The sequence below is a fragment of the Phocoena sinus genome, chromosome 12 (genome assembly GCF_008692025.1).
Source record: "Phocoena sinus isolate mPhoSin1 chromosome 12, mPhoSin1.pri, whole genome shotgun sequence".
Taxonomy (NCBI): Eukaryota; Metazoa; Chordata; class Mammalia; order Artiodactyla; family Phocoenidae; genus Phocoena; species Phocoena sinus.
This window is the reverse complement of record NC_045774.1, coordinates 36,827,827-37,050,000: the sequence shown is the minus strand read 5'-3', so window position 1 is coordinate 37,050,000 and position 222,174 is coordinate 36,827,827. Positions and strand designations below refer to the sequence as shown.

The window sequence follows — 222,174 nt, the reverse complement described above, 5'->3', positions numbered from 1 at the left end:
AATTTTATACACATCAGTATATACATGTCAATCCCAATCGCCCAATTCAACACACCACCATCCCCACCCCACCGCGGTTTTCCCCCCTTGGTGTCCATACATTTGTTCTCTACATCTGTGTCTCAACTTCTGCCCTGCAAACCGGTTCATCTGTACCATTTTTCTAGGTTCCACCTCTTGTTCATCTTGATTCAACTTTGTTGCCAATAGACTATTTTTCATACAGACGTTACAGTGATCCTGTCATCAACTCATTATTCTCTCCCTTTGTTCTTTCCCCTCCAGCTACCCTGGCCTCCTCCTTATTCTTAGAACATGCCGGCCTCTCACTAGGACCTAGATTCCATCAACATAAATTCTCCATTTGCATCAAAGACAATCAATTAGCACCCCCTCCTTTTGCCACTTGCTTCCCTACATTACAGTTTCCATATCTTTGGATGAGTTCTTCCACTATTCCCTTGAATTGCCTACATTGCCAATTGCACTCATCTTCTTAGTGCTGTGTAAATGATAATTCACATGTATGTCACTGAATTACCTTAACTAAATGCTAATGAGAGCTTGGCAGAAAGCTGTTGAGAAATTAGCAGCCCTTGCATCTGGCTATCGCCCATAAATCAGATGTCAACATAAACCAAAGGGAAGCTTAACTGAGGTAATGTGAAATTCAATAATAATTCAAATAACATTTTCTGGAATAAAAAACAAAATTCTTCAGATGGACCAGTTCTAAACTAGACAATAGGAAAGTTAGAAAACAAATATAAATAGACATGTTAAGGAAATAATTCAGTAAATTAATCCACGTCTTAATTAAGAGAGAGCTATGAGTTTATCAATGAAGTGACAAGACATGTGACAAGGGTCACAGAGGTGCTGACTCTACACCGTTTCCTTAACCTCAACCAAATTCTTAAAGTTCTTATTTTTAAAATGACGTAAGAGTTTAGATGTTAAGTTGTTTGACCAACTAGGCTTTTAGAAATTTTTAATTTCATTATGCTTCTATGTTTTCTGAACATACACAGGGCTGTCTGTCAAATGTAGGTAGTAATTATTTTTTCTAGAAGTAATATATGACCATCCACTTCATTTCTGTAGTAATTGTAATCCCTTTCTTGGAAAAGTCACAGACAACAGTAGACTTAGCATCTATTTCCCAGATAGCAGCAAATAAAATTTTTTTCTATACATGACTAACTCTTGGTCCTACTCCAGCTCCAAAATGATTGTAAACCACATCCGATTTCTGCAACATTTCTTTCACAAAGTAATTGTACTCTGTGAATATTCTTACAGGCTTTGAGGGACAGAAAACAAAGCTGGAAGAAACTTTTATCTTATTTATGATAAAGGAAAAGACCCAAAACAGAAAGTGAGGGGCAAAAGGAAAAATCAATATTCCAACAAATATAAATTAATGTAAAAAAGTGTATTAATTAAGATGGCAACAGGGCTTCCCTGGTGGCGCGGTGGTTGAGAGTCTGCCTGCCGATGCAGGGGACGTGGGTTCGTGCCCCCGTCCGGAAAGATCCCATATGCCCCGGAGCGGCTGGGCTCGTAAGCCATGGCCGCTGAGCCTGCGCCTGTGCTCCGCAACGGGAGAGGCCACAACGGTGAGAGGCCCATGTACTGCAAAAAAAAAAAAAAAAAAAAAGATGGCAACAGATAAAAAGAAAGCAAGTTCACAATAGAAAGAAAACAAGTTGGCAGCTTTTTCAGATCAGTCCACACAGGAGTCTGATACTCACTGATGTCACCTTAAGCCTGAGACCTAGTCCTACATACTTTGCAAGTTCATTGTTTCAACTCACTCTGGGATGTCCCTAAGCTGCTTTTTTCCCCAACTCCAGTGCCTGGGATGACCCATGTTCTTAATCAACACAGGATACAGGATTGTGGTCAGGATAAATCTACTCTGGTAGAACAGACATATTGAGCCCAGGGTTAAAGATTGTCCAGCATTGTGGCATTATTACCTTAACTAATTTTTTAATGAAAGAACTTAAAATGATAGTACGTAAAAGATGAATGGGAAATACACACTAAAAAAAATAATCAAGGCTATACCAATATTAATGAGCAATGAACAGGTAGTTCATTATTTCTCTATTCATTCTATTACTTATCCAACAACCATCTATCATACGCCTACAACTACTTGTTAAGAGAAGCATAGATGGGACGATGTCCTTTCCCTTAAAGACTTTACAGTCTACTACCTGGTTGTACCTGCAAACCTCAAGTTACCATAGCTAATAAATTTAATAAGTTTCTAATAAGCAAAAATCATTTTGAATAAGTTTACTGTTTAATACTTCTTAAGTCTTTCAAATAAATTAATGAATATCTAAGAATAATATGTCTTAGCACAATTTCCCAGACATTTAAGGCAGCAAATTGGTGAACAAAATTCATAAGTAAGGGGAAAACCCCCCAAGATTATAGCACAATAATTTTACGGTTTGGGGTTTGTGATATCATAGCCATTCTATGAATCTGGGTTGCTCATTTTTAGACTAAAAGAATCAGAAACAACAAGAATAGACCATTCCACAGAGCCATCTGAAAGTAGCAGCTCATCTAAATGCACCATCTCATTTAATCTCATAGGAGCTCTATGATGGATGCCATGCAATTATGCTCAATTTGCAGCAGAGGGAAGTGAGCAGTTAGTTGAGTGCCCTTGAGTATTGTGACAGGGGATCAAAGGCCTTAACAGCCTCTAACATGCAAAATGTAGGAGGCTTCTTTGAGCCCTGCCCTAATCCTGTTTTCCTAATGGCTGTTTTGTTTACTGAATTTGTCAGTACTTTGTTTTCCTGGCTAATATGATTTGCACCACAAGAAGTACACAGCCTGGAAACCTGTTTTCTGTTAGAACAGTAATGCCAGTGGACCCACAGCGTCAGAGAGCATCTATGTTATCTCCCCAAGTCACGAAATCCCCCCAGGTCTCAGCATCCTTGTCTGTAAAACTCAGGAGTTAGATTAGATTATTTTTGAACTCAAGGGTTCTGTTGTTGATTTTCCATTCTGGGAAAAATTATAGACGTCACAGATGTTTCCAGAGTATAATTGATTAAATCTCACTAGATCATTTTTGTTCAAGAATAAGGTCCAGAAAGATGCTAGTAAACAAAAAAATAAGAAAAAATTTCGCTTTATTTCTCATCATCTAAAAATACTGTCTACTTTTAGACAGCTAGAAAAAGAAAGAATATAAGGCTGAACAGCAAAAATTTTAATTTTGTGGTAAAATACACATAACATTTAAATTCTGACCGTTTTTAAGTATACAGGTCTATGGCATTCAGTACATTCACACAGTAGTGCAATCACCATCACCACCCATCTTCCCCAGCTGAAGCTCTTTAAACATTAACTCATCATTCCTCTTTTCCCCAGCCGCTGGCAACCATCATTCTTCTTTCTGTTTCTATGAATGACTACTCTAGGAAGCTCATATGAGTGAAATGATACATTATGTCTTTTAGTTATTGACTATATCACTTAAAACATTTTCAAGGTTCATCCATGTTGTAGGATGAGTCAGAATCTCCTTCCGTTTTAAGACTGAATAATATTCTACTGCATGTATATACCACATTTTTTTTATCCATTCATTTATCGATGAACACTTGGGTTGCTTCCAATTTTGGGCTATTGTGAATAATACTGCTATGAGTATGAGTGGATTCGTAATTACCAAAACTTGGAAGCAATCAAGATGTCTTTTGGTAGGTGAGTGGATAAACTGTGGTATATCTAGACAATGGGATATTATTCAGCCCTAAAAAGAAATAAATCTGAAGAAGCGAATCTGAAAAGCCTACATAGTTGGAGTCATATGACACTATATGACACTCTGGAAGAGGCAAACCTATGGAGTGAAAAGAGCAGTGGTTGCTAGGGACTGGGGGGAAGGAAGAATGAAAAGGTAGAACACAGAGAATTTTCAGGAGAGTGAAAATACTCTACATGATATTATAAAGATGGATACATGTTATTATACTTTTGTCCAAACCCATACAATATACAACAACAAGGGTGAACCCTAATGTAAACTATGGACTTTGGGTAATTATGATGTACCAATGTAGGTTCATCAGTTGTAAAAAATGTACCTCTCTGGTGAGAAATGTTAATAATGGGGGAGGCTATGCATATGTGGGAGTATATGTAGGTATATAGGAAATCTCTGTACTTTCTACACAATTTTGCTGTGAACCTAAAACTACTCTACAAAATAAAGTCTATTATTTTTTAAAAAAAATAAAGGCCTGCTTTAAGTTTCTGTTTAAGATGACAAAAAAGTTCTGGAAATAGATAGTGATGATGGTTATATGACATTATGAGTGTACTTAATGCCACTGTATTATACACTTAAAAATGGTTAAAATGCTAAAATTTATGTTATGTATATTTAGCATTGTTTTTTAAGTCCTGATATTGTCTCGGATATAATAATATTTTGCTAAATAGAAACTTTCTACACATGTTGTACAGAATAAAAAATTATTGCATGTAATTGAGGACCTGTGGGAAATATAAAAGATATGATAGTGGACTTAGTAGACTTGGTAATTGCTGCTTATATGACCGACTTTATGCTCCTGGGCAGGTAAACTGTTTCTTTGTTTCATTCAAAGAAACAAAAAGGCTGCCAGGAAATTCTGGTAAGTTTACTAGATTTTAATTTAAATGATATGTTTAAAAGCAATTAAAGAGGAAGATGATTATCTAATTCCTCAGGGTAAATCCCAGCGGATAAATACCCAGACTAGATAGATGAAACAATTTTTGACATGAAAATAAAGATATAGAAATTTGTGCTTAGTTAAGATTTTTTTTCTCCAAGAATCCAAAGGAGTAGAAGAGAGAACTCAATCCTGAGGACCAACCAGAAAGGACCCCAAAGGCTTTCTCTTAACTGTCAGTGGATCCTCCCTCCCTTGAGGCTTCTCTCAAAGATGAGTCATGGGTCCGGGCTTCAGCTCCCCCTTCCTTAGTAGTCCTCGAACAAACATTCTACATCCAAAATTTCACAAGGAGCTAGAGGATTATTTTGGTGTTTTAAAATGATAACAGCCTGCCTGAGAGAAATGAGGCTGTGAGCTTCTCATTCTACCCATAGTGGGCCTTCAGTATTTGCTAGTTCAGGCGCCAGGCAGTGGAGGAGGGGAAATATTACAAAGGGTCAAAAAAGAAGATGTGGAGCATGATGGTTTTATATTCACTAATCTGATGAAGTGATGATTTCAATGATATATACATATGTCAGTTGTTATCAAATTGTTCTACTTAAGCATTGAGGTTTAACGTATGCCAATAATTTTCAATAAACCTCTAAAAATAAACTTAAATAAAATAAATACATTTAAATAAAATATTTTTTTAAAGAAGTCGCTCCTTCAGATTACTTTCCACTGAGGTAAAGGTTAGCTCTGGGCTTGACTAGATTAGGAGCATGCTAACCAGGTATCGGTTAAGTCCCACTTAATGTGCTGAAGAGAAGAAAATGGATAGAACAGTGTCTTCGAGGAGCTTTCAGCATAAAAAGAACTTGATGTACTCAATCATTGCAAAGCATCTCAATGTGTATTAAACTTGTGGTGTTTTCATTCACTCGGTAATCATGGATTAAGCACATTCTGTGAACCATGACCTGTTCTAGGATTTGGAAAGGTATAAATAAGTAACATGGTTTGTGCCACTGTGGAACCCTGGAAGTGAAGTACAACCAGACAAGAGAAAGTGAGCACATCTGTGTAAAACATTCAGCATTACTGAGCCCTTTCCATATTTCAGTCTCTCCCCCAGTCACTTGGCTTCTGTTAACTCATTGAATCCTCATCAAACTTCTTTGAAATATGAATTAACATCCTCATTTTAAAGTGGAGGACTCTTGGGCTTCCCTGGAAAAGCAGTGGTTATGAATCTGCCCGCCAATGCAGGAGACACGGGTTCGAGCCCTGATCCGGGAAGACCCCACATACTGTGGAGCAACTAAGTCCATGTGCCACAACTACTGAGCCTGCGCTCTAGAGCCTGCAAGCCACAACTACTCAAGCCCGAGTGCCACAACTACTGAAGCCCGCACGCCTAGAGCCTGTGCTCCGCCATGAGAAGCCATTGCAATAAGTTCATGCACCGCAATGAAGAGCAACTCTCACTCACCGCAACTAAAGAAAGCCTGCATGTAACAATGAAGACCTAACACAGCCAAAAGTAAATAAATTTAAAAAAAAATAAAATAAAGTGGAGGACTCTTAAGGCAAAAGGTTAAGTAATCCACCCATCTAATTACATAATTTTGTAATTAGATCTGCATCTCTTTGGTTGTTTGTTTGCTTTTGGATTTATTTTCTTGATAGGTGGAAGCAGTTTATCTATATAATTCTCTGAGATTTATTTACCACCATTTCAGTAATAAAAGAGACCTAGAAGAAAAGGAAACAGATATGGCAAGTCTTTACACTTGCAGAATTATTTTTCTCTGCACAAAAACAGAAGACTATTTCTGCAGTCTCCTCCATCTAAGCTAGGTTAGGATTATCTTCCCTTATAAAACAAAATACCGGAAAAAATGAAACAATTGGCATATAATTAAAGAGAACAAGAAATACATAAATATTAAATTTGGGAAGTCCTGTCATTGGTTCCAACCATAAAGTCATTCTCTTTCTATTTATTTTCATTGCACACACATAAGACAGGCTTTTTAACAGAAAAAGTCAAACTAGAGGTTTCAGGAAATTAAGATATGACTTTAAAATAGCAACAAAAATAGTTTTTAAATGGTAAACTTGGTAATGCATTAATAAGCTTAGAATTAGAATGGTGTAGTCTAACTTCCCTTGAGTGTCCTTGCTCTGCTTAAGTAAAAGCCAGCATCACCGGATCCATTTTCCTTTTCCCTTGAGTTTGCCTTCCCTAATTAAGGGAGATAGTAATGGCACTTAGATTTCATCTAATCTGACTTTAGGTAATTATGGTTCATTGTAGCAATTACAAGTTACATTTATAAGGAACAATAAAGGGGAAAAAACCTTTCAAATTCAGTTTATTAGGCTTTGGAAACCTGCAACAGAACGAGCAGTCAAGATATATTTACTGGACGATCAAATATTCAGTGAGAATGTTGAATTAAGTCTAAGTAATTCATGCCAAAGGCTCTCTTTATACTGTAACTCTAAACCCATTTTCTCCACAATCCTCCCCTAATTTAGCCCAGAATAATACTGCCATTCTAATGCTTCCTCAACATTGTATATAGTCCACAATGTTAATTTGAATTGAATATGACTCTTAAATATTTCATGGGATTTTGTTTTTCCTGTGTAGATAGTCCTTCATTTATATGTAAATTCTAGGAAGGCAGAAATCATCTTCTCTATTTCTCTTGTTTCTTTTTTGCAGCTCCTATGCAAAGTCTTCTCTTGTCCGCGTATCTCACCTAAATTCCTTCACTAGGAAGGCCCCTCAATCGTCTCAAGATCCAACTGGAATCCTAATTCATTTCAGAAGTTTTTCCTGACTGTTCTAAAACTAGACCCTTCCTCCTACTGAACCCCTGAAACATCTCTCACATCTTCCACTTTTTTGACTCCTAAAGCATATTGTGCCATATTATTAAGAATTGTTAGTTCCTTAAAAAGAAAAAAAAAAAAATCGGCCCATCTGCCTATCATGTATTATCAAGTTTTGCCCATGCATTCAAAGAGTATTTATTAGCTTCGCTTAAAAAAAAATGACCACACGGGCTTCCCTGGTGGCGCAGTGGTTGAGAGTCCGCCTGCCGATACAGGGGACGTGGGTTCGTGCCCCGGTCCGGGAGGATCCCACATGCCGCGGAGCGGCTGGGCCCATGAGCCATGGCCGATGAGCCTGCACATCCAGAGCCTGTGCTCCGCAACGGGAGAGGCCACAACAGTGAGAGGCCCGCGTACCGCAAAAAAAAAAAAAAAAAAAAAAATGACCACACAGAACAATAGCTCTTGTAAGTTCATTTGTCTAAACACTGTCACTTTTGAAACAATTAATTATGCACATCTTCAAATCCTCTATGTATAGATGGAAGATTGATTGCATATGGATGATTTTTTGCTAAGTTGTCTCTAAGTCCTGATATTTCAAAGAAAAGTTTGAGTCATGCTTGTAAACTCTAAGTGAAGCATACATTAATAGAAATTCCTTTGAATGTTTCTCCTATTATTTTTCAAATGCTATTTATAACTGATACGGTAAACTTAAAAATTTGTTTCACTAACTATATTCTTCAATATGTTTAATTCATTGTGCTATCATGAGAAAGTATAATTTAGTAAGTTCTGCCTCTGCTATATGTTCTTTTGCCAAGATATTCTGTTTGTCTGTTTTTAAAGTTATGTAACCTTTAAGGAACAGTGTATTAGGCCCCATCTGTTTGGGGAAAAAAATCTGGTTATGATCTTGGAACTTGAAAATAAGATAAATTATTATCTTCTGTACCCTCGTATGCCAAGAACTCACCAAAATCTTCTCTTGGTATAAAGTCTTTCACCACTTTTCAAAGATGTTAAATTAATACTTAAAATATAGTCTCATTATGGCGAGCTGGTTATAGAGCTAAACTGTACATTCCCAAATAACAAAACAAAATAGTAGACTTGTAATTATGCTGATCTTTAAATCTTTGCAACATGTCTCCCTTTTGGGAGAAATAACTTAAAAACCAAATTAATCTCTTTGATAAATCTACATAGTACTTTCCTGGATAAGGCTCAATATTGATTGGAATGAAACCAAAGTCTATTCTGTAGGAAGGAGTGTCAACACAAGGTCCTGATCTCCTTTAGAAATACAATGCTGAGCTCCAGACAGTCCCCATGTTGGCCAAGTTCATGGCCCTATTAAGGGAATCTACCTGGCTAGCAGCCCTTACTGTTAAAACAGCCCCTGGCCAATCATGTTTTTGCTATGTTTGGCCACCCTCCAGACACACCTTCCAATGTTCTATGTTTACTCTCAATTATATATGTTTTTATATGTTTAGGGACCTGCAGACACAATCCCAGAGACTCAACAAATGAAACATAGTCTTCATATATATTGGATTTTCAACTCACCTAGGCTCTAAAACAAGTTGAGTGTAAAGGATTTTACAAATGGATCAGGTAGAACTGTTTTCTTTCCAGTTCTAAGTACAGTCTTCTATTCTCTTCCTGTCTGGGAGGGAAAATAGCAATAAACAAAGTTAGCTTGTTCTTTTCACTTAGGTCTTTTTTATTCTATGAAACTAGCGCTTTAAACACTAAGTATTTGGGTTTGAAAATAACTTGATCATTCTGGTTCAAGATGGCAATTTGGAAAGAACCTGAACTTGCCTCCTTCCACAGAAACCCTGAATCAACAGCTATCTATGGAACAATTTCCTCTAGAAAAAAACCTTAAAACTGGCAGAGCGACCCCTTCGCATTGGGCAAACAAAAGGGAAATCACAACAAAGCAGTTGCTGCCGGGACCACCTCTACATTGCCTGGCTCTGGTGGCCAGCGGGGCTTACGCTCATGGGTCCTACAGGGCTGTATCCAGTGAAGAAAGTGTTCTTAAACAGCTACCTCCCCTAGTGCACTAGAGGCAACCAATCCAGGAGCTCAGTCTTTCTGTGGAAGAAGCCTATTAGCTTATTATCATAACTGCAGCCTGAGGGGCAGGATTCTAATTAAACACATATCTAAGGACTGACTGTAAATCTTCTCTGAGACCTGGAAGGATGGGCACTATCTTTACACTCTCCCTCTGTCATATCCAGAGCACTAGCATCTCTTTCACCTCCCTTCATCTCATCATGTAGGCGTTTTATCATCTCACATCATCACAAGAAGAAAGGTGAGTATGTACAACAAGATATTTTGAAAGAGAGAAAGAGAAAACCACATCCACATAACTTTTATTACAATATACTGTTATAATTGTTCTATTTTATTTTTGCTTATCGTCATTAATTCTTACTGTGCCTAATTTATAAATTAAACTTTATCATTGGGATGTATTAAGGGAAAAACACAGTATATACACGGTTCAGTACTCTCTGCAGTTCCAGGCATCCACCGGGGGTCTTAGAATGTATCCCCTGTGCATAAGGGAGGACTCTTGTACTCTACCAAGCAAAGGTATCATTCAGAATTGAAGGAGAGATTAAAAGTTTTCCAGACAAGTGAAAGCTAAAGGAGTTGAGCACCACTAAACCAACCTCGCAAGAAATGTTAAAGGAATTTTTTTTTAAGCTGAAAAGAAAGGATGTTAATTAGTAACAAGAAAGCATATGAAAGTCTAAGTCTCACTGGTAAAGGTAAATATATAGTAAATTTAGTACATTAATCACTTAAGGCTAGTGTGAAGGTTAAAAGACAAAAGTAGTAAAAATAGCTGAAACTACAATAATTAGCTAAGAGATACACAAGATAAAAAGATGTAAAATAGGACAGCATTTTAAAGCATGGTAGAGAGAGTAAAAATGCAGAGTTTTAGAATGTGCTCAAACTTAAGTTGTTATCAACTTAAAATAGACTGTTACAAATATAAGTTGTTATATGTAACCCTCATAGTAACCACAAAGCAAAAACCTAGATACACAAAAGATAATGAAAAATAAATCTAAGCATACCACTAAAGAAAATCATCAAACCACAAAGGAAGAGGGCAAGAGAAGAAGAAAGGAACAGAGAAACTACAGAACAGTCAGAAATCAATTAACAAAATGGCAATGTGTACACACCTTGCTATTTCTTTAAATGTAAATTACTTCAAGTGTAAATGGACTAAATTCTCCAATCAAAATCCATAGAGTGGCTGAATGGAAAAACAAGCAAGACCTATCTATATGCTGCTTACAAGAGACTCACTTTAGATGTAAGGACACAGGCAGACTGGAAGTGAAGGGGTGGAAAAAAATATTCCATGCAAATGAAAACCCAAAGAAAGCTGGAGTAGCTATACTTACGTCAGACAGAATAGACTTTAAAACAAAGACTGTAATAACAGAAAAGAAGGGCATTACATAATGATAAAGGGGTCAGTCCAACAAGAGGATATAACTTGTAAATATTTATGCACCCAACATAGGAACACCTATAAAGCAAATATTAGTAGACTTAAAGGAAGAAACAGGCAGCCATACAATAATAGTAGGGGACTTTAATACCTGACTCATGTCAATGGATAGATCATCCAGACAGAAAATCAATAAGAAAATATCAGCCTTAAATGACATATTAGACCAGATTGGAAAAATAGCTTGATTTGTAATATTAAAGAGGCAGAAGCCAAATTAAGTGTGAGGGGTTACCAAACAGAGCTCCTAAAGAGCAACATGGACATCTTATCCCATTAAATTCCATCAATGCAGTGATTGTGGTGATGGTTGGGAACTGCAGTTGTGATATGACTCCAATAGGACTCAACTGATAAGCAAATTATGTTAAAGGACGCAAAGGAATGACTTTAGTAAATGGTGCATTCTTTTAAACCTTTTCATTGTTTGTGAAATTTGTCCAGAAGCAGCGAAATTATAACCAAAAATACATGGCAATTTTGTTCACCCTTCTGTTAATTATCTTTCAACCTAAAATCCTTCAATTTCAGGATTATAAGCAATTATTTCAAGAAAACTGAAGCTATTTCTCCAATCATTATCATTTTACTTAGAGCAGAGCTAGTAGTGTTGAGATTCATTCCTTATGGGCCTGACTCTAGTCCTACATGGAGGGTCATTAAATTGAAGGGTGTGGTTAGTCACCCATCCCTTTTCTCATCCTCATTGCTCCCCATGAATCAAGGCCCCCGGGAGGAGTCATTAGTCATCCTATCCTCTCAATGCATCTTGCTGGACATTGGTGCACACTCCACTCTGGAAGACACTCCAGCTTCTGTAAAACCCCATCTTATCTAATTTAGGACACATCTATATAATGCACCTACATATGCATTTAAATCCACTGGCTTATATAATTCCATTTAAAAGCAACAGAACAATAGCCCGGAGATGGAAACAACCTAAGTGTCCATCATCAGATGAATGGATAAAGAAGATGTGGCACATATATACAATGGAATATTACTCAGCCGTAAAAAGAAATGAAATTGAGCTATTTGTAATGAGGTGGATAGACCTAGAGTCTGTCATACAGAGTGAAGTAAGTCAGAAAGAGAAAGACAAATACCGTATGCTAACACATATATATATGGAATTTAAGAAAAAAAAATATGTCATGAAGAACCTAGGGGTAAGACAGGAATAAAGACAGACCTACTAGAGAATGGACTTGAGGATATGGGGAGGGGGAAGGGTAAGCTGTGACAAAGCGAGAGAGAGGCATGGACATATATACAGTTCCAAACGTAAGGTAGATAGCTAGTGGGAAGCAGCCGCATAGCACAGGGAGATCAGCTAGGTGCTTTGTGATCGCCTGGAGGGGTGGGGTAGGGAGGGTGGGAGGGAGGGAGACGTAAGAGGGAAGAGATATGGGAACATATGTGTATGTATAACTGATTCACTTTGTTATAAAGCAGAAACTAACACACCATTGTAAAGCAATTATACTCCAATAAAGGTGTAAAAAAAAAGCAACAGAACTGAGACCTTTTAAACAAAATGTGCCTGCAGTAAATGCTGTAGCAGTAAAATAAATGGGTCACACACATGACTGCCAGCATTCTACAATGTAGAGCAGTGAAGGAGGGCATTCCTGGCAGTGCTGAGGTATAGCAAAGCTCACAACGGGGTTCCTTTTGAAAATGTGTAGGCTGCTTCTTGCTCTGCACTCTAAATACCCTGCAGAAAGTCAGGATTTAAGTTGCCAGCCTTCCATTTCAGGGTAATTTGAAACATGCTTCTTATAGTTCTCCCCTCCCCCAATATGAGGAAATTTAGCCCATAGAGCATATTTCCACGAGAAAGAGACATCTGCAGTTCTGCCATTACACAGGCGTCACCTCAGCATTCCTTTCTACCTACCAAAAACTTTTTGAAAAAGGGATTCATTTAACTCCTTTTTAATGTGACCCAATATGTTTTCACAAACGGGAGGTTTTCTCAAATGTGGCATATTCATAACAGTCTGCGTGGGTTTGTGTGGCATGGGTAAGTCGAACAGGGAACCTCACCATTTTGACAGTCTGATTTAACTGGACCGTTTTAAAGCACTGCGAGCAGTAAAAGCAAATACAGACAAGCCAACCAAGGAATTTTTAAGCGGGTCCAGTTGAACCGCATGTTTATTCACACAGACACCCTCAATCACCTGAAAAACTCTGAATTTAATTATATGCCATGCTTTTAGGGATTTCATTAGAGATTTTAAAGACAAAAATTACTCTGTGGCTTACTAAAAGAAATTTTTGTGGTTAGCATAGATGTGCCTGCATGGTTTAGCTCTATCACTCCCACTCTTAATCACTACGTCATCTATCCAAAAATCCCTGAGAGCATGTCTGGGCCACAACAAGATACAGTTGTTTGATTAATTCCATAGGAAGCCCGGTTCACCGAAGTTAATTTGAGCCAGTCTACACTATTGATTTTCTATTTAAGCATCAAAAGGCAAGTGAGCCAATTGTGTTTCATGTAGAATAATTAGCTTATAATCTGTGCATTTACACAGAAGGCTGACTTAGAGGGACTAGCTTTGATCAGACTTATTCAACCAAAATGGATTCAACTTCCATCCTAGTCTTATAATTTGGTGACTTTGGTAGTTGATACTGCAGTCCTGTGTTGCCAGGACTTAGTCTTCTGAAGGTGTATCCCAGAATACGTGAGGATCCCAAAGGGATAATCGAGAAAACATGCTCACTCCAGAAACCAGTTAGCAATTCCCAACTGCTCCAGAGATAAGAGAAATTCTCTAACACTTTGCAGCCAGCTCTTAAGCCTTCATGGTTCATGTAAAGGGAGGAATTGGTTACTAAGTAATCAAAGGGTCTCTTTACTGTCAATAGAACTGGATAGAAGTTCTAGTAGGTAGAAGGACATTTATAACCAAGATGCGTTATGATGAGGAAACACAGATCTATGGTTCTCCCAACTCCACAAAAACACCAAAAAAAGAAACTTTGTTCAGAAAAATTAAGTACAGGTAAAAAGAGGGAAGAATCTATTTGATAAAAAGAAAGAAAAGAAAAATCCACTCCAGGAATCTTTAATATATGAAGAGAGTCTCTTTCTCATATTTTAGATACTAGCCTCAATGAGGCAGGAACCCCGGGCATGAGGAGATCTTAAAACATTGTCCACTTCTAAGAGTCTATAATTCTATATTCAGACATGGTAGTATAATTGACTTGATAGTAGCAGGAACTATTTTTTCCATCAAGTTAGCAAATATTTTTAAGAGCTTACTATGTTTTCAGCTTTGCTTATCATAGACCTTGTAATATTTTTTTTCCCCTGGTCTGTGCAAAATTTCTTTGTGACTCTATTCCCTGAGAGTCACGCTACCTACATTCTGCTTTAATTCTATCACTTTGTATATACAAGAATGATTATGTCACTTATCTGCCTTGAAACTCCATTTCTCATATTGTTTTCAGCTCAGGATCTAAAGCCAAAAAGACCAAAGTTTGAATCCCGTACCAAATATTTAATACTTACGCGACTTAAGGCAAATTATTTAATGTCTACAAGCTTTGACTTCCCCACCTGGAAACGATGATGATAACAGTATTTTTCTAGTATGGTTATTTTGAAGATAAAATGAGAAAATGGATGTAAAGCACTTATAATGCAGGGATTACAGTAAATGCAAAAGAAATCTTACTCTTCTTTCGTAAGTGGAAACATATATATTCTCATAAGTGTTCGTTTCTGCCTTTATGAAGGTTATATTCTCATGGGAGAGACAGGCAATAGATAACTTAATTCCAGGTAGTGATAAGTGCTGGGTAGAAAATAAAATAGGATAGAGATATCAAAGTTGTGTGGGAGGATGTTTTAGATAGTAGGAAAGTCTGCTCTGCAAGGGTGACATCTGTCGAGAGATCTAAATGGCATGCAAGAGTCAGCCATGCTGTTATCTAGGGGCACAGCAAGAAAGGCAGCAGGAAGCAAAGAAAATAGGCCCCGAGGAGGAAATGACTTTGGGAAAAAGAGACAAGGTGTCCACAGTGGAGGAGGGGGAGAGAAAGGTCATCTTAGTGGAGGCAGGTTGACCTCGTTGGCCATGGTGAGGACTTTTTGTTTATTTGGCTTCAAAAAGCCAATGAACGAATATTCTTGAGCAAAAGCAAGACTTGATCTGATTTGTTTTTAAAAATCACTCTAGTGGCTTCCTTAAACTAGTCAATTACAAAGGATAACTGAATGTTTTTCTGTTTTCTTTAGATCTTTCCTGTGCCTTTATGAGCCTTTTCCTGAGCACCTATTTTCTTTCTCAAAAGACTCCTGTTTCTATCTCAAAATAACTTCAAGAGAAAATAAACTCATATTTCAGATGGGGAAATAGTCTTGGCTTCGGTATGTCTTGGGAAGAAGTGGCATTTTTTTGCCATCGAATATGCCACATTAGCATTTTAAAATGAAACCGATCATTTTTGTTATCCTAATAAAGTTTTTTATGTGTTTTCTCCACATTATTACTAATATTTACACGTTTGCTCAAATACTCATATGAATGTATTAATTAGGGTGTTATTGGAAGCTAATTACTATAATCCTACATGTAAAAAACATGTTCTGTAATCAAAATGCTGCAAATTTATAACTCTTATAACTGTTTTTTAACATTATTGGTTAAAGAATTTGTTTTTTAATATATACTTGTAAGGCCAACTGGCCCGAGGCAGGGGAACACAATCAGATTGCAGGTTGCATCAGACCGAAATTCTCCGGACCACCCAGTTCCAGAAACTGCCCTGGAGACATTCCGGACCATCCAGTTCCAGGAACTGACCTGGGCACTTTGAACCCAGCCCAGCCTTCCCGCCTTTCGAGGGGCGGGACTAACGGTCTCCCAGGATACCCGAAAAGACCACCAAATAAGGAATACCCTGCGCCCTCCCAGATTCACCACACCCCTTTCCCTTCTTCCCCTATAAAATCTTGCGCAACCCTCGCCCGGGTGCGACTTCTCTGGCCCCTTTCACTCGGACCAGTGAACCTTGCCCGGGAGCGCTCCCTAATAAAGCTCACTTGAAGCTTTCCTCTGTTTCGCGGTGCCGTTTGTTAAGATCCGACCTTACAATACTGTTTTATTATCTGCTCTAGTTAGCATTAGATCAGGGACCAAGAAATCCATTCAACCATACGAGCTGTGTGACAGCAAGTGGATCTCTTACTCACTTACTACCTGGGTTTTCTCTTCAAAATGAGGATGCTAGATAGAAAATGATAGGTTTTTTTCTATGAATGTTATATCTAGACAAGTTGTAAACATTCAACTTAGCATTTACAGCATGTCGTTTATTATTTAATCTTCTCATTTAGTCTGATTTTCCAATGTATCCCTTAACTTAAAGGGTTTTTTAACTTTTTATATAGGGGCTTCTTTCTTAGGTAACATCTGACTAGCTCCATGTAGAGTGAAAATGAATTTTTAAAATGATTTGTTTATTGATCTTTATTACATTCCACACAAATTGATATTTCTTGATTTTTCTATATGACAATATGTTGCTTTTAAATTCTCAGTGGAAAATTATATCTTGAACAAGCTCCTGGGAAATAATGTAATGGTATCTTATTACCATTAAATCAACAAATTTCGCCTGAACCTAAAATTTTCTGTATATTCCAACCTAATGTTCCTTATACCAAACTGCAAAGTAGCTTGTATTTTTAAAAGTTAAAACTTATTTTAACTCCATATTATAAGCACATATTGAACACCTAAATAGTGTCTTGAAATCTTGTGCTTGGAAAATTCTTACTGCTGAATTTCTTCTTCTGGAAATCTGGCCGTAATTTGCATTGAATTTCAATGACTTCCTTAAGCAAACACCTGGAGGTCCTCCAGTCTAATGGAAATGTGGGTCCACAGACACAATTCTGCAAAAACAGTGAGCTCATTGGCAGTTTTAGAAAGGTTGTAGGTTGACTATCATCCAGACCTCAAGCTGTTCACAGTTTTTTTTTTCCAGTCAGTGCAAGCAAGATACACTATGGCCCTTGCTTGAGTGAAAGGATTAGAGCCCAGACACTGCTGGTATTTGTATAGTGGAACAGTTTCATTGTCAAGATGGGTCATGCTCATGACTCAGGTTGCTCCTAAACACTGTGGTTTTGGATGTCCGCCAAGTCTCTCAGCCCCAAAATGGTACTCCCTCCAGAGCCACTCGAATGGTCTAGATTTTAGACTCTGTCAAGAATGGGAGAGAAAACCTTAGCCCAAACACTGCTATGTTTCTCTGCCTCTATTCTAGGAGCCTAGATTTCAAGGATTTCTTGATTTCCCTTCTACGTCTATTATAAACCAGTTACAAGAGCTGGAGTTAGTCCAAAGAAAAGTAATCATTGGTAGTGGATTTAGAAAAAAGAATTAAAAAGGCTACTGCTCAACGGCAACAAAAAAAGAGGAAATGAAGCAAAGTCCACTACATGCCTGGAAAATATTAAATGATGCAGAACAATAGGAAATTTAGATGGCGTATAAAAGCATAAATCAGGAGAAAAGGAAATGGACTCATAGCAGACAAGATTTTAGAAGTGTATTTCTCAACCATACACGCTGTGTTCCATGGAGTTACTGGAACTTCACAGTGCTTTATAGAGTGCTGTGAAATTTTTTATAATGTGGAAAATCACTTCTGTTAGAAATGAAACTACATATATTACCGTGGGAACATTTAGATGAGTAAGTTTGACAAAATGATATAAAGCTGGCTCTAAGGAAGAAAGCATATTATAATATCCAACTGGTTTTAAGGAAAAATCATGTATTTACAAGGATATCCATGAAATTTGCTTTGTGAGTATATGACAGAGCTTAGAGCAGTAAAGAATTTTTCTCAAAGGCATATTTCAGTAAGCTCTCAAAGACGTAATGTAGTTCTATAGATGCTTTTCTAAACTCTGTGGGATCTTGTTACACGCAGGTTGCTTTATTGTAAATTTTGCAGATTTGTTTCGGGAATTTTAATTGTTCCAAATTTTGAACATTTTGTATTCAAAAGGGTGTCTCAAATACAAAAAAGTTTCTGAAGCAATGACCAAGAAGAATTATTTTAATTTGATGGGAAGGAGATAAGCATCACACTAGGCCCTGTTTCTGATACATTCCCCAGCAGACCTGACCACCAAGACCCTTCCAGAATTGTTTACATGTGCTGGAGAAAAAAAAAATTTTTTTTGAGAAAATATTATCTAAAAATTATTTCTAACATTGAGATTAATATAACTGTAATTACCTGGCCAGTTTTAAAGATATCACTGGATTATTTTAAATGAAATATAAAAGATACATTGACAATATGTACTGGGGATTAAACTCTTCATAAGAAATAGGAGTGAGTCCATAAATTACAATTTTTTCCTTATTATTCAAATATAATTTTATTTTTGGATTTGTATTACATGAGGAATTAATTTAAAATTTATTGAAGCTTAGCTACTACCTTATTTGAAGATTTGTACCATAAGTAACAGAAAAGCTTTGGAGAATAAAGTGAAATTCTTTAGGAAACAAAGAGATTATATGAAGTCAGGCAACAAAGGAAATTTTATTTCATCTACTCATGTAAGTATAAAGGCTTTTTTTCCCTAAATATCAAAACTTCTTTATTTTGAAAAACAATGAAATCAATTTGACATAATTTATATATTGAAACTGTGGTACGCACACACAATAAAATTAATTAAAAAAATTTTTTGCACTTAAAAAATATTTTCAAGTGTAGTTGATTTACAATGTGGGTTGTTTTTTTTTAACATCTTTATTGGAGTATAATTGCTTTACAATGGTGTGTTAGTTTCTGCTTTATAACGAAGTGAATCAGTTATACATACACATATGTTCCCATATCTCTTCCCTCTTGCCTCTCCCTCCCTCCCACCCTCCCTATCCCACACCTCCAGGCAGTCACAAAGCACCGAGCTGATCTCCCTGTGCTATGTGGCTGCTTCCCACGAGCTGTCTACCTTACGTTTGGTACTGTATATATGTCCACGCCACTCTCTCGCTTTGTCACAGCTTACCCTTCCCCTCCCCATATCCTCATGTCCATTCTCTAGTAGGTCTGTGTCTTTATTCCTGTCTTACCCCTAGGTTCTTCATGACATTTTTTTTTTCTTAAATTCCATATATATGTGTTAGCATACGGTATTTGTCTTTCTCTTTCTGACGTACTTCATTCTGTATGACAAACTCTAGGTCTATCCACCTCATTACAAATAGCTCAATTTCGTTTCTTTTTATGGCTGAGTAATATTCCATTGTATATATGTGCCACATCTTCTTTATCCATTCATCTGATGATGGACACTTAGGTTGTTTCCATCTCTGGGCTATTATAAATAGAGCTGCAATGGACATTCTGGTACATGACTCTTTTTGAATTATGGTTTTCTCAGGGTATATGCCCAGTAGTGGGATTGCTGGGTCATATCGTAGTTCTATTTGTAGTTTTTTAAGGAACCTCCATACTGTTCTCCATGGTGGCTGTATCAATTTACATTCCCAGCAACAGTGTAAGAGGGTTCCCTTTTCTCCACACCCTCTCCAGCATTTATTGTTTCTAGATTTTTTGATGATGGCCATTCTGACTGGTGTGAGATGATATCTCATTGTAGTTTTGATTTGCATTTCTCTGACGATTAATGGTGTTGAGCATTCTTTCATGTGTTTGTTGGCAGTCTGTATATCTTCTTTAGAGAAATGTCTATTTAGGTCTTCTGCCCATTTTTGGATTGGGTTGTTTGTTTTTTTGTTATTGAGCTGCATGAGCTGCTTATAAATTTTGGAGATTAATCCTTTGTCAGTTGCTTCATTTGCAAATATTTTCTCCCATTCTGAGGGTTGTCTTTTCGTCTTGTTATGGTTTCCTTTGCTGTGCAAAACCTTTGAGGTTTCATTAGGTCCCATTTGTTTATTTTTGTTTTTATTTCCATTTCTCTAGGAGGTGGGTCAAAAAGGATCTTGCTGTGATTTATGTCATAGAGTGTTCTGCCTATGTTTTTCTCTAAGAGTTAGATAGTTTCTGGCCTTACATTTAGGTCCTTAATCCATTTTGACCTATTTTTGTGTATGGTTTTAGGGAGTGATCTAATATCATACTTTTACATGTACCTGTCCAGTTTGCCCAGCACCACTTATTGAAGAGGCTGTCCTTTCTCCACTGTACATTCCTGCCTCCTTTATCAAAGATAAGGTGACCATATGTGCGTGGGTTTATCTCTGGGCTTTCTATCCTGTTCCATTGATCTTTCTGTTTTTGTGCCAGTACCATACTGTCTTGATTACAGTAGCCTTTGTAGTATAGTCTGAAGTCAGGGAGCCTGATTCCTCAAGCTCTGTTTTTAGTTCTCAAGATTGCTTTGGCTATTTGGGGTCTTTTGTGTTTCCATACAAATTGTGAAATTTTTTGTTCTAGTTCTGTGAAAAATGCCAGTGGTAGTTTGATAGGGATTGCATTGAATCTATAGATTGCTTTGGGTAGTAGTAGAGTAGTTTCACAATATTGATTCTTCCAATCCAAGAACATGGTATATCTCTCCATCTATTTGTATCATATTTATTTTCTTTCATCAGTGTCTTATAATTTTCTGCATACAGGTCTTTTGTCTCCTTAGGTAGGTTTATTCCTAGATATTTTATTCTTTTTGTTGCAATAGTAAATGGGAGTGTTTTCCTGATTTCACTTTCAGATTTTTCATCATTAGTGTATAGGAATGCCAGAGATTTCTGTGCATTAATTTTGTATCCTGCTACTTTACCAAATTCATTGATTAGCTCTAGTAGTTTTCTGGTAGCATCTTTAGGATTCTCTATGTATAGTATCATGTCATCTGCAAACAGTGACAGCTTTACTTCTTCTTTTCCGATTTGGATTCCTTTTATTTCCTTTTCTTCTCTGATTGCTGTGGCTAAAACTTCCAAAACTATGTTGAATAAGAGTGGTGAGAGTGGGCAACCTTGTCTTGTTCCTGATCTTAGTGGAAATGCTTTCAGTTTTTCACCATTGAGGACGACGTTGGCTGTGGGTTTGTCATACATGGCCTTTATTATGTTGAGGAAAGTTCCCTCTATGCCTCCTTTTGGAGGATTTTTATCATAAATGGGTGTTGAATTTTGTCAAAAGTTTTCTCTGCATCAATTGAGATGATCATATGGTTTTTCTCCTTCAATTTGTTAATATGGTGTATCATGTTGATTGATTTGCCTATATTGAAAAATCCCTGCATTCCTGGAATAAACCCCACTTAATCATGGTGTATGATCCGTTTAATGTGCTGTTGGATTCTGTTTGCTAGTAATTTGTTGAGGATTTTTGCATCTATGTTCATCAGTGATATAGGCCTGTAGTTTTCTTTCTTTGGGACATCGTTGTCTGGTTTTGGAATCAGGGTGATGGTGGCCTCATAGAATGAGTTTGGGAGCGTTCTTCCCTCTGCTATATTTTGGAAGAGTTTGAGAAGGATAGGTGTTAGCTCTTCTCTAAATGTTTGATAGAATTTGCCTGTGAAGCCATCTGGTCCTGGGCTTTTGTTTGTTGGAAGATTTTTAATCACAGCTTCAATTTCATTACTTGTGATTGGTCTGTTCATATTTTCTATTTCTTCCTGATTCAGTCTTGGCAGGTTGTGCATTTCTAAGAATTTGTCCATTTCTTCCAGGTCGTCCATTTTATTGGCATAGAGTTGCTTGTAGTAATCTCTCATGATCTTTTGTGTTTCTGCAGTGTCAGTTGTTACTTCTCCTTTTTCATTTCTAATTCTATTGATTTGAATCTTCTCCCTTTTTTTCTTGATGAGTCTGGCTAATGGTTTATCAATTTTGTTTATCTTCTCAAAGAACAAGCTTTTAGTTTTATTGATCTATGCTATCGTTTCCTTCATTTCTTTTTCATTTATCTCTGGTCTGATTTTTATGATTTCTTTCCTTCTGCTAACTTTGGGGTTTTTTTGTTCTTCTTTCTCTAATTGCTTTAAGTGCAAGGTTAGGTTGTTTATTCAAGATGTTTCCTGTTTCTTAAGGTAGGATTTTATTGCTATAAACTTCCCTCTTAGAACTGCTTTTGCTGCATCCCATAGGTTTTGGGTCATCGTGTCTCCATTGTCATTTGTTTCCAGGTATTTTTTAATTTCCTCTTTGATTCCTTCAGTGATCACTTCGTTATTAAGTAGTGTATTGTTTAGCCTCCATGTGTTTGTATTTTTTACAGATCTTTTCCTGTAATTGATATCTTGTCTCATAGCGTTGTGGTCGGAAAAGATACTTGATACAATTTCAATTTTCTTAAATTTACCAAGGCTTGATTTGTGACCCAAGATATGATCTCTCCTGGAGAATGTTCCATGAGCACTTGAGAAAAATGTGTATTCTGTTGTTTTTGGATGGAATGTCCTATAAATATCAATTAAGTCCATCTTGTTTAATGTATCATTTAAAGCTTGTGTTTCCTTATTTATTTTCAGTTCGGATGCTCTGTCCATTGGTCAAAGTGGGGTGTTAAAGTCCCCTACTATGAATGTGTTACTGTCGATTTCCCCTTTTATGGCTGTTAGTATTTGCCTTATGTATTGAGGTGCTCCTATGTTGGGTGCATAAATATTTACAATTGTTATATCTTCTTCTTGGATCGATATCTTGATCATTATGTAGTGTCCTTCTTTGTCTCCTCTAATAGTCTTTATTTTTAAGTCTTTTTTGTCTGTTATGAGAATTGCTACTCCAGCTTTCTTTTGGTTTCCATTTGCATGGAATATCTTTTTCCATCCCCTTACTTTCAGTCTGTATGTGTCTCTAGGTCTGAAGTGGGTCTCTTGTAGACAGCATATATATGGGTCTTCTTTTTGTATCCATTCAGCCAATCTGTGTCTTTTGGTGGGAGCATTTAATCCATTTACATTTAAGGTAATTATCGATATGTATGCTCCTATCCCCATTTTCTTAATTGTTTTGGGTTCCTTATTGTAAGTCTTTCCCTTCTCTTGTGTTTCTTGCCTAGAGAAGTTCCTTTAGCAGTTGCTGTAAAGCTGGTTTGGTGGTGCTGAACTCTCTCAGCTTTTGCTTGTCTGTAAAGGTTTTAATGTCTCCATCAAATGTGAATGAGATCGTTGCTGGGTAGAGTAATCTTGGTTGCAGGTTTTTCTCCTTCATCACTTTAAATATGTCCTGCCAGTCCCTTCTGGCTTGCAGAGTTTCTGCTGAAAGATCAGCTGTTAACCATATGGGGATTCCCTTGTATGTTATTTTTTGGTTTTCCCTTGCTGCTTTTAATATGTTTTCTTTGTATTTAATTTTTGACAATTTGATTAATATGTGTCTTGGCGTATTTCTCCCTGGATTTATCCTGTATGGGACTTTCTGTGCTTCCTGGACTTGATTAACTATTTCCTTTCCCATATTAGGGAAGTTTTCAACTATAATCTCTTCAAATATTTTCTCAGTCCCTTTCTTTTTTCTCTTCTTCTTCTAGACCCCCTATAATTAGAATGTTGGTGCATTTAATGTTGTGTCAGAGGTCTCTGAGACTGTCCTCAGTTCTTTTCTTTCTTTTTTGTTTATTCCACTCTGCAGTAGTTATTTCCACTATTTTATCTTCCAGGTCACTTATCCATTCTTCTGCCTCAGTTATTCTGCTATTGATCCCATCTAGAGTATTTTTAATTTCATTTATTGTGTTGTTCATTGTTGTTTTTTTCATCTTTAGTTCTTCTAGGTCCTTGTATGTTTCGTGCATTTTGTCTATTCTATTTCCAAGATTTTGGATCATCTTTACTATCATTATTCTGAATTCTTTATCAGGTAGACTGCCTATTTCCTCTTCATTTGTTAGGTCTGGTGGGTTTTTATCTTGCTCCTTCATCTGCTGTGTGTCTTTGTGTCTTCTCATTTTTTTTATCTTACTGTGTTTGGGGTCTCCTTTTTGCAGGCTGCAGGTTTGTAGTTCCTGTTGTTTTTGGTGTCTGCCCCCAGTGGCTAAGGTTGGTTCAGTGAGCTGTGTAGGCTCCCTGGTGGAGGGGACTAGTGCCTGTGTTCTGGTGGATGAGGCTGGATTTTGTCTCTCTAGTGGGCAGGTCCATGTCTGGTGGTGTGTTTTGGGGTGTCTGTGGACTTATTATGATTTTAGGCAGCCTCTCTGCTAATGGGTGGGGTTGTGTTCCTGTCTTACTAGTTGTTTGGCATAGGGTGTCCAGCACTGTAGCTTGCTGGTCGTTGAGTGAAGCTGGGTGCTGGTATTGAGATGGAGATCTCTGGGAGATTTTCGCCATTTGATATTATATGGAGCTGGGAGGTCTCTTGTGGACCAGTGTCCTGAAGTTGGCTCTCCCACCTCAGAGGCACAGCACTGACTCCTGGCTGCAGCACCAAGAGCCTTTCATCCACACGGCTCAGAATAAAAGGGAGAAAAAGTAGAAAGAAAGAATTAGTAGAAGTAGAAAGAAAGAAAGAAAGAAAGGAGGGAGGGAGGGAGGGAGGGAGGAAGGAAGGAAGGAAGGAGGGAAGGAAGGAAATAAAGAAAGAAAGATGATAAAGTAAAATAAAATAAAGTAAAATAAAATATAATAAAGTTATTAAAAAATAATAATTATTAAGAGAAAAAAATTTTTTTAAAAACAAAAAAAAAAAGGACGGATAGAACCCTAGGACAAATGGTGGAAGCAAAGCTATACAGACAAAATCTCACACAGAAGAATACACATACACACTCACAGAAAGAGGAAAAGGGGAAAAAATCATAAATCTTGCTCTCAAAGTCCACCTCCTTAACTTGGGATGATTCGTTGCCTATTCATGTATTCCACAGATGCAGGGTACAGCAAGTTGATTGTGGAGCTTTAATCCTCTGCTTCTGAGGCTGCTGGGAGAGATTTCCCTTTCTCTTCTTTGTTCTCACAGCTCCCAGAGGCTCAGCTTTGGATTTGGCCCCGCCTCTGCATGTAGGTCGCCGGAGGGAGTCTGTTCTTCACTCAGACGGGGTTAAAGGAGCCGCTGATTCAGGGTCACTGGCTCACTCAGGCCGTGGGGGAGGGAGGGGCACGGAGTGCGGGGCGGGCCTGCGGCGGCAGAGGCCTGCGTGAAGTTGTAGCAGCCTGAGGCGCACCGTGCGTTCTCCCAGGGCAGTTGTCCTTGGATCCTGGGACCCTGGCAGTGGCGGGCTGCGCAGGCTCCCCAGACGGGGGTGTGTGGAGAGTGAGCTGTGCTCGCACACAGGCTTTTTGGTGGCAGCAGCAGCAGCCTTAGCGTCTCATGTCCGTCTCTCGGATCCGCACTTTTAGCCGCGGCTCGCGCCCATCTCTGGAGCTCCTTTAAGCAGCGCTCTTAATCCCCTCTCCTCGCGCACCAGGAAACAAAGAGACAAGAAAAAGTCTCTTGCCTCTTTGGCAGGTACAGACTCTTCTCCGGCCTCCCTCCCGGCTAGCCGTGGCGCACTAACCCCCTGCAGGCTGTGTTCACGCCGCCAACCCCAGTCCTCTCCCGGCGCTCTGACCAAAGCCCAAGCCTCAACTCCCAGCCCCGCCCGCCCCGGCGGGTGAGCAGACAAGCCTCTCAGGCTGGTGAGTGCCGGTTGGCCCTTATCCTCTGTGCGGGAATCTCTCCGCTTTGCCCTCCGCACCCCTGTTGCTGCGCTCTCCTCTGTGGCCCTGAAGCTTCCCTCCTCCACCACCCGCAGTCTCCACCCGCGAAGGGGCTTCCTAGTGTGTGGAAACATTTCCTCCTTCACAGCTCCCTCCCACTGGTGCAGGTCCCGTCCCTATCCTTTTGTCTCTGTTTATTCTTTTTTCTTTTGCCCTACCCAGGTACGTGGGGGAGTTTCTTGCCTTTTGGGAGGTCTGAGGTCTTCTGCCAGCGTTCAGTAGGTGTTCTGTAGGAGTTGTTCCACGTGTAGATGTATTTCTGGTGTATCTGTGGGGAGGAAGGTGATCTCTGCGTCTTACTCTTCCGCCATCTTCCCGGAAGCCTTAAAGGCTTTAAAAAAAAAAATCTAATTCTCAAATTTTTGCCTGAAAGAAAAGAGAAATGCAATTACATGGAAAATCTGAGCCATTTCATGTATCCATATAGATTGATCATATTTAATTGCTTAATTTGATTATCTTCTAGAATATTTTAAAATTATTAATATTGTGAAACTCATATTCTTAATGGACTTTGTAATATCACCACTCTATTTTCTTACCAATGTTCAATGCTTAATAAGGTTTCAAGTAAGAAAAAAGAAAAGAGGGTAATGATAAGCTGTTCTGTTGAGAATTATACATAATCTAATTGGGTAATACAGTGACTTAGTCTTAATTTATTCCAACATTCACTGGTATATTAGAATGAACAGCTGGTTAATTTAATGATTTCTGCTATAATTCATTTGTTTCTTGGTTATAGTTTTCATCTGCCTCTTGTCTGTCATGTAATACTATGAAAATATTTCTTAATTTCATTATAGCATAAAAAAGATATTGCCCAGTGTTTATGAAACAAAAAAATTCCTCTTAGTATGCCTCCTCTTCTCATGTGATTGCAGCTCTCAATAAATTAGATTATCATTTTAGATTTCTCCAAAAGCTTTTACAAAGAACATAAAACTAAGCAAAGTCTATTCATTCTGATTTTACAATTCTAGTTCTAAAACTATGCTCTCATTTTATTGGACTATTTTAGAGGTGACAGAAAGTCAAGACAACGCATCTGTAGAAATGTCTTCCATTTCTTTGCCCTCATTGCCTGCGATGGTTCCTCTCTTTCATTTACTTTTCTCAGGTTCCTGTTGAAATTCTGGCACTTTTAGTATTTCTAAATTCTTGAAGAATAAAGTTCTGCATGCTGGAAAGCTTTCACAGAGTAAGTATAACACATTAAACATGATTATTTGGGAAGATGCTATGAGGTATATGGAGACAGAAAAGGCCAGCTTAACTGGATTTGCAGTGAAAATACTGTGCTATAATCCTACTGGTTCAAGTTAGTAATTGAAGGCTTTGAAAACTGTAACTTGCTACACAATGTGTATGAGACCTTTAGAGATATTTCCTATGAATACTGACCTATAGGCTGATATCTGATTTGTTGCACCAATAAAATCATGGGTGCCTATAAGAAATAATTTTTGAATAAAATAAAATGTGATTAGCTATCATTACATTGCTGATCTACAATGCAAATTAGTATATTTATAGTAGAAAACAGTTTAATATCTTTAAAATACATGTCAATAAATAGAAAAATAACCAAAGGTTATGATAGGAGAACTACAGATAGTGAATAAAGATATGCTAAGACTTTCAATGTTACTAGTAATCAAAGAATTACAAGCTATTTAGGAAAGGGAGGAGGGGTTTCGTAAATTAAAAAGGGAGGCAGGTCTTTCTCTCACAGTTAGTTTGTGGGCTTAGACAGAAGAAACAAGTGTCTTTCTATACTATGTCACATCAGTTGTGGAATCTTTTTTCCTCTTATCCTTTTAGGAACCAAAATCAGTTCTTGTCTCAATTCTCCCTTCTCTTTTGACTATGAAGTTTTGGTCTTAAACAATAAATAAACTTACAAATAAACTTGGGAAATTTTATTAGGCATTTATCTTATCCTTTTGTTTTTGAGGATTCTTTTTAGTATGCTATGTGTTTTATTTATCTGGGAGAAAAGAGAAGAAATATGAAATTTCTCAATGAAAATAATTGAGTAATTAAGAAATTATTAAGTGATCTAAAAATGTGGAAACCAAAAAAAGAAAGATTATTCAGTGAGCTCTATATCTACATAGGAAAGCTAGCAGGCTGATCTTTCCACTTACTTATTTTATTATTTATTTTGGCATATTCCAGCTTTCTTCCCCAAAGAATCACCGAATGTTAGATCTCAGTGAGACCTTAGAGGTCACATTGTCCAACCCCTCTTCACTCAAACATGAGAACTGAAGAAGTGAAAGCTTAATGACTGGTCTAATTCATCTAACCAGTTCATGACAGACTTGACACTAGAACCCCAACTTGATTGGACTGATAAATTAATAGCTTCAAAGAGAGCAACAAAGTTTTTTCACACTCATTCCAAGGGTCTAATATTCCCGGAAAGCTTTGCTCTCCTCCTAGTCACTTTCTCAAGGGCATCCCAACATATGTTGGGTAGCTCTTCAGTAGACACATCCCACTCCCCTTCTTAAGGTGACAGTGGAGCTATGTTATCTGCTATATCTTACCTCCTTTTCTATCTACATTAAGTATCAATCCCACTTGTCATTTTATTTTTTTTTATTGAAGTATACTTGATTTACAATGTTGTGTTAATTTCAGGTTAGTTTCAGGTGCACAGCAAAGTTATTATATATATATATATATTCTTTTTCATATTCTTTTCCCTTAAAGCTTATTAAAAAATATTGAGTATAGTTCCCTGTGCTATCCAGTAGGCCCTTGTTGGTTATGTATTTATAACAGATCTACTAGGATCATATGGTAGCTCTATTTTAGTTTTTTAAGGAACCTCCATACCATTCTCCATAGTGGCTGCACCAATTTACATTCCCACCAACAGTGTAGTAGGGTTTCTTCTTCTCCATATTCTCTCCAGCATTTCTTATTTGCAGATTTTTTGATGATGGCCATTCTGATTCACATTTCTCTAATATAATTCACATTTCCCTAATAATTAGTCATGTTGAGCATCTTTTCATGTGCCTATTGGCCATCTGTATGTCTTCTTTGGAGAAATGTCTATTTAGATCTTCTGCCCATTTTTTGATTGGTTTGTTTATTTTTTTTAATATTGAGCTATACGAGCTGTTTGTATGTTTTGAAGATTAATTCTTTGTCTGTTGCATCATTTGCAAATATTTTCTCCCATTCCATAGGTTGTCCTCACTTGGCATTTTAAAATGACTTCAGGAGTGGTCTAGAGGCAAAAGGAAAGGCAGTAAAAAGAATGAGGCTATCAAGAAAGGAAATGAATAAAGCACAGATAAATGGAGAACATCCAGATATAATTACAGTTGGAACCAATAAATCTAAGGAAATAGAGATACATTTGTGTGGATGTTCCTTCTGGAAAACCAGGTCAGACAACTTAGTCCATTAAATCACAATAATTTATTCAATATTTTGCTTGCTAAGGAAGTAAAGAAGGAATTTTTAATGCCAAAAATATGGCTAAACACTCTCCCTGTTCCAGACTCTTTGTAATCATGATTTGCTCCCACAGCTTTAGTGAAACTATTTCTTCTGGCCAATTCACTATTAATTACTCTGTAAAATCCTAGCCTCCTTTATATCCTACTTCCCCCTTCCCAACAGCTCTCTTATACCAAGTGAGTTTGCTCCTATTCTGCTTCTTACCTCTCCTACTTTACCTCCACAGGGTTCCTGACTAGGCCTCGTTGCTCTTTTCTCTCTGCACCCAACTGTCCGTGAGAGTTTTTCCCCATAGCTTCATCCCTATATGATCATCCCAATCTGAATGCCCTGTTCCTCACAGCAGAGTAGCTCCATATTTCCAGCTGTCTAGAGGGCATCTCCCCTTGCATGGACCACCATCAAACAGTCAACACACATTCACTACTGAGAGGACAATACAGGCGTATGTCAGAGATATTGCCGACTCTGTTCCAGACCACCACAATAAAGCAAATATAGCAATTAAGAGAATCTACTAATTTTTTGGCTTCTTAGTACATATAAAAGTTATGTTTACACTATACTGTAGTCTAGAGTGTGCAATGGCTTTATGTCTAAAAAAATTAATGTATGTGCCTAAATTTAAAAAATACTTTATTGCCAAAAATGCTAACCATCATCTGAGTCTTCAGCAAGTTGTAATCTTTTTGCTGTGAAAGCGAATACTAATACAACCCAAGAATAACTTCAAATCAAGCTAGAGAGGACAGGAAAAATAAGGGGACTCTTTGCTTAGCCAAAAACACAATTATTCCAACTCATGAAACTTTTCTTTCCCTAAAACTAACAATAGGATGCTATTGATAAATACTAAAATGCAATGTAATACAGTTTAAAATTTTCCAGGAAATATGTATTTGGAGAAAAAAATGTATCTAAAGTCAGTAGCAGCACCATGGTGAATGTTGGTTTGATTCCACTGGAAATGCTCCTGTGACTGCTCAGGCGTTGGAGATGTGCTGTGGGCCTGTGCCATCTGTTTAGTAGATCATTTATTGTCTGCTGATGCAAGGCTAATAGTAAGATAGTTTAGTAATAGCTGGAAAATTCCTTTTTCCTGGAAAGTGGTCAAAGGAGCTGCACAGATGCAAATAGTAAAACATTTATATTTAAAAAAAACAGAATATCTTTCATGTCTAAATTCCTGTAGCTAGCCAAATACAGCAAGAAGACATTTGTTACTGGACAATGCCTATCAGGGGCTCTGTGCTTTCTCTTCTTACGGGAGCCTGTCTGGACACACTTCTCCCAGATCCCCTCTTCTCAAGTTTTCTTAAATTTCTGGATTAAGTCTAAATTTCTATACAAAGCAATTAGGCCTAGTGTCTTAGTCCATTCAGGCTACCATAACAGAATATCATAGATTATAAACAATGGGAATTTATTTCTCACATTTCCAGAGACTGAGAAGTCCAAGATCAAGGCACCTGCAGATTCTGTGTCTGGTGAGAGCCTGTTTCCTGGTTTATACATGGCTGTCTTCTCACTATAACCTCAGGTGGTGGAAAGGGCAAGACAGCTCTCTAGGGTCTCTTTCATAATCCCATTCATGAGGGCTCCCAAAGGCCCCACCTCCAAATACTATCACACTGGGAGAATAGATTTCAGCATATGAATCTTGAAGAGACACAAACATGCAGTCTATAGTATCTTGTTTGTACTTTCCTCTCCCTTTTATAAAACACTCATTCTGTTTTTACCTGTAAATTACTGAGGAGTTTGTCAATAATTTTAGAAAAATACCATTAGAATTAACTTTAAGATTCTGTAGATTAATATGGAATTTAATTTTCCCTCAAGTAGATGCCTGGGATATAAAGAGACTTTCCAAAGTGCCTTTAAGTAAACTCAAGAATTTTAAATAAGATGAACTCTTGGTCATTCCCACAATATAATTCCTGGTTATGAATTTTTTTCTAACATTTTGTTATGAAACTTCTCTAATTTGAAAGAATATGACAGTGAACACCCACGTACCCACCACCTAGATTCTACCGTTGACATTTTATTATGCTTGTTTTATCACATACCTATTTATCTAGCCACCTTTCTATCCATTTGTTAATTACTCTTATGTTTCTGATGCAATTCAAAGTAAACTACTGACATTTATACATTTCCCTCAAATACTTAAGCTTGCATATTTAGAGTTCAAAATTTATTTACAGTCACTTTTTTATTTCTGAGCTTTGACAAATGTATATATTGGTATAATCCAACCCTTTACCAAGACATTACCATCCCCTTAGAAAATTTCCTCACGCTTCTTCCCAAGCAATCTCTTCCTCCATCCCAAAAGACAACTAGTGTTCGGATCTGTTTTCTACTATGTATTAGATTTGCCTGTTGTAGAACTTCATGTAAATGAAATAATACAGTAGGTACTTTTTTGTGTAAAGTGTCTCTCACTTAGCATATTAAAAAATTATCTATGTTAATGTGTGTATCAACAGTTCATTCTTTATGTTTATTTTTAAATTTATATAAATATGCCATAGATTTTAAAATACATTCCTTTATACTTCAAGTTTTTGACTATTATGAATGGAGCTCTTATGATCACTCTTGTGCTAGTCTTTATCTAGACATTTGTTTCTGTTTCTCTTGGGTAAATATCTAAGATTGGAAGTACTGGGTCATAGAATAGGAAAATGTTTGGCTTTATAGTAAATTGACATAACTTTTTATGAAGTAGTTACACCTTTGTACATTACCAGCAAGTATGTATGAGAATTGCACTCATGCAACTTCCTCACCAACATTTAGTATTATTAGTCTTTTTAATTCTAGCCACTCTCATGGTTATGTAGAGGTATCTCCGTGAAGTTTTAATCTGCATTTCCCTGACAACTAATGATGCACACACTTTTTCCTGTGCTTATTGGTCATTCATATATCTCTTTTGTGAAATTTTCTCTTCAAATTCTTTGCCCACTTTTTATTGGATTGTTTGACCTTCTTTTTTTTTTTTTTTTCAAATTTATTTATTTATTTATTTTTTGCCGTACGCAGGCCTCTCACTGCTGCGGCCTCTCCCGTTGCGGAGCACAGGCTCCGGACGCGCAGGCTCAGCGGCCATGGCTCACGGGCCCAGCCGCTCCGCGGCATGTGGGATCCTCCTGGACTGGGGCACGAACCCGTGTCCCCTGCATCGGCAGGCGGACTCTCAACCACTGCGCCACCAGGGAAGCCCCCTGACCTTCTTATTATCAAGTCATAGGAGTTATTTTTACAACTTGGATACCAGTCTATTATTATCAGATACATGTTTTTAAAATATTTTCTCCCAGACTTCAATTTGATGGCTCATGTGTGTCTTTCAATGAGAAGTCTTAAGTTTGATAAATTGATAGTTAGCAATTCATTTTTTATATATTTTTTTCATAATCTAAGAAATCTTTGCCTATGTTCAAGTCACAAAAATATTCTCCTATGATTTCCTTAAAAGCCCAATGATTAAGGCTTTTGTACTCAGGTCTAAGAGCCATTTCCAATTAATTATCATGTATGACGTGTGAGTAGGAGTCAAATTTCATTTTTTCCAAATGTATATCTAGTTATTCCAGCACAATTTATTGAAAATACTGTCTTTTCTTCAGTATATTGCTTTGGGAATTTTGTAAAAAATCAAGTGACTGTATAAATCATGGGCTTATTTCTGAGGTGTTCGTTCTGTTCATTTACTCTGTTGGTTTATCCTTATGGCGATACCACACCATCTTGATTTATGAAGTGTCATGAAGTTATGTGAGTCATGAAGTCAGGCAATATGTGTCCTCCAATTTTGTTTTTCTTTTCCAAGATTCCTTTAGATATTCATATCCTTTGCATTTACATATAAATTTTAAAATCAATTTGTTAATTTTTAGTCGAAACAAAGACTTTGGGTTTATGATTGGAATTTTATTGTCTATAGATCTATTGAGGAGAATTAACTTCTTAATAATACTGAGTCTTCCAATTCGTGAACATGTTTTATCTCTCCATTTATTCAGCTTTTCTTTAATTTCCCTCAGCAATATTCTGTAATTTTCAATGTAGAGGTCTTTGACATTTTTTGTTAAATTCACTGCCAAGTATTTTATGTTGACACTATTTTAAATGATTTTTAATTTCATTTTCTAATTGTTTGCTGCTAATACATAAAAATACAACAACATTTTATATAGTAACCTTGTATCTTATGACATTGCTACATATGCTCATTACCTCTAAAAACTTTTTTTTAGATTCTGTAGAATTTTCTTTCTAAAAATTGTGTCATCTGTGAATAAAGGCAAACTAATTTCTTCTTTCCTCCTAATATCCCTCATTTTCTTATTGAACTAACTGGGATTTCCTGTCTAATGATGAATAGAAATAGTAAAGGTGGACACTTTTACCTTATAATATAGGACACTTTAAAACCAAAAATGAAAAAGGGCTCAAAACAAAAGATATTTCTCAGAAAGCAATGTTATAATTTTTGCTTTAAATATTCATATGTAGTTTAACGAAGTTAAAAAGAAAGAATATTTTGTGCTTAATTTACATAATACTTCACATTTTTGCTGCTCTTAATTTCTTCACTAGTATAGAGATTTTGTTCTAGTATCATTTCCCTTCAGCCTGAGGAACTTTCAGTCTGAGGAACTTTCTTTAGCACTACTCATAGTACAGGAAGTAACTAGTAACTATTTGCTAGTAACTATTTCTCTTTTTTCTTTTCTCTGAAATGTCTTTATTTCACCTCTTTTTTTTTGCAGTACACGAGCCTCTCACTGTTGTAGCCTCTCCCGCTGAGGAGCACAGGCTCCGGACGCGCAGGCTCAGCGGCCATGGCTCACAGGCCCAGCTGCTCTGCGGCATGTGGGATCTTCCCGGACCGGGGCACGAACCCGTGTCCCCTGCATCGGCAGGCGGACTCGCAAACACTGCGCCACCAGGGAAGCCCTCACCTTTATTCTTGAAGGATCTTTTCACTGGTTATACAATCCTAGGTTGACAGTTTTGTTTTATTGTTGTTATTGTTGTTTTAACACTTCAAAAGTTAAAGGTACTGTTGTTCCAGTACCTTTTGGCCTCCTTAGTTTCAGATAAGTCAGTGATCAATTGAAGCCATGTTTTTCTGTATATAACATGTCATTTTTCTCTGGTTGCTTGAAATTTTTCTTTTATATTTGGCTTTCAGCAATTTGACTATAATGAGCCAAGGTTCTTAGTTACCCTGCTTGAGGACTGCTGAAATATTTGATTACTAAATTGGGGAAATTTTTGGATACTATTTCCTTAAGTAATTTTCTCTTAAGAGAGAGGTTTCACCAAACCTCTCTTCTCCTTCTGAGACTTAAGTTACTTGCAGATTAGGTATTTTGGTATTGTCTCATAGGTACCTGAGGTTCTTGCTATTTAAAACTTTTTTCCTCTTTTCCAGATTAAAAAATTTTATCTATCTTCAAGTTTTACTGACTGTTTCCTCTATCATCTCCATTCTGTTATTCTGCCAATAAAGTGAATTTTTAAATTTCAGATATTGTATTTTTCAGGTAGAATTTTCATTTGGTTCTTTTTTTTTTGAATTTTATTTTATTGATTTTTTTACATATCAGGTTCTTATTATTCACCCATTTTATACACCTTAATGTATACATGTCAATCCAATTCTCTCAATTCATCCCACCCCCACCCCCACCCCCTGCTGCTTTCCCCCCTTGGTGTCCATACGTTTGTTCTCTACATCTGTGTCTCAATTTCTGCCCTGCAGACCAGTTCATCTCTACCATTTTTCTAGGTTCCACATATATGCATTAATATACGATATTTGTTTTTCTCTTTCTGACTTACTTTACTCTGACAGTCTCTAGATCCATCCACGTCTCTACAAATGACCCAATTTCATTCCTTTTTATGGCTGAGTAATACTCCATTGTATATATGTACCACATCTTCTTTATCCATTCATCTGTTGATGGACATTTAGGTTGCTTCCATGACCTGTATTGTAAATAGAGCGGCAATGAACATTGGGGTGCGCATGTGTCTTTTTGAATTATGGTTTTCTCTTTGTATATGCCCAGTAGTGAGATTGCTGGGTCACATGGAAATTCTATTTTTAGTTTTTTAAGGAACCTCCATACTGTTCTCCATAGTGGCTGTATCAACTTATGTTCCCACCAACAGTGCAAGAGGGTTCCATTTTCTCCACACCCTCTCCAGCATTTGTTGTTTGTAGATTTTTTAATGATGGCCATGCTGACTGGTGTGAGGTGATACCTCACTGTAGTTTTGATTTGCATTTCTCTAATAATTAGTGATGCTGAGCAGCTTTTCATGTGCTTCTTGGTCATCTGTATGTCTTCTTGGGAGAAATGTCTATTTAGGTCTTCTGCCTATTTTTGGATTGGGTTGTTTGTCTTTTTTTAATATTTAGCTGCATGAGCTGTTTATATATTTTGGAGATTAATCCTTTGTCCATTGATTCATTTGCAAATATTTTCTCCCATTCTGAGGGTAGTCTTGTTGTCTTGTTTGTAGTTTCCTTCGCTTTGCAAAAGCTTTAAAGTTTCATTAAGTCCCATTTGTTTATTTTTGTTTTTATTTCCATTACTCTAGGAGGTGGTTCAAAAAAGATCTTGCTGTGATTTATGTCAAAGAGTGTTCTTCTATGTTTTCCTCGAAAAATTTTATAGTGTCCGCTCTTGCATTTAGGTCTTGAATCCATTTTGAGTTTATTTTTGTGTATGGTGTTACAGAGTGTTCTAATTTTGTTCTTTTATATGTCGCTGTCCAGTTTACTGAGCACCACTTATTGAAGAGACTGTCTTTTCTCCATTGTATATCATTGCCTCCTTTGTCCTATATTAGTTGACCATAGGTGCGTGGGTTTATCTCTGGGCTTTCTACCTTGTTCCATTGATCTATGTTTCTGGTTTTGTGCCAGTACCATACTGTTTTGATTACTGTAGCTTTGTAGTATAGTCTGAAGTCAGGGAGTCTGATTCCTCCAGCTCCGATTTTTTCCCTCAAGACTGCTTTGGCTATTTGCGGTATTTTGTGTCTCCATACAAATTTTAAGATTTTTTGTTCTAGTTCCGTAAAAAATGCCATTGGTAATTTGATAGGGATTACACTGAATCTGTAGATTGCTTTGGGTAGTATAATCATTTTCATAATATTGATTCTTCCAATCCAGGAACATGGTATATCTCTCCATCTGTTTGTATCATCTTTAATTTATTTCATCAGTGTCTTATAGTTTTCTGCACACAGGTTTTTTGTCTCCCTAGGTAAGTTTATTCCTAGCTATTTTATTCTTTTTCTTGCAGTGATTCTCTTTCTTGCAGTTCCTTAATTTCACTTTCAGATATTTCATCATTAGTGTGTAGGAATACAAGAGATTTCTGTGCATTAATTTTGTATCTGGAGCTTTATGAAATTCATTGATTAGCTCTAGTAGTTCTCTGGTGGCATCTTTAGGATTCTCTATGTATACTATCATGTCACCTGCAAACAGTAAAAGTTATACTTCTTCTTTTCCAATATGTATTCCTTTTACTTCTTTTCCTTCTCTGATTGCTGTGGCTAGGACTTCCAAAACTATGTTGAATAATAGTGGTGAGAGTGGACATCCTTGTCTTGTTCCTGATCTTAGAGGAAATGCTTTCAGTTTTTCACCATTGAGAATGATGTTTGTTGTGAGTTTGTTGTATATAGCCTTTATTATGTTGAGGTAGGTTCCCTCTATGCCCAATTTCTGAAGAGTTTTTTATATAAATCGGTGTTGAATTTTGTCAAAAGCTTTTTCTGCATCTATTGAGGTGATCATATGGTTTTTATTCTTCAATGTTGTTAATATGGTTTATCACATTGATTGATTTACATATACTGAAGAATCCTTGCATCCCTGGGATAAATCCCACTTGATCATGGTGTATGATCCTTTTAAGGTGTTGTTGGATTCTGTTTGCTAGTATTTTGTTGAGGATTTTTGCATCTATATTTATCAGTGATATTGGTCTGTAATTTTCTATTTTTGTAGTATCTTTCTCTGGTTTTGGTATCAGGGTGATGGTGGCCTCATAGAATGAGTTTGGGAGTGTTCCTTCCTCTGAAATTTTTTGGAAGAGTTTGAGAAGCATAGGTGTTAGCTCTTCTCTAAATGTTTGATAGAATTCACCTGTGAAGCCATCTGGTCCTGGACTTTTGTTTGTTGGAAGATTTTTAACCAGAGTTTCAATTTCATTACTTGTGATTGATCTGTTCATATTTTCTATTTCTTCCTGGTTCAGTCTTGGAAGGTTATACCTTTCTAAGAATTTGTCCATTTCTTCCAGGTTGTCCATTTTATTGGCATAGAGTTGCTTGTAGTTGTCTCTTAGGATGCTTTGTATTTCTGCGGTGTCTGTTGTAACTTGTCCTTTTTCATTTCTAATTTTATTGATTTGAGTCCTCTCCCTCTTTTTCTTGATGAATCTGGCTAATGGTTTATCAATTTTGTTTATCTTCTCAAAGAACCAGCTTTTAGTTTTATTGATCTTTGCTATTGTTTTCTTTGTTTCTATTTCATTTATTTCTGCTCTGATCTTTATGATTTCTTTCCTTCTGCTAACTTTGGGTCTTGTTTGTTCTTTTTTCTCTAGTTCCTTTAGGTGTAAGGTTAGATTATTTATTTGAGATTTCTCTTGTTTCCTGAGGTAGGCTTGTATAGCTATAAACTTCCCTCTTAGAACTGCTTTTGCTGCATCCCATAGGTTTTGGATCATCGTGTTTTCACTGTCATTTGTCTCTAAGCATTTTTTGATTTCCTCTTTGGTTTCTTCAGTGATCTCTTGGTCATTTACTAACGTATTGTTAACCCTCATGTGTTTGTGTTTTTTACGTTTTTCTCCCTGTAATTCATTTCTAATCTCATAGCATTGTGGTCAAAAAAGATGCTTGATATGATTTCAATTTTCTTAAATTTACTGTGGCTTGATTTGTGACCCAAGATGTGATCTATCCTGGAGAATGTTCCATGCACACTTGAGAATAAAGTGTAATCTGCTGTTTTTGGATGCAATGTCCTATAAATATCAATTAAACCTATCTGGTCTATTGTGTCATTTAAAGCTTCTGTTTCCTCATTTATTTTCATTTTGGATGATCTCTCTATTGATGTAAGTGTGGTGTAAAAGTCCCCCACTATTATTGTGTTACTGTCGATTTCCTCTTTTTTACCTGTTAGCAGTTGCCTTATGTATTGAGGTGCTCCTATGTTGGGTGCATATATATTTATAATTGTTATATCTTCTTCTTGGGTTGATCCCTTGATTATTATGTAGTGTCCTTCCTTGTCTCTTGGAACAGTCTTTATTTTAAAGTATATTTTATCTGATATGAGTATTGTTACTCCAGATTTCTTTTGATTTCTGTTTGCATGGAATATCTTTTTTCCTCCCCTCACTTTCAGTCTGTATGTTTCCCTAGGTCTGAAGTGGGTCTCTTGTAGACAGCGTATATATTGTTCTTGTTTTTGTATCCATTCAGCTAGCCTGTGTCTTTTGGTTGGAGCACTTAATCCATTCATGTTTAAGTTAATTATCGATATGTATGTTCCTATGACCATTTTCTTAATTGCTTTGGGTTTGTTTTTGTAGGTCCTTTTCTTCCCTTCTCTTTCCCACTTAGAGTAGTTCCTTTAGCATTTGTTATAGAGCTGGTTTGGTGGTGCTGCATTGTCTTAGCTTTTTCTTGTTTGTAAAGCTTTTGATTTCTCCATCGAATCTGAATGAGATCCTTCCCGGGTAGAGTAATCTTGGTTGTTGGTTCTTCCCTTCCGTCACTTTAAGTATTTCATGCCACTCCCTTTTTGCTTGTAGAGTTTCTGCTGAAAAATCAGCTGTTAACCTTATGGGAGTTCCCTTGTTGTTATTTGTCATTTTTCCCTTGCTGCTTTCAATAATTTTTCTTTGTCTTTAATTTTGCCAATTTGATTACTATGTGTCTTGGTGTGTTTCTCCTTGGGTTTATCCTGTATGGGACTCTCTGTGCTTCCTGGACTTAGGTGACTATTTCGTTTCCCATGTTAGGGAACTTTTCGACTATAATCTCTTCAAATATTTTCTTGGGTCCTTTCTCTCTCTCTTCTCCTTCTAGGACCCCTATAATGCAAATGTTGTTGTGTTTAATGTTGTCCCAGAGGTCTCATAGGCTGTCTTTATTTCTTTTCATTCTTTTTTCTTTATTCTGTTCCTCAGCAGTGAAGTCCACCATTCTGTCTTCCCAGTCAGTTATCCATTCTTCTGCCTCAGTTATTCTGCTATTGATTCCTTCTAGTGTAGTTTACACTTCAGTTATTGTATTGTTCATCTCTGTTTGTTTGTTCTTTAATTCTTCTAGATCTTTGTTAAACATTTCTTGCATCTTCTCGATCTTTGCCTCCATTCTTTTTCCGAGGTCCTGAATCATCTTCACTATCATTATTCTGAATTCTTTTTCTGGAAGGTTGCGTATGTCCACTTCATTTAGTTGTTTCTCTGGGGTTTTATCTTGTTCCTTCATCTGTTACATAGCCCTCTGCCTTTTCATCTTGTCTATCTTTCTGTGAATGTGGGTTTTGTTCTACAGGCTGCAGGATTGTAGTTCTTCTTGGTTCTCTGTCTGCCCTCTGGTGGATGAGGCTGTCTAAGGGGCTTGTGCAAATTTCCTGATGGGAGGGACTAGTGTTGTGTAGAGTTGGCTGTTGATTTGGTGGGCAGAGCTCAGTAAACCTGTAATCCACTTGTCTGCTGATGGGTGGGACTGGGTTCCCTCCCTGTTGGTTGTTTGGCCTGAGGTGACCCAACACTGAAGCCTAACTGGGCTCTTTGATGGGGCTGATGGCAGAGTCTGGGAGGGCTCATGCCAAGGAGTACTTCTCAGAACTTCTGCTGCCAGTGACCGTGTCCTTACAGTGAGACACAGACACCCCCTGTCTCTGCAGGAGACCCTCCAACGCTAGCAAGTAGGTCTGGTTCAGTTTCCTATGGGGTAACTTCTCTGTCCCCTGGGTCGTGATGCGCACACCACTTTGTGCATTCCCTCCAAGAGTGGAGTCTCTGTTTTCCCCATTCCTGTAGAAGTCCTGCAGTCAAATCCCACTAAGCTTTAAAGTCTGATTCTCTAGGAATTTCTCCTCCCATTGCTGGACCCCCAGATTGGGAAGCCTGACGTGGGGCTCAGAACCTTCACTCCTGTGGTTGGACTTCTGTGGTATAAGTGTTCTCCAGTTTGTGAGTCACCCAACTGGCAGTTATGGAATTTGATTTAATTGTGATTTAATTTAATTTGATTTAATTGTGATTGCGCCCCTCCTACCGTCTCATTGTGGCTTCTCCTTTGTCTTTGGATGTGGGGTATCATTTTTGGTGATTTCCAGTGTCTTCTTGTCAATGATTGTTCAGCAGTTAGTTGTGATTCTGGTGTTCTTGCAAGAGGGAGTGAGAGCACGTCCTTCTACTCCACCATCTTAAACCAATCTCCATTTGGTTCTATTTTGTAGTTTCTGTACATTTGCTGAGAGTTTAAAATTCATTATGAGAATATTTTCCTTTACCTCATTGAGCATAATTATAATATCTGCTTTAAATGTCCTTGTCTGCTAATTCCAACATCTGGGTTATTTTGTGTTTGCTCTCTGTTGATGTTTTGTCTTATGCAAATGGGTCATATTTTCCTTGTTGTTCATGTCAAATAATTTTGGATTGTATGCTGGACATTGGGAATATGTTGTAGGATTATCAGTTCTCTATATTTCTCCAAATTGTTGATATTTAATGATATTTGGATTTAGCTATTTATTAACTGCTTATTGGTTTTGTTTGAACACGCAATTAACTTGGCTGGATTTAAACTACAAATGTTGTCTCTTTGTAGCAGCTTTCATCTCATTTTAACTACTTTATCCTTAGCTGGACTGCTTACAGTGTGCCCCATTCATGTGTGTTTCAGAGTCAGCCAGAGATTCTGGCAGAACTAATACATAGAGTCTGTGGCTTAGCCTACTGCCTCTCTCTTTATGAGATTCCCCCCTTACTTTCTGGCAGCTGATGTTGTCCAAACTCTCCTCCAGTCATTCAAACCTCTGAGTTTCATTCAGACTTCTGAGTTTTCTAACATGTTTCCTGCCACCTTGTGCAGCGCAGACCATGGTCTGTCCTACGGATAAAGCTATAGAAACAGGAGTCTCATCCTGAGCCAATTCCTTCTTTCAAGGTTGACTCTCCTCCAGAATCTGCCTGCTTCTGCTCACTGTCCAGAGCTTTCAGTAATTGTTTTTGTTTTTTGGTCTGTGTGTTGTTGTTTGTTTTATTTTTGGTTTTGATTCAGAGTTTATATCTGCTATATGAGGGAGAGTCAGTCCCCTAAGAACTTACATGACTATAGAAGCAGAACTTGATTGTCAGTTTTTGAAATTTTAAAATCATATAGAACTATTAAGTCTCTAGGAGAAAAAGTCCAATAATAGTGTCTAAAATGTCAAAGAAAGTAGGTATTTCAAAAAGTTTTATTTCCTATTGAACTCAATCTCAGTTTATTTTCAGAGCCTTCAGGAGATACAATTGATATACAATTGATACAATGATACAATTCCCTTGCAACATTTTATTGTTTTAACTAATGGTATATTTTGGACTTGGAAGGATGTAATTCTCAACAGTTTAGCCAGTGGAGGCATTTCAGACTTACAGGCCTTAGAGATGGAACAGATTCAAGTATCCAGATAAACCCTCTAATTTTGCAGATTAGAAATTGAAGACCAAATGATTACGTGATTTAAACATTAACACAAATGGGCATTAGACAAAGTTTCCTGATGTTACGTGTCCAATAAGAGCTATTTGTATCATACCCTAGGGATTATACTTCTGTGGCATGTCACTACATATTCTTAACTCTATCTACTCTATCCCTCTGTTGGATGTCTTTAGGGCTGTGTTATTTCCTGAGCTGCTAAGAATCAGAGAGGATTCCTGAGTAGTTGTTATACATAGGATAATAGTGGATAAATTAAGAATTAAGTTAGATGATGTTAAAAAAAGAAAAACACATCCTAAAGTTCTTGGTACAAAATAAGTGTCAGTAAGTAGTCATTCTTCATCTTTCTACTTCTCATCTTTCTTATTAATTGCCCATGCCCTCATGATACATTTGAATTCAGGGAGAGCAAGGGAAAGTAGCGCTCTTATTATTTTTTGGAATTTTTATTTTATTCCTGTTCTAAGATAATGCAACTCTCCCATATGCCCATCCTTTCTTCTCTCCTTGTCTTGTTTATCCCTACTATTTCATTGCCTTCACCGTACTACAGATTCAAAGAGACAGATAAGTAAGGAGGATGAGGTCAGCAGGGTCTCAGGCTGTGGTTAGTGAGAAGGGAGTACTTGTTCTCACTCCTTTCTAAGCAAAAGAAATTGAGAGAGAGAGAGAAAGAAAGGGAGTTTATTGAAAATACTGTGTTTAATGCAGATGGTATATTGAATCATTCTGCAGTTTTCTTTCTTTGCTTAGCAATGTTTCTGAGATCTAGCATGTTGCTAAGTGTAGATGCAGTTCATCCTTTGTAATTGTTATGTAGATTGCCATGATGTGACTCTGCCACATTTTATTTACCCATTTCTCATGTGATAGACAGGAAAACTTTTCTGTTTTTGTTGTTATAGGATACTACGCAGGAGCGTCGTGTGTGTGTGTGTGTGTGTGTGTGTGTGTGTGTGTGAAAATTTACTGAGGGTTGATTCCTACAAGTTGAATTGCAGAATCGTAGGTTATTTATATTTTTGTTTTTAACAGATACTTCCAAATCTCCTTCCTGTACTATTTACTCAATATTTTTCTTGAGGTTGTCTTAGGTCTAATATAGTTATCTACTTCAATTTCATCCTGAGTAGCGATTACTGTGAAACCATGGGTTTGATGTGCTAAGTATGCATTTTCTAATACATATTAAAAGGGATTAGATATTAAAAATATCTAATACATATTAAAAGCTATCAAAACAAAATAAATTTGCCTGTGTTCAACCAAAAATAAATAAATAAATAAAATTTAAAAAGAAAGGGAGAGACGGAGCACACTAGTTTCTTGGCATTGTTAAAACTATATTTAAAATCAAAGGCTTCTAGCTTTTAACCAATATGCAGCTTTGTCTCTGTTTAGTCATCTCTTAATGAATGTTATAATGCTGATCCAGAGATAGGGAAACTTTACCTGTACAGTGACTGTAAATATTGTAGACTTTGTGGCAACATTCTGCTTCATGGTCCCTTTTATTTTTTTCTATAGCTCCTTAAAAATATTAAAACCATTCTTAGCTTGAAAGCTGTACAAGTGGTGGACGGTAGTTTGCTGGTTTATGTGTATTAGACATTCCTATTGTACAATGTTGAAGAATCGGATGAGATAATGCATGTGAAAATATGTTGTGAATCATGCTATAGATAAGTGATATTATTATTAATGATAATAATTACCCCTTGTCATTTTGAGGGCAACACAAAGGTCTGAGGAAACTGGACATAGGTAAGGTTAAGTTTTGATGAAGGGAATGATAAAGGAATGTTTTGAGTCTTGCCAGATGAATTTGGCAGGCAACATTATTTTCCAGGTACTACCAGCATAAGACCCTACCACTTACACCATGAGCAAGGCAAGGTACACCAACACACACATTGTTCACTTCACAATATTTTTCCAAATCTAACCTTAGCAAGAATAATCTGGCTGCTTTGGAATTAGAGAAAAATGGCATAAAATCAACAGTCATAATCCTCCGTAGCCAGGATGGTGATATACTTTGACTTCTTCATAATCTGATTTTAACATAACTGTTCAGTAAACAATTGAAGTAAACTTGAATTTCCAAGTTCCTAGTTTTAACTTTTATTTGTCTTTCAAGTGAATATTATACATTAAAAAGTGAATGATTATATACTCTGAGTCTTCACTGCTGCATTTTAGTGAACATAAAAAGTAGGAATTATATCTAGACTTTAAAATACTTTATTAATCATAATATTTTCTAGTGGGAAAAAAAGAAGGTCTTTTCCCTGACTTAAGTCTTGTTGTGTTTTGTTTTTTTTTTTAATGTTGAGCCTTCTTTTAATTTATTTATTTTTTATTTTTGGCTGTGTTGGGCCTTCGTTTCTGTGCAAGGGCTTTCTCTAGTTGTGGCAAGCGGGGGCCACTCGTCATCGCGGTGCACGGGCCTCTCACTGTCACAGCCTCTCTTGTTGTGGAGCGCAGGCTCCAGATGCGCAGGCTCAGTAGTTGTGGCTCACGGGCCCAGTTGCTCCGCGGCATGTGGGATCTTCCCAGACCATGGCTTAAACCCATGTCCCCTGCATTAGTAAGCAGACTCTCAACCACTGCGCCACCAGGGAAGCCCTTAAGTCTTGTTTGATTCAAGTTCATTGACATTTATCACTAGTAACATTTAAAATTACCCTAATTTTATTACTTCATAGTCCCTATGAATTTAAAAGGATTCTTAAAATAATAGCATAAATAGTCTCTAGAGCCCAGGGTCTGAGAGGTTTTGCAGATTCGTGACTCACTGAGACAATTAGAGGTCAACAGATTGCGTCTCCATCTGCCTGCAGAATTTCATCCACTGACGCCATTTTGAGAAGTGCTGGCTTGACGCCATTTTGCGAGGTGCTGGCTCAATGCTGGATAGTCTCTTAGGTGTGGGAACACCTGTCCCGTAAAGCATTGTTGAGTTGTAATTTCACAATATCTCTTAGTCATGCCTAAATCTGGAAGCAAGTAATTAAGTAACAAATGTCATGCATCACAGAGCAAGCTGGATAATCATGTTAAACATATTGACGAATTCTCTAATTTGACTATTTGATGTAAAGAAGGGAGCGTTGAGTCAGCTGGTGAGACATAGGCATAGTAAGACTGTTACATGAAGTTAAAGGAAAGGGGAAAAAAAGCACTAGAACTCTCCGCCACAACCCACAGACAGAATCGTATCAATAGAATCTGATAATAGAATAACAGCATACAAATCGGAAGCACAATCTTTAAAATGTATTTATGAGTCACAACTTACTCACGTTTCTCGTAAGAATTACTGATTTCAATGACTAACGTTAGAACTTTTAAAATGACATTGAAAATAAAAGAAACTTTTTTTTTTAATGTAAAATGAAAAAATAACTAAACTGGGTTACCACACATTCCCGTCTTTGAAAGGCATTAAAATTAACTTGTGTGAAATCAGGTCTACCTAAGAGGAAGAAACACCCTTTGGAGCCATATTCAGTTCCTTTTGGTCATCCTTTTCACCACGTTACATCTATACCGTATCCCACAGATTCTGCCTCTAATGGTGACTGCCATTTAATGAATGTTTGTTGTGCCAGATACAGTTCTATCCACTGGGGCAGAATAGGAGACAAACAGAAAGTATCCCTGTTCTCACGGAGCTTAAATTCTAAGGAGGGAGAGATAATTAACAAATAAAGAAATAAGTACTACCTCACTTGGTGATCACAGTAAGGAAAAATAAATAAAGGGTTGGAGATGACTGGGGTTGAGGTATATGAAGGTGACTGTATTTTACCAAAGTCCGTTATTGAAGGTCTCTATTGGAAGAGGAACATTTTGAGCAGAGACCAGAAGGAAGTGAGAGGGGGTCATGCCTGTGCCAGGGAGCAAAAGCACTCCTGGCAGAGGGAATATGGGTCAAGGCTCTGGGCTAAGAGTATGACTGGGACATTTGAGGAAAAGCAAAGGGCCAGTGAGAGTCTGTGTGATGAATGAGGGGGAGATGAGGGTCATGGGTAGGAAAAGGTGAAACCATATGAAAGGCCTTAAGGAAGACTTCGGATTTTACTCTGGGATGCAGGAAGCCTTTGGTGCCCCTTCCCACTTCAGACCCCATCGGGACCCAACATGGCAACATAACAATAAGCTACTACCTCATGTCTTGTCCCCTGGCTCTCCTTCCTCTATTGCATATTTACTTTGCTATAGTATCTATTTTTTTTTAAACCCAGAACTTAAACTATTAAATATATCCCACTGTCTAAAGCAAAACAAAATGCTTGGTCCAATCATTGTCAGGGAAATCGAATCTATACAATCAGAATCCCTGAAGAAAACAGACTGGGTACATACAAACAAACTGGGTAACATAGTAGAGCTTAGTCCTGGGACCAATTACAAAGGTGTGGATAGGGTTTAGGACTTGTAAGAGATAGCACAGTACCTCGGTATTAGCAACTGCGGGGAGCCTTATCTCCTGTTATAAGTTGAATTGTGTCCCTCAAACAGATATGTGAAGTACTAACCCCCTGTACTTCAGAATGTCATCTTCTTATAACAGAGGCAAAGATTTCAGTGATGCTTCTACAAGCCAAGGAATGCCAAAGATTGCTAGCAAATGCAAAAAGCTAGAAGAGGCGAAGAAGGGTTCTCCCTTACAGATTTCAGAGGGAGCATGGCCCTGCCGACAGCTTTATTTCAGACTTCTAGTCTCCAGAACTATGAGACAATAAATTATTGTTATTTTAAGACTTCCTGTTTGCAGTATTTTGTTATAGCAGCCCTGGGAAGCTAACACACCTCCTCTTGATCTGAAGGAAGAAATTCTCAGAACCCAGAGATGATGGCACCTATGGCCTTTGATAGAGGGGCACAGACAGCATGCAGCATGCAGGGAACTGGCAGATCGAGAGCTAGAAAAATAAACACACCAACTTTCTGGTCACCTGCCAGTGCCTTCCCTTGGCTGACCTGCTTTGGAAGGCAGAGGGTGGTTGAAGACATTGATGTGTGCCCCTATGCATCAGCCTCCAGAGGCAGAGAGGGTAGACAAAAGCAGAGTGGATCTAAAAGAACAAATAGAACTATCCAGTACAAAGTCCCTAAATAATTTTGTGTCAGCTTATCTTTCTTGCCTCCCCTCCTGTCCTTTCTCCATGCATCACATATGATCAGACACCCAGGACCACAAGCTGCCACCCAAGGCACCATATGTGATCTGCCATCATGTTTGCTCATCTAGTCCTCCTACTGAAATGTTTACTATCCTCACTAACTTCTCCATCTGTAAGAATCTAATTTATCTTCCAGGCTCTTCATAAAACTTTCTATGATCCACCAAGGCAGAAATCCCCCCGGCATTGCAACTCCCAGAATCCTGAATTTACGGTTCTATACCATCCAGGCATGGATTGAGTTACATTCCCCATTTATACACCTTATACATTTCACAACTATGTACACAAAATAGGGATTAATGTCTATTGGTTAAATTGAAAATGATAGTTTTAGTATTGAAATGAACCTTAGAGTCATCCAGTTCAATCTGCCCATTTTACAGAAGTAAAAACTGAGGCCCGGAAATAGACAATGGCAAAATACGACTATGATACAGATATTAAATTACCCAGTCTTGTGCTTTTTCTATTATGTAATTATGGAATAAAGCATTATTCTCATAAGGCTTATAATAACAACTCCAAAGTCTTATAAATATAAGAAAAAATAAAAAATAATTGAGTTAGGAATTTGTGAATAAAAAGCTTTTTAAGATACATGCTGAGAAATTTTTTTAAAAGTATTTGAGAAAATATTTTGTGCTTTATTGATTCCACAGTGTTTGAGAAACAGCTTGTGGTATTTAACATCCTCCAAAGGCAGCTGGGTTCTCCCATTCCAACTTGGTAGCAAGTGTGTTAAGGGATAAATAGATAAAATTATTTGCCATAATTTAAAAAAAATGTAACTGAATGGCTTAAACTGTCAGCTTAGAACATTTCAGAATCATTTAATATTTTCCTAGATTTTGTCAAGTGAAATGTCATAATGAATTTCAAGCACCTCATAAATTAAAAGGGTCACTTAATTATCTATATTTTCTGAGACAATCAACTTTCTTGTGTGCCAAGAACAAGGTCATGAATTTTCTCTTATTCTGTTTTTATATTAAACTTGTCTTATTCTTGCCTTAGTGAATACTGTACCTTCTCAATGGCATCTTTCTGCTTGGGGAAATGGAAACTCACAAAAGTTAGTCGATTTCCATTTTTGCAGTGGTGTATTTCAGGAAGTTCCCATGACCACCCTCAGATTGAATAATTCTCTAGAAGGACTTTCAGAACTCAGCAAAAATGTCTACTCACAGCTATGGTTTATTACAATGAAAGGACAGGGATTCAAATCAGTAACAGGCAAAGGTACAGGTAGGGTCCAGGAGAGGCTGGTCATGGAGCCACCAGTTGTCTCCTTCCAGTGGAGTTGTGTGGACAGTGCTTATTTCTCCCAGCAATGATGTGTGACAACATGCATGGAATTTTGCCAACCACAGAAGCTCATCAAACCTTGCTATCCAGGCTTTTTATGGGAAGTCAGTGATGTAGACATGGCAGACCACGCAAGTGGCTCAGCTTAGTTCCCAGCCCCTCCAGAGGTCAAGCTGATACCACGTGACCCAAGGACACCCTCTGCCACCCCATACATGACATTGTTAGCAAAGACTCTGTGCCATGGTTTATGTGAGGTCTAAGGTCCTCACATAAACAGAGAGACTCATTCTTGTAGTCAGGGCCTATACTTACCTTCCAGGAGCTGGCAGCAAAGACCAAAACTTTTCTTAGGCAAGGTTAATCCTTTATGACATAGGTGTCTCATACATTTAAAATATAAATCTCTAAGAGGTTAGCATCTTGATCCTGTTGTTTCTGCTCTATACCTGTGGTTTCCAACCTGAGGTTCCAAACTTTCTCAGATTGTGGCACCCTCGTGTCTCAGTTATTTTTCATGGTGCCCTTTAATTTAGACAAAAAGAAATTCCTAATAGTAATTAGGTTCAAACAACTCAACAGCAGTAGTTTACATGGTGTCCAACAGGTAATGCCATGATTCCCTGAAGAATTCTAAATATCCTAAGAGTTTTAATAAATTAGAAACTGGGAGTTTACTGCTGTGCCTCAAGGCCCCTTGGCACACAGTTTGAGAACCATAGTTCTATATAACAATTAAGTCACTACAGAAGATCATTTTTTTCGTGGTTTCTTGCCTTTAAAAATGTTTTGTTGAGGGCTTCCCTGGTGGCACAGTGGTTGAGAGTCCGCCTGCCGGTGCAGGGGACACGGGTTCGTGCCCCGGTCCGGGAGGATCCCACATGCCGCGGAGTGGCTGGGCCCGTGAGCCATGGCTGCTGAGCCTGTGCGTCCGGAGCCTGTGCTCTGCAACGGGAGAGGCCACAACAATGAGAGGCCCGCATACCGCAAAAAAAAAAAAAAAAAAAAAAAAAAAATGTTTTGTTGAGAACTAAATATGTGTAGAATGCTAGGAACTGGGCCTCCACATATAGCTAAGATATGCTCTGGCTCTGGACAGCTTAAAGTGTTTCATAGATGTTATGAAGTTAAAAATGAAGGAAAATTTGGGGAACAAATTAGTAACTTGAATTTTCCAAAGTTTGACACAGGATCTAATAGACTTTCAGGAAATGGTTGTTGGACTGAATTGTAACACAAATGGGAGGAATTGCTTACCTTAACTATCACGAGTGTACATGCAAATAACATCTATTAACACCAAATCTATTTCCCTGTTCATTAGGATGAAACTGTTTCACTCTTTAAAAAAAAAAATCTTGTTTTTCTTTTTTGTCCATTATAAAAGCAACATAATATTTTAGAAATTTTAGGAAATGAAAAAAAAATCATAACCACATCACCCTTATACAATAACTCCTATTACTTTTGTCCTTATTTTATCATATACATCCCAACACAGCTGTAATCATATATATTAGATTTTTCTTGTCTTTTTTCATTTAACATAGTTTTGTAAGCACTTTGCCATTGTTCTAAATAAATTTTCTCTAAATTACCTCTTACTTCTTCCCGAATTTGGAAGAGATTTGCTTTTCCTTTTGCTAAGAAAATCTCTACTCTTTTCAGAATTAAAGTGTCATTTTGTAAAAGTGCATCTTCAGTTCTTTACATTGATGTTTGATTACCCTTTAGTTTGGACAAAATGATTTCCTTTACTGTGAATTACTCAGCAAGGAGGTACTGGGTACTGAGAGTTGTATAAGAAGAGATTTATCTTGTTCTTGCTTACCGAACCAACGAGGCATTCCAGTCTCAGGGCCAGGGAGGAGCCAGGCTGTAAATTTTTCTGACTCCTGCTATAAACAAAGCCTGTCAGGAGGAGGCTGTGACTTGACACCCCTTTCAGAAAGGGAAGCGGGGAAACAGAGAGAACAGAATGCATCTCTCTCTTTGTGTCACTCTGTACCTTGGGAAGAGGAGACCAGGGATTTCTAGATGCAGAGCCAGGGTTGACATCTTTCTGGTAAACCAAAGCCACCATAGTAGAAACTCTAAGTTGCCTTTAAACTTCAAGGTGACTTTTTCTGTGAGGAGGGAACGGGCTTTTCTCAGGTCAAGAAGAGTCGATCTTGCACTATTAGTGGATCTCTTCTTGTCTTAATTCAAAGAGCTTCCACAGTGAGGGCTGAAAGATGGGGTTTCCTTGGCACCGTATTCATTTGGGAATGAGTCTGGGGCACTCAAATAAGTGCACCTGTATTTAGGTGCACCTGTATTTAGGAAATGAGGAATTGGTATCATAGACTTAGAAGTATTACCTATGACTGAGGTTACCTTCGAGTATTTTTAGAGCATTACTGTCACTAGAAGAGGTAATGAGGAAATTTTTTAAAAAGATGAGGAAGGAAAGCTGTTAGAACCATAACCTCAGGAATAGAGAACATGTGATGCTAAATTATATATATCCAAAGGGAATTGACAGTTAATATTTGATTTTTCCCTTTTTATCTAAAAGAATGTGCTCATTAATTTAAAAGTAACATGTTATTTACAGCATTTTTAAGTTTTAAAAATCTCCTTGGAAGGATTAGGGATGTAGACTCTCTCATACCCTCACTGTTAATGGGGCTATAAACTGGTGCTAAGTTTCTCTGATATGTGTGCCAAAACCTCAAAATTACATCTACTCTTTTGAGCAGCTATTTAATTTTTAGGACTTTATGCTATGGTATATTAGGAATGTACACAAAGGTTATAATACATATTCATATATATTAAATGTATGTTTTCTTAAAATCATAAATAATCTACTTTTTAAAAATAAAATGGAATTAGTTAAATAAATTGTGATGCATCTATATAGTAAAGTTCTATATTGTCACAAATCATGATGATATACAGATATCTTAATAGTGTGAAAAATGGTCAGGATATATTACTAATTTTAAAAATGTAGGAAAAGGAACATATATCATTTGATATTTTGTATACACACAGATGTAAACAGTAGAATGAAGTTTATCAATATGTTAAAGTAGTTTAAGTGGTAATTTTGGGTAGTGGATAATAAAGTTCTTCCCTTCCTTTCTTCCTTCCCTCCTTCTCTCTCTCCTTCTCTCCTTCCTTTTTTTTTCCCCTTTCTCCCTCCCATTTGTCTTCATTTTCCTTCCTCATCTTCCTTTTTATTCTTGGTTTCCTCTGTTTTCAAAGCACTTGGGCTTTAATTTTATAATTTGAAGGAATATACTGTTTCATTTTATTTTTAACCTTATCTCATTTGGATTTTCCTTAGGAAATTTGGGTGGAAAAATATAAGCGAAACAATTGTGTTGTACATGCCCCTTTTCCTTAATGATTCCAGGTTCTCTCCCTCCATGGGTGAAGAGGAGAGAAAATAGGAGAGTGAGGACCAACATTTCACTGTGTCTTTCAGAAGCAGACCTAGAAATTCATTCCACTGTTTTCATTCCTCTTCAGGAAATGAATTTAAAAAAAAAATATATATATATATACACACACACATATATATTTGATAGTTGAAGGACTGATAGGAAAACAAGTCAGGTATTTGCTGTATAATTATTTCATGGTATTTAAACATTATGTATTTTTTCTCCACAACAGTTATGAAGAAATCCGCTTTACCTTTAGTATGTAAAATTAAAATTATTCACAGCTTTTCTGAGTTTTCATAACACTTTTAAATAAATTAATAAATCTAGGCTCTTTAATTATCGAATTAAAGTCTGAATAAAAATTTTCTGGGGAAGCAAAAACAAGTCGTGTTTAAACGCCAGGATAGGAAAGTTGGTAATAGAAAAAATAACATTCAGTAATGACCAAAAGTAATTGACTATGTCAATTCTCAAACTTGACATTGTCTTCAGTATTCAAGTCTTGGTTTTAGGGAATGTGCATAGCCCATTGCAAATTACAAAACATTGAAAGTTGAAACTGGTAGTGACAGAATATTGGTGACAGCGTTTATACTGTACTAACAACTGTATACAGCCTGACATGGAGCAGATGGTCTGAGTTTTGAGAATATTAATCTTGTGTCAGATAAGTGAAATTTTTGCTACAGTAACTATATTTTCAACCAATTTTTTTTAATGAATCCTATCAGTACAACTATCATAGGTGCTTCATGTGTTTCATTTTAGGGGAAATTGATAGTAGGATCACCATATTAACTTTGCATTTTAATTCCATGTTACTGGTGTCCCATGGGTCCCAGATTGAACACCAGGGGTGCTGGGCCCAGGATTGAGGCAAGTCTGAGTCTGTCTGGAGGCTGGAGATATAGCATGCCATGGTTCTATTTTCACAAACAGCAGATGAATCCCATGGGGAGGAAGTCATGGTAAGGAGAAGGGCTGTAGAGCTATAGGGCAGCCTTCAAAAATCCCACAAGTGACTTGATTCAGTGTCGAGGAAAGCCACTTTCAGTGAACCAGATCTGAGGGATAAGGAACAAAATGGTGGGCACTGCAAGAACAAGTTCTTGGAACACCTACGGCAAATATGTGTGGAGGAGGGAGTCCCCAAACTATGGGAAGACCTTGAGGGGTTTGATTCCTAGAGACACTGTGGAGATATACTTTTTTGTATCCATCATGGTTACTCTGGTCTTACTCTCACTGTTGTCACCCAGAAAACACAGATTACTTTTATATCCCTTTAGAAAGAATAGAAAAGTAGTTAACAGATGGCATACAAAAAAAGACACAGGGCTTCCCTGGTGGCGCAGTGGTTGAGAGTCCACCTGCCGATGCAGGGGACACGGGTTCATGCCCCGGTCTGGGAAGATCCCACGTGCCATGGAGCGGCTGGGCCCGTGAGCCATGGCTGCTGAGCCTGTGTGTCCAGAGCCTGTGCTCCGCAACGGGAGAGGCCACAATGGTGAGAGGCCCGCATACAGCAAAAAAAAAAAAAAAAAAAAAAGACACAAACATGTAGGCTTCTTGTCCCTGCCTTTAAAACAATAAACACTAGGATCATTTGGGAAAAAAATAACAGTTACTAGGAAATCAATTAGCCAAGGTGAAAAAAAAAAAAAATCCCTAAATAGCATTTAATCTTCCAAGTAAGAATTCTTCATTCTTGGGTCAGACTGATCAATGAGGTGGGCATTTAGACTGATTGATTAGATTCATCCATTTGTGGTGCCGCTGAACATCAGACATACATGATGGACATGTTTGGTGTTACCCTCCTTTCTTCGTACTGCATAGCTAGTCATCTTTCTAGCATTTGTTATCTGATTTGGAAAATATTTTAGAACAACCCAATATCAACTTCAAGATAAAAGTTTCTACACACTTCACAGCTCCTTCCTATTACATGAATGTGTAAATTGAATTCCCTCTCGATGAAAAAAACAAAGGTTGGCTTCCCAAAAATGTTTTCATTGGCTTTAGGGAACTAACATGCACCAGTCTGGGTGACTAATACTTCCTGGAAAATAAAGATAGATCAACACATAATTAAGTTCTGGCTCAACTATAATTGTTGTCTTGGAAACGGTTTTGGGGATAAATATGGTTGTGCTAATGAAACTTTTCATGATTTCCAACGATCCGGTTTATTAATTAGGCCAGACCATCTTACTACCTTAATGCTACCCATTTTGGAATATTCAAAGGGTTAAAACAAAAAAAAAGTTCCTAAGAGGACATCGAAAAGAAGGGAAGGGGGATAAATCTTAAATTCGTTATTTACCAGCTCTCATAAGGATTCTAGTTAAAGGAGTAGGTTAAACGTGCTTTTGGCACTTTTGTGGGTTTCAAACATCCTTCCTACCTCATTAAGCAGAAAGCAGTATACACAGCATTTTGAACTAATAATTCCTAGCGTTAATTCTCTGAACTCCCTCTTCGGAGGATTTAAAATTGGACGAACGCAAGAGAAACAAGCGAAACCAAAATCCTAACTAGCCAGGGTTTTCTAGTTCTAGCTTTCAGTAAAGAGGAGTTTTGTAGGAAGTTCTGCTCAAAGCGTAGCCCGAAGGGCAGCCTGCCGGCTCTGGAGGGTTTAGTGGAGGCCGAGCGTGAACCCTGGGGGCGAGAGCGCATCCTGGTCTGAGATCACACCCACTCGGGGTGTGCGTGAGTGAGTGCGCGGTGCCCGCGCGCGTGTGTACGTGTGGGGAGGTGTGTGCCAAAGGGGTGGGGTGAGGGGCGGTGAGGAGGGCGCTAGGTGAAGCGCGAGGAGCGGGAGCGGGAGGTCGCGTGCTCCGGCCTCTCCCCCAGAGGCCGCGGCGGCTGGCTCGCGCTCCGGCTGCCCCTCCTGGTGCGCGCCGCGGCGGCGCCACAGGCCCCTCGACCCTTTGACCACCGCCCTCCGGCCGCCCGGCCCCCAGCGGGGACCGGCGATGGCGCGGGACTGACGGCCTCCTCCCTCCGGACCCTTCTGTCCCTCCAGGGGCTCCCGGGGGCCGCGGCGCCGCCCCGACCTGCATGTGGGGCGGGCGCGCCGGCGGCCAGAGCGAGCGGCCCTCGGCGCCCCCGAGGCGGTGCCCGGCCGCGCGGGAGAACCAGGAGGACGAGGAGGAGGAGCAGCGGGCCGGGCCGGGCTCCCCGCGCGCCGCCGCCCGGGAGCACGGGCTCCCCTGAGGGAGCTCGGGGCGTCCCAGCCCCGGAGGAGGGACCCGGAAGCAGAAGCGGAGCCGCGAGTCGAGCCGAGCCGCTGCCCCCGCTGCCCGCCGGCGCCGGGTGGGGGTCCCGGCGGCTGGATGGGCGGCGGCGGCTTCGGCCGCGGGCGGCTATGGGCGAGGAGCAGAGCACGGTGAGCGACAGCGGCGGGCCCCTGGAGGCGCGTACCCCCCCTGGCGGCGCCACGGGCCACCCCGAGCCCCCGAGGCCGCCGGGGGACAGCACCGGGGCGCCCGGGCCGCGCGCCTCCTCCGCCGAGCCGAGCGGCGACAGCTGCGGAAGCGACTCGGGCTGCGCGGACACGAGCGTCCCGGAGCCCGCGAGAAGCCGGGGGGCCCCGAGCTGGAAGAAGAACCAGGCACCGGCGCAGCCCGCAGGACTGGCCTACACCGGGCCCCTCAACCCCCGGGCTTTGCAACAGCAGCTGGCAAAGGAGGAGGAGGAAGCGAGGGACCGAAGCGAGAGAGGGGATGAACAGCAGGAGGCGCCCCCCGGCGAGCAGCCGGAGCCCCGGACCCGCGTCGGGGCCCCAGACGGACTGGTCCTGGACGTGCTGGGCCAGCGGCGCCCGCCCCCCGCCAAGAGACAAGTCTTCTGCTCCGTGTTCTGCGTGGAGAACGACCTGCCCGAGGTCCCCTCGGCGGAGCGGCTCTCGCTGCCCGCGTCGCCACCCCGGGCTCCGCCGGTGACCAACCCTCCCAGCACCCCCTCCTCCTTCCCCAGCCCCCGGCTGTCGCTCCCAGCGGACACCCTGTCCCCCGACGGCGGCAGCATCGAGCTGGAGTTCTACCTGGCGCCCGAGCCGTTCTCCGTGCCCAGCCTGCTGGGAGCTCCACCCTACTCTGGCCTGGGTGGGGTCGGGGATCCCTATGCGCCCCTCATGGTGCTGATGTGCCGGGTGTGCCTGGAAGACAAGCCCATCAAGCCCTTGCCCTGCTGCAAGAAGGCCGTGTGCGAGGAGTGCCTCAAAGTCTACCTGAGCTCCCAGGTAACCTCAGCCCCTCTGTCCCTCCCCTGTCCCCCATTCAGCATTCCAAATCACTGGCCAGGAAGTCCAGCTCGCCAGCTCCCTGCTCACAGGAAGAGGTGATGAACACCCTTATGGAGGACCTCTGTCAGTTTCTTACATCTCGGTTGTTGGTTTAAGTGTGTTTGTCTTCGCTGGTTAACTTGACTGGAATTTAGCTCTGCTTGAGCTTCGATCTTTGATTGGCAACCATAGAAGGAACAGGGTACAAGTGAATTGCCTTCTGCTATTTCTTTTATTAGATTGCAGGCAAGGAGCTTGCTCAAAGAGGAGGGCAATGAGAGTGCCTCAGAGGCCTGGTATCCCAGAAACTAACAAATAGTGGGCATAAAATAAATATGTATTGAGTTGGTGGAGAGAGGAGTTGCAATGAATGATACCGAATTTGAAATTTTGCTCCATTTAGATAATCCAGAAAAAGTGTTACTAATTTATTTATTCTCCTTGGCCCTGGTCCGCTTTTCAGTTTCCTTTTTCTCAGTTAAGTTGAAGTACTTTTTCTCACTGAAGTTTTATGCCAGCAGAGTGCTTTATTTCTCTGAGAGGGAACAAAACAGAAAGAGCAAAACAAAGCAAAGCAAGGCTAAGAGGCTTAACAAAACAAGTGCTGGTGAAACTTTCCTCCTCAGCTCCTTATTTGAAAACTTGTTTTTTTTCTTGGAAAGTTTAAGAGTGCAGTAGACCGGCTTTCCTTCCCTGGTGGTGAATGCGTCCTTCCCGCAGTTTTCAGTCTGTTATGTTTCTGCCAGTGTTTTGCACAATCCGGAATGCCCTTTGATCCCATGTCTGATTGTCCGACGCCTATTCATCTTTCAAAACTCTGGCTGTTCAGGTGCCAACTTTTCCGTGAAGCCTTACCTCACCCCCCAGGCCAAGTATTTCAAAATACTTCTGCATGTCTTGCATGCACTGAGGTTGTTCCATATGTGTCTGTTTGTCCGGCTAGACTGTATGGACAGGGTTTTATAGCCCCTGTGTCTGGTAGTTTCATGTTGGTATCCTTTCCCATAATAGTGTTGAATAACATTGGCTGAAGCGAACTGAAGAGGATTTCACACGGTGCAGTTGCTCTGTGTATTGTGGCTAATCCATGCTTGTGTCTAGACTGAAAGTGTGTAACGTGCCCAACGGCAAACGCAAAGGGGAATTTAGACAGAATGGAATGTTACACAAACAGTGACTTGGCCAAGATGGCTGAGATTATCCAAACGCCTGTGAGAGACTATGATGTCTCTTTCATGCGTTATTGGCAGACAGATGCTTGAAAAAGGAGGAAAGCCTGCTGCCCATCGTGTCAGTTTCTATGACATCACTGTCAAACAGCCCAACAGATATTGGTGCCATCCATGTGCAAAGCCCTGTGGTGGGATTCAGACATTCCCAAGGTATGGGCCCTGCTCCAAGGAAGTCCCCTTGTGTGTATACAAGATGTGTACACAAATACAAGGTAGCATATAATAAGATGTAAGCGGAGTAACAATATCATGTAGCACTTACTCTTAAGGGCTGGATACAGATGCAGTGGGTTTAGAAGTTCAAGGGAGGTGGTCATTATAGGTTGGGGTACTCTGCAGTTTGATTCCTTTAAGGTGGGCCCTTTCCCCAAAGCAAAATTTTTTTTGCCACCATAAGTTAGTTTTAGGAAGTCAGTGTTTTGATCTCCAGTGGAGAAAGAGAAGGAATGGGGGTGGGGAGTGGAGGGTGGCAAGGTGAGTGAAGAATCATTGCCATGCACAACTGGGAAAAGCTCCTCTGAAGTAATGTAGTATCTGAAGGTTGTCGGCAGTATTTAGGATTGTATGTATGTTCCTGACCTTCTTCTGAAGTATTTGGCAGAACTTTCAATAAAGAAAAAATACACTTTATTTGAAATAATAAAAAACAAAAAGATGAATCATGCAGGCCAGGCATGCTTCCACTTCAGGGCTTTGTGTGTGTTGTTCCTTGAGCCTGGACTATCCCCCTGGAGTCGCCCCCACCCCCCATTCCCTTGCTTACTCCTTCCCCTTCTCCTTCTCAGGTCTGTATGCAGATGTCACCTGTGTGACCTTCACTGACCACCTGTTTGGTGGTCACCCAAAGTTGAGCCTCACCCCCCACTCTAGATCTCCTTTCCAGCTATTTATTTTCTCCATAGTGATAAAAATACTCTGCCTTGTACTTATGCAGTTGATTTCCATGAAGACAGGAGTTTTCACATGATTTGTTCCCTACTGTGGCATTAGCACCTAGAATGTTGTCTGACACATAACAGATGCTCAACTAATTAGTTATTGAGTTTATGAAGAGCTGAGCAACAAAGAGAGGATGAAACTGCCCCCAGAAACTACGGCTAGAAGGAGGTGATCTGCTTGAGCACTGAATTCTACTCTGAGATTCTCGATGTTTAAGACAAAAGACAAAGACTTAAAGTAGACAAAAATAATAGGTTTGCTAAGTTTGTTATTAAACTTAGAATTAAAGAGTTTTTAAACAAACTTTCAGCTTATACAAAAATGGCATTTCTTTCACTTGGATAAAACTAGGCCTGTGGTTATAATTCTGATCTGTGTTAATGATTAGGTCCCTTCTACTTAGAGTCTGTGTTTCCACATCACTTAACCTCTCTGTGTCTTAATTTCCTCATCAATGAAATGGGATTGCAGACCATGGTCTGTAATGACACACCAATTCTAAAGCAAAACAAAATCAAACTGCAGAGTTGTTTTGTTGCATTACTGAACCAGGTCAAAGGGCATGGAGAGTGCCCTGTTTCTCATTTTATGAGGCATTTTGGTTTTGACAGAAGTAAATCTGTCAAGCTTGAACGTGCAAGACTCTTTTAAGACCTTTTAAAGTAAAATGATATATTTGAAATAAAAAGTTATTAGTGACTTTTTTCATCATCTTTTGGATCTGTGCCAAATAGAGTATTATTTAACATCATTTAAGAAAACAAAGCAGAGTCCCTGTTAAGCATTTTATGCAGACATTAAAAATGCATACTAAATGTGAGTTGGAATATTGCCTGGTTAAATTAATATTCTTCTAAAAGGAGATGCTGAGTTCTTTCAAAGAAGGTACAAAGTTGGAAGACAGGAATGCAGGTTTTTAGATCATAAATCTTATTTCCATTAGTGCCGTGGACTGAATATGTGGCAAAGGCTGATAGATAGGTGTCTTCACTATTTCAGTGCAGACATAGCAGGGTGGTGACTTAAATACCTCCATACTGTGTTCTAAAAATAATAGTTTTAGTTTTTCAAAACATAATTCTTCTTCAGTTATCACTGTGACTGGGCCTGTTGGAGAATCCTTCTTAGTGGAATGGCTTTACTGGCTGATAGGTACCATCCAGTTTCCAGTTGCCATGGTGAAGGACTGAACTGATACATTATAATCTTTGGCACTTACATAGGGGAGTTACTTAAAGGCTGTAGAGTACCATGACAGAGATAGTGGGAGTTTAATTGGTTTGTGTTGCCTGGGTACATAAATCTTTGGTACATAAATTTTAGAAGTACGTTTCCTAGTAAGCTGTGTGTGCACGTATGATCATGGCTTAGAGCACACAGTCCCAGGGATGTCTGCAGTCTCCTGCAGGTCGCAGGGCCATTCTGAGTACTGACCTCAGCTGGTTTGGCCTTTACCACGTTTTCTAGGAGGAAAGATTGTTGCTTTCCTTGTTTCATAGAATGATATTGTGCTCATTTCAAAAAATCCTCCACAGGTATCTTTCTTTTATGATTTTGCTTTGAGACCGTAAAATCTGTTATGATGTGAAATATTAATATTTAGTACTTTACGTAAAGAAGAGAATTGGGCATCCTAAGGGCTTTCTAAAGGTAAGAGCTGTTGCAGCTTTCATCACTCTGCTTCAAAGTGCTCGCGATTGGCAGATGCATGACTTGGAATGTATACACCTGTCAAATGAGTATTAATAGAGACAAGCAACACATTTCTTCTGCAGTTTGTGAACAAAACAGCTGCTAGATGGTAATGTCCTGGAATGACTGTCTACCATAGTCACCCTCGAATCAGTGACCTAGGGATGAAAGCTTCTGTATCCTACTATTAAACTGAGTCATCCAGACTTTTATGGGTAAAAGTGTAACCTACTTTTTCCCTTTAAACCTTAAAACAACCTGGGTAGTTTTAGAATCTGTCCTGTTCAATATGGAGTTTGCATGCAGCCGTCTTCACACAGGTGATTTACAGATCCTATCATGCCAGGTGTGATTTTGGTAGTCTTAAAAATGTGAAGAATAAAAGAGACTGAACTCTGTTAAATCACTCTGAGAATTTGAAAAGTGAGAATTCAGGCATATGTAAGCTTATTTTTGTGTGTACAGAATGAGTGTGTGTGTGTGTGTGTGTGTGTATGTGTGTGTGTGTGTGTGTATGTGTATTGGGGGGCTGTGGTAACATTTGCTTTCATACCTTCCTGACTCATGCACTTACTTATTTTCCTCTTCTGACTCTTTAATGATATCTCTTTTAATAATTTCTTCATTTCTCTTTAATAATTTCTTTTTTCTCTTACTTTTCAAAATTTGATTTTAAGTAGCACTTGATTTCTGCAGAGGAATCAATCCCCTATCAAGGGCTTATCTCTGGGCCAGCAGGACCTGGTCCAGGCACTGCCTGGGTGTCTTCCTTCCCGTCGCTTCCAGCATCTGGAGATGACGACGCCACGTGGAGAAACCCTGCATTGTGCTCCATTGCCTACAAGATCTCAAATAACATGACTAGTACTACTTACCTCATGCGTCAATTGAAACCTTTACAGTGGTGATTTTTTCTTTTTTCTCCTAGAGTAGATAGAGCTCAGCTTTTACACTTGAAGGCTCTTCCTTACTGCTCATATGAGAGACGGCAAAAGGAGAACGTTAGGACTTCAGCTCCCAGCTTTTCATTAAGAGTTTGTGATGGGGATGTAGACAGATACTTGAGTCATAATTTCTTATAATTAACTTTTTCATTTGTTAATGTACCATTTACACATTTAACAAACATTTATTGAGTATCTGTGTGGCAAGGACCATGAGATAATCTATAAATGTATTAAATGCCCCCAAGGAGCCATCTTAGAGACTAGTTGGCAGTGTTTTTTCCAAGCTTTGTCTTCCAAGCATAAATAAGCTTTCCTTTAAGTTCTCAGACGGCTGTGGGTCTCCCCTCTTCTGCTTCCTTTCTGGGAGGATTTTCTTAAGCCGATTCTGGAATACCAGTTAACCTTTTAGTAAGCATATTCCTCCTATTATGTTTATTTCAAAGTAATAAATCCACTCATTACTTTTTTCTTAATAAACATATTTCTCAGAGTTCTTTGTAATTGTGATAAATAGAATATTAGTTAATACTTTGCTTCTTTCAAAATATTTATTACCTTTGCTTAAAAGAAAACATAATTTTGCTGTTTGTTTTGGATCATTCATGACAATGTGGCAAATCTTTAAAGTTATGATACTTTCAAAGAATTGATTTTTTTTGTTTAAATTCAGTGTCAGAAGGGTTTTATGTGATAAACGAAATGAACCTTCCCAAATCAAGTTCTGTCTTAAAACAAAAATTCAGTGTCTGCAGGACAATAAATTCCTAGAATAATATTCTCTTTCAATGTTATCAGAACTATTTGCCCTATCAATTTTGGGTAATTACACTTGAGTTTCCACAAATAATAACAATCATTAATTGAACATCTATATTCCAAGCATTTTTACACGTTTCATTATTTAATTTTAATTCCCTTACATATTAAATACTTATTACATATGAAACGCTGTTGGAGGTGTTGGGGATACAGAGAACAGTAACAGATAAAGCCCCTTACTTCATGGAGTTTATATACTAGGCTGGGGAGAGGTTGATAATAAAATAAGTAAATTATTTAGTATATTAGGAGATAATAAGGGCTATAGAGAAAGAAAAACAAGGGACGGGTGATAAGAAATATTGGGGAGGAGGTTTTTCTTTATATATTTATAGTGTTTTTAGGAGTTGTCAGGGAGGGTTTATTTTACAAGGTGACTTTTGAGCAGAGATCTTTCTGACGGCCGTGAGAGAGCAAACCATGAGGATATCTAAGGGAAGAGCAAGTATAAAGTTCCAGAGACAGGAGCATACTTGGGGGGGTTCCAGGAATGGCAAAAAGATCCATGCGGCTGAAGCATAGGGAATGAGGTGGTGAGCGATAAGAAGAAACCAGCAGGAAGAGTGGGAAAAGCTGATCGGAAAGGGCTTTAAGGCCATAGAGAATTTGCGTTTCCTCTGAATGAGATCGGAAGCTGTAAGATGATTTTAAGCGAATCAGATACGACTTTACCTTTATAAGAAAGTACTCTGGCTCTCTGTGGAGAATATACTATGGGAGTCAAGAATGGAAGTAAAAAGACCAGTTAGAAGACGATGGCAGTAAGCCAGAGGGGAGGTGTGACAGTTCAGACTAGGGTGATAGAGGTGAATATGGTTTGCACTGGTGGAATTTTGAATATATTGTGACAATAGAGCTGACAGAACGTGCTGATGATGGGGTGTGGGATGAGAGAAAAAAGAGTCTAGGATGACTCAGGTTTTGAGCCCAAGCAATTAGAAGAATGGGTTTGTCATTTAATAAGGTGAAGAATACTGTAGGAGGACTAGTTTTAAGGAGAATCAGGAGTTCATGCTAAGTTTGAAAAGTATTTAGACATTCATAAAAGGATGTTGAATAGGCAGTTGGTGTGTGGCATTCAGCAGAGCGATCTTAACAGAAGATGTAAATTTGAATATTTTTGACATATAGGTGATATTTAAAGCCATGAGACCAGATGAGGTCACCTGGGGCATGATAGTTGATAGGGAAGGATTGAGGACTGAGTCTGGGCCTACCAGTGTTTGCTGATATATAAAGTCTGGGATGTATGAAAGAACCAGCAAAAAGTCTGAAAGGGAGAGGGCCAGATAGGCAAGAAGAAAACCAAGGCAGAGTAGTTACCCAAAGGCCAAACAAAGGTGATGTTTTAAAAAGGAAAGAGTAATCATTTTTGTCTAATGCTTCCGATAGTTTCAGCAGGATAAAGATTAAAATTGACCACTGGATTTCCCAACAAGGAGATTATTTGTAAGTGTGAACAGTGTTGTTTTCATTGGCACTGGTGGGGTTGGCTTTCTGATTAGAATGGGTTCAAGAAAACAGGAACAGCTCAATTTCTGTACTGTAGGTAGCAGAATGTTATGTGAGGAAACTCAAGGTTAGAGAGATTAAATAACTCGCCCTAAATCACACAGCTAGGAAATGGCAAAGGTGGGATTTCAATTCAGGTCCATTTGGCTCTAAAACCCAAGGTCTTTTTACAGTCTTTGCATTTATTATCTTATTTATAGGTTAAATATATATTTATTTCATTTTTCTTTTAAGTTTATATCCATATTGTACAGAATCACAAGTCTTCCAGTCCAAGAAGAAACTTAATTATATGTTTTGAGGAAGTGGAAGTCTCTTGCCCAAATTTAGATCCAGAGGAAGATTTCTACCACAGTCAGCCTCATCGTCGTGTATGAAAATCAAGAGGAGTGTAGAGGAGCTATGATTTGACTTACTATTAAGTTTTAATGGCAGCACACTCTCCCGTTTTCTTCCTGATTCTCTTGGCCATTCCTTTTGTTTCCGTTTGAGCTTTTTCTTATGTTACCATCTCTTAATGTTGGTGTCTACATGGTCCTATATTAAACCCTCTCTCTCCTCTCCTCACACTGTGTACTAGTAGTGGGGTCATGTCGTCCACTCCCATGGTTTTAGGTAACACCTATATGCTCTTGACTTCCAAATCTTTGTATCTAGCCCGGATGACTCTTCTCACCTGCAGTACCAGGTAGCTGTTTGTCTCCTCGACATTGCCACGTGCATGTACTACCCACAGCCACCTTAAACCTCTCAGGATGAAATCTCCCTTTCCTCCTCTTCCTTCCCACACCCCTAAAGCTTTGCCCTTCCTTTGGGCTTCCGTGTTTCCATCAGTTATACCCAGGCCAGAAACTTGGGCATCGTCCCTGAATTCTTCCTCTCCCTCACCCCCCAGATCTAATTAATCACCAAGTTCTTTCAGTTCTGCCTCCTGAAATTATTTTTATATTTTCTCTACTCTACTTTTCTTCATTTCTACTGGCATTTGCTGAGGCCTCCACCATTTCTCTCCTGGATTCCAGCCACAGCTTCCTGCTTGGTCCTAGTGCTCCAATCTTGACCATTTCCAGTCTGTCCTTCACACTACAGTCAGCATTGTCTTATAAAATGCACGACTGGTCTTAGCATTCCCCTTCTTTGCCTTTTAGTCTGCCTGTTGCTTGTAGAATAGAATCTAAACATGATTTACATGTGCCTGAGTGATCTAACTCCTGTTTACCACTCTTAACTTTGTTTCTCATCAAGTGTCCCCCTAAGCTTTTAGCCATATTAAACTTCTTTTTGTTCCTTGAGCACTCTATGACTCTCTTAATTATGATCCTTTAGTTTAGTGACATTAGGTTCTATCTTGGGGGGGGTCTACTTTTTTTCCCCACACTCCCCCAACTCTGTTTGCCTCTTTCACACTGATTCATTCTTCTCGTCTTAGCTTAGACATTTCTTCCTTTGAGAATTCTTCTTGACCCCCTATATCTGGATTAAGCATCCTTTCTATATTCTGTGACAACTCTATGACTCACTATAAGATTCTGCTCATTTCACTATATTTAAATCACCTGTTTCCTGCTCTATGCTCCCATTAGACTGTAAAGCATGATGCATGCAGAAACCTTATTCATTTTTTTTGATTGATTTCTTAGCTCTTGGCATACTGTACACATGAAATGAGTATTTGTGTAGTGGACTTACGTAGTTAGTCTATAAATAATTAATAAATCAGATGCTAGTTGTCAGTATACAGAGTATGAGAATAGATAGCCAAGATGGTATTTAAAATGAAAATCTCAACATTTCATTATCTTGCTTAAACACCTACAAGACCTTCCCATTGCTGTACAAAAAGATTCCAGTTCATAACACTGATAAGGTTTGACCTCTGCTCTCTTCAGTCTCTTCTCTGTCCCTCCAGCTCTATATCAGGCGTGTATCAGGCGTGTAGCCTTCTCTCCGTTAATTTTCCTCTTCTTTCAGATGTCAGCCATCCTTGAGTCTCCAGACTGAATCATTCCTGCCGTTTATGCTTTTAGAGTCCTTTTTACTCTGCAGCCATTGTATCTTTATCCCCTTTTGTAATTATATGTTTATGTGATTATTTGATGTTTGATTAATTATCTCCCCTTCCCCACTATTATTTGAGCTGCTTTTATAACTAGCATTTAGCATGAAGCCCAGAATGGAATAGGTGCTCAATAAGTATTTGTTAAAAGACTGAGTGAATGATGGATAGTAAATTATAGTAAGTTTAGATTGGTAGGAAAAATAAGGTAGGATTTTGAACCTGAATTTTTGATATCTTATTTCACAGTAGATTTAAATTTTTAATGCAACAGAATGCTATGGCCTGAGTCTTTATCCTGGCATCCCACCTATCACTGAAATGCTTCTTTAATTATAAAACCTATTCTGGTTACTATGTCTTCTGCTTAACAAATTACTCTGGAACCTGGGAACTTAAGACAACCATTTTTTTTTTTTTTTTTTTTTGATCATGGCATGTGGGTCAGGAATTTGGGAAGGGCTCAGCTGGTCAGTTCACACTTGGGGCTTCTCATGCAGTTGTAGTCAGATGTCAGCTTGCTCACTTAGCTGTCAGCTGATGCTGGCTGGCCTTTGTCAGGATACTCAGCTGCAGCTGTGTACAGAAGTGCCTACATGTGGCCTTGACAGCAAGATAGTCTCAGGGAAGTAGGCTTCTTACATGGAGGCTGGCTTCCTCTGGGGCAAGAGTCTCAAGTAAGCCAAGTGGAAGCTGCATGATCTTTTCTCTCTTAACTTTGGAAGTCACTCAGCATCACCTGGGCAAAGCAGTCATAGGCTGCCTAGATTCAAGGGGAAGAGACTTAGACCTCAACTTTTTTTGTGAACATGTAAAAGAATTTGGGGCCATATTTTTAATCCACCACACTACTTCAGACAAAAATCAGGAATGTTGTGAATTTAGGTAGTAAAGGTTTTGAGCCTGAATTTTAATTTGTTTTTTTTTTAAAATTTCATGTCTTTTCAATCATTTAATTATATATTTCCTATTCATATCATTATATTGATTTTATACTTTGGTGTTGTGGGGTTTTTTTTATGCTTTATCGTTGAATAATTTAACAATAAAGCTTCATTTAGTTTTAAGTAAAGCTTACATAAAAGTTGTTTCCTTTTAAAATTAAATATTTTAGATAATTCCATTGTAACTGAAATATCTTGAGATCAGGGTCAGCTTCTTATTATTAACACCACTTAAAATTATTCTACATAATGTAATTTCCATTATATCAAAACTTTAGCTTCATTAGAGGTTAAAATATTATTTGAAAAGATTGAATACCTTGCTGAATAAAGAGAGTTGATGTAACAGATAGTTTTTGTAGTCCAGGGATATTCTATACAGAAATTATATTATATTTAATGATACCTAAGAATTAACCACCCTAGTTAACCTTTGTTAAATTGACCCACTGTTGGTTTTTTATTGTTTATGATATTCCAATTTGGCTGATTTTGTCATTTGATTAGCGTCCTCTCAAATAGGTAAGCCTTGCGTTTCCAGAACCAAATGTGTTGTGCTCAGAAATCTCTTCCTGGTTGAGGATATGTGCACCCTGAAACAAAGGAGGTGTATTGCTTTTATGATGGGCCTTTTTCTTTTCCCCCAGCTGAGGTAACTAAATTCTGTGCTTATGCATTCATGTGAATGACTGATCCCATTTTAAATCTTCCTAAGCTGTTTGCCTCAATGATATTCTCTACTGTAAGATTCAGAGGCTAATTATAGGCTACCTAGCAAATTACTTCCCTTTTTGTGGTGTTGATTCTTGCCTTATTTCCTCACTTGATTATTGGACATATTCAGTGTTCCTGAATCTCCGAGATGTAAGAGGCAAGTTAGATCACCGCAGCTTTTTCCTCTGGTTGCTTAACAATTTAAAACAGCAGGTAAAATAAAACAATTGGTCATAGTGTTTCACTAGTGTTTTGTTTCCTTTGATAATGCCATTTTTCTTAATGTTTACAGTTTAGTTTATTATTAGTTTAAGTCTAAGTAGAGCTGTTGGGTCAAATCAGAAATGACTTTGATATGGCTAGATCTTAGTGTACCATGTTTGTATGAGCATATGACCTTGGTAGGGAAAGTGAGTTTCTTTCATTAGTTCCATAGAGAGTAGGGGGGGTTTTATTCTTCTGCTAGAGATGCCCTTGGTGGGAAATGATAGGTGCAATCCCAAGAGTTCTAATTTAATCCTGCTTTTAACTAGTCTTACTATTAACTTTAGTGTTTTTTTTCTTATATTACCATTTCTCCTCCTCAAGATTGTTTGTTTGTGAAAGAAACATTTTGAAAATAATAGGCTCCTAAAAATAAAAGAAATATTCTGTGTGTTCAGTGTGCTGGTGCTTTATGTTAAAACTCTGTGTGTGTGTGTGTGTGTGAATGTCTCAAGTTTATTTGTGTGTTACAAGAAGATTATTTGCTGATCTTGATTTGTAAAAATCTAAGTATAGTCATTCAGGTAAATTCATGTATTTCAGGTTTAGTTCGAATCAACCTAAAATAGATGTTCCTTGAGCTTACCTTTCTTCTGTTGTTAGTTTTTAATGTGTCACTTTGTGAGTCACTGAGGGCTTCACCCTTAGGATAAAGGGAGAGTTTAGAGGAATTCTTGAAAAGAAAATATTTGAAACAATAGTAATTCTTTTCCCAAGAGTTTGCTTTTTTTTTTTTTTAGCTTTTAGGATTTCTGAAAAATACTGTTTGTCCAGATATACTTTTCTCTTTAAAAATCACTACAAACTTACAAAATTTGGAAATAGAATTTTCAATCTTGCTTGAAAATTACCCAAATGAATTGCTTCAGAGAGTTTTGACCCACTTGTTTAAAAAATAGCACTTTATGATTAGCTGCAAGAATAGTTGATTGACATTAGGGAAGATGTACATCTACTAGCTGAATTTCATCAGCAATCTTTGAATATTTGGTAGATGAGATGTAAAAATAAGTATAATGATTTAGTAAGCCCAGGCAACAGGTTTTTTTTGTTTTGTTTTGCCTCTCTGTCTGTGTGTGGTGCTTTTTCAAGCAATATATCAAAATAAATTGAACATAGACCTTAGAGACCCAGTGTCACTAAATGCTGAACACAGATTTTTAAAAATAAGAAAGCTGGTTTTAACACATTGCTTTTACAATTATTATTCATTCTATTAGTGATGATAAGATGTTTTGTATCATTAATACAATAAGATTCAGATGTTAAAAAAATCACTGCAACTTTTGGATTCTTTTGGCTTGTTATAGTCTAGATGGATTGGACAAAACCTTGTTGATTTGCTCAGGGTGCTAATGAGGTCAAGGTAAAGCAGGAGGTCTCATCATAGGCTGGTTAAGGACGCTGATCTGGGACCATAACCCTACCCTTAACCCTGCACAGTCAGATATAAAGGGTCTGCTTCTGATCAGAAGACTGTAGCTGAGACAAGATGGAAGAATTACTATTAATCATCTCATCACCACTTCTGGAAAAACATACGATAAAAAAAGTTCTACTAGATAATTAGTGAGTTGCAGAGACCTTTATGTAGAGAAATCTTTTCAAGTGGACAAGACTTTCCTTTCTTTCACTGTAGTCACGCTGTAGAAGATCTGTTCTCTAGTACTCAGTAGGTTTAAGGGAATCAAAGGGGAGGGGGAACTAGAGCATTCTTATTCTCTTAAAAACGTTTACAGAGCACAAAATATTTGTTTAGAGCTATGCTGATCACTATGAGAAGAGACAGTGTAGTCTATGATCCATCCTCAGCGAGTTTAGAAATTCAATAGGTGAAAAGTAAGCTGTACAGCAAATATTAGGGAAAGTTTATAATTACATTGTGTGATGCTGGTTGTTGACTTAAGTGGTTCTAGGAAGAGAAAGCTGTGTTTATCGGAGTAGAAAAAGTTGGAACTTGGCTAGTATCTAAAAAGTGGTTGTTGATGTACAGGGGGAGTAGGAGAAGGGAGTTAAGGGTGGGGCGTGTCTCCAAGTGAGGTGGGGTGAGCAAGCACACATACACACTCAAAATTACATTTGTGGGGCTTCCCTGGTGGTGCAGTGGTTGAGAGTCCGCCTGCCGATGCAGGGGACACGGGTTCGTGCCCTGGTCCGGGAAGATCCCACATGCCGCAGAGCGGCTAAGCCCGTGAGCCATGGCCACTGAGCCTGCACGTCTGGAGCCTGTGCTCTGCAACGGGAGAGGCCACACGGTGAGAGGCCCGCGTACGGCAAAAAGAAAAAAAAAAAAAAATTACATTTGTGGAAATAGAGAGGGAGGGCATGCAAGTCACCATGGCTAGAGAGAGGGGCTGGGAAGGACAGTATGCAAATACAGGTAAAGAGGTGAGAGCTGAATGGTGAGCAGGAGTCTGTGGAACAGAGGCCTCAGTACAGAGCAGAGCACCACAGGCAGCTGGACAGAGCATCACTCTGCATAGCTAGACCCACGGGTGTGCTGTGTCTCGAGAACAGGGAACAGAGGGAGCCTGGTTGGAGATGGCTTATCGAGGGAGATGTGGATCAGATCACATACAGCTGTGATGCCCCTCTGTGGAATTGGTACTTTATTCCAACTGTAATAATAAGCCATTGGAAAATTTAGTAGAGCTGTCAAATGATAATTAATGCTCCGAAAAGAGCCTGGCTTCAGTGTGGAGAATAAACTGTGTTTGAGGGGTGAGGTGGCAGGAAGAGGAGCAGGGAAAAGGGTTAGGAGGCGTCTGCAGCAGTTCAGGGCAGAGATGACAGTGGTCTGCGCTAGTGTGGAAATGGTTCTGTCTCCTGTCCTATCACTTATTGGGCTTTTGGTTTTAAAAGGTGCAGGGAGTGCTTTGCATTTGGTCTAGCAGAATGTCCTGCCAGTCCTTGCAGCCTTTAATGTTCAGAGCTCCACGTTGTATAACTCTGGACTAGCTGCCATCTTTATCTTTCAAGCAGTGTATGATCAACCTGTGTTCAACTTGATTCCCTCTTGCATTTTGTCTGTCTGCAATGGGTTTGTTTGTTTGGTTTTAATTGTTTGGTTCCAGAGACACCATGTAGAAAATCACTGACCGAAAAATATGAAAACATCTTTTGAATAGGTGTCCATAGTTGTTATTTTACTGATTGTCAGAATCAATTTATCAAAGAAGTTGAGCTATTTCCTGCTACCTATGTTTTTGCAATTTGCCGTTCTTAGTCTTTCCTCATTTTATGCTCAACAGTTTGCTTATGTCATTACTTAAAACAAATAGGAACTCCCACCCTCCCCTTCTCACAGATGGCGAAGGTCTCACTGGTCCACCAGTAAATTCTGAGAGGAAGTTAGGATTATTTCATAACTCTATTCAGTTCTTGTCCTTATGGTTTTGCATTGTTTTGAATGATTGTCCTTTGCTTCCTCAATTAATTCTTATTTTATTACACTCTCTTACTCCTAATTCTTGTTTTTGTAACAGTATTCTCTTTGGGTGTCAGTTCCACTTCCTCTACCTTTAATGGGAAAGGCCCTGGGGTCATGGCTTAACTGTACAGTGGCTGTTTTATTTTGACTGTGGTTGTCCTTTTCTTTGTTTATAGTAAGGGTACACTGATAAAGTAATTACTTAAACAAAGATTTGCTTTGTTGATTTTATGCTGAGTAACTGAGTTCCCCCTCTCTCCTATATGAACCGTCATTTGTTTATTTCAGAGTCCTGAAGTGTTTCCTCTAATTACATTCTATTATTCATCATAGAACCAGTAATATTTCAGTTGGAGGTAATAAAATATCGATTTTTTAAAGTATTTATGAGAAAACCTCAAGTATTTATCTTTAAAATAGATTTGTTCCATGTGTGGGTTGTGTAAATTTTAGAAGAATATAAACCTTATGCATTTGTATCATGACAGGTTTTTCAGTTTTCTTGCCATGTAACACCGCTGGATAAAAGTGATTTAAAGACCAGTAGTGTTTACTAAATTTAAAATATTTTCAAATTAGGTAGTGTGAGCAATCAGATACCGGGTAGCATCTAGGAGTACTTTGTTTATAAAGCAATTTGAGAAAAATTTAAGTAGTTAGAAATGTTGGACTTTATAGTTTATGTTTAGAACATCCATTACGTTTGTAATACTTCATTTAAATTGTTTGCAAAGAATTTAGCTCTTTTTTTTCCCTCTGTATTAATCTTCTTGTCAAGAACAACTCATTTCAAAGTCAGTTCATTATTTTTCCTCTATAAATGTGAATGGGATTTAATTTTGTATCCCAACACTTTAACATATTTTCTTGGAAGTACCTATTTTATTTTATTTATTTTTTTAAACAATTAATTTATGTTTTTAAAATTTTTATTTATTTATTTTTGGCTGCATTGGGTCTTCGTTGCTGTGGCAGGCTTTCTCTAGTTGTGAATAATGGGGGCTACTCTTTGTTGTGGTGCGCGGGTTTCTCACTGCGGTGGCTTCTCTTGTTGTGGAGCACGGGCTCTAGGCGTGCGGGCTTGAGTAGTTGTGGCGCACGAGCTTAGTTGCTCTGCGGCATGTGGGATCTTCACGGGCCAGAGATCGAAACTGTGTCCCCTGCATTGGCAGGTGGGTTCTTAACCACTGTACCACCAGGGAGGTCCCAGAAGTATCGATCTTATTAAAAAATAAAACCTAGTTCATGAGGTGATATAAGATATTTTTTCAATGTTTATCTCACTTTATAGATACTTTGATATTTTCTATAGCAAAAAATGTGGTTGATATTTCAAAAATTCCATAGTCAAAACCCTATCCCCAACCACCAAAATATATATATATATTCCTGCATTGTGTTTTGTATAAATAACACATTTCACATAATAATTTATAACCATTGCCATCTTGTAGACTATTTATCATTAATAATCTATTTATATATGATGCTATGGTAGATTCTACCTGAAGACAAAAAATTGTTTTACCTACATACCAACTCTCTCAAGACTTTAAAAATTTCTATATGGCATGCAAACACTTGTTTACCAGGTCACCTTGGGTATACCATTGATAAATTTGTAAAGAGAAAGTGTCAAAAGTTGATGACTTTATAGTATGTGAAAGTTATTTACTCAGTTTCTGGTAAGAAGAATGAAAATGGGTTTGTATTACTCAAATGTTTTCTTTGAATAAGATTGAAGAACTGTAAAGGGAAGTCATTCATCCTTCCTTGGCTTGCAGGTTTGTTGTCTGGTGAGAAAAGGGAAGAAACAGATATAACTGTCAGAGTGGAAGGGCCACTTTAGAGAGTACTTTGTTTTAAAGGAAAAGAAAAGCTTTCTATGTATTTTCTGTTCAACATCACTTCAGCATCCCTTTTTCCAAATAGGGGTTCTTAACTTGGTAGTCATAATAGTTCATGGATTATCTTCAGAAGGGTTATAAATGCCCTGAGATCCTATGCAAAATCCATTTTCTCTTGTGATTAGGTTAATAACATTTACTGGTTTTTAGACCATTACCCAAAAAAGGTTTAGAGCTACTAACTTTGAAAGATTTTCACGTCTTGGGAGCTAAAGACAAATTCTGGTGTTCGTATTTATGATAACCAAGATATGGGCTAGATATGAATATGTGGAATATTCAGTCTATTTGGTGTACAGAGGAAGGCACAATAAGTAGAAGATTGAGGTAGTGGATGGAATATGAGCAGAACAAGTGTAAATTTAGAGACTGACTGGTGGTTTAATGGATTTATGTCCTAACCTCTCACTACTGGAAAGAACCTTAGAGGTCATCTGATTCGAGGTAGATATCTATGTATCAAAGCTACCTTCTTTTCGGTCATACACTTATGTGAACAGAGATGACCAGTAAAAAATACTAACCCTCACTTTTGTGTGTGTGTGGGGTGAACATAATTGTGACCTTTCACCCCTAGTAAACCGATTAATTAATCTCCTGCAGTGCTTTGTGGACCTATTTCAAATGTAGTGCTTCTTACTGGACCAGTAAAAAGGAAGTCTGGAGTTAGAATATTTGAGTTTCAATCTTTGCTATATTATAAGCCTATGACTATTGGAAAAGTCAATTAATGGGATGATGTATGTGAAACCTTTACACATTGTAAAATGTTTATATTATGAAGCTCATATGAGCTTGATAAATAAAGGCAGACTGGGAGAATACAAAAATAAGAGTAAGAAAAAGGAGATTGTAGTCCCATTTACATCATTTACATTAATTTTTAAAATCCTAACTAAATGCTAGCAAATAAAATCCAGCAAATGCATTTTTAAAAACCACAATTACATCATGATCAATTATCTCAGGAATGCAAAATGCTTTTATTTAACATTGAGAGATCTATTTCATATTATTTATCACATTAATAGATTGAAGGAGAGAAACCATACAATAATTTCAGTAGGTGAGGAAAATACATTCATTAAAATTAAAAGTAAGAAGTTTCCATCTAAGTGAAAAATCTCTGAGGGAGGAAAATGATACTATAAATTAGGGTTAAAGTCAATTCACATCCTGCAAATATCATTTTCTAAAATATACAAGTCATAGGGCTTCCCTGGTGTTGAGAGTCTGCCTGCCGATGCAGGGGACATGGGTTCGTGCCTGGGTCCGGGAAGATCCCACATGCCACGAAGTGGCTAGGCCTGTGAGGCATGGCCGCTGAGCCTGCGCATCCAGAGCCTGTGCTCTGCAACGGGAGAGGCCACAACAGTGAGAGGCCCGCGTACCGCAAAAAAAAATAAAAAAAAAATAAAAAAATAAAATAAAATATACAAGTCATAAAGAATTATTATCCATTGTACAGAAGAACTCTTAGAAATCAATAAGAAAAAGACTAGTTACTCATTGGAAAATGCAAAGTTTAATGACATAAAGGACCAGTAAATGTATACAAAAAAGTTCATACTCATTATTAAGATGCATTACAATTTATACTAATGAGGAAAACACAAATTAGCAACAACAAAACAAGATAACATTTTGGTCTTAAAAATGGCAAGATCAGAAAGTCTGATGCAAACCAAGTGCTGGTTAGGATATGGGGCAAAGGGACGTTTAGACACTGCTTGTCCCCAAAAACCTCTTGCACATATGTGAGAGGTATGTACAAGGTATGTATTGCAACATTATTTATAATAGTTGAAAAATTGGAAGCAAATTTCTATCATTAGGAAATGGATGAGTGAATTCTAGTATATTCATAAGTACACTATTCAACTGCACTTAAAGTTGATCAACTAAATCTCTCTATATGTATTAACATAAATATAGATACTGAAAATGCAATATTAAGTAAAAACCAACCAAATTTCAGAATTCAAGCAGTTTCAATGCAATGAAATTTTAAAAAACATATGAAGTCATGATATGTTGTTCAAAGATATGTTTTTAGTGTAGTATTAAAAAATAAACATAAGCCAGATTTATAAGAGTACATAATTCTGCAGCAGGAGAGAAGAATGGTAAGTACTTTTTATCTGTAATGTTCTATCTTTTTGTATAAAAAAATAGGAAGCAGAATGATAAAATGTTAGCATTTGTTAATAATGGGTGTTGTGAAAACATGTATGTTACATTAATATACTTTTAAAATCTGGTTGATATTTTTTATTTTTGAAGTTCATTTTAAACACTCAGGAATATGAATACTATAATTTCCAAGATTTCTTCTACCTCTAGTATTCTGTAATCATTGTCCTCTTATGGCATCCCTGGTGACAGGTAATATAGGTTTATTTTGTAAGTAAACTAGCACTTTTCTTTTATTGTGATAATTTGTTTTTTAGCATCAATATTAGAGTATAATTGCTTTACATTGTTGTGTTAGTTACTGCTGTATAACAAAGTGAATCAACTATACACATACATATATCCCCTCCCTCTTGCATCTACCTCTCACCCTCCCTATCCCACCCCTCTAGGTGGTCACAAAGCAGCCTGCTGATCTCCCTGTGCAATGAAGCTACTTCCCACTAGCTACCTAGTTTACATTTGGTAGTGTATATATGTCAGTGCTACTCTCTCACTTCATCCCAACTTACCCTTCCCCCTCCCCACGTCCTCAAGTGCATTCTCTGCGTCTGCGTCTTTATTCCTGTCCTGCCCCTAGGTTCATCAGAATCATTTTTTTCTTTATAGTCCATATATGTGTGTTAGCATAAGGTATTTGTTTTTCTCTTTCTGACTTACTTCACTCTGTATGACAGTCTCTAGGTCCATCCACCTCACTACAAATAACTCAATTTTGTTTCTCTTTATGGCTGAGTAATATTCCATTGTATATATATGCCACATCTTCTTTATCCATTCATCTGTCGATGGACACGGAGGTTGCTTCCATGTCCTGGCTATTGTAAATAGTGCTGTAATGAACATTGTGGTACATGACTCTTTTTGAATTATGGTTTTCTCGGGGTATATGCCCAGTACAGGGATTGCTGGGTCATATGGTAGTTCTGTTTTTAGTTTTTTAAGGAACCTCATACTGTTCTCCATAGTGGCTGTATCAAATTACATTCCCACCAACAGTGCAAGAGGGTTCCCTTTTCTCCACACCCTCCCCAGCATTTATTGTTTGTAGATTTTTTTTTGATGGCCATTCTGATGGTGTGAAGTGATACCTTATTGTAGTTTTGATTGGCATTTCTCTAATGATTAGTGATGTTGAGCATCCTTTCAAGTGTTTGTTGGCAATCTGTATATCTTCTTTGGAGAAATATCTATTTAGGTCTTCAGCCCATTTTTGGATTGGGTTTTTTTTTTTTTTTTGATATAGAGCTGCATGAGCTGCTGGTATATTGGAGATTAATCCTTTGGCAGTTGCTTCGTTTGCAAATATCTTCTCCCATTCTGAGAGGTGTCTTTTCATCTTGTTTATGGTTTCCTTTGCTGTGCAAAAGCTCTTAAGTTTCATTAGGTCCCATTTGTTTATTTTTGTTTTTAATTTCCATTTCTCTAGGGGGTGGGTCAAAAAGGATCTTGCTGTGATTTATGTCAAAGAGTGTTCTTCCTATGTTTTCTTTTAAGAGTTTTATAGTGTCTGGACTTACATTTACGTCTTTAATCCATTTTGAGTTTATTTTTGTGTATGGTGTTAGGGAGTGTTCTAATTTCACTTTTTTACATGTAGCTGTCCAGTTTTCCCAGCACCACTTATCAAACAGGCTGTCTATTCTCCATTGTATATTCTTGCCTCCTTTATCAAAGATGAGGTGACCATATGTGCGTGGGTTTATCTCTGGGCTTTCTGTCCTGTCCCATTGATCTATATTTCTGTTTTTGTGCCAATACCATATTGATTACTGTAGCTTTGTAGTATAGTCTGAAGTCAGGGAGCCTGATTCCTCCAGCTCCATTTTTCTTTCTCAAGGTTGCTTTGGCTACTCGGGGTCTTTTGTGTTTCCATACAAATGGTGAAATTTGTTGTTCTAGTTCTGTGAAAAATGCCATTGGTAGTTTGATAGGCAGTGCACTGAAGCTGTAGTTTGCTTTGGGTAGTATAGTCATTTTTGCAATGTTGATTCTTCCAAATGAAGAGCATGGTATATCGCTCCATCTGTTTGTATTATCTTTAATTTCTTTCATCAGTGTCTTATAGTTATCTGCGTACAGGTCTTTTGTCTCCTTAGGTAGGTTTATTCCTAGGTATTTTATTCGGTTTGTTGCAATGGTAAATGGGAGTGTTTCCTTAATTTCTCTTTGAGAGTTTTCATCATTAGGGTATAGGAATGCAAGAGATTTCTGTGCATTAATTCTGTATCCTGCAGCTTTGCCAGATTCATTGATTAGCTCTAGTAGTTTTCTGGTAGCATCTTTAGGATTCTCTATGTATAGTATCATGTCATCTGCAAACAGTGACAGCATTGCTTTTCCTTTTCCAATTTGGATTCCTGTTATTTCTTTTTCTTCTCTAATGGCTGTGGCTAAAACTTCCAAAACTATGTTGAATAATAGTGGTGAGAGTGGGCATCCTTGTCTTGTACCTGATTTTAGAGGGAATGGCTTCAGTTTTTCACTATTGAGAATGTTGTTCGCTGTTGGTTTGTCATACGCGGCCTTGATTATGTTGAGGTAAGTTCCCTCTATGCCTATTTTCTGGAGAGTTTTTATCATAAATGGGTGTTGAATTTTGTCGAAAGCTTTTTCTGCATCTACTGAGATGATCATGTGGTTTTTATCCTTCAGTTTGTTAATATGGTGTATCACATTGATTGATTTGCGAATACTGAAGAATCCTTGCATTCCTGGGATAAACCCCACTTGATCATTGTGTATGATCCTTTTAATGTGCTGTTGGATTTGTTTGCTAGTATTTTGTTGAGGATTTTTGCATCTGTATTCATCAGTGACATTGGCCTATAGTTTCCTTTTTTTGTGACATCTTTGTCTGGTTTTGGTATCAGGGTTATGGTAGCCTTGTAGAATGAGTTTGGGAGTGTTCCTCCCTCTGCTATATTTTGGAAGATTCTGAGAAGGATAGGTGTTAGCTCTTCTCTAAATGTTTGATAGAATTCACCTGTGAATCCATCTGGTCCTGGGCTTTTGTTTGTTGGAAGATTTTTGATTACAGTTTCAATTTCAGTGCTTGTGATTGGTTTGTTTATATTTTCTATTCCTTCCTGGTTCAGTTTCAGAGGGTTGTGCTTTTCTAAGAATTTGGCCATTTCTTCCAGGTTGTCCATTTTATTGGCATATGGTTGCTTGTAGTAATCTCTCATGATCCTTTGTATTTCTGCAGGGTCAGTTGTTACTTCTTTTTCATTTCTAATTCTGTTGATTTGAGTCTTCTCCCTTTTTTTCTTGATGAGTCTGACTAGTGGTTTATCAATTTTGTTTATCTTCTGAAAGAACCAGCTTTAGTTTATTGATCTTTATTATCATTTCCTTCATTTCTTTTTCACTTATTTCTGATCTGATCTTTCCTTTTGCTAACTTGTGGGTTTTTATTGTTTTTCTTTCTCTAATTGCTTTAAGTGTAAGGTTAGGTTGTTTATTTGAGATTTTTCTTGTTCCTTGAGATAGGATTGTATTGCTATAAACTTCCCTCTTAGAACTGCTTTGCTGCATCCCAGAGGTATTGAGTCATCGTGTTTTCATTGTTTCTAGGTGTTTTTTGATTTCCTCTTTGATTTCTTCAGTGATCTCTTGGTTATTTAGTAGCATATTGTTTAACTTCCATGTGTTTGTATTTTTTACAGTTTTTTTCCTGTAATTGATGTCTACTCGCATAGCGTTGTGGTCAGAAAGATACTTGATACTATTTCAGTTTTTTAAATTTACCAAGGCTTGATTTGTGACCCAGGATATGATCAATTCTGGAGAATGTTCCATGAGCACTTGAGAAGACAGTGTATTCTGTTGTTTTTGGATGGAATGTCCTATAAAAATCAATTAAGTCCATCTAGTTTAACATATCATTTAAAGCTTGTGCTTCCTTTTTTATTTTCATTTTGGATGATCTGTCCATTGGTAAAAGTAGGGTGTTAATGTCCCCTACTATGATTGTGTTACTGTCAGTTTCCCCTTTTATGGCTGTTAGCATTTGCCTTACGTATTGAGGTGCTCCTGTATTGGGTGCATAAATATTTACAATTGTTATATCTTCTTCTTGGATTGATCCTTAGATCATAATGTAGTGTCCTTCTTTGTCTCTTGTAATAGACTTTATTTTAAAGTCTATTTTGTCTGATATGAGAATTGCTACTCCAGCTTTCTTTTGATATCCATGCGCATGGAATATCTTTTTCCATCCCCTCACTTTCAGTCTGTAATGTGTCCTAGGTCTGAAGTGGGTCTCTTGTGGACAGCATATATGCGGGTCTTGTTTTCATAGCCATTCAGCCCGTCTCTGTCTTTTGGCTGGAGCATTTAATCCATTTACTAGCATTGATGCATAGCATGTTAGCATTGAGATGGACATCTTGGGAGAGCTCTCACCGATTGATACTATGTGAGGCCGGGAGGTCTCTGGCAGTCAAATGTCCTGAACTCAGCTCTCCCTCCTCAGAGGCTCAGGCCTGACACCAGGCTGGAGCACCAGACCCTGTCAGCCACATGGCTGCTAGCATTGGAGGGTATCCTGCAGAGGTGGCGGGTGCCTGTGGCTCACTGCAGGGACCAAACTAGCACTTTTTTAGTAGATAGCACACATCTACAAAATACAGTGTAGGGTATCACCATAGAGATAATTGGGTTTAAACTCACCCTCTTGGGTCTCTTGCCCTACCACTGTCAACTATGCATTTGCAAAAGCTCTGGAGACCTCTCTGATAGAAGTTATGGATGATAGTCCATAATTATTCACCATGTTTTTAATGAAAACTGTATCTTCCACTCTTCTCTGCTTTCAGTTCTTTCATTTTTTAAATGAATTCTAGATAGGTTACAAAAGTAGAAATAATCATCTCCATTAAAGGAGCGTAATTCTCAATTTCTCGTCTAAGTGGAAGTACACATTTGTCTTCACTGCCAAGTTGACATTATTCTTGATCTTAAACTATCTCTTTTTATAAAGCTAAAGATCACTACTTCTATAAATGCCTTACCTTCTTTCTGGGTATTGCCATGTTGGCATATTTTTTTCACATTTAGAAAGATACTTTTTTGTGGTTAGCAGAAAAGGGGGACAGCCATCAGACCACAAACTTTCTTTGATATTATTTTCAACTACTGATCTCACATATCCTTCGAATTTTACAAAGATATTGTATGCATGGCTTCCACCATTGATTTCTTCCCCCGGTTGTCTTTGACCTTTGCTGTAATCTGTTTTGATTATTGTAAGTCCTACCTTCATGCTAGGTCATTGTACCTAATCATTTCTAATAGATTTTTTTAAAGGCTGAATTAAATCTCTCCAGTGGTATAAGAACTCCCCTGTTTTGCTTTCTCAAAACGATTTTCCAACATCTGTATCTTCTTTCTTCCATATCATTAGTTGACAAATATTTTCAGTAAAGGGCTACATAGTAAATATTTTAGGTTTTGCAGGCCAAGAGACAAATTCAAGAATATTATGTAAGAACTTCCAAGAGAATAAAACAAATTTCCACATATTTTTATTGACAAACTTAAAAATAAAAATAATAGAGGATTTTTTATATGTAATACAGATCTACTAATAAGAATAGAATTTTTGGGGCTTCCCTGGTGGCGCAATGGTTGAGAGTCTGCCTGCCGATGCACGTGCCCCAGTCCGGGAAGATCCCACATGCAGCGAAGCGGCTAGGCCTGTGAGCCATTGCCGCTGAGCCTGCGCGTCCAGAGCCTGTGCTCCGCAATGGGAGAGGCCACAACAGTGAGAGGCCCGCGTACCGCAAAAAAAAAAAAAAAAAAAAAAAAGAATAGAATTTTTCTTTTGGGATAACAGTTTGCTTAATTGGGGTTCAAAGTTAGTGTCCCCTATCATCAGTATTAATTGCAAATAAGTCTTCTGTCAATGTTGATCTGTCTTGAGATTTTACATATTTCATCTTTAAAATGTCTTTTCACACAGATAGGCATTGTCAAACACTGGTATCAAGCTACTGGCCTGTATATATATTCTTATTTATCTTTGGAAGTCCTTTATAGGATTTAGTAGATTTTTCTCTTTATTTGCATTTGGAATGTCATTACGTTGCAAATTGATTACTTCCAATCAAAGGTTGGGTGGAAGCTCCTTGATGCACAATTAAATGGATTTTTAAAAACATTTTTATTGAAATGTACTTCACATATCATACAGTTCACCTATTTAAAGTGTATAATTAAATGTTATTTAGTATATTCACAGGGTTGTAAAACCATTACTACTATCTAATTTTAGAACATTTTAGTTCTCTCTTAAAGAAATCCCACACCCATTAGCAGTCACTCCCTGCCCCCTCGACATCCCTCCCAGTTCTAAGAAACCATTAATCTACTTTCTGCCTGTATAGATTTGCTTATTCTGGATATTTCATGTAAATAGAATCATACAATATGTGGTCCTTTGTGAATGAAATGAATTTTGAAATATGAAATTTCTTTTGCATTGCAATCAGGGTCCAAAAAAAATGCTGACTGAATTGTAGTTTGAGCTCAGAAAGAATATCAGCTTCAAATTTGTGTGGGAATGGATATTTTACTTCTGGTTTTAATTTTTAACAGCACAAGAAATTTATAGAGCAGCTTGACATTACTTGTGATTCAAATGGTAGTTGTCAAAATGACTTTACTGTAGTATAACTCTTGAATACAAGTGCTGTCTTGTCTGTGATCTTAGGTTGAATTCATTAATAAACATAAGGTTTTCAGCAAAATCTAATTTCCAAAGGTTGGTTAAAGGTGGTTCTTGTCATTCAGAAAAATTTCAAACTGATCTGAGCTAAAAAAATTGCAATTAAATTTTACCACTACTAGCCCATCACACTACTGTGTACTGTGTGGTAAGGTAACTTCTATTCCTGACAAAATGCACAGAGCTAATCATGATTCACTTCATGAAAGCAAATTAATTCCACTGTTAACACTACTCGTTCAATAACATGATAGATTTGAATATTTTTCGTAAAGTACCTGTTAATGAATAAAAACAGTGAGTAATCCTAACCTTTAAACACATTAAATTTTCACTAGCTTTGTTAATTTGACAAACTAAACCTTTTTCTATTCTACATATATTTTTACCACAAATCCATTGTAATATATCTTAACATATTCCACTTCAGGTTATACTGAATTTACGTTTTCTCAACGTCTTTAAAAATATTCTTGCCTGTCGTTTATTTCATGCAGACTATTCATACGAGGCTACTTTGCCTATCACTTCAAATAGCATTGACTCCTCAAAAAAATAACAGCAATTAATTAGTATCTGTACATCTATTGACATGTAAAGAGCTAAGGAAAATGACTTGAAATCATTTGCCTTGTTTTTAAATTAATTGACTATTGATGTTGCTTCCAATTTCTTCAACTCTTTGGAGCAGTGTTCTTACCAAAAGGCTTAGTCTTAAATAAGCTTATTCTCTCTAGAAACATATCTTTGGCAACTGCAGTATAATATAATTTAATTAATATGCAATTGGTAAACAGCTTTCTTTGCTTGTCTAACAAATATGCCATTTGCAAAATTAAGTTTTGTTGCAGCCTCATTTTACTTTTTACATTTGTGAAGAAATTCTGCTGTAATGGGATATTCTGTTTTAAATCTTCTAATTTGACTGACTATTGCTTTCCTATGAGTTGGGAGTATTGTGATAAATGTATAGGCTGGTAATGTTGACATATACTGTATTCTTTTTGCATAGCTATCATGTTACTACATAACAAAATGCTTTGCCATCTAATTCAATAGCAAAATAATCCACACTGCACTGTGCCTTCAAAGCATGACATTCCAAGTTCATTTTATCTCCTTTTGCGTTCGTAATAAGAAAATAAAGTGCACGGTATGGCGATATATATGACACTTGAAATACTGTTAAGTTATAACAGTAACTATCATTGTGATTCATCGAGCTCTGTGCAACAGTGAGAATCAATGAAAATGTCACATATAATCCCTTATCACAACAACTCAACTCAGCCATAATGAGCAAAAGCAGTCATACACAATGCGTAAATGATGAGCATGACTGTGTTCCAATAAAGCTTTATTTGTAGACAATGAAATTTGAATTTGAAGTGATTTTCTTACTTCGTGAAATATTATTCTTCTTTGGATTTTTCTTTTCAAACATTTAGAAATGTAGAAATCACTCAGCTCATGGGCTGTAAAAATAGTCAATGGGCCAGATTTGGCCCACGTGTCAAATAGTTTGCTGAGCACTGTCCCACATCATTGATTTTTCCCTTTCCTGGATCTTTCTCATCAGCATACAAACTCTCTGTTATTGCTCTTTTCTTTAAAAACAACAACAAAATAAATACAAAAACCCTCATATGGCCCCATTTTCCATTGTAGCTAGCATTCCTTTCCTCCACTCTCCTTACAGTCCAGTTCTTTGCAAAAGTTGTCTATATTCCCCATTTCTTATTTCCTTTCTTTTCATTGTCTCTTGAACACACTTCAGTCAAGCTTTCCCTCTACCTCTTCATTATAACTGCTCTTGTAAAGGTCACCATTGGCCTTGATGTTGCTTAATCTAACGGTAATTTTTTCACTCTCACATTACTTAATTTCTTAACAGTATTTGACATAATCGATCACTCCCTTTTGAAACACTTTCTTCACTTCAAGGACACCATAGTCTCTTGATTTTTTTCTTTTCTACTCTGGATATTTCTTGTATGATTCTTTCTTAATTCCTCCTTTTTTGAGTTACTTCTTTTGTTTTAACTCTCAACGGCCTTGGTCCTCTTCTCTTCTCTGTTTATCTTCACTGCTCTTGTCATCTTATTCAATTTCTAGCAAATAGTCTCTACATACCATGGATTCTCTAATTTATATCACCTGCTCTGGCTGTTCCATTGAAATCCAGACTGGTTTATCCTTCTAAGTAATACTTCTCTACTTGGATGTATAATAGGCATGTCAAATACTCCACTCTTTATATTTCCCTCTAAATGTGTTCCACCCATAGTTTTTCCCATCTCAGTTGATGGCCATTCCATTTTTCCAGTTGTATAGACAAAAACTTTGGAAACAACTTTGACTTTCTCTTTCTATCATACTACATTCTTATTTTTCATGCACTATTGTTAGTTCTACCTTTAAAATATATCCAGAATCCAGCCATTTCTCATCATTTCTCCTGATACTGCTGTGAACCAAGCCACTATCATTTCTAACCAGGAAGCCAGCAATAAAAGCCTAACTATTCCTCCTGCTTCTGCCCTGGAGCCTTTGTGGAATGATCTCAAGAATGAAGCCAGAGAGATCGTTTTAAAAACTGTGATCTGACACATTACTCTTCTATAGTGGCTCCTCAGAATAAACGTTAAAAGACTTATAGTGGCCTGAAGCCCCTGCATAACCCATGACCCTCTCCTCCCTGCTGTTTCCTCTCTGATCCATCTCCCATTACTTCTGCCATGGCTCACTCAGATCCAGCTTACGGAGACTCTTTACTGTTTCTCATTCACATCAGGCCCTTACTCACATTGTGACCTTTGCAGTAGCTTCTTACTCTCTCTGGGTGCATTCTTCCTCCTGATATTTACATGTTTAACTCCTGTCTGCTTCCAGGCTGTGCTCCAATGTCAGCTTCTCCTGGTGGCCTCCTCTCTGCAAGCACCTCATGAAATGCTACCAGCTCTCATCCCTGCACCACCATTCTTCATCCTTTCTTTTCTCCTCTATTTCCCATAGCCTTATTATCTTCTAATAATGTTACATTTTATTTATTGTATTTATTTTATTGTCTTTCTCTCCCTGCAAGTTTGTAAGCCATGAGGACAAGGATTTTGTTCCATTTGTTCATTAATGAAGCCTGAGTGCTTGACACATAGTAGGAACTCAGCAGATATTTGTTTTAAATACAGTCCTGAATATGACTTTGTAAATCATTTTTCTGGATCAAGTTTGTAAGAAGTTAGAGCTGGAAGGGATTTTATACTATCGGTACTTTCTAGATTTGTACTAATAGCTACATGGAACTATTTAAATATAAATTGAAAATTAAATAAAATTGAAGATTCAGTTCCTCAGTCTAAATAGCAACATTTCAAGTGCTCGTGTGACCAGTGGCTACTGTGTTTGACAGCCCAGGGATAGAACATTTCCATCATCACAGAAGGTTCACGGAAAGCTCTATTGGACAGCACAGCTCAGAGTCAGGTGGGTTCCTCCAAGGCCACACAGGTTGTTAATCCAGAGTTGAGATGGAACTCAGGGGACTCAAATGATTTATGAAAACTATAAAACAATGCTTTCAAGGCCCAGGGCATCTTGTTAACATTGCAGATTCTGATTCATTAGGTCTGGGATGGGGCTCAAGTTCTGCATTTCTACCAAACTCCAAGGGAACGCCAGTGCTACTGGTGTGGGACATCACATATTCAGTAGTAAGGCTAGAGAGTACCCGCTACATGTGAAGAAATACTTCCTTTTAATATTATTTTAGTAGAACACTTATTATTATCACAAAGGTGTACTTTTGTAATTAGGATGTTTCCTAAATAAAACGAGCTGGTATCTTAAATACTGGTCTCACAGACAGCTACATATATTAAAATGTGTTCCCTATTCTCAGATGAAAGCTTCATAAGTAATACATAGTCAAGCAGGAACAAGCAAGAAACTGAGAAGCTGTAGAATATTCATTTTAGGAATGTACTTGCCATAGGATGCTTTGTGCTGCTTTGTATTTCTAATGGTGTGTAGATGTAAAGTAATGGCCAGTTTGCTGATTCCTAGAGCAAAATAATGAACGTTTAGAATAGTAGGAGGAGAGAAGAATTTTCTTGTTGAAATTGGCATGTTTTTTGTTTTTGTTCAGAATTTGTATTTGGTTTCAGGAAGTTGGAAATTAACTTTTGAATGATAAAACACTGGGGATTTCTATTCCAAGTCTTTGTAAATTATTCAGCAGGATATTATTCTTTGTTATAATATAATTTGTTGTCAAATTCTAACTTTAAAGCAATTGGAAGTTTATTAATCTTATCCTTACTTGCTAAACGACCAGCCATCACTTACCTAAAACAATTTGTTTCCTTGATGATGTCATAATTAGAGATCAGAAAGACACTGCTGTGAAGCCTCTTAAATTCTCCAATTTAACAGAATATTTGTCCATTTTACAGGCTGAGAAACCAATGTCATTGACTCTGCCTGCACTAGGATTATTCACAAATTTATAGAATATCATGGAATAATAAATATTATGTAACAGTGAACTTCAAAATGAAAAGTACATGCTATCATATGAACTTTCTTTGGCTCTGTACTGCTAGTTATTCCTAAAGCTGACTTAATAACATCAGAAATGTATGAGGCACCTATTAAAAATAGATTCCTGAGTCCAGCCCTAAGAAATTCTGGGATGGTCCCAGAAATCCGAATTTTTAACAAGAGGCTTGGGTTTTCTGGTTAAATGAATTAATATAAATAGAATGCTTAGAACAATAACTGGCAGGTAGTAAGCACTAATACATATTAGCTCTTCTTCTCTCCCACCTTTCTATTGTTATTATTAAAACTATTATCCTTAGCCCATCTTGACCACCGTTTGCTTAGCTCTCCTTTTTTTTTTGATGAAAAGGCTAAGGAAATATGAGAGAATAAGATTATTCCTTAATTGCACAAATATTCACTGAGTGCTTTCTAGATACTACACGTACTATTCCAGGTCCTGGGGATGCAAAGCAAACATACCATGTTTTTAAGTCAAGGAATTACAGACTAGACAGGCATATAAGTAAAAGCCCTTGTCTTGCAGTGTAGTAGTTGCTACATTAGAGGTGGGTGCAGGTGCTGGGACAGCACACAGGAGGGATAGGTAGGCTATTTGTTAGGAAGGGTTTTATTAAGAATCCAGTCAGGCTTCAGGTGAGATCTGAAGGTAAGAAGGAATTAGCCAGATGTGGAAGGGGCTACTGAAGAGTTTCCAGGCCTGAGAGAACCAAGACTGCAAAAACATAGCTCTTCCATTGAATCGAAGTGACTTTAGTAGAAGCAGAAGACACAATTGATCCCTGAGGAGGACTCAGTCACAAAGCGCTGCATCTGTAATCAAGGGCAGGGAATTTGGGCCTTTATCCTGCAGGCAGTGAGGAGTCATTGAAGCAACAGTGTTTTACATTTTAGAAAATGAATTGCTCTCCTTGAATGTAAAGGTTGGAGAAGGGGAGGGGATCATCATGGGAGGAGGAGGAAAAAGTGAGGCTAGAAGAAATGGTAATTTTTAAGTGTTAGCCTAGAGAAAAAAGTATGTAAGGGATATGTGTGTGTTATAAATATGTGTATGCATCTTTTTATTATGGAAAAATTCAAACATAAAATAATGGACAGAGTAGTGTAATCCCCTCATGCCCATCACGGAACTACCAATAGTCAGTGACCTGTGACCAATTTTGTTCCATCTTTATTCTCATTAATTTCCCTTCTCTTTATTATTTTGAAGCAAATTCCTGACATAATTTCGTCTTCTAATACCTCAGTATGTATCTCTGTAAAGACTTTCTTTTAAACATAACCAGAATATATTCTTGCACCTAAACAATTAACAATAATTTCTTAATATCTCCATGTATCTAGTCAGTGTTAAAATTTCCAGTTGCCTCATAAGTGCCATAGTTCACAAGCTTGTAAGTGAAATAACCAAGATTACCCAGACTTCTGACTTCAAACCTCCCTCAGTTGCAATTGCTGCTTCCAATTTGGAGAAAGAAGATAGTTACTAGCATGACTTTAAGTAGGTAACAAACATTTCTACAACCAACTTTTTGAATGTATTTTGAAACTAATGCATCCTGAGCTGCCCTGTGTTTCCTTTAGTGCTCACAGTGCTACAGTAGGCAGTTGTGTGGCGTTATATTTCTAAGTATGCTTTCATCTTTTTAGGAGTAAGAATTATACTTGAAAATTTACATCTTCTACTTGACTCTGAATTTTATAGCTCTGTGGCTGACTATTGACAGCCTCAGGGATTTGGAGCTCACTGTCCGAGAGAGCACTGAGATAGTCAAGGATATAGTACAAGAATTTCTGATGGTATAGGTGTATAAAATATCATTTGTAAATCCCGGCTGCTAGTGTTATGCAAAACTGTGATGCTAGGTACTCAAATATTACCTATGGAAAACTTATATATCCATTAAGAAAGAATTGAAACAAGATTACTGCTAATTCTTGATGGTATTTAGAACCCTGAATAGGGAGATGTTTGGGACTTGTTATTTATACCTTTATCTTCTTGACACAATTTTTTAAGTTAATATTGTTTTATTGCCTCGTGATACCCATCCAAAACATTCCTGTGCTCTTTCCTTGAGAGATAATTAATATCTCAGATTTTATTGAATCATTTATTAATATATTTTCACCACAAATATATGTATCCCTAAACAGTATTGATTATTTTTGCCTAATTTCACCTTTATATAAATGAAAACATATGTTGTATATTCTTTTCTTTTAAAGGGAGGTTGCAATTTTTAATTAATTAATTTTTTTATTATTTATTTATGGCTATGTTGGGTCTTCGTTTCTGTGTGAGGGCTTTCTCCAGTTGCGGCAAGCGGGGGCCACTCTTCATCGTGGTGCGCGGGCCTCTCACTATCGCGGCCTCTCTTGTTGCGGAGCACAGGCTCCAGACACGCAGGCTCAGTAGTTGTGGCTCACGGGCCCAGTTGCTCCACGGCATGTGGGATCCTCCCAGACCAGGGCTCGAACCCGTGTCCCCTGCATTGGCAGGCAGACTCTCAACCACTGCGCTGCCAGGGAAGCCCCTGTTGTATATTCTTTTATGCCATGCTTTTTAAATTCAAAGTTAAATTCCTGAGATTCATCCATATTGAAGTGCATGACAGCAATTTGCTCATTCTTATTGCTGTTTTGTAGTTCATTGTATGAATAAACCCCATTTATTATAATAAAAAATAAACCCAGACATTAATAAACCCAGACATTATACTATTGATAAACATTTGAATTGTTTCTGATGTTGTTGTTTACTGTTTCTATTACAACACACAGATACTGGAATTTCTCCAGGGTTTATATCCAGGAAGGTATGATGCTTCATAAGAATGTGCACCTTTAGCTTGGCTTCGTATTGCCAAATTGTTTTCCAAAGTCATTGTGCCAGTTTATACTTGATCTCACAACTGATGAAAGTTCTTGTTGCTCCATAACCTCAAGAGCACTTTGTAGTACTTTAAGTGTTTGACCAATCTGGTGGGTATGAAAAAAAATCTCGTAATTTAATGTGTGCATGAGGTTGAACATTTTTTTTTTTTACATTATGGTTCATTCATGTTTTCTTTGAAGTGCCTTTTCAGGTCTAGCACATTTTTTCTCTTTGTCTCTTGGGTTACCTGTCTCTTCCTTATTGATTCATGGGAGTTATAGTTTTATACTCACAGTACTAATCCTTTGTTAGTTATGAGTGTTGCCAATATCTTTCCCCAGTTCATGGTTTTCCTTTTGTTATTTTTATGATGTTCTTTTCATGAAGAGTTTTAAATCTCTTTAATCCATTGCAATCTGAGTTCTGCCCCCACCATTCTACTGATACAGCTGTCTTGAAAGTAAGATCTGTAATCAGGGGTAGACCTAGGTTTTTGGACTCTGAAGCTTATGCCATGTGGGTGTAGTCTTTAAGACGAAGAACCATAAATTGTGGATATAAAATTAGGTGCAAAAGAAAATGGTTAGAAAAATCAAAACAAATTACAAATTTAGAAAGCTGAAAAACACTACAAAGGCACACAATTTTAAAATATAATATGGTATTAACTGCTTCATACATCTGTAATATGTTTTTAGTATTGATAGTTTGGATGCGTGAAACATGTCTCTCATACCAACTTGCCTGTAGCACTCCTACAAATTTGTGTCCTATAGACAAAGGCATGCTGATAAATTCTATGTCATATTTCTATAAAAAAAAGTATGATGTGTCTTTAATTGTTAAACTGATTGAAGAGAACTTCCGTTTTGACCTAAGCATAGCGAATAAAATCCCTGTTTAAATGCTTTGTGTTTGATGATGAGAAGGAGTTTTCCACAGATAAATGTCTGCCTCCCTACATTTCAAACCTGTTTTCTCTTGCATGGCATGCGTATTTCCCACCCTGAGCTCTGTAGGACATGACGCTGTGTGATACAATCCTTGTACCTTATGTCATGATCCAGGTGAGTCATTTCAGGAGGAAGTAAGACATTCCTGGAAGTTGTTCCTACCCTGGGGCCCTACCAATTAGTTAACTATACTCAAAAGTGACGGTAAATCTCATCGACATATCCCCCCAAACTCTCACTTCTTATATCACCAACTCAAATTCTCAGATCTGAAAAATGTTCACTCATGGCTGCAATAACAATAGCTGACCCAGTGATGGGGAGAGGTCAGAGTGGAAGGAGAAAGTGGTGTTAACCAGTTGCAGTTGAAATATCTTATTTCTGCAAAAACGTGACCCTGTGAATACATTCCTAGGACCTTGAAGGGAGCCAGTGCACATGAGAAACCCTGACATTGTTTTCAAGGTAATGCTCTGCCTTCTATCTGTTCACCCTCTACAGCCCTGAACACTGCTCTCCCTGCTGTCTTTCCATTCTCTCTACCTTTAGCTTTATTGCTGTCTCGCCCTTGATGGCGTCTCTGGACCCTGTCTTCTCAGTTAGGGTATTTCTCCATGATCTGCCTTCACACTTGTTTTCCACCCTGTACGTACTCCTTTGACCTCATTGTTCCCATCCCTTCAGCTGCCCTTATGCAGGAGTGACTCCAGAATTTCTGTGTTTAACCCTGATCTCTCTTACAGGCTCCAGAGTCCCTTTTCTGATTGTGAGCTGGGGGCATCTCCTAAGAGACATTGCTTCTGACATACCTCAAATTAAATATTTCCAAAAAGAAAGTTTTTATGTTTTCTCCAGAACATTCACCACTTCATCTTCCTATGTTCCTTTCTCAGTTACTGTTATCTCTATCCTCCTAGTTGCTTAGCCTCAAATCTTGGTCATCTCTGACTATTACCTCATTTTTTCGCACGTCACTTTCCCCTTTGCACCTTTGTTATCCCACTCTGTGGATGACACCTTATGTGTCACTTACATCTGCCTTTTCTTCCTCAGTCTGAAACAGGGGAAAGGAGCTGAGGAAAAGAACTGCCATGGGGTATAGACAAGGGGGAGTGAAGACTCATGTGACTGGAGGTTTCCTAAATGCTAATGTAAATCCATAAGCTTACCTAAATCTTCAGTTTGCCCAACATCTCAAAATTCTAAATTCTCTAAATACCATTTTCCATACATATTATGTTTATATTGGTCATAGCCCTTATCAAATTTATAGTAATTATTTGTCAACATAAGATTATAAGCGCCTATGAGATTATAAACTTGTAGTTGACAAGGAATCTATATTCTCATTTTGGTGAAGAACAATGCCTTGCATATAGTAGGCACTAAATAAGTAGGTGTTGAATTGAGTCCTTCAAAAGTGCTTTTTGCTGCCACTTTTTGTTTTCAAGTGTAAACATGTCTTCTTACACCTTTACCTATGGTCTAGAACCTGCAGTTGGTGTATAGCAGAATTTGACATCAAACACGCCTTCCTGTTTCAGGGTGACTTGGATCCTCTGATGAATGAACAAGGAGAAACCACAGCGCATAGGACAATGAGGGCAAGCAGGGCCTGCTGGCTCCTATTAGCTCTGGTTCTGAGTCTCCTAGTCGAGTCCTGAGAGTGGTTGGTCTTGGGATATTTTATTTTAAATTTCCTCTTGTAGAAACGCCATTCAATTTTTAGCCTGCTCGTGATATCAGTGGCTAACCGCAGGTGCACAGAGAAGTTGGTGCTTGGAGCTGGCAGGGATTCATTGCTTCCTCAGCTGACAGGCCCAGCAGAGCTCTTCTTCGGTTTCACTGGATGCTTTCTGCCTTGTGAATACCTATAAGTGTGTCTCTTCTTTCATCTCTGCCACTTCTCTTAGAAAAATAGCAAATACAAACTTTTTTTTTTCTCCCAAGGTTTAAAATTGTAGTTCACACTCACTGATATGTTTGTGGTGTTATGGAAAAAGCACTGTACTTAGCCAAAGCCGAAAGTACAACTGCAGGCAGGACAGGTAAGCCAACTGTGCCGCATTTGCCACATCTTGAAAATGTTGAGATAAGCCCTGCAGGGCCGCTCTGAGGATCAGATGAAATGATAAAGACTGCTTAGGAAAGTATGCAGCAGTACTTCTTAAAATTGAGAAATACTCAGACCACCTTTAAAGGAGAAAATTGTCATGGACTCCCTGCTGTTGACTTAACATTATAATATACATAAACACGCAGTTATACTTTCCACATGCTTTATACGTATTCCCCTCATGCAGTTCTACAGCTATAAAACAGAAACAAATTTTAACATAGGTCCCAACACAGTTACACAACCAGTAACTTGACTACAAATTTACAAGATCAGTTTAATGCAATGAATATTTTTTTTTTCCTGAAACTAAATCAGTGTAGATGAATGTTATCCTTGTTAGTCTGCCATTGGTCATGTGATGACTCAATTCTCTCAAGCCTTTCTCCATTCAGACTACTGAGAAACCCTGGTTATATAATGGGGTTTCATCATTTAATATTTACTTTCTACATTAACATCTCTGTTCCTTTCCCTTTGGCCCTTGGCAATTGGTAGTACAAAACCTTGCCATGTTGTACCATTATCTTGATCTTAAAGCAGTGTTTTAATTTATTTAAGAATCTAGAAGCTAGACATATTCTATTAAATGGTGTAAGACATGGATAATCACTCAAAAAGGAGTTTTGTCTTTAAAACCGGGTTTTAAAAAAACTCTTGAGTATAGTGATGATCACTGTGTATTGGATTCCAGTTTCAGAAACACTAACACATAATGTTATAATATATGAGGTGTTATATATAACACATAATGTGTAAATGCAAGGGGTGGGTATTAGAGGTATCAGACAACAGTTACAATTTGTTCGCTGTCATTTTATATGAATGTAAATGCTGTAAAGAAAACCTTTTCTTATTTTTTGAAAAGCACAACTATTGATTCTTTTACCCTTAAATATTATTCTGTCTTGATTTCCTAAGAAAATTTTGGTCCTCATGTTAATCAAATATTCTAGGAAAACCTGGTGCATTTCAGATTTGTATTCATTAGAGAAATAGACACTCTAGAATATATTTTTATCTAAGTATATTGACTGAAGTATGGGAGTATCTGCATGTTTTAAAGGGAATGGAAATAATTTTGTGACCCAATACATTTTGAGGAAGTTTTTCATATTCTAGTTTGAATCAGGCTTTGTAGTCCAGCAACATGCTCCACTAATGGGAAGAGAGAGTCCTGAACGGATTACTATGTAAAAAGATTTTCTAAAAATAGGGTAAACTTAAACGGTAACATGCTTTTGCTAAGCATTTTTTGTTCTTCCTTTTACTTTTAATGTTATAAGGCGTTTCATATGTATAAAAGTATGATGTATGAGAACTATACTTCAGTTACACATAATTTAAAAATTCCAAAAAGACCTTGGAATATAGAGTCTCACATTTTCAATCATCAACTCAGAGATTACCTTTTACTTATTGATTTGGCATTTTGCAGAATATTAATTTTTAAATTGTCCTTTGATTTCCTTATTAATTAATACGCACCTACTGCTTATTTATGAGCTCTTTCTCATGAGGAAAATAAAGGCAAAAGTATTCTGAAGATTAGAGTTCTGTTAGGGAATGCTGAGTCTAGTATTGATGTGAAATTTTAAATACATTTTCTAGTATTCTCACTGTGTTTTTTTCTTGTTATTGGTCTTCCTGTATGTTTATTCTTCTACTGTACTCCATTCTTGCTACCATTTATTTTTAGAGGCTATGCCTTTGAGGTCAGCAATAAATAGAACTGTGCTTTTAAGCTTGTTGGACTTAATTTAAGAACTATAGAATGAAGGATCTAGTGACAGCTGAGGTACACAGAATCCCATATTAATGTTACCACCTGTTAGTATCTTATGATAAAGATGTACTAATACATTTTCAACTAGTAATTAAATATGACAATAAAAATAAATTGAAATAAGTTACTTTCTTCCTAATTATAAGTACACTTTTTTAGTGTTAAAATGTGCAGTTAAAAATTGAATCACAGTCATTAAATTTAGGGATTATTTACTTACTAGTCCAGAATTCACACACTTGTCTTGGTTTTCTCCTTTAATTTTACAATTTTGAATGAAGCATAAGATTTCTTCCTTGTGTGATAGGAATACATTGTAACGGAATCCTCCATGCATCACTGCATGGATTCCTTATTATTTGTGCTGAGAGAGGGAAACGAAGTGATTATCTTTTAATCCTCAGTGGTGTGATTCAAAGCAACGATAAGTGAAAAAATGCACAGCAGCTGAAGAACAAATGTTACTGCCATCAATTATCTCTGACAGATGAGGGAGTATTCTGAAGCCGACCTCTAGAATTCCCGTGTTTCCAGCTAGGCAGGGCATACTAAAATGATTTGTGCAGGTATATTTTAAGTGCTTTTGTATTCTAAATATGTAATAGGATCTTTAATGACAAGTTTTTATAAACTCCAAACTTCTAAGACAAGTTTTTATAAACTCCAAACTTCTAAGGGTTGAATTATTTTGGTATTGTCAGAGAGTAAAATACTGAAAAGAATAACAATCCTTACAGTGGCCTACTTTGATTATCCCAATTGGAACATCTTTGTCTAGTTGTTAGCTTCTAAATGAAGTGTCTTTCTATCTGGTCTGTCACTATTGAGTGTGAGGAAGCTTGCTTGGCTGCTGAGGAATTTAGCTGCCACTTTCCAGGCACTGCAACAATGTGCTCATTTGTGGATTAAGTAATCGATGACCTTAAGTCTTCTAATCCTCCTCTTCACTGGAGGTGATGAGGTTTCTAACTGGCCCAGGTCGCTTTGAATTACTGTCCTACTTTTGCCTCCATCTCAATATTTAAATGCTCTCCTGGCCACTCCTCACCTCCCTATGGGACTTAGAAGAATTGCTTGCTTCTCTGTGCTTTGTTTTGGTTGCATTTCCTCATTTACTTCCAATCTGGATCCCTTCCCTGACTTTCATCCCTAAAGTTATTATTTCTTTTGACCCTGTTATTGACTCCTACCTACTGCTGCCCCCTATTTTCCTTTGTTGCTTTCTGTTGTCATTTTAACCCTGGCCCTACGCTTTCCTGTTGGCAGTCTCCCTCCTCTTCTCTACTTTCTGCCAGTGTCCATGTGACTTTTGTGTTGGCTTATGAGGCTTCATATCCCTCATTATAGTAGAATCTTCCCTATTATGTTATTTTGTAACTAAGTACTTTGATGTATATTGTAGAATCTATTTTGTTCTATTATATGTAGAGGAGTTTTGAGGACTCTGTTGGTCAGAAGAGGCTACTCGTTATATTGTTATAGTTCTAGAGTCATGGTATAAGGCAGATATGTCAGATGAATAAGAGCAACCAGTATGCCATAGAGTCTGGGAACCTTACTGTAGGATAAGGAGAAAGTGAAAAAAATTGGTCGTATATTGGAAAGATTGATTTAGTAACAGCGGTGGCCAAAGACTGAGTGGCCTGCCTTACTAGTGAGCTTCCTGTCATTTTATACACACACACACACATATGCACATGTGGTTAGACAGGTAAAGGTGGCTGAGAATCAGATATATGGGTAGGGTAGGTGATGTTTAAAGTCTTGACTTGCAGTGTTGAGATCATATGATTTAGCAATTAGCATTGGTGTTTAGTCTAGAATGAATTGAGTGGAATGAAACAGATTTCTCATTTTTCATCATTTCCTCTTATTTTAATATTTTTCTGTATTTGTTACCAAAATGTGGCATACATAGCTGTGATTGGCAATCCAGGATTTATTCTCTTAAACTAAAATACATTGTTACATATGATAGGTGTATATTCAAGGCGGGGTCAGTAAGAAGCAGAATGGAGAGCCTACATGTTTCGACAGCAACTGTTAAGAAGAGGGAGTAAGCATCGTAGTGGCAAACAGGACTGGCTCCGGATTAAGGCAGATATGGGGTAAACTCCCAGCACTGCTGCTTGTGGATTTGTGACCTTGGAAAAGGTATTTAACTTCCCCAAGTCTCCTGGTCCTCATGTTATAATGGAGATACAGTAGCTAGTACATAATGAACACTCGAGGATTGGTAGACAGCAACGTCATCATCATCGTTATGAAAGGTAATTGTAGTAAAGGAAAAGCTAAATGTTTATTGAGTGTTTGTGAGTAGCTGTCGTCAGATCTCACACTGTGCCCCTTCACTTATGCTGTCCTTTTAGTCCTGAAATCTCCTTGTGAGGTAAATGGTTTGGGAGGAAGAAATTGAGGTTCAGTCAGAGAAGTTAGGGAAGGCCTGTGATGGGAACTTAGAACTAACTGATCCCAACATCTATGTTTAGTTTCATTGTCCAGCAGCCAAATGACATCAAGCCCTGCAAAACTCTGCACGTGAAATGCATGTTTTAAAATTGCTTCTGATCTTTTTTCTTTAATGGTGAATTAAAATTTTTTTCTTTAGAATTCAGCAATCAAATAAGGTTACCTTTCTCAGAGGTAGTTTTAGAAAAAATCCAGTAGGAAAGTTTTAGAGAAATGTATAAATAAGATCTAAAACCAATTATTAAAAGAAACAAGATATACCAATGATAGTATTTCTCTTTTGACTTACGGTCTGCATCCTATCTTAACCCTGTTACTAAAGTCCAGTTGTGTGCCTAAGAAAGAGTGGGAGGCTGCTGGTGTAGGAATGGCTGTCATCACACTGCAATTCTAGCCTGCGTCCTAGCCTTTTCCTCTGCCTTCACCCTCAAACCACACCCACCAGCATCCAGATAGGATAGTTTTCCTGTGGCTGGTGAATCACAGGCAAGAGGTATGGGGGTGGAAGTTGAGGGGAGATAAGCAGTGCAGTCAAGGCCCTAGCCCTGGGGAGAATAAATGCCTGGCAGATTCAAGATAATGAGAATGACTTTCTTGCCTGGCTAGGAAATTGTCCCCAAAGGCAGGTACAGAAGTGTTCTGAGCCATGACAGCATCGGTAGAAGAAGAATAAAGCTCTTAGTGAGGTTCTGTGAGGGTCTGAATCTTTTTTATGATCCTCTGTTGTGTTGATTACAAGCCTTTTGTGTAAAGGGAAAGGTAAAATTATAAATGCAAACTATGTACACAAAGGACAAGAGCCACACTCATTTTGAAATGTTAATTCTGACTTGTTCCTGTGAAAGTTAGTCTCTTTTATTTTTTAAAATAAGCTTTTATTTTAGGACAGTTGTAGATTTACAGAATTATTACAAAGATAGTACGGTTTCTGTATAACCCATACCCAGTACCCCCTATTATTAACATCTTACATTAGTATGGTGCATTTGTCACAGGAACCGATATTGATACATTGTTATTTACCAAAGTACATACCTTATTCAGATTTCCTTAGTTTTTCCCTAATGTCCTTTTTCTCTTCCAGGATCCCATCCAGGTTACCCACCTTACATTTAGTCATCATGTCTCGGCTCCTCTTGGCTGTGACAGTTTTTCAGACTTTCCCTGTTTGTTTTTTTAAATAAAATTTTGTTATGATTATGTGTACAGTATTATATTTTGACTTCTGTATATACTACAGTGATCTCACTACTCTATAGTCACATGAATATTCAGGTTTTTTTCAGTAGTTGACAAAAGGAAGAAAAATAAAAGGTATTTTCTAAGGGCTTGTATGTAGGATTTATAGCCGCAATGGAAAGGATTGATTTTGTAAACTCAGCCTCAAACCTGGTGCCTCAGGTCATTCAGGGAAGTATCTGAAACTTTCTGACATTGAAATATCAGCATATTGAGACATCAAAGGATAAAAAATTCCATGCAAGAATGTTGACTCTGCAATTTAAAGACAGATAGATCTTGCATAACATAAGGGTATAAGGTGAAACTTCTTAAAGGTGATGAGAAAGCAGAAAGACTTTCTGTTTTGCAGGCAACAGAATGAGAAACTTGATCTTTGCAGGAAAATCTTTCTTGATAAAAGCAGATATGTGGATAGGATTTTCAGTCATCAAGCGGTCATTGCCTAAGCTTCCAATAACAGACCTTCAAAGCTTCCTTTGAAAATCTTTTGAAAGAATTTTTTTCTTAAATCCAAATCTTTGCAATCTTGAAGGGACATTTAATCTTTAAGAATTTTTAGGATGTAATGTGAGAAATTCATGTATCATGGTATATTCTAGAAATACGAATTTATGCTATTCTCCTTGAACTGTATGCAGTAGAAAGCTTTCAAGTATAGATTGCTAATTAATTAAATATGCGTTTGTCTAGAGCATAAGGCATTGGAGCACAATTAGGAATTATGGGAAATTGTTATTTATGTAGCAAATTCAGGCTTGATTTATATCACACTTTCTAGGAGTAGTATTTAAACTGCAGGTAAAGAAGATTTATACTCTGTCCTACAGCCTTGAAAAATCAGTAAGAAAATGCGTCCATTTCTAAGGACTCAATAATGGTCTATTGATTCAACAGATATTTTTTGAGGCACTCTGCCAGGTCCAGGAAAGAGCTGTCAAAGTCTGCATCATCTCTGGCCGTTCCTGCAAAGGACCAGAGGTCTGAGCACACTTCCCAGAGAGCTCCTGCTTCTTTATAGAGGCCATTTTCCCATAACAGTGTCATTTAAAGTGTGAATGAAGAATGGGGCATAGAAGTAGAGTACCCCTTTTGTTGGAGATGTTAAGTCGTATTTAATGAAGAGAAAAGAGGCCTGAACTTTTTTCTCTAGATTCCACAATTTACATTATAACTGTGATGTTGGGAGTTGAGAAATTTTAGAGGACTTATCTAATACAGGTGATTAGTAATACTCAACTCCTAACTACAGGGCTATAGAAGAGATTAAAGTATATAACCTCACTTCCCTAGCACAGTCACTAGTACGATGTTGTATTGCTATATATATTTCTATATATGTTATATACTCATAATTATTGCATAGAAGTTACTATCCTTTCTTTCACTTAGATTTCTTTTTTATGGATTTACCAATTTGCTCCACAGACTTTGTAATTAATTTTAAAGAAAGCATGCTATTCCACTAAATGGATTTATAAGAACTTCATAGTCTTATCAGTGTATGTTACAATTATTTTGTTCGATAAATACAATTATTGAATATATACATATATTGAATATATGTATATTCAACATTTATATAAAACTAAATTCTAGATAATTTTCTGAGACCTATCATCTAATTCTTTAATTTTGTCTTCAACTCTGTTGAGCCTAGAAATCAACTTGTTGGTTGAGTTATTTCAGTGATTGTGCTTTTCATCTAGAATTTCTGTCTACTTCATTTTGACCTCTTTTACTTTTTTTTTTCCTGCAGCAACCTTATCCTTGCCTAATAGTTTCTACTCTTCCCTTACTCAATTTGAAGGTTTTAAACCTACTTACCTTAAAGTCTTTTTTCATGTATTCAGCTGTGTCCATTGCTTGGGCTGCAGAAATCTCATTTGTGGTGACTGTTGCTTCGTGCATGTATGTTTCCTTGTTCTTAACCTTGCACTTTCTTATGGTTACATGCATCCTTACTGGGATTGTGTTCCACAAACATGCCTTGTGATCCAGGTTGGAGAGCCATACTTACAAAGAAGCTAAGCATTACCTAATCCCAGACCAGTCATCATATCCAGTTTTTGCTCGGGGTCCACGAATCACAGAGTGCTATGAGTCTGGACATCCCCATCCTGAGCACAGTTTAAGCCTTGGTTTCCAACTTTTTGGAATGATTCTCTTTCTACCATCCATCAAGGCTGATGGCTTCCCCTCTTACCTTTTGTGGGGTATTGTTTAGTCCTGCAAATGGAGCAGCCCTCTGTGGCCTTGTGCATTTAGCTCAGATCAAGATCTCCTTGTGATTGGATCCTTTCCCCTCCCTTGATTGCCCTCAGCTATAATCTGTATCTGGCCCCTTCCTTGGAGACCCCTCTTTCTCTGGATCCTGGTGACTTCCCTCTCTTGGTTTCAAGCTTAATTAGATAGCAAAAATATTTCATTTCATTCAGTATTTTTTATGTGTTTGTGTATGATAAATTTTTCATATCAGCTGAGTTCATCATATTGAACGGAAGTCACTAAATTATTTGCAAAAATGGTTTATAATTTACTATGCCGTTAGCAATACATGAGACTATTAGTTTCTTCATACTGATATTAACATTCACTGCTATCAATTAAAATGTTTTTACTTGATTTAATGGTTGAAAATGATACCTTATTATATGTACTTTTATACCACATTGCATGTAATTTTATATAATTAGTTCACAGAGAATAAAAAAGTAGGTAGAGTGGGCTTCCCTGAGCAGAGGTGTCCAAAATGTACATATAAGAGTATATGTTCTTTGACCTTGAACCATTTTTTTTCTCTATTTGTATTCATGGGTCTGTTGCCAGAACTTGGGTAAAGGCATAGGATGAAAATCAAGGCTCTTGCATAACTAGTTTTTTTTCTCTTCTCATCCACCCTCACAAGCCAGTCCAAGAAAGGGATAAAGGTAGGTTATGTAGACAAAGGGCACATTTAATTGTGCTGCAGGAGCCCTTGTGATTTCTTCAAAACATCTCCTGTCAAGCCCTCTCACAGACATGGCACCTGGACAGTAAATTTTTTTCACTTTCTTAGAAGCAGAGGTGATTGTCTTTCAAATGATGCCATGTCTTTCTAGAAAGAATAAGGAGGCAAGAGACAGAGAGAGAGGGAGGGAGAGAGAGAGAGAGAGAGAGAATGAATATGCATATATACCATGGAGAGCTATATCCATGTAATAATGCATCATGATGCCACAGGACTTCGGTTCATGGCAGCTGACTATTCTCCTGGCATAATAATTTGATATTGACTGTCTTTCTCTCTCTTTTCTTACTCTCTTTTATTTCTCCTCTCTCTCTCTTCCTCCTTCCTTCCTTTCTTCCATCCCCTCCCTTCCTCCCTCCTTCCCTTTTTTTCTATCATTTCTATTGTGTTATTCCCCTGAAAGATATAGACAAATATAAAAGCCTTTGTTTTCCTAACTAGTAGACATAAACTGCTACAAGCTGCAGTCTCTCCATGCATATTTATTGGGAGAAATTTCTGAAAAAACTGTTTATATCCTTGCAATTTTATTTCCAGTTGATCTTACCCTTGTTATAGAATCTTTAAAAATCATCAGATTTCTCTATTGCTCCAGTAATTTTAGACTAGTTTCAGTAAATAGCTTTTTTGGTTCATGCTTGTCTTCCTCCACCTCTGTTTGCTGATGCAAAAACAGCTTAGCAATTTTTTTTTTTTTTACGCAATCTAAGGGTCAGACAGTTTTTCAGACTGATAGGTGTGGCTTTCACAGAGAAAAGAAGAAAGGACAGCAGTTGCCCTCCGGGTGTACTGTCTTCTTTGCATCTCATACATTTCACATAATTGAAATGAAAAGCATTTTCTTAAATTATTATTCTTGAGTGTTTGCTCTAAATGAATGAGGATGGTGTTTAAGTAACAGGCACAAAGCTACTAGTATGACTAGAAATTATTTTCTCTTAAGATAGGAACTGCCAGAACATAATGATTTACCAAGTTTTTGTTTATATTATTCTTGGTTTATTAGTAATCGTATATGTTTAACTTTAGTTTCAGTTGAGCTTCCTTGTTGGAGTGTGCTAATGAAGTCTAATGTATGAACCGATTTGATATTTAATATTTAATTAAATGTCTACATTACTATAACTGCCCTCTAAATAAGCAGTTCACAAAGTAGCTCAAGGGAGAATTGCATTTTGCAGATTTGAATGCCTGTACCAATTTCTATTCTTCTGGCACAAACTATTTCACATTGAATCTCTAGGAAATGTTCAAAAATGCTTCAATTGAGGTTTTTTTTTTAACTCAATAAAAAGTTTGCTGTGTAAAAAATAGTGTACCTTTTAGAATTTAAGGAAAACAGCAACTGCTTTTTTATTTAAATATATACTGGCTCTTTACCCCAACTATTTAATATCTTAGGCAAAATTTACAGAAAGAGTACATTTTGCTTCTTTGCTCCTGCCACCCCATGACATCCCAGTTAAGCCAGAGACTCTGGGGTCCAAGTGCCTTTAGTAGTCTCCCTAGCCTGCTATGTTTGGGTGCAGCAGAAAAGAGATCTGAGAAATGATCTAAGATCTGCCAGCTCTCACGTCTGCCCCTCCCTGGTCTGCCATGGAACCTAAAGTTTTGCTGTTAGATTCATGATTTCAATTAAGATGTGTCTCCAAAAAGACAGGTGAAATTCAGTAAAAACCTGGCAAGGTTAACACACTAAGCTACTGGCATCTCAGACACATTAGCACAGGCTCTTTAGACTTAAATCACTCTGGAAAGCAATAACTTTGAAGGTATACTTATGGTGGTGATAAAAGGGAACCAAGAATTCAAGAAATGACAAGGGGAAGATAAAAGGGAAGGAGGCAGAACACATAAGACAAACTTTTCTTCTTTTAAAGTTTGCCTAGGTTTTGCTCCACAAGAACTTTAATCTTCAGGGACAGTAGACTACTGCTAAAGACTAAAAGCAAATCCTGAGTGTTAAATGGGCTGTCACCTTCAATGATACAGGTAATAATAGCCACTGTTTATTGAGTATCTACTGTGTCTGTCAGATGCCATTGTCTATGATTTTCAGTTTCTTGATCTGATTATCTTAGCCTTGTTAACAATTTTCTTCATGTAATTACTCAAAAATCACTTGGTTAGGTAATGTCTTAAAGCATCTGCCAACATTCATTAGTGTGAATGCGTCTTCCATTGAATTAGATCCAAAAGTTTTACATGAGAGAACAAGGAAACGTTAGGTTATGAAAAAGTCACTTTTAATTTAAAAATGAGCGTTTAATCGGAACGAATATTATTTCTTTCATGGTATTTTCCACTTAGTTCTCTATTTGTCCTTGCGTTTTGTTTTTTCTTTACTCCTCCTCCTCTGTATCTCCTTTCTCAACCCTGGTGTTTAAAGAAATTCTTCCTGGTAGGGTGTTAACTGCCAGCCCTAGTTTTTGCTACTGGGTTCTTGTCTTTTTCCTTTGTCTTCATATGCATTTTAGTGGGAGCTGAAAGGGTCACATCAGGAGGTGCTGGCCAGAGGTCAGTTTTAAATCAAGCCACTTTCTCCTTTTAAAAGAACACTTATTGAACAAATAGATATTGAATTTGATTAAAGGCCTTGATTAAACAAAAGAGATAAAGGTAGTTTGGCATCTAGTTCTTTAAAGCATCCTTAAAAAGAAGCAATAAGAAATTTCCAAAGAATAGAAAGGAATTAGGCATTCTAGATGTTTCTAAATATTTAAAATATATTTAAATATATATAATACTAAAATAGAAAGCATTATAAAGACGTATCCTGGTAAACAGAACAGATTGAGGACTTTTAAGTTTGAATAGCTCACCTGACAGAATTTGGGAAATTTTTGTAACTTAACATTCACTGATAAATATAAGGTATCTATAATGAATATAACATTTTAAATGTACTCCATCATCTCTGCAGTGTGTTTTCATATATTAATTGTATTAACACTGCATATATCCATTTTGCCTAATGGTTCACAATTGTATATACTGCTTTTGGGCTTCCATTTAAAATATATTTTGATAATTACTGTAATTTAACATGAGCTTTAATGATAAAGGTAGATTTATAACTCAAGTTTTTTATATTCTTAGAAAGCATTAGTTTTGTGTTTTACAGAAATTTTTTCTATTTGAAATTTTCCAAGAATTTGTCCCTTGTTTTCCTTTAGTGCTGCTTAGCAAAATTATGGTAGCAGACAGCCTGTGGGATTTCAAGTTATATTTGACTTTTGTAATGTGCTTGTGTCATTGATATTTGAATAAATTAGAAATAATGATTTAGTTTAATTTGAATTTTGGCTTTATTGTCTAATCTCTGATCTTTGAATTTCTTATTCAATGTTCATTATATTTTGATGATTGTATTCCATGTCCTTTTTAAATGCCTATTTCATACCTCAAGTTGAAAGTATCTTTTCAGAGCTTTGAGTAAAATATCTTTGAACAACACATTCATTTGTCATGGTGGTTTTTCAGATATAGAATATTAAATGTTTGTTTCCTGAAAGTTACCATTTTTAAAAATTATTCTTAAAAGCCCATTGGGGAAAAAAAGAAAAATATTTGAAAAAACTGATATTTAATTTTGATGTTTTCACTGATTCAGCATTATTATATTACTGAGCACCTACTATATATAACGTAGACTGGTCATGGTTCTAGGGATATAGCGGGTTTTGGAGCTTACATTCTCATAGGAAGCAACAGATAATAAATAAATATACATAGCAGGACAGTGGTGATAATGGTTATTGCCAGAAGAACAGAACCAAGGTAAGAGGAAAGGTAGATAGGTAGATGTAGGTAATGTGTGTGTGTGTGTGTGTGTGTGTGTGTGTGTGTGTGTGCGCGCGCACATGTGAGCTCATGTGCTGTTTTTGGAAGGCTTTGTGCATGATGGGATGGTTCAGAAGAGCCCTGAGTGAAGCAGGGGAATGAGGCATGTGAACACCCAGAGGAGGAGACCTCACTCTTCTCCAGGGAGAAGGGTGAGCAGGCACAAAATTGCTGAGGCCAGAGTATATTTGTGCTAAAAAAAAAAAAAAAAATTCTAAAAGCTTTGGCTATGTTTAATGCCAATTTATTCATTGCACAGTTCTTATTCATCTACCATATCTAATTCATATTAAATAATACAGTAAAAGAGAAGTGTATGGATTCTGAAAGAAAGGACATAACAAGAATACTCCATGTATACTCATTGTATTTTAATAATTCCGTGTGTCATCTCACTGAGTGGCAACTGGAAGAGAGCACAATATTTTTCACCTAGCAGGTCAAGGTTCAAATCACTACTTGGCTGTTATTTACCTACTGGATAATGTTTATAAGATAAATGACATAAAACAGCACTAAGAAGTAAAAGCAGTTATTATTTGTTGCTGTAAGATAGAAAATTCATTTGTGAAATGTTAGTATAAATCCTAGAAATATAATGCCCTCCAAGCTACATATGCAAGTTATACTAAGTCAGCCAACCCTTTTTACTCATCATCTTGTTATTTTCTAAATAGGAACTGTCTCTGGACCAAATTCAAGGCTAATGTGTTACACAACTCCAGAGGGTGCTGTTTAGGTAGACAGCCCCAGGTAGTATATTTATAACATATTCCCTGGCTTTGGGCAAAATGGATTGCCCTGACTAAACTAGGTGATCCCAGAATAGATTGGAATCTCTTCTGTGCTTTTAACAAAATACCGCTGTAGAGTAGATAGGAAAAGATTTTGAATAATGATGATAATCACTAACACTTAGCTGAGTTTATACTGCATTCCAGGCTCTACTCGAAATGCCTTGCATGGATTAGCTCACAGAATCCTTGGAAAAACTCTGTGAGGTATGTACAGTTGATGAAACGAAGGAACAGATAGAAAAATAAAATTATAATTGCTATAAAGCTCTAGTTTTTCATTAGTTAATATTAGGATTAAATTATTTGATATAGCCATTAATTGAACAGTATCCTTTCTGATGATGGAAATAGGATATGAATTCTTCTCTACACAGATTCCATCATCCAACTATAGGTAGAATAATTAGTCTTGAAAGATAACTCAATCTTTCAGTCAATTATTGTCAGAAACAGTTCAAAAATCAAACACACCAAAACTAAGCTTTTCATGTTGGTTAGATGCTTGGCATTCTGATGGACAGTAATAAAGACTTCATTCCTCCAATGAATCTTTCATTTACCCAGGGTACAGTTTTCTGAAGAATCCATTTTTGTAATGAAGGGAAATTACTTTTTAATTAAAAACTAATACTATTTCAGGTTAAGGTCATCTGTTGACGTATGTTATAGTATAGTATTGATGGGAATTTAGTCATTTGCTTGATTGAACTTTTGAGCAAATCCAGAGCTGCTTCCTGATGAATCATATAATCATGACCCTGCTCATGATATTGTTTAGGCCACCTGTGTCCTGAGATGAACTGGCCCTGCAACTATATATGTTTATTAGTAGTGTGTTTTTATTCTCACAGAAAGCCACCAAAATTACCATTTAAATCCTCGTGTTCAAATTTACAGACTTTCACCTAACACTTAGCGGCCACATAGCAGTTTTCTTGATATCAATGTGTATGCTAGCTAGTTATTAGAAGGTCAGCAAAATATGTTGATATTCCAGAAAAGGAAACAAAGGGACACATTAAGTGTCCTGTCTGAAGTCACATCTTCAGAAAGATACAAACCTGGACTGCATTACTTTATGTCCTTGTAAAAAATCTCTTCATACAATTAGTGTTGATTTTTAAAATAGCCATATACTAGATGTATGAGATGTTATACAAAATTCATACTTATTTTTAAGTTTTATTTATTTTTTTATACAGCAGGTCCTTATCAGTCATCAATTTTATACATATCAGTGTATACATGTCAATCCCAATCTCCCAATTCATCACACTACCATCCCCACCCCTGGCTGCTTTCCCCCCTTGGTGTCCATACATTTGTTCTCTACATCTGTGTCTCAATTTCTGCCCTGCAAACCTGTTGATCTGTACCATTTTTCTAGGTTCCACATATATGTGTTAACATACGATATTTGTTTTTCTCTTTCTGACTTACTTCACTCCGACAGTCTCTAGATCCATCCACGTCTCTACAAATGACCTAATTTTGTTCCTTTTTATGGCTGAGAAATATTCCATTGTATACATGTACCACATCTTCTTTATCCATTCGTCTGTCATGGCATCTAGGTTGCTTCCATGACCTGGCTATTGTAAATAGTGCTGCATTGAACATTGGGGTGCATGTGTCTTTTTGAATTATGGTTTTCTCTGGGTATATGCCCAGTAGTGGGATTGCTGGATCATATGGTAATTCTATTTTTAGTTTTTTAAGGAACCTCCATACTGTTCTCCATAGTGGCTGTATCAATTTACATTCCCACCAACAGTGCAAGAGGGTTCCCTTTTCTCCACACCCTCTCCAGAATTTGTTGTTTGTAGATTTTCTGATGATACCCATTCTAACTAGTGTGAGGTGATACCTCATTGTAGTTTTGATTTGCATTTCTCTAATAATTAGTGATGTAGAGCAGCTTTTCATGTGCTTCTTGGCCATCTGTATGTCTTCTTTGGAGAAATGTCTATTTAGGTCTTATGCCCATTTTTGGACTGGGTTGTTTGTTTTTTAATATTGAGCTGCATAAGCTGTTTATATATTCTGGAGATTTATCCTTTGTCCATTGATTCATTTGCAAGTATGTTCTCCCATTCTGAGGGTTGCCTTTTTGTCTTGTTTGTGGTTTCCTTTGCTGTGCAAAAGCTTTGAAGTTTCATTAGTTCCCATTTGTTTATTTTTGTTTTTATTTCCATTACCCTAGGAGGTAGATCAAAAAAGGTCTTGCTGTGATTTATGTCAAAGAGTGTTCTTCCTGTGTTTTCCCCTAAGAGGTTTATGGTGTCCGACCTTACATTTAGATCTCGAAGCCATTTTGAGTTTATTTTTGTGTATGGTGTTAGGGAGTGTTCTATTTCATTCTTTTACACGTAGCTGTCCAGTTTTCCCAACACCACTTATTGAAGAGACTGTCTTTTCTCCATTGTATATCCTTGCCTCCTTTGTCATAGATTAGTTGACCATAGGTGCGTGGGTTTATCTCTGGGCTTTCTATCTTGTTCCATTGATCTATGTTTCTGTTTTTGTGCCAGTACCATATTGTCTTGATTAGTGTAGCTTTGTAGTATAGTCTGAAGTCAGAGAGCCGGATTCCTCCAGCTCCTTTTTTTTTCCCTCAAGACTACTTTCGCTCTTCGGGGTCTTTTGTTTCTCCATACAAATTTTAAGAGTTTTTGTTCTAGTTCTGTAAAAAATGCCATTGGTAATTTGATAGGGATTGCATTGAATCTGTAGATTGCTTTGGGTAGTATAGTCATTTTCACAATATTGATTCTTCGAATCCAAGAACATGGTATATCTCTCCATCTGTTTGTATCATCTTTAATTTCTTTCATCAGTGCTTATAGTTGTCTGCACACAGGTCTTTTGTCTCCCTCGGTAGGTTTATTCCTAGCTATTTTATTCTTTTTCTTGCAGTGGTAACTGGGAGTGTTCCCTTAATTTCTCTTTCAGATTTTTCATCATTAGTGTATAGGAATGCAAGAGATTTCTGTGCATTAATTTTGTATCCTGCATCTTTACCAAATTCATTGATTAGCTCTAGTAGTTTTCTGGTGGCATCTTTCGGATTCTTTATGTATAGTATCATGTCATCTGCAAACAGTGACAGTTTTACTTCTTCTTTTCCAATTTGTATTTCTTTTTCTTCTCTGATTGCTGTGGCTAGGACTTCCAAAACTATGTTGAATAATAGTGGTGAGAGTGGACATCCTTGTCTTGTTCCTGATCTTAGAGGAAATGCTTTCAGTTTTTCACCATTGAGAATGATGTTTGCTGTGGGTTGGTCGTATATGGGCTTTATTATGTTGAGGTAGGTTCCCTCTATGCCCACTTTCTGGAGAGTTTTTATCATAAATGGGTGTTGAATTTTGTCAAAAGCTTTTTCTGCATCTATTGAGATGATCATATGGGTTTTTATTCTTCAGTTTGTTAATATGGTTTATCACATTGATTGATTTACATATACTGAAGAACCTTTGCATCCCTGGGCTAAATCCCACTTTATCATGGTATATGATCCTTTTAATGAGTTGTTGGATTCTCTTTGCTAGTATTTTGTTGAGGATTTTTGCATCTATATTCATCAGTGATATTGGTCTGTAATTTTCTTTTTTCATAGTATCTTTGTCTAGTTTTGGTATCAGTGTGTTGGTGGCCTCATAGAATGAGTTTGGGAGTGTTCCTTCCTCTGAAATTTTTTGGAAGAGTTTGAGAAGGATGGGTGTTAGCTGTTCTGTAAATGTTTGATGGAATTCACCTTTGAAGCCATGTGGTCCTGGACTTTTGTCGGAAGATTTTTAATCACAGTTTCAATTTCATTACTTGTGATTGGTCTGTTCATATTTTCTATTTCTTCCTGGTTCAGTCTTGGAAGGTTATACCTTTCTAAGAATTTGGCCATTTCTTCCAGGTTGTCCATTTTATTAGCATAGAGTTAAGTTGTAGTAGTCTCTTAGGATGCTTTGTATTTCTGTGGTGTCTGTTGTAACTTGTCCTTTTTCATTTCTAATTTTATTGATTTGAGTCCTCTCCCTCTTTTTCTTGATGAATCTGGCTAATGGTTTATCAATTTTGTTTATCTTCTCAAAGAACCAGCTTTTAGTTTTATTGATCTTTGTTATTGTTTGTTTCTATTTCATTTATTCTGCTCTGATCTTTATGATTTCTTTCCTTCTGCTAACTTTGGGTTTTGTTTATTCTTCTTTCTCTAGTTCATTTAGGTGTAAGGTTAGATTATTTATTTGAGATATTTCCTGTTTTTTGAGGTGGGCTTGTATAGCTATAAACTTCCCTCTTAGAACTGCCTTTGCTGCATCCCATAGGTTTTGGATTGTCATGTTTTCATTGTCATTTGTCTCGAGGTAATTTTTGATTTCCTCTTTGATTTCTTCAGTGACCTCTTGGTTATTTAGTAATGTATTGTTTAGCCTCCATGTGTTTGTGTTTTTTACGTATTTTTCCCTGTAATTGATTTCTAATCTCATAGCGTTGTGGTCAGAAAAGATGCTTGATGTGATTTCAGTTTTCTTAAAATTACTGTGGCTTGATTTGTGACCCAAGGTGTGATCTATCCTGGAGAATGTTCCATGCACACTTGAGAAGAAAGTGTAATCTGCTGTTTTTGGATGCAATGTCCTATAAATATCAATTAAATCTATCTGGTCTATTGTGTCATTTAAAGCTTCTGTTTCCTCATTTATTTTCATTTTGGATGATCTGTCGATTGGTATAAGTGAGGTGTTAAAGTCTCCCACTATTGTGTTACTGTCAATTTCCTCTTTTATAGCTGTTAGCAGTTGCCTTATGTATTGAGGTGCTCCTATGTTGGGTGCATATATATTTATAATTGTTATATCTTCTTCTTGGATTGATCCCTTGATCATTATGTAGTGTACTTTCTTGTCTCTTGTAACATTCTTTATTTTAAAATCTATTTTATCTGATATGAGTATTGCTACTCCAGCTCTCTTTTGACTTCCATTTGCATGGAATATCTTTTCCATCCCCTCACTTTCAGTCTATATGTGTCCCTAAGTCTGAAGTGGGTCTCTTGTAGACAGCATATAGATGGGTCTTGTTTTTGTATCCATTCAGCAAGCCTGTATCTTTTGGTTGGAGCATTTAATCCATTCACCTTTAAGGTGATTTTCAATATGTATGTTCTTATGACCATTTTCTTAATTGTTTTGGGTTTGTTTTTGTAGGTCCTTTTCTTCTCTTGTGTTTCCACTTAGAGAATTTCCTTTAGCATTTGTTGTAGAGCTGGTTTGGTGGTGCTGAATTCTCTTAGCTTTTGCTTGTCTGTAAAGCTTTTGATGTCTCCATTGAATCTGAATGAGATCCTTGCTGGGTAGAGTAATCTTGGCTGTAGGTTCTTCCCTTTCATCAGTTTAAGTATATCATGCCACTCCCTTCTGGCTTGTAAAGTTTCTGCTGAGAAATCAGCTGTTAACCTTATGGGAGTTCCCTTGTATGTTATTTGTCATTTTTCCCTTGCTGCTTTAATAATTTTTCTTTGTCTTTAATTATTGCCAGTTTGATTACTATGTGTCTTGGTGTGTTTCTTCTTGGGTTATCCTGTATGGGACTCTCTGCGCTTTCTGGACTTGGGTGGCTATTTCCTTTCCCATGTTAGGGAAGTTTTCGACTATAATTTCTTCAAATATTTTCCCAGGTCCTTTCTCTCTCTCTTCTTCTTCTGGGACCCCTGTAATACGAATGTTGTTGTGTTTCATGTTGTCCCAGAGGTCTCTTAGGCTGTCTTCATTTCTTTTCATTCTTTTTTCTTTATTCTGTTCCTCCGCAGTGAAGTCCACCATTCTGTCTTCCAGGTCACTTATCCGTTCTTCTGCCTAAATTATTCTGCTATTGATTCCTTGTAGTGTTTTCATTTCAGTTATTGTATTGTTCATCTCTGTTTGTTTGTTTTTTAATTCTTCTAGGTCTTTGTTAAACATTTCTTGCATTTTCTCGATCTTTGCCTCCATTCTTTTTCTGAGGTCCTGGATCATCTTCACTATCATTATTCTGAATTCTTTTTCTGGAAGGTTGCCTATGTCCACTTCATTTAGTTGTTTTTCCTGGGTTTTATCTTGTTCCTTCATCTGGTACATAGCCCTCTGCCTTTTCATCTTGTCTATCTTTCTGTGAATGTGGTTTTTGTTCCACAGGCTGCAGGATTGTAGTTCTTCTTGGTTCTCCTGTCTGCCTTCTGGTGGATGAGGCTGTCTAAGAGGCTTGTGCATGTTTCCTGATGAGAGGGACTGGTGGTGCGTATAGCTGACTGTTGCTCTGGTGGGCAGAGCTGAGTAAAACTGTAATCCCCTTGACTGCTGATGGGTGGGGCTGGGTTCCCTCCCTGTTGGTTGTTTGTCCTTCGGCAACCCAACACTGGAGCCTACCTGGGCTCTTTGGTGGGGCTAATGGCGGACTCTGGGAGGGCTCACGCCAAGGAGTACTTCCCAGAACTTCTGCTGCCAGTGTCCTCATCCCTACGGTGAGCCACAGCCACCGCCCGCCTCTGCAGGGACCCTCCAACACTAGCAGGTAGGTCTGGTTCAGTCTCCCCTGGTATCACTGCTCCTTCCCCTGGGTCCTGATGGGCAAACTACTTTGTGTGTGCCCTCCAAGAGTGGAGTCTCTGTTTTCCCCAGTTCTGTCGAAGTCCTGAAATCAAATCCCACTAGCCTTCAAAGTCTGATTCTCTAGGAATTCCTCCTCCAGTTGCTGGACCCCCAGCTTGGGAAGGCTGACGTGGGGCTCAGAACCATCACTCCAGTGGGTGGACTTCTGTGGTATAAGTGTTCTCCAGTCTGTGAGTCATCCACCCAGCAGTTATGGGATTTGATTTTGCTGTGATTGCGCCCCTCGTACCGTCTCATTGTGGCTTCTCCTTTGTCTTTGGATGTGGGGTGTCTTTTTTGGTGAGTTCCAGTGTCTTCCTGTCAATGATTGTCCAGCAGCCAATTGTGATTCTGGTGTTCTCGCAAGAGGGAATGAGAGTACGTCCTTCTACTCCACCATCTTGGTTCCAGGACCTCAAAATTCATACTTTTAAAGTCAGGAATTTTATGATTTTTTTGTAAGAAAACAGTCAGAAATGCACACACACACCAATACTTATCACTAGGATATTCATCACTATATTATGTAATAGAGAAAGCGTGGAAAACTCTAAATGCTGAATCGTAGATGTTGGTTAAATAATGGGACACCCATATATGCAGACACTTTAAAATATTTTAGGAAATATTATTATGATATAATAAGTGTAAAAACAAGTCATAATAGTGTGTATAGTATGATCTGTATTTTATTTAAAATATATATGCATATAATCATATAGAGTTATAAATATGAATACTATAAAATTATAGATACTACTATATATCATTTTTTTGTATTTTCCGTATTTTCACATTATCTTAAAAAAAAATAGTAATGTAAAAAGAGACATAGTTCCTCCAAGACCCAAGAATTTTAATTCTGAAGATACTCATTCACAGATATATTAACATGTACAGGCATTTTCACTGCTATACTATTTCTAAGAACTAACTTTGGAAACAACCTTGAGTCTGCTAAAAACATATTGGATTAATAAAATATGACATATCATATGATAAAACATTATATATAGCATTTCAGCCAAAAAATTAAATCTTTATCTACCAACATAAGTAGGTCTCAAAAAATGCTGAGTGGAAAAAGGCACAATATAGAACAATGCATGTTGACTATATAGGCAAGTAAAACACTTTTACCTAATAGTGTAAACGGGACTAGAAGGACGCCTGCCCATCTAATGACTGTTGACGCTACTGGGAGAAGAAATAAGAAAATGGGGCTAGTTAAAGGCAACTTCAGTATTTGTACTATTTTTTTCTTTAAATAAATAAATAGATAACTAAATAAATCATATACACACACATAAATGAAAGTCTAAGCAAATACAACATCTTAATTATTATTACTAGATGACAGGAATATGTTTCATTCATTATTCTTTTACTTTTCTAGATTTTTAAAATTTTACAGTGAAGGAAAGCAAAGAAAAAAATTGTAAGGTTTCGGGGAATGGGGTGTCAAGAAAGGGATTTTTTGTTTCTTTGTTTAAGATGGGAAATATTAAAACTGCGTTTTCAAACTCGCTTGACTCATTAATAGGTTGTAGGTCAGTTTAGTGGGTCATTAGTGCCTCATTTTCATGGAATCTGTGCAGAAAGGAGTTAACATAGCAGGCTTGAGCCCACCATCCTTGGAAAGTCCGACTTGCAAGTTGGACCCTTGGCTGACATATGGGAACTTGAGTGGGAAACATTTTCCTACACTGAAGTAAAATGTTGCCCAAATGGTAAGGTTGGGTCTCTGTCCCTAAACTGTTTGTGCACAGAGTACAATTTATCCTGAAAACCTGCCTATCTTCTGGGAGTCTGGAATTTGGGTTTGTGCTAGGCAGAGGCAGCTAACATGAGCAGTCCCCAGTAAAACCTTGGGCCCTGAATCTCTAATGGACTGTGAGACTTCACATGCATTGTCTGTTGCTGGCAAAATTACTTGCCCTCTGTGTGACTCCACTGCGAGAGCATTTTTGGAAACTTGCACCTGTTTTCCTCTGAACTTCACTCCATGTGCCTTTTCCCTTTGTTTATTTTCCCTTTTACTGAAATGTCTTAGCTGTGAATACAACTAAAGAGAAAAAAAGACATGGCCATGTGAAAACATCTTTCAAAAAATATCTTTGTTGACTCTGCCTTTCATGGTATTCAGTGTTTTATATGAAGAGTCATACAGGTTTTCTTAGAATTTCATGTAGAAAAAAATGTTTCTCTCAGTGAGTTGGTATGCTTTTCTTTACTGAACAGTAACAGACGTTCACCCCACTGCTTTTCACATTTGTCTTTGCACTGGGAAACACGGAGTTAAATTTCGGGATTAATTGGAGTTGTCCTGAGCAAGATTAGACAGGGGTTCTTTTTTTTTTTTTGCAGTACGCGGGCCTCTCACCGTTGTGGCCTCTCCCATTGCGGAGCGCAGGCTCAGCGGCCATGGCTCACGGGCCCAGCCGCTCTGCGGCATGTGGGATCTTCCCAGACCGGGGCACGAACCTGTGTCCCCTGCATCAGCAGGCGGACTCTCAATCACTGCGCCACCAGGGAAGCCCATAGACAGGGGTTCTTTTGCCTTTATTTTGCAGCTTTATTTTATTTGTATGTCTTACCATAAGCTATAAGGTATAGAAAACATGTACATGGAGGCATAAAATGATAAAAATAACCTACATGGAGTAAAAAGATTTCTGGGTAAGTAATGTTGTTTTAGGGTGTGTACACATTTCCCTCTACTTGATACTACGATCATGTGTTTTGTAGACCTTTAAGCTCAAGTGTATATAATCCTATGATTGAAATAGGGATTAAATTCTTTCCTTAGTTATGTATATATGAATGTCATTGACTTTTGGGGAAGTTACTATTAAATTTTAACTGAGTGTATATTTTTACAGTGTGGGCATCAGTCACATTAATCTTTCTATTCAAATTGTATTCAGTGGTTATTTTGGCAGAAGCAAAGCATTATAAATAGATTAACACATTCAGTGGTAAAAGGTTAAGATAAAACATGTAGAATTACAAAGCCAGTGATACAGAGAAGCATTTATTCACTTTACAAAAGAGGTTACCACTTATTTCTTTTAATCAGATTTTCTGATGCTTTTAAACATATGTTTACACGCAATCTTCTAATAGTACACAGTAGAATTAGAGTTTTTATAAGTGTAACCACTAGTCATTTCTAATGCTGGCTATTCAAGAGTTTGTGATAGAGTAACTTGTAAGTATTAAAGAAAAGCTTTATATTCTTTATAGAAGCATGGTAAATTGGCTCCTTTCTTTGGCATTAGCATCAATTAATGAAGAACAGAACCGAAAAATGCTACTGCATATATCTGTATTTTGTACAGCGTTTTTAATAATTTCTTACTCAAGCCTTCCATTTTACACTTGAGGAAAGTTACAATTATCTTTATTTTCATAAGATCAAGTGACTTGCTGGAAATGCAGGGGTCACTGGTATTGTGTTAAAAATTAGAATTATTTACCCTTTTTTCCCAAAACTTGGTCTAATTCATACCTCATTTTGATACAACAGAATGAGCTCATTGTCTTATTTCAAGGACAAATCTCCTTGAGTAGAAGAATTTTCATTGAAAACATAACATCTTGTTTGTTTTAGTTGAAGGCTTTCCAAACACATTAGCATTCACAAAACTTGGATTTCAACTCAGAAGGACAATGAGAACTAGGGAGAAGACAACAGTGGACCAGAAATCCAGACCCATTTTCAGAAGGAGAAAATGGATGGAGGGATAACTGACTTAGAGCTAGTTGAAACTTGGATGACTAAAAAAAGGAAAGAGGTTAGTCTGCACCAGTGAATCTCAGAAAGTCTTTGGAACAGGAAACCTCAGAATATTTTTAAGATGGTGGTGTATTGTGGGGCTGAAGGTAGCAGGATTAGTTGAAAATCTGAATGAAGAGTAGGAACTCCACCCCCCTCACCTTTCTGAACCTTACACAGCAAGGTGATTGCCCCTCTCCCAGAGTAATAAGATTTCTAGCAGGGATGCTGCAGGCCCAGTGTGATGAGATAGAGGCTCTGCACTGACAGTAGGGATCTGTGGGCAAGTCCACCAAAGGGCAACAAATCCCCAACACCCGGTTTGGCCACAGGCTCTGTCACTGGCTATTGGACATATGCTTCTAGGCATAAAGCCAGAGGATTCTTCCCTGGAGAATGTGTATAGCTCCAGGGAAAATACCTAAGGTTACTGGTACTTGGTGATTTTCCAGCAAAAAGGCCAGCTTACCACCTGATTTTAGGAGTGCAGTCAGCCGGTGAGGCTGGCTCACAGATGTCCCCATCAGCTTCTTACTCTCTCACTCTGAAATGTGGATTGCATGACTCCTCCATGGAGATGTTCTTCAGCAAAACAGGAGAAATGAGGCAAGATAGTGGTTAACATGAACTCCAGGAAGCTATGGGCTCCAACAGAAGGCAAAAGTATTAGGCTTAGCAACAGTCCATATTGGAGCAGGACAGAGGGCTCCAGAAAGTGTGCTCTGAGAAAGAAGAAATGGAATTTGATGAACTAGTTCATCTGATTATGTGCAAAATAATCTTCAAGAGAGGTTTGTAATTCAGTTGCAGAGTTTTAAGAAATATTAGTAATAGGGATATAAAAAGCTAAAAAATAAAAATAAATAAAAATTATAAGCCCTAGAAATGTTAAGAGTTATGTGAGAGGGCTTCCCTGGTGGCGCAGTGGTTGAGAGTCCGCCTGTTGATGCAGGGGACATGGATTCGTGCCCCAGTCCGGGAAGATCCCACATGCCGCGGAGCGGCTGGGCCCGTGAGCCATGGCCGCTGAGCCTGCGCATCCGGAGCCTGTGCTCCACAACGGGAGAGGCCACAACAGTGAGAGGCCCGCGTACTACAAAAAAAAAAAAAAAAAGAAAGAAAGAAAAAAGAGTTATGTGAGAAATGAAATGACATTGTAATATAATATTAGGCTCACTAGTAAATAGTTAATATCACTTACCTAGTCACAGTATTTTAAAATGAATTTTTAATTAACAAAAACGTGTGTTATAACTACAGAGAGAAGGGAAATAAGTAAAATGATGAGAAAAGTAGGAGAGTTCTAAATTCTAATCTTCGAATATTAGGAGCATAAGCATATTCTCTAGAAACAAAAAGGTAACAAAAGAAACAGTTATGTTAAAAACTGTTTCCCTCTCAGAATAGGAGTCAGAGTTGGGTTTCTGTTGTTATTACCTACCTTGTAAGAATCATTTGATTTTTTAAAATAACAGGCAAGTATGATATTGATAAAAATAGAGTGAACAATCACATATAGGTGACTTCCCTAACCCTAATTTTTCAGTTGCATAGACAGTATTGTATCACTCTGTGACCCTGGGAAAGCTACTTAACTTTTGAGAAGCCTTAGTTTCCTCATTTGCAAAATGGAGATGATGATGATGATTATAACAATAAAAATAACCTTATATGAATGTTATAAAGAGAGAACAGAATGATGCATACAAAGCATTTGGTATAGTGCTTGGTACGTATTGTCCATGTTGGGTATTATTAATACTACTTTAATACAGATGTGTTTGCCTCTCTAATCCATTAAGTTTTTGATAAGCTATGGGAAAGCAGATTACATCTGAATAGCACTTAACTGAATAGTTACCTAATTAACCTTTAAAACCAGAAATGATCATGTCTGGATATTTAATCAATTTCTAGCCAAAGGTCCTATCACTAATAAAGTTTTTACTTCTAAGGCCAGTTAGAGTCATTTATGAGAACTCTTTAAGTTTGCTGTTTTAAAGTGAAGAATTAGCTTGTGTATTCTATTTTAAAATAGAAAAAATAAAAAGCTTGTAGCGTATATCGACTTCTATTGCTAAATGTTTAAAAATTCTAAGGTGGACTTTCATGATTTCCGCTGTCTTTTGTATAATGATAACTATTCCTTCTTGTCATGTATGTGACAGATTGTGAATGCTCACTTGATGGTCGAGAATGAGTGCAAATAATGACTACAACTTGCTTTAGCTAATTTTGAAAATGTTATTCTTACTGTATTATGTGTTTGGCAATGCAAAGCTCTGGATGTTTATAGCTTTTTTAATCCTGTGCATGAATAAACAGGTTATTACAACCTGTCTCTGAATACCTCTTAGAGATGTACTGAAGAAAACCTCCAGAGCATTTAGTACTAGTGCATGTATTTTGTGGACTATTTTGTCACTAATATTCTGCCTTGTATTCTTTAGTTAACTTTTTACTTGGGAATGCTGTATCTCTTCAACTAGACTGAAAACACTTTAGGGCAAAATACAAAAAAAATGTGAATATATGAATATATCTGCCTATTTTTGCAAAAAGAAGCATAGGAGGGATGCACAAGACAGTGAAATGGTTACCTGTAGAGGCGGGTGGGAATGGGGTGGAAGCTAGAGTAGGAGTAAAATCTGAGTATGCCTTTCAATGTAGTTTTGACTTTTGAACCATGTTAATGTTCTACTTATCAAAAATACAATTCAATCAAAAAGAACTTTAAAAAAAATTTTTAAAGAAGTAAGCCTGAAGATAGAGTATGAACAGAAGCAAAGGGTATAACTATTTATCAAATTGCATAGACACAGAAGAATGAGTTCAGGCAACTTTAAACACAGTACTCTGAGTGTATGCTTAGTAGGATATATTATGAGCAGAAAGAGAATTTCAGACAAATCTTTATCTTGCTGTAGTGGTTTATTGTTAATTTGTTGATACGGTAATTAGGAAATTCTTATTTACGTACTGGAAGATAAAGCAAATAAATAAATATGTTGATATCAGTTTTCTAACCATGGCAGAAGAGAGTTATAAGTACGGAATGAGGGAAAGTGAGAAAGAGTCCTTGTAGCATTGGGTTATAAGTGGAAGCATCAGTATGAAATGCTGATTTAAAATAAAGAAAAAAATTAATAATATATGTATTTAAAATACATTAAAGTTATAATATATACATGTATAAAATTATATATATATTTAATAAGTCTGATGACTGAAAGGGCCTAGAGACAATGATGCTCAGTGGTTTTTGATACCCAGTGGTAAAACTACTGAGTAAAGTGTTTTGGGGGAATAAAATATAGTCCCATAGTCAAGTATCAATCAGATTATTGATTAATTACAAGGGAAAAGTACTTTTAAAATAGAGAGAGCTGGCACAGGCATCACCATAACCAAGTGATCAAAACTGCCACCGCCAACAATGGAAAACTGAAAGTACAAGCTTCTTGATCTGACACCATGGGAAGCACACACCACCCAAAATGTTTAAGTCATATTTGTTTATGGGGAAATAGCAAACAATTCCAGATTGTGAGACATTCTGCAAAACAACTCGCCTGAATTCTTTTTTTTTTCTTTTTCGCCTGAATTCTTAAAATGTTAGTAACAAATTATTTTATTTAAAAAACTAAAAGGTTAAAACAGATGAAAGAGAAATGACAACAAAATGTACTATATGATCCTTGACTGGATCCTGAGTGATTTTTAAAAATCAACATTTTGGGGACAATTAGGGAAATATGAATATAGAATGTGTATTGGGTAGGAATATTTTATCTATGCTGTTTCCTGATGAGATGATTATATCATGATTAAGTAAAATAATGCCCCTGTTCTCTTAAGTGGTTAAGCAAAAAAGAAGAAAAAAGTAAGAGGCGCACGCGCGCGCGCGCGCGCGCGCGCGCGCGTGTGTGTGTGTGTGAGAGAGAGAGACACAGAGAGAGAGAGAGAGAGAGAGAGGCAGAGACTTGAAATGTTTCATTAATTGAAAGCTGGAAGGAAATAATTTGAGGGACAGATTATGCCATGCATTCTTTTTTAAAAAAGTGCTTTAGTAAATTCTTTGCCAGAACAGATTTAGTGAAGATTTTAATACTGCAAAAGAAATGATGTGGATTGGAGGCAATTAGCATGTTTCCTAAAATGCGGGAGAGATGTTACTTAAATGTTTTGAAAATATTCGATCAAATAATACTGAGAAATTTAAATGAAAATCTCTCTAAGTTGGTAATTCAGGTGGGCAATCCTCTCTTTCCCTTTGAGAATTGCCTGTCACCATCTGTTTATTGGGAAAATGAATAATCCTTAGCTAAAATAATGTATATTAAAATAATAGTATATTTCCATTTTGCACATGAAATTGAAGTCACTGATTGCCTCCTAGCTCAGTCAGCTTTGTGAAGAACCACACAGCAAACCTGGGCAAGCACCATACGTGCTGTGAAGGCGCTCCACCTGCCTCAGAAGCCAAGGGCTGTTCTGTCTTTACATTGCTTTTCACCGCAGCACTGCTGTGCTTTTCCTGTGCTGACTTCCCACCATCAGCAGGGCTTTAGACAGAGCTGTTTATCGTAATGGTAAACAACTACCAGTGCAATTAAGAGACACCCTCTGGCTTGGGGTCAGACATCTGCCAAGGCTTTGATTATTCTATTTCAATTTATTTCAACAAACAAATACAAAGTGCTTACTGTATGCAGGGCAGGGTCCTGGTGCTCCCTAGGATATAAAGATAAATCAAATGTGGTATGTGCCTAAGAGAAGTATAGAATCCAGGGAAAGAGGGCTTGAGACAGTTACATCAATATCCGTTATTAAAAGGTAGGGAGTGAGAAGTGATTTAAGAGGCAACAAACAATATCCGATGAGCATTTGGTATTCAGAGGTCCCTTGTCTTTAGTACTATCGTTCAGGTCTTTCTCAAAATGGAGCATTGGAGCCCAGTCATCCAGATGGTTTGGGACATTTACAGAACCATGATTCATAGATGTGAGATCTGGTTGTATTTTTTTTTAATTGCCCTGCTTTCTGATGTTAATTATTGCAGCTAGGCTGCCAAGCAAACATCTGTTCAGGGTTGGATTCTGGATACAGGCTTGTTGCTTTGGCTCATCTTGCTGGAAACTATTCTTTCTTCACATGGAGTATTATATAATCTTCATGAATACTGAATAGTATGTACAGGTCATCAAACTCTTTCAAGTCAGCACATAGCTAGAAGATTCACAGGAAAGGAGAAAACAACAAATAAATATACTGACGTATATACGAAAGCTTACAATTAGTAAAAAAAAATGTTTAAACCACACATATAAAAAGAAAAATATTGCCATTTTTGCTTATCACATTAAAGGCAAAAGTATCGGAGGTTTTCTTTTGTTGTTTTACTTTGCATGCTTGTTTTTTAATGATGGTACTAATCAGAGCAAGTTGTGGTGAAATGGTTACTATCACGGACTGTAAATAAATACGGCTTTTGGAGAGCAGTTTGGCAGTATATGTCAGGAGTCTTAATAATAATCATGTTCTTTGACCCAATAATTCCAATTCTGGGAATCTATCCTAAGGAAATAATCTGAAATACAGAAGAAGCTTCATGCATGAAGTTATTCATCACCACATTATTTATAATAGCATAAAATTGGAAGGAGTCTCCACAGGTTAACTGTGGGTCCTCTACTTTCTGAAATATTATACAACATTCTGAAATGATGATTATAAGTGGTAATAACATGGAAAATGTTCATGTTGTGTTATATGGAAAGGCAGGATGCCAAATTGAATTTAGTGTGCCTGTAGAATACAGTATATTCTAGAAGGATATATATGAAGCTGTTAATATTGTTCACATTTGGATGATAAGACAAAACCTAATTTTTCCCCTTTTTCTGTTTTCCACATTTCCTTTATAAAATCATTTATGCACAAACACAAGAGACCCCAAGACTATTATCAAACACTTCCCTACACTCCAGGGCCCCAGTATGATTGATATCTGATTTCCAGTTAGTTCTAGCAAGTGAGAAATAGGTCTACCAGACCTATTTCATTTAGGGAGAAAAAATATGTTTCTATTCTTCCTCAAAATGATGATATTATTCAACAGTTAACAAAACTTACATGGTTCCATTATATATAGTAAGGATCTAGTGAAATTTTGGTCAGCCAGTAACACTGTTGGCAGCTAGTGCATTAAAACACAAACAAAAGCAAAAAAAAAAAAATCAGTGCCCCGTAATCGGAGCAGCCTAGGGACACTTTAGAGGAGTTGGACTAGGAAGGATGGGCTGACCATTAGAGAGGCCCAGAAGTGTTTCCTTTCCTACATCCCAGCCTTTTTTCTTTCCTTTAACATGTTGGGTACAGTAGTTGAACCTGTGTCCAGTCAAGGATGTGTCTCTTCCCCTTAAGGAAGGCTGGGCTTCCAGCCCATGTGAGTTCTCTGCCCTGGTAGTTATAACTGATCTTTTTATCTTCTTAGAGCTATTGATCAAGGCTAATTTGATTGTCACCCCCCTCCCTCCCAGAACCCCTTAGAATGATCCAGAACAACACATTAATTATTCTTCCTACAAGCCTACGTTATACACTAGACAAAACAAATAAAATCACATTTCCTCCCGTATAATTAGTGCCTCCCCTGGGCTAGTGGCCCCGTGCTCCCCTTTATCATCTCTATCTGTGCTCCCTGCTTGACCCTTAGCCTTCTGTGGCTACAGATCCATTACCTGAAAACTACCTGGAAAACCAACACTAGTTATATTAACCTCTTTTGGAATTTCAGCAAATATTCATTAAGCACCTACCCTGTGCCAGGTAGTGAGTGAGGTATATGAAATGCAAGAATAAACAAGGCAGAGTTTCTGCCCTCAAAAAAATTTATAGGATAATGGAAAATACAAGCAATCAGTCTGTAATGGGATAAATAAAATGACAGGAATGAGCACAGGCTGCTACAGATTTGACGTCTAAGCTAAGACCTGCAGAATTTAGGCAAGACGCATGTGCATGAATCATGTCCCAGGTAGAAGGAACAGCAGGTTCTAGAGGCAAACTAGTGTATGACTGGGGCATAGCTTGCGATGGGGCAATGGCAATAGGGAATCCAGAAAAGCCATCAAATCATTAATTGGATCTTTATTTCATATACAAAGGGGTTTTCACTTAATCCTGAAGCACAAAGTTATCATCATTGAAATTTTAATTAGTAGAGTATCATGACCAGATGTGTGTTTTAGAAAGAGTACTCCAGAGCCTGGGCTGACTTCGTGGCAGTGGAGATCAAAAGATATAAATGGTTCTTTGAAGTATGAATAAAATGGAATTTTGTTGATTGATTGGTTGAGGGAGAGACAGGCAAAGAAAAGTCAGGAGAGAGAATACCTTGTTTTCTGGTTTCTGTGCCACTCACAGGAATAAGGAACATGAAGGACAGTGGGCTGTCAGGGAGAGATGGGGAGGTGATGAGTTTGGTTTTAGGCTGAGTTTGAGGTATGTGACTGAAGACATCAAGCAAGTAATTGCATGTAGATATCAGAAGCTCAGTAGAGAGATTTGGGCTGGAGGTTTACGTGGGGAAGCCTTCTGCATATGTGTGGACTTGAAACCATAGGGGTGAAGGAATAACTCTCAGAGAACAATCTATAATAAACGGAGCCTTGGAAACCCAGGAAGATTTAAGAGATAGACATAGGAAGAATTCACAAAAGGGACAGAAGGAAGTACTGAGAACCAAGAGAATGTGATGTCCTAGGGGTCAAGAAAGAAGCAGAGGTCAGCAGGGTCAGTGCTGCAGAGGAGGCAAGTAAGATAAGGATTCATGAGGGCAGTTAGGAAGGAGAAGGTCATTGGTAATTTTGTAGAGAGTGACTTAAAGTGGAGGGGTGAGACAGATTGTAGTGGGTTTTTAAATGTGGACACAGAGACAAGAACATTAATCTTTCAGTTAGCTTGGGCTGAAAAATGGAGGGAAACTAAGATGTAGAGACTAAGGCATATAGGGGTCCTAATGAGTTTTTATTTCATTTTGCTTTTTTGATGGGAGAAACTTGAGCACATCATATGCTTGATTGTCTGAAGTTACCAGAGAGAGTTGAGATTCCTGACAAGGCAGGTAGAAATATTCATCTTGGGAAGCTTGGAAGGTCTTGCTTTCCACCAAAGAGGAAGGAAGGGTGGAAGAGAATGTATGGGGAACAGAAAGTTGAAGGGGTTCTCGGCTGAACACCTTATATTTTACCGTGTCAAGTGGGAGTGAGGTTGTTGATTGCGTGTGTATCAGTCACCTGAAAGGAAAGGTTGGGGTGAGGACTTGAGGAGGAGGTGGAAATTAGAACTGTTTCATAGGTAAAGAAGGAGTGACCTAGAGGGACCCAGAGAAAGGCTGCTGCTCAATGATGACAGCCCAGATGTGCTTCGGACCATCTGCTTGTCTACAGACTGCTTATGCTCATCCAAGTATCATGTTTCGAAAGGCATGTACTGCTTTTCATTAGGCATTTAAGAATTCTGGGTGGCCTCTAGCGACATGGCATTATTATTCCAGGTGACTAATTTTGCCAAGTCTGGAGAGGCATCTGCAGGGGCTTGCTTAGTGACAATGTGTCCAGGCTCTGGCAGTGACTGGGTTTGGATTAAAGCTTCAATAAATATTAGCTGCTGCTGTCATCATCACCATCATTCAGTTCACTGTGACAGTACCAGAAGTTTCAGGAAGGTTTACAATTTAAGCCTTTACTATAGAGCACGAACATGTCATCAGAGCTCCACTTTTCTGTGGTAGAAAGAATGACAAAAGGCACTGGGCATTCCTGTTTTGAGAGGGCAAAACTAAAACAAATATTAAAAACCTTTCTCACAAAAAAAAAAAGAATCAAAGTTAGATGTTTATCAGTTGAGTCTTTTTAGTAGGCAGGTTTCCGTATGCAATCCCTAAACTCTCTAAGAATCGCATTGCTTTCCTGGATGACCCTTGATTTCATGGAAGAACAGGTGGGTATGTAAATGATTTAACTGCCCAAATCTGTCTCCCTTACTGGATGAAAAAAATTAAAACAAATACAAAAGAACCACAATGTACTCATAATACAGTAGCATTTTTTTCACATGCAAAGAGTAACAGTAAAGTAATAGTAATAGTAAAAGATAATTTCAGGATCCCAGGTTAGGATCCCCTGATATACATATATATATATATATACACTCTGAGTAGTTCTAAGAGGATTTAACTTCTGGAATATAATGGCAAAATTTATTGTAATTCAATATAAAAGTGAGGTAAGAACATATAATAAAACTGGAAATAGTACTAATACAAAACAGTATTAGTATATGTATATTTTTATATAGTATTCGTAAGTGCTTTATAAAAAACCTTTAAATTATTATTCTCCCTTTACAATTTTTCCTATTTTTTTTTTTTTTTTTTTTTTTTTTTTGCGGTATGTGGGCCTCTCACTGTTGTGACCTCTCCCATTGTGGAGCACAGGCTCCGGACGCGCAGGCTCAGCGGCCATGGCTCACGGGCCCAGCCGCTCCGCGGGGCATGAACCCGCGTCCCCTGTATCGGCAGGCGGACTCTCAACCACTGCGCCACCAGGGAAGCCCAAGTATAAGGGTTTTTAAAAACAACTTGAATTTCATTTTTACTTATGATTATTTTCTCTGTTAGAATATGGTGATGTGTTCTACTCTTTCCATATAGCTCACAGTCTTCTGTTGTGGTCTCTGTTTTACCATCTTCCTCTATACTTTGTCTTAGCTAATTTTCTTAAGTGATTTGTTATTTCAATGAAAACAATCTCATTTGAGCAGTCTCCGTTCTAATGCAAGAGCAGTATTTACCTTGTTGGCCAGCAGCAAGGTCAAGAGGTTTTCATCATTGTACTGTAGTCTCCTAAAGAAAAGAAGCTCAGTTGAAGCAGGATGGGGTTTTCTCAAGTGTATGTGCAGTAAATCAAGACATTTAACACAGTGGGTATACCAGGTATTCCAACCCTTTTTCACTCTAACCACAAAACTTTTCATTCACCAAGCTAGCCTTTTTGGATACCTCTCTAGCTCAATCATATTTTTAAAAGAGATTTCTATATTCCTAGGCAAAGATTTCTCCCTACTTTGGAGGTATTAAAATTCAAACATCAAAAGAGAAGACACTTTTTATTAAAAAAAACACATTTTTTTCTCTTTTCATATTCATATACATTTTAACTTTATTCCTGGGAGACAGAAAGGAAAATTTGGTCACTCTACACTAAACAGTGTTTTGTATCTGGAAATAATGAATAGAAGCCAAGAATGGAATTATATTTTTCTTTCTCGAATCTAAAAACTCCAGGTAATGAACAGACTATTCCTAGAATTGGGTGCATGGTGCACAAAGATACTTTGTTTTTGGCATGAAAAGGCTCTGTTGAAATTGCTCTTTTTAAGTTAAAAAATGATGTTAACTTGGGTTAAAGTCTAGGAAAGCACTGATGCTTGCCAGTATTGAAAGACCAAAACCTGTAGGGGAAAAAAAAAACCACCAAATATTGAAATGGCTGTGAATAAAAATACAGAACATGTATTTTTAAAGTTTGTCAAACTTGGACTACCTCCAGGTTTACAAGCAGTATCGTAAGGAGTGATTTTGTTGTTCTATTTGTTAAACAAGTTTCAAGAAGAAAGGTTTCTGGATATTATTTTTTTTAAAAAAAGCAAAAAACAAACAATTTTGACATGAGCTCCATGAAAGGAATGTTGCTTTTTGTGAAGTAGCTGTGATGATGGCAGGACCGTGTGGGATGAGATTCCCACAGGGTTTAGTTGACTTACGAAATGTCTGTTTTCTCCACTGCACCCTGCAGAGGGTTAGGACAGAGCCCAGAATCCATCAGTGCAATGGTAGAGGCTATAAACTTAGACCACCAAGTGTGTTCAGAAACAAACTTAAATAATGTTCATAATTTAGTTTTGATAAGTAAAATCCTGGACCCATAATTCTCAGTATTCTCTCTTGTTTTCAAGACCAATGCAAAGTTTTGGTTTACTGGTGTTGCTATCCACTGTATCTGTCACCTATTAAGAGTCAGAAAACACTGATGCAAAAAAAAATTACTGAATGATAAAAATTGTAACAAAAATACTAGAACATTGGGCTTCCCTGGTGGCGCAGTGGTTAAGAATCTGCCTGCCAATGCAAGGAACACAGGTTTGAGCCCTGGCCCCGGAAGATCCCACATGCCGCAGAGCAACTAAGCCCGTGTGCCACAACTACTGAGCCCACATGCCACAACTACTGAAGACTGTGCGCCTAGAGCCCATGCTCCGCAACAAAAGAAGCCACGACAATGAGAAGCCCGCACACCGCAACAAAGAGTAGCCCCCGTTCACTGCAGCTAGAGAAAGCCCGCGCACAGCAACGAAGACCCAACATGCCCCCCAAAAATAAATAAATTTATTTAAAAAAACCAATACTAGAACATTAAATAAGAAAAAAATAACTCCACAACCTGAAAAATCGTTTTAATAATTCTTTCTTCTTCCCTCTCAGTTTATGTTTTTTCATATATGCTTTTACATATTTATAATATACAAATACAGTGTTTATTATGTTTTCTGACCTAACATTATCAGATATGTATTTCATATTATTTTTCATTTTTTTTCTATTTAAGAAATAAGACATAGTCAAATCTACTCATTGCGATCCTTTTCATTCTTCATAGTTTAACTAAAATACCTTCTTTTCCATGAGCAGTCAAACCCAGTTCTCCTTTGTGCTTCTCCACCTGAACCATGGTTATTTATGCCCAAGTCTCTCTCCCCTAATAAACTGAAAATTGCTTGAAGGTAGTTTATTCATTTTTAAATTCCCCCCAGTAGCTAGTAGAGTGCCTTGACCATGGTAGACACTGAATAAATATTTGAGTATTTAATTAATCCATAGAATCATTTCCAGCAAAGTGATTTAAAATGAAGTTTAGGTGAGAAGAAATGAGCAGAGCCATAGGAGGAAAATGACAATAAAAAGAGGAAGTGGTAGTATTAATTTCTGATGAGGTTGAGGTAGAATTTAAATGTAAAAACACCAGATAGGGCTTCCCTGGTGGCGCAGTGGTTGGGAGTCCGCCTGCCGATGCAGGGGACATGGGTTCGTGCCCCGGTCCGGGAGGATCCCACATGCCGCGGAGCGGCTGGGCCCGTGAGCCATGGCTGCTGAGCCTGCGCGTCCGGAGCCTGTGCTCCGCAACGGGAGAGGCCACGGCAGTGAGAAGCCCGCGTACCAAAAAAAAAAAAAAAAAACAACACCAGATAGAGAGAAGACTATTTATGAAGATATGTCACAAGCCTGTATGCACCAAGAAACACTGCAGTCAAACATATAAACCAAAAATATAAAAACTAGAAGTGCAAAGATAATTTGAAAAAAATTATAGTAAGCAATTTCAGTATTCCTCTTTCAGAATCAGATTGAGTAGATAAATTAATGAGCCCATAGAGAAGTTGACTTGAATCATCAAAGCTGTGATTTAATAGAAATCTATATAGAATCTTACTTCTCTTGATTAAATATTTTTAATATCCAAAAAACATTTTTAAAAGATTATGTAATTGGCTAGAAAAGAACCTTAATACATCAAAATTAATAGTTTATACAGTCTACCTACTCTATTCATAATCAAGTAAATTTTAGAAAAAAAGTTACCAAAGAAAGTTTTAACTGCATAGAAATTAAGAAACACTTAAATAGGAAGTAAAAACAGACAATAAACTGCCTAGAAAATAATGAAGAGAGAACATTTCATACCAAAATTTTGGGAACGTAGCAAAAACTGTATTCATTACTAAAGAGAAAGCAGAAAACAAAGTGATCGTAAGAAACTAGAAAAAAAATAACAAAATGAGACAAAAGCAGGGAGAGCATAATACTAAATGTAAAAATCAAAAGAAAGGAAAACTAAAAGAAAAAAGCAATATGAAAGATAAGTAAGCCCAAAGCTAATTATTTTAAGAAACAAAAGATTAATTGTTTGGGGAGCCTGATTTAGGGACCAAAGTAAAAGTAATGAAAATGAGAAAGAGACAAGATAAGGAAAGAAATAAAAACCACAGAGAGAAAAAGAATATTATTTTTCATCAAGAATATTCTCAGTGAGAGAATATTCAATTGCAACAAAGGTGAAAATCTAGGAAATAGATGGCCTTCCTAGAAGAAGACATACCCTCATGTCTTCTATTATACTTGGCCCATTCACATTTTCTACTTCTTCTTGGGTTAATTTTGGTAACTTATAATTCCTGAGGACTTTTTTCTTTTCCTTTTCCTTTCTTTCAGTTTACTGTGGTTGAGGATAATCCTGTTTCCCCAGTAGCCAGACCACACCTGCATGATGGCTTTGGTTTCTGGGTATCACACTTTTACAAACCAACGTAGGAAGAAGGAAAGTCTTCAAACAATAGGTGAGGAATAGTTAAAGAAGTGGGATGTTTTCCTGAGAAAAAAGACTGAAGGGACATGACAGCTATCTTCAAGCATTTAACAATCCCTTACCAAGAACAGTGGGTAAACATGCTACAAGACCCAAGAGAGAATTAAAATTACCTTGGTGTGTACAGGGGAAAAAACTGGAGGAGCTACTACATTACCCATGTCTGGGCTGACATGTCTGTTTTGCAATAATTTTCCTTGAATCCAGTACCTTAAACATACCCACACTTGAGTCAGTGGCTCTAACTGGGCACTAATACTCGTAAATCCTCAAAATCACCTGTATCTGCAAAATTTTGCTTTCTTATGTCACTTTTCAGACTTGTTAAACGAATTTAATATGATTTGTGGAAGGGCAAAATACTTTTCCATAACTAAACCACCAATGGCTTTTGCTTTTGTTTGCTTTTGGCATTTTTAGGATATTTAAGCATAGTTTGAAAGCCAAGGGAAAGACACCAATGAAGAGGGGGAGAGAGAAGTTACAAAAGGTCTCTTGTGAGCTTTGTGATATATTTTTTGAAAGCTTCCAAAGTTGTTTCTAGTCTCTGAAATTTTCACTTGCCCCTTTTAACTGAAATTAAACCTCTGAGTAAAACAAAATTTAAGGTTTCCCTCTCCCACTAGAGTAATACTGATTATTAATCTGTGGTACTGGATTGACTAAAATATTTCCAAAGCTATTTTATGTCTGTTAATGTGAACTATATATGTACATTTCCATAATTATGCATCTGTATTTCCATTCTTGGTTAAATTTATTTTTAAAATGGGGACACCTTTGATGTAAATGTATATGATTTGTTTTTCCTTTGTATCTCAGCATTCAGTTCTACAGTATATTCATGTAATTTGTACTTTTAGTTATCTTCCTTTACATATACGCTTTTGGAGGAAGAACACTGAATTATGAATGAGAGTACTGAATTATGAATTACGGATGATTACAGAATTTAAAATGTTCTCCTTGTATAAGAAATAAGCATAAAAGAGTTTCTAATTTCTGAAATTAATTTTGTGAAATACTGCTTTCTGAATATCAACAAAGGTAAATATTAGCAAACTTTTATTGAGTATCCCTATCAGGTACTATTCCAGGTATTTTATGTAAGTCAACTCATACAATCCTCTAAACAAAATTCTACTGGTAAATTCAGATTTTTACAGATACAGATGCTGGGCAAGAGAAAGATTTAGCAACTAGTAGTAAGGAGCAGAGCCAATTTGAGTCTGGAATCTACTCTTAACTATTAACCTCTACAGCTTTTTAAGCTAGAGCTAAAGCTTTAGAGCTTACATACACTTTTTGTAAGTTAGAGCATATATTATAATTATACAATTTTAGCGCCAGTAGGGAATCCTAAAGGTGAATCTGTCCATCTCTAAGAGATTTGGTTGTGTGTGTCCCTGGAACTCAAGGACATGCAGCCACATAAATATTAATAACACCAGAATCCTATATCTGATTTCCATTCCAGGGTTCTTTTCATAAATTACCTATGTAGTATCTTTATTTTCTGATTGTAATAAATTGGAATATCTGATTTAAATGAGTGTAATGATGAAAAAAAGAGTGGACAACATTTAAACAGAGTAAGCTCAAATTTTTTTCTTTTAGAAATATTTCCCTCTCTAGTGTATCCAAATATCTAGCCTGTTCTAAAATTTCTACCTTTCAAAAGGTAAAATTGATTATAGTTAAATGAATATGTACGCATTCTGTTTATCTGAGCACACATTATGCATTTCTCTCTCAGTCTAAATACTTACTCAGTGATTTGCATTGAAAAAGCCCTCCTTATTAATATTCTTTGAGGATGGATTAGAATTTGGGTGTTATCTTCTTAAAGAATCAAGATAAGCTATAGAATCCTAAAAATTGTTTGCTTAAACCTAATAATATATCTCAGTGTGCTTTTCAAGGAGAAAAATTGGATTAAGTTTATAATTCTTTCCACATATTAAGAAACAGTTTTTACTGCTTGAGTTCCCAAATCTGAATGTGCAATTCACCTATTGGATAAAATTTTACTTAAGTGGATAAGGGAGCATGAAAGTTTGGGTAGTGAGGAAAGAAGAAAGAAATTTAAGTAACATAAAGGAGGACTGTCTATAGAAAAATACATTTGGCATGATTGAATAGAAAATTAATACTGTACTAATTGTATAGTTATTGTTTTAACTATTTAAACATTATTTTGCTGAATCTTTGAGAGTTATGAGAGCTCAATTAATTAATTCCTTCAAAATTCCATGTCATTTTGGTTTTAATGTTCATTTCCCTGACAACTCATGAAGTTAAACGTATTTTCATGTTTGTTGGTCACTTGAACATCCTCTTGACCATTTATCTGTTGGGTTGGTTGTCTGCCTTTTTTTTTACTGATTTGGAAGGGCTCTTTATGTATTCTGGATAAGCAAAACCTTATTCTTTACATATTGCAAGTATCTTTTCCAATTCTCATTTGCATTTTCATTCTCTTAACAGTATCTATTGATGAACAGAAGTTTTAAATTTTACTTAGTCAAATTTATCACTTTTTTTAAATGGTGAGTTTTTTTAGTGTCATGTGTAAGCAATCTTTCCCTTCCCTAAGGACATGAAGATATTCTTCTTGACCATCTTTAGAAGTTTTATTGTTTCACCTTTTATAATTATAGCTACAGTCTACCTGGTTTGGGGTAGGAATCAAACATATTTTTTTAATAGATATTTAAGTGACCCAGCACACTTTATTGAAGAATAACATTGTCCCCACTGCTCTATAATTTCGAAACATCGAGTGTTCGTATGTAAGTGGTTCTGTTCTATTTTTCTGATATCTATCCTTATCTATCCTTGTGCCAGCATCACACTATTGTAATTAATATAGTTTTAGAATCATCTTCTAATTTTGAATTAGAAGATGATTCCCCTCGAAAAAGAGAGAGAGAGAGCAAGAGGGAGAGTGAGAAAGAGAGAGAGAAAATTGCTGGGAATTTTATTAAGATGGCCTGGAATCTGTAGGTCAATATGGACCATATTTACATCTTTAATGAATCTTCCAGTTCAAGAACTTGATATATTTCTCCATTAATTTACTTCTTTCCATTTTCCCAAAAATATTTCAGATATTTCTATACAGGGGTATTGAACATTGTTTGTTGCATTTATTCATATTTGATGTTTTTAATATGTTATAAGTGATACTATTTCTTAAATATTATTTTGAAATTGCTTGTTACTAGTGTATGGAAGTAAGTTTGATTTTTGTGTATTGACCTATTCAGCAAATTTTCTAAATTCACTTATTTATCCTAATAGTTTATCTGTAGATTATGTTGGATTTTCTGCATATACAATTATGCAACCTGCAAAAAATGGGGGATTTTATATCTTCATTTCTAATTATTTTATTTTCATTTTTCTTTTTCTCTTCTTGCATTGGCTAGCTCTAGTCAATGTTTAGTAATGGTGGCAGTGCGTACTCACCCAATTTCCAGTCTTAAGAAAAAAGTTTTCAATATTTCACCATTGAGTGTTAGGTTTACTGTAGATTTTCTTATATATACTTGTTATTAGATTAAGGAATTTTCATCCTAATTTGCTAACATTTTAACATGCATGAATGTTGAATTTATCAAATAACCTTTCCTCTTTCTATTGAGATAATCATATGATGTTTCTCCTTTATTTTATTAATGTGTGAGTTATAGCAATTGATTTTTGAATGTTAAACCAATCTTGCATTCTTGGAATAAGCCCACTTTGATTATGATGTATTATCTTTTTCATGTATTGTCTAGATTGGTTTGTTAATGTTTAGGATTTTTGCATTTGTGTTTACGAAGAGATTAGTCAGTAGTTTTCCTTTCTTGAAATGTCCTTATCAGGTTTTGGTATCATGATTATGCTGGCCTCATAAAACAACCTGAATAGTGATCCCCCCCTTTCCCCCCCCCCTTTTTATCACTATTCACTAAGAGTAGTTTTGTAATATCAGTGTTATTTCATCCTTAAATTCTCAGTAGAATTTACCAGCAAGGGACCTGGGGCTGAAGTGTTCTATGTGGGAATGTCTTTTTCCTCTGTTGCTTTTAATATACTTCCTTTGTATTTGGTACTTGGCACTTTTACTTGATGTGCTTAAGTGGATGTTCTTTATATTTTTCTTGCTTGGGGTTGAGAGAACTTCTGGGATATTTGACTTGATGGTTTTCATTAGTTTTTTAAAAAAATCAAAGGCATCCAGCACAATGCTCTGTAATACCTGCTGAGTAAACAAAGAAGCATATTTATCAGTAAAGCAGCCTTATGGAGAAATGTAGAACCTAAAAATGACTGTGCCTCTCTGCCACAAAGTAATTAATGCACAGAAAGTGCTTCTAACAGTGCCTGGCATGGAGGAGGTGCTGCATACATTTCATGACTATTGTTATTGCTTTTGTTGTGGTATTCTCTTCTCCTCTGCCATATTAATATGTTCCTTTTTAATGATAGAGGAAATCTGAAATCCCTTGGTATTAAGTGAACAAAAGGCCAAGGCACACTGTAAACTATCATGATCAACACTTAAAACCAAGATCAAATTCATAAACCATGCATTTGATAAACTGAGCTTCGAATCCAAGGTTTATATTTTCTCTCTTTTTTTGTTTTTTGAAAGTTAATTAAATAACCTGTCACTTTTCCAGTGGTTTCTCTCACTTGTGGCTGTGGCATTAAATTACTTTTGAGTTCCCCCAAGTGACAAATTAGCCATCTAGCTTGAGGTAGTGGATAATTATCTAGTGGATAATTGTGTCTCTTACTAACACCCTTGGAGATTGTTTTAGAATTAAGTAATTTTGTCTTACAAGAATGGACATGTTTTTGTTCAGAATTAGCATATTTTTCAGTGATATAAATAGTAGTATTAGCATTGACCGCAACAGAAATTTAGACCTTTGTTTTAAGGATGTTAAGTACATAAAATCCTATAAATAGAAGTTAGATGATGTTATTGAAACTGTTACATTGAAATTAAAGAATTATTGTCATTTTAGAAAATATTTGGTATCGTGATTATGTTTTTTAAAGATTTCTTATTTTCTTTAGACCCATACTGAAATACTTATGAATTGATGAAATATGTACCTTATTGAATAAATAAATGAATGCACTTTGCTTAATCATGATTATTGGTTTTTAGTGATCTTTTGAGGAAGTTATTCAGAAATTGAGGAGATTATTCGGAAAAGATAGACATGTAGAGGCCAAGAGATTGCATAGGTCATGAGTAGCATTTTATTATGAAAAAGGGGATATTGTTAGTATGAAGAAGTATGAGTAATTCAAAGGATTGTATGAGTAATTGTTCCAAACTGCCAAATATTAGCTTACCAGCAATAATTCAAATTGTATAAGCCGTAGGTGGGCCAGGAAATTTGAATTCTCAACAAACACTTCAAGAGACTCATGCAGTTGTCCTGGAAGTAGATTCAGGCCTTATGCTGTAAAAGGAGGGAAGACAGAAATAAACTAGGAGGTTGGGATTAACATATACACACTACTATATACAAAATAATCAGCAAGGACCTACTGTATAGCACAGGGAACTCCACTGAATACTCTGTAATAACCTATATGGGAAAAGAATCTGAAAAAGAATAGATATATGTATCTGTATGACTAAATCACTTTGCTGTACACCTAAAACTAAGACAATATTGTAAATCAACTATATTCCAATATAAAATAAAAATTAAAAACAAAGAAAGAAAAACATAAAAGCTAAAAAAAAGGGAAGACTTGGGACTTCTGTGGTGGTCCAGTGGCTAAAACTCCGCGCTCCTAATACAGGGGGCCTGGGTTTGATCCCTGGTCAGGGAACTAAATTCCACATGCTGCAGCTAGGAGTTCACATGCTGCAACTAAAGATCCCTCAGGCCGCAACAAAGATCCCAAGTGCTGCCACCAAGATCCAAAGCAGCCAAATAAATAAATTAAAAAAAATTTTTTAAAGCTGTAAAAAAATCTGATGAAGAGAATAGATCAAGCTGCATGATCCTTAAAAAAAATAACAGGGAAGAATACAAAAAAAAGGAGGGAAGACAGAAAAGATGGAGACAGACATAGATTGGGAGAGTTTGTAGTGGGAAGATAAAGGAATGTGATCATATTGCTTCTGTCTGTTTAATAAAATATGAGATCATTTGGCTCAGTGTAGTGGGGTAGGGATTTTGGAGCTTTCAGAGAGAAGGGAAGGTATGGAATACGCAAGATGCAGAGGGTGTGAAGCATAAGGAAATTGTGTGTGCTATGGAAATAGAATAGACTTACAGGCAGATTTAAGAGACACTGAAGAAGAAAAGGCACTTGGTTGGACGTTAGATGGTAGGTGTCCCAGTGTGGTGTGGTAATGAACACCCACTGCAGGAAGAGTGACCAGATTACTCTCTCCCTTGAGCTGCCTTGGATGGTTCTGGTCCCTATACCACGGTCCATTTCTATACGACCCGACTCTCTGGGTGGTTGTGAAATTACTGCTTCCATTGTTATTATTTATATACTTAAAATAAATAAACTTAGAGGCAAGGGAGGCCAGGTTAAAACATTGACCTGGGAGTAAAACATTCTAGCTCTTACTCCCCAAAGTATGCAGCTCTTCAATAAGCGAGAGTCCCTTGAGATGATCCAAGTGGACTCCTTCTATGTGGAGTGAAAAGAAATTGTCTTTCACACGCTGAAAACGGAAGTTTTCTCTTTTCTTAGGTGTCTACTTCAGACTCCTGACATGGCTGTGTGCTCTGCCCTCCTGCTCTGAGCCCAGTTCATCTGTACAGCCTCTGCCTTCAGCCGTAACTGAAAATAATTTATTACAAAACATAATTTGGGTTATAATAACTCTGTAACAAGTATAAAAATAAAATCTGATTGTAACTATAAGCAGACTCATCAAAAAAAGTAGAAAAAATTGCTTTGGGCTAATATTTGAAAGACCTCTCTGGACTATGTTTTGTACAATTGTAGCATAAGATGATAGAGCAACTTATATTTCAGCAGGTCAGTACTAATAAAATGGTTTACCCAAAGCCAGATTTTTTCATTTCATTATCCGTCTGGTTCATGTTCTTTACTAGTATTAAATATATTGTTCCCAGGCATCCTTCAGCCTGTAGCTTCTTCACTACCTTTCCTCAAGTCTGTGCCAGATACACAGCAAAGTTAAAAGAAAAGTTACTATGAATTTAGGGGTTTTGTTAATTGCTCACTGCAGAGATTGTCTTCCCCTGGATCACGTGGCCTTTCCTCATTCCTCCCTCCATTTTCATAGCGCGCTTTTCTCATTAAGGTCAATGTGTTTTGCCTTCTCAGAATGTCAGGTTCACCCAAGTGAAAAAGAAATGGTTTAGTGTTGTTTGCCTTTTGGAGCTTTCACTACCTCCCTCTGCTACCTACCCTAAGATGAGCAAAAAGAGATTATGATGCTATGAATATAAAGAGTTCTTGCTCACTACTTGTGGAAAACAATTCCAGGTCCTCCTTCTTTCAAAGTAGCTTATTTTCTTCATCTTTTAAAATTTAATTGTGGCCACACTTTGTACTTGAATCTTATACTGTAATTTTTAATGCTAACCATTTGTAGAATCCCCTACCAAATAAATGGTAAATGTAGCATTCCAGTATATTCCTTCTCCTCTCTCCTAATCTAACTCTGTAGTTCTTTGAAGAAATTCATTTTATAAATTACCTCAGTAGTAGCCAGATCTCATAGGGATTTTTTTAAAGCATTAGGATTGGTTTAGTTTTCTTACTTGTTCCTATGATTCTGATGACATGGGAACAGTTATATGTTCTTTGCCTGGAAGAGTCAGGGAAAATAGAGGGTTTTTCTAGCAATGTTTTTTTGTTTTGTTTTGTTTTTTTGCGGTACGCGGGCCTCTCACTGTTGTGGCCTCTCCCGTCACTGAGCACAGGCTCCGGACGCGCAGGCCCAGCGGCCATGGCTCACGGGCCCAGCCACTCCGCGGCATGTGGGATCTTCCTGGACCGGGGTACGAACCCGTGTCCCCTGCATCGGCAGGCGGACTCCCAACCACTGCACCACCAGGGAAGCCCTCTAGCAGTGATTTTTAAACTACTAGATGTAGTATATATAAGTACTTTCAAAATCCTCTTTTTTTGTCTTTTTAAAGTAGTTAAATGTGCCCTAGGTTTACTGCTGAGTAAGGTTGTAGTAAGGAAACTTTGTAGTAAGGTTGAAAAATCTGAAACACATTTTCATCCTAGCTGTTCCTTTAGTTGGCTCATTGTCTGAATGCTATCTCATCCTGCAGTTTCCAGAGGATGGAATGAAAATTTGCTTCCTAGGTGAGCCTGTGGCTTAGGCCCATTTAAGTTCTCGTATTTGATTATCATTATATTTAATGATAGAGAATGCTTAAACACACTATCAATCATTTTGGAAACATTATATAGTATTATTTATTTGGTACTGCCTGATATAGGTACCAAAGTGATTATCATTTATTATGTTAGGAATCATGAAAAATGACAGATAATCCTTTACAGTAATCATGAAATAAGCAGTACTGTATGAAAAAAGAAAAAGAAAAAGGAAGAGAAGCTTAATAACTGGCACCTTTTTTCTCTCCCATTTGCTCTTTCACACAGGTACAACTTGGCCAAGTGGAAATCAAATGCCCTATCACAGAATGTTTTGAATTCTTGGAAGAAACAACGGTTATCTATAACTTAACGCATGAAGACTCCATCAAATACAAGTATTTCTTGGAACTTGGCCGTATTGATTCCAGCACCAAGCCATGTCCTCAGTGCAAGCACTTTACAACCTTCAAGAAAAAAGGACATATTCCCACCCCTTCCAGATCAGAAAGCAAATACAAAGTAAGCATGTTCACCAGAGTTGTGGGTTAGATGGCACATGGTGGGAACAGCCAAATTAGGCCAACTTGTGGTAGGCATTAAGTGGGCTTCCTTCCCTTATCGAGTCCAAGGTGAGTATACAATGGCTATGATTCTGAAAATGTATGGTTTGGGGATGCTATGACTATCATCGTTAGAGCACTATTGAGGATTTAATTAAACTTCTTTGGCTTTAACCTGTGTAAAATTCACTAATTGAAAGACTAATCTTTAAAGTAATTATCATTGCTATTACTAAATATTAAATAAATACTAAGTCTTTTAGTACAAGCTTAAATTTTTCAGTGAACCCAATGTGAGTCCTCCCCCGGTTCTGTCTATAATAAGTGAAAATAGTATAATATGCTATTTATTCAGCAAATACAAAATGCCAGTATATGCTAGGCAGCATGCTAAGTTTTGGGGATACAGTGGCAAATGTGACACAGTCCTTGCTCATAAAAATGTCTAATGAAGGTGAGAGAGACATATGTTCTAAAATGACAGTTCAATATGAGTAGTCAAAAAACAAAAACGTGAAACCCAATACACTTGTGCTTTGAGAACACTGACCGAGGAGGGGGGCTAGCGTGTCAGGAAAGGCTTCATGGAGAAGATGCAGTTCTCCAGGCAGATAAACAGTGGAGAGCATTTCAGAGCAAGGTCAGACCTGGAGGCTGGAGGCTGAGGCAGGCGTGTTGGAAATGAGTGCTTGATAGAGCTAGGGAGAGAGAGTAGCGGGGAGGCAGCTGGTCAGGTATTTAAGAGCAGATCATGTTGAGTCTTTTACACTGTGCTCAGGCTTGAGTTTAATTCTGTGGGCATTGCAGGAAGATCATTCTGGCAGCATATAGAGGATGTCAGAGGAGGGCAAGACTGAAGGCATGGAAACCACGGCAACAACTGTGGGAGCAAATCCTTGATTCACAGCCCTAACTGTACATTAGAATCACCTGGCGAGCTTTTAGACACTCCAGTGTCTGGTCTCCAGCCCACAACCCTCTCGCCCCAGAACAACTGTCCTGCAAATAGCTGAACCTCACCAGGTGACTCTAATATGTAGCAGAATTGGGAACCTTTGCAGTAAATGAAGCAGAAATCAGCACAAACTAGATGTTACTGATCATGAAGCAATTGAAATCGTTGGTAATAGGTGAGGGATGAAAAATCTCAACCTAAAGTGAAACTATTAAGCAGCTCTCAAGAAAAATAAAGCTACTGCAGAATTTGGGGGTGGTTATTGTTGTGACTCTTATTTACTCTTACAGAAAAGATGATCTATAATGGAAGAGGTAAATTATCCATCCTCCTGTTCTATATTCTGCATAGTTCTACACAATTCCTGAAGCAATGATTTTTACTGTTTATATGTTTAGTTTAATGTTTGTGTAGCATTTTCATCCTTAAACTCCAAGTTCTCACATTAGTATTAACTACCTGATTCACATGCCCATGCCTGTCTGGGTATTATGAGTAAAGGGAGCGCAGGCATGGATACTCCAGCAAAGCCCCTGTGATATTCGTGATTACACTGTAGCACCCTAAACTGAGACTAATACCATCATTCTTTGGGGCTAAGCCATGGATATTTTTTAGGTTTGCTGTATTTTTTAAAATTCAGTTTTCCCAATAACAGAACCCACTTCCAAATTGGTATAGTTTGTCGTAACTTTAAGAGCAGTGAGTTCAATTACTTGAAGAAAATAAATTGAGTCATAAGGCAACAGAAATAGAAAAAAGTTTACTGCTAATGTGTAACATGTCTGAGCAGTTTAAACTCTCTTCATAATACTGCTTAGAGCCTAAATTGTATCTATTAATAAAACCCTTGTAATGGATATTTCAGTATTATTCTTTGTGAGTCGAGTTACAATGTCCTGATCCGAGATGTCATTCTTTGAGCATTTATTACGGTTTCTGCTGTCAATTCAGAAGCACTTAACATACAAGGTTAAAATTGCTTGAAAATATTATAGCTATTTTATAGGAGGAAATACCTTTGAGTATATCACATATGAAATTTGAGATATAAAATATCATGTTTGGGTACTTCATTTGAATAGGTTTTTGTAAATTTTTTGTACACTGCAGGTGGAAGAGGGATACGCAGAATATATCAACAAGCAGTAACAAGACCTTTTAGGTGCCAGTTTAACCTTCTAGGTAAACTTATCCCTCACTCAACATCTTCTGGCAAAAATTTAGTAAATAGAGCTTTTCGTTACGTTCTGAATGCAATAAAACTCTTACTATGTGAAATAGTACAAGCATATTCCCGAATTGAGAAATTTACATTGAGACAACCTTGCCTTTGGTCAAATCCAGTCTTTTTCATTCATAACATTTGCCTTCTCATCCCTGCAACTCATGAAGCCAAAAAGTTTTACCACTCCATTTCTACAAGATTGATTTGTTTCCATTTAGAAATCTAATTTCTAACCTGAACGGTTCCTACACTTTATTAATGCAGCTCCAAATGAATGTTAATACAGAGAACAAGTTAGCATCGAGAAATTAAAAATGTTGAAGTTATGGTTGTAATGGTCCTCAGGTGATGCCTGGAGACAGACACATCACCAGCACCTGAAGGTTTTCTCCATGGCAATTATCAGCTAAGATTTTATGGTGTATTCGTGTGGTTATTTGCTTAAAGTCTCTCCCACTGGTCTCTAGGAGACCAGGTCCAGACTTGCTTACTGCTGATAACCTGTGTCAAGCACTTTGGTAGAGTATTCTCTCAAAATATATGTCTTGAGGGAACGAATAAATGGGCCAATGCATAATAAATGTGGGTGGAATATGCTGAGAGCACAGGAGAAGAAAAGACAGGAGAGATTGGGAAGGCTTCAGTAAAGGGCAAACACATTAAACTAAGCCTTGAAATGTTGAATTTGCTATGCTAGAAAAGGTGGGTCAGAGCACAGGCTTCAAACCAAATTTAAATTCTCATCCTGCCGTATGCTAGCTCTGTAACTCTGAGTACAGTTTCTGCATCTTTTACTGGTGGTAGTAATAATACCTGTCATAAGAGTGTAATAAGGATTAAACAAGTTCACACATATAAAGTGCTTAGCACCATGTCTGATATATCCTAAGTGCTCAACACATGCTAGAAATTATTATGCTTATTATCACTATCAGGCAAAGGCAGCAGAATGAACAACCCTGGGTTATTAGGGAAGGGACTGAGGAGTCAAAAAGAATAGAGGTGGAATAAAAGATGGGGTGACTGATGGATGGTCAGAGTAAAGGGGGGTGAAACAGACTGTGTCTTGAGAAAGAGGAGCAGGTTTGGGGAGTAGAAAACTAATCATTTGAAATGTGGGATAAAGTTAATTTTGAAGACCCTTTGGGGCATCAAAGAGATATCCAAGAAGCATGGATCTAACGCTAGGAGTGATCTGATGGAAAGCATTAATATTTGAGGAGGGGAGGAGTTCCCTGAATTCACAGAAATCAGAAATATATGTTTTGGGAGGTGGGAAAAGTTACAGTTTCTCACGGGAGAGAGAAGAGGATTGCAGATACTTAAATGTACTTACTTTACTCCTAGGAGTTCTACTGAGGTAGGGGCAGTTCTGGGTTTCCTTCTTATTTCCAAGTGTAGACCAAGAAACGATCCCCCTTTTCATATTGATTTGGAGTAAGTTGAAGGGCATGCATAAATCAACACAGGGAACATGTTGGAGAAAATCCTCTTTATGGTTTCCTTGAGGCAAAACTAATAATAATCCCCACTCTTCTCCCACAACTATTAAGCAGAACCTTGATAATTCACAAAACAGTGCTTTGACTCATCATAAGGTGAAAAAAGCCAATAAAATGTCCTGAGGAAACTCCATGTTCTTACCTTGTATATTATGCATTACTTTTTCTCTCTTGTAATCATAAATTTTCTGGGTTGAAATCACAGTTTATATTATAAAACTGCACAAATACATTATTTCCTCAGGCGGAAAAGAACTTTTCTAAGGTCTTTAAGAGTATAATCAAGTCAGTGGGTTTGTTGTTCCTAATTGGTGTACTTTAAAATATGCTTAAGTGAAAGGCTGGAATTCTAGTAATACCCAGCTTACCTCTTCCTTTGTCAGTTATTCAAACCTCGATGACCTGTCCTGAACTCCAGAAAGATACCTCTTTGGACTGCTTCCCCGACTCCCTTACCATCTCAGTCTCTGTTTGGGTTCAACCAAGGGTTGGCATTGGCAGGGAGGATGGAAAGGAGAATAGTTGATGCATTACTTCCTTACTCCCTTCCTAATCCAGTGCCAAAGCTCTGGCAGTAGCTATGTCCCTCATGACTGTGGCTTCCCCCTAGGTAGTCCCCCCCCCCCACCATGTTTCTAATTCTCACTAGGCTCCAGAAAATTCTTTCTTCCCTTGTCTCTTTGGCCCTAGGGATGGCAATGGTTTCCCACTGTTTCTGCTTCTGGGGGCCTGCCTGTCCTTTGTTTATTCAAATCCCAGCTGGACCTCTTCAGTTGTACTTCCAATGAGCAATTTTCATTTATATAGAAATAGATAAAAAATAAATGAATAAAATGTGCCTAAGCTTCCTTCTTGTAAACATGATTTGAGGAATTTTTTCCATCTATAAAAGTGTTTAAAGCTTTCGCATGAAAGTGTAGTTAGCATGCTGCTCTGCTCTTCTGTTTTCCCTCGACACCATCACTTCAGGTTGACAGTGTTTACACATTGGGAGTCAGATTGTGCCTCAGCCTGGCAAGATCAGTTTAGCTTACGACACACACTGAATTCTCTTGGCAGTAACGCATCATTGATGTCAGGAGCCGATAGAAAACAAGTGTAGTTTCTTAAATGATTGTTGCGAGCATAGATTTGTGAGGGAGATAAAGATAAAAGTCCTCTAGCCCAGTTTAAAGAAGCCATTTTGTGGGGGAGGGATAAATTAGGTTGGGATTAACATATACACACTACTACCGTATAGCACAGGGAGCTCTACTCAATATTCTGTAATAACCTAAGTGGGAAAAGAATCTGAAAAAGAATAGATATATGCATATGTATGACTAAATCACTTTGCTGTACACCTGAAACTAACACAACATTGTAAATCAACTATACTCCAATATAAAGTAAAAATTAAAAAAAAAATAAAGAAGCCATCTTAAACAAAGGGTGTGTTATATATGTTTCCACTAAACAAATGTATAGCGCTCAGCTATGATGCAAGCCTACTAAGTTTTATTAGGATGTGTTTCTCCCTGTAGTTACTAATGAGATGCTTTGCTAAAGTTGTTCTTTGTTTCCTGTCTTGATGCATAAGTTAGCCGTAATATTTTATAGAGTCTTTACTTGTACTTGGAACTTCTAGCAACAAAAGCCAAATATTGGAATTCATTTGAAATTTTAGCCTTCATCTGACCTTAAAAGAGAAAAAACTACAATAATTGTAATAATAGAGGCTCATGGCTACCATAAATTGACCAGCCATGGGATTGAGAACTGTTTGTCTTTTTCACTTCATCACATCATCCCTTGTATCTTCAGCACAAGAGACAAGTGAAGAATCATTTCTCTTTGACAACCTGCTGAATAGTGGGTAAAAGTAAGCCAAGCCTTGCGCCCATTATAAAGGGATCTGGAAGATGTTAGGACTGTGCATTTCTCACCTAGTTTACTCTGTATTTCTACTTTTCCATATCTGCCATCTCAGAACTGTAAGGGAACCCCATGCATTAGTCTATATGCCTACACCAGGTGACCATTCAGACACTGAACACTTCCATTGTTAGGGAACTTGCTACTTATAGAATCATTCCCTTCCATTTTGAAAGATTCATTGTTACATTCAGGCTGAGATCTCTTTCTCCTGCTTCACCTATTGGCTACAGAGAATACTCCCATTTTCTCACGTACACTCTGTACTTAGCCCTCTTGCTTCTTTCCGTGGGTATCTCTGTGAGATGTTAGCCTTTTGTGTTGTGTTCAGAATAGGGTGTCCTTTTGAAAACCGGATGATGCCATCCTGCTCTGGCTAGTGAATTTGGTTATGCAAATCAGAGCAGAATCTTCCAGTACACTTTATATTCATCTATGAAGAGGTGGAAGAAATAGACTCAGATATTCCTCTGGGCCTTGCTCTCTAGGTTTAGAGGAAGAGTCTATAAATGCTTAAAGATGATTCCTGGCAATACAAGCAAGATGGGTTAGTATGGAACAGTGATTCTCAAATTAGGAAGAGAGGAAGGACTCTTTTCAAAGAACAAAACCTCCATTCCCAAGTTCCTATATACTGCCCTAGAAAAGCATGCCTCTCCGTTGAAAATAAAAGCTAGCATTGAAGTGAATGTATTGTGCAATAAGTAGTGTGTTGCACATGTCAAAGGAGCCTGGAAACCATAAGAGGGATGTCGGTAAAGTTATTTAGATGAATAAACACTATCTCCATTTAGGTTATCTTGTCATGAGTTACTATGCATTCTTGTCCTTATTTGGTCCCCAACCTTTAGGAAAGTTTCCCTTTCATTTTCCAGTTTAGTTTAAGCTATGCTGTGAGAAATTAAGGGAAGGCTCACTTGACCACGTTTGGACTATGTTTAGGGAGCAGTGCCTCATGAAGCCCATGTGTTATTGGCACTACATTCAGGGAGAGGTTCCCAAGTAGGAGGTAAAATCTTAGGGAATAAAATCAAGGCAAGAAGTCAAGTCATCTTTCCCACTTGGAGAACCTTCCGCCACTGCCACTCTTGCTCTAGGATTTGATCTTAAAAGGGAGCAGATCGTGCTTCCTTGAAAATATTTGAAGTCACGCATAAGAGACTTCTTTTCTCCTGTCTGTAACACCCAGCACTTCCTCACAATATTCTTCTCTTCAAGAAAACCTCCTTAAGTTGTTACAAAACTTTTTATAACTACAAGATGTCGTGATTATTTACATGTATATTGATCAGTTTCTTTAGGACATACTAGTCAGACAGCCACAAGTTCTATATGGTTCGTATAAGAAGTTTCTGGACCACAGCGTGTTTTGAAAGACACATCAGGAGTATAGGAACCTTAATGTAAGGCTAGTTGGACCCTGTTTTTGGGCACGTCTACAAGGCTCAGGGTTGACGCAGCTGAAGTGACACCTCTGTTCGGGCCCCACTGGAGCACTTACTATTTCCCCAGTGCACCGTGTGCTCTCAGGCCTCGATGGTGGCTCAGGCTGGACTCTGCCTGAAGTGTTATCCTGTCACTTGTCCCAGTGACATCCCACTTATCTTCCAAGGCCGTATTTTCTCTGACTTCTACTCTTTAGCCTTCCCTGAGGCACATTTCTCATGGCATCCTCTTGTCCAAGCGTCTACTCTAGCAGTTGTTACATGGTTTTATAGCTCTTGCGGTTTATTATATCTGTCTGCCTTCAGTAATTTTTTTGAGGACAGTATTTTCATTCTTTTCGATGTGCCTAAAATCAGTACACTCAGTATCTGTTACTTGAAGGTGCTCAATAAGTATCTGTTGAATGGTCAAATGATTTGATGAATGTTTCATTCTTGAGTATTTGTCTTAATCTGAATTTCTAATAAAGCAGATTCTTCTTGGAAAATCGAGTTAATTCATACTCGATTTTGTCGAGTATGTTGTCTAATATTTTGAGTTTGATAAGTAATGATTTTGTGATTTATTTAAAATAATTATGAATATAGGAGTGTATAGTATTTAGGCAAGAAAAGACTTATTTGGGGTGCTCTTTGGTTTTGAAGTCTGTTTTTGTTATGTGGGTTATTTCTTTATTGGCATGATGAACTGTCAAGAGAAAATACCATTTGCTTCGGGCAAGTGGGTTGGTTTAATTTGTCATCTGAGTGTCACTGTAGCCCAGAATTCTAGAAAAACTAAGGGAATTCAGAAGTAAAAAAAATGTAATATGAGGTTCTTTTATTGTTCATGGATTATAGAACAAGTTAGTCAAGATTCCTAACTCTGATAACTTTATTTCTGAAACACTTGTAGCCTTGCCTCTTGTAGAAGAGTTTGCACATTAATCATGATGTTCAGTAAAATGTTATGTGGGTAAAATATTTAGTAAACATCATTTGGTAATCTAAGAAGCAATGATACCATCTCAGCCACTGGTCATAAATTAGACATGTTGGGTTTTCTTGGAATTTATGTAATGTTAGCCAATATGCAGTACTTGCTCTGTGCAAAGTAATTCATTTTACAAAGAACTTACTGAGTGCCTACCGTGTGCCACAAGTTCTGTGTTACTTAACTCAGGAAACAGAGTGAAGGAGAAGCAGCCTTTGCCCTCAGTGAACCTGTAGGCTGTTAGGGAGATTAGATAGCTACGTGTAATGTAAGTTCTGCAAGATACTGAATCTGGTTGGGAGAAATAGGGAAGACATCTTGGAGCAAGTAGCATTTCATCTGGTTAAGATTTCAATAGACAGATTGTGTTCATTGGACCTTCTCCAATTACAAAAAGCAGAGCTTTGCTGTCTTTCAAGCCCCCTCACTTAATGCGTTTTACTATGAGGTTGCACGGGAAGTAGTAGGAAGGGCAAGAAAGCAGTCCCAGCTGCCACCCAGGTGGGCCTCGTGGAGAACCAGACACTAGCTCTGAGGACATGAGAGCCCCTCAGTTGTGTTACTAGAAGTGAAAATGACTGCTGTTCCCTTCTCCAGTGATCTGCACTGTGTTCACTTAGCTTTTCTCTGTCTTTGCCTCTGCAGCCAAGGTAGAGTGCACGTGTATCCCTTTTTCATTCCTCAAGAGAGAAAATCTGTCTTGGCTAATCTCTGTTCAACAAGGAACATGCTCTGCCCAAAGCTCCTGCCAGCCACCTCGTAGGCTTCTTGCCCACAAGTAGATCCCTGCTTTTAGCCTGGGGACTCATCCCTGGTGTAATCAGTTGTGGCCAGTGCTGTGGGGTCACGTGATACAGAGCAATGCTCTCAGACTTTAACATGGGGACGAAAATGCAGGCTCTGGTTCAGTAGGTCGGGGGCGTGACATGAATTCTTTGTCTCCAACAAACTTCCAGGTGTTGCCGATGCTGCCGCTTCCCCAACTACACTTTGAGTAGCCAGCGTAGAGTGTGGTGACCGCTGTGTGAACATAATGACTCAGGAGGCAGGCACTCTGTGTGGGAGGGCTGTGGCTGTGAGATGGCATTTCATGTGGAGGAAGTTGCAGTGTTCATGTCTACAATTTTGAATATGGTTACGGTTGGAATGAATAAGGCATCTTCAAACCAGAAAGTCAGTATTTAAACAATTCAGGTACAGTCTTTGAATAACAAGGTGGTTGGGATTGGTGATTAGTCCTTGTATTATTTTAATCCAAAGCAAGGCAGTAGTTATTTTAATGTTTTCAGTGAGACAGTAAGCAGGCAAGTCTGAATTTAAATTATTTATCTTCACTTGAGAGCTTGCTGCAAAACTCCTTTCATAGTTTGCAACCAAGTCTGTGTTGTCTGTGAGGATCGGCAGTGAAACTTAGTTGTTTATTATGTGAAGTTGGGAGCCAGAGTCCCTGGGAAGGACACCAAGTATTAGATTCCTTATCATTCTTAGGAGAACCTACATTTCTAATTGTCTTCATTAGAGATCCATAGATACGATAGTTCAGCACTTGGTCACAGAGATCCTTGAACCATTATAATGTCTGACATCCTTTGAGTTAATCCCAGTTTCAAAGCCCCCATTACAGTCATTCTTCTACTATTCATTTCATAAGTATAATCTAAGACTGACTGATTAAAAACCAAAGAGGTTTGTTTTTTTTTAATTTAACAGTGCTAGAGTTCAGTAATTTAGAATTATGTATAATGTCTAATAGAAGAGAACTGAATTAAATATTCCAGCCCTTCTGACGTAGTGGCAGAAGCAGGAGGAAAAGTGAGTCTTTTCGACTTCCTCGTTTCATTCATTACATTCAAAAATTACATTCATGTAGGCCCCCATGTAATATTCACATGTATTCTTCATTGTTTTAAGTGATCTTTTTACATTGTTTTATTATCTGGAGTTTACCCATTTCGACTCATTCTTCTTACTTTAAAAATAACTTATTTTGGGCTTCCCTGGTGGCGCAGTGGTTGAGAGTCCGCCTGCCGATGCAGCGGACACAGGTTCGAGCCCTGGTCTGGGAAGATCCCACATGCCGCGGAGCAACTAGGCCCGTGAGCCACAACTACTGAGCCTGCGCGTCTGGAGCCTGTGCTCCACAACAAGAGAGGCCACGATAGTGAGAGGCCCGCGCACCGCGATGAAGAGGGGCCCCCGCTTGCCGCAACTAGAGAAAGCCCTCGCACAGAAACAAAGACCCAACACAGCCAAAAATAAATAAAGAATTAAAAAATAATAATAACTTATTTTAACTTTAATGATCAGAAAAGGCAAAAATGGCTATTTTAAATGACTAAATAGTATCATCCTTTTAAAAAAAAACAGGGTCTCCTAATTTATGGGAGTAAAATCTTGAAAGGGATTTTCAAAATTCACCTTATGTTGATAATCATATAGAATTCTGATTTACTGAATAGATTAACCACATGACCTTCTTTGACTTTTACACTTTGGTTTTCAGTCATCAAAGCAAGAATGCTGTTTAGTATGAGGAATTGTTTTGGCACAATGAAAACGATGCTGGCCTTGAAGTCAGACAACTTTACTTGCTATGTTTCTTTGGGCAAGTTATTTAATCTCTGTGAGCATTAGTTTCCTCATCTGTAAACTTATGATGTTCATATCGACTTTACGGCATTATTTTGTTGATAAAGATAAATTATGCATGTTATACAGCCGTATAAATGTTACCATATAACAGCATTTTAATAAATAAGCATGAAGATTTTTAGAATTTTATGACAAAATACTATTTTGTTTTGCTATAAAGTAAAAGAGAAAGTATTTTTGTTACTCATATTTGCCTAGGAATAACATTATCTATCCTTGACATAGATGAATACTGCCGTGCTTTGAGGTATAAACAAAAAAGCTGATTGTAATTGCCACTCAGTTAATCTATAGATTGGAACCACCATTGTCAAAAAAGTGGTTTTCCAAAAAAGAAAGTAGTGATATTGTATACAGTTTACCAAAAGAGATTCTAACTAATCTTCAAAGTGTAGTCAGTAAATTCAGTCATGCTCAGTGAAGTAATTTGCAGGAGCACAGAGAATAGTCAGTTGTTTATAGTGAGACATTTTATTAACTCACTTTAATCAGACAGAACTGGGAAAGTCAAGTTATGCTCATATGTTTGTAGAGAGTGAGGACCAGAAATATGGTGAGAGAATGGGATGCCGCACTGTTATTCAAAATACAGGAAGTCAGATAAAGTGTCTTTCATGTCAAGTGGAAGACAGATATTTTCAAAACATATACATGCACTTTTCACATACACCTCCACATAGTGAACTTACAAAGACATCTTCTGATGGTTTCCTAGGTACAGGCCACAGGACCACCATATGTATATATTTCTAATAAGATCCTTTATATTATTTTTATAATTAACCTCCCTTAGATTAATAGCAAACCATGGATATCCATTATCACAGCAAATGCTGGTATAGTAGTTTATTTGCCAGTGCATTTTTCATTTGATGAAGCATCTGTGGAGCTTTGATTTTATAAAAGTGAATGAAGCTGTTGGTAAGAAGAGCGATGGAAATGCCTGGAAAATTGGTTCAAGGGACAGGCGAGTTCAAGGGCAGAAGCCTGAGTGTGGATCTGGGGCATTGTGAGCCTTCAGATTTTACTCTGTGCTTCAATCTAGGGGGTTTTCTTAAGGCCAAATTGATTTCCAGAATATCCGAAGGGTTTAATTCTAGTGTGGTCTACAAACAGTCAAATCACCCATGCCAAAGCAATTCTTTGCTCCTTTAATAACAGAACAGTCATATCTTATTCTAGTTTCAGTTTTGTATAGGGGGAGGTATTTTAAATTTGGACCAATTATAGCCTTTTAGCTAATTTCCCTAAGCATCACCATTCTTATCTTTTTAAACAATTTAATATACCTACTAGTACTTAATATTACTTTTCCTTATGCAGATCCAGTGCCCCACTTGCCAATTCGTCTGGTGTTTTAAGTGCCACTCTCCTTGGCATGAAGGTGTTAACTGCAAGGAGTACAAAAAAGGAGACAAATTATTGCGTCACTGGGCCAGCGAAATTGAGCATGGGCAGAGGAATGCCCAGAAGTGTCCGAAGTGCAAGGTGAGACAAACTTCGGGAGGGAAGGAAACAAACACGTGCATCTGGCTATCACTGAACGATACTATTTACAATATTGAAGTGAAGTCTCTGTATAACTTTCTTAATGCAGAGGTGGAGAAAAAGAATATTTGCTGTTTCATTTTAGAAGAGTAATTATATTACATAACTAAAATGAAGATTTTTATATATAAACAATGTATATTCTTACATTACATTTCAGAATTTAAGGAGGCTACGTATAAATATGGATCTTAAACTTCAAAATTCTAATTTACCATTTAAAAATGGAGATGTGTGTACAGGAAGAAGCTCATATGAAAATGATACAAAGTATTATTTCTAGTTTGCCAACATGGACTATAATCACTTCTCAATTAGGTAGGCTCTGAATCCTTGTAATCCTTTGGGATTTTTCCCCTCTGCCATTGCTTATCACTTTAGGATTACATTAAACTGGTCATTTCCCTTTTTGTAAATCTGGTGACGTAGAAGCTAAGAGCTAAAATCAGGACTTTATGAATCCCATTTTACTTTCATGCAAGTAATCAAGAGTTAGCAAACATTTGAGCAGAGACCTAGATGTTGAAAGTCAACCATGCAGACAGCCAGGGAATGATCTCCTATAGACAAATCAGCACGTAAATCCAGCCAGAAAACTTTGGATTTGACTCTTATAGGATAGGGGTCTGTTGAAGTTTGAAGTTTTTTTTTTTTTAAAGCTCACTTTAGAAAATTATATGTATGTAAATGCACATGTACACTCCACCATGTGTGGTTTCCATTTTGTGCCAAATTTATTTTTGATAATCTTGTCTAAACCAGGCCTAATTTTCTTTCAAGAATAATTTTGCAATTCCCTCCAGGATGCTTAGCACCAAGATAAATGAAATTTGAATTATCAGGAAAAATTTTTTAATTAATCATGTGAATGAAGCTTGAAGTAGTAGAAGTATATTCTGAAGCCTATAAATGAGAATAAATATAATGTACAGATTCACTACACCAAATTCACATACTAGTTTATATGTATAGTAAGTAAAGCATTGCCTGAAATAACATGTTATGTTCTTAGCAATTGGAACATGTTATGTTCTTAGCAATTGGAAGAAATTTTTGAAATAGTTTGGATGGCCCGGCTGTCTTAAAAGTGACGTCTACAGATGTTTGAGTTAAAGCTTTCTTTGTTTTCCGTGTAGAAGGCAAATTCATTTACAATTATCCCTTTGATTTTTTTTTAAACATCTTTATTGAAGTATAATTGCTTTACAGTGGTGTTTTAGTAAGGCTGCTTCAGATCACTGCATCAATTGCTCCGTAGATTTTTATTTTTTACCCATTGAAGAACAATGGGAAGATGAGGCCTTTCCCCCTTTCTGTTGCCTTTCCAATTTACTCAGAGGTACTGCTCAGTTTCAAACTAAATAAAGGCCAGCAGGAATTCAGGAGCGCTGTTTAAGTCATTCTGCTTGACACTTTGTTCTTAAGTATACTTTATATCCCTCTGGAAAGCTGTGAAACAATTACCAGTCGGCCTGGCTCTAAGAATGAGTGCTAAATGAGGGCTACTGCAGCATTATATGTTAGGGATTTTCTGAATGAGTTGAGGTAATACATAAAAACATATGTTTGTTACTGTAATCCCTCAATCTAACATTAAATGAACTCAATGAACATTAAATGAACGATGTATTGAAAGAAAAAGCACCCAGCTGTAAGGAATTTACTGAATGCACTAACAGCTCCCACAGTTTTTACAAATATAGATAAACAGCTAAGAGGATGCATACATGCTGGTTCTCTTTTGAAATAATAGCTAAAAGGTTGGGGTTTGAAAATGAACTACCTTTTAAATAGCTGAAGGGGAAGGAGCCAAAGAACCCTGGAATGAGTTTACATGACTACCTTGTAGTGGAGAATCTACTTGCTGGTGAGATTCAGGTTCCATAAAATTTATGTCAGCTTAAGTCGTATTTTATGACTCGTTTTGAATACAGATAGTTTCAGGGCTTTTATAAGCATATGACTTTAAAGTTTTGCACTTTCTTAATTGTGATTTTTTTGTCATTGTTGTTGGACCATAAAATTATATTTTTGCCCATGAAGCCTCTCTAATACTAGAAATCCACAAGGAGATGTTATTCAGTGTATTAATATTTTATATTCCAAGGCTTTATTTTTATAAATAATCTTTTAAAATTTATAAATATGAAAAAGGAAGATGCTAGGAATTTATGAAAAAAATTTCACACAGTGCTTCCAGGTGAACAAAAGAATTATCATATATTTTCCTATGAATATGTTTTCAATAATCAAATATGTTTAAAATTTTGTTGTGACCAAAGTATATTTATGTACCCTGCACAGGTATATTTGCTTAGATTGATTCATAATTTTAATAATTATTTTGATTTTGATTTTTTATTTTATTTTATTTTTTTGCGGTACGCGGGCCTCTCACTGTTGTGGCCTCTCCCGTTGCGGAGCACAGGCTCCGGACGCGCAGGCTCAGCGGCCATGGCTCAAGGGCCCAGCCGCTCCGCGGCATGTGGGATCTTCCCGGACCGGGGCACGAACCTGTGTCCCCTGCATCGGCAGGCGGACCCTCAACCGCTGCGCCACCAGGGAAGCCCTATTTTGATTTTTAAATGTTTGTTTTGTTCATAGAGGTCATATAACATATGATAGAAATTTGGAAAAGAGAGGGAAAGAATTCACCAGAATCCTGCCACTCCAATATACTCACTGTTAACATATTAGTGTCTCCTCGGTCTCTCCCCTATTTAAGTAGCTTTAAAAAAAAATAGAATCGTAGTATGGGGATAATTTGATATGCTTTGTTTTTCCATTTAACACGTCAAACCTTTCTTACGTTACTAAATACTTTTCGTAACATTTACTAACTAAGTAATATTTGCTTAAATATCCTTCTGCTGTTAGTTACCAAAGCTGGCTTTGTTGGTGTTCGGGGTTTTTTTAAAAATATCTATATATTATAAATAGTGTATTGATATTCATCTTGAATATGTATTTTTCCATATTTTGGACCCTTAAAAGCATATATTCCTGAAGACAGAATTACTAGGTTAAAGGATATCAGTGTTTTCAGTATTTGGTACATAGTGCCAATTTGCTTTCTAAAAAGACTGAAACAATTTATAATTCCACCAGAAAAATCTGAGAACCTATTTCTGTATGATCATTTCTTATTAGCAGTTCAAGTATTTTTAAATGCATATTTAATACTTTAAAAATATTTTGTTCTTATATTTTGAATTGTCTTGTTTGCTTTTAGATTGAGTACGAATTCATGTATTTGTGAGTTTGAAATGCCCCTTTTTGAATTATCTGTTCATATCCTTTGCCCACTTGTTTAGGTCAGGTTGGGGATATTTTTTATTATCAAACTATATGAGCTCTCTATTTTCTATTTGAAAATATTAATTCCTTTTCTGACATATTCTTTCCTATCTTTTATTACTTTCTTTTATATCAGTGATAATTTTTTTAAACTTAATTGGTTTATGTGTGTGCATTTTTTTAATTTTTAAAAATTTGTGTTTGACCAAATATATCATTCTTTTTATTTTTGGAAAGAAAGAACACATAAACACATACATATATATGATATGTGAATATATTTATATTTATATATCTTTTATAAATATTTTACTACTAAGCCTAAAAAGTTATCTATCATCCAGAAGCTTGATAAATGGTCTATTTTCTTTCTTTCTTTTTAGTATTTAATTTCTAAATATTTTAACTCTTTGATCTACCCATTACTTATTTTGATGTTTATTATGCATTGGATACATACACTAATTTTTTCCAAATTAATAGCATCTAATCTAAATGTGTCCCCCTACCCATTGATTTGTAATTTTTCTCTAAACATATGTTAAATTTATATAAGAGCTCTTTTCTGAGCTCCCTAATCTTGTAGCTGCTAATTTTTTAAAAAAACTTCTGTGCTTGTACTGGTGAGTGTTAAATGATTATGCTTTTGTAAAATTTTCCCATCCATACAAGGTTTGATAATCAATTCATTATTTCAATTAGTATTCCAAATAAACCAACTTTTCTTTCATTAGCTTATAATTATTATTTATCCTGTAATGAGTTTTTATTTTTATCTCAAGTGGAAAGATCAGTTTAATAGATGGTATAATATTATGAAGAGATTTGACTTATGCTGAGAAATCAAAATTATTATTTATAATTGAATTTTGGCAAATAATCAGACTGAGTATTAAAACATTTTTTCTCCCATATACAATCAAGATACTTATTCATAAGTGTGTTTTCTTTAATACTAGTGTAAAAATATACAAGCATTTATGGAAGTCATTTATTTATAGGACATTTTTATGAAAAATTAATAGTAGCATAGTAAGATCAACTTTTCTTAGCCATTTTTTTTGAGTCTCATTGCTTCCCTAATTCATAGTATTCTTCAGTCACTTGTGAGACACCAATTTTTATCTTAAAAATGTGTCTTCTATTTTGTATAAATTCTTAACCTACCAGAAATATATGCTAATTTTAAAATGTCTCTCTGGAAAATAGTTACCACAAGACTAAATCTAGTTCATGATAATTTTAAATTAAATTTAAAGCAAATAGCAGATTTAAATTTTGTTGGAGGTATTAGAATATTTGTTCAGTTTTATGCAAAAATTCATTTGAGACTTGTGTCTTATAACACAGATTAGACACTAAACTCTGAGTTAATAAGAAAAAAAATTGTCAAAGAAAGTGAAAAGTGAGATGCACACCTAAAAATTAACAAACATGAGATTATACAATACAAAACAAATAAGTAAGCAGTTGTAAGCAATTTCATTTGTATACTTTATTTATTTTTTTTTTTTTTTAAACATCTTTATTGGGGCACAACTGCCCCACAACGGTGTGTTAGTTTCTGCCCCACAACAAAGTGAATCAGCCATACACTCACACATGCCCCCACATGTCCCCCCTCCTGCGTCTCCCTCCCTCCCACTCTCCCCATCCCACCCCTCCAGGCCGTCACAAAGCACCGAGCTAATATCCCTGTGCCTTGCAGCTGCCTCCCCCCAGCCATCTACCTTACTACGTTTGTTAGTGTGTACATGTCCATGACTCTCTCTCGCCCTGTCAAAACTCACCCTTCCCCCTCCCCATATCCCCAAGTCCGCTCTCCAGTAGGTCTGCGTCTTTATTCCTATCTTACCCCTAGGTTCTTCATGACATTTTTTTCCCTTAAATTCCATATATATGTGTTAGCATACGGTATTTGTCTTTTTCTTTCTGACTTACTTCACTCTGTATGACAGATTCTAGGTCTATCCATCTCATTACAAATAGCTCAATTTCATTTCTTTTTAAGGCTGAGTAATATTCCATTGTGTATATGTGCCACATCTTCTTTATCCATTCATCCGATGATGGGCGCTTAGGTTGTTTCCATGTCCTGGCTATTGTAAATAGAGCTGCAATGAACATTTTGGTACATGACTCTCTTTGAATTTTGGTTTTCTCAGGGTATATGCCAAGTAGTGGGATTGCTGGGTCATATGGTAATTCTATTTGTAGTTTTTTAAGGAACCTCCATACTGTTCTCCACAGTGGCTGAACCAATTCACATTCCCACCAGCAGTGCAAGAGTGTCCCCTTTTCTCCACACCCTCTCCAGCATTCATTGTTTCTAGATTTTTTGATGATGGCCATTCTGACTGGTGTGAGATGATATCTCATTGTAGTTTTGATTTGCATTTCTCTAATGATTAATGATGTTGAGCATTCTTTCATGTGTTTGTTGGCATTCTGTATATCTTCTTTGGAGAAATGTCTATTTAGGTCTTCTGCCCATTTTTGGATGGGGTTGTTTGTTTTTTTGTTATTGAGCTGCATGAGCTGCTTGTAAATTTTGGAGATTAATCCTTTGTCAGTTGCTTCATTTGCAAATGTTTTCTCCCATTCTGAGGGTTGTCTTTTGGTCTTGGTTATGGTTTCCTTTGCTGTGCAAAAGCTTTGAAGTTTCATTAGGTCCCATTTGTTTATTTTTGTTTTTATTTCCATTACTCTAGGAGGTGGGTCAGAAAGGATCTTGCTGTGATTTGTGTCATAGAGTGTTCTTCCTATGTTTTCTTCTAAGAGTTTGATAGTTTCTGGCCTTACATTTAGGTCTTTAATCCATTTTGAGCTTATTTTTGTGTATGGTGTTAGGGAGTGATCTAATCTCATACTTTTACATGTACCTGTCCAGTTTTCCCAGCACCATTTATTGAAGAGGCTGTCCTTTCTCCACTGTACATTCCTGCCTCCTTTATCAAAGATAAGGTGTCCATATGTGCGTGGGTTTATCTCTGGGCTTTCTATCCTGTTCCACTGATCTATCTTTCTGTTTTTGTGCCAGTACCATACTGTCTTGATGACTGTTGCTTTGTAATATAGTCTGAAGTCAGGGAGCCTTATTCCTCCAGCTCCTTTTTTCGTTCTCAAGATTGCTTTGGCTATTCGGGGTCTTTTGTGTTTCCATACAAATTGCGAAATTTTTTGTTCTAGTTCTGTGAAAAATGCCAGTGGTAGTTTGATAGGGATTGCATTGAATCTGTAGATTGCTTTGGGTAGTAGAGTCATTTTCACAATGTTGATTCTTCCCATCCAAGAACATGGTATATCTCTCCATCTATTTGTATCATCTTTAATTTCTTTCATCAGTGTCTTATAATTTTCTGCATACAGGTCTTTCGTATCCTTAGGTAGGTTTATTCCTAGATATTTTATTCTTTTTGTTGCAATGGTAAATGGGAGTGTTTTCTTGATTTCACTTTCAGATTTTTCATCATTAGTATATAGGAATGCCAGAGATTTCTGTGCATTAATTTTGTATCCTGCTACTTTACCAAATTCATTGATTAGCTCTAGTAGTTTTCTGGTAGCATCTTTAGGATTCTCTATGTATAGTATCATGTCATCTGCAAACAGTGACAGCTTTACTTCTTCTTTTCCGATTTGGATTCCTTTTATTTCCTTTTCTTCTCTGATTGCTGTGGCTAAAACTTCCAAAACTATGTTGAATAAGAGTGGTGAGAGTGGGCAACCTTGTCTTGTTCCTGATCTTAGTGGAAATGCTTTCAGTTTTTCACCATTGAGGATGATGTTTGCTGTGGGCTTGTCATATATGGCCTTTATTATGTTGAGGAAAGTTCCCTCTATGCCTACTTTCTGGAGGGTTTTTATCATAAATGGGTGTTGAATTTTGTCAAAAGCTTTCTCTGCATCTATTGAGATGATCATATGGTTTTTCTCCTTCAATTTGTTAATATGGTTTATCACATTGATAGATTTGCGTATATTGAAGAATCCTTGCATTCCTGGAATAAACCCCACTTGATCATGGTGTATGATCCTTTTAATGTGCTGTTGGATTCTGTTTGCTAGTATTTTGTTGAGGATTTTTGCATCTATGTTCATCAGTGATATTGGCCTGTAGTTTTCTTTCTTTGTGACATCCTTGTCTGGTTTTGGTATCAAGGTGATGGTGGCTTCGTAGAAGGAATTTGGGAGTGTTCCTCCCTCTGCTATATTTTGGAAGAGTTTGAGAAGGATAGGTGTTAGCTCTTCTCTAAACGTTTGATAGAATTCACCTGTGAAGCCATCTGGTCCTGGGCTTTTGTTTGTTGGAAGGTTTTTAATCACAGTTTCAATTTCAGTGCTTGTAATTGGTCTGTTCATATTTTCTATTTCTTCCTGATTCAGTCTTGGCAGGTTGTGCATTTCTAAGAATTTGTCCATTTCTTCCAGATTGTCCATTTTATTGGCATAGAGTTGCTTGTAGTAATCTCTCATGATTTTTTTTATTTCTGCAGTGTCAGTTGTTACTTCTCCTTTTTCATTTCTAATTCTATTGATTTGAGTCTTCTCCCTTTTTTTCTTGATGAGTCTGGCTAGTGGTTTATCTATTTTGTTTATCTTCTCAAAGAACAAGCTTTTAGTTTTATTGATCTTTGCTATTGTTTCCTTCATTTCTTTTTCATTTATTTCTGATCTGATTTTTATGATTTCTTTCCTTCTGCTAGCTTTGGGGTTTTTTTGTTCTTCTTTCTCTAATTGCTTGAGGTGCAAGGTTAGGTTGTTTATTCGAGATGTTTCCTGCTTCTTAAGGTGGGCTTGTATTGCTATAAACGTCCCCCTTGGAACTGCTTTTGCTGCATCCCATAGGTTTTGGGTCGTTGTGTCTCCATTGTCATTTGTTTCTAGGTATTTTTTTATTTCCTCTTTGATTTCTTCAGTGATCACTTCATTATTAAGTAGTGTATTGTTTAGCCTCCATGTGTTTGTATTTTTTACAGATCTTTTCCTGTAATTGATAACTAGTCTCATGGCGTTGTGGTCGGAAAAGTTACTTGATACAATTTCAGTTTTCTTAAATTTACCAAGGCTTGATTTGTGACCCAAGATATGATCTATCCTGGAGAATGTTCCATGAGCACTTGAGAAAAATGTGTATTCTGTTGTTTTTGGATGGAGTGTCCTATAAATATCAATTAAGTCCATCTTGTTTAATGTATCATTTAAAGCTTGTGTTTCCTTATTTATTTTCATTTTGGATGATCTGTCCATGGGTGAAAGTGGGGTGTTAAAGTCCCCTACTATGAATGTGTTACTGTTGATCTCCCCTTTTATGGTTGTTAGTATTTGCCTTATGTATTGAGGTGCTCCTATGTTGGGTGCATAAATATTTACAGTTGTTATATCTTCTTCTTGGATCGATCCCTTGATCATTATGTAGTGTCCTTCTTTGTCCCTTTTAATAGTCCTTATTTTAAAGTCTATTTTGTCTGATATGAGAATTGCTACTCCAGCTTTCTTTTGGTTTCCATTTGCATGGAATATCTTTTTCCATCCCCTTACTTTCAGTCTGTATGTGTCTCTAGTTCTGAAGTGGGTCTCTTGTAGACAGCATATATAAGGGTCTTGTTTTTGTATCCATTCAGCCAATCTGTGTCTTTTGGTGGGAGCATTTAGTCCATTTACATTTAAGGTAATTATCGATATGTATGTTCCTATTTCCATTTTATATATTGTTTTGGGTTCGCTACTATAGGTCATTTCCTTCTCTTGTGTTTCGTGTCTAGAGAAGTTCCTTTAGCATTTGTTGTAAAGCTGGTTTGGTGGTGCTGAACTCTCTCAGCTTTTGCTTGTCTGTAAAGGTTTTAATTTCTCCATCAAATGTGAATGAGATCCTTGCTGGGTAGAGTAGTCTTGGTTTCAGGCTATTCTCCTTCATCACTTTCAGTATGTCCTGCCACTCCCTTCTGGCTTGTAGGGTTTCTACTGAGAGATCAGCTGTTAACCTTATGGGGATTCCCTTGTGTGTTATTTGTTGTTTTTCCCTTGCTGCTTTTAATATGCTTTCTTTGTATTTAATTTTTGACAGTTTGATTAATATGTGTCTTGGCGTGTTTCTCCTTGTATTTATCCTGTATGGGACCCTCTGTGCTTCCTGGACCTGATTAACTATTTCCTTTCCCATATTAGGGAAGTTTTCAACTATAATCTCTTCAAATATTTTCTCAGTCCCTTTCTTTCTTTCTTCTTCTTCTGGAACCCCTATAATTCGAATGTTGGTGCGTTTCATGTTGTCCCAGAGGTCTCTGAGACTGTCCTCAGTTCTTTTCATTCTGTTTTCTTTATTCTGCTCTGCAGTAGTTATTTCCACTACTTTATCTTCCAGGTCACTTATCCGTTCTTCTGCCTCAGTTATTCTGCTATTGATCCTATCTAGAGTGATTTTAATTTCATTTATTGCATTGTTCATCGTTGCTTGTTTCATCTTTAGTTCTTGTAGGTCCTTGTTAACTGTTTCTTGCATTTTGTCCATTCTACTTCCAAGATTTCGGATCATCCTTACTATCATTATTCTGAATTCTTTTTCAGGTAGATTGCCTATTTCCTCTTCATTTGTTAGGTCTGGTGGGTTTTTATCTTGCTCCTTCATCTGCTGTGTGTTTTTCTGTCTTCTCATTTTGCTTATCTTACTGTGTTTGGGGTCTCCTTTTTGCAGGCTGCAGGTTCGTAGTTCCCGTTGTTTTTGATGTCTGTCTCCAGTGGCTAAGGTTGTTTCAGTGGGTTGTGTAGGCTTCCTGGTGGAGGGGACTAGTGCCTGTGTTGTGCTGGATGAGGCTGGATCTTGTCTCTCTAGTGGGCAGGTTCACGTCTGGTGGTGTGTTTTGGGGTGTCTGTGGCCTTATTATGATTTTAGGCAGCCTCTCTGCTAATGGGTGGGGTTGTGTTCCTGTTTTGCTAGTTGTTTGGCATAGGTTGTCCAGCACTGTGGCTTGCTGGTCGTTGAGTGAAGCTGGGTGCTGGTGTTAAGATGGAGGTCTCTGGGATATTTCCACCGTTTAATATTATGTGGAGCTGGGAGGTCTCTTGTTGACCAGTGTCCTGAAGTTGGCTCTCCTACCTCAGAGGCAGAGCCCTGACTCCTGGCTGGAGCACCAAGAGCCTTTCATCCACACAGCTCAGAATAAAAGGGAGAAAAAGTAGGGAGAATTAGTAGAAGTATGAGTAAAGAAAGAGGGAAGGGAGGAAAGGAAGGAAGGAAGAAGCAAAGAAGGAAAGAAAGGAGGGAGGGAGGGAGGGAGGGAGGAAGGAAGGAAGGAGGGAAAGAAGGAAAAAAAGACAGAAAGAAAGATGATACAGTAAAAATAAAATAAAGTATAATATAGTTATTGAATTAAAAAATATTTAGAAAAAAAAAAAGGGACGGATAGAACCTTAGGACAAATGTTGGAAGCAAAGCTATACAGAGAAAATCTTACACAGAAGCATACACATACACCTTCACAAAAAGAGGTAAAGGGGGAAAAATCATAAATCCTGCTCCCTGAGACCACCTCCTCAATTTGGGGTGATTCGTTGTCTAAAGGAGGGAGGGAAGGAAGGAAAGAAAGAAAGAACGAAGGTAAAGTATAATAAAGTTATTACAATTAAACTTAATTATTAAGAAAAAGAATTTTTAAAAAAAAGTCATGGACGGATAGAGCCCTAGGACAAATGGTGGAAGCTAGAGTGTACAGACTAGATGTCACACAGAAGCATACACGTACACATTCACAAAAAGAGGAAAAGGGAAAAAAATCATAGATCTCGCTCCTAAATTCCACCTCTTCAATTTGGGATCATTCCTTGTCTATTCAGGTATTCCACAGATGCAGGGTATATCAAGTTGATTGTGGAGCTTTAATCCGCTGCTTCTGTGGCTGCTGGGAGAGATTTCCCTTTCTCTTCTTTGTTCTCACAGCTCACAGGAGCTCAGCTTTGGATTTGGCCCTGCCTCTGCGTGTAGGTCGCTGGAGGGCGTCTGTTTTTTCGCTCAGACAGGACGGGGTTAAAGGAGCCGCTGATTCGGGGCCTCCGGCTCACTCAGGCCGGGGGTTGGGGGATGGGGGAAGGAGGGGCACTGCGTGCGGGGCCGGCCTGCGGCGGCAGAGGCAGCGTGACGTTGCGGCAGAGGCCGGCGTGACGTTGCACCAGCCTGAGGCCCGCCGTGCGCTGTCCCGGGGAAGTTGTCCCTGGATCCCGGGAACCTGGCAGTGGCGGGCTGCACAGACTCCGCGGAAGAGGGGTGTGGAGAGTGACCTGTGCTCGCACACAGGCCCCTTGGTGGCGGCAGTAGCAGCCTTAGCGTCTCCCGCCCGTCTCTGGGGTCCGCGGTTTTAGCCACGGCTCGCGCCCGTCTCTGGGGTTTGCGCTTTCAGCCGCGGCTCGCGCCCGTCTCGGGGGCTCGCGCCCTCAGCCGCGGCTCGCGCCCGTCTCTGGGGTTCGCGATTTTAGCCGCGGCTCGCGCCCGTCTCTGGAGTTCCTTTAAGCAGCGCTCTTAAACCCCTCTCCTCGCGCACCAGGAAACAAAGAGGGAAGAAAAAGTCTCTTGCCTCTTCGGCCGGTGCAGGCTTTTCCCCGAACTCCCTCCCGGCTAGTCGTGGTGCACTAACCCCTTCAGGCTATGTTCAAGCCGCCAACCCCAGTCCTCTCCCTGAGCTCCGTCCAAAACCAAAACCCGAGCCTCAGCTCGCAGCCCCGCCCGCCCCGGTGGGTGAGCAGCAAGCCTCTCGGGTTGGTGAGTGCCGGTCGGCACCGATCGTCTGTGCAGGAATCTCCCCGCTTTGCCCTCCACACCCGTCGCTGTGCACCACTCCGCGGTCCCGACGCTCCCCCCTCTGCCTCCCGCAGTCTCCGCCCGCGGAGGGGCTTCCTAGTGTGTGGAAACTTTTCCTCCTTCACAGCTCCCTCCCACTGGTGCAGGTGCCGTCCTTATTCTTTTGTCTCTGTTTTTTCTTTTGCCCTACCCAGTTACGTGGGGAGTTTCTTGCCTTTTGGGAGGTCTGAGGTCTTCTGCCAGCCTTCAGTAGGAGTTCTGTAGGAGTTGTTCCACGTGTGGATGTATTTCTGGTGTATCCGTGGGGAGGAAGGCGATCTCCGCGTCTTACTCTTCCGCCATCTTCAAGGTCCCCCCCATTTGTATACTTTAGATTTAAATTGTTCATAAAAAATTTTGGAAACAGTATTAAGTGCAAATTTTTTAAAATATATATTATCATTTGAAAGCCTGAAATACTTAAACTATTCCAAAGTATACATTGATAGTTCTTTAAATGGTACAGTAATACCCCACTAACTAAATTAAAAGCAAAAAACAAAGAAATTATTTTATCATTTCCTTTTTTCCAGAAAATGGCGACCACCTATAATTTTATTGTTCAACGCATACTTTATAAAAAGTCTTTTTGTTTTTATTTGGCAGCACTGTGCGGCTTGCAGGATCTCAGTTCCCCAATCAGGGATTGAACCTTGGCCACAGCAGTGAAAGCCCATAATCCTAACCAGTAGGCCATCAGGGAACTCCCCGAAAGTCTTTTTATTATTTATTTTAGTTTATTAATAAATGTGTGTTTGGTCATAGCAAACCCCAGCTGGATGATTCTAAAGGCCTGAACGATTTTAGAAGAATTAGAAATCTCTAATATTATTGTCTAATATTATAATAAGCCTCATTAAAGCTAAAAACAATCATGAACCTTCAGGAATGTAAATGAGAACTCTGTAAGAATGGTTAATGATCCAATCTTCTGATTGTTCCTCAAAAGGTTTAATACTAGTCAATTAGTGTTAGTTAACCAGGTTTTATCTTTTAGCTATATCATGTTTTTCTATTTAAAATGTTTTTTAAAATGGGGTTTTAACATTCAGAACTCGACAAAGGCCAGATTTCTGCCCTCTGAGTATATTTTTTTAACGTACGTACTTTCAAAACAGAGCTGGACACACCTTCAGGCCCTTTTACCCAATAATTTGAGGCGAGCCAGTTTAAAGCCAGCAGGAAGTTAAAGTTAAGAAACAATTTTATAAAAAAGGCAGTATAAAAAGAAAATTTTATCTCTTCAAAAATATTTCTGAAAGAAATATTGTAATATGTTAACATTATTAAATATCAGTGGTAAATCCATGCATGTCTGTTACACTGTCATCTTTAAATCTTAAATGTTGGAAATACTTCATGAGTAAAAATAAGTAAAACCTAACAAGAGAACAGAAGGACTCTAACATCACAGCTTTGTGGAGCTGCTTACACATCTCTGTTTGCCTCTGCAACCTCTAAGGATTTGACTATTACATTTTCTTTTTCCTTCCTCAGGTAAAAGTTCAATGTTTCTAAGAATACTGGGCTTACTAAAGCAAAGTTGGTGTTAATATTTCTCAAAATGGTTAGCTTTTCATAATTTAGAAAATTGAAGGGGAATTCCTCAAACATCCCTACCCCAAACTACATTCTTCCTTAATGTCAGATAAGAGAAATACTTATGTAAACATTTATATAATGTGGTACAAATATAGTCATAGCCAACTAGATGACATGCAGCTGACCACTTTAATTTTTCTCTTATATAAGTAATAACATATCTCTAGTTAGGACATTTTACAAAACATTGAATAGGGATAATTAATTAGGAAGTTATACATTTTCATAGGCTAATATATAAGTAATGTGATTTATGAATTAAGGGTAATTAAGTCATTTATTTTATTCCAAGGTCAACATATATCCTATTTTTAGGAGGCAGGACAGTCACTTTTTTTTTTTTTTTTTTTAAGAAATGCCAAGATATGAGCAGGGAGTGCTGAGTTCTAATATGCCAGCTTTATTTTATTCATAAAAATGCCTTTGTACAACGCTCTGTCTTTCTTTGTAGTGTTAGCACAGTAATAATAATGGCAATACTATCTACATGTACTGATATTTACTACATATTACTCTCCATTGCAGTTTTACACGCATATTATCTCATCAGGTCCTCAGATGTGATACTAAGATGCTAAGTTCCAATGTGCCCTCCAAATCTTAACTATTAAATGCCTTTTGATAAAACTTTAAGGTGTTTCACAGTAATAATAAAACGATAGGTTCAATAGTATGTGAGTTCCATTTGTTGTCTCATTTAAATCTCAAAGGAAAGTTGTGAGAAAGGGGTAATTACCACCACTTAAAGATATAGAAACAGTTTAAGAGAGGTTAAGTAACTGAACCAAAAGGCAGGCAGGGGAAAGTACATTATATTCATAATTTGTTGAGAATTTGGAATTTAAGGAATTTGCTTGTCAAAATATTTCCTTTCAGATATTTTATTCTCTTAAATCCTGTAATAGGATGCTTTTGGCAAAAATGTATTGATTCAGAGAAAAGATTAATTTGCTTCTGTTCACATCAAATTAGCACAAACCCTGTCTGTGGGCTCTTATATCTGAGCTATAGCTATAGAGCCTATGGTTACTGAGGAAAGAACTTAGGGTATTAATGTTGGATTTTATAGATAATCCTGCAATTCTCTAGCACTTCACACATTGCTGCAAAAGTATGTTCAGCAGCTGGTGACTGCTTTTAAATAGTGCCCGTTGCAGAAAATAAAATAGCTTCTCCTTGACCACTAATTACCCACTTTAACTCTCCAGATTGCTTGAAATCACTAAATTTGAGGCAGCGGTTATCACTGCTACTGTTTTCTTGAAGTGCCAAAACCTAGACCTTAGTTGTGAGAAGAGCCTGATTGTTTGGTGACAAATGTTTTATAGGATATAAACTGTATTTCATCCAATGCTCCATTTTTATGACTAATAACTTCAATATTTGTTTACTGTCTGAGATTAAATGTATAATGTGAGTACGTATAACATTTCATTAAAAATCAATACATTGTCCTCGTAATATAGAATAAAAATAAGTGCAAATATAATGAAATAATATGTATTTCAACATGTAAATGTTCAGGTACCAAGACATTAAAAGACAAAAAGTAGCAGATTTTTGAACCCATTTAAAATGCATAAATTTGGATTTAAGAAACCATGAAGTGAAGCCTAAATATTATCAATAGCTATCGTTTTTATCTGACATTTTAAAATGAGGACAAAATTAGTGTATATGTATATATGTATGTGTGTATATATATGTATGCTTATATATGTATGCATATGTACATATGAATGTATACAATTTTATTGCTAGAAAATTCAAGATACATTAAAATCATACAGGGGGGGCTTCCCTGGTGGCGCAGTGGTTGAGAGTCCGCCTGCCGATGCAGGGGACAAGGGTTCGTGCCCCGGTCCGGGAAGATCCCACGTGCTGCAGAGCGGCTGGGCCCGTGAGCCATGGCCGCTGAGCCTGCGCGTCCGGAGCCTGTGCTCCGCAGTGGGAGAGGCCACAACAGTGAGAGGCCCACGTACCGCAAAAAAAAAAAAAAAAAAAAAATCATACAGGGGCTTCCCTGGTGGCGGAGTGGTTGGGAGTCCGCCTGCCAATGCAGGGGACACGGGTTCATGCCCCGGTCCAAGAGGATCCCGCATGCCGCGGAGCGGCTGGGCCCGTGAGCCATGGCCGCTGAGCCTGCGCGTCCGGAGCCTGTGCTCCGCAACGGGAGAGGCCACAACAGTGAGAGGCCCGCGTACCGCAAAAAAAAAAAAAAAATCATACATACGTCTTTGGGGCTTATATATAAAATGAAGTTAGATTCTGAATACAATCACTCTTTCTCAGTTTACACCGTAGTTATACAGTAACTAAAAAATTATCTAGTAAAACCATACAAACATTATTTGCGTTTATATATAAAATGAAATTAGGTAACATGTTCAGATATTTATAAACAGATTTTCACCTATATGAATGTCTAGTGTGTCAGAAAATTGTATGGGTGGAACCTAAATCTCTTCTGTGTGGGATGTCCCAAACATTGAAGAACAGCCCAAGATGCCAGTATCAGTCACCTTTGTGACAACTGAACATTCCCCTACCAAAGAAATTCTGAAGCATCTCCAGGGGCCTGAGAGACCCTGTGGAGAGCCCCTGTTAGAGATGAGGGCTTCTGAGAGGAATGAAGGCCAATGAGCTGTGTAGACAGGGAATAATTGAGTAAAAATCTGCCCATTTTCCATTTGGATACCTATGGGGCCAGTTTTGCTAAAGGATCTAAAGCTTTCTAAGATGGTTCATTTATTTTTCTTTTCATTTGATTTCAGGCTTTAAGAATTGCTTTTTCTTTCTGCAGCAAACTCAACTTAGAACTCCAAACAGGATACAAGTTTTGCTGGTAGCAGCAATCAGTAGGCAGATCAACAAAGTTTGGAGAACTATGAGAAAAGGTCTATATCCAAATTCCTAAGCAATGTCTTCATTTGCCTTAGTGAGCTTCTCCAGCACAGTGCACTCTCCTGTCCCCAAGATGGGCTTTCTCATAGTTTCTCCGTCTCAGTACATGGCAACTGCAACCTTCTAGCTGCTCAAGTCAAGAATTTGACCTCTTTCTCTCACACCCACACATACTGTCAGTCATTAACTTTTGTAGATTGTACCATCGAAATATATGTGGAATTTGACAACATCTCAGCACCCTTGCTGTCACTAATCTGGTACAAGACATCATCATCTTTCTCCCTCTAAGATTTTTGCAATAGCCTCCTGACTGGATTCTTACTCTTCACAATGTTCCTAACCCAGCAGCCCAGCAGCCAGAATGAGACTGCTAAACCTAAGGCAGATTACGTACCCCTCTGCTCAAAATCCTCCATGGCTCCCATCTCACACAAAGCAAAAGCTAGTCCGTACAGTGACCATGTGCCCCATCACACTCTGCTCACGCCCGCACCCCGTTATTCCTCCGACCTCATCTTGTACTTCCTTCACCCTCCTCCAGCCACACTGCCCTCCTGGCTGTGCTTCAAAAACATGAGGCATGGGCTTCCCTGGTGGCGCAGTGGTTGAGAGTCCGCCTGCCGATGCAGGAGACACGGGTTCGTGCCCCGGTCCGGGAGGATCCCACATGCCGCGGAGCGGCTGGGCCCGTGAGCCACGGCCGCTGAGCCTGCGCGTCCGGAGCCTGTGCTCCGCAATGGGAGAGGCCACAACAGTGAGAGGCTCGCGTACAGCAAAAAAAAAAACCATGAGACATGTTTCCTTCTCAGGGTGTCCATGCCTGCTCTACCCTTTGAAATATTCTTTCCCCAGATATCTACACACCCAGCTCTCTCCCTTCATGTCTTTGAGCAAAATTCAGCTTCTCAGTAATCACTTTCCCCTACCTCAATAGGTAATATGCTCCTGATAGGCTTTATTTTTTTTCCATAGCTCCATATTGCTTATCACTATTTAAAATAGTGGATATATTTTGCATCATGAGAGCAGGGATATTGATCTGTTTTGATCCTTGAGGTACCTTGTGCCTTTAGAGCAGTTCTGGGCACTGTTTAGCACTAAACAGAAAATGGTTGAATGAATGAATGTCATTTTTCTTTCCTCCTTATATGTACTTTTAGTGAGAATCCATTATGTGCTCTGTACAGCATGGTCCTTTTTCTCTTGAAATCCACAGAAGGGGAGACGCAGTGGTTACACGGAAGATGATAAAACACTGTTGCACTTCAGCAGGGCTTTGCATAGAGTATTATAAGAGAGTTCATGGTAAAGGGGACATCTCCGTTCATCTCGGGGAAAGCAGGGAGAGCTAGGTTGTTGAGGATTATTGGGTGGATTTGGCATGATGAAAGGTATCCAGGAGTGGGAGTATTACACTTAAAGGACAGGGCACAGAGCCAGGAAATGAGTGCTGTGTACCAGAGCCACAAGCACTTTGTGGTTCCCTTAGAGTAGGGTTCACAGAAGGAAGTGGTGAAAGGTGGAGCTGTAGAAACAAACAGAAGCCTGGGCTTTGCATGCAATGTTAAGAAACTTGGATTTCATCCTCCAGACTGAAAAGTTATAAACAAGGGAATGGTGGTAACCAATTTATATTTTAGGTTGGTTGCTGTTGATTATGTGAAGGTGGTTGTAGACATCTAGAAGGAAATGGTGATTGTATGAGCTAAGGTAATGCTCAAAGGCTGGAGAAGAGAAGTATTCGATAAATATCTTGTGGCTAAAACTGTCTGATTTTGTTCAGTGGCTGGAGGTGAGACGTGAGAAGAGGATAACAACAGGGTATTTAGCTTGAGTATCTAAATAGGTGGTGATACCATAAACTGTGATAAAATCATGTAGATGGAGTTTTCTTGTTGTTGGGCTAGGGAGCCTTGGAATGGTTATGAGTTTGGTTTTGCTTATTTGACTTTGAAATGGCTATAAGGCATTACAGGTGCATATGACCCCCAACCAGTTGCTACATGACTCTGCAGCTCAGGAGCCAGGTCTGCAGTGGAAATTAGGAAATGAGATCCAGTGGAGGGAAGTTGAAGCCATTTGAGTATGGAAGAGATCACCCAAAGGGTATGTGCAAAGTGGTGATTCATGGATGGGATTAAGAGGTAAGTGAAGAAACGAAATTGAGTTATTTGTAGTGAGGTGGACAGACCTAGAGTGTGTCATACAGAGTGAAGTAAGTCAGAGAGAGAAAAACAAATACCGTATGCTAACACATATATATGGAATAAAAAAAAATGCTTCTGAAGAACCTAGGGGCAGGACAAGAATAAGGACGCAGACGTAGAGAATGGACTTGAGGACACGGGGAGGGGGAAGGGTAAGCTGGGATGAGGTGAGAGAGTGGCGTGGACATATATACACTACCAAATGTAAAATAGGTAGCTAGTGGGAAGCAGCCGCATAGCACAGGGAGATCAGCTCAGTGCTTTCTGACCACCTAGAGGGGTGGGATAGGGAGGGTGGGAGGGAGATGCAAGAGGGAGGAGATATGGGAATATATGTATATGTATAACTGATTCACTTTGTTATAAAGCAGAAACTAACACACCATTGTAAAGCAATTATACTCTAATAAAGATGTTAAAAAAAAAAAGAGATAAGTGAAGAAATAGGAACCTAAGAGAGGTAAGAGGAGCCGCTGGAAAAAAGGTGTCACTGAAGCAGGAGTATATGGAAGGTCAGAGGGAAGTAGTGGTCAACTGATTAAATGACACTGAGAGATACAATAAGATAAGAATTAAAAACACGTTCATTGGATTTGGCAATTAGAGGGTCATGGATAATACTCATTTGTTCTTTTAATATTTATTGAGAACATGCTATGTGACAGGATCAGTGCAACTCCCTTTAATAAAATAACAAACAAGATGTACATGATCTGGGCCCTTTCAGATCTTATCAACTGGGAGAGGGTTTGAGCAGAGACATATAATTAAAGAGTTTGAAAATAGAGAGTGAGAAATACTCACTCAAGCAAGTACAGCTTGCTTCTCATTTCATGGATACAGTGCCTTGAATATGCTGTGCTGGGAATGGCCTCCCTACCTCCGAGTCTTCTTAACTGGTGAACTTAACTTATTCTTCATTTCTCAGATCAACTGACACTTCCTTAGAGGAGCTTCTTCTGACCCTTAGACCAGATCAAGCTTCTTAAGTATTCTCTTCATACCTTATCCTTTTCCTTCATAGCTTATGAGTGTCTATTTATTTGCAGAATTGATTATGTCTATCTACAGCTTAGACTAAAATCTCCTTAATGGCAGAAGCTATGTCAGATTTTTTTTTTTTTTTTTTTTGGGGGGTACGCAGGCCTCTCACTGTTGTGGCCTCTCCCGTTGCAGAGCACAGGCTCTGGACGCGCAGGCTCGGTGGCCATGGCTCACGGGCCCAGCCGCTCTGCGGCATGTGGGATCTTCCCGGACCGGGGCACGAACCCGTGTCCCCTGCATCGGCAGGCGGACTCTCAACCACTGCGCCACCAGGGAAGCCCGCTATGTCAGATTTTATCAATGGACAAATAAATATTTACTGAGTGAATGAATGAATGTTTCCTGGAGAAAGACAGTTGATCTGGATGTTTCAGTAACATGGGGTTGTCGGTATATAGCTCATCAGTAGAACATTTGACTGCAGTAACATGGGGTTGCTGTCAACTGAGGAAGAATTGAGAGGTGAGTAAGAAAAGCAGTGAAAATATTCTTTTAAGAAGCTTGGTTAAAATGGAAGGGTGGGAGTAATCATAGGCTAGAAGGTCATGTGGAATTAAAGGAAGGATTTATTAGGATGGGGAGACACCTGAGCTATTAGCTGGCTAAGTCGTGCAGTCACAGAGGGGAAAGGGTAAAGATGAACGGGAAGGAGGGGAAAACTGACATCTGGAGATTTCTGAGAACATGGGGTGTGGGGCTAAGGGAAGTACGGTAAAGAAGAAGGAAGAAAATTTGTAGTACACTCTACCATGAGGAATGAGAATCGGACTGTATTCTACACCCTTCTTCAAAGAATTTGTCATCATAAATCAATCATAAGACTGAAATATGTACGAAATTTCCTATAACTAAGAAAACCAGGACGTTGGAGGACGATTAGAGTATTGGCTTTAAAAAGCTAACATAGCAGGAGACACCAAATGATTTTGAAATCATCTTATATATTTTTTGCAATATAGTTTACCATAATGGAGGCCACCATGTTTGACATGACAGACGAGGATTCATTCTGCTTATCTATCCCTTCCCTTTCTTCTCCTTCTAATTTTTGATAATTATTATTTTAGCTCTTCTCTTGATTATCTTTTACCTTTAAATAATATACTGTAACCTTGGTTCAATAGTCTAACAATTTTAGGTGATATATGAGGATCTAGCCCTCCTACAACTCTTTCCACTTCTCTATTTCCCATTTTCTGTAAGCTGTAACTTTGTTTTTATATTGTCAAATTTAATAACATTCACATTCTATTCTAATATAATATTTAATACTTCTTTTATTTCTAAAGGATAATTCTAACATGGGATAACCAATTGGGTATTTACATAATCAAGAACATATAATTATGGAGCAAAGATTACATTTCCTTTTCCATGAGATCACAACTTCTAGGAAAAATGCCTTTTGCATCTTTGCTCACTGTCAATTACTTAATCATGCTGTAGTTTGTTACGCCTCATATTTGGAACTTACATGCCTTTTATTTTGTTTTGTTTTTCCTGAAAGTCCTTACTGTTTTTCTTTCTTCCTTATTGGGAATAGAAATACCACTTTATTTCTCATGTTATTTAATATTTAGCTCCTCAGGAATTCTGTTGCTTGGTGTATATTCCATTGTTATTTTTTGAAGATGTTCTTGAAACCAGCTGACTTCCTGTTCTAAATTGGACTGATTGCTTTTCAGCCCTTTCGCTGAAATTTCTCACAACTTTTTTGTATGTGGTAACACTGTCTTTTCTTGACTTGCGCATTCACTTAATGAAGTGCTTCCTTAAGTCATGGCACCAGAAAAGGAACAGAGGAGTCTTAGCATCTCTGGAATTCTTTCATTTTTACCCCCATATATTAATTATTTTGTAATTGGACAACAATTCTAGGTTCATATTTTTAATGAGGTCTTTGAAGACTTTGTGTAGATGTTTGCTTTTTAAATATCCCTGTGTTGAAGAACCTAGGGGCAAGAAAGGAATAAAGATGAAGACGTAGAGAATCCGACTTGAGGACACGGGGAGGGGGAAGGGTAAGCTGGGACGAAGTGAGAAAGTGGCATGGACATATATACACTACCAAATGTAAAATAGCTAGTGAGAAGCAGCCACATAGCACAGGGAGATCAGCTCAGTGCTTTGTGACCACCTAGAGGGGTGGGATAGCGAGGGTGAGAGGGAGATGCAAGAGGGAGGGATATGGGGATATATGTATATGTATAGATGATTCACTTTGTTATACAGCAGAAACTAACACACGTTGTAAAGCAATTATACTGCAATAAAGATGTTTTTAAAAATCCCTGTGTTATGGAGAATTGGTATAGTGAGATAAGTAAGGAACTGAGAGTTACTCGTGGGATTTTTTAAAACTTTCCTCATAATTATTGCTTCTAATTAATCCCCCCATATCAAAGCCATTGAGGCAAATACATATATTAAAAGGATTTTATACATAGAGTAAATTATTTGTTGGGAACTATAATACATAACAGTTAATTTAGTTATCATTTCCTGCATAAAGAATAAAATAAGACTTCAATTCTTGGTGAAAGTGGAGATAAATACTTGTGGGCAGATGTGTATTGATTTAGTTATAAAATAGGTTGGATATTTAGCAGTTCATTTATTGTTATTCTTCCACCTTATAATTAAGCAGAATCTGTATGAAAATAGAAAGCTGAATTCTAGTTCCATTTTTTTTTGTTTTTTTTCTTGTTTTTTTTTTTTGTTCTTTTACATCTTTATTGGAGTATAATTGCTTTACAGTGGTGTGTTAGTTTCTGCTTTATAACGAAGTGAATCAGTTATATATATACATATGTTCCCATATCTCTTCCCTCTTGCGTCTCCCTCCCTCCCACCCTCCCTATCCCACCCCTCTAGGTGGTTACAAAGCACCGAGCTGATCTCCCTGTGCTATGCGGCTGCTTCCCACTAGCTATCTATTTTACGTTTGGTAGTGTATATATGTCCATGCCACTCTCTTGCTTTGTCACAGCTTACCTTTCCCCCTCCCCATATCCTCAAGTCCATTCTCTAGTAGGTCTGTGTCTTTATTCCTGTCTTACCCCTAGGTTCTTCATGACATTTTTTTTTCTTAAGTTCCATATATATGTGTTAGCATATGGTATTTGTCTTTCTCTTTCTGACTCACTTCACTCTGTATGACAGACTCTAGGTCCATCTACCTCATTATAAATAGCTCAATTTCGTTTCTTTTTATGGCTGAGTAATATCCCATTGTATATATGTGCCACATCTTCTTTATCCATTCATCCGATGATGGACACTTAGGTTGTTTCCATCTCTGGGCTATTGTAAATAGAGCTGCAGTGAACATTTTGGTACATGACTCTTTTTGAATTAAGGTTTTCTCAGGGTATATGCCCAGTAGTGGGATTGCTGGGTCATATGGTAGTTCTATTTGTAGTTTTTTAAGGAACCTCCATACTGTTCTCCGTAGTGGCTGTACCAATTCACATTCCCACCAGCAGTGCAAGAGGGTTCCCTTTTCTCCACACCCTCTCCAGCATTTATTGTTTCTAGATTTTTTGATGATGGCCATTCTGACAGGTGTGAGATGATATCTCATTGTAGTTTTGATTTGCATTTCTCTAGTGATTAATGATGTTGAGCATTCTTGTATGTGTTTGTTGGCAGTCTGTATATCTTTTTTGGATAAATGTCTATTTAGGTCTTCTGCCCATTTTTGGATTGGGTTGTTTGTTTTTTTTGTTATTGAGCTGCATGAGCTGCTTATAAATTTTGGAGATTAATCCTTTGTCAATTGCTTCATTTGCAAATATTTTCTCCCATTCTGAGGGTGGTCTTTTGGTCTTATTTATGGTTTCCTCTGCTGTGCAAAAGCTTTGAAGTTTCATTAGGTCCCATTTGTTTATTTTTGTTTTTATTTCCATTTCTCTAGGAGGTGGGTCAAAACGGATCTTGCTGTGATTTATGTCATAGAGTGTTCTGCCTATGTTTTCCTCTAAGAGATTGATAGTTTCTGGCCTTACATTTAGGTCTTTAATCCATTTTGAGCTTATTTTTGTGTATGGTGTTAGGGAGTGATCTAATCTCATACTTTTACAGATACCTGTCCAGCTTTCCCAGCACCACTTATTGAAGAGGCTGTCCTTTCTCCACTGTACATTCCTGCCTCCTTTATCAAAGATAAGGTGACCATATGTGCGTGGGTTTATCTCTGGGTTCCATTGATCTTTCTGTTTTTGTGCCAGTACCATACTGTCTTGATTACTGTAGCTTTGTAGTATAGTCTGAAGTCAGGGAGCCCGATTCCTCCAGCTCCATTTTTCATTCTCAAGATTGCTTTGGCTATTCGGGGTCTTTTGTGTTTCCATACAAATTGTGAAATTTTTTGTTCTAGTTCTGTGAAAAATGCCAGCGGTAGTTTGATAGGGATTGCATTGAATCTGTAGATTGCTTTGGGTAGTATAGTCATTTTTGCAATGTTGCTTCTTCCAAATGAAGAGCATGGTATATCGCTCCATCTGTTTGTATTATCTTTAATTTCTTTCATCAGTGTCTTATAGTTATCTGCGTACAGGTCTTTTGTCTCCTTAGGTAGGTTTATTCCTAGGTATTTTATTCTGTTTGTTGCAATGGTAAATGGGAGTGTTTCCTTAATTTCTCTTTCAGATTTTTCATCATTAGGGTATAGGAATGCAAGAGATTTCTGTGCATTAATTTTGTATCCTGCAACTTTGCCAGATTCATTGATTAGGTCTAGTAGTTTTCTGGTAGCATCTTTAGGATTCTCTATGAATATTATCATGTCATCTGCAAACAGTGACAGCTTTACATCTTCTTTTCCGATTTGGATTCCTTTTATTTCCTTTTCTTCTCTGATTGCTGTGGCTAAAACTTCCAAAACTATGTTGAATAAGAGTGGTGAGAGTGGGCAACCTTGTGTTGTTCCTGATCTTAGTGGAAATGGTTTCAGTTTTTCACCATTGAGGACGACGTTGGCTGTGCGTTTGTTATATATGGCCTTTATTATGTTGAGGAAAGTTCCCTCTATGCCATTTTCTGGAGGGTTTTTATCATAAATGGGTGTTGAATTTTGTCGAAAGCTTTCTCTGCATCTATTGAGATGATCATATGGTTTTTCTCTTTCAATTTGTTAATATGGTGTATCACGTTGATTGATTTGCATATATTGAAGAATCCTTGCATTCCTGGAATAAACCCCGCTTGATCATGGTGTATGATCCTTTTAATGTGCTGTTGGATTCTGTTTGCTAGTATTTTGTTGAGGATTTTTGCATCTATGTTCATCAGTGATATTGGCCTGTAGTTTTCTTTCTTTGTGACATCTTTGTATGGTTTTGGTATCACGGTTATGGTGGCCTTGTAGAATGAGTTTGGGAGTGTTCCTCCCTCTGCTATATTTTGGAAGAGTTTGAGAAAGATAGGGTTAGCTCTTCTCTAAATGTTTGATAGATTTTGCCTGCGAAGCCATCTGGTCCTGGGCTTTTGTTTGTTGGAAGATTTTTGATCACAGTTTCAATTTCAGTGCTTGTGATTGGTCTGTTCATATTTTCTATTTCTTCCTGATTCAGTCTTGGCAGGTTGTGCATTTCTAAGAATTTGTCCATTTCTTCCAGGTCGTCCATTTTATTAGCATAGAGTTGCTTGTAGTAATCTCTCATGATCTTTTCTGTTTCTGCAGTGTCAGTTGTTACTTCTCCTTTTTCATTTCTAATTCTATTGATTTGAGTCTTCTCCCTTTTTTTCTTGATGAGTCTGGCTAATGGTTTATCAATTTTGTTTATCTTCTTAAAGAACCAGCTTTTAGTTTTATTGGTCTTTGCTATCATTTCCTTCATTTCTTTTTCATTTATTTCTGATCTGATTTTTATGATTTCTTTCCTTCTGCTAACTTTGGGGTTTTTTTGTTCTTCTTTCTCTAATTGCTTGAGGTGCAAAATTAGGTTGTTTATTCGAGATGTTTCCTGTTTCTTAAGGTAGGATTATATTGCTATAAACTTGCCTCTTAGAACTGATTTTGCTGCATCCCATAGCTTTTGGGTCGTCGTGTCTCCGTTGTCATTTGTTTCTAGGTATTTTTTTATTTCCTTTTTGATATCTTCAGTGATCACTTCGTTATTAAGTAGTGTATTGTTTAGCCTCCATGTGTTTGTATTTTTTACAGATCTTTTCCTGTAATTGATATCTAGTCTCATAGCGTTGTGGTCAGAAAAGATACTTGATACAATTTTAATTTTCTTAAATTTACCAAGGCTTGATTTGTGACCCAAGATATGATCTATCCTGGAGAATGTTTCATGAGCACTTGAGAAAAATGTGTATTCTCTTGTTTTTGTATAGAATGTCCTATAAAGCTTGTGTTTCCTTATTTATTTTCAGTTTGGATGATCTGTCCATTGGTGAAAGTGGGGTGTTAAATGTGTTACTGTCGATTTCCCCTTTTATGGCTGTTAGTATTTGCCTTATGTATTGAGGTGCTCCTATGTTGGGTATAAATATTTACAATTGTTATATCTTCTTGGATCGATATCTTGATCATTATGTAGTGTCCTTCTTTGTCTCTTCTAATAGTCTTTATTTTAAAGTCTATTTTGTCTGATATGAGAATTGCTACTCCAGCTTTCTTTTGGTTTCCATTTGCATGGAATATCTTTTTCCATCCCCTTACTTTCAGTCTGTATGTGTCTCTAGGTCTGAAGTGGGTCTCTTGTAGACAGCATATATATGTGTCTTGTTTTTGTATCTATTCAGCCAATCTGTGTCTTTTGGTGGGAGCATTTAGTCCGTTTACATTTTTGGTAATTATCAATGTGTATATTCCTATTCCCATTTTCTTAATTGTTTTGGGTTCATTATTGTAGGTCTTTCCTTCTCTTGTGTTTCTTGCCTAGAGAAGTTCCTTTAGCATTTGTTGTAAAGCTGGTTTGGTGGTGCTGAACTCTCTCAGGTTTTGCTTGTCTGTAAAGGTTTTAATTTCTCCATCAAATCTGAATGAGATCCTTGCTGGGTAGAGTAATCTTGGTTGCAGGTTTTTCTCCTTCATCACTTTAAATATGTCCTGCCAGTCCCTTCTGGCTTGCAGAGTTTCTGCTGAAAGATCAGCTGTTAACCTTATGGGGATTCCCTTGTGTGTTATTTGTTGTTTTTCCCTTGCTGCTTTTAATATGTTTTCTTTGTATTTAACTTTTGACAGTTTGATTAATATGTGTCTTGGCGTATTTATCCTGTATGGGGCTCTCTGCTTCCTGGACTTGATTAACTATTTCCTTTCCCATATTAGGGAAGTTTTCAACTGTAAGCTCTTCAAATATTTTCTCAGTCCCTTTCTTTTTCTCTTCTTCTTCTGAAACCCCTGTAATTTGAATGTTGGTGCGTTTAATGTTGTGCCAGAGGTCTCTGAGACTGTCCTCAGTTCTTTTCATTCCTTTTTCTTTATTCTGCTCTGCAGTAGTTATTTCCACTATTTTATCTTCCAGGTCACTTATCCATTCTTCTGCCTCAGTTATTCTGCTATTGATCCCATCTAGAGTATTTTTAATTTCATTTATTGTGTTGTTCATCATTGATTTGCATTTCTCTAATGCAAATCATCTTGTTTCATCTTTAGTTCTAATGCAAATCATCTTGTTTCATCTTTAGTTTCATCTTTAGTTCTTCTAGGTCCTTGTTAAATGTTTCTTGCATTTTGTCTATTCTGTTTCCAAGATTTTGGATCATCTTTACTATCATTATTCTGAATTCTTTTTCAGGTAGACTGTCTATTTCCTCTTCATTTGTTAGGTCTGGTGGGTGTTTATCTTGCTCCTTCATCTGCTGTGTGTTTTTCTGTCTTCTCGATTTGCTTATCTTACTCTGTTTGGGGTCTCCTTTTTGTAGGCTGCAGGTTCGTAGTTCCCGTTTTTGGTGTCTGTCCCCAGTGGCTAAAGTTGGTTCAGTGGGTTGTGTAGGCTTCCTGGTGGAGGGGACTAGTGCCTGTGTTCTGGTGGATGAGGCTGGATCTTGTCTTTCTGGTGGGCAGGTCCACGTCTGGTGGTGTGTTTTGGGGTGTCTGTGGCCTTATTATGATTTTCGGCAGCCTCTCTGCTAACGGGTGGGGTTGTGTTCCTGTCTTGTTAGTTGTTTGGCATAGGGTGTCCAGCACTGTAGCTTGCTGGTCGTTGAGTGAAGCTGGGTGCTGGTGTTGAGATGGAGATCTCTGGGAGATTTTCATCATTTGATATTATGTGGAGCTGGGAGGTCTCTTGTGGACCAGTGTCCTGAAGTTGGCTCTCCCACCTCAGAGGTACAGCACTGACTCCTGGCTGCAGCACCAAGAGCCTTTCATCCACATGGTCAGAATAAAAGGGAGAAATGGAAGAAAGAAAGAGAGAAAGAGAGGAAGGGAGGAAGGGAGGAAAGGAAGAAGGGAGGGAGGAAGGAAGGAAGGAAGGAGGGAAAGAAGGAGGGAGGGAGGAAGGAAGGAGGGAAGGAAAGAAAGAAATAAGAAAATAAAATAAACTAAGATAAAATAAAATAGTTATTAAAATAAATAATTATTAAGAAAAAAATTTTTTAAAGAAGGAAAAGAAAAAAACAAAAGAAAACGGACGGATAGAACCCTAGGACAAATGGTGGAAGCAAAGCTATACAGACAAAATCTCACACAGAAGCATACACATACACACTCACAAGAAGAGGAAAGGGGGAAAAAATCATAAATTTTCCTCTCAAAGTCCACCTCCTCAATTTGGGATGATTCGTTGTCTATTCATGTATTCCACAGATGCAGGGTACATCAAGTTGATTGTGGAGCTTTAATCCGCTGCTCCTGAGGCTGCTGGGAGAGATTTCCCTTTCTCTTCTTTGTTCGCACAGCTCCCAGGGGCTCAGCTTTGGATTTGGCCCCGCCTCTGTGTGTAGGTCGCCGCAGGGCGTCTGTTCTTCGCTGAGACAGGATGGGGTTAAAGGAGCCGCTGATTTGGGGGCTCTGGCTCACTCAGGCCGGTGGGGAGGGAGGGGCATGGAGTGCGGGGCGAGCCTGCGGCGGCAGAGGCCGGCGTGACATTGCACCAGCCAGAGGCGCGCCGTGCGTTCTCCCGGGGGAGGTGTCCCTGGATCCGGGGGAGGTGTCCCTGGATCCTGGGACCCTGGCAGTGGCGGGCTGGACAGGCCCCCTGGAAGGGGTGTGTGGATAGTGACCTGTGCTCACACAGAGGATTCTTGGTGGCGGCAGCAGCACCTTAGCGTCTCATGCCCGTGTCTGGGGTCCGCGCTTTTAGCCGCGGCTCGCGCCCGTCTCTGGAGCTCCTTTAAGCAGCGCTCTTAATCGCCTCCAGGTACGTGGGGGGTTTCTTGCCTTTTGGGACGTCTTAGGTGTTCTGCCAGCGTTCAGTAGGTGTTCTGTAGGAGTTGTTCCACGTGTAGATGTATTTCTGGTGTATCTGTGGGGAGGAAGGTGATCTTTGCGTCTTACTCTTCCACCATCTTCCTCCTAAATGGTCTAGTTCTATTTTTTAAGATAATTTGTGGGCATTTTATTAAACTAAATGTAAACAACTTGAAGAGGGCAGATACATATATTGAGTACTCTCTTATTACAGGTGTTGATATGTACTATAAAGAATGTCATAGGCCCAAAAACGATCCGTGCTGTCATTTCTGTCTACTACTATGTGGACTTAATATCAATCTCATTAAAGAAATATCTGGCATATCCTGAACATTTTATCTCATGGCTTGTAAATGTAGAGCTATATAAGTGACATTTAGTGCTTAAATATTCAACTCCTTACGTATCAGCCATCCTTATTCGGTAGAGATGGAGAGAAGAAACCCTGTTAGTGATAACAAATCAAATGATGTTTGTGGCTTATGGGTAGTCAGTTTAATCTAATGGGTTAGACATATCTCATCTGTCTTACTCTGTCTCCATTGCTTAAGTAAGAACAGAATTTTTTGTTGTTGTTGCGGCACGCGGGCCTCTCACTGTTGTGGCCTCTCCCGTTGCGGAGCACAGGCTCCGGACGCGCAGGCTCAGCGGCCATGGCTCACGGGCGCAGCTGCTCCGCGGCATGTGGGATCTTCCTGGACCGGGGCACGAACCCATGTCCCCTGCATCGGCAGGCGGACTCTCAACCACTGCGCCACCAGGGAAGCCCAAGAACAGAATTTTGGTGCTGAATTACAGCCACTTGGGTGATTGGTATGTTTTTTTAGCAGAGCTAAACTGATGAATGTTTTGAAGCTATAATAAAATAACTTACAAAGCTTCACTGAGAAATAAAATGGACTTAACATAAATGTAATTTAAACCTACTTTTTAAGGCTCTATGTTTTAAAAACAAAAATGGCATTGTCAAAGTGTGACCTTTAAAGATATATTCAGGGAAGTCGTTTATCATATGAAATTTATTAGCCTCTGGGTGTTAGGAGTTCAAAATTACAACTTGCTTCTTCGCAAATGTGAAAAGTAATGTCTTCTGTTACAAGTTAACTTGCATTATATCAGTTCATTTCTATTTAGCATGAAGTTATAAAATATTCATATATAATCAATATATATTTGCAATAGTATTAAAGGAAGCACTGTGTACTTGATAGTTGGAAATTATGAAACCATTTTCATGATTAAATCATCGCTATTATATGAGTAAAATATTCAAATTAATCTATAGAACTATATAATCCTGCAACGTACAAGGTTCCTGTAGAGTATTGTCAGAACTTAGAATTTTATCACTTCCTGTGCAGAAATATTTTTGGACTAACAGTATTTTAGTTGCCTGCTGTGTTTCAAATATTATTTTAGAAATGAGGAAAGACTGTTAAAAGAGGCTAAAAATTGCAGTCTTCACTATTTAAATGAAATAATAAGTATACCACGTAAAGATTTTAGAACACAATGAAACAATATTACAAGCAGATATAAAATGACAGTAAAAATGATACGTGAAATTTTGAGGCAAATGAACTGTCAGTGACAAGTTTAACTTATTAGAGCAAGTTTCTTGTCAGAAAAATTTTTGACATTATTTTAAAAGAAGAATGTGAACTGATCCAGAGAGCGGCTAAAACAAGCAGAAAGACTCGAACATGCCTTGTACAGGAGGGCAGACATGACTACTCTGTCAGTTAGCAAAGAATACAATTGACCCTCTGGTTTTATCTTAAAGTTTATAATAAGAGGCTGCTTAGCATAATAAAGAAACAGACAAGAATCAAAATACTTTCTCCATTCATTCAAGCAGATTACTTTTCTGAGCTCTGGTTATGAATAAGCATGCCAGTCTCATGGTGTGGTCATGAGGCTTGAAGGCGCTAAGCTAGGTACAGTGCTTGGCATTTAGTAGGCTCTAAACAAATATTAGTCCTTTTCCCTTTACAGGTCACATACAACACTATGCTATGTGGCCAGGAAATCTGTTAAGCTTTAATTACCTCCATATTAAGAGCAATTACAGTATACAGTCAAAAAGTTGAGCATATGATTAAGTAACCTTTATTTTGGGTGCTCAGCTGCTGTCTCTGAACACGTTCTCTCCTAGTGCTCAGGTAGTTTAAAGCATGAGAAATAGTTCAAAGGTTCAGTAGGGCCTTAGCCTACCTCATTCCTTAATACCATCTGCTGTGCTAAATGGATGTGGTCATAGGAATTGTTCTTCAGAATCATTCATAGAAACAGGTGCAATGGGGAGACTAAGGGAGAAATTACCAGGAAGCTAAAGAGCTCAAGCTGCAGAGACCCTCACCTGCTCAGGTCTCCTTAGGCCTTGTATCTAATTTGCATTTGTAATTTACATGCTTCTCCTTTAAGAGGGCCTCCGAGTTAGATAACCTTCAGGCCCAACAAAACCTGGGTCGACTCTCACTGGACTGTCTGGTAAAAGAATTCAACGTAATTGAAAAAGATGAGGTAAAAAAAAAAGAGGTGGCCAATAGCAGAAAAAACAAATTTTGCTTCTACTGACCAAATATTGATTGGTAGTTACCCTTGACCACAGATGCTTATATGCCCTTAACCACAAGCTAGCCCTCACCTATCCAGGAAGGTACTCTAGTCTAGCATCAGCCTAAGAATCACCCAATTGAAGAAGTGAGAAAGGAGATCACCTGGCAATCAGGGAGTGTCAGTTGCATTGCCCTGGTATTTAGTTTCTCACATTTTTAGGTGGGTGAAGGGGAAGGGATAGATGGAACCAATATTATACTGATCTGACTCAATATGTGCCCCCAAAATGTTTTAGTCACTGTATGTATATTATCACATTTTTATTCTCATGTAAGTAATATCATCTAAGTTGTAGCTTGGGAGATAAGAAGTAACCTCCGTACTTACCTGTAACTTGACAGCAACAACAGAGGGAGGTGCTTAGTTGCACAGGTAGCATTGCATACACAGTCCTGTACAAGCATTTGCAAATGAAATTAGAGCTGGAGACTAAAATGGTGCTGCAAATACACGTACACCTGCTATCATTTCCTTCCACAACAGGATTTCTTTTCCTTGACATTTATTTACAAAAATTTCACACAATCCTTTCCTTTAAGGAATCCTCTTCATCTCTTCTTATTCCCCAAGCCACCTCATTCTTGCTGATCATAGCATCAACAAAACATACCTTCACAGCATTTTTTTAGTTTGAATTTTATTAATTTTTTATACAGCAGGTTCTTATTAGTTATCCATTTTATACATATTAGTGTATATATGTCCATCCCAATCTCCCAATTCATGCGACCACCACCACCAACCACCCCCACCCCCGGCTTTCCCCCCTTGGTGTCCATACATTTGTTCTCTACATCTGTGTCTCTATTTCTGCCTTGCAAACCAGTTCACCTGTACCATTTTTTATAGATTCCACATATATGCATTAATATATGATATTAGTTTTTCTCTTTCTGACTTACTTCACTCTGTATGACAGTCTCTAGGTCCATCCATGTCTCTACAAATGACCCAGTTTTGTTCCTTTTTATAGCTGAGTAATATTCCATTTTGTATATGTACCACAAGTTCTTTATCCATTCGTCTGTCAATGGGCATTTAGGTTGCTTCCATGACCTGGCTGTTGTAAATAGTGCTGCAATGAACATTGGGGTGCATGTGTCTTTTTGAATTATGGTTTTCTCTGGGTATATGCCCAGTAGTGGGATTGCTGGGTCATATGGTAATTCTATTTTTAGTTTTTTAAGGAACCTCCATACTGTTCTCCATAGTGGCTGTATCAATTTACATTCCCAACAACAGTGCAGGAGGGTTCCCTTTTCTCCACACCCTCTCCAGAATTTGTTGTTTGTAGATTTTCTGATGATGCCCATTCTAACCGGTGTGAGGTGATACCTCCTTGTGGTTTTGATTTGCATTTCTCACCTTCACAGCATTTTAAATTGCCTCCTAATCATTGAGTTCGATGCATGTCTGGAAAGATAAGTGAGTTTTCTTTGGGATGTGTTTGTTTATATCTGTATTATTCAAAATAAGTCAACAGCTTGAGCACCTGAAATGTTATTGAGCTTTACACGTGTTTAAAATGTTTGATACAAAGGTGGCCTGGGAGAGCATGATAATAAGCAAACTTACAGCCTCAGGAATGCTTTGTAAGGCTTTTATTTTGGTGAAACTAGTAACTGTTGTTCCATACATTTGCCAGATTCTACTTTATAAAAAATTTAGTAACCTTTTTTTTCTTTCCCTCTTTCGCTGGTACAGATCCATATCCAGAGAACGGAAGGGTGTGACCATATGACCTGTTCACAATGTAACACTAATTTTTGTTATCGATGTGGGGAGAGATACCGCCAGCTCCGTTTCTTTGGAGACCACACATCAAACCTCAGTATATTTGGATGCAAATACCGCTACCTCCCAGAGAGACCTCATCTAAGGAGACTAGTGCGAGGGTCAGTCTGTGGTGAGTGTCTGACGTGACTTATACAATCTTCCCCAGGAAGGAAGCAGTGATGACGATAGAACTTAGGAATGTAATAGAATAGCCATGACAAATCTCAGCACCTGCCAGGTATTCTAGTAGAGCCTTTAGCTCAAAATAGGAGGAAGATGTTTTCTCTCCCTTTGAGTTTAAAATAAAAAACTTGTTTGTTAGCAGGGCACTGCTTACATGAGCAAGCAGATTTTGTTCGAAAAACAATTTATTACACTGCAGAAATATGAAGTCATTAGTCTTCTGAAAGCCTATTGTAAGCCACTTGATGAAAGGGGACAATGTCACATTTCTTTTGTAGTGACAGTACCTAGCATTGGTCTTAGGCATATCCTCTATTCATCCATGGAAGGCAAACAGTGCAATTTTAAAAATCCTTATGTTTCAGAGTCTTGTAATGGAGTTCCATTGTACCTATATAGTTGATAAGCCATTGTATATATTTGTATGTATTTTCTGTTGTATTAGTAGTTAATATTAATAGCTAACAGTTAATTAAATGAACATCAAATGCCCTCATTGCATACAAACCCAAGTTTAAATATCCAAGTGCAATGCTTTTATGCCACTAGAATTTTTTACCCCTTTCTTCATCCTCAACAACACACAGTCTCATACACAAATATGCAAAGATAAACACGGATTCCTGCTCTGGCCTAGTGTCACCACCTTTGAGTGATGCAGTGTTCTTCTGGCCTAATAGTTCTTCCAATGGCTCCCTACTCCTCTGGAATGTACCTACTGTGAGATTTCTTTCTTTTTCATCATGCAGAACTCCATTATTTCTTTCGCTGGCAGTCTTTCTCATGTATACACAATACTTTTTTTTTTTTTTTTTTTTTTTTTTTTTTTTTTATGCGTTACGCGGGCCTCTCACTGTTGTGGCCTCTCCCGTTGCGGAGGACAGGCTCCGGACGCGCAGGCTCAGCGGCCATGGCTCACGGGCCCAGCCGCTCCGCGGCATGCGGGATCCTCCCAGACCGGGGCACGAACCCGTGTCCCCTGCATCGGCAGGCGGACTCTCAACCACTGCGCCACCAGGGAAGCCCCTACACAATACTTTTTAACATTGTCTACGTTTCTTGCTTTCTACTTACTTGTGCCTGGTTACTTCGTGAGACTATCTTTATATCACTCTTTAGCCCTCCATCACTTCATTACTGTTGTAAACCGCTGTCCTCGCTAGAATCATGTCAGGCTAATCAGAACAAAGCTGATGGTAATAATATACTTCTGTCAGGTAAACAATAGAACATATATTTTAAATTTCATTTTATCATGGGGAAACCAGTGCCATCATTTTCTAAAATCTTATGTGATATCTATAAAAACACCCTTGCTGAGCTTTAATGAAACATAATTTCCCACAACCAACAGCATTCAATATAGTCAAGATTGGTTTTAATGATTTTCAGTGCTTTTCTGTTTAGTTGCTTATAACGGTATATATTATATTTATATAACCAATATATACTTACTAGTTAAACAGACTTTAGAGGGATAGCTAGGGAATCTAACCACTATTTATAACAGTATTACCATGAGAAAACTAACTGCAAAATTAAGTTTTGAGCGGTAACCTATTTGTAAGTCTGTACATACAGAAAGCAACCTAAAAACCAAAATCCTTACATTTCCTGCACTGGTAGTCCTTTCCTTTCCTACTTCAATGCCATTTTGTGGCAAAGTGTTTCCTTTCATTTTTGTTTTAAATAATTTTTGATTTGACCGTGCTTTTTTTTTTTCCTTTTCGTTTTTCTGTTTAGTCATTCTTAAATAAGGAAAGTCATTTCCTGCCCTATTTGTTCAATAATATTTTGGGTGCATTCTCTTTGAGTCCTTTCACCATTTGCCTAGATGCCACTAGAATTCTCTTTCCAGGTCATAAAGTAGAGTCAAGATATTTAACAGCCTGTAGAATGGACAGCCCATAAACATTGTCAGCAGGGAAATATTTTCTTTGTACAGTCTTCTCTGTTTTTATTTTTAATTTTATGGTCAGCTTTCTATAAATGGTTTTCTTTTGGGCCCATTTTCTTTTCTGTGTATGTGTGTGTACTCGTGTGTGTCAGGATGAACCTGACAAAGGAGGGAGCGGCTGGCCCTATGATAAGCTCTCCCTCCTACACATACTTTTGCACCTCCAGCACAGCCGCCTCGAACTGCTGTTGGACCATCACTCCAAGTATAGCAGGGAAATGTGGACTTTTTTCCTGTGGACAAACAAGGAAAAAATACAATAATTCATGTTACCCATTACATTTTACAAAGTCAGACAGAATGATTTTATAAGCGATGTTTTTAAATAAAAAGAGCAATTTAATTTCAAACATCTCATCCCTCCAAAAGGCAGGAAAAGGTGTTACTCTGTAAGTCCCAAGGTTACGTTCTCCCTGCCATGGAAGAGAGTAGATGGATGACAGCAAAGCCCTCCTGCCCTCCATCCTTGCATGATGGAACCCAGTTTGCTCCTCAGTTTGGGACCACAGCCTGCAGATGTCCTTGGACAGAGACAGAGAAAGGGCCTGCCCTCCTCTCACAGCTGGAGGTTGGAAAACAAGGATGGTCATGTGACCATCTGCCCAGCCACAGATCAGAGGTTCTGCCTCTAGAGAATAAGGGAGAACAGCGATTTTAGGGTAATTAGCAGCCTCTGACATGCAGGTATCTCCCTGGTAGGGAGTAGGTAGGTTATTCAGTGAATGGTGTTGGGAATAAAAGTGACAGAAAGAATGCTTTGTTCTCATATAATTCCATACAAATATTGAAAATATTACATTAAAACATATAATAATAAAGAACATACAGGTCCTTAACTGATTTCTAGTTGGCAAATAATTTATATGAACAAAAGCAATGGAAGCCCCCCCTCCAAAAATAAATATCACATTTTTCAAAAAGAAAAGAAGTCTGGAACCAGAATTGCAGAAATACAGATAGCCAATAAACATGTTTTAAAAGATTCAGTGTTATTAGTAGTCAGAGAAATGTAAAAAATGAAATTTTTTTCTGGATATTGATTAGCAAATATTTTGTCGAGTTAATACTCTATGCTGGACATCCATACTCTATTGAACGAACTGGAAATTTTGTGCAATTCTTTTACAAAGAAATTTGATAATAATGTGAAGGATATTTTAAAACATGGTAAAACATCTAGGTTGACAATGGTTTATTTGCAAGTATAATTTAAAATAGCAGAAAAGGGAACAAAAAATAAATACTAGAATATTTAAATAAGCTAGAATATATGGATATAATAGAATACTATTTCAGCTATTGAGAATGGTATTTTAAAAGAATTATTATTGATCTAGGAATTAGAGAATCTGTGCTTAAATGTCCTCAAGACAGTTTCAAAGGTAGACTTAACGTGTACTGAACATTGATTGCATGATTGTAATAAGTTTATTACTTCCCAAAGAGAGAGAGCACATATCTGGTTATTTGAGTTCTGTGATATTTGAAAATAAAAAAAAATAGTGCTGTTACTTTGCAGTCATGTTTCATCACTATTATGAAAATATATTGATAATTACTTAAAAAGGAAACATGAATGAGCACACTGAGCTACATGTGTAGGAAAAAAAACCAGATTCTTTTACAATATACAAATCAATATAGTATAAACTCAAGTGTAGCTTTAAGAATGTACAAAATGTAATTGTTCAATGCGATTTAGTATTACTTGATTGATTCTGTCATTGGTGAAAAATGTAAGTAAACCCCATGGTTAGACATTGTGTCAATTGAATGGCAGTTTTTTCAAAATTAGATATTAAAAACTGTATTTTTTAATCTATGTTTTTTCTGTGGTTCCAAAGCCCCTTTCTTAAGAATAAAGAAGTTAATATTTTTCTGACAAATTTCCAACACATGGCTGCATTATGTTTCTGTTTTTTAACGTAATTGGTTCCAAATTACTGTCCTTATTTATAGAATGGTGTTGCTGCTTTATTTTCAACAGCTAAGGGAGTCTACTGCAAAGTCCCTCCATGCCTTCCTCTTCTCTTGTTGTGTTTGGGTTGTACAGCTATTGCTGTCACATGTCTTAAGATCAAGATTACTATGTAATGACAAGATATTAACTACTAGCCTCTATTTTTGTGCTTGTGCCTTTTAACGCTAGTAGGATTCCAGTTGTGAACTCTGTGCTATAACTAGAGTTTATTGTAATCACTGCTCAGTTATTCATTTAGAAAAAAAAGTGCTGGTTGATGCCATTTGGCATCCTTATAAGTGCTTCCTTTCTAAGTTTGTTAAAATGATTCATTTGAAAAGCCTTCAGTATATTGTATGTTTATTGGGAATTTTTTCTAACAATGGTATTGAAACATCCCATTTGTAATTCAGTGTATTAGGTGTTCATATAGTTAGTTTATTTTGGACCCAGGAAATAAATAAATCACATTTTCAGATGTGGACTTGGGCACAGCCCTCTGTAGCACCTACTAGCTCTCCATTTTGTGACCTAATTAGATTTTCTCCTGCCAGCTCAGAATGTCACTCCTTTCTTAATCTTTCAGAATTTTAAAAATTTAAAATGGAAGAGATCTAAAGGAAAAACACAAAGATGAATGGTCCTGGTGGAATAAAGTGAACCAGTAGCTTTGGAATTTTCTTGCTTGTAAAGGATGATTTATGCGATGTATGACACGTGTGCCCAGGACTTGAGTGAAGTTACTGAACTTACATATGTGTATTTGTTCTACACCTGATACATTTCCTTAGAGAAATATTGCCTTAATTTTAATGACTCCTTAAAAAATAACATACATTGTGATATTAAAAAGCATTGCTGAAATTGATTTTAGTTTTAGTTTAAGACTCTCTAAATGGTTTGCCTTTTGTTTTCCAGCTGGAAAATTATTCATTGCACCTCTAATTCTGGTCTTGGGATTAGCACTAGGGGCCATAGCAGTTGTAATCGGTAAGAAATACTTAATGTATCTGAGATGAGAATTCTCTGAGTGCCACAGAGAGAATATGAGTGTAAATGTAATAGTGAGTCAGTATTAAGTGTAGATGGTACCTGTTCCATGCTTGCTCGAAATAAGCAATCAGCACATGATTTATAGATTCAGAGGAGTGTGTTTCGTACAGGGTGTATTTGTGTGACACTTTCTCAGTCCATGAACACTTTGATTCATGTTTCTTATAAAGCATTATTAGTCCCCTTTTAATACAAAAGTTAATGTAACTAGTATCTTAGCAAAAGATTCCAGTAGACGAGGACCCAGATCTTCCAATTCTGAGTTCAGGTTGGAACATTGAAGAAAAGAGGCTCTGTTACACCTTTGGGTCTTCGGTTAGTTCTAGTAAAAGGGTTCCCTGGGTCAAAAAGATGCTTTTGATGTGGATAGGAACACGTACCCAGCATATACTTGAGCACTAACAAATAGAAAATGTATCAGTGATAAATATAGTTTTATTCATACAAGTATATTAAAATATGTATTTTCGAGCAATGGTTCTCAGACTCTGGAGTGCTTTATAAGAACCTTGAGGGTTGGTTAAAAAACAGGTTCCTGGTTCCTACTCACAGTTTCTGATTCAGTGTAGGGGCCTAGTTCTAAAAAGTTAGGTGATGCTGATGCAGGCGGTCCAAGGATCACACTTTGAGAACCACTGCTGTAGAGGATTTAAAATTAAACACTAGAGCTAAAGGTTGCTTTGATGATTGTTCCACATAGTAGATGGGATTTCTCTTTTTTCCTAAATAAATTTTTATATGTAAAGTTCTGTTTAGCAAGTAATTTGCATGTGCAGAACAGATAGAATTATAAGGTAACTAACATTTAAGTTCTTACAGTGAATGAGGCTTTATGAAGTAAATACTATTATTATCTGCATTTTACAGTTGAGGAAATTAAGGCTTTACTAGGACCTCACAAGTGGTAGAACTGGGAATCAAAGCTGACATTTGCTCCACTGCCCATTTTCTTAAGTAACATGCTGTATGGCCTGAAACCGAAGCATGAATATCAGTGTGCAAGTGATATGACTAGGGATAATAAAGAAGATTTAAGTTTTGATATTTTGATAAAAAACATTCATATCCAAACTGGTGTCACAGACTTCATTAAAAGGGGGAGAAGGAGCTGAAGAAAAATAATAAAGAATGAAATCTTAAAGAACTAAGTACATTTCATAGCATAGGTGTCTTCCCTCTTTTCATTTTCATGTATTACTAAATAATGATTATTTATAAATAGCTTGCAAAATAAAAATTTGAAAATAGAAAATTTTCAAATCTATGATACTAAAAGCCTGTCCTCTTAATTAGCTTTAATCTTTTTTTTTTTTTTAATCCCCAGGTTTATTTGTATTTCCTATCTATTGCCTTTGTAAAAAACAGAGAAAACGATCACGGACAGGAATGCACTGGTAAATGCAGATGATTTCATCTGACTACGCTGGTCCGGGTAGGAGCTACACAGAATTATACACCTGTCTGAGGGTCACTTCTTGAAAACTGCCAAGAGGACCCTTTTGCCATCTCTTCTCCTGTGTTCTGTGCAGGCCACAATGCCTCTAGCTCCGGTGCATTCCCGACATGGTATCCTGTCCTTTCCTTATACAGATTGCTGCTTTTACAAAATGGTCACTTTCATAGACTATAAACATCTATATCATAACTCTGATCTTCTTAATGGTTCTTGGAAGAAAGTATTTTAATTAGAACCAGTTATCCTCAGAACTGTCTGAGCATGCATCTTCTGAGCATTGCTTGGACTGTCTTTGTACCTGAATCTCCCTCCATGCCCTCTTCTGAGACTTGGTGTGAATAACTGAAGGTCCCACCTGTACCAACAAGCAAGGCCACTTTTCAGAAGATGAAGGCTCACCATATGCACCAATTTTCATCCGTGACCCAAGCAGTATAATTCCTTCATCCTTCAGATGCTATAATTGTTAAAAATCTCAATGCCCAAAAGGGAACTAATGAAACTAAAAGAATGAGAAGAATCATAGTTACTGAAGTGTATATGTGTAGGGGTGTGAATGTGTGTGTATATACATATCTGTATTAAAACTAGGTCCAATACCTTGTACTTGTCAAGTTCCATGCCTACACTATTTTTCCACATTTTCATAGACATATTTAAAAATGATTGTTCCTTTGTGGGCATAATTTGGTAATGTACTGAATTAAAGTCAACGTACACAACAGGCTATTTTGATGTTGACCATTTCTATTTCTCTCTCTCTCTCTCTCTCTCTCTCTCCCACATACACACACACACACACACACACACAGAAATTTGTGCAGTGTCACCTCAAGGATTATCAAACTTTATAAACTGATAAAACTAATAGGCTGCTTCTAGGAAATTCTCAAGACCTGAACGTTCTGTCTTCTTTTTCAGATTTCTTATATGTTGGCATACTTGCTTCACTCTATAATTAATTTAAATAAGTGTGCTGTAGAGAGAACTGCTGAGGCCTTTAAACATATCCCTATTCTGCTAATTTTTTAACCAACTTGTGATTACAATAATTATGCTTTAGGTTAAGCATATGATATTATTTAAAACCCCACCCTCTCACCTCTCCTTTCCCTCTCTCTCTCTCTTTTACTCCTCAAGTTTTTCATAAAAACAAATACTGTTTTTGAAGGATTTTTCTTATGTTTATTGCTCAAATGCATAATAATGTGTTGGTGTCTTCTTATGGAGGGGTGATTTAAAACAAAACATTTTGTGTTCATGGGTTTATCTAAAATATAAACTGCTTTTGGACAAGGAAACAAAAAAAATGAAAAAATATTTTCAGGATGTTTTACCAAGCTGAGAAATCTTTAAAAATAAGAAAAGGACAAGTAACTAAACTGTGTTTTTTTTTGTTTTCATCACGAATGTTCATCAGCAGAAGGGAATTCAAGACCTCTAAGAAGCTTAAAGTTTCCACTTGTCTCCAGATCCTTAACATTAGCTATTGGCGTAGATGTAGCATTTATTCTTCAATAACCTTTTCTGAATTGAAATAGATTATGTGATAAAACATGCATTAACATGGATAGTTTGTCTTGTTGGGCTCCAGAGTATAAGAACATTTATCATTCTTATTTGATCTGGAAAGTCTGTAATAGTGAAGTTTGCTTTCATGGATAACAAGCCAGCACTTCCATTCTTTTCTGAGTAACGCTCAGAAAAGCTATACTTTGGACTAGTCTATTTCCAGTTAGAGGAGGGTGTGCCATTTATGGCCTGGAATAGCATATTTCTAAAGCATAACATGATACAAGAAGAATCTAGTTTCACAAATTCATCTTTCCATTCATCCAACCATCTATCCATCCAACAAATATTTATTGAGTGCCTATTCTACTTGCTCTAGTATTAAAACTGAGAGAATGGGAATTTCTAGCCCTAAATCCGTGTAATTCTGTTATAAAAGTGCTTAATTTATGTAAATTGTCCTTTCCTAGACTTGGGTGTTAGTTTGACAATGTGTGAATATGATTAATTCTAAATCTAGTGGATGTGTTTATGTATGATATGTGTATGTATATATACTTAGACATATACATAGCTGTATATGAATACATATATACCATCTAGCTAAATAATATACTCTCTGGTCCTGGATAATCTATTTTCCTAGGTTATTGTATCTGTTGTCTTTGGCCTACTCAGGGATTTTTATTCCTTTCTTTGAATAATTTATCTTTTGGAGATATTTTTATATTATTTGGAAATGTTCCAATTTTCCACTTACAGAGCGGCGTTTGTTATCAGTGGAGGCTCTTTCATCAGCACTCGCGATAGTGTGCACAGTGCTGCACAGGATTTTCATTTTTCTATTGCATAGATTAAAAAAATTAACATATGCATTTTTCGCTTTCAAAGTTGGTATATATCAGGCCTTTCCCTGCTAGTGACTTAAAATAGTTATTTGTGAATTTTTTTTGCTAAGTATCGTTAAGATCTTAAAAAGGGAGAAGAAAAATAAAAGATCATTTATATGTTAGTGCTAACTTGAAGGTAAAACAATCGCACCTTTTGGGGTAAATTCTAAAAACGACTTTAACAAAAGCAGCATGCATGTAAGATGAATATCTTTTTATCCAAGGCTTGTCATTTTTTGATATGTTTTCATTGTAAATTTAATATATGCTCCTTTTAAAAAAATCAAAGTATATTGAATTATAAAATACAACTTCCTCTGCTTTTCCCCACCCCTTATTTTCTAGGGGTAACCACTGTTAATAATTTGGTATGTGTCTTTCCAGATACTATCTATAAATATACAAATAAGTATGCGTGTGTGTGTGTATCTGTGTGTGTATTCATTTTGTATAAATAGAATAATAATATGCTTACTGTCCTGTGACTATTTTTCATTTTACTATGAATTGGTAGACATCTTTCCATAAGAGTTTAAATAGATGTATCTCATTCTTCTGTCAATTACTACATATTCCATTGTGGGGCTATACTTTATTTAATCAGTCTCCTATTGAATGAACATCAAGTTTGTTTTCACTTCTTTATTACAAAGCATTAGTGAAGATCCTTCACATATATTTTTGTCACTGTGTGAACATTTTCATAAGTTTTTAAATTCGGTTTTTATATTAGTAATAAAATTTTAATGCACTTTCAATGAATGAGATCATAGAGATAATATACTTAAGGCCCTTTTCTTGGAGAAAGACTTGTGTAAAAGTGCATACTTTTTAAAGAAAAGCATCTTTTGCAGGATAATTTCCCCCCCCCATGCTTGATTAGCCAAATAAATATCTTGCCAACACTTACAAAAGAAAATTCATCTTATTCCAATAAAAATAAAATGCAATGAGATGTCTATAAGATAATGTGAGAAAGATGCGTTGACATTTGGATTGCCTAGTTTTAAAACTTGAGGGATTTACATGAAATAGCCAAAGTGATCATGTTTGTCACGTTTTTTAAAACACCCTCCATGTTCATGCATGTTGCTCCACAGAGGAACTTAATTATGCCTTTGTGAAAAGTAGGAAGCAACATGTTGGTAATTATGAATGACCACATTCTCCACAGAAAAATAATTTTGACTGTATGTGAGGTTTGGTGGTTTGTTGGGTTGCTCATAAACTTGGAATAACATGAAACCTTTATTTTACAATGAATCCCAGCATTTCCCTAAGAACTTCTGTATGTGAAGTTAAGAAAAGAGGGGTCAAACCTTTTGGCACAAACAACATTCTGTTGCCACCAACCTTGATTTTCTGATAAGTGCTATTGTATCCTAAAGGTAGAACAGACTGGAAAACAATCAAAGATAAATTAAACACTGGTCGGGTTACAACCTGGTACCTTTAATTGTGCTTTCCTTGCTGTGATATCAGGATTCAGTGGTGCCTGTCAGGAAATTCCCTGTCTTGTGTCACCCACCATCTCTTGAGTCCCAAGGCCACAGGTAGTCTTTATCTTTCAATCCTATCACCCAAATACATGGCCCATGGATCCCCTAAAGGACCGTCAAAATACTCTTCCAGTCCCCAAACAATGCAACCTCATTTTTCTACACTCCTTTGAGATTCTAACCAGCTCCTCTACACTAGAAAAGAGGAGGAGAGAAAGGAGTGGGTTAAAAACTCACTCAGGCACGTGCAAAGCACTAGCATTCCTTCCAGACCTTTGTCAAATTGAGTACACGTGCCACCAAATGGATCTGCTTTCTCCCTTGTTAAACAATGCAGTTGTTTTTAACACTAGACTTTTATGAGCTCTGTTAAATTCATAATTATAAAAAGTTAGTGACCTAAATAATATCCATTGGTATACTTCATTAAGTACCAAAATAAAAATTCATGGCAAATGCCATTTTATATTTGAATTTTATATGCAGGCTGCATATATGCCTTAATGTGAGTCTTCCCATTGGATTGTATGCTTAACCTTTCATATTTGTGGCTGAAATCTATCCCAACTATTGAAAGTAATCTTTCCTGTGGTCAACTTTATTGCTTTGTGTTAATGCTTAGTATAAATATAGCCTTAAGATCCAATAATGCACTTTAAAATACTTGTGCCATTTAAGCAATTTGACAGAGTTGAGGAAACTAATTGCAGTATTTTGATGGAGATAGTAGAATAACAGTATTAGCAAATATATGTCACCTCTTTAAATTTGGCGGGGAGGGGGTGCGGGCAGGGAGGGGGGTGGGTGGAATCAAGCTGAAAATTTAAAACAAGTAAAACATACCTGGAAAAGATGTAGCCAAGTTTCTGAAATTATAGTAATCCTAGAAATTGGTATCAGGAGCTCAAACGTAGCAAGTAATTAATGCATGTTACCTAATAACCTAGTTGGTGTTTGTTTAAAATATTAAGTTAGTTTCTACTGAAAGTTTTAGGAGCATTTTTATTTTTCATGAAATCTATAAAAGAAATTCCACTGATTAGTAACATAGTAAATCAAAACTACCATCAACAGCCAGTTTGAGCATATTTTGTTTTTCCAATCATTGTGTTTTAATTATGACATTTTCCTCCTCTGGAAAATAAGTTGCAAGTCCCAGTTTAATATGAATATCTATAATTATTACTTTAATAAAACTGAAATAATTTTATAGAGGCATTAAACTATGGTCTGAACAAAATCAGAGTTCCAAATTTGGGGAGTATTCAAGATTGTGAAATGCTACCTTTTCAATGCAAACCTTTATAAGAGAAAGGCATTCCTTCGTAACTCTGGTTTAGAGGATGGAACTAATACTCATTTCATAGCCAACTGTTGAGTGGGGCTTTTATTGTACATCACTGTTCTGAGGCTGGACTGTAGTCATTTTATCGAAATCCAAGAAGCAGAGAGTCACAGAAGTGTGAGACTTGTAATTGTCTATTTGGGGCATTAGCTGAAGTCTTCATATGTCACATACCTTACATTTTCTCATACATAGTGCCAATTTTAGCAGCATGTAATTATGCATATTATAAACTATATTCTTTTTTGACTAAAGAAGTGACTATTTTGAGAATAACAATATGGACTTAAAAGGCAATAAATTTAAAAGAAAACATAAAAAATTACTACTGCCTTTTTTCTTTGGCCACTTCCTTTTAGCTTATAAAAGAAATTTCATTAGGTATATTTACTTACTGCATTACTTAGATTACACAGACTTACTAGCATAGAAAATTTTTTTTTGTTTTTCAGGTCTATCCCACATTTTTGTCACTCTGTTCCATCATATTAAATGACTTTCTTCCCTGCTTGTGAAGTGATACTCACATGCTTCAACATCAAGTTTCTGTTTTCTTTTTAGATTTCCTGGTTATCTTGCTTTTTCCCTCTGCAGTCCCCTTCCCATCTTGACGAAGTGTAGGATAAATTCTCTCACCATTAACTTTTTTGACTCAAATGAAATTCAAACTGAAAGGACTCCAGAATTAGGCCCTGGTAGTAAACATAATATACCTTGGCTTCTTTTATCTGTAAGTTAAAACATCTCAGGAATACTTGGAACACGTCCCTCTTCCTGATAGGAGTTGGAGAACACTGCCCAGTCCTCTGACAAGAAGTAAAATGAATGAGACGTTATTTGAATCAGAGAGCATAGAAATACGCTGAAACCAGGCTTCAGAAATTGTTTCGTGATTATTATAAGGTCAATATTGTGTTTGCCTATTAGTTGGACAGAAAGCACGTGTGGACGTTGATCCAGTCTGACCCCAGATCATCCTTGATTCATCCAAAATGACCAGATGTGTGGTTTGGGGGTCTTTGTTTCAACAAAAAGTACCACAGCTTGGACTTAGGGCTGGATTTATAATATATTGTTGGATTTGTACTTGACTGTGGATTCTTAGTTCTGGGAATGTTACTAGACTTCCTGATAATCTAAAGTGGATGGTATTACATGTAACTAATATCAGCCCTATTCCAGAGAAACCATGCATCATTTGCAAATGTTCAACTTTTTCATTGATATGATTTAGACATAAGCCACACTCAAGATATATTTAGCATAGGTTTATTACATGATATGGAAAAATTCAAGGGATAGTCAAACTTGGGTGTTAAAAATCCCCTCAAATTGCTGAGATGATGTTACTTCAGATTTTTCCTTGTAGCTGGCAGACCACATCGGTCATCAGTTCCCTGTAAAGTTAGGTGTTCACCTCATGCCCCAGCTAGAAAAATCATGTCAATAATCCAGTCAAGTTCTTAAAAATAATATTTTTTCATTAACATATTACTTCCTCTATGTCCAAATATAACTTTATTGTTTCCCTGGAGTAAATACTGTCTAAATATTTGATAGAAATATCTGAATTTTTTTCAGTTTAAACAAAATTACCATGCTTTATGTTCCTTTATAAAGAAAATTCTAGATAAAGTATGACTTTATCAACTGATTACAAACCCTTTCTCTAAGACCTATTTTTTTAACATCTTTATTGCAGTATAATTGCTTTACAATGGTGTGTTAGTTTCTGCTTTATAACAAGGTGAATCAGCTATACATATACATATACATATATCACCATACCTCCTCCCTCTTGCGTCTCCCTCCCACCCTCCCTATCCCACCCCTCTAGGTGGTCACAAAGCACCGAGCTGATTTCCCTGTGCTATGCCCCTGCTTCCTACTAGGTATCTGTTTTACATGTGGTAGTGTATATATGTCCATGCCACTTTCTCACTTCGTTCCAGCTTACCCTTCCCCCTCCCCATGTCCTCATGTCCATTCTCTACGTCTGCATAAGACCTATTTTTTTAATTCCACGCAGCAACAGCTTAATTTTGTTATTTGATCATTTTCATCATAATTTAAATTCTGTAGATGGTCTTGAAAAAGGTGAACCAACCTTATATTTTGTATGAAACCTAGAACACTAATTGGTATATATATATGATATATATATGTTGCTTATGAAATTATTAATTTAATAAGTAGTAAATTCCGAGAGAACAGAAATAGTTCTGTGTAGAAGGAACACAAAAACAGTGGCATAGTTATGTTAACACATTTTAACATAACATAACAACACATTATTTATTAAGAAGCCACATCAGTTAGTTGTTTTGTTTCTATTGTAAACAAAATTGGTTATAAGATATATTCATGAAACAAATTTATTTATATGTATATATATATTGCAAAATTGTGGGCCTATTAAATTACTGTATTCACATTCTCCTTTTACTCAAAGAATGTAAAGTGCTAAAAAGAAAAACATTTGGGTGTTTACGCTGTCATTACTGTATATTTAGAAATTGCAGTTCTAAAGAATAATTGTTACCTCCTGTTTGAATTACCAGAATATATCCCATTTTATCAATAATTACATCCTCACAAACAATAGCAAATGAGAGGAATTTCTTAATTTTAAGATGAATGACCTTCACTAGTAGTTTGTACTAGATCTTGTCCATAGCTTCATTACATTATACGTTTTTCATTTTCTGTAAAACTTGTAGCCATTTTCCAAATAATGTCATACTAATTTTCATATTTATATATGAGCCTGGTCGAAAAGAGATTTTCTTTACATTTTCAATGATATTGAAAGTATATAATTTTACTTTTTAACTTTGTCTACATTTCATTAGTTATACTGTTAACTTTGGTATTCATAAAACTATGTGGAGGAAACCATTATGAATATATTTTAAGAAAGAGGCATGTAGAAATAAAATAAGAAAATATTAATACTCTTTTGTAGAAATTCCTAAAAGAAAGCTGGAAAGGAAACAAATTCTTTTGTGATGAAAATGTTGAAAAATCAGGAGTATTTAAGACCTTAATTTCTTACATTTTTAGAGCAATCTGCTTCTTATCTCCAAATGATTATTTCATGCTGTTGGTTCCATGAATTGTGCTTTTAGCAGAATATATAACTTCCCCCCACCATTTTAGTGTTTATACATTAATCACTAATAAGAAAACAAGAAATTAGTGAATAAAAGTCAGGGAAACTGGGCTTATTACCATTTTCCAATAGCACTAATGTATAGTCCCTTTAACCTTCCATACGGTGCTTTGTGTGATGAGAATATAAAACATTTATATATGTTCTTAGTGCCTTATTTTTTTCACTTGACTTTATTTCTTATCTAAAGAGCCATATATTTTTTGTGAGTGTTCTTTTGTCCTATTTAAAGTGCTGATGAGACAGTGTATCTCTAGGAATATATATATATAGGCTGCATTTGCTACTTTCATTCACTGTATCATCTCTAGAACAACAGGTTAGCCAATATATTTTTCTTAAATTCATTGCTCATTTTTAAGCTAAAGTATTTTAAAAAGGATCTTAAACACCATAAATTGAAGCCATTATAATTGAAATGTATTTTTTTTTAACCACCAAAAAGAAGGCTGATTATTAAAGTTTAAAACAGGAATTGAAATGGTTATCAGTCTTTATCTATAGCTCCAATTAGGGCAAAATTACTTTACAAAAAGCATTAAAAATAAAAGAAATTATATGCTACTTCAGGAATTCGACCAGTTCACTACCAGTTGTCTTTGGTAATATTTCATCTGTAATCTGCTTCCACACAGATGCTGAAGAATGATGGTGTTTGCTATTTACGTAGAGTTATTAACTCACAGTGGGCTTTATCGACATCGAGACATTTTGTACAGTATATTACCTTGCTCTTCTTGGTCCTTGCCTTTTGTGTTATACAAAAAGCTGGTTTTGTTGTATTCTTTATGTACTATAGTATGCAATTCAACGTTTCCTGATGAATGTATAGTGAATAATTAAAATAAATCATGTGCTTAGAAAAGACAAAGACACAGGTTGTATATGCAAATATGTGTAAATATTTGACAAAGAAAAAAAGAGGAAAAGAATCTTCCTGCCAACAGATATGTCCTGCTGGACAGGACATGGAAATTAACAGGTTTTTTTTTTTTTTAAGCAATGAGATTTAAAAATCTATTACCTCAAGAATTTTCAGTGGATATATATCAGTGTAATGATCCTTCTTCGTAAATACAATCTCACTTGCTGCTGGCGGTAGAAGCAACCCAAGTGTCAGATCACACAAATTTTAGGGGCTACCCTAAAATTTAGGGGCTAGTCTTTCAAAAGATTGATACTTTGTGAAATTTTGGAGTCCGATTTTGGGCTTTCAGTAACATCCCTATGGCTTTTTGTTGTGGTTGGGCTTCTATTTTTTTTTTTTATTGTTTTTGGTTGATTGTTTTAGAATGGAAGGGTAATCTTAATTGTGAGATCAGATCATGGAGGGGTGTAATGACATTCACTCTACTTGGATGCAAACTATAATGGGAATCAACTACTTTGATTGTCACTGTATGAACTGTTGTATGGATTCCTGTGGAGTGCTGTTTACTCGCATGATGTGTGCAAGACATCGTGCAGCGTCATCTAGCAATGCCTAATAAAAGTTTTTAAAAGAGAAGACTCGGGGTTTTTGTCCAATAGATTTGGAATTTAAAGAAATTAAAAGATAAAATTTGGCAGTGCCAAAGTTACATGTACATAAGTAAATTTGGAAAGTTATCGAAGTCATTTCTGCACTAGATTCTAAGAACGGAGAAGCAGGAATGCATAGAAATTGATGAGTGTGTGTTTTGGAAGGTGGATTGTGTTGTGTTGCTGTGGCATGTTTTGAGGAAAGCGCGCAGAACAGTGACGATCATTCTGCATGGGGTGTGATGAAGAAGCAAATACTGTGAAATGAGGAATTTGGCTTAGGGTGGTGATTGCTCTTTAGACAGAGGAGGCTGGACTGGAGTGGGGAAAGTAGAAACCAGTAAACCATTAGAGCTAAATATATATGCCTTCTCTTTAACCTAGCAATTCTTTCCCTAGATCTATAATCAGGGAAACAAGGGCATTTGTTGACCAAAGGACGTGTATAAGGATTCCCATCAAGAGTAAAGTGGATAAGTATACTGGGGTAGATTTATACCATGGAATACTACAGAGCAACAACAATGAAAAAATAATTCTTAAAAATCTACAGAGCAGTGCACAAAAATATGGTTGAATCTCACAGACCTGTTGAGCAAATGAAGCCAGACACGAAAGGGGATGTATTTATATGATGATAAAACTAATCGATGGTGACAGAAGCCATAACACTAGTTACTTTAGGGGTGTGGGTTATTGACTAGGAAGGGATGATAAAAAAATATTGTATCACTTCATACGGGTGTTAGACAAGGTGCTATTAGGAATTTAATATAAAATAACTAGATTATTAGAAATGAAACTTACAATAGGCCAGGTTTTAATCCTCAGATCGCAATTGAGGTAGGTTTGCAAAGAAGTTAAGACCACAGCTGGGTGGCTAGGCTGCTGTATTCAAACCCCAACTCTGCCTCTTGCAGGGTGTGTAACCTTGGCCAAGTCACTTAACCTCTCTGTGGCTCAGTTTTCTGTACTGGGGAGGGCAGCACATGCCTCCAAGTGAGCTGTGAAGGTTAACTGAGTTTTAAAAACACGTAAAGCACTTAAAATAGTGCCTTGCTCTTAACAAGCTTTCAATAAACGTTAGCGCTTATTATTGTTAGTGACTGTTTCATTATGGACACATTGGCCCATACAATATGATTCATTGATATCACTCATAAGTACTGGAATATGCTAGCTTGGTATCATTCCTAGACATCGTGTTTTGCCAAAAGGCAAATTATTTTAATGGATAATGCTTGACATGAACCTGTTATGTGTTCATACAGGATCTCTGTTCATCCAGTATGTTCACATGTATTCTTATGTAATCCTTACAGCCACCCTGTGGTGTTATATTATCCCCATTTTATAAGTTTTACAAATGAAACAAAACTAAAAATACCAAAAGTTCAGTGATCTGTTTGAAGTCATGCACCAACGCCTTCATTCAAACTCCAGGCTGCTGCCTGCAAGTAGGTAGTTCCTTCCCCTGGGAAAATTCTGATATCTTTTGGGAAGAAAGAAGGAGAGGAAGAAAGGAAAGAAGGGAGGGAGAGAGAAGAGAAGGAAAGAGAAAAGAAAAGAGAGGGCAGGAAGGAAGGGAAGGACGAAAGGGGAAGGGAAGGGAAGGGAGAGGGAAATACCATTTCACAGTTTCAACATCCTTCTCCCCAATCCGCAACAAAAACAAATTGGGGTTGCCTTTGTCCAAAGCAGAGTGGGCGTCTCCGGACAGGAGCTTACACCCAGAGACCCGCTCCGCGCATCCTCTCCCAGCGCAGGCCGGGACCAGGTACACCTGGTCCAGTGGGAGGCGCCCCAAGGACCACTACAGTCCTGAGATCCAGGGATTGCAAAAGCCTTCCTTCGGGGGAGGCGGAGCCAGTGCCCACGAGCATCTTGGTCCCCAGCAAGCCCCGCACGAGGCCGCCGGCTGCCCTGAGCGAGGCAGTCGGGCTGGCTGCGGGCGGTGACCGCCTTGCCTCCGGGCGTCTGGCGGGGACACGGGTGGGGCGCTTGCGGCCCGGACGCTGCTCGCCGCCTCCCTCCCCCCGGCCACCTCAGCTGTTGCCCGCTCCTCTGGACAGGGGTTCTGGGAGAAGCGAGTCTCCCTCCGCGAGCACAAGGGGAGGGACAGCGAGGCTGCGACGTCTGTGCGCCAGCAACACGTCCCATGCCTGCATGTTTAAAGGAAGAAAGTTGTTTTGTTTGTTTTTTTAATTGAAGAGGTGAATTTTTAAATTAAATTAGACTAATTTTATGGGGAGGCTAGAAGACAGTTGCCTGCAGTGTTCTGATCGCAGCTTCCATTTGCCAGATCACTTCTCATAAACCTGGCTGATAAAGTTTCTACATCTCATTAAAAACGTTACCCAAAAGAAAAGGAACAGAAGGAGAACGGGATGAAAGGGAGAAGGGAAAGGAAAGAGGAAAGAAAGGGACATTTAAGAAGCTAGAATAGGAAAAAGGAGCCGAAGAAGTGAAGTCAAGACAGTTGCAAACCCCATCTGATTTCAGCCCCAAAGGCAATTTTCTTTCCTCTACATTAGCGTGTCCTGGTTCCCCCCAAACATTAGAATTACCACTGTTACATTATTTGTTAGCATTGACTGAGTCTAAATAACTTGCCCCGTCATACAGCCTGTCAGGGACAGAGCTGAGATTTGAACCACAGCAGTGGATCTCCTTCTCCGTCTCCTCTTATTAACCAGGGAATCCGAGGCAAGTTACCCAAGCAGTCTTTCAGCATCTGCAATTTTTTACAAAGGAACATTGGGAAATAGGGAATAATCACACATAGAGAGTTGAGGCTCCCATCAAATGAGACAGCATGTCTGCGAGCACACAGAATATTGCCAATTATTTTCTCTTTGATTTAATCATTTGTTGCAAATCTATTTGATATTTTTTATTCAGTTAATTAGTTTTTTGGTAAACATGTATTGAGCTCCTCCTACGTTATAAGAAATATAGCGTATATGCATTTAGGAGAAGGCCAGGCCCCAACACTGGTCTAGTGGAGACAGTGCTAGGCAAAGGTTCAAGGTGTACAGCATAATGGGGTTTTTTTTGTTTTTTTGTGTTTTTTTTGCGGTACGCGGGCCTCTCACTGTTGTAGCCTCTCCCGCTGCGGAGCACAGGCTCCGGACGTGCAGGCTCAGCGGCCATGGCTCACGGGCCCAGCCGCTCCGCGGCATGTGGAATCTTCCCGGACCGGGGCACGAACCCATGCCCCCTGCATCGGCAGGCGGACTCTCAACCACTGCGCCACCAGGGAAGCCCCCATAATGTTTTGATTTACATATCAGTACATCAGGAAATGATTATCACAATAAGTTTAGTGAATACCCATCATCTCATATAGATACAAAATTTTTAAAAATAGAAAAAATGATTTTTCTTTGTGATGAGAACTTTAAGATTTAGTTTTTAACAACTTTCATATATAACATGCAGCAGTGTTAATTATATTTATCATATTGTACATGACATCCCTAGTTCTTATTTATCTTATAACTGGAAGTCTGTACCTTTTGACTGACTTCATCCAATCCCCCCTCCCCCCCCACCCCCGGCCTCTGGTTGACCACAAATCTGATCTCTTTTTCAATGAGTTTGTTTGTTTGTTTTTGAAGTATAATTGGCCTAGAACACTATGTTAGTTCCTGTTACTCAACATAGTAATTCCATACTTCTATACATTTCAAAGTGATCACCATAGTAAGTCTAGTTACCATATGTTAACAAAGATATTCCACAGTTATTGACTATACATGCCACACTGTGCATTTCGTACCTGTGACTCATTTATTTTGCAACTAGAAGTTCACAAAGAGGTCTAAACTTCCAGTTGACTTGCATTCTTAACCAAGAAACTTACATCACATGAATAAGGTGGTCTGGGGTAATGAAAAGAGCATGACTTGAGTCCAAAGGCCTGGTTTCTACTGCCTGCTCATGGGTGCCTGGCCTTGGAGGAGGTGTTCCATCTTTCTGTAGCCAAGTTCCCTTCCTTGAATGTGGGGGGACCAGATCGCTAACACACACATTATATGAACAGTAATATGTAATAAAGTTAAACTACGGCAGTTAAAAACCTCTTTCACAATTGTATAAAGTTAAATTTGCTTTAACAACTGCACAATGGGAATAAACATACTGTGGATACTGTTCATGCAGGAGGTTCGAAGTAGTGTTCAACGAATGGAATCTCCCTTCTCCCTTCCCTCAAGCAAATCACACTTGACCCAGAGAATGTCCTTAACAATTGCTGGGTTGTAATAGTGGCCCCAAATTAGTAAGCTTCTTACCCTGGTCATTAATTCAACCTTGAATTAACATATTGGCTTGCCAAGTTAGACATCATTGCATACTGTAAGATGCTTTAATACTTGTTTCTCTTAGCCGATCTACTATTTAAATTGGGTACAGGAAGTGCCTGCATGAGGACAGCCCGAGAAATCATCCAGGCATTCCATGAGGGAGGTTGGATGATTTCCCCCCCCCCCACACACACCCCTGCAACCAGCAGCACAGAGGCCCTTTCAACATCCAGAAATAGATCTCCTATTGAGCCTCTGTTTATCTCCTCTGACCATAAAAAGCAGCTGGCCCTGCAGGAAAGACTGGCAGCTGCAATTAACTCCAGGAGGCCATAAGCCCAGTCCCAAGCAGCATGAATAAAGGCTGCTCAAAGAACTTTTGGAGTCATGTTGCTAGCTCATTGCTGGAACCATTTGGTCCTCTGAGGAGGAAATCTGTGAGCTAAACACCACACACATCACTGCAACATTTCCTGTAACCACCAGAGGCACTCAGAATCATTCCATTATTCTTGGAGTTGCTTCAGAATGACGAGCAATATCTACAACATGACTAAATGCTGATGGTGTTTTGTTAAATGAAAAGCATAAAAAACAGGATTGCATGATCCCACAGTTTTTATCTTCCATGACTATGTATTCAAACTTTGCTCAGTGTTAGACTAAGAGTAATTGTGAAGAGAAAGCTGAATCATTTTTTAAAGCCTGGAGGGAGTAAGAGGTTTGTATTGGAACACTTTACACATCATTGCTAAACAGTTACCAGGTCATTAGGAAACAGCGTCAAACATCTCTCATATCTTTGCTAAGAGCCTTTAAGAGCACTATTCTTGTTGCTTATTTTCTCTACAAATGAATTAATAAAGGCCTGGAAAATTGCAATAATCTAATTCATTAGGCATGGGTTCAGGAGCAGAACCAGGAAGTATCAAGTACAGCACAATAACCATCTGAAACTTATTTCAACTATGTTAACTTGGTATTATTACTATTAAATAAGCCAAGAAAGGCTCCAAGTCTTTATCCCCCAAATGTCTTTGGGGCTGAGCAAATGTGTTTAAAACTACAGGTAACCATTTTTTATTATAAAAGTCTAGCTCTTTGCTTTTATTTCATCTAAAATTTGTTTTATAAAACAAAAATAAATGTTTCTAGGGAGCATTTGTTCTGCTATGGTGGTATAAACTCCCTATAGCTGACCCTTTCCTGTGAGTACAACAAAAAAAACATGTACCAGAAAAGGTTGAAATAAACAAGAACAGGCAGGTTGTGGTCAAAAATCAAACGTGGAGAAGCAACCCCCATGGTGGGATGGTCTCTGTTGTTTACCTCTAATGTTTTGCTCCAAAGGCATGATTGTAGAGGACACAGCTGCTAAAGTTCCGGTAGAACCCTCTGCTACCTTTACCTGCCTTCAGAACCACAGAAAGAAGACAGGGCAGGAGGGGAGTTGTGGAGGGGAGAGAGTGGAGAAGGAGAAATGAATGAAAAGAGGAAAGCTCAGCAGAGAAATAGAAACTATTTTAAAAAGAATCAAATGAGGGCTTCCCTGGTGGCGCAGTGGTTGAGAGTCCGCCTGCCGATGCAGGGGGCACGGGTTCGTGCCCCGGTCCGGGAAGATCCCACGCGCCACAGAGCGGCTGGGCCCGTTGAGCCATGGCCGCTGAGCCTGCGTGTCTGGAGCCTGTGCTCCGCAATGGGAGAGGCCACAACAGTGAGAGGCCCGCGTACCACCAAAAAAAAAAAAAAAGAATCAAATGAAATTTTTTAAACTTGAAAAATGCAATATCTGGAAAAATTCCCTGGATGAGTTCAAAAGTATAATGGAGATAGCAGAGTAAAGAGTCAGTAAACTTGAAGCTAGATCAGTAAAAATTATTCTATCTGAAGAACAGAAAGGAAAAGATTGAAGAAAAATGAAAAAATCTTAAGAATCTGTGGGACAATATCAGTAGTTCTCATGCATGTGCACTTGGACTCCTAGACAGAGAGAAGAAAGAGATTGGAGGATAGATTACAATTGGACACAAGAAAACTTTTTTGAAAATGTTCATTAACTTGATTGTGGTAATGATTTATACACATGTGGGAACTCATTCAATTGTACATTTTAAATTTAAATATAAAAGTTTAATGTCAATTGTACATCAATGAAATGGTTTTTAAAATTTTTAATTACATACACACACCAAAATAAAAAGGAAGAAAAGAAAATGAAATGTTCTTACACTCAAATAAGATTTTTGGTTTTCTTTTAATAGTCTTTTTTGTACTTTCTAAATTCTGATTATATACACGTCTTTCTTTTGTGGTTAAGTTCTATGTTTTAAAATTGGGAAAAATTAAAATTATTTGTTTCTAAATAAGTAACTTAGGTAAAATATAGTATTACTCATCTGGTTATGTATTTGGGTACTTTCTATTAAAGATTTAAAGAAAATTTAAGTTTTATATATGTCTTATCTTTTGGATATGTTGTGTATTTAGAGTGTTTCTTCTTTCATTTTATTTGAATGAGAATGCCTCCTATTAAGTTTTGATTTGTGGTTATTTGAAAGAGAAGGAAAACACAGAAATGTATAAATCAAAAAGAGCTGTCTTACCATACTTAAATGTTTTAAACCTAAGCCAAAAATAGTATAACCCAATTTATAACACAGGATGTGTAGGGGTTAAAATTACCTTCTGAGTTCATTATTAATTTTTTTACTTACTGATGTGAAAATCAGCATAGTCACCATGTTTTGCTATTATATTATGACAATGGTTTCCATAACCATTTTAAACCCTGCATAAGAATTTTGTGTGTTCTTAAACATATTACTTCTGGTATATGACTATAAGAACTCATAGTTTGTGAATGTGGGCAGGAGAAATAGATAGTTTACTGAGTAAATGTATATTTCTTTGTCTTTGATAGTTTGCTGACATATAAACCTTAAATAGAAGAAGCCCAAGGCAATTTTGTAAACCATTGTATTGCAAGTATTTTCTCCTTTTTATAACGCCATTTGGGTTTTATCACATAACTGTCTTTTTCTTTATTAGAAGTTACAGTCTAAGCCAAATGATCTTAATTTGAAGTTAAACTAAGGAGAAAGCAAATTAAGTGTTTTGTAGACAAAAATTTTTGTAGACAAAAAAACACCTATTCGTTGTTGCTGGTGGTGATTACATTTCATCAGTTCACTCTCATCATATAACCTTAGCAATAAGCCTAGAGTCTCAGGCTGTGCCCTCCAAAAAAGCAGAGCCCAAGATCTTGCTTGAAGGTAATAATTTAATTTGGGATGTGAACCCAAGAAACAGTGAACCCAAGTGAACAGCTGGGAGAATGAAACAGGAAAGGACCGTAGGCTTATCTAAGGATGCATTATCAAGGCACAGTTGTCTCTGTGGGAACTGTACCTCAATCAATCTTCGAGGTCCCTGAGAATAGCCATGTAATCTGTTTCTCAGAATTGCCCACCCCAAAGACAGAAGAGGACAAGTTTATCCACCTGCTCTGATGCCCATTAGTTGAGGGTTGCTCCGTGGAACAATAACTCCTTCATACTTCCATGTACATGAATTTCAAGGGCTCAGAAGTCTGCACAGGGCATCCAGTGAAGTAGAGGCAGAGAGCTCCCAAGATGGAAATCTGAGGAAGGTGCTGCCAGGTTACCTTTGCCAGCAACTGATTGCCTCTGTGCAGCCAAAGTAAAAGCCCGGGCTGAGGAGACGTGAGAGCATAAGCGGTAGCAATGCAGCGTTGTAGGGATAAATATACCAACAAAGAAGAGAAATAAGACAGTTTGTTAGGCTAATCACATTAGCCTCTGATACACACACACACGTGCGCACGCACGCATGTCTTGACGCTGGCTTCCATCAGATTTCAAGAATCAATTATGTTCATCTCTTCCAGACGCTATGTTCAGTAACAGCAAGTTAGTAGTTTCAAATCAGCAAAGATGTGAGTGTTTACACTACAGAAATTGGCAGTCTCTACACACCAGAGCATTTTTGTTTGTTTGTTTGGTGGGAGTGGGGCAGAGAGCTGGTTTGCCAGCACATGACTACTACGTGTATGTAACCATATATATGTGTGGGTGCCTATACAGAGACACACATGACAAAGGTTTAACTTATCTGTAAATTGTATTTTGGTGAAATAATAAAAATCAATTAAATTTAAAAATAGTACTATCTTGATTCCAAAATAGAAGCTATCATAGGAGCCTTTCTGTGAAGGACTAAACTTGAAAGCATGAGCAAAATGTTAAGGCCACCACCTACCAACCCACAGATTAAATGCGTAAGAAAGAAAAGACCTCTAGCTGAGATAGTAGCCATATGACAATCTGTTACGACCTGACCAGCATATGCATGAAATTTATCAGACATTCAAGAACAGGGCCACGTAACACGAGTAGTCCTCCAATCCTTTCAAAGCCCCTTAAAAAACAAGTGTGCTTTAAAATTCAAACACAGCCATTTGGGGCCTAAATTCAAACTATTGAACTCATCATATTCCTTATAACTTCTTGTGGTTTGAAAGATCTTACTTATAACTTAGGATCCACAAGCTTCAACCAATTTAGAGGACAATCTGGTGACCAAAGATAACAAAGCTTGTCACAGAGAAGTATTTGTTCAGAGGGCCAGAACATACAAAAGGGGAAAACTTCTGCAAAAGCCAATGCTTCAATTCTGTGATTATCTTTGCTGTCAGGGACCAGGGCTATTCTATTGACATTTATCCCAGGTGATTTATTACTAAAGTAAATATTCTAATGTAGGACTACTACTGCACTTAAAAAAAAATAAATTTATTTATTTATTTATGTATTTTTGGCTGCATTGGGTCTTCGTTGCTGCGTGCGGGCTTTCTCTAGTTGCAGTGAGCAGGGGTTACCCTTCATTGCTGTGCGCAGACTTCTCATTGCGGTGGCTTCTCTTGTTGCAGAGCATGGGCTCTAGGGCACACGGGCTTCAGTAGTTGTGGCGCACGGGCTCAGTAGTTGTGGCTCACGGGCTCAATAGTTGTGGCTTGTGGGCTCTAAAATGCAGGCTCAGTAGTCGTGGCACGTGGGCTTAGTTGCTCAGCGGCATGGGGGATCTTCGCAGACCAGGGCTCGAACCCGTGTCCCCTGCATTGGCAGGTGGATTCTTAACCAGGCAAGTCCTTACTATCGCATTTGAAATTTCACAATTTAAATTTCTTTCATGAGGCTTCCACTTTAGTATAAACTTTAAAATAGAAGCTTCTTGTGGGGAACACTCTGGTGAGTGTTCAGCATTTCAGCTGCTGGTGAAACGCTGTCAGCAGCATAAATATTTGTTGAACCAAGACATGGTTATTAAAGCCATAATCATTATAGTGATTACCCTGGAATCTCTCTTTGGGTCTCTATCTCTCTTTTAATAGATAACTCTCTTGGTACTGGTACAAAGGTGTATAACCCTTGCATTTCTAAAATAACCCAGAGTCACGTAGCCAACAATGACTTTAGGTTAGGATTTATTCTTACCTTGATACGTGTCACTTTATTAAATCATGAAATGCATTTAGTATACAATGGTGAATTTACTTAAGTTGCTCGTTTCCTTGCTTCTTTATTTTTGCTGATAAATATACATAAGAATGTTGTAATAAACATCCAACACTTGTATCAACATTGTTATACCTTGTGTGATGATTGCTTTTAACACTTTAACCTAATACCACACTGTTATAGGAGTGATGTAATGAATATGCTAAACGTTATGTATTTAATGCACACGAAGAGAAAGATGTGCTGTGAAATGCTTGAGAAGCTGTTTGACTGCATGAAATCAGAAGCTTTAGTTTCAGACAGACGTGTCTCACCAAAAACTGCCTTACCTTGTAATTTGGGGCATTTTAATTAATCACTAAGCCTCAGTTTCTTCATCTGTAAACAAGGAATGCAATATAACCTAACTCACAGGGTTCTTGAAAATTAGAACTAAGATGACCTATATCAAAACCTCTGCACAGTGCATGGAACAATGTTACATTCAAAAGATCAAATTGAAACAAAACATTGTTACTATCAGAAATAACCTCACCTAGAAAACGGAGATAATAATAGCTCATTTCAAGGGATATCGTGAGGAATAAATCAGTTTATGTATGTAAATTGCCTAGCAAAATGCTTAAAACAAAACAGATAATCAAGAAATGATAGCTATTATCATCATTGGATTTGTTGCCACTGAAATAAGGTCTTTTACATGCTTATGTTTTAAAGTGCTTATGATTTGGAGCCCTCTGGTGTTCCTATTGGGCACTGCAATTTTGAATCAGTTAGTAGTGTTAAGCTAACCAAGATCAGTATTTCCTCAAACTATTATTTACATACTATTTTGTCAATCCAAAAGAGCTGTTACTTACTTAATATTTTTATTTAACTTGACTTATTTCTTAAGGGAAAATCAATATATTTCCAAAACCAGTTTTCTATCATTATGATAAATGTTAAACCAGTATGTTTTTAACATTTGTTAGATACATAACTGTTAATACAGAAAACTGTACTTTGGGTACCAACCAGAATTATACCTCATACAGCACTTGAGAAACATTATTTTATATCAATAGATTTCATTATATGAAGGGTTAGGAGAGTTTTTGAAAGAGGAAGCAATTTTTAAAAATTGAATCAAAGAATTATGAGACATTAGTTTGATGGACAAGAGGACAAAGGATTTTCCCAACAGAGATTCAAGTACATGTAAATGCAGAGGGCTGTGGAAGCACTTGCCTCATGGTGGAAACTTCAAGCGGTTACAAATAGCCGGACCCCGGAGTACAAGTGAGTAGTTGGCCGGTACAGGGAGAGAGGTGGACGTGGCCACATCAGGGAAGGCCTCCTGGGTCGTGGGGAAGACTGTGGACTCCTTTCCTGTAGAGTCATCGTTTTCCCAAGAATTGAGTTCCATGAGATCTTAGTAAATACTTCTCCTCACCACCCCTCAGAAGTGTTTATGTGTGTGTATGTGGTGTCGAGTTTGCGAAAAGCTGAGTTAAATCAAATTACACAGTATTTTGTTATTGCAGAGGTTGTCACAGCATTGTAAAACTCTAAGAGGACATTATAATATGCAGATTTCCTAACATGTTTGATCTTGGAGTAGTTTATTTTTTTAAATGTTGTCTTACTTGTGAGACAACGCAAGTAAGAAATGCCCTTGGGTTATGGAGAGTTCTTTTTTTTATAAAGGCAGTGATAACATGATTAGAAGAATCATTAGTAACAGCATGGTGGCTGACTTGGAAGAAAAAAAATACTAGAGGCTGCCAAATGAGTTAGATTATGGCTGAATCGCCCATAGTACATGTAGAAAATGTAACATGATCACTGCATATGTCATGAATTTTAAACTATAATAGCTGAAAATAATTTTAGGGCAGTACAAATTTGAAAGCAGTAATTTATGCCTTAAAAAAAAGAGACATTAATTAAAGTAATGGAGCTTATTGGAAGGAATGACAAAACCTAAGAGACATAAAGAACTGACAGAAGGAGAGAATTCTTAGAAAAATAGAGAAATATCCCATGCCAAGAAATTAGTACAATGGCAGGCAAATCTGAGTAACAGAAAATAATCATGATGATAGAATAAAAGGTATGATAAATGCTCAGCAGTAACAAATTATAGAAAAAATTACTTCCTTTTTATTTGAATAATTATATTGTGTACTTCAAAAGTTTCTTGCTGCTTTTATTGAAAATGACAGATGTAGGTGGAACACTTTAGCTTATGAAATAGAAATCAATTGTGACTCTTATCATTATGAGTTATCAAAACCAGACTGTGAACATATGTATGTTAGTACAGGGTAGTACTTTGGCAAAAGTGGGCAGGAGATAAAGAGAGGTGGAATTTTTTTTTAAATCTCATAAGTAGAAAGCAAAACTTCTTGAATATTTAAGAGAAGTAAAAAGGGAGGAAAATCTTTTTTCCAGAGGATATTGAATTATTCAAGCAGTTTGATGGATCCTGTTTGCTGTCAAATTGATTTTATTAACTAGCATTTAAAGCAGCTGCTCTACTCATTTGACAGTTATGGTGAATAATTACACATTTTCCTTACTGAACTGGTTTGAAATGTCACATTGCTTGAGAGTTCCTTCAGCTTGTCAGATTGTGTTAATTTTCTTCATTTTTCTAGTGAGTGTTTTAAACTGTTGACCCAGCTCATAAATAGAGCAGCCCTTTTCTTCCTCTTCTGAAAAAGACAGGTGATTGGGTAACAGATATCGTTGGATATGCAGAAAGCGAAGCATCCTGGTCTAGAGGTAAGTCAATGTTTTTAAGAGAAAGTCAACATAATTATTTTCTTTTTTCAAATTCTTCCATTGATATTATGCAACATTTATTTCAGGAGAATTTAATCGATTAAATTTTTTTTTAACTTATATTTTCACTGAATATTCCCTAATCTTATTACAGAATGAATTGTGGTTGTAATTTTTTTAACTGTTCCCAGGAATGGAGGGAAAAAAAATTAGAAACTGGAGGCAGTCTGACATCTGTGTTAAGAACACAGGTTGAGGAATTTAATCTGGGTTCATAGTTCAGCTCCACAGTTGTTAGCTGTCTGATCTAAGCCAGTTAAACAACCCAAGACTCAGCTTTGTCTGTAAGGTGAATGAAAATACCTCTCTTCAAAGAGACTTTATGTGTGTGCAAGAGATTATTTTATCATTGTGGCACAGTCTAAAATTAAATTGTTAATATTAACTTAAATCAATATTATTACTTTGGGTTTCATTTTTCAAAATGAAAATTAGAACATGACCTCTAATAGTATGAACCATTTGGCATCTCAGATTCTCCTTGGGTTCCACTGATTTATCCAACCTTATCTACAACTTATTCCCAGAACTAACCCACCATTTCTGTGTGGCTGGTCTTGCTGACCAGCCTTCCTAACTTCTATTTTCTAGAGATTCCAACCGGATGGTCACCTAGAGGTGGCACTCTATCTTCACTTTTCCCAGTCAACACTTATCAAGCACAGGTCCCTAATTCTCTTTTAAGGTATCCATATATATGATCATAAATTAGTATATTAACCATTTGTCAGAACACATTTACTTTTTAACAACTGCCTTCAAGTTATCTAGAAAACTGCCTAGTGAGAGAATGTCAATCATCAAGAGTCAGGAGTAATTTTTGGCAAAAGGCTGTATTGACAGCTCCAAGTGGTTGCCTGTCCACTCTGCCCATACATAAGATCATCATAGATCAACAGGATAATACTTACATGTGAAGTCTATTGCTCCTTCGAAGATTAGAAAGTAAGGAAAACTAGGAATGAGAAAACCTTGCATTAGTAAATTTACATTTGGCAAATGAAAACCTCAAATCTCTAATTCTCATAATATGATAGACCAGAGATCCTGATACCACCCCACTAGATAAAAACGTACATATTCTTAAATTATTGAAAACTTTAAATACACTTTTTAAATGAAAAGAAGAGGCTAAAAAATAGTAAGGGAGATATGAGGACAGGGGTGACTTATGAGCAGATATCTGGGGAAGTAAGATACCTTGGAGGCATATGCAGATTCTTATTTCCATTCAGAAAGGAATAAGAAAAAAGGTCTTGTAACTACAAAAAAATGGGGAGTCAAATGCAAGAATAGTCTTCACAAAGTTTAGACTCAACAAAAAATACAAGGAACCTAGGAATGAATGTAACAAAAGAAGTTCAAGGTGTTTATTGTATTAAGAATACGATGAAACTTAATTGAAAGATATTAAAAGAGACATAAATGAATGGAATTAGTTACTCTGATCATGGATGGGAGATTCAAATTTTTAAAAATTTATCTATAGGTTCTATGATACTTTGATCAAAATTCTAGTAGCAGTTTTTGTAGAATTTGTCTTGCTAATTCTGAAATGTCTGTGAAAGAATAAAGAGCTATGTGTAGCCGAGACACATTTGAAGAAGTACAAGCTAGAAGATGTTCCTGAGCAGATTTACAATTTAGTATCAAATATCATTAATTAAGATTCTGTAATATTGGCCTAGGGATAGATAAACTGATCAGTGGAATGGAATAGATATTCCAGAAATTAAACCACATATGTATGGGAATGTCATATATGACAGAGTTGGCATTGCAAATTTGTTGGAAAAAAAAAAAAAGATGTACTAATAATTGACCTGGAATGGTATGGAGGAAAATGCACTTGGATTCTTTCTTCACGCTATAAGCAAAATTTAATTCACTTAAATTGAAAGAATATTTTATTTAAATGTGAAAGACAAAATATTAAGACCTTTAGAAGAAAATATAGGGAGAATATATTTATGATTCCAGAGCAATAAATGCTCTCTCTTACTAAACAGAAAAGCACAAAAAGTAAGTGAAAATAGAACAGTTCACCATATTAAAATTAGAATGCCAATCAATTAAAAAATATAGAAAACAAGTGAGAAGAGAAGCTACAAAGTGGGAGAAAATGTTTGCAATATGTGTAACTGACAAAAGACTAGTATGTAGAATGTGTATAGAGCTCCCAAATGTTAACCATGTAATGCAAAACAACCCAATAGAGAAGTGGGCAAAAGAAAAGAACATGTGTATTACAAAAGAGGAAACAGAATGGTAAATAATCATATGAAAATATACTTAATCTTGTCATTGTAGGAAATGCATATGAAGACTGCAATGAAATACAATTTTACACACACTAGATTGGCAACACTTAAGAAACATTCTATTTAAGTAAAAAGTTCATAAAGAAAAACATATATTGATGAAGTTTGTGCAGATAATTATAAAGATTAATATTGATCACATTAGCCCATTTCATTGTATAACCTAAAAATTTACAAAGGATTTTTACATGTTGGCAAGGGTACAGAGCAAGAAGAATTCTTATACACTAAGAGAGTATGAGACAAAATGGAAACAATTTTAAAAATAATTTATAATTATATCATAAAATTGAATATTTGATACCATTCAAGCCAGCAATTCCACTCCTAGATATACACTTTAACAAAAATGTTGCACAATTACACCTGAATATATTTACAACAATGTGCATAATAGCCCTGGTTTATGATAGCAAAAAAAGGAAACGACTCAAAAAATTTGAGGGGAAGATGGATACATAAATTATATTATGTATTTAGTCCGACAAAAATGTGTTCCTTTCCTTAACATAATTTTTAAAATTTAAATATTTATTTTATTCAATGGAAAAGTAATATGTGTTCATTAAAGCACAACTGGAAAAACTCAGAAATCAAATCATTCTCAGTCCCATAACTCAAACAACTATTATTAACATGTCGTATTTCCTTCAGTCTTTTAAAAGCATAGGTCCCCTGCCTTTAAACATGGTTGAAATGTATTTTTCTGTATAATTTATACCTTGTTATTTTTAGTGAACCTTATAACATATTCTTTTTCATAGTACCACATATTTTTTGTTTTATCATCCACTCTTTGGAATCATAACTTTAAAGGACGTTTAATGTTTTCTAAGTAAAGAAATCAACTTATTTAATAATTCACTCAGATCTTTTGGGTTTTTGCAAATTTATGATAATCATTTTCCACAAATACATTTTTGTGAATATTTTTTTCTCTGCGTGTATATATATATATATATATGTATATATATATAACACATATATATAACACGTATATATACACAATTGTGCAATATCTTTAAATTCCATGTTATTCTAAACTTGAGCATTTTTTTTTATTGTATTTATGCTTTACCCCTTACAGTCACCATTCGTTTTCCATTCCATTCTGCATTTCTGACCTTACATCTAGATTCATTTTCTTTTTTCCTGAATAACATCCTTTCCTATTTCCTGAAGATTCGACAATCTCACAAGTCAGTACAAGCCAGCTACAGTACTCCACTCCCTTTTCCTATTGTTGGTGTTGTAAGTTATTTTCCATATTACTAATTTTGATTATTTTTGATGGATAGAAGTTTTAGTTTTTGAAGCCAAATATGTTCGTTTTTCCCCTTTCTATCATATCTAAACTTTGAAAGTACTCCTCAAACTGCAAAACCTAATAAATACTCAGTTATATTTTCTTTTAGCTTTTCTATGGCTTAGAAATATTTGATATTTTAATTTCTGTGGAATTACTTTTGATGTATAAGGTGAAAATTATACACCTTATACACCTATATAAGGTGATGTATAAATTGAAAATTTTCAGACTTCCTAATCAGAACCTTAAAAGAACTACTAAAAACTCTTGGATTTTTTTCCATTTTAAAAATAAACTTCAAAAAATGTTTTGTTTAGTCTTGGTAAAACCATTTCACAGATTTTCATAATAGATTTTTTAAGTTTTGAAATTAACTGAGAACAACTCTGTATATATGAACAAAAAAAGAAAATTTACAGATTTTTTTTACATAAACTATGTGTTTGGTTGAAATTAGTGAATGTAAAATGCAGTTAATTCCAAAGTTAATTATGAGTTAATACTATATGAGATGTATTTGACTTGCTAATTTTTCCTGTACAATTTGCTTCATCAGCTTATGATAGGAAAGTTCCCTGGAGAAACAGATTTCTCCTCACTCATGAGGAAGTCTTACTACCAAAAAACAAAAACTTCTGAGAGAGAGCTCATGAAAATGTTTTCCTCTGAGCAATTCATATATGCTCATTTTTATTCAAAAGTTTAAATATTATCATTAGAATATTTGATCAATTGAAGTTTATAGTGCTTTAAGAATTTTTCAACTCCAAAATGATTCTTTTTAATAATTACTAATTTGGGGTTTATTTTTTCTTCTTCCACAAATATGTTGGCACTATACAGTGTATATTATATATACACTGGGCAACATACAGCATTTCAAATCAAATTTAAATGGCTTTATTCCATTTTATAGTTTGCAAAATGAAAAGTTAATACTATTCACTCATTCACAACCCTAGCAGAGCTGATTTTCTGATTGAGTCTTAAACTGAGACAAGCCTACCTACCAGCCCAGGTCCTTGAATTTGACATAAGCTGGTGTAACACAGGTTACGTTGACATGTTCTTATTGACCTACTGCAGTTTTAATGATAAACAATCCTTTGCCATTTGTGGCATTGTCTGCGGTCTATCCCGTGGCCGTGGATGATAGACATGGGCTGTCATTAAGATATCACCCAGATTTCTGTTAACAAAATGAACGAGCCTCCTGGCTCCTGTAAGACCTTATCAATAATCTCTGTGATGTTCTACTTAACCTTTCTCTAATTTTTCAATGTCACTTGTAAACAACAAAGCCAGAAGTGTACATTGTGTTTGAAAAAGCAGGGCCGATACTTGCTTTTCCGCTTTTGTTTTACGAGAATGGTGTGGTCATATCCATTTATCTAGAGGTCAAACCCTGGCTAAGGCGGCCACTGGAAACACAGCCACTAACCACAAGAGCTATCTAATCAGCAACAAGCCATCTTGGAGCCTTTTGTAAAGAAATTGCACCTTTGAACCAACCTGAGGGCCCATATAAGTAATGTCTTCCCCATCCTCCTTGTTACCCGTCTCCCAGGAAAAGAGATTGGGCTAAGAACACTGTCACTGTAAGGTCAAGTGTGTAGTTGGGCAGAACTTATATGAACACGTTCAACCTCAAAAAAGAGAACGAGGGCTTCCCTGGTGGCGCAGTTGAGAGTCCGCCTGCCGATGCAGGGGACACGGGTTCGTGCCCCGGTCCAGGAAGATCCCACATGCCGTGGAGCGGCTGGGCCCGTGAGCCATGGCCGCTGAGCCTGTACGTCCGGAGCCTGTTCTCCGCAATGGGAGAGGCCACAACAGCGAGAGGCCCGCATACTGCAAAAAAAAAAAAAAAGAGAACGAACTTCTAGCACTTTCCTCATACAGAGTTACAGAGAAAAACCACAGGGATCATTCTGCCTTCTCCTTCTCTTCCCCTCTCTCTTTAGGAACGAGGTAAAGCCCCTCTTAGTCCTTTTTCGGATAAGGCGTCTGCAGATGAGGAGTGATGATGATAGGGGAAGAATACGACAGGAAAGTTCCAGAGCAGCTGTGTGCGGAAATGTTGGGTAAGGATCCCTCCGTGGCTAGGTGCAGAGGGCTCTGTATACTGTGGGCCTCCCTGTATTACACACGGTAAGCATTTCTATTCATATGATTCTATTCATAATGACCTTCAGGAAAGAGTTAAAGTCATGGTTCTCACCAGGGGGCAACTTGGCCCTCCAGGGGACATTTGGCAACGTCTGGAGACATTTTTGATGTCACAACTGAGGAGTTGCTACTGGCATGTAGTGAACAAAGGCCAGGGATGCTCCTATCCATCCTATAGCACAAGAAAACATTAGCAAGTGAAAAATAGCAACAGTGCTGAGGTTAAGAAACTCTGTATTAAGACCTTAGAAAATTACTACTTTTTTTAAAAAAAATCTTGGTTATAAGTAACCAGGGCTCGTTTAGGCAAGACTACTGGGTACACCTTCCCTTTGGACACTTAAGATTTCCACTGCACCCCCACCTCTGTAGAAAGGTCAATTCTGGAGGAGCGAACCAGGTTTTCATTGACTTAACCAAACACCCTCCCGTTGTTTTCCGTGTGGAGTATCTACAGGAACAAAGAACAAGAGGGTGAAGATGGTTGTTTTCCTAAGCTTTAAAGATGTGAAGGAAATTCATCATCCTAAGTGGCAAGGAAAAAGAAGGACATAGCACAGTCTTCTTTGCCTAAACCATCATGTGGGGAATAACACCGCAAACCTGGTTAATTCCTTCATCCTGCAAGACTCAGGTGAGGCAAGCATCCTCAAAGAAACCTTCCTTTATCTCCTCCCCTGTCTGAGTTAGGAGACCTCCCTCATTTCTCACATGCATACTCGACTTAACTCTGGTACAGACTTATTATATTGCACCGCTTTATAAAGCATCTCTTTACCCCTCCTTCTCACGAGACCATAAACTCCCCGGGTAAAAAGGATCACGGCTCTACCTGTATCCTCAGCATCTAGCACAGTCCTTGACACATAGAAGATATTCAGTAGCTGTTTCTGAATCAATATCGATATTTCATTATTATGAACAATGATACAAGAGTTTAAGAGGGCAGACCTTAAAATTTTATAAATCAGAAAAATAAGTCAGAGTTTAGAAGAAGTTTAGATGACTCAAGCTAGAACATCATTAACTATTTTTAGCTCCTCCTAACAGCTAAGAGTCAGCTGTAACCTGGTGTTTAATCTCCAGCGTAGAGAGGACCAGAACGACGGAACAGACTCTAAAAAGTGATTTAATCACCAATTCTGATTCATCACTTGGTGCATCCGTGGTCACTATCACCAAAAACCATTCCTCTATAGCTCACCTATGCCTGGTGATATATAGAGGAATTTTTTTAATATAACTTTATTTATTTTGGGCTGCATTGGGTCTTTGTTGCTGCGCTCGGGCTTTCTCTAGCTGTGGAGAGCAGGGGCTACTCTTCGTTGCGGTGCACGGGCTCTAGGGCACGCGGGCTTCAGTAGTTGCAGCACGCGGGCTCAGTAGCTGTGGCTCATGGGGTCTAGAGCGCAGGCTCAGTAGTTGTGGCTCATGGGCTTAGTTGCTACGCGGCATGTGGGATCTTCCCGGACTAGGGCTTGAACCCATGTCCCCTGCATTGGCAGGCGGATTCTTAACCACTGCGCCACCAGGGAAGCCCTATAGAGGAATTTTAATGGCACTGATTACAAATCAAGGACATCTTCAACATAACAAAAAACACTAATATGTTTATACATGTGCCAGGCAATCATGAGTATTCCTTCTTTCAAGCAAAAATGTAAGATTCTATTGATGTTTATTAGACTATATTCTGAGAGTAACTATAGAACCTACTAGTTAGTTAATTGTTTATTCAATAAATCTTTTTTTAGCTATGAATTTGTATAAGGCTCTTTGGCAGGAAATATGAGAGGCTCAATATAAGACCCACACTGGACCCTGACAGACTTTACCATCTAAGAGAGAAAAAAGACTGAGTAATACAGCAAATCATTCAAGACCAAATGTAAGTAAATACTACATTGTATTTTGCAGATGAGGATGGTATAGATGGGAAGAAAAGGGGAAGATCTGTGACAGCTAAGGACCTGAGGAGGTGAGACAGGTGATATTTCTTAGTCCCTGCCATGCTTTCTAGTCACATTGCCAGGCCAGGCCAAGAATAGAACTGTGAGTTTCTAGTCTTTTCTCTGAAAATATGACTGCTTCATCAACTTACAGATACAACCCATGGGTTTCAGATTAGAAAATATATCCACAGTTGATGCTTTGTATTTGCAGATTCCATATCTGTGAATTTGCCTCCCCACAAAAATTTATTTGTGACACCAGAATCAATAAAGTGCTTTCATGGTCCCTCCTGGACACGGGTAGAGGCCTGAAAAACTTGGGTAGACATGTGCACACCTCCCAGCAAAGGTCTAAAAAGGCTAAGCTCCACCTTCTTGTTTCAGCACTCAGATTAGAAACAAGTGCCCTTCTCACAGACTATAAACAGGCTATTTTTGTGTGTTATGGAGGGTGATTTTGCTATTTAAAATGATCCCCAAGCCTAGTGCTGAGGTGCTGTCAGGTATCCTAAGTGCCAGATGGCAGTCTGTGCCTTAGGGAGAAATGCATACATTGAATAAGCTTAAGAAGTTTCATTCAGGTTTCCTGAGTTAAATAAGCTTAATAGGGCTGTTGACCGGGGAGCTCAATGTTAATGAGTTAACAGCATGTATTAAGTGATGTATCGTTAAACAGAAACACACATAAAACAGTTATATACTGATCAGTTGACAAAAATTTGGGGTCCAGAATGTCAGAGGAACCTAGCACTGTATTTCTACCAGGAGCAATGATTCCTTACTGTAAACCCACCCTCCTTCCTCTCCCCAGGGCATTGGCCCACTGTGCTGCAGCCCATGGATCTTGCCATTGGCCTAGCAACATCATCCACAATAAACTGTCCCATAAAAACAAAAACAAAACACACACACACACAAAAGTTCATCTCCAGTATTCTGACACCAAGTGTCAACTGTGGAACTTTCTTCACCTAGGATATTAATTCATAATTTTTCTTTTTGTTGATGATTGATACCCTTCCCTTGATTTAAACGTACACATTATTTTTATCCCACATGCCCAGTAGTCATAAATTCCAAAGCCACTGGGTCACTTGAGTACATAAGTGCCACTGTTTAATGAAATATGTATATTCAGGTCTGTAAACTTAAACCCGTGACTTGGAGTGCTACTTGCAGACGATTCTGACAGTTAAGTATTTACACGGACCATGGTGATATCCAAA

General features: G+C 37.5%; 1 protein-coding gene across 1 annotated transcript; it reads left to right on the top strand.

Annotated features, from left to right (window-relative positions):
• Positions 1-55,227: 55,227 nt before the first annotated feature.
• RNF217 (ring finger protein 217) lies at positions 55,228-191,312 on the top strand. Its single transcript, XM_032651703.1, has 6 exons — positions 55,228-56,241; positions 137,836-138,069; positions 150,103-150,267; positions 183,908-184,109; positions 188,998-189,069; positions 190,457-191,312. Exons 1-6 carry the CDS (start codon positions 55,366-55,368, stop codon positions 190,528-190,530), a joined length of 1,623 nt encoding a protein of 540 aa, XP_032507594.1. The 5' UTR covers positions 55,228-55,365; the 3' UTR covers positions 190,531-191,312.
• The last annotated feature ends 30,862 nt before the right edge of the window (positions 191,313-222,174 follow it).

Bases quoted from the DNA above. Each gene is read 5' to 3' on its own strand.
- RNF217 (XM_032651703.1), top strand. From the start codon at position 55,366: ATGGGCGAGGAGCAGAGCACGGTGAGCGACAGCGGCGGGCCCCTGGAG. The intron at 138,070-150,102 runs GTAAGCATGTTC...TTCCTTATGCAG, and splicing joins GATCAGAAAGCAAATACAAA to ATCCAGTGCCCCACTTGCCA. The intron at 189,070-190,456 runs GTAAGAAATACT...TTTAATCCCCAG, and splicing joins GGCCATAGCAGTTGTAATCG to GTTTATTTGTATTTCCTATC.